The sequence below is a fragment of the Neopelma chrysocephalum genome, unplaced genomic scaffold (genome assembly GCF_003984885.1).
Source record: "Neopelma chrysocephalum unplaced genomic scaffold, ASM398488v2 Primary Assembly neopelma1_25, whole genome shotgun sequence".
Taxonomy (NCBI): Eukaryota; Metazoa; Chordata; class Aves; order Passeriformes; family Pipridae; genus Neopelma; species Neopelma chrysocephalum.
This window is the reverse complement of record NW_020897694.1, coordinates 40,416,724-40,704,145: the sequence shown is the minus strand read 5'-3', so window position 1 is coordinate 40,704,145 and position 287,422 is coordinate 40,416,724. Positions and strand designations below refer to the sequence as shown.

General features: G+C 38.4%; 4 protein-coding genes across 16 annotated transcripts in view; all 4 read left to right on the top strand.

The window, feature by feature from the left end:
- The window catches only part of ATP11A (ATPase phospholipid transporting 11A), a 115,265-nt gene extending 31,497 nt beyond the window's left edge, over positions 1-83,768 (top strand). The window contains exons 2-30 of one of the 4 annotated variants that reach the window (XM_027675066.1): positions 23,627-23,749; positions 35,369-35,458; positions 36,590-36,670; positions 38,202-38,309; positions 41,316-41,444; positions 41,957-42,060; positions 44,655-44,705; positions 46,326-46,390; positions 46,779-46,860; positions 48,115-48,265; positions 49,465-49,662; positions 50,138-50,311; positions 51,638-51,801; positions 52,109-52,180; positions 53,023-53,096; positions 53,345-53,448; positions 55,157-55,338; positions 55,834-56,085; positions 58,574-58,748; positions 59,986-60,088; positions 60,342-60,487; positions 61,449-61,508; positions 63,065-63,192; positions 64,957-65,092; positions 70,468-70,533; positions 70,828-70,931; positions 72,739-72,904; positions 77,091-77,206; positions 79,589-79,704. In XM_027675066.1, coding sequence (XP_027530867.1) covers positions 23,627-23,749; positions 35,369-35,458; positions 36,590-36,670; positions 38,202-38,309; positions 41,316-41,444; positions 41,957-42,060; positions 44,655-44,705; positions 46,326-46,390; positions 46,779-46,860; positions 48,115-48,265; positions 49,465-49,662; positions 50,138-50,311; positions 51,638-51,801; positions 52,109-52,180; positions 53,023-53,096; positions 53,345-53,448; positions 55,157-55,338; positions 55,834-56,085; positions 58,574-58,748; positions 59,986-60,088; positions 60,342-60,487; positions 61,449-61,508; positions 63,065-63,192; positions 64,957-65,092; positions 70,468-70,533; positions 70,828-70,931; positions 72,739-72,904; positions 77,091-77,180 — 3,378 coding nt within the window. In that variant the 3' untranslated portion in view covers positions 77,181-77,206; positions 79,589-79,704. Of the gene's footprint in view, positions 1-23,626; positions 23,750-35,368; positions 35,459-36,589; positions 36,671-38,201; positions 38,310-41,315; positions 41,445-41,956; positions 42,061-44,654; positions 44,706-46,325; positions 46,391-46,778; positions 46,861-48,114; positions 48,266-49,464; positions 49,663-50,137; positions 50,312-51,637; positions 51,802-52,108; positions 52,181-53,022; positions 53,097-53,344; positions 53,449-55,156; positions 55,339-55,833; positions 56,086-58,573; positions 58,749-59,985; positions 60,089-60,341; positions 60,488-61,448; positions 61,509-63,064; positions 63,193-64,956; positions 65,093-70,467; positions 70,534-70,827; positions 70,932-72,738; positions 72,905-74,355; positions 74,445-77,090; positions 77,207-79,588 lie in introns of all 4 variants that reach the window. The other 3 variants (XM_027675067.1, XM_027675069.1, XM_027675065.1) reach the window with 3 other exon arrangements.
- A 10,588-nt stretch (positions 83,769-94,356) lies between these two features.
- Positions 94,357-257,277, top strand: MCF2L (MCF.2 cell line derived transforming sequence like). Of its 9 annotated transcripts, XM_027675055.1 has the most exons (34): positions 94,357-94,414; positions 105,351-105,549; positions 189,395-189,478; positions 198,693-198,807; positions 218,172-218,262; positions 226,946-227,065; positions 227,867-227,983; positions 228,492-228,641; positions 229,311-229,435; positions 231,073-231,187; positions 232,147-232,266; positions 233,135-233,326; positions 233,542-233,733; positions 234,466-234,625; positions 234,771-234,841; positions 235,879-235,955; positions 237,018-237,084; positions 240,659-240,774; positions 241,776-241,845; positions 243,053-243,145; positions 243,294-243,386; positions 244,147-244,272; positions 244,977-245,198; positions 245,749-245,841; positions 246,368-246,446; positions 246,927-246,999; positions 248,264-248,379; positions 249,030-249,116; positions 249,953-250,012; positions 250,362-250,436; positions 253,764-253,888; positions 254,510-254,622; positions 254,753-254,856; positions 254,973-257,277. In XM_027675055.1, exons 2-34 carry the CDS (start codon positions 105,372-105,374, stop codon positions 255,065-255,067), a joined length of 3,714 nt encoding a protein of 1,237 aa, XP_027530856.1. In that variant the 5' UTR covers positions 94,357-94,414; positions 105,351-105,371; the 3' UTR covers positions 255,068-257,277. The 9 variants fall into 9 exon arrangements, with proteins under 9 accessions (XP_027530856.1, XP_027530858.1, XP_027530862.1 ...); XM_027675057.1 differs by lacking the exon at positions 249,030-249,116 and having other exon boundaries at positions 94,359-94,414; XM_027675059.1 differs by lacking the exons at positions 94,357-94,414; positions 105,351-105,549 and adding an exon at positions 117,222-117,370.
- A 7,572-nt stretch (positions 257,278-264,849) lies between these two features.
- LOC113963676 (coagulation factor VII-like) lies at positions 264,850-275,020 on the top strand. 2 transcript variants are annotated; one of them, XM_027675053.1, is made up of 8 exons: positions 264,851-265,000; positions 267,200-267,360; positions 267,920-267,944; positions 268,036-268,149; positions 269,090-269,230; positions 271,633-271,739; positions 272,255-272,375; positions 272,567-275,016. In XM_027675053.1, exons 1-8 carry the CDS (start codon positions 264,931-264,933, stop codon positions 273,103-273,105), a joined length of 1,278 nt encoding a protein of 425 aa, XP_027530854.1. In that variant the 5' UTR covers positions 264,851-264,930; the 3' UTR covers positions 273,106-275,016. The 2 variants fall into 2 exon arrangements, with proteins under 2 accessions (XP_027530855.1, XP_027530854.1); XM_027675054.1 differs by lacking the exons at positions 267,200-267,360; positions 267,920-267,944 and having other exon boundaries at positions 264,850-265,000; positions 272,567-275,020.
- Positions 275,021-275,336: 316 nt separating this feature from the next.
- LOC113963675 (coagulation factor X-like) lies at positions 275,337-286,461 on the top strand. Its single transcript, XM_027675052.1, has 8 exons — positions 275,337-275,486; positions 277,671-277,831; positions 279,224-279,248; positions 281,517-281,630; positions 282,423-282,563; positions 283,162-283,409; positions 284,218-284,335; positions 285,125-286,461. The coding sequence occupies exons 1-8, from the start codon at positions 275,417-275,419 to the stop codon at positions 285,664-285,666; spliced, it is 1,419 nt and encodes a 472-aa protein (XP_027530853.1). The 5' UTR covers positions 275,337-275,416; the 3' UTR covers positions 285,667-286,461.
- The last annotated feature ends 961 nt before the right edge of the window (positions 286,462-287,422 follow it).

Sequence of the window (287,422 nt, the reverse complement as noted above, 5' to 3'; positions counted from 1 at the left end):
TGGTATCTTCAGGGGATTCAAGCCCCTTTGCAGAGCTTCTGTGCTCTACCTCAAAGATGGCTGCTAGCTTCTCTGAAGCTGCAGCAAGGGAGGACCCAAGGTCCTCTCTCACACATTTCGTCCTGGCTGAGCTCTCAGGACCGCTACATTTAGGACTTCCAATTAATAGGAGTCCACCCCCTCCATTTTTTGGAGGGATCTCAAAGAAGTTTGGGGGAGTTTTGCAGTTCTTACCCCAACAAACTCTAGTACTTTAGTTCTCTCTGCTGCTTTTCTCTCTTTCTCGGCTCGCAGAAGTTTTTCTGTCTGCTTGCTGCATGTTTGTTTTGGTGCTTCTCTTATCTCTTGGCTCTGTGCTGCCGCTTTTCTTCTCTGTCCACTGCTGCTCTGCTGCTTCTCCGTCTGCCCACTCACGGTGGAGAAAACTCCTTCAGCTTTCCAGCTACAGGTACTTAGCCCAGTTTAACTCTGTTCTAAGTCCCTGCAGCCCCAGCCAAGGGGCTGGGGGGGGGGCGGAGGCCCCAAGGGGCTCCTGCCCCTGCTTCTCGTGGCTCTACAACATGGCCACTTCTTCTCCAACAATCTACAACTACCTTTTCTTTTCCAGTCTAGAGATATGTTTATATTTTGCAGGAGTGCTGATTGGGTCAAACCCCAAGGGTCACCACCCTCTGGGGGTTACCACTTTCTTGGCTTCAGGGGGAAAACCTGGTTCAAACCACTACACTTATCTATGCCCTATTTATACCCCAGGTTATGTAAAGGAATAGCATGGAATACTTCCTTTGTCACTTTCCTAGTTCCTTCCTGGTTACAAGCTGGTCTCCAGGAAGGCCTAGACTGAAACCATCACAATTTACCATGAACGTCATTTCAGTAACATCCAATATGCCAGATTGATATCAGAAGAAACATCACTTTTTTCAAAGGACTTCTATCTATTTGCTGGGTTTGTTTTCATGACTCCTCTTTTCCATTAGTAATTTGTTTCCTCTTCATTCCAGCCTCTTGCTTCTGGTGTTCAGTAATATGTTGCTGTCTCACAGGTACTACTGTTGCTGGAAGGCTCAGGAGTTGCATGGAAAATGAGAATATAGGGCTCACTGATCTTCATATGTTCAGGGCACACATCACCTCTTGAGATTGTTTCCTTCCTTGACATTAATTCCTTTGTCTTATTCTACGCATGATGTATGTATGTATGCCCATGCTAACGTATTTTCTTTGGTCAGAATGTATTTTGTTGAAGTCAGATTTGAATGTCACATCTATTTCTTCTTCACTTTGCAGAGAGACTGTGCAGTCAGCCTCATGTTAGGTAATCCTTTGGTGTAAAATCACATTCCTTAGTCTTCTGGCCATTTTGTACACTCATTTTTTTATGACCCAAGAATTGTCTGCCTTTCAGAATTAAACACGATTCAGTTTTGGTGGTATGTGGCTCATTATACCCAAAAAGCCATCAAGGATACCTGGCTGGGATACTGTTAGTATCACGCTTGGTAATTGTTAAAGTTTAGGAGTCACTAAAACTTCAGCTAATGTTGCCTGCAGCCATTAGATAACTGGCATTTGGTGACCTGTGAGTGAAATACTGTTAGAAGCCAAGAAATGACTGGACACGGCACTTTGTGCTGTGCTCTAGTTGACAAGGTGATGATCAGTCAAAGATTGGACTTGATGATCTTGGAGGTCCTTTCCAACCTTAATGATTCTGTTATTCAAAGCCAGCTATAAATATTTCAAGCACGCTGGTTATATCTCTCACGGGTAGACCATTATTATAGTGGAGACTTTTGTGGGAGGTTGAGTGTGTTAATAAGACAACCCTCAAAACCTTATTTATGGGTCTTTCAAAGGCTGAAGTAGGTGTCTTTCCATTAGCCCTTCCTTAGCAAGTTTAGACAGGTTTTTTTGCTGTAGTTTCCTTCACTAGAATAACCTGTTATACCTAGAAAATTCTGTGACTGTAGCACACACAGTGTCTCCTCCAAAAGGCACCATCACCTTTTGAGACAGAAGATAACTTCTGTGGAATTGCCCTTGGCCTTATCTGTATCTTGGGGCAGCAGCTATGTAGTCAGGAGCAAGAACACTTTGTCTGTCTGTACTGACACCATGACAGTGTTGATTTGATGATACAGAAGTGAGAACAGAAGTTGCTTCATTTATGTGTTGCAGGCTATGAATCCTCTTAACAGGGAACTGGGAGGGAAGAACAGGTTGCCTTACAGATAGTGATGACTGTTCAGAGGTTGCCTCTAATTTGCCACCCTCTTGGCCCTGAAAATATCTTGCAGAAATCCTATTGCGAAACTAATGTAATTACAATGTAAGTATAATTACAGGAAGATGTTTGGGACTTCTGACATCATCCATCATCCCCATACGATACTATGGGGATACTCCCAGTCTCAGGCACTGTTTTCTTGGGCAGGAGTCCACTGGTACCTCTTGGACAGGTTTTTGTTTAAACGAAGGCCATACCACTTGGACTTGGTTTTTAACTCTAGGCTTTGTTGTTCAGTTGAATACTGCCACTGACCCAGGAACTTAAAAATAATTACTGTAAAAAGGTTAAATTTAGCTATGGTGGCCCTTATCCCAATGGAGTATCCTCAAAGGTTGCAACCGGACGTGTCTATCTCGTATTGGCCTTTTTAGCCACCAACACGCCTGTAACAAACGTGGGTAGTGCCCTTCCCAAATCTTCGTTCGCGAAGCCCAGCCATGACGATGATCCTCAAAGGTAGCTATTGATATTTTAATAACTACAAATATTGTTCCGCAGCTTGAAGACTTGAAAATTTCAGGATTGTAATATTCTCTTAATATATTTTGCTGTTTTTCTTGGTTCCAAAGCTGTTCCATAGCAATCAGAAAAGGCTGCGCTACTTCAGTTGTGTTGAGATGTTTTTGATAATGTAAGTGTACTAATCTTCATCTTTGAGACCATAGGCTGCTAGGCTTAGATAATTGAAATAAGCAAAGTCTGAGCTTGTTCCATTTGTTTGACAAGTGCATTAGTTTTAAATTCTTTTTTATTGCCAGCTCTGACTGCGCAATACATACATCCAATAAATACAGATGTATAGGTGTAGTCATCTGTCTAGTCATGTTTGTCAGCAAAAAGTCTTCTGGTATGGAAGAACATTTTAAATATAGACTAGATAAGCAATTAGAGGTATTATGATAAAGTTTCTACTTTCTCATGAAGTAGATGTCAGGTGACTTTTTTTTTTCCCCTAAGCCTTGTTCTGAAATTTCATAGAATCTCATTTCATAAAATAGTGCCGTATTATTTCTAGTGAATATGTTTCTGTAATGAAAAATATTTTAGGAGCTTAACATTTTTCCAGTGGAAGAAATATGCAGATTGGTGATGACTTAAAATTCTCAGTGAGAGGTCTGTGAGTGAATGATTAGCAGTACCTTTTGGCTTTTATTCTTTCATATAGAGTTCCATATTTCAGGCAGCCACCATTTGTGTCATCAATTTACCAAGTTCAAGAGCTGCTAGAAATTTTTTCCCCTGTTGGAAAGAGTTTTTTATTATGTCTCTTCCAAAAAAACCCTACAAACAACCAAAACTTTGCTTCTTAGTTTGGAAACCTTATTTTAATTTTCAGTCAAACTTTACAGACAATTAATGCATGTCTTGTTCGTAGACCAAGTTGTTATTTAGTATTGAGTCTTTTTTATTCTTTTATATTTTAGAGGACAATCACACTTTTTTCCACACTTTAATTTCATAGATTACTAAGTTTTCCTAGATAGGTTAGTTTCTTTTCATCAAAAAGGCTCTCTGATTATTGATACAGCCCTGCTGTATGCTTGCTTTAGTTTGAGATGGTCTTTTTTTGAGTAAGGAAGACCAGAATCATACAATTTTTTAGATGCCACCCATGCCTTGTATAATACTATCAGTACTGTACTTTCTCTATAGGCAGCATCCCACCATCTGACCCTCTCCCAGCTAATGAACTGCCAGTTTATAGCCACAGCTTTTGTTATTAGTCCTTAGAAGTCCTTCAGCTCATACTCTGAACAATTAAATTTTGCTGCTTTTTTTACTACAGTTTTCAAGGTGTTCTAATACAATATCTCAGTCCTCTTTTGGTGCCTAACTTTGTGTTGTCATCAAAATTTACCACTGTTCTGTAAAACATTTCCGTAGTTATTTGTGTATGATGATCCTCACTTCACTCAGGTCCCAGTCCTGTTTAGTCCACTGCTGTAGATGTACTTTGTTTTGCTGGCCAGCCTGCATGGCTGCCATGCTGAGTGTCAACCCGGCTTTCACTATCTGCCAGTTTTTCCCAAAAGACTGGATTTGTCGTTCTACTCTGAATTTCATTTAGTTCCCTGTAGTAAAACGCAGGAAAATAGAATCAGAAAACCGTTTAAGTTGAAAAAGACCTCTAAGATCAACTGTTAACCCAGCACTGCATAACAGACTGTATTTCTTCTGTTCTGGTTCAGAAGAAAAGATGAGGCTTGAGATTCTCTATTTGTGGAATATGAAACACCCCCCTATGCGCACAAACAAAACAGTTACTGTAACACTATCATTTTTGGGAGACTGATACAGAAATAACATATCATGCTGCAGTGCAGTGTGTAGTCCTGCTGCTGGGTTGATCTTGGTTCGTGGTTCTGTTACTCTTTAGTAAAGAGCAGCCTAAAAGCTCCTTTTTTGTGTTGACTTGCTCTGATCTCTAGTGGGAAGGTTCTCAAGGTAAGGTGTGCTTATGATCAGATTTTTTTTGTCTTTTGTTAGAATTACATGTCGGCAAAGAATAGGATGAGCCAGCTTTGTTGCAAGAACAGCGTGAAACTTTTCAATGAAAGTCTTTTGTCAGTATGAATGCAGAAAAATGCTTTCACAAGAGGAAGACAATAGAAAGAAACTTTTACCAGCTGAAATGGTAATATAATGTAACGTAATATAAACAGTGGAACAGTAGAGAAGGATTTTATTAAAATGTTGATACTTTTTAGGGGAAAAGTGTTCTCATGCATGGCAGCCTTGAGAGAAGAAAAACGTAGGGATAAAACTACAGCTTGTGTTTTGAGATCTTTTCATGTCTTACAGAAGAAGACATGAACCTTTCTGTTATTGTTTTGGTGTTTGCTTTATTTCCCTTTCCCTGTATCTAGGTTGTGGCAACTTAAACTATAATAGATTGAGCAAGGGACACATTGCATAAGAGAATGCTGCTTGTTGTATTATGTCTGAGTGACTTGACAGCTTATGCTTTGGCTTCCTTTTCCTTTGTGGAAGAGGAACCATTTTTATTAATAAGAGCTTTTTCATCTACAATAATCCTGAATCATTCCCACAATAGCTGTTTAGATAATGTTATTTTGAATACAATTAGTAATGAAGCTGTATAGGAAACTTGAAACCCTTGTTTTTAATTTGACACTGTGTACCACTATATTTAATGTGGTCTGATTCAAGACTTTTTCTTTCTGATGCCTAGAATAAAATCTGCAGTGTTTGCAATTTGTTTTTGCAGATAAATAGATTGTTTGTTCTCCTTTTGCAAATGTTTTCTAAGGATTTATGCTTTAATATGAGTAGAAATCTTGTTTGTTCCAACAACTAAGTCTTATTTTCTGTAACAGTTGGTGCATTGTTAACTTTTAATCTCTTATTATGCTAGTATTAGAAGAGCACAGAAACTGAAGCTTGAAATTCTAAGTACTTTGCTTTCCCAAGAAGAAAAAAGCCAGCATAGTCCTGTAACAAAGCATTTTTATTTTGTTTGTGTTAACATACAGGGAAGGGGTAGAAAATTTCTATTAGATTTCTAAATAAAGCATTATTTAAGAAATTAGTCTATATATAACAAAATAACACCAATGTATCTTGAAACAGAGAGGACACGGTTGTGCCTTTTTAACTATAAGGGAAGCAACTACAGTGTCATGTGGACAAGTCTTATGAGTGAAGGATGGTATTGTATGGAATGGTAACAAAGCTTGTCAGAGAAAGAGCATTGCTTTTTCTGTAGCATCATCATATACCTAAAAAAATCAGTTACTACACTGTAAAAAGTTTTTTGTTATGGACTGTGTCTTCTTTACTGTTTCAGAGTTAATAGTAGTTTAACTGTTAAGGGAGGGAGGAATTTAATTCATGTATATAACAAGAGTTAAAATCAGAAATCTGAGATGCAGATTGCTCTCCATTGTTACAGGTAAGGTAAGGCACACTGAGAGAGTCTCTTATTTTGGGGGGTTTTTTTTGCTAGTTCATGCCATGTTTAAGTGATGATTGTTGCAGTTAGGAGTGATCATTTGTTATGTGGAGAGAACCAATGATGGAGGAGTGAAGTCGAAGGTTTTTTTTATTCTGTATAAACAAATTGAGGTGTGTAAGATTTCTGAAGGCCTTGAATACCTGACTTTGAGAATGAAGTGTTTTTGCTGATTGTATGTGTCTTACATGGAAGGAAGTTTTTGGTGATGATAAAGCAGTTGTCAAGTCACTGCTTATCCTAAAATTATTTGATTTCTGTCTCTTTAGCTTATCAACTTAGATATGATATGGAAAACACATCAAGTTACGTGGCTTGTTTTATGCCTTCAGTGATGTGCAGTGGAAAGTTTTCTATGCAGATTTGATTTGTGGAAATGGTGCTGCATAGGTAAATTGTTCTGATGACCTCTGGTCCTGGAATGAGCATCAATATTGTGTCATTGACTGACTTTACAGTAACTTTAGGTGAAGAATGGTATCAGATTTAATTTTGTCTAGTGGTATACAGATCCCTAGTAGAAGTGATGCTGATAAGTGAAAGGACCTTCATAAGACTGAAGTGTTTCATTGGTGTTTGAAGCTATTTGCATTTTAGACTTTGCTGTTGTTTTTTTTCTGGGCTTATGGAAACATAACAAATCCAAGGACTTCATGGAAGCATGAATTAACATGTCCTTCCATCTGTGTATGGTAGGTCTTTATTCTTGATGTATAATGTAGAAGAAGTTACCCACATTTTGTCAACTTCAAATATGTTTGCTATGCCTAACATAGCAAACAAAAAAAAAAGGTCAGAACCCTCAAAACTTTACATCAAAATAGATGCACTGAGCAGACAGGATTTACCTGACAGGATAGTACACATAGTTTGGCAAAGTCCATCAACCTTCTGAATTTATAAGATTAGTAGTGTTTTTCTAAAAATCTGTGGCCAAACAACCTTTCCCCCTTTGACATTTTCTGATGAACTTCTGTTTATGCTTGAAAGTTGGATATTGAGTGTTCTCTGATCTTGGAAATTGATCCACTTGAATTCCCTAGAGCCTGAGCTAGGGAACTTTTGGATCCTGCTCTGAGGTTTACTTGCTTAGTTTGTATAGTTCTTTTCTTATTTTCTTTTGATTTTTCATTTTTCTTAGTTGGCTGTTCGGTTTTATGTTGTATGTAGCTAAGAAAACACATGTAATAGGCTGAGCTGAAAATTTGTTTTGTTTTAAATGCCAGAAACTGGACGTGCAGTGTTGGTTCTTGGCTACGTCTGGTAGTGGGAGAAACACAGTGAAGTATATTTAGCTAGATGTAAGTGATGATGAAATTGTTGAGTTTTTTCCTAGAATAAAAAAAGGTATAATGTGTTTGCCCTTCTCACGGTAATTATTAGAGCTCAGAAATAGTATTGGTGTTTAAATGATCTGTAGAAAACACCTGTAAAGAATTACCATGTGTATTGGTGTAATTCTAAGCAAACTAAAGTACCTTTTAGTGCCTTTTTTTTTTCCTGTTCCATTCTTTTGAAGGGAAGAAGCATCAGCAGGTTGTGTGTGGAAGCACCTTCATGTTATCTTATTTGGGCCTACAAGATACACTGCTGACCTTTAATCCTGGTCTATTGGTATTGATTGTCCATCTAGGTATGTTTGAAAAGAAAGCTTGAACAGTTTTAGAGGGCTTGAACAGGGAAAGGAAAGCGTCTGGAGGGCGTGTGAGTTTTAAAATGCTGTAAAATGGACTTCTGCTAATCAATTTTTCAATTCCAGGTCTTGGAAAAGTAGTAATAATCTCTGTAAACCAACCTTGCATAACTTTGGTCTGATCTTATTTGCATCACTAAAAACGTTTGTTGCAGTTAGAGCTAACTTGCAAAAGATGTTAGCTGTTCTCTTATTTCAGTACAGGGGAATGAGGAAAAAAAAATAAAGTAATAGTTTTGATGTGTATTGATTTGTTACTTGCTGTAACTTGAAGGAAAGTGTTTTATATGGGCCTTCTCATTTATTTATTAATTCCAAGGAGTTGCCAAGGTGATTTCTTTTCTTAGCTTAGCCTTGTTCTATAACCTAGAGAATTTTTGAACTAAGGCGATGGGACAATCCAATAAATTTCATCATTTGACTGAATTTAATGTGAGCTCCCTGGAGTGGAACTTCTCAAATCAATAGGCTTTAGAGCCACTCATTTTTGAAGGAAATGACACCAACCAATAATGACAAGCTAGCAATAAAAGAGGAATAGCCTTTTTGGAAAGATTTCAAAAGAATAACAATGTTCTTAGATCTTGTGGCTTGTGATCATTTCAGAGACACAGGAACTACGTAACTAATGTTGAAGAGACCAAACCAGAAAGCTGGCTAATGTTGGCTCTGTGTGAAATAGCAGAGGTGTTGAGAGTTTTGAAAGATGGTTAAAGATGCTGTCCACAGTTAGATGCATAATGTTTTAAAGTAAAATACAGTTTCAGAGCAGTACCCAGTGGCCATTGCTGTGCAGTGTCAATACACTTTGACTGTCTGAGTTCCAGAAGCATTTGGACAGTGCTTTCAGGCACATGGTGTGATTCTTGAGGTAACCTGTGCGCGGCTGGGAGTTGAACTATGATCCTGTGGTGGGTCCCTTCTAACTCAACATATTCTATAATTCTGTATGGAGACCCTTAAAATAGTCAGCACCATATAATTTAAAATTCCTTGCTTAAGCATTGATCAGATGGCATGGGTTAGACGATACGAGTTTTCCATCATGAGCTGCTTCATGATACCTTATCCCTTCCACCTCCATTGTGTAGACCACTTGCCTTTTCATGCACACATGAAGAGAATACTCTTTCAAAAAAGTTCATCTTATTTCAGGTCCCTGACCAAATACTGATTTCTCTGAGTGATATTGTTGGGGGTTTTCTGTGGTGAAAGAAAATAACAAATATGATTGTAACCTCTATGGACTTTCAGTAGATCTGAAACAAGAAGCTTCATCAAATAACACAAATAACACAAATTTGGGCACAAATAACACTGTTGTAGAGACATGATATTTTTATTGTTTGTTGGTCTTGAGTGAAAGACTAGTTATTTCTCAAGTACTCAAAATTGAGATGTTTTCCAAATCAGTTAATTTTGATACTGAATTTATAGACTTGTAGCAAAATAACTTCTAAAAATAATTACTACTATGGAAAAATCTAAGCATCTTTCAAAGAAAAATACTACAGTTCTTACATGGCAAACAGGTAACTTTTAGATTTGAGACTTAGCAAGTCTTCCTTTTCACAGTATCTCCAAGTTTTTCAACAGTGACACTATGGAATAAGTGAAAACATGCAGTTTATTTTTTGTCTTTCCTCCCTATTAACAGTCCAGTGGAAGCATTGCTCCTTAGAAAGACATACCTTTGCTTTTATTTAGAGCTAAGGCATCATTTTACAGCCTTTTTATGGAGTATATGGGAGGGATGACATAGGTCCTAATATAGATGATTTGACATGTGTAATTTACCGAGGTTTTGTAGTATTTGCTTTGTTTTCACTCAAGGTTTTGCCTAATTATATACAAATGAAATTGTGTGTGCTCTTCAGCAGTTAGTGTGTAGCTCTATTTCAAAGGTACGATGATTCAAGAGAGGATGCTGTGTATGTGTGTGGTGTGTATGTATGTGCAAATGAAATCTGTACTGGACTTGTCTGCAGGAATTATTGTTATAGCATTTTAAGATTATTTGGAGGTATAGTCCTCTGATAGGACTTTTTGTAGGACTTGAACACTTTATTTGAAAAGATTTATGTTAAGTGCAAATACATTTTGGCATAGCTTCTATACTTTCCAATTACTCTTTGTGTAAATGTAAAAAATTACCCTGCAAATGAACCCATTAGTTGTTTAACAGCCTTCTGTCAGTGTCCTTGCAAAAACATCTGGAGGTCTTGTTTCTGGAAGTTTGCAGCTGAATTCAGTTTTTTTTCCTTCTGTGATGTTACATCTTCACTGAAAAAAAATAAAAAACCACCAAAATACAAACCAAATAACAAAACCCCCACTCAAAGCCCAGTTTTCTTGACTATTTGAATATTGCCCATAACTCCTTAAGAGTTATAAACTTTCTTTTATTCAAAACAATAGTAAATTTAACTCACTTGTGATAGAACGTGCCACAAAATCTCCTTACTTCTTATATGTGCCAGAACTTTGTCAAACTGGTGTGAACATTACTTTCCTTCTAATGGTAGGTCCAGTGCCAGTTCCACCTCTCAGTGCCGTATTGACTAGAGGCAGTGGCTCAGCTGAAGTAAAACGTTCCAGCTGCCACCGGATAGCCTCTTGCATAAGCACGTAATCAACTTACGTTAAGAAACAAAGTAAGTAATTATCTCTTACTATCAGAATACTTACTACATTTGAATTCAACTTACAATGTATAATTGATCCCTTAGGAGCCAAGTGTACAGACAAAAATATTAACAGGATAACTGGTAGATTCCCAGTCCTACTCTGCATTAAACCAACAGTAGCTGTCTGCTTCCTGAGACATGGTTGTTGAGAATGGTAGCTGATACGGCTTCAGATGCAGTCATATTCTAAAAGGTAATATAAGTGTGAAAATATTTTCTGCTTTCCTTGGCTTAGACATAGCTGCTTATTTATAAGATCAAATGGTGAGTTTCCTTTTTTGTTTGTACTGTCTCCTTAGACAATTCAGGTGCCTCATATTCCCTCTGTCTTTATAAAATGTAGTTGTATTATATTTCTAAGGAATTGTCCAATAAAATGCCTCCTAAAACCAAGAAAGAGCATTTGTTTCTACAAGGCAAAAGTAAGTTACTTTCCCCTCCTGAAATTCTCTCTTACTTATGGATTAAATCTTCTTATATTTAGAGGAGGGGAAAAAAAAGGAAAGTATTAGGAAGTAGACAGAAATAACTCCTGTAAGACATTGTGCTACCAACCAGAGCACTGCCAAGGATTTCTTATCTCATTTGTAGTAATACTCCTTGGACTGTCACCTGAAGTTTTATTTTTGGTGCTATCATTTTGTTATCTTTCCCACTTTCTTTGCCTACAGGACAGATGATCCTGCCGGTAGGATACATGTCCTCAAGTGTGCAGCATGTCGTCAAAACCATTTGAAAACATGCAGATTTTAGAAACGCAATAATATGCTCTTCTGTGAGAATCAAACATACCTCGTTCATTAGGAGTGTATATTTGTGTGTATGGGTGAAGTATCTTATGTTACTGCATTTTTGGGGGAACAAAGAAGTGAGTCTAGAACAATGATTTCTGACTTAGTTGTTGCCTTTGGCTTTCAATGTTATTAAAGATTTAAGGTAAAGGATTACCTGGTAAAATAAATGTCTTACATGCACAGGCTTTTGTTTACAAACACAGTTGTGCTGAAATTGTCCTGGTAGTCAATAAACTCTTGTTAGCTGGTTTTAGAGAGAGCATAAAATTGCCTCTCCTAAAATCACGTACATGTGGAAGTTGTTTGGTCCAAGCCTCTGCTCAGAATATGGACAGTTTTACAGTTCATTGAACTTTGAAGTCAATCATATTGCTCAATAAATCTGATTCACACTTCCTTATTCACAGATATTATTAAATGATTACAAAGTACAGAATTGTTGTGTATTTTTGAAATAAGCATTATTTGGAATATATGTTAGAGTATAACAAGAGTATTGGATATTGACTTTTAGACTTCATTTATTCCCTGTGCAAAGAAATGTAAACAACCAATATAGCATGACAAGCTAGTTAAAAATTCCTCATTGCTTCTCCTCACCCAATTTTCCAGCAACTGAAGACTTGAAGTTTTGGATTTTTTTGCTTGTACTGATTCCAGGAATTCCTAGTCCAACAGGAAGAGACAGATTGGGGGGCACACTGTTTTCTGGGAATGTTTTTGAATTGATCATAAAAACTAATGCTTTTAAAAGAAAACCTGTCTATTGGACTGCTTTCAAAAATATTTTTTCAGTTGTAATAATTCAATTTCTTGCATATGTGTATTTGTTTTAAACAACAAAATGTTACCAAATGTGCTTTTTATGATTACCTAGCTGTCTGTTTGTAGGTACTTTAGCCTGTCATACACAGTGCATTAAGATAGATAATCCTGATGATTCTGGTTCAAAGGTTTTTTTGATACTTGTTCAGTTCAAGTAATATCTCTCAGGTACCATTATTCTATTTAAAGATGAATTGTTTGTTTTTTTTTTTCTTTTCTGAGATAATCTGTCATAGAGGCTATCCAAAAGCCTGGTATACTCAACTTGGTTCCTAAGGATCTGTTGGGCCTGTGATGTCCTTAGGTACATACATGTTATTTCAAATTTGCTAAACAGAGGTGTTTCCTGCCAGCATGTACTGAGAGTTTACTTGGAGTAGGATTTCTCAAAATGTGGGGTGTGGGAGACTGTCAACCTTCTGTAAGCTACTCTTAGCTTATGTTGGTTTCCTTTCTGGTCTTCTATTGAGGAGAAAATGTGGTTTGGGATCTTTTTCCCCTTGTTTTTTTTTTCTTTGCTTGTCATTGATGAAGGACAGGGCAGATCAGCCATTGAAGTTTGAGAAGCATTTCTTTAGGGAGACTTTTAAAGATTTGAGCTTTTAGAGATGTGCGTTAACGTTGTGGAGTGTATTTGCCTAGGGAAAAAATGGTGGTGTTTTTTTGTTGTTGTTTTGTTTTTGTAGATTCTAGAGTCCTGAGAGAGCTTTATGGCAAAAAGAGACTATCCCAACACAAGTTGTTTTTAGAGGTTGATGTATTGTAACTACTTGCCTCCATCCCTCCCCACATCAAAGAAATCACAACAGTATATCAAAGCCTAGAATTAGATGGCTTCTCTTGTGTTCTTATGTATGCTTTTGCTGCTGAATAGAAACCTGCAGCATCAAAAGGTTGTCAGACCTCTTCTCTGTATCACTGAATGGCAGACATGTGGAGGTTGAGATTACACTTATCGTCTCATCCCAGACAAACCTGCATAACCTCCTTTGCCTTTATTATCAAAATCATTGCAGCTCAGAATATATTAATCTCAATGTACAGTACAGTTCTAGACTTGATAGAAAAGTCTTTCTTTAAAAATATCTTTGCTATTCTATGTGAAGGGCACAGAACAGTTTTGATATATTGAGGTGCAATGTGGACATTTCTTCTTCCATATATAAATAAAAGAAGGTACATGGATCATTGAAAGCTTTAAAAAACATGTCCCCAGTATTGTATAGTTACACTGAGACAAGTCTCATAGCGTTATTTAGGACCTTGCTTGGTCAGCTATAGATAAATGCTGGAGTGTGTGATTTACATTTTAAAGTGGGAAGTAGCTACAGTTTTTGCTAAAATAAACTAATTTGAACCTTCTCTGCTTTGATCAAGAGATGATCTTTCACACTGTACTTAGTGTACTGAAGCTTGACTTCAGATGTGTTGGGTACACTGTTGATCTTACTATGAATTTCATGGCTATCATTAATGCTTTTGTTAGTATTTTATTAGTATTTTAAAAGTAGGAAATGTTTACACAGGGTGGTCAGTCATGGTGGATCAACTTCTAATACCTTACAGGCCACTGACTGTATGTTAAAAAAAGCGTTTTATTTGAGTGTTCCTCACCTTTGCTATATCAGAAATTCCCTCTGTATTATTAATGATATTTTGGTTTAAACTTCACCCAGTCTTCACTGAACTATTTAGGATGGTGAAAACTAAAAGTCTGTCCTTGATTTCCAGTGTCCTGCTTGTTCAGGGATTAGTTAAGTATTGGAGTTTCTCTGACCTTAGTTATTGAAGAGTTTAGTTACCAAATTTCATTTTCACAGTTTTAAATACTCAGCACTGGCTATTTTGATTTCTCAAGTTTGTGATTTAATTCTTGTAAAGTAGATGTTCTGGACATTCTAGTTTGTTTTTCTTTTTTTAATAGCAACTGGTGCACGCTTCTAACTGAGCAGTCATTTTTTATATTTTGTATTGTGACTAATTTTTTTGAAATGCTTCTTATATTTTTCTGTATGTGACTATATATGACAAAGGAATTAGCTCTAATATAAAGTAATCGGTTTGTACAAATATCTAAAAATACAACTAGTAGCAAATGCTGATAGTTTACTTTTTATAAATATTTGATTGGTTACTCTAGAAGTTCTTGAAATAATTCTTTTGATGTTTGTGAAAGTACTAAGTTGTGAAATATTTATTGTACTTCATATTGTTCAGTTGTAAATCCTTAAATGTGTTTTTGAGAGTAAAAGTAAATATTAAAAAGCTCACTGCATCAAAGGAATTGTCAAGTAATATTTAATCTTCATGGAATTCACATTCTTCAAGCGCAGTGAAAACGAAAAGGATTCTAGAATCTTGTGGTTATTGGTGTCATAAAGCTTTTTATGCATCGTGAGTAGGTTTACTCATACTCCTGACATGAACACTCAAAGGTAGCCAGTGTCCTTCATGCCATTTTATAAATTTAAAACTCCTGTCTTTCATCAGTGTAGATTTTATCTGAAGTCAGATTTATGATCCTGATGCCTGCTAGTTTTGGAAAATTCTTCACTATTATGCATAAGGAGTGAATGTGGCATTTCATTAGTAACACCTGTGTGATAGTAGATAAAACTGTAAAATTTTTGTTTGTGGACTCTTACCTGAATCAGCATATGACTTTTTCCCCTTCAAATACTTGGATATACAGTATTGCTTTGCAGTACTGGAAGAAATAATAGCTTAAAATTTTTTATTCCTTTAATGTTCCAGAACTGTACTGGAATACTATTGTATAATTATTTAAGAGTTTGAAGTATGTTGAAAGTTTTTCCAATATTTCCAAATGTTTCATCAACTTTCTGACCATCTGTAATTATGGTCCTTCCTTGTATCAAAGTGTGTCTATCTGTGTGTTCGCCAAGCTGAATTTGCATAATGTGAGATCTGGTCTCGATGTGCAGGAAAAAGCATGGAGATGAAGGAAAATTCTGGGGAACTTCTAGTGCTATAGAACTTATTATTCCAAGCAGCCAAGTTATTTTTGAACTATAAATTCAAGATTTCTTCAAGATAAAGTATAGGGATGCTGGGGTTATGTTTTTTTAAATAGGACTCAAAACCAGTTGCCTACAGAAGAGAGAGATAATTTGCAGGTTACACTGCAGGGAGTATGGCGAAATATAATTACTCATATTAGAAATCTGGCTATTAATATTGTCTTTTTGACTAATGCCAGGGCTTCCAGGCTGTTGATAAATTTACCAGTAATGCAGGGAAAGCTTGTCACTTGTACTATACTTTTTTACATCTTTGGGTGAAGTCTGTAGACCAATAGAGTCTGGCCTTAGTCACGGGGAGTAAGTACAGGACTGGACTACATGAGCAAAACCTTCATTTGAAAAATTGTCAAAACATGACATCTGCTAATTTTGCTGAGGATTTAGGTTTCTCCTTATAGGTGTGGAAAACTAACAGATAGTAATGGAGTGAGTTGTACAGCTTTTGGGAACACTCCTGTGGTAGTTTTTCTCATTTTTTTTCCTTGGGTTAATTGCTTCTGATAAGATTGCAGCCTGACCTCAAGTATGTATGGTGGCATAGGTCCAGACATACACTGGAAGGCTAATTTTTTTAAGTAGTCTTTGTGTAGCAAAAAACCCCAAAAAGGTGTTACATTGTAAGTCACTGCTCATTAAGAAACTGTAGCTCAGTATCAGGTAAGTATAAATAGTTAAATATGTATAGACATAGAGATATAAATGAGTTTACAATAAATATTTTGGTGACTCTCCACTACAAATATGTAACATAAGATCTGGGATAATATGGACGGAACAGTTTATGTAACAATGTTTGGACGCTCTTTGGTCACTGACTCAGTGATCTGCAAGACCAGCATTTTACAAATTGTTAGATTTGTTGTATCTTATGATGATACCACCAAGTTGTACCACCTTCTGTCTGCTGGAATCATAGCTTCACTAGCTCTGTATCCACTTAGGAATGAAAATCCTTTTGAAGTCTAACAAGAACTGACCGTCAGGACAGTGAGTAGTTGTTACTACTTGCAGTGAACTTGTGTTACAGATTTCAGCGTGATGACGAGGGTTAACAATGAAGGAAAGTGTTTTGTTGTCAGCAACACTGCATTGTATTTCTCTAGTGAAAGTAGGAACAGAGGTCTGCTCAGCTGTATGTTGGTAGACTGGAGAGTGCAATAGTTAACTACTCATTTTTTTGAGCCATAACTTACTTGAACAATTTAGAAACTGGCAAACATGTAGATGAGGCATTTTGACAGCCCTTGTACTAAATAAAAAGAAGCATATGGAAGCCCATATCTTTTAATTGCCTTTATGGAATCCAGGCTGGAAATTTGATTCTTCACTTCTTGTTTGCTGAAGTCCTTGTGGGTGTTGTCAGTGTGACCAGTTCTGATCATGTTTACTTGAAGCCTGATGGTAGAGCAATTTACTGTTCTAAATTTAAGACGTATTTTTAGAATATGTTCCCTTTTGAATAACCTGAAGCTCCTATAAGAACACCACTTAGCAATGACTTTAGTTGCATCTGATCTTGTCAGTCTTGCCAGTGCCTCTTGTCTCCATATGCATTAATTTGTTCTTTTGAAAAGATTCACAGTAGGTATTTTTTCTTGTTTTTTTTTTCCTTAATCATTTAGTATCTTCGTTGGAAAGAAAACAAATAGTATGGTGTATCTGTTTTTATTACTTTTTCTGAATGAATGAAAACAACCTGCAGCTTGCCTCCCTTCATCCTCATGTTTCTTTAGAATCTGTAAAAACAATATTTTTTTTTAAATTTCAATTAATTTTAACCTGAAAATTTTAATCTCTTTAGATTGTTTGTTTATTAATGAATTACTGCAAATAGAAGTATTTCCTGGCAACTAAGAGAGTAAAACAATCCCTGCAGATTCTGAAGTATCTGTACAACTTTCTCTTTAAAAGTATCTTTACAGATACTCTGAATTTGACTGGCACTGCATGCAAATCTTAATGGCATTTAGTTGGCTTGCTAGAAATAAAATTGCTCTTGTTGTTTATTGGCTTTTGTTAGCACCTAAGGAAGCTGTAAATTTTCTCCAAAAACCTTAAAAAATTTCAGCTGTTGGTCTGGAGCTGCTTAGATATAAACTTGATTTTTAATTAATTAAAGTGTTAAGGCTGTCAAATATCATGTGTCTTATGTGACACTTTCCCTTACAGTTTCTCTTATCACTTCCATTTGCAGTATAGTTTGTTTCTCATTTGCCTTTCTAATTGCAAGTGAGACACTCTTGAAGGGATTTCCATGTAGTGGAGGTTCTTCACTGAGACTGGGAAGACATACAAGGAGGCAAACTGTGTCCCTGTCTCACTGGCAGCAAGGAGCAAAATGTGTCAGAACCAGTATGGTGAGAGGAAGGAAAAGGAATGAAGCAAAAGCATTTTTCCAGCTATCCAGAAATTCGCATATTTCACAGATGAACCTTTTTGCTGTCATTCCAGTGATTCCTTGAAATTGGCTGAAGATTGCATATGTGAATGGAATAGGAGACTTTAATTTGTATCACTTTTATTGCTACTTTTCATTGAAATAAACAGGGAAACTGAACAAGACTCTTTCACCTGAAGAGAAAGCACAAGCATCACAAATAGCTATTTGGACCGGTATGTCAGCAATATCTGGAATTTAAATTGACCACTTAGAAAAGGTCGTAATCCCACTCAAATAACTGGGGTTAGTTTCTAGGTATGTGAAACAAAGAATTACTGTAACTCTTTAAGAGAAACACAGATGACTGGCCTTGTCATTCAGGAAGTCAAATGATTCAACCATTCAAAGTATAGAGTATGTGAAGTTCAGTTAAAGATGACATTCCAAACTGGAAATCAGGAAGGAGAATTTAACTGTCTACAAAGTACTATACTGCAGTGTCCTGTGCCAGCTCATTTGACATGATTGGAACATAGTTGTATTAGGATGGCTTCAGAAACTTTTTATTCTAAGTACGGTGCTCGAGGAGACATAATGTGGAAGGCAGAGATAAAGTTTATATTAAGTACATATACAGAAGTTTTAGGTATTTTACAGAAACTGGTATATTTGCTGTTGTGACAGAATGCTTGTACAGTACTTTACATCTTTTCATTGTTGTATTTCTGTGTTTCCTCTTCACAAATTCAAGCAATTTCACATAATGTTATTGCAACCTATTGCTAAGAATCCATTGGCCCTTCTGCCTGCGTGCACAGACCCTTACAGGAGGTGGAAAGAAAGATCAGAAAACCAGGATCCACCAAATAGGATAGATATGGCTTGGTTGGAAAATCTATTTGTGGGCCTAGCACCATTTTCTGTAGTTAAAATATGCCCACTTTTGCTTCTAATCACATGCTTTTCCTGAGAGTCATAAATTAAATACCCTATTTGTAGTCAAAGACTGTTTATCTACTCTTTCTTAACCCTCTGCATGTACTTATGTACAACATTGTGTCACATGTAGGCGATTGATTTGGGAGAGTTTTGATTTCAAATGTTATTTGTAATGAAAGTCATCATCCAAGGATTTAATTCATTTACTGAAAAGAAATGCAGTAGTAAATATTCTGTGGCAACAGATCCTACTATGGGTGACATATTTCATAGGCAATGTGTTAATTAGTCATAGGACTTTCTGGGAGAGAGTTGTTCTGGGTTTTTTTTGTGGTTGCCTTTGAAGTGTTGCATTTTGATATTCCATTAAATTATAGATGTAATGACGTATGTCCATATGACTTATAGGTGTTTACAGAGCATCATATTGAGGTAGCCCTTTTTCTAATTATAAAACCTGATAGGGAATTTGTCTGATGATTATATGAATTATTTTTTGTGCCATTCTATATTCATAGGAAATATAAGAACAATCTTAACAGCTTTTAAAGTTTTATTTACTCTTCATTCTGAGCTTGGCCCATTCATATGGAGGGCTGATTTAATGCTTTGAACAAAATGTAACTCTTAAGTGCTCCTTATATGTAAGTCTAAGTGAGTTTTCCTAGCATTTTAAATCTTACTGAGATCCTTTAAGTGGATGAGAATTTTACTCTTTATCTTCCCAAAGAAATACATGTAAATTAATGAGATTTTTTTTTCAAAGTGGATTAAATTCTTAATCTATTTTACTAAAAATTATAGAAAACAGATTTTTTAAAAATTGTCATTTCTTTAGAGGGATTCTACTTTTTGTCATTTATAGATCAAATTTATCTTTGAAAGGACTGCGGATTTGATGGGATTTTTAAAGGTTAGGTAAAAATTTGCACACTCTGCCATTGTTTGCATAGGGAGAGGGCTGCACATTGACCTGCAGAATGGCATCAAGTCTGAAAGAAGCGGTACTCAGTATGTTTGACAACTGAAGACAGAGATGAGACTATATGACCTCATGGTTTGGTAAATAGTGTATGATAAAGATGACGGTTTCCTTACAATATTATAAAGTAAAAATAGTTGATTTTTTTTTTATTACAGCTTTCTGAGATATTGAAGATTTTACTCTTCACTGAATAAAATATTAAAAACTGAGGGCGTTTAGTGGAGAGCTGTTGCAACATATCCCAATAGATACCAGCAAAACATTTTACGTGTGAAGGTTTTTTCACACTGCACCATTAGTTCTTCCTGCAGTTTCTAAGTGATAATGGCTTATCTCTGTCATCCTAAAACTTTGAAGTGATTGTTTTAACAATGGTGCTAATTGCTTAACTGACACCAAAGAGCGTTTCAAGCCTCCCTCTATGGGTGTAAAGGATTTGTGTGAAAGAACTGGAGTTACAGCGTGGGTGAACACGGCAATAGCTGATGATGAGAATTTGTTGCTGTCGACTCTGTGCTTAGAATGTACTGTTTCAATGAGAAAGCATTTAGCAAAAAAGTGGGAGAGAATATTGTTCAATGAAATGTACTTACAGCCTGGCCAGAGCAGATTGTAGCTTGGTTTTCAGCTGTATTTAATGCATACTAACTTAACTGAGTAGTGTTTGTGTTGCTGCTAATTATGCCCAAATTAATAGTTCAAGTGGAGAGTCAGGAAAATAAATTCAGTGTTTCCCTTGATTTCAAACTGTAAGTCAAATCTGATTACTATAAAATACTTGGAAAGGCTTTGAATCTTTCAAAGTTGGTTACTTTTCCAGCAGCTACCATTAGTACTTTCCTATCATCCTTTTGCTGTCGCCCATTGAATACCAACCCCCTTGTCTTTTCAGGTAATATATTTTTGTTTAAATTTAAATTTAGATAAAAATTAGCAGAGTAGCATGAAGGTGAATCTCAAGCTACTTTCAGTTTGTTTTTTTTAAATCAGAAAAAAAATGCATTAATATTTTAACTCTTAAGGTACAATCCTATTAACTGTCTCTTATTTAGTGTTACATAAAGATGCCTTAATCTTTTGCTGATCTTTGCTTTCAGTATTGCTGTCCCTGCTTGAAACAGTAAAAGCTAAGTAACATTTCTTCATTGATGTGCCAATGAAATTAGGTCTCGGTACATTGAACTTTACAGTATAAATAGAAGCAGATAATGTTAAAGTTTATTTATGGTTTCTTGGACATATCCTTAATGGGCTTAAGTAATAGAACTTAAAAAAAGAAGTGAATATAGTTCATTGTTCTGACAGCAGTATCAGATTGCTTTTTTCAGTTGCTCTGTGTCATTCTGTGAGTCATCTCTCATGTACAATACCTGAGCTTTAAAAGAATCATCGGATCTGCATGGTTGTCTTTGTAGCTTGGCATTACCAGACATTCAGTTGGTGTGCTTTGATTTCTCTAAGTAGCCTGTGTCCTGACTTAGTGCTGCTTTTCTAAAAGCATCTTTTTCTTCACACAAGTGAGTTTCCTGGTGATCATAGTGCATAATGCATGCTACTTTATGCACTGAGCTTGTACCTCACTGGAAAACAGAGCCTTACTCTTTCCTGCTAAATTTTTACACTTGAGTTGTGGTCGATTTGGAAGTTTGAAGTTGTTGACTTAGCTTAGTAAAGTGCATTTATTTTGTATCTTCCATTAACATATAAAAAAGTAAAAAATTTTTATGCCAGCAGATAGTTAAAATTAAGTTAGATCTGGTTTTGTACATTTGTGGTGAATTTATCAATTTGTGATAAAACCAGATCTAATTAAGCTAATAGAAGAGATTGTCTTGGTTTTATATCCATGCTTAAAGTAAATTTTGTAAAGCCTTTTTCTAGGGATATAAATTCCAGGGTGCAACATTAAATTGATTTCAGGGCCATCAGACCTTTAAAAACTCATGGTGTTGCTAGGAAAATTATGTTTAGAGCTGTGTCTTTTGTACTTAGCAGCTTCCCGGGTAATTTCAGAGGCCCATTTTAACTGAGTTGTGATAAAGATTCAATTTATACAGTGAAATTTTTAAAAAATGCTTTTCTGAACTAACAGCCTTGTCAAGCTGCCTTGGACTGGTTTGTAATAAATACAAGAGATAAATTGTCAGGCTGGGCCTGTGTAGAGGGAAGGAGAAGCTGAGGGCTTTCTTCTTGATGTTCAAAGTTTCATGTCTGGAATTCCCATTAGCCCTTTACATAATCATCTCTGAACTCAGGCACTTATCAGGAGTAATGTTTGTGTTGCTTTTTTGTCTGTAATGTCCATCCTTATGAAAAATTTAAAAATGTTGTACAGTTTAATGTCTTATACAGGAATATCTCACATTCCCTTGCATTTCTAGGAGTATTACTTGGCAGAAGTGTTAATAGAGAATTTGTGTGCATTTTACATTCAGTGCACTGACAAGATGAAAAAATATTGTGTATAAAATGGTAAAAGATAGCATTTTTTTTCATTTCATAGAAGTAAGGTGGAATATAGAAACATTTTCATTGTTTTACTTCCTTCCAAATTATTTTGGTTTGCTCAAAGAATCCTACCTGGTCTTTAGAAGTGGCACTTTACTTTGGATTGTGAGAAGTCTAATCAGTGATATGGGAAGAGCTGTCTAGCTGGAAAACAGTGTGATTTCTAAACTAACCCACATCCTGATTTCAAGTCATGCTACACCTGGCATGTGAGAAATGTTGTATGTGCACTCCCACTGAGTCAGGGACAGTTAGAATTTAGCACAAGCTCTAACTAAGCCATTGGTGTGTCTTATGAATGGCTGTCACCCTTACTTCCTTTCTGAGCAGCTTGTCTTCATATAATATATTGACTCTTTCAAATTCTTAAAAATTGAATAATACATTAAAATGGCCAAGGAAAACTTTGGATTTACTTTTTGGTTTTAGTTTTATACCTAGTCTTGTAATTTTGCTCTTTGGTATCTTCTGAACATAATGCCTTCATTTTTGTCATGTGCAAGAAATAGTAATAATTTAGGGTCCTTTGTATCTACTTCTGGTATAAATGTCTGGGATGGCAGAAGTTGCTTTTCTTTAAGCCTCCTACTTCACTTTACATTTTAGTTGATGACTACTCAGCTATTCTTTGGTTAATAGTCTGAGTCCAATAGGTTTTCTCTTTATGTTCCTTCGCTCCCCCCCAGGAAAGTAATGTGCATCACATGGATAATTGTTTTTTAGCTTAACTGCTCCAGATTTGCAGAGTATTGCAAGATTTCATGTGTGTATTTTAACAATAAATTATGTTGAAAGTTTGATCTTCGCCTGTGTTGCACTTAAGGCAGTGGAAAAATCAAATAGGAATGAATTAATGAAGGAAATGTTAGGATGAATGCTTTTTAAGTTTGAGAACTAAATTTTATTTTAGACTTATTAGTTAAGTGTGTACTAGTAAAGTAAATGGACCTGTTACTGTTGACAGCAAGACTAGCTAGAAAAGAGAGTACCACGTCTATATGATTAAACTCTTATTGTCAAGAACTGCTCACCTACATCCAGCTGCTTTGGGGAATGATGCTTTAGCTACATTAACTACCAAACTCATGCTCTCTGTCTGGGGTTAGTTTGCTTGGGAGCAGTCTGACAGTTCACCCATAGAGACAGACAACCAAGCACCAGTGCTCAGGAGCTACTAAATAAATGTAGCTGTTGAAGATGCAGAAAAGAATCTTGCCTCTAACGTGCTTAACAAAAGTACAAGGAAATGCATTGTTACAACACAAATCAGAGGGATTGAGTTTAATATTATGACTATTTAAATATTTAAATTGACCATATGATGATGTTGAAATTGCTGATGCCTGGGCTTCTCTAAGTATTAGGAATATGTTCTATACTATACCACAGCACTGGTGGCTGGGTATGTGTTAATGATCAAGCATCTGATTAGTTAATTCAGTGTGTGACTCATCTTACTGCAGAAATACTGAATGAACTGACACAATAACTTTTTCCCCCAATAGTGTGCTGGAGAAGAGAATTGGGTGGACAGTCGGACTATTTATGTTGGGCATCATGAACCACCTCCAGGCACTGAAGCCTACATTCCACAGCGATTTCCAGATAACCGAATAGTCTCATCAAAGGTAGTAATATTTTCTTTCATTCATGTACAGAAATGAGCCGAAGTTATTCTGTATGTGTTCATTTATCTCTTTCAAGATTTTTTTCCTATACTTCCTGCATATTTTTTCTTTCCACTGACCAGGTAGAATGAAGATATCTTATTCCTTCTACAGAAACTAATAGCCAAATTGCCTCTAATACGAATAGAAATAAAATTACTTCTCCAGTGTTTACTGTAGTACATAATATAGTACAGTTTTGAGTAATGTGCTTTTCCACAAAGAAAAAGTAAGAAAGAAAGTCAGAAAGCACTTTTCATTTGGGGCAATCCTGGAGTAAAGACTCCAAGTAAAGACTACATCCTTTGTAATCCTAAGCAGTACCTCGAAGTACTAGAAATGGCTTCATTTGTGGAGCACTTAAATTCCTCATACTATCTCCAGCATAGGCTCCTTCAAAAGCTCATATTGACAAAACCCCATAGAAATAATAATTTTATACACATGCAAGTGTGAATTATTCTTAAAGTCTTGGTATTGTGATACGTTTGTGCCCTTAATAAACCTTCGAGTTGTTCCCCACTTCAACTAGTAAGCTTTAACTTCCATAAGTTTCAGCAGCTTACTGTGAACAGTTGGGATGTTGTTAATCTCCAGCTGGCTTGGTTTAGCCAAAAGTTTGTGTTACAGTGGCATGGAAAAATGGACATTTGCAGCTGACAACTCAGGAAGTCCAAGTTATTAGTGTGTTTGGATTCTAATCTTTGTGAGCACACACCTCCAACCAATTATGAAATAATGAATTCAAAAGAATAGCTGCTTTACTGAGAGAATTTCTTTTTGAACAGTGTCTCAAATCCACAGACACTTTTAGAACCTTAGTAGCATTGTGATCTCAAGGAACTGAGTGCTTACTCTCGTGGATCCAAACACTTGCCATCCATTAACATAATGGCAAAGCTGTAATGAAACCCACACTTTTCACAAATGGTGTCATGTGAAATTTTGCATTTTAGTACCTTCTGTCCGTACTTCATTCAAAAACAGTATAATGACAAGAAGCATAGTATCTAAGCATCTTTATTTAGATAGAATGTTCAAAAGGTAATGCAGTGAATAATCCAGATGAAGTACAGTCAAACTGATATAGTAGTAACTCCTGTGCTCTACGTGTTGATTTGTATTGGCTTTTGAATTATGGAAGAGTAAACACATTTTATGCAAATTTTGGTACTCCTGTGACACTCTTCTTATTTTTCATCTCATACGTTTCATCTAGGATTTATATAAATAAAGTAATTGAAATTATGGCTGATACTTTTTGAAATAAAACCATCCTGCTCAACTCTGCAAGGTGTTTTGACACTTTTTTGTGATTATTAAATTAGTGGAAGTTTCAAGTTACTGTTACAGAGTGAGATTTTTAAGTATGACTTAGACCTGGATTGAGTTGAGGAATCCCTGGCAGCAATTAGTAAATATGTATGACTTCAACTAGTTCAGAAAGGAGACTTCACTGTATTTTTATTTGGATATAAAGTATATTTAGTTGAATGTTTTTAATGTGAAAATCTTTAGTTGTGAGCTGTGTCTGTAAATATTTTTTCATAAACAACAGGTATTAGTGAAAATATATACATTTTATATATATATACAATGTTTCTCAGTTTTTCTGTTTATTGATTAAATTTCTCTCACTTAAAAAATAAAATATAGGTTGTCTTTGTGAAAGTAAATACAGTGGTGATATTTCAGGAGGGGACAGAGTTCACATAAATGTTTTAAAATATTGAACAGTTCTTTAGACTGCTGAAAGCTGTTTTATTGACAGTTGCCTTTATATGAGAAGTTTCTGTGCTGTCCCTTTCAAGAAAACTCTTATTTACATACTCCATCCCAAACGGCCTGAATAAAGAGCACCATTGTGACTTGCATTCATTCTGGTTCTGTAAGCTAACTAATCTTAACTTTTCACCCTGTCCTTGTCCCTTACTTGCTTCAGGGGCATCTACTACAATGTAGGAAACACAGACATAAGCTTCCTGAAAAATTATCAAATATTCCACATAAAGGTGGCAAATCCATAATTTTCAGAATAGAATAAAGATACATGCAAGCAAACTGTGTAATGTTACTTGAGCCGTGAAGGATACTTACTTCATCTTTCATCGGCGAGACAGACTTTCAGCTGTGCTTTTATAGGTCTTAAGTGCTTATGTAAGAAGGTATATGATTGCTCTTCAAGGATGAGGAACTCTGGACTTTCAAGTACAGATTTTACCAATTTAAAACAAATTGAATTTCTAAAAAGGGTAGTTTAAAACCATGAGGAAACCTCATCAATTAGTCTGTCTGTGTGCTGCTGTACTAACAAATGTCGTGTCATAATGCCCTGAAAAAGACAGCAGCTGGCAATAATATGAACCTTAAACTTTCCTAGTCCTGCCAAAGGTATACTTTACTGTGCTTCAGCAGAGGCTTCCTGGTGTCAGCAAGATAGTAATTTTATTCGAGTACAGAGTGATATTTCTTGTATATTGCAAAGTCACAGTGGAACGTGGTTAATACTCTGTCTACTTAATGACACGTTCCTGGTCATGAAAATTTATAGAGACAGACCTGGACGAGACATAAGTGTTCTATTGATTTGATGTGTTAGTTCAATTATGATTTTAAGAGTGTATTGCAGAAGGGCTGTGTTGAAACAATAGAGGCAAAAAACTTATGTCTTTTGGATTGTGCAAGCAGTTCATTTATGTTCTAGAGATAGTGACCTTTGTAATGTGGATCCTTATGTTGATCTGACTTTTTAGCTACTTCAGCTGCCTAGGGTGTTAGCCTTTAAAGTGGTTGTTATGTGCCCTTGATTGAATTTATCACATGACAGTGATGCAGCATGACAAAATATCAGCTGGTAGAAAAACCTAATGTTTCAAATGAGAAGAAAGAAAGCAATTGAATTGACAGGGAGGTGGCTTGCTTTTATTCTTTAACAAATTATACACATTTTGAAATTTACTTTTTAGTAGAACTGCTAGGTCAAAAGGAAACCAAGTTAAACCATGTACCAGTTAGCAAAACTGGGTGGGAAACAACCTTGTTCCTTCTTCTGACACAGGATAACAGAAGGGTCTTATTTTTTTTAAAGACTGATAAATCATGAAATAACTTTTTAATACAAAACTTCCTTAAGGTCCAAGCTTTTTGTGCTGAGAGTACCCCAGTCAGTATGCTAAACAGAGTATCTGTACATGTGTAGTAGTACAGAGATGTGCCTGATCAGCTAAGAATTGCCAAAGATCCTTCTGTCACAGTACATTGTCACCAGCAGTAGATCCCTAGGGGAGTATGCAAGAGGAAGTACGTATAGAGTGATACTTCCTCAGAATACTCTTTGGGTGTTTGGTGCTCAGTGACTTAGCCATTTGTGAGCCAAAAGGTATGATTTTGTTTTTAATAGTCTTTAATTCAATACCTTTTAAGCCCATGTAAATTCTCAGAATACATGGTTCAGGCACAGTTAAACTGTAGAAATGTTTGCCAAAAGAAACTATGAACCTTCATTTTGTAACTTTGTGTTAATTTGAGTTCATATTCGAAGTCCTTGAATCTGAAAATTACTGTTATCCCCTGTTTGATTCTGTTGATTTTCCACTATATTCCTTTCTAGGCAGAATAACCTTAACCTGTTCAATAATCGTTTGTGTGGCAGCTAGTTCATACCTTTGCTCAGACTTGGGTCTTACCTTTTCCCACACCAGCTGTAGAGTTTTTGAGATGTGCAGATCATTCAATACACAACAAACTATGGATTAATATAGTGGCATGATGATGTTTTTAGTTTGTTTTTAATTTGTTAATATTTTTCACCATCTGAATTATCTTTTCCTGAAATTGATCTGATATCTTTAAAGAACTGCTCTGCTTCCAAGATCTCATTTTGTAGACTAAGTAGGGATTTGCATCTCCCATTCTAGCTGAATCAATGAACTGAAGACTAACTGAATATGTACATTTGTCTCTTGAACAGAGAGAAAAGTTGTACTAAAAATAAAATCTTTTTTTGAGGCAACAATATGGAGTTCAGTAGAAACATGTTTAATTACAGCTGCTTATAGCTTTTGACAGACAACCTAAAGAATGAAGCACAAGAAAGAACTAAAAATTTCAGAAATGCCTGGATAGGAATAGCCTGTTGAATAAGAGGTCAGAGACTTCCCTGTGTGTCAGACACAGCTGACAAACTTAGAAAACCCAGGAACTTCAGACAGGAGATCTAATTGTTTTTTCCATACCACCCATAGAGAAAGCTGGGCTAAGAAAGACGTAGAAAGTCTTTTATTTTTCTTTTCTGTCTGGGAGTAATCAGTACATAGTATTTTGTGGTGGTGGTCCTGTGTAGCTCCAAACTTGTCCTGTCGTGGTTTCATAAAGAGAAATTTTTACAGCTACAGAACCCACTTGTGCCTGGGTCACTAACATAACTGGAGGCAGCAGGGCCTAAACTCCCAGAAGATGATATTGAGGAGTAGTGGGATATGACTCTTCAATGAAATGCAAGGTTGAATCTACAGTGGACGCAGACCTGTTACTTGAAGAATTTGCCTAAAGAGATGTCACTGAAGTGAAATTATTATTTGAAATCACAAAATGCTCACTTGTGCTGTAGCTTTATTTCCTGTTCTTCATATAAAGAAGCAATAAGGTGAACTCAGATGGGAAAACAGTAGTATTATTAACTCCTGCTTTGAAACACTGCATACTATATTTGTGGACCTGAAGTGATCCTGGTTTTGTTTCACAAATACTGCAGTGTTCTGTTGTCTGCCTGTTTCCTTGGGACTTCTCATCAAATACTATCTATTGATTTCTATGATAGTGGCCTAAAACAGTAATTCTGCATTTTGAGTACTATACATTGCAAGAGAAACTTTAGCTACCTTCAGTGCTAATCTGATTAATTGTGAGTCATCTTAATCGCAGTGACTAATAGTGAAATAAAGTTAAATAATTCTGACATGTTTCAGCAGATGTTGAAATATTCCTTTCTTTCAGCAGAAATTCATGCCCTTGTGCTGTACCTCTTCTGTACAGCACTCATTTATAGTGCCACTATAAAACCACAAAGATTGGGTGTGCTCTGATTTCTCATTTTGTTGCCACATTTAGAAGAAATGTTAATACTGAAGCTTAAGGAAATATTAAAATGCCTCCACCAGGATGAGCCACTTGGAACCCAGAAGAGACCTAGGCTGTCCTACATATCTCCAAAGTGATGCTTCAAAACTGGGAAGATTTGTTTGGTCTCTCTAGGGCCATGAGATAGCAGTTTCAAGATGAGGAGTTCAAACACACCCCTGAGCAGTAACATCTAAAAGTCAAAAAAGCATCCAAAGCCCACAGTGGGAATAGGCCTTGTCATGTGAAGCTGATAAATAATTGTGTAGAATACTCTCTGTGGGCAGAGAGGGTGATTATACACTAATGTGTATATGACAGGTACCAATGCAGGGAGTGTTGCGTGAGCCTTCTGGTATGAACATACTGCTCTACTTTAAAAGCAGCTGTAACACAGAATTCCCATCTTGTGCTCAGGTAATCCACTGACTCACAACCACACTGGCTGAAGCAGGAGGTCAGATCCCATGCTGCAAGGGTTGAAGAGTCAGATGTGCCCAACTCTGCCAAAGAGTGAGTGGGGCAGGAGCCGTTGTTGGCAGTCAAGCTTAAATGCTTTTTAATCGATTGGACTCCCTAAGGTGCCAGCTCAGGGATAACGATACCTGAGATGGGATGTGAGTCCATGGGTGTGCACTGCTCCTTCCAGGCACAATAATACAATTTCCTTTTGTGGATAATTGCCAGTGCCTAGAGAGAGCAAGGAAGAGCTCCTGTTTGCTTTTGATGATCCTGCTCAGGATGGGATTTCCAGGGCAAAAGCTCTCTGCACCCTCCTTCGTGTTCCCAGGAGAAGCTATCTACCCTTCCCATGACTTGGTCCACGGTTATTAGCAATATTTTATACTCTGCTGGTACTGTCCCCAACAGAGCCTTTAAGTTTTTTGTGTCAGTATGGAGTTTGCATATAGCAAAAGAGAAGTAAAAGAAGAAAGGAAAATAAGCAGATCCAAACCTAACACCAGGGAGGACAGGTGTAATTTTTCCCACTTCACATATAAGAAAGTGAAGTTTGCTTATTCTCACACACTTTTTCTTCTGTTTTCCTAACATTCTCTGTGACTTCTATCTTCAGTCAGTCATCTGTGCTGTAAGATTTATTTTTATTTTTTTTAAATTATAATTAGATAATTACAGATGCTGGGAGTGTCCTTGTCAGAGGAGTTCCTGGAGTTAATAGCCTGTATTTAATAAGATTAAGAGTTGCTGAACAAGGATGACTAAAGATAGGCTTCTTTGTTTTAATAGAATTCCTGTTTTATTAGCAACAATTTTTAAGAAACCCTGTGCCAAAATATGTATGCTTGTTCCTCAAATGTGTAGGCACCATTTGATCTAACTGCCCCGAATCAGTTTTATTTTTGCACTTCCTCTGAATGCACTGGTGGCTCTAATTCGCTTCTAAAAGCCCTACTCGTAGCAGAGCTTCCCCAGGGATCCCTGTGATGTGAACAACCTTGTGATGTGGAGAAACAGGGGTCCCTCCCTCAGTGGGGTGATAAACACTGTACAGATGGCACATATGTTAATACTGTTGTTAACAATATTGTTAATTGTCCTTCTACATTCATTCCAAATTGTCATAAATATTGCAAAGTATTTTTCAAAATATTCCAATTTTATTGAGTAGCATATAAACACAGAAGTCTGAAGTTTTTTGCCTCAAGTTAGACTTAATAGTAAGTTAATACAATAAAGAATATAGATCAGTTCTTCTACAGACTTCCTATATGTTTATAAGCAAGTCACTTGAGTTAGACAAGCCATGCTCTCAACTCAGATCTTATGATTTCAGATGATTATTGACTTCCTGTACTTTCATACCCTTTGCTACAGTTTTATTTGCCAGTTCTGTGAGAGAGTTATACAAATTGTGTTTCAAAAAAGTAATAATTTTATAAATAAAACTAATGTAAAGGAAATTGTCAAACTTTCAATCAGACCTTTTTCAACTATTCTGTTGAAGGGAGATAATTATATCTATGTAATATATTAAATACTTATGTTGTTTTAATAGCGTAATACTGTGTAAGATGGTATTATATAGAGTGTTGTGTCCAGTACCTAAAAGGGGCCTGCAAGAAAGCTGAAGAGGGACTTTATACAAGGGCATTTAATGATAGCGCAAAGGGGAATGGGCCTTAAACTGAAAGATGGTTGGTTTAGGTTGGATATTAGGAAGAAATTCTTTACTGTGAATATGGTGAGGCACTGGAAGAGGTTGCCCAGAGAAGCTGTGGATAATACGTCTGTGGAAGCGTTCAAGGCCAGATTGGACGAGGCTTGGAGCAAGCTGATCTAGTGGAACGTGTGCCTGCCCGTGGCAGGCAGGTTGGATCTAGATGGTCATTTGAAGATCCCTTTCCACCTGAACCATTCTGTGCCTGCAATCTAGTTTTTATACTGCAGCTTTAAGAATGCAGTGTTTCTTGGTAACTGATAGATACTATAAAAATCCATATATTAAAAATACTGAAGTCACTATGGACACAAGTGACTGCAAAATTATTGTTCAGCTTTTCTCTATGTTTCCCCGAATTTACTATCTTCAGGATGGATTCTGTTTTGCAGAAGTGATGAGAATCAGCATAGCAAGATGTATGTAAACCAGGGTGAAGCAACATAGTAGATGTTTTTGTCATAATAGTTTTAAGGGTTTACATGAAATAGTCAAAAAGATTGAGGGGAAGTGAGTGAAATCAGAATGGGTTGGAAAAGAGGTGTTGACTATTTAAAACAAATAATGTGTAAGAAACTGAGGTGTTGACAGAACTCAGTAGTGCACTATGGAGTGCTTTATCTTACCGCTCTAGCTTTTTATGTCAAGTGATTACTTAAGAAACTCTCCATTTACTTAAGGAAATACCTGCTTCTTAGAACGGAAAGAGAAGCTTGAAATATGAGCCAGAATTCTGGCATGTAGATATCAAATGAAAAGGTCAAAATACAGTGTTTAAAAAAACCAAGCCATTGTCAACAACTCTATTTTGTATTTTTTAATTCATGTGACTGACTCTAACAAGGAGGTGTTGGAGCTGAAAGCAACATGGCATCAGTAGTTGGTGCATTGGTGAGATGAAACCAGGGGCATAAGCTGGAATACTGTTAAGGTGTGCATGAGTAGTTCAAGCATATGATTACGGAATTACACCAGCACTGCAGGTGCTACAGCAATTATAGATGGGAAGAAACTCTACTTGAATGATGCTGATTTGACACCAGACAGACTGATTTTACGATTTCTTGCACGGTGCTTCAGATGCATCTGTTCGCACGATGTGTTCATCTCTTGGATGAATGTGTAACTGCTGCTTCTTGCTATTTGATGTGTTAACTCCCACATGCAAAAAAGCATATATGTGCTGTGGCCTCTGTTGTAGCAATTAAAGAAGATCAATGAAGCCTTCCCCAACTTAAAAGCTTATTCAAATAGTGTGTAACTGTTTGGATAACCTTATATCCTTCAAGTGAATTATAGTGAAAAAAGGCAGTTAAATATACATAAACTGCTTTTCAGATTTTACAAAGAGTGTGACTAGTATCTGAAGATGAGAGATGGTATTAACTCTGGGCACAGTAATCTGATGCATTTAATAATGGCCAGTCTTCACGAACGAAGATTTTGGGAAAGGTCTTTTACCTTTCCAGCCTGCGCAATGGATTTTTTAGGTGAGACACAGCATGCGCTGAACTGAGCCCACCCTTTAATCCTAAGGTTCATCTGCCGGGGCCAAGCAAGCTTGGACAATGGCAGTGAGGTCCTCAGGACGTAGGTTTGTTTAGAGTGACCTTCTCATAGATGGATGGCCTCACAGGGCTAACGAGCTCCATCTGCCCGGGAGACTGGGATTCGAACCTGGGTTGCAGCAGTGAGAGTCCTGCATGCTAACCACTAGGCCACCAGGGGTCCCGATGCATTTAATATCATCATTTTTAATGTCTTTCCTTTACAGATTTTTATTTTGTTCCTGCCTAACTAGGATAGAGAAACTGCCTTGAATGCAATCATGACATAACTATTGTTCTGAGTGGCAGCCACTCTGTTGCTTCTCTGGGGAATTATTATGGTCATTAGACATTAATTACCTATTTGTAAATACTGCTCTGAGCTACTGATGGCTGGGGCAGGGGTGAGTCTCCTAGACATCTTAGTGGTCTTTCTTTCTTGACTAAACTTCAAATATTCCTTTGAAGAAAAATGGGTGGAATAAAGACATACTTTATATGTCTGAAACCCAGTGTAATAAAGTGCTAAAAGTCTGGCAGGTTGTTTGAAAATAAAGTTTTAAGAAGTCTTCCATGTTAAAGGAGCATTCATTTTAGGAATCGCTTCTCAGACCACAAAAATAATCTGTTCCCAGGTTATTCATTTATATTCAGCTAAGAGAGTTGCTGACCGAAGGTGGAGCTGTGGGAAAGACCACAGCTTGACAGAGAAAGCAGTGAACTGAGGTTAGAATATGAGGAGGATCAGATACTAAGTTAGGTAAAGGTGAACATTCAGCCTTGTTATAGATTGTCGTTTTAGTTGATTTCCTTGACTTCTTCAATCACATTTTTTAAATATCTAGTCTGACAATAATATGCTGTTACCACACATTTAGTCAAATAACCCTTTAGGAGATTTAAAGAGGAAGCCACAGCATAAGAGATTACATTTTTTTTTAATGAAGATGATTTGGGGAGCTTGTATAAATCATCAAACTTTTAACAGTCAAAAAACCTCTTTACCATGGAAAAAACACTACTTCTATCAAAAGAGCTAAACAGAAGAATGTTAACAAAATTTTTTCACTGAAACCTCTGTTTGTTTTTCTTTCTTGGCAGATGGAGATTCTTGAAAAATAAAGGGATAAAATTAGAAAACAAAGATAATTTACCTGATAAAGTTAATGCTGAAAATATACAATTATTGTTGTAGAATAGAATCTGTATTTTCATCTATCACAACAGCAGTTTTGAATGACCAGGATTGTTATACAAGGAATTATAATCAAGTCTAACTGGTTCTTCTTGAAAATTCCAAGATAAATAGCCAGGTAGTGGGCAGTGTAAGCTGCATTCCTGTTGATGAAAAGTGTTCTGATTGCAAAACTAGAGCATTTGATTTTTCTAGGTGTTGCATGTCTGCCTGCCTGAGTTTTGGCTTGCTCACATGTGACTTTACCACTTATGCAAGTCTAAGTGGTAACTTAAGGCATGTTTAGAATAGGTACTGATTTTTGGCACATGATAGAAAAAGAACATTTCATTCCTATGTCTTAAACTTGTCCAGGCTTTAACTCCCAAGAAGTAAAAAGATTATTCTATATAGTAGGGTTTCATGTACTATTAAGGGATACTTCTCAAGGATCCTTTTCGTCTGCAGATGTAATAGAAGTACTTTCCTTCTGGAGTTCTGTCTGTCTTTGCCTTCAGGGCCAAATTCAGAAGATGTCTAGCTCATGGAATAATTTGGTTATCAGCAAGTATAAGTGCAATCTGCCATAAGGAGAAAAGGCACATTTGTAGCAGAGCAAATAAATTAGGATAAGCTTCTTAACCCATCTCCTTTGAAATGAAAGTTTTATTGGAGTTGTCGTTTTATTACATGTCAGAGGCTAATTTAGATAATAAGACTATACTGTGTTAGTTTTCTCAAGCCATTTTTTAGACCTTTTCACACAGTTTTAGCTGACATTTTTACGTGTGTTCCAATAAGCTAGCCTTGCAACGATTTTCTGGAGCTACAGAGTGAGCTGTGTGAAAAGAGTGTAGTTGAACCTGCTGCGGGGGGGGGAAGAGGACTAGATTACGTAAGGTCCTTTCTCTCTCACTTTTATATGATTTTTTTCCCTTGAAGTTTTAGCATTTTCTGTTTGCAGTTTTTTATACTGTTTCTTATGTCATTTTACAAAACTTTTGATAATTGGTAAGATCAGTAGACAAATATGCAGCCATTTACTCTTAATCACCACTATAGTTTTATCTTAAGGCGTATGTTTGTGCCCTAGCCAAGGAACAGAAGAGAGGCTGACAACTTTTATTTGGTTGTCTTGCTATGACTGTATGGTTAACTCTCAGAGTGCCACCTATCTCCTCAAGTCATGCAGACAACATAGGAGTGAATTAAAAGTGCTCTTTGAAGTGACTAAGATGCTTTTAAAATCCATTGATGGCTTTAAATAATCTGTTCCATAACTAAATCTCCATATGGGCATTGTTGCTAGTTAGAAATTATTACAGTCTCTAGTAGAAAGATTATCACAGTTCAGAAAATTAATATGATTCTGAGAATACATGATTGTCAATTTAAGATTCAATTTCAGTAAATTATTAAACTAACAAATATACTCCTACTTCTTTTTTTTAATTTAATCCTGAAATGTGAATTATGAAGTTTTTGTGTGTTTGGTGTTTTTTTACATAGAATGTAAATAAAATTTTCTTACAAAGACTCCTAATCTGTGCATTTGTTTTCAGTACACGTTTTGGAACTTTGTACCAAAAAATTTGTTTGAGCAATTCAGAAGAATAGCTAACTTCTATTTTCTCATCATTTTCCTTGTTCAGGTAAGCTATCTCCATTTTTCAGTAAGTTCCTGGACTCTTTCTAAAAAAGAGAGGAGTTGAAAAAGGTTTAAAAATTATATGGTTTTGATGACTAAGGAGGTAAATGGTTGAGCCTGGACAGCCTTTTACACTGATGATGTGACAAAAAGAGTCTTATTTAATTTGCAGGTTGTAAATGTTAATCTAATCTAATGAGAATTTGATACCATCACTGGTTTGATGGGAAGACATGTCTTGATAAAATTTAAAAGAATGAATGTCATTTTTATTTTGTACTAAACATCCGGATCAGTAATTAGTATTATAAATTATGTTGATGATAAAGTTTTATTAGTTTTGCAAAACATGATATTTTATAACAAAATAATTCCTTGGCATCAGTTTTCCAATTGTAGTGTCATTAGAATCTGGAGAGAAATCGAAATATAGATACTGGTATGATGTTTACTTAGGTGGGGTACATAAATACTTGTTTTTGTAATTAATACCATGAATAACTAGTGTGTTGCTTTCTATATGTCTTCATTCTGAACCTTTTGCAACCACTTAAATATGCGAAACAGTAAAAATCTTACTAAGTGAAACCTGTATTACTTTGCATACCAGATTCTGTAGAAAGAAAAGTGATGTGGATTCCCATGACAATTTAGATTTTGTCATTTGCACTCCCTCTCTGAATTCTACCTCTTTGTTTATGTTTGCGGAAGCCGCAGCTCAATTTTTCAGGATTTACTTTTTCGCATGCATAAGAACAGCTGTATTGTATAACATGTAAAGCCAGTGCTGTGCTAATTTCTAATGGTGCTCCATAATTTTACCTCCAAAGCTGCAGCTTTCCAGTCTAATACTTCCTTTAACTCTTGCAAGCCAATATTTTTGTGAGACATAAACGTCTAAATGTTAACGTGATCTAACTACAGTGTTGTATCTTTTTATACCATCTAACTTTTAATTTTTGTTGCTATAGTATATATTCTTAAAGTTGTATTGAAGTGCTGTTCTTCTTAATTAAAGTTCCTTGCTGCCTTGTAACATAGTGGTGAAAGGATTACTTGAAAGATCTTACTTGAAAGATTGACTGCTTACATTCACAAAAATATAACTAGAAAATATTTGTTCCTTTTGTTGCAGTTAATTATTGATACACCTACTAGTCCAGTTACAAGTGGACTTCCACTTTTATTTGTCATCACTGTAACAGCTATTAAACAGGTGAGTAATTTAGTTAGCAAAAGTAAAATTAAAGAGAACAGTCAGGTCAGTTTGGATCTGTCCAGGCAATGCCCCCTCCCAGCCTCTTGCCCACCCCCAGCCTGCTGGTCTGGTGCAGGGGAAAGTTTAAGAGAAAGCCTTCATCCTGTGCAGGCACTGTTCAGCAGTAGGCGAAACACTGGGGTGTAACTAACACTGGTTTAGCCCCAAGTACAAAAAACAGCAACATATGGACTGCTGTGAAGATCCACTCTAGGCAGACCCAAAACAGAGGATAATTTTGCCTGTTCCTTAATAGATAACCAATTATCTTTGCAGTCTTAATGCCAAATGCAGACTTTTCCTTCACGAGTTTTCAAAGAAGCTGTGGCAAGTTGTGATTCTGTTTCTTTACAGTGCTAACTATACATAATTGAGTATATTCTATGGTTGAATTCAGCTCTTCTTGTTGAGCTGAAGTTGTGTATCACAAGTTGTGATACATGCAAGAACTATTTTAGTGTGGCTTTCCAACTATTAAGATTCGAAATGTTAAATTTTAAAGTCTTACTGTTACTAATGACCTACCAAAGCCCAGGTTATGACATGCTGTGCCACTACTACAGTCCTGTCTGTCTCCTTGGGTCTTTCTCCCAGTGACTGGTGTAGATTTTGGTACCTGCTTGAGGAGCTGTTCCAACCCCTGGAAGTATAATACACTGAAGTTTAAAGTCTCTTATGAGTTCCCAGATTATCTCTGGGAGTATTTAAGGAAGTGATACTTTTTTTCTACATTGAATTTTCAAATGTGCTCAAGCGAATTAGATGTAAAAATGCTATGGATTACAAGTGGTATTTTCCATCTCTTAACCACTGGTGACTTTGTCAGTCCTAATCTTTATCATATGGCAGCACCTTTTCAATTTGGAAGTTCCAGATTCCCTGTCCTTTATTTAGTTTGTCTGTTTGTATGAAACACAAATTCATAGGATAATTGAACAATAAAAATAAGTTTCGCACAGTCTTTTGAAAAATCCTTCCCGACTATATATACTGTATATAGGGTTAAAAAATTTGGCTTAATTGTATGACAATTGGGAAGTATGACCACCTCTAGTCAGGTCATCTCTTAATCATCTCGCAGGATAAAATCCCAGTCTTTCCAGATCTATTTTGTACACTTCTGTCTTCTTGGCAACTGCTTTTATAAGTACTTTGCACTTACTCAAGGGTCAATAGAGCATGAGCAAGAGATGATCACTTAAATACCAGAAACTGTTCTGCACATTGGAAACATCCCTATTCTTCAAAATGTCTTCATTAAAATACATAATGTTGTTGACCAGTGGTAATTGTGAATGCTCTTTTTCATAGATGTCCAGCATGGCTGTAGTACTCATATGTATCACAATTCCATTTGTTCTAGTGAGAATATTTTTTTCCTTATCTTGATCAAGGATAATTTTAAAAATTTTTCTTGCGAACTAGAGCTATTCTGTCTCTTTGTAGCCAAATGTACATCACTGCATCATTCCATTTCACTCTTTTCTAGGGTTATGAAGATTGGCTGCGACATAAAGCTGACAATGCAATAAATCAATACCCTGTTCATTTCATTCAACATGGTAAACTGGTTAGAAAGCAAAGCCGAAAATTAAGAGTAAGTAACTATGATCTAACAGGTTTTGGGAGTCAGGCTTTACACACTTTACATGTAAAGTAGATTATACAGAAATGTAGTATGATGATATAGCATTTATTGCGTTTTATGGAGTTTAGACCTACAATATACTAATTTTTAATTTAATGCCTCTGAATAAAGTATTTTTATAAACTAGTTAAGTTTCTGCTTTCTTTGCCTGGTTAAACTCTTTTGAGAAATGTTCCTATCATTTTCTGGTTTTTAACTTGAAATTAATCTCATGATTTATCTTTACTCCATTTCTGTCATCTGCGATTATCATTGAATTATAGAATGGCTTGGGTTGGAAGGGACTTTAAAGATCATCCAGTTCCAATCCCTCTACCATGAGCTACACCTTCCACCTCTACCCTCTACCTCTACACCTTCCACTAAACCAGGTTGTTCAGAGCCTCATCCAAACTGATCTTGAACACTCCCAGGGATGAGGCATAATTACTATCATGCACATTAATAATTTATTAATTATGATTGTGACAGTCAATGCTATATATACAGAGATATGCTGATGCCTTTGAGAAAGCACGCAGGATCACTCTCGAGGAGAAAAGACAATGCAGAAAGAATTATGCCTTGCAGAATATACCACCTAAGGAGTCTTTCTGCTGTGCCTTTTGCAACCGGACGTGCCTATCTCATGTTGGCCTTTTTAGCCACCAGCACACTTGTAACAAATGTGGGTAGAGCCCTCCCCAAATCTTCGTTCGCGAAGCCTAGCCATGAAAAAAAGGAAAATGCATACATATATACACAACACATTTCTTCATTACCCAGCAAACCACAGTCCCTTCATTGACCTTCTGAATGTTGCTACAATTCCCTTCTTGAGATTTTGAAGGTTATTTTCAGAAATTAATTTTTGCTGTTTTTTTCTCCCCCCTTTTCATGAGCAGATTAACTTTTTATCATCCTTTTCTTAAGAACTCAGAAAATTTGATAGATATGTGTTTGGAATTTTCTTATTTTTAATATGTTTATTTGGGGTATCTTTTTCTGCTCTGCTGTGTTTGGGCATAAAGGCATCAACAGTGTTCACAGCCTCTCTGCTGTGACCTTCCCTTTGAGTGTAATAGCTTCTGTCTAGGGCTTCCCAGATTAAGATGTCACATGCTGAGAATTCTGTGTGTGTAACTAACCCGTTAAATATTCCAAACAAAAATAATAAAATACTGCATAACTGAAGTTTGAATTCAATTAGTTAATCTGTTGCCTATGTTTTCTTAATTTCTCCCCTATTCCTTGCCTTTCAGAGATTGTGTATTGAGCACATAAATGATAGGAGAGACAGACATAGGAAATATTTGCTTGGAAAGGGATATCTGTATGTATGGGTAAATATGGGTAAAATTCTCTGATCTGTATAACATGAGAAAACAAACTAGGTTGTATAAAGGTGGACCTTTCTGCACCTAAAGCCTTTAGACATTCAATTAAAGAAAGGAAAAAGATTTGCTAAAAGAGGAGGTTTCTTTTTCACAGCAACAGAGAACGGTTGAGGTTGGCAGGTGTCTCTGGAGGTTGTCTGATCGAACACACCAGCTCAAGCAGGGCCACCAAGAGCTGTTTGCTCAGGACCATGTACTAGACAGGTTTTAAATATCTCCAAGGAGGGAGACTCTAACACCTCCTTGGGCAGCCTATTCCAGTGCACAGTGAAAAAGAGATGGATTCCTCCCATGTTTCAGTTTGTGCTCATTGCCTCTGGTCGTGTGATTGGGCACCACTGAAAAGAACCTGTTTGTGGTCTCTTTGCATCTTTAGCTGACATAGTGACAAATGTTGCTGGAACACCTTTTGTATTTTATTAAGAAGATGCTGTGTGCTAGTACTTTTATTTGTTTTGGGTTAAGGAAAAAGAGAATTTCATACCTGATAGTTGCAAGTATGCTTAATAGCTTGCGTTCTCCCCTGCCAGGTGTACAATCTGCAATTTTTCATCGCTATTGGCTAAGAAAAGAAAAGCCTTTTGCATATCTACAAATAGATAAATCTAATTTATGATCATAATTCTAAAATTTTATTTTAAGATGTTAATGTTGCTAATTGTTGTCAGGCTATTTTGCTTAACTAGAATTAACTGACTCCTGCCAGCTGCTGAGGGTATTGGAATTTAGCTTTATAAGCACATGACAAGAACAATGATTAAGCTGAGTCTTAGTATAATGAATTATGACATAAAAGTATATTGAACAGATGTTGACCTACATGAAACATTGCAAGAATTACATATTTTTGATGGTATTTTTATTGAAACTCTGGTGTTCTTAAGATGTGGAGTATGTCTTTGCAACTTGTTAATTTGTTTATAATTATTTGTAAAAGGTAACCTCCAAAAATGTAGCAAATGCCTTCTTTCTCAAATGAATGATTTGCAGGAATATTTTGAATTTGTAGTTGGTTGGCTGTTCTGTGACGCTTTAACATGCTGCAAAATACTGCCTATGTTTGGATGAATAAAAATTCATTTGCTCATCTGTAAACGCGAATAAAAATAGGATGGACACCTAGTCACAAATTCTAAAAATGTATCCTGTTTTCATTGGCAGACTTGGAATTCTTAGCTTTTTCTATTTCTTGCTGTAATATTTGGAACTAGATGCTTATCCTCAAGAGCCAATGAGAGTAGCTCACATCTCCAGCTGGTTTTGAAACAGTGTTTTGTTGTATTCAGTCTTGAAGCAGGGATAATGTCTTCCATCTCTCAAACAATGTTGCAAAACTTAATAAGACAGTACTTGCAAAATGGTTAATCCTGAGAAGAGAGGTAGACCTCAGTCATTCCACAAGGTATAATTCTGTTTTTCAGAGATTTTTCTGTGGTTCTTTACTCTATGGCAAAATCCAAGTGTAAATGCAAGTTGGTGAATTTTCAAAATATTTGTGTGAATCTAGGTTTTAATTTTGAAATCTGAAATTTGGGCTGCTATATAAATGCATTTTATTTTCTTATGTTTTTTTCCTTAGGTTGGAGATATTGTAATGGTAAAAGAAGATGAAACATTCCCATGTGATTTAATATTTCTATCAAGTAGTAGAGGAGATGGAACATGTTTTGTTACAACAACTAGTTTGGATGGTGAATCCAGTCATAAAGTAATTAAATGTTCTACATTTTCTTTTTATGGCAAAGTTTGCTTTTAATTTTTTACACAGATCACAATATGACTTTGTGCTTATATGTGTGAGCAGATACACTAGTTTGCGTAATCTGTGTTTTTACCAGTTGATCTCATTTCTCTAAAAGTAACATTACTTTATGAAAAGTTTTAAAACATATTTATTTGTGATTTTGTCTGTGTCCGATCTGGGAATGCAGGTTGCAGAGATAGTGCACTAACTTTTTTGTACTTAAATGCTTTCACCATGACTTGATTTGTGAGTACACTGCAAGGTACTGGCATGTAATCATAGAATCATTAAGGTTGGAAAAGACCATGTAAGATGATGCCCAAGTAGGAGCATTTAACGCTACATCTTATTTGAACTATGAGCTCTTATGTAAAAGTGAGTAAATGTATTTCATGCCAATCTGAAGTACATGTGCAAATTACTGTCTTGTATATCTGTCCTTTTTTATTTTATTTACACCATTTTATTCACTCCAGACTTACTATGCTGTTCAAGATACAAAGGCATTTCACAATGAACAAGAAATCGATGCACTACATGCTACCATTGAATGTGAACAACCTCAGCCTGACCTTTATAAGTAAGAAAATAATTTTTACCTGTTTCATCTAAGGTACCCTAGCAATAAATCATAAAAGATATCATAATGAAAAGATGCTGTCTGCATCTGTCTGGTTGGAGGGAACCCCAGAGTGAGCTGGAAGTCAGGTTAGTCTTTCATCCATACTCCTTTTCTGCAGGTCATTCACCCTCAGGTGTACTGATGGGTAGTGGTCTCCGGAGATCACACAAAGCGATCCACTGGGGAGTGTGATGAAAATTTTATAACATCAATTCCTTTTTAATCTAAAAATAGAAAAGAAATTAAGCTTTACTAATGCTTAATGTATTTCTTGATGTTGGCACCCTTACTCAATCTGTATGTGAGAGAGCCCTATGCCACAGGCAGTTCTCAAGGAGTCTCCGGGGAAAGAGGGGGTGTTCTACAATGCAGAGAGGCTGCTTATGGCACCATCACTCATTCCTTTGCTTTCAGCATATTGCGAAGTATTGTAGTTTATGTGTGCTCAGTTAAGTGGATTTACAGATTATATTATCTAGTTTTAACTAAAGTAACACTCACAAAATGCTGAAATGGCTTAAAAAGATTCTTGTAAAGAAACTACAGAATGAAAATAATAACATTTGAGCACGAAGGAACTACGAGAAAATGGCAAACACTTCCACTCCTGATATGAGAACTTTACCTTGTAATGTGGCTGATTAAGCTACTGTTAATTTAATCAAATTTGACAAGAAGTTAGGCAGAAAAAATTTAAATTGTCGAGACTATTTGGAATACGGATTTACATCTACTGTTGTTAACCTCAGATCATGTGCTTTGAGATATTAGCTAATTATATTAACTAATTATAGCATGAAGTCATCACGATTAGCAGGACACTTAAAAACTAAATGTGCAGAACATGAAGAAAAAGCTCTGCAGTTGTTTAAAGTCATGCAATACTAAATATTTTACAAAAGTAGTGTACAAAATTTCACTAAACCTACTGATAAGTATTTAGAAGCCTCTTTTCAGGTTTCTTCCTTAATAGTGAAAGACAAAAAGCCCCATGCTGTTGGGAAAACACTTGGTTTTTCTGCCACAGTGAAAATCGCTGAAATAATACACAGAAAGTAATATGGTGACAAACAAAAATGTACTCTTTTGACAAATGTTGTTGGAAGATGCAGAGAAAATAATTTTTTGTTTCTGAGGTGTGAAGGTACCTCTTTTTCCCAATCTCAGTGACCAAGAAACTGGTCTAAAAATCTGCATGGTAACAGATTCTTTAGAAAATCAAGTCCATCAAAGGCTTGGTCCTTTTTTAAACGCCTGGCTCACAAAGCAAATCATAGAAAGTTGAAGCTTATGCTATCTTAGATGGTGGAATTTGTTGGAACAGCTGTTGACAGATGAATAATGAAAATGCTTATTGGTAGAAAACTTGAATCTCTGCTGATTTTTACTCGGCACTTTATTTCTCAACGAACCACAGTGGTGAATCTTTCTTTCCAAAGGCACATAGTATGATGTATCATAACAGACGTACATTGTCTTTAGATGTGGCCCTAATGTGTCGTATGTTCTCTGAGCAGACAGGTTACCAATCCAGTGAACCTCGGGGGTTCCCTTTCAGGGTAACAGGTTCACCAGCTCCCCACAGTTTTCCTCTACCAATCATAGCACTAATGTCAGTCTTAATCCCCTTTGATTTGAGATACAGTGCAAATACAGTGTACTGAATCTGGCTGGAATGAAGTCAGTTTTCTTTGTATCAGTTTTCCTAAAACAGTGTTAGTAGCACACCAGGGTCTTAGCTATTGCTGACAAATTCCTGCAGAGTGTCAAACTTCTTGTTCCTGGCTTTGCCCCTCCAGCAAATAGGCTGGGTGTGGGCAAGAAACTGGGGATGGATGGCTGACCTCAGTTTACCAGAGGGATGTTCTGTGGCAAGAAAACTGGGGGGGGATAGTCTCCAAAGTAGCTGTTGTTGGAGACTGGCTGAAAATGGGCATGCTGATGGGAGGTGGTGAGTGGTTGCCCTTGTATCACTTGGTTTTTTCCCTTCACTTAATAAACTGTTCTGGTCTTCCTTTTGCTCTTCTGATTCTCTTCCCTATCCTGCTGGAGAGGGAATGAGCGAGAGGCTAATGGGTGCTTAGCAGCTATCCAGTGTCAACCCACCACATACAGATAAGATGTACTTAGAGATATTCAGAGGGAGAATTACTTACTGGCTCTATGCTTTGGTTTGCTTTGGTTTTAATTCACTTGTAGGCTTTAGATGTTGTAAAGGATAGTAATTACACTGACTTATCTCAGGCAGTTTAGGCAATTAGTCTTCTTGCTATTTCTTGCTCATGGGTCTACTTAGAAGATTTATCCCTACTTTTATAATCTGGTATATTTTTTTTATATGCAAAATTTAGACTGACTTCCCATTCTGTATATTTTTGTATTTACATGTTTTAAATGTGTGTCAATATGTATGTCTATGTTCTTGTTCATGTTTTGGATAACTTGAGCTTGTTCAATTGGAAAATGCTCGCTGTGATAAATACTTTCTCGAAAATATTTCTCAAATAATCTATTAGCAGTGCTGTTAAACTACTTGTATGTTTCCCTTTCAGATTTGTTGGTCGAATAAATGTTTACCATGATAGGAATGAGCCTACTGCAAGGTAGGGAAATCCAGCGTTTCTACATATTTAAACATTTTCACAATTGAATAAATATCAATAATGAGAATTATCTTTGGTTCACCAGCATGGTGCTGCCTTGTCTTAATGATAGAATATTTTTCCTTAAAAGATTCCAGACTGTTATTTCATAAATCATAAATATTTCATTTTCTAATCATATTTTTCTGCTTTAATATTTTTGGTTTTATTCACTTCAATTTTATTTGAAATATATTTAGTTTGTAAATAGTTGTGAATAAACAATAAATAGTTTTTAAATAAATGTTGATAGGATCTTGACAACACTTGTACAATACTACCTCATTAGCATGAGATCTTGGTAGTGCACTAAACAATATGAATAGTATCACTTGTTTATTTCTCTCATTTTTCTTCTTAGATATTGAAGAGTTTGAACATGTCAAACAATCATGTTTAATTTTACTAAGGGTGTAAATGCCCACAGTGCTGTGTGTACAAGGAAGGCAACATCCAGCTTGCTGTACCTGATTTTGTTCGGGTCCTTGCCACATAGAGGCAAAGCAATAGGATGGAAAGCTGTTTGCTTGGGTGATACCCTAGATCCCAGCATGTGAGGAGTTACTCAGTTCTGTCTCAGTGCCTTCCTAACCTCTGCAGATACCTTGTTTTCTGTCACAATCTGCTATAAAAACTGTCAATTGATCTGTGTCATTAATGGAACATCACTCCACTAGTTTCCTGGAACTAGTTTCAGGTTTTACATCAGAGTTATGGCTCTGGAGTTCTTATTTGTTTAGAATTTGTGATTTTGGGTGAGTTTTATACCACAAGAACACTTTGAATAACATTCAAAAACACTGGACTTAGTTCTTGTGGGTTTTTTTCATTGTTGTTTGCAACTGGACTTGTCTATCTCGTATTGGCCTTTTTAGCCACCAGCGTGCTTGTAACGAACGTGGGTAGAGCCCTCCCCAAATCTTCTTTCGCGAAGCCTAGCCATGATGGTGATGATGATGATGATGATGATGATGATGGATAGAATCTGATAATTCTTCATGCAGTCTCTCTATAAAGTAGTCCTTGGTTTTGAACACCTATGGTGACTTATTTATTACATATCATGCTCCAAAATATTATTTAAACTGCATGGGTATCCTTACATTAATTCCCTTATTCCTCAATAAGTTATTTTACCTATATTCATTGACATGCTTTGAAATGTTTCCAAGAAGTATCTAAAGATACCTTATATGCCATTTATACTTAAAGTGGAAGAGTGTTTTTTCCTTAATAAATAATTCTAACATACAGAACACTATAGTTTATGTAAACCTAAAATAGATTTGAATCAGTATTTTTAAAAATAAGAACTGTGCAATTAGGATGATGAGTCTTTATTTATGTGCCTACACATATGGGTTTCAGGTGCATTGGTTCAAGATTCACCTTGTGAAATTATGGGCTTAATTTTAGGCATCTGATTATTTATTTTTAATTTTCAAATATTACATATTCCTAGGAAGTTTGTTAAACAAAATAAAAGTATTTGAATAAAACTAATTTCCTGGTTTACATGAATTTCACCGAGGTCTGATGTTTTTCTCTAAATGTTTATTTTCTAATACTTATGTTTTGCAGGCCATTAGGATCTGAAAATCTGCTCCTTAGAGGAGCCACTTTAAAGAACACAGAAAGAATCTTTGGTAAATATTTGTATTGACTATTTGAATGGACACCAATTAATAAGCAAACATCAAAAAAGGTTACAACCCTACAGTTACTACTGGGCATATGATTTCTTTTAAGTCACTGGATTTACAACTTCTTAATAAGGGGTACTGATGCTACATAGGAACACTTTAGTGGTTGAAAACTGTGACTGGAATGGGATTTAAATGCTGCTTAAAACTTCCCTCTAAGAACCAAGATATTAAAACCATTTCTAATTTTGGGGTATCATCCAAATGTTTGTTCTTTTTCTTCAGACTAAAGAAAATTAATGAAATGACAGAGTATAATCATCTAGTGAATTGTGCTCTTATAAAGTTATTGTACTGTACAGTCTTTAGTAAACAAGTTGTCTAATTTCAGGTGTTGCTATCTACACTGGCATGGAAACTAAGATGGCATTAAATTACCAGGCAAAATCACAGAAGCGATCTGCTGTAGAAAAGTAAAATTTCTAATATTTATTTTGGGGGTTTAAAACTGCATGCTTGCTGAATTATGAAAATGGGATTTATTTTTTTTTATAAAAGCGTATGTTTCATTGATTTAAATAAAAAAAAAAAGAGGTAGGAGTTTTGATTTTGCTTCTTTCTGAATATTTTTAGTTATAATGCCAGTCATATAAGGCCATATAAATAAAGTTTCTCAAGACTGAATTATTATTAATGTTATATGTTTAACAAATCAAGCCATTTTAATTTAATGCCTAGCTTTTTAAGATATGATGTTTTGCTGTACCAGAAGACTTTTCTTTCACTGGTTAGAGTACACCTACTGACAGTTTTCCAAGGCTGTGTGTTTTATTATTCTAACATTCAATGCTTTTCATTGCAATTAAGTCTTGAATTCAGTAAAAATAACTTTTTTAATGCACTTCACTTTTGGTGAGCTGCAGTAACACAGTGCTTGTCTGTGGTGTGTTTTCCATGGTTTAGCTAAAATTAACAAGTTCCATATAGGCATATGTAATGGGAAAGTAAGACACTGCTATCCTTCAGCAACGAGCTGACACTGGTGGCATACTGTTTTTAAATTAGATTATTTTCTAGTCCTACTCTGCTGTCTGAAATCATCAGCTCTGAGTAAGGGGTCCAACCTTGTAAAAAACAAGATGTCATTTATTGAGGCAAGATATACTGACCAGCCCTTCTCTTACGCAGTGACTAAGCAATGATGATGTGTCTGTCTCTATTGTTATTAATGTGAACATGGCTTTTAGTTCAGGCCCATCGTTAATGAAAATATAATTTTAAATGCAAAATGTTCTTGTTCTTTTTTTAGATCTGTCTATTAAAACATTACAGCTACGAAGCAAAATGTTCTTGATGGTTTTATATTTCTATAAAAGTACTTATGTGAGTGAGTTTATATTGATTCAGAGAAATGGCATAAAAAGGTCTGCAGAGGCAAGCCCAGTTATTCTGTTATGACTCTATCTATGCTATTGTTTTCACTAATATATTAGTTTTGATAATGTGTCACACATTTTGGAAACAATTATAGCAGTTAACATTTTAAATAGAAAATAGTCCTCAATGTTTTTCTTCATTAGAAAAAGACCGTAGAAAAGTTATATACCATCTTAGTATTGTTAAACTTGCAACAAAGGTTAGGCTGAAGCATAAGTACATTTTTTTAATAAACTCTATAGCTTATATGCGAATGGAATTCTTATTTTGCCCTTTTTTTTGTTTTTTAGATCAATGAATGTATTTCTTATTGTATACCTCTGTATTCTCATCAGTAAAGCACTAATAAATACTGTTCTGAAGTATGTCTGGCAGAGTGAACCATTTCGTGATGAGCCATGGTATAATCAGAAAACAGAACCAGAAAGGAAAAGAAATTTGGTATGGAAGTAAATCAAAATACAAAAAAAGTTTTTCTAAACCCCTGATTTATAAGGATTTACTGAAAAGTATATACAGCTTGCTTACTTACCAGTCATAAATTTTTGCTTTTTTTGCTAACAATGGTGATAGTGTATTTGTAGAAAGCTTGTTTATTAAATTTTTGCCCTTTAGTTGTATGTGTGAATTTAACTGATGAGAAAATGTCTGGCTTAGTATAGAAAGCTTCATGAAAGTGTTTTGGAGTTGCCTGTCATTTATGGAAATTACTAAAGAACTAACCTTTTGCAGAGAAATACAAGACTGGAAGGAGTCCCACAGCTATTGGCAATCCTGTAACAGACATGTTTAAAAGAATCTACTGTGGGAATCTCTATAAAATAACCCTCAAAAGCTTGGTTTCATAGAGCTGTCTCATGAGAACTAGAGGCCAGCATCAAGAGTTACCAGTGTCTGATGTTCTTACAGGAACAAGGTCGTTGTCCAGAATGGATACCCAGATAATCCAAAGTAATGAACTGAACCCTGCACTACAGAAAGCACAGTATTATTTCACTAAATCCTCCCAATCAAACTAGGGGAAAATTTGCTTCCCTACCCTAAATGCATGATGAGCACGTGCTAGCCAGGCATTTTCTAGATTTCTCATTACCACCAGTAGCACTACTTCAACATGTTCAGGAGGTTGACTGTAGCTCCACCACTGAAAAAACTGAACTAGAGTGTCTGCACATGTTCTACTTGTTCTAAGAGAGGGAAAGGAATCCCTTTATTTATTAATGAAATGCTGCCTGAAAGTTACTTATTTTGGTAATCCTTGGAAGAGTTGCTATAGTTCTACAGTATTTTTCTGGTAATCTGTGAACATACATGTTATTTTTTCCCTTGTTCTCAAATACATCTTCACCACTCTCATTAGTTGCTGTAGAACTTTGCCACAATGCTACATAACTGTATTCAACACCTGTATGTCTAAAGAAAAATGCAAACTTAAAATCAAAATTTTTATTTCATGCCAAATTAGTTGGGATGTTATAAACCATGAAGATCTACATCCTGTGCTGAACTGTGAACTGTGAAGGGCACTGCTTACTGTTTTAAAGTTATTTGAAAAAAATAATATGTAAATACATGTAGTAATTTTTCAGGTTTTGATGGTACATGAAAAAATCAATATTTTCATCTTGTTTCTTTGGCAGTTTCTTCGAGCTTTTACAGACTTCCTTGCATTCATGGTTCTTTTCAACTACATTATTCCTGTATCCATGTATGTCACTGTGGAAATGCAGAAATTTCTTGGTTCTTATTTCCTTACATGGGATGAGGAAATGTTTGATGAGGACACAGGTCTAGGACCACTGGTGAATACTTCTGACCTCAATGAAGAATTGGGACAGGTAAATTTCATTGAATGGTAATTTTTTTTCCCAACTGTCTCTAGTGCAGTTTTTTTTAAGTTGTTACTTAAAGGTGGGGGTTTTTTAGGGGTTTCAATATTGAGGCAAAATGAGTGTTTCCAGAGTGGTAACATTGCCCATCTGTATAACTGTATGTGTCCAGAATCCTCATTTAAGCTAACGTAATTTTAGCATGGAATTCTGATACTACCCTAAAGACTGTTCTGACAGTAACTGAAACAAATCCAGGCATATGCATTAAATACTAATCCCTGGGAAATTACATTTGTGTGCATTTTGTTTCCATTTCTGTGAAGATAACTGCCAAAAGAAATGGTTGTCTTCCTTTTCTGAAAGAGCCTGCATAGGGATCTTTAAAGGAAGGTGTAACCCAGTAATAAACTCAGTTTTGTTAAGAGATGATGGAAAATCTCTGTTTATATTCCTGCTGTTTTTAATTTGTGCTCTTTTGCAGATTGAGTATGTCTTCACAGATAAAACAGGAACGTTAACTGAGAACAACATGGAATTCATAGAATGTTGTATTGAAGGGCACGTTTATGTACCACATGTTATCTGCAATGGCCAAATTCTCCATGATTGTACAGGCATTGATATGATCGATTCATCTCCGGGAGGAAGTGGAAAGGTATGATAACTCTTTCTATGCTCTTGTTTTTTCACAATGAAACATGAAAATTGAACTGTACTGATGAAGGGAATATTAGAAATACAACATCCTTTAATTTCACTAATCAAAGTAGATAACTTCATAGACATTTTTCCTCTTCTAGTTTAGAATAAGATATAAAGGCTTGATAGGAAGTTTCTCATCTTACTGCAGATGTGAGACTGAATTAAAACCCTAAAATACAGAACTTCCTCTGGTTAATAACTAAAGAAATGTATTAACTGGTTTCTGTTTAACATTAGCTACAGAGGGGAAAGCAAGGCAGGAAACTCTTCCAAGGGGAAGAGTGCTCAATGCAAGCACTTACTTAGTCATCACTGAATGAAGATGTGGCCAAAGAATGGTTTATGATCAAATTAAATTATTTTAAAATATAGCCACATCTGAAGTGTGCTGCACATAGCATGTATATACTATGGCTCTTTTGCTGTATAAATTAAAGTAAGTTGAAAGTTCAGGAGTCTTCACATGTCAACAGGTGAGCAGTGTGTAAATGGGCAGGATAATCATAGCCAAAGGAAATTATATTTTTATATATATCAGTACAGTATCATATATATCAGTACAGTATCATATAATACTTTGGCCATACCTTTCACCCATAGCTCTCAGAATGTGGTCTGAAGTATGCTGTGTTTTTATCTTGGAATTACAGTGACAGTACACAAGGATAGATTTCAGATACGAAAATAAGGGTATAACACAACCAGGTATCCATGAAACAGAAATACCTTTCTGATGCAAGAAGCTGTCATTACCAAATAATCTGAAATTTTTTAGAAAGCATTTGGCTCCAGCTGCCAAAATATGTGCATTCCGGTAATTTATGTAGCTCCGAGAGGTGTTCAAGCTGCTTAAGAGACTGAAATCTGTACTCCCTGTTAAGACTTGTGCTCCAGGTGCTGCATCCTTCTGTGTGGACTCAGGACTCCTAAACTGTACCTTGACTAGTATTTAATTAATATAAGTTGTTAAAGTTTAAGCAAAAGAAAAACACTTTGAGCCACACAGTGGTGCTCAGAGGAGGCAGAAGTTGCACACTGTCTTCTTTTGGGCAGCAGAAGCTTGACTCACAGGGCAACACTAATGGTACAAGCAGCTATGAAGCAGTTGTGTGGTTACCATTGGGAAAGACTCGGCTCCCCTTAAAGGGAAGGTGACCTGTGACATTGCCTTTGTCTGATAAGGAACAGCAGTAATCAGTTCACCTTCCAACAGAAAAGTTTTCAAAGCAATACTTAAAAATGATAACACATAATGACAACCATTCTTTTTATTTTTTAGGAGAGAGAGGAACTATTTTTCCGAGCTCTTTGTCTTTGCCACACTGTTCAAGTAAAAGATGATGACAGTGTGGATGGATTGAAGAAAAACCAGCTCTCAAGAAGACCTTGTATATATATATCATCATCACCTGATGAAGTTGCTTTAGTTGAAGGAATACAGAGGTATGCGTGTAATTAGGTATTATACTTTTTTAATCTATGGATCTAATCACTGAAGTTCAAAATTGTTTTGAGCACAAAAATTGTAATAACAAGCACCAAGTAATCTACAGTTGATAATTTTCTTAACATGCAGTCATAATTATTCATATTCTAAAATCAACTAAAAGCAGTTTGGGATTTTGGTGTTGGTTTGTTATGGGTTTTTTTTTCAGAATATGAGCTTGTTCTTAAAACCTTATGACATGCTTAAACTGGATAATTATATATTTGTTGTATTCATTCTCTAGATGTGTGTTTCATTTTACAGACTTGGGTACACCTATCTAAGGCTGAAGGACAATTATATGGAGATATTAAATCGGGAAAATAACATAGAAAAGTAAGTGGTTAAAAATATAACAAAATAGACTGATGAAGAATTTTTGTTGATGTGTTTAATAAATCATTATTTCTTTATACATTAATTTTTAATCAGGAAAGTCAGAAACCTTACCTTTTGGTAGAAAAATAAAATATTGATAATTTTAATAAATCTTGGAGTTCTATATTTTCCCTTAGTCTAGTAGTTTGACATTATATGCAGTACAAAATATTGATATGACAACAAAGATGTGGTGTGAGGTTTATGAGCTAATCTCATAGTTCCTAACAGTTTTAGAAACTGGGTATTTTTCCTTTTTCATATGGTAAATAATATTTTTTTAAAAGAAAATGGTGTTTACCCAATTTGTTGTTCACAAATAATCTGTAGAATTTACAGGAGAGTGATATCTGTAAAATAAGTTTTTATAGCTGGTTCAAAGAAATTTAAAGCAGGTACTTTTTTGTTGTTGTTGTTGCTTTCCTTTGACATGTAGAATAAATTTTGTAGACCATAATATGAGTGAAATTTTCAATAACATTTAAGTAGTACAGCTGTTCCATGGGATGTACATACTTTTGAAAATGTTACCTTATGCTTCTATAGACGTCTACTGGTTAGGTCTGTTGTATATCTGGGTCTTCCTACATGGATACTCTGCTAACTATGCAGGGAGTCTTGGGGGCCTCCCCTATTTATTATTTGTAACCTGCTGTTTCATTCTGTACTAGTTTCATATTCTGTAGTACTCAACATAATTTTCCACGTTAGAAGTCATGTTTTAATGCTTGAAGTCATAATAATCAGTTTAGGGATCAGAAAAAACAGTTGTTTAAAAAATAATTCTGTTTCTGTTTCAGGTTTGAATTATTGGAGGTTTTGAGTTTTGATTCTGTGAGACGGCGAATGAGTGTAATTGTTAAATCTTCAACAGGTAGGACTGTCACATTCTGTTTATTCTTAAATTTTTTGTTTCACTTGAATTTGTTTCAGGTTTATTAAAGAGTTAGGCCTTAATCACAGTCTGTGTGCCTTTCTTTATAAAATAGGAGACCAGGCACTAGCATGGGTGCAAATGTTATTATGAAGTTGAAAGAAAACATTTTGAAAATGTGTTAATTTGGATGTTTTTTGAAGAAAGTATATTTGGTCATTCTGAATTCCATATGCTGTCTCTTTTAGGCGATATATTTCTGTTCTCTAAGGGAGCAGATTCCTCCATATTTCCTAGGGTTAAAGAAGGCAAAATTGAACAAGTAAGATCCCGAGTAGAACGCAATGCAGTGGTAAGATTGCATTTTCTTGATCTGTTCACGTGATATCAAAAAGAAATTAAGTGTTCTGACCTCCTGCTTTATCTGCTAAGAGATTTGTCTTTCCAGGCACCAAGGTTATTCTATGCCAAGGTTCACTTATGCTGTGTGGGTAGCAGCCTGTGTTACTCCCTTATTTGCATCTGTCCTCCATCTTATCTTCCAAATGGTAGTTGTGGTGCAATATGAATGCATTAGATATGCACAACTCTGTATTAAACCAGAGGTCATCAATTAGCTTTTTAGTGTGGCACTTTCATAATTGTGGTAGTTTGAATTAACTTTTGAATAAAAGAAAAGTGAAAAACTGTAAATCTCATTGCTAGTTTCAGTCCCCAGCCTTAGCAACTGTGATTTGCTGCCTTTGATTGCTTTACAAGCTCTGGGGAAACAGTGCAGTGATTGTTCATATCTTACATTTTTGCATGCTAAAAATCTGCTGTGAACTGGCTGATCACCTTTAAAAGAAATTCAGAACTCGGTTTTATCTAAAAGGTAGTTGTGAAACATTGAATTTTTCTGTGTCCAAAAATATGCAGAACTCATTGCAATGCAATATGACTGCTGGTCTTAAAAATAGCATAACATTTGCTGGCATCCAGTACTCAAACTGAAAAAAAAATATTGTTACAGGTATGTGAAAAAAACCTTTATAGTGTCACCTGCTTTTGTTTTGAAGATAAACTTCAAAACTCTCAAAGTGTTTTGTTTTAGTATATGAAACAGCTGAATGATAATCACAAGTGAAGAAGGCCAATTAAATTGAAAGAAGTGTTTACGTATCGTATCCATCCAATGTCTGTCAAGAAAGTAAGTCAGACCAACAGCTATTGTTTCATCATGGATAATTGGAAATAGGGCTGGCTTCTACATACAGAAGCCTCTGAAGGAAAATATACCTGCCACCTGCCCTTATCAATAACAAGAAACAGGGAGCTATTTTAATAATTCTCCGTCTTGATTTGGTAATAGTCAGTCACAATAAGTAACTATAGAAATACCTTCTCGATTAAAGTTTAAGAAGATAAAGTGCCAGTTAAATGCTATTGTGAGAGGCAATGTATATTTGAAGTTGCAAAATTTTTCTGTGTTATAGCAGCTTTTCCCCACCTCACACAGTCCATATACTCCCTTTCTCATTCATCACACAGTCCAGAAGTCTGATGCAGTCTGAAACACCTGCAGCTAAATTCTAGTTTTCACTTGACTGAAATGATACAGTTGGATTTTCACTTTCAATGCTGTCTGTGACGTTTTGTCCCTGTTCATGCCTCTGCTGCAACAGCATCAAAATCAGACTCTGCAGAGCTATTATTTATATTATTGTTATTTATTCTGACTCATCCTGCCTAATTATACACATAGAGAAGGAAACCTTTTTCTTGACTCTCCCTTCCCTGGTAATCTAATACATCCAGTTGTGTCACTGAGTTCTGTTTCTCTTCTGGAGGATTGAGGTTTGTCCCTCAGGTTGTAACTGCTTCCAGGGCAGCAGAGAATCAAGCTGAACTGTGTTCTGTAGCAGTCTGTACTACATTCACTTCACTATAAATGTGACTAGTGGGACGCTTTGTCTTAGTAGTAAAGTGATTTTTGTTTTTCAAATATTCCAGCATAAACGACAAGAAGTCTAAGAAGAGCTTTATAATATGCATTTTGTTCCTTTTGATTACATTTTTAGGAGGGATTGCGAACATTGTGCGTTGCATATAAAAAGCTCACAGCAGAAGAATATAGCAAAGTACAGAAGCTGCTTCAGAATGCAAAGTTGGCCCTCCAGGATCGGGACAAGAAATTGGCAGAAGTGTATGAGAAGATAGAAAGAGATTTAATTTTACTTGGTGCTACAGCTGTTGAAGATCGGTTAGTACATTTCTTAGTTTCTTATGTTTAGTGATGTTATCAAAGTAATTGAAGAGTCTTTTTCTGCATTAGAGACTTATTTGAAAAACCCTTTATTTGAATCAATTCTACACCCTTAGCTTGCTGAAGTTACACATGGTAACTTTATAATTTAGTAAGCTAGTAACAGTAGTTAGGTGTACAAAATTCAGTGTATTCGAGCCATTTGCAAGCAGTTCATGTAATACTTCACTGATGAAATTATAGGGAAAAGGTTTGGAAGAAAGAACTACAATATGGGCATTGAGGAAATAAAGGAATAATAGAATCATTAGATCTTTAAAAGATTCGAAAACATGTACTAGTCCCCAGACGTTTTTAGAGTCACACGTTGGGGAAAATTGTTTTATCTGATAACTTTTATTGAAATTTTTTATTTGGAATCTTTCAGTAAGAACCTCTGAATTTCTCATTTCCAAGCAGTCCATCAATATGTGTTGTCAATTGACTTTACAGACTACAAGAAAAAGCTGCTGACACTATTGAAGCACTCCAGAAAGCGGGAATTAAAGTTTGGGTTCTAACAGGAGACAAAATGGAGACTGCCGCAGCTACTTGCTATGCTTGCAAACTCTTCCGAAGAAGTACACAAATACTTGAGCTAACCACAAAGAAAATTGAGGAACAGAGTTTACATGATGTGCTTTTTGACCTAAGCAAAACTGTCCTAAGACACAGTGGCAGCTTAACTAGGGATACTTTCTCAGGGTAAGGAAAAAGTTGGATTTTCAAGCCGGGAATGTGGTGCTGTGCATTTCTTAAACAATGAAATGATGACCAATTATGTTAAGAACAGCAACATAGTATGTTTCAGTTTCTGTTGCTAAAGTGTGAATTATTGTATGACAATTAAGTATGTTTGTTCTACATAAATTTAAATTTTCAGTCATGGTTCTTTATCTTACTTATGTTACTGCTTTAACTATTTAAAGAAAAATCACAACTGGTATTGCAATTATTTATTTTTCCAGTGCAAAACTGTTTATTCTTGGGGAAAAAAAAGAAGTTATAAAGCAAAATACTGTTTCTAACTTCTAAAAAGGAAGTAGATATGATATATTTGTGTAATCAGAGTTAGTATATGATATAATTTCTTGATAAGACCAAGGCCACAGAGAGCAGCAATATATGGCTCTTTCTAGGGAAGATTATGCTACATTTACAGAACAGATGAGGACCAAATCTTCTGGTCTGCATAAAAATACTTCAAGTGACCTAAACTGTAAAGAAGTCATTGACTTCTGTGTATTTTGAATTTTCATAGAAATATAGGTATAACGTATATAGAAGTGAAACATAACATGGAATAAGATTAAAAATAGCATTAAAAAGAAAAAAAAAGTATACTGTAATTAAATCTCATACAGGCAGTAAATTAGGCTGCTTATTTGAAGGTTTATAGCTGGTACACATTGCTTGCTTTCCCTGCCCCACTCCCCCCCCAGTAAAAACAAGAATTGAATTCTAAAGCATTTTTATCATCTTAAGATGTTAAGAGGTTACTGGGCTTCCAGACATAATGGTGCATATTTTATTTGCTTTTTTTTTAATATGGAACCAGCTAGCAAGTACATTGTATATGCATTTGTAATCAGTTTGTACTGAAGGAGCAACAAGCTAGCAAGCATTTGCGATATTATTTTAGCAGAGAGTTCTATAACTCTTAGCCTTACAGCTTGAATTTCTGGGCCAGAGCATTTTTCTTAGCTCTCCTTACACTTCAAACCCCATTGGTCTAATGAAGAACATGTGTATATTCAGCTAAATAAATATTTCTCTGTCATCTGCCCCACATTTAGCTGAAATTCCATAGGCCTTACAAGGTATTATTAAACATATTTGTTTAACTTTTTGTGCAATGCCAGTTTTCTAGATGTTAAAACTCTTTAGAATTTTTTTGCCTTTGGTCCCAGAGCTGGAGAATGTGCTAAGATAGTAATAGCAGGATTCTGCCTGTATATTCAAATTCAGGCTGAAAATATTTCACAATAATATGCCAAACATTCAGTACACCGCCTGAACTTGGTAACTTTTTAGTTGGTATCATTGTACACTAATGGCATTGCTCTATTTGTGCCAATGGTAGCAAAGTGCCAAACATATCTGTGAACTGTTATTAAACATAGCTTATGGTACTTTATATTATTTGCCAAAAATAGCTTGTGTTCTAGTACTGAAGATGGAGACACCTAAAATACATTGCTGTTAATAAATATGGTGTTTTCCTCACAAACACTGGTCCTGGTGAAACCATGTTTGTTGAAACCCCATGCACAGTCATATAACCTTAGAGCACTGAAAAGTGAGTAAAAATAAACCTCAGTGTATGTTTGTACAATCTTCACTGTTGAGCTGAAGCCTGAGGCTGCTGTGTAGTGCAGGAAAAGGCAAGGGTGCTCTGAAATAACTTGTTCAGATGCCGCAGAAAACGGCTCTTGAAATGTGGACCATCTTGCTGAATTGTTCAGCATATGTTGTTGGGATAAACTGCTTCATGCAACCATGCTTGCACTTCTAGCAGGTATACTGGTAATGGATTTTTATATATATAATACTATATTGTAATATTATAGGTAACATGTATAATTATTATATTTTAAGATTAAAATTAAGTTATACCTGTATGAGACTTAGCCACCACACTGAATGCAAAGTATCCATACTGTGAATGTAGCCTTATCTATTCAGGCCAACAGGTCTCTCTAGCATTTTCTTCAAAGCATGGTTTACTTCTTTAATGTAGACCCTTAGGAAAAGAAAAATATTGTTTTTCTCATCGGAGTAGATTTCGGAGTATAATGGCCTTTCCCTCTAACTTTTTTTCTCTATGTTATGGAATGTCCACAAAATTAACTTTATTCCTGCAACTTGGTTTACCTCACTGCAGTTCATGGAGCCCTTTCAAACCAAACTGAAAGGTCATTAATTATACATTCATACACACTGGTGAAGTCAATGAGGTATTCAATTTCTGTATTTGAACTGGTAAAGCACTGAATATTTTCAATATAATCTAGAATTTTCAAATGTCGTAAATATCGGTCTTAGAAATTTCCTTTAGAAGTGTATTAATTTTGCTGTATTGAATACTCATTATTTTTTCATTAATTCATTTTCACATAAGAAGTGTTGCCAGATTTGAAACATGTCTGAGAATTCTACAGTGACTCTTAGTTTATATTTTATCCCTGAACAGACTTTCAACTGATATGCAAGATTATGGTTTAATTATTGATGGAGCAGCATTATCATTAATAATGAAACCAAGACAAGATGGGAGCTCTGGTAACTACAGAGAGCTCTTTCTTGAAATTTGCAGGAATTGCAGTGCAGTGTTATGCTGTCGAATGGCACCTCTGCAGAAAGCACAGGTTTGTGTTTAATTTCATAATTAATTGTTAGCTGTGCACATACATAATTATTGAAGGTTAATACTCTGTATTACTTATCATAATAACTTAACATGTTACCATTCACTTTTGTATCTTCTAAAATGGAGAAGGCAAAGAAAAGGAGAGGGGTGAATTTCTACTGGCAAGCAATTTAGATAATGATATGCTAAAATGCCACCCAGCTGTGCACCTGAATTTGATTTATGTACATATTGTGCAAATTTTATGGTTGGTACATGCTGATAAATGAACATATTTAATAAATGAACTAACTGCTATCTTTTTAACCTAACAAGCTTTGAATATTCTACTATCTGTTGATACTACAAGAACCTGCATTATTTATTACTGTAGAGTGATATTTTTTCTCTATTTGTCACGTAAGTGGAAAGCCACTAAAGAAGAATCCAGACAAAAAAATGTGTGCATTATAATTTTTAAGTACTTCCTGACTGTTGCATTTGTTGTTTATATCAAGTAAAAACATACCCTTTCATCACTGAAACATCTCAAGATAGCTGAAGAACATTTAAAGGAAACAAACATTGGAATATGCACTTCTTTTTTTTTTTTTTTTTTTAACGGTTGTGTGTTTACAGTGCTCAGGTACAGCATATGTAGCCCTAAATCACATTAACAAGTGTATTTAGCCAGCACTTGAACTGTCTGGAAGTTTGTAGAAGTTTTTTAGTTGCAGCTGACTCAGTACCAAATTTACAGAGGTGACCAGAAAGATCTGAAGTAAAATTTTTGAACAGTTTTTATGTCAAGAGTGTTTAGATATATAGAAAGTCCTATTGTATTTTCTTAAATAGTAAGAAAAAATTCAGCACAGTTAAGAAAGCAGAATTTTTCAGTCTTAAATTTCAGGATTTCTTTGAAATCGAACACTCTGTCTCTGGAACCCTCTTAATTTATTAATGCACTTACACAGCATTAAGCAGTCTCAACAACATCTTTTATTCTGCTCTTCCTTCCTTCTGTCCTATCTCTCTCAAAGTAGTTTGGAAGTATTTGAAAAATGTTTGGAACAAATACTTTGTAATATGAAGAAACTGTGATCTTTATGCATAGTAGTTTCATTAGGTAATGTTGGTTTTGTCTCCCTTCAGGGGATTTCTTATATAACCATCTTGGTAATTTTTATTTAATTGTACACTCATGCAAAATAAGCAAACCATTACAGATAAGAGTTTTAACACTATTTTTTTTCCAGATTGTGAAATTGATTAAGTTATCAAAGGAGCATCCTATCACATTAGCAATTGGTGATGGAGCAAACGATGTCAGTATGATTCTAGAAGCACATGTTGGTATAGGTAAGCACACTTTTTAGAATATTAATTCAGTGAAATGACAAAAACCATTTATTTCTTAAAAACAGGCAGTTTCAAAGAATCAGGTTATACATTTTATAGACAATTTCCAATGTGTTTATCCCACAAATTGTATGAGATACAGTGGTGATCTCCCATTAGATCAATGTCATAGCATTATTATATAATTTTTCAAATAATTGTATTTTTTAATAGTCCTTTAGTTATTAAATAGCTCCATCTTTTTTTTTTTAAGGAATCATTGGCAAAGAAGGTCGTCAAGCAGCAAGAAACAGTGACTATGCAATACCTAAATTTAAACATTTGAAAAAGATGTTGCTTGTTCATGGGCATTTTTATTATGTTAGGATATCTGAACTTGTGCAATACTTCTTTTATAAGGTAGGAGAATGCTTATTCTAATTACATAAATCTCAAAAACTTACATGGTAATACCTAACTATATACAGTTTTCCCAGCCAATAGTACAAAACAGCAATAATTCCATAAAGAGATTTTGTTGAGTGCCAGATGCAATGCTGAAATGGGATTATTGTTTCTATCTTGAAGGTGAAGTGAAATAGCTTTTACATAGATACGTTCTGTAATCTATGTTATGTTTAAACCCAAAATTTGCCTTGTCTTAGTTTTTCATCTCCTACAAATTTCATCTCAGACTGTTCTACTTATTTCCAATACCTTGTGGGTTGTCTCTACAGGGACCTTTTAACTCATATTGGAAATAGTATTTGAGAACTTAGAAACTAATGTAAATTAAGTTATGTTAAATTCATTAGGATAATGTAGGTTGAGGAAGGTTATAATGAGCATCCCCCTCTTCAGACAGTTTTGTTATTTGTAAATGTTGGGATCCAATCGAAGTTCTTTCAGTAAGCAATGGAAGATTATAGAAAGGAACTGCCAGAGGGTAATCCAAGGTTTTAGTGTTTGACTATATGTCTAATTAGGAGAGGATGACGTTTGTGGTCACAGCTTTAAACATCTTTCAGTTGCTTTGCTTGAAACCATGCCTGCGCTTGGTTATCGTGGTTTGTGTCCTCCTGTGAATTGTCCCTTATTTGCCTTGGCTTAACTGAACTGTGCTCCTGGATCACAAATTTCATTGCCCTTGAATTTTGAAACTGTAGCCTTATAAGTTTGCTTTCAAAATATTTAAGTGTTTTTCTTAGTGGTAGTAACGCAAGATGTGACTGTTGATGTTTAATATATGCAGCTTTTTCTACTGTTCTGCAATGTTCACTATTACTAGTGTTATAAAACTATGGTATATGTAGCTATAGCATTGTACAGCATATAAATTAGTGCTTGCATTTCAGTTGACGACTGTCACTTTGTCTTTCAGAATGTCTGCTTCATTTTTCCTCAGTTTTTATATCAGTTCTTCTGTGGGTTTTCACAACAGGTTAGTTTTTCTTTTTCCATCAACGTCATGTTTTCTCTTGCTTTTTTTTAAAAAACGGATCCTCCTGAGAAAACTTTTGTATTAGTTTACACATTTTAAAAAGACCATCACTTTTGTTTCAAATGGTTTTCAGTGGCAGTTGCAGTTAAGTTACAGAAATCAGTTTTACAAATCATCATAAAAGCAATGTTATTTTCAAAATCAAGGAATACAGGAACACAAAATTTAGAAATGGCAATGCAAAGTCAAATGTCTATGGAAATGTAGAGTCAGTTGGGTTTAAGCTTATTGGACATGGGCAGAGGAAATCCTGAAAGATGAGTAATTGAACTAGTTGTTCATTTCTAGAATGCAGAATGAAAATGGAAGAATAAACTCATTTTCTCTGGTGTATATGAGTATAAATTACAAATTTCAGACAAATAGTAGCATTCAATTAGTTGAAAAGAAAAAATAGAAAAATAGAGGAAAAGTAAACTGCTCCTGACCAGAAAAGTGCCATCATTCAGGATAGGATCCAGTATCCTCCTTCCTAAATTTTTGTTTATTTTCTCTTCTCCTTACTCTTATCTAATTTGTGCAGAAAAGATCTACCTCTTCTTTTTTCTGAGTGAGGGACCAAAAAACAAAGGAATGAATGGCCAAATTTAGGAAAAAAAAAAGTTTATATTTTCAGGATTAAATTGGGCAAGAGTAGGATTTAATTGGGAGAAATAGTACTGTTGCTTTGAATTTGTCAAATATCTCAAAAAAAAAAGCTCCAGGAGGAGTAAAAATGACAGAACTATTTTTGTGTGTTTTGGTTTTAATTTCAAATGGCGGCTGAAAACTTTGTAGGATTTTTTAAAGCATCATTAGGATTTAGATATGAAAGCATATGCTGATGAAAATTTAGATTGATTTTATTCTTTTAAGTGCTAAATATAATATTGAATCAAAAAGGGGGTTTTGACAGCAATTTTTCCAGCATAAATGATCACCAGATAGGTTTTGGGAAATAAACAACTCTTTTTATGAGGTGATGTAATAGGTTTGAGGGCTAGTTACAGTGACGTATGTGAAAAAGTAGTTCAGTGAGAAGAATCAAAGACACATTATGATGTTTCTTTGTATAGCTCATTGCAGTCACCCACAGTTGAAGAACCTTTGGAGTACTTCCTCTGTCTCTCTGCATGTCTCCATGTTATGCAGAGGAGATAAAAGGAGAGGGGGGTATGTGGATGCACCAGAGAGGAATTTCTTCCTCTACAAGAATCAGCTGTTTTTCAGTTTGGGTAGTTCGGAGTTGGTCTTGCAGCTGAAACAAGAGGAGGAGGCCAGTATGTGAATCAGATCTTTTAGCTTAGCTGTTGTCCTCCAGATGAACAGGATACAAGTGCAGAGTTGTCTTATATCAGTTAGCAGCTGTTCAGGGATTCCTCCATTCTGAAGGAATATGATTTTGTTTTCCTGAAAAAGTGACTCATTAATTTTAAATCAAGTGTCATGCAGAGGATTTAATAATGAAGATTTAATTTTAAATTAAAATACCTGATTTACTTATTTTTCATATACAGACTTTATACGATACTGCGTATCTAACACTGTACAATATCAGCTTCACTTCCCTTCCTATCCTCTTTTATGGTCTAATGGAACAACACGTCAGCGCAGACACACTCAAGAGAGAGCCTTCCCTGTACAGGTAAAATTAATACACCGTGCCCCAAAGTTTGACTGCTCAGTTGTGGGATCTATCTCTGTTACAACAGAAGTCCTCAGGATTTCTGTACCACAAGGCTATGGTAAAACATCAGATACACCACGATAGAAGGGCTGAAGACTACATGCATAGTCTACAAAGTACAGTACTGTACATGTATATACTTACATGTATATTTAGAAACCACACCACTCATTTGCTCTATAAGTGAGTGAGAGCAAAATAGAAATTTCTGTTCTACAAATAAAATTATGATTTATTTTAGTACTCTTTATTTCCTCAAACCATGGGGAGAAGAAGTATTTTTAAAAAAGAAAATATACTGGTTTTTTCCTATATCCATGTTTTATTCTGAAAGAAAAGAGGACTGAGTGGTAAAGTGTTGTATCAGAGGATGTATTTTGTGTGGTGTCCAACATTGTCCTCTGCATATTGTTGATTCACTACTGAGGATTGGAATTGTGACTTGTTGAAGTTCTTAGCCACTTGAAATACAGTTCTTGCCAATAAATTGCCTTTGGCCATCTAAATTAGGGACATTGCCCAGTTTTGATCCTTATAGCTGCAAACACAGTACATTTCAGGGAGAGTTAACAGTAAGTAATCAAAAGAAAAACATTTTTTGAAAGAAGTAATAGTAGATGTCTAAAGGTTAATCAGTGCACTAATATGTTTTTACCGATTAAATTGAAGAGGATTACAAGAGATTATGATTGAAACTCAACCCCTATATTTTTATTTTCTATTTTATATTTTAAATGTTTTTAGTTTAGAAATAGTAAATCAGAAGACTTTTTTTGGTTTTTGAAAGCTAGCAGAGGTTATTTGTCAGGAATTTTTGGGTTTTGATACCTAACAGAGCCTATTGCTAAACTGTTTTGTGCAATTGTACAGTTGTTCTAGGCCAGATAGGCTATTGTTTGCCATGTATGGCTTTGCAATCTGTATTGTTAATCTGCAGGGAGAAGATACTTCGTGTGGTCATCAGACAGTCTTTAAAGTTCATATCGTGAAAGTATTGGTTGGTAGCAAATGTTTCTGTAATTCAGGGTCTTCATTTAACTGTGTTCTGATTTACTCTGATGTGTTTTATGCTGTATGCCAAGTTGATACATACCCATTCTGTGGACAAGAGCTAAAGTTGTAACATGTAAATTTTTTTGTTGTAAGAAAATACATGCTAGTGAAGAGTTATGCTGTTGACCAATTCCTGTATTTTTTATGGGAAAATGTTCAAGAAGTAGTATTTGACCTGAAGCTTCAAGTCAACTGGAAACCGCTCTTTTTGCATGTTCCACATAAAATTAATATTTTGTTTTGTTGCAATAGTCTGTATATAAGTCCCCAATAGGAAATAATGCAAAGTCTCCAGAGACCTCTAGTGTTCTAATTTCATATTTACAGTGGATCATCACGTGCACAGCAAATACTGGAAAAGAGATACCTTCTGTAAAAAGATTGAAAAGTAAATAGGTGCAGCACAGGGGAGTGTACCATACAGTTGAAATAAGCCGAATTACAGGCAGCAATTGAAACAGTTTAGTAAAAAAGAAATGAAAATAACTGAAGAGGACATTTTCAGGAAAAATTTACTGGTGAAGTGGTAGACAGTTGTCATGTGGGAAAGAGGTGGTTTTGCATGCGATATCTCAATTGTTTTTTCTTCAGAAAACAATATGAATGACATCATTTGTCTGGGATTTTCAAACCTGCTGATAATGAATACATGTATCTTATTTTACACAGAGATGTTGCTAAGAATGCTTTGCTGCGCTGGCGTGCATTTATTTATTGGACATTCCTAGGAGTGTTTGATGCTGCGGTATTTTTCTTTGGTGCCTATTTATTGTTTGACAACACAGCTGTGACCAGCAATGGACAGGTTAGTGTTGGATTTGATTAATCAGTCAATGGTAATGTTTTTTAATGTCGATTGTGAAATGAACATAATTTTAATTGTTTTCTTCGATATTTCATGCCAGATGATAACTGTTTTATGAGTTACAATGAGATAGATGGGTTATCTGTTTAGCAAAGTCTGAACTATGCAGTGGGACACACTGTGTATCAGTAAGCAAAGATATATGACTAGATACAACGTAGGAGAAATATATATCATAAATTCCAAGTATTCCTTCTGAATTTACATAGTGACTTTTCCGTTTCATGCTTAACATAAATCTGGCAAATATCTGTTTAACATGTCAAAAGACTCCTGGTAGAGTAGTTATGAATGATCATAAAAGATCTGAAATATAACAAGCTTTTTAATAGTTTAATTATTTTTTACATATGGCAGCTTAAAATAATGTATCTCTGCTTGCTTTGCAGTCACATGAATGCAAATCTTAAGAACTTTTGCATTTTATTTATTTTATCCATTGATATTTTGGTCTATTTTATTTGTGTGCTTTTTTCTTTTTGCTACTTGCTTCTCTTCCTATCCTCAGCTAATGACAACCAGCACTCACATGGTAAGACTATTGTGGATTTGTCATGATATCCATTTCATCTTTCACTGTTCTGTAATTAAACTGGTAAAGAGCAATAAAATATCACTTAAACCTATAGTTAGAATTGTTCTTTATAGCTACTTTAGAAGTACTTATAATAAAAGGAACTTTATATAAAACATATTGATGTATATGAGATATGATAAAGAGCCACGAACTTTAAAAAGACTTTTTGCTTCCTTGCATTTTGTTATTTTGTTGTGTGCTTTTCTGTAACCTACGTTTTGTTGCTGACTATCTCTGCTATGGAAATTTTTGTTACAGTTGATGCTATAATGTACTTGAATGGCTTTAGAAAAGACCCTCAAAGTGAGAGAGAAAATAAACTGTACACAGTTTTGTTGCTTACAGGCAACATAAATATTTGCTAGAAATGCAATATTCAGATATTATTAAAAACCATCTTTGGGACATCTGTTAGGGAAATGAACTTATACTGTGTGAGAGAATGCTTGTTTAAAGGAGCTTTTCTAAGGACAGAATGTATTTCCATTGGACAGAACTGTACACTGCAGTATATCTTTTCTTGGTACCACTCTTCTCTCTTTTAGATGTTCAAAATTCTGCATTAGCTTATATCTTTCGTCCTGAAAATTAGAGTCATCATACCTGTACAAATTTTGTAAACAGTTTATATTACAAATATTCTGAACTGTGTTCCTTTTTGAAATTTTAGTTGTCTTCTGTTGCACACATTCAATCAAATTCTAAGGCTCTGAAGCCAGGCTACTGTCTAATTTTCAAATTTTGTATGTTTATATCTACAACTAGATACCCATGTTAATATTTGATGATAAAATATGTTTCTTGAGGAGGCATTCTGAGTCTTGAGTGTCCTGAATGTGTTAGAAAATTCATCATTACTCAGCATGCATACCTGTGTTTATTATAAGACTTAGAGATATTGTGCTGCAATTTTAAATTGAAAGGCTTGAAAATGTTAAGTGTTCAGGAATAGTGGTACTTATGTGAGTTCATACATACATGAATGCTGATAGGTGTTGATGGTTATTTCTCAGTATTTAAATTATGGTTACATCTGGAAAAAGTCAATGAAGGATTTGAAGATTTGAAAGGTTTACTACTGCAACAATATGTTATTATGGAACAGGTAGAAAGCAGGAAAGGAGATAAAAAAGCTGATGGTAATACTTATGCCATAAATGCTATAAAATTATTCAAGTTAGGTTCCATATTGTTAAAATGGGTGCTGGAGATATATTTCCTATTAATTGTTATCAATTTGTGGTGTTTCTTTGTGTGTATGGTGTTCCACTCTGGATATGACATCCTGGTTGGTGTTGTGTAAGAAAATAAGAGGAAAGGAAGGCACCGTAGAAGTCATTGCAGAGTGTCAATGTCATCTTAGTTTAACCATATAATAAAATGTATTTCCTGTTTGATTTTTTTTTTAATTTTAACATTTGATATGGAGTACATTAAGTAGAATTGTTAAGCTAGGTTGAGAGAGACTTAAAGTTAAAAGGAGTAACAGAATGGCAAATACAATACAACAGGAAGGTAGGTGAGTAGAATGCTGAATTAGAATATGGAAGACCAGCAAATACAGTCACAGAAGGAGGAGGGGAAGTCTTGGATAGGCTGGGAGTAGGACATAGAAAAAACTTGTTAATAAACTAGATGGTAACAAACAGACTCAAAGGCATGAGTACTATCTTGAGATATTCAGTGCTGAAAAGGCATTGTGAGCTTTTGAAACTCACACCTTCCCACACTGTTCCATTTACCTTTCTCTGTGCCAAATCAGCAGCTTTATGGAGTCTTGTGTCTCAGTGCTATGACCTCACTTTCTGAGCCAGTAAGATGGGTAGGTAAAGCATTTGGTTGCAGCCCAATGCTGTCTGTCTAGCCTAATGAACACAGAGAAAGGTTGTTTGAACTCTTTTATTTCATCTAGCAGCTTTTATTGAAAATGTGGACAAAACTGTTTAAAATGCAGAAACTTAGACTGACAGTAGGCTCTCTGAGAGATGCCAGATATGACATGAGCATATTGTAAAATTTAACTGAAAGAAGAAAGTCGATAAATGGCATAATTGGAAGCTCCTGATCCAGATTCCTGGCCAGTTTTAACTGCACAGGTTTTTTTAGGGCACAGGAAGTATTATAGCGATGGCATGAGCCATAAAATTATTATATTACATATCTAAGTAAAAGGTCAAAATGCTGAAAGTTTTCTGAATTTCATTTTGTGTCTATACACTTGGTCACACGTCGAATAATTTTAAAATAGTGAAATGGTTACTGAGAAAAATAATTTTTCAGCCAGTCATTTCTTTACTTTTAAATTTATTTTCTGTTCCCAGTTGATCACATTCTCAGCCTAGTTTCCTACAGATTTCTCTCTTATGGCTGGCTGTGGTCTCCATTCAGAATTTGTCACACAGCAGCACATTTGTGTGATCACATGCCTGTATAGATCCCCTGTGATGTAATACTGGGCAAGCTCATACAGAAAAATTTAGATGGGATGTGATCCAGTTCAAATACCTGCTTTGTGCAGGGCTGATTAATATCAGGTTGCTGAATGCTTTGCCTAGTCTTTTTCAAGTTTTGGATATCCCCAAGGATAGAAAAACCTATTCCAGTGTTTTTCTGCCTTCATGGTGGAAGAAGTTTCTCACAGTATCCAAGGAGAATATTGCTTGTTGTTGAAGCAACAGTGTCTGTTCCAGTTCTTCAGCTCTGTAGTTCTTCAGATATTTGTGGACAGCTGCTAGGTTGTTCCTTAACCTTCTTTCCATCAGACTAAATAAGTCCTTCAACCTCTCTTTGCAGAAGAACGATAGACTGCGAACTACCTTGGTTGCCTGCCATTTGAACCTTTCCATTTTTTTTCACACTACTCCTGAACTGAGGGGCCCAAAACTGAGTACGGTGTTCCAGGTTCAACCTCACTGTAGCTGAGTAGATGAGAATAATAACCTTTCTTCAGCTGCCATGTTCCTCCCAGTGCAGCTCCATTTGCAGTTTCACTTATGTATAGAACGAGCACAATATAGGCTTGTATTCAGCCCAGAGTCCATGTAATCCCACTGCAACTTCCTTTTCTGCAGGGCCATTACTCAGCCAGTCAGTTCCAATATATGGCACTACTCCTTAGATGTAAATCTCTGTACTTTTCCTTATTTAATTTCATAAGATATCTGTTGGCATGATTCTCAAATCAGCAGAGGTCCCTCTGAATTGAAACTCTGTCATTCATTATGTCAGCTGCTCTATATTTTTGTATCACCTGGTAGTTTGCTCATGATGTTCTGTGTCACCATCCAGGCCACTGAGAGGGATGTTCCACAATATCTGCCCTAGTAGCTGTTTCTAGTGTGGTTCACTGATTACCAGCAGCCAATCAAACATCAAGGGACTCTTGAGTCAGTGGTTCAGCCAATTTTCAACTCTAGTAGTAGTCCATTTACCCCACCCCTGCTTCCTTATTGTCCAAGCGTCAAATGCCTTGCTAAATTCAAGATACGTTGCATTCACTGCTTTCTCTCCTTAACAACTCCTTAACCTGTTGCTCCCACACTGTTGGCTGCTCCATTCCTTCCCAAGTTTTGCTGTTAAATGCAAGAAGCAGGTTTTGGTTGTGAAGACTGCTATCCAGAGTATTGCATATTTCAGCATTTTCTGTTACACCTTCCACTAAGTCATCTTACCACTCCACTTTCATTTTGCCTTTGAAACAAGGATATCTATAAATATCATTTTTGTCACTCTCAACACCCCTCACTAATCCTAGTTAGAGCTGACCTTTGTGATTTTTTTACCCTCTATACCTCTATGCTATCTGTTTACTTCCTACCCATATTGTTATCTCTTGTATGCTCCCATTTTGCCTTTTTGTTCATTGAGAAACATCCTACTTGGCCAACTGGTCTTCTGCTGAAATTCCATGTCTTCCTGCAGAGGAGAATTCATGAGATCTCAGCAGTTCTCTTTCAAAATAATTCAGGTCCCTTGGGCACTCTTCTCTTTCATGGGTGCAATACTCTGAATCAAACAAAGTCTCTTCTAAAAGAGAGTGCCCTCTCTCTTTTAGAGTTGCATACTTTCCCAACATTTCTCTGGATCCTGAACCTGGTCATCCAATAGCCACTGCAGTCCAAGCAATCCTCTGTGACCAGTTCTTCCCTCCATCAGCATTGATGATCATTTCTGCCCACCTGAAAAGCTGAAGTGTTTTTATTTTGTTATGCAGATGGGGAGAAAATCAAACACAATTTAAAAGTGTTTTATCTTTAAATGTATGTAGATATTTATGTACTTAGATGGTTATTGCATTCTTTTTGTATACTGTTACTCATCTGCTTAATATGCTGTTCAACCTGCGAGAAATTATTGGATGCCAAGGACAGCAGAGAAGGGAGATCAGAGAAAAGATGACGTCCAAGAAGATTGATGAAATTACTGCAGTTCATTTGTCAATCTCAGTGATTTGTTAACTGTGCTACACTTAATTTTTATTAAGAAACATATCTGTGAACTTCAGGTTGAGAGGATTGGTTGTGGTCTTCTTCTGTCTGTATGAAATCTGAGGTGTGTACACACAAGAGCAAGAAAACAAAACACTTTGCACTGGATAGGTCATGTAGGAATTCAGTGTTTTTTGCTTAGGTGTCAGTTCATGATACAAAGCAATACATAGCTTTAAGATATTTATTCTGGACAATTCACAAAGTAGGGGACAATATTGCCTATAACTGCTTTGGACCATTTTTTATAGATGTTTGGAAATTGGACCTTTGGAACAGTGGTGTTTACTGTGCTTGTATTCACGGTTACATTGAAGGTAAGGGGTGCTGTGTTTTATCCATTGAAACTTTTTTAGAGCTTGTTTTCTAATTGCTGCTTACTTATATCTGTTTCTCTCTATGACTATGCCTTGTTGTATTAGTTTAAATATAGATTTTTCTATCTGTGCCTTCTTAACTGTGCTCAAAACTGAAAAATGTTTTTGGCTAATTCTGTGTAGAATTCATCTGTATTTTCAAAGAGTACAGTTCTATTTTATCTCCTGCTGAGTATTCTGTTACTTTTAGATAGTGATAACACCATATGATCTCTTTTTTTTCTTTTTTTTAAGCTTGCACTAGATACACACTATTGGACGTGGATAAATCACTTCGTGATCTGGGGATCACTGGTATTCTACATTATCTTTTCTCTGCTCTGGGGAGGAATTATTTGGTATGAACCCTAATCAAAATTGCATTGCAAAAGTTGTTTCAGAAACATAAAGTTGTTATATTTCACCTTTTTGTCCGAAACAGAGTTAAATTTAGCCTTTGTCCATTGCAGAACTCCATTTTAATCACATCATTAGTGCTAATTGGAGAGTTCTCAGCTCTTCATTCACTGAATATCTGCTAAAATCTTCTTAAAGGAGAATACAAGAAGAATATCAGACCTCAGACTACCACTGGGTCTATCTCAGTAGTGTCAGTCAAAAGCAATCCAAGGGTTGGTTCAAGGAGCCAAGGCTGCCTCTCTGAGACAAAATGTCACAGAACAGGTCATGTCTATGCAGCTGGTGGCTAGCCAGTCTTGGAAGGAACTAGCTGGAGCAGTCAAAACTGGAGTCAGGAGTGAAACTCACATGGAAGTGATGTGGGTGGCCCGGAGTCCTGTGTTTGAGCTCATTATTTGCCTCCTACTTATCAAAGTACATTTACTGTAGGTGTCTGAGCACCTGCTTATTCCTGTTGGTAAGAAGCTCTTTAGGAATTAGTATAACTCTTGTACATAGCTGATTTAAAGTGTTGGGGGTTTTTTCCTGTTAAAAATTCTGTGTACTTGAAACTGAAAATTTTTGGGAAGGAAATCAAGTTGAAACAAGTTCAGTTCCTTACTGTGCCCGATTGCTGTCAGGAACTTGAAATTGCATTTCGCAGCTGTAGAGGACCCATTTTTTATAACGTGTCTGCCTGAGCTGTTCTACTTTTTATACATAAGTATAACATTTTGAGGGACTAGAGAGAAGGCAGAGGCTAACTATTGCATGGTGATTAAGATGCCATTTAATTTGGAGAAAGGATTTGTATTTCAATGTGTCTTTTGCAAAAGAGTGTCTTTTGCAACTGCCTCTCAACTCATTGGATACTCAGCAGCCTCTTTTTTTTTTTTCCTAGTAAGATCAGATCTCAATTTCTTCAGCAGCAAGAGGAAAACAGTTTGCAGAAGCAACATTTTCCCTGCTACGTTTTTCAGCCAGCCTTGCTGTGTATTAGAGTGTACTATTTACATGCAACAATGTATTTTAGCTTGGTTACCTTTTTAGTAGGCAAGGACTATCAAATTTTGGAAACTATCAGGAAATTGCCCCAGTGGTAGGAGGGCTTTACACTGTGTTAACTGCAAACTGTCCCTTGATTTTTGCTCCCAGTAATCATGGCCTCTGGTTCCCAGTACTATGTAGTGGTGGCATATTAATAACCATCCAACTGCCATGGTATACAGGCAGGTATGCAAATGAAAGTATTGAAAGTGTGATTAGATAACAATGTGGTGACTAGGTTAGGGATCATAACATGAAACCATCAGAGATGCTTAGGGGAGCCTGAGAGGTATGAAAATAGGTATGGTTAATGAGCCTTACTCTAAAGATACATACAGACAAGTGTGCCTTAGGAAAGAGGGAAGTGGTGGGTGGGATACTGAGAAGAAAGGTGGAAAATACCTGGCGCAAGATAAGGGGATATGGAAGAGCATAAACAGAATAAGAATGTAACTTAGTTTATCTTTGCAAGGGAGAGACAATATGGCAGAGGAGGAGGGCATGGTATTTCCTGGAGCCTGGAAGACAAGAGGAAGGTAGTTATTTCCAGTCAGTGCATGTTTAGCTCTCCTTTTGAGAAAACTGGGATGGATAAAATCCCACAAACTGGGAAGTTGAACCTGAACAATTTCAGCACTGTCATAATTTTTATATTTAACATTGTCAGTCTTTCTTCTATGTATTGAACTGTAATATTTATTTATTCTTTTTTCCTACCAGGCCTTTTCTCAATTATCAGAGGATGTATTATGTGTTCATGCAAATGCTGTCTAGTGGTCCTGCATGGCTGGGTATAATTCTTCTCATAACTGTCAGCCTTCTTCCAGATGTTTTGAAGAAGGTCTTATGCAGAGAGTTGTGGCCTACAGCAACAGAAAGAATTCAGGTAAGAAATATTTTTCATTGTGAAGTTAGTTTTTTGTATCACAAGTCTCTAGTAATTAGTCCTCTTTCAAGGTCAGAGACAAGATTAGAACAGGGGTTCCCCATCTGTGGTGTCTGAGCAGTATGATGAAAGACACTGCCAGTTATTTAAATGGTGGTATTAACCTAAATCCTGGGGCAACCCTGGTGCGTCCATATGAACAACCACAGGAAAATCAGCTGATGAGGATGGTGGGAGACAGGTATATGACTCAACATGATTTCTGATTAGAGGAGATAAGGGCAAGGGGATTGGGATCTCTGTGAGGGTAGATAGAAGGCACTTATATCTGATAATGTACTGATTGATGCCTTTTACAAAAACGCATGCATTAAAACTTAGCCTATTAACAATTTGTTCCTCTTTTATATTTCAACTTATATTTTGCCTGTTCTGATCCATTATTTCTACATATATGTGCCTTGCTGTGCCAGTGGGAAGAGGATTTTAAAGTCTATTGTCTCCTTTCATCTGATCAGCCAAAAAAGAGGAACCACTCTGTAAATACAGGCCTGCTCTGTTGAGGCTTGGAGGGGAAGCCAGATTCTGTCAGAAGCATGGTGCTATGCTGGGGACATTAAACCAGCCTCAATAGAAAATGTTACCTCTATTTTAACCCCACTAAGCTTTTATATATCTATATGTTATAATGTAAAGGACACTAGAGGTGTTGAACCTTAATGTTACTGCCCTTGCCCTTTTCAGTCCATCAGCTGCCATTGGTAGGTTAAAATAATGAGTTGCTGGCAACTGTAGGGATTAGGTAGCATTTTGATGTTTGAGAAGGTGCTTTGCATTAAGAGGAAAGGAATAAAGGAGCTTTACTGACAAAAAAAATAAAATTTCCCTTTGGTAAAGTTAAAACCCCTTGTCATTGTTTTGTATTCCTAGAATGTACAGGTGTAATAATGCCTCACTTCAGGAGGGCAGGAATGAATAAAGAATAGCAGAAAAGCATTCTCAGACAGATCAGTATGTAGTGGTTTTTCATTTCGAGATCTTTGATACATCATCTTTGCCCTATGTGCTACTTCTGCAAGAAGTTAATCTCAGTATAGGCTCTGCATGCTTAATTTAAAAGACAAAAGAGAGAGAATGAGCATGGGTTAAGGCAAAGAAACAGGCTAGTGAATAAAAGCCTCTAACAAAGGTATTGCAGCATTTCTTAGAGACACTGTGTATTAGTGCTGGAAAATGAAGCAATTGTAAAGCAGACTTGGGGCTCAACACTTGCAATATTCACTTTTTAATATTTAGTAGAAAATCTGTGACTTTTAACCAGTTATATCCCTTGTGTTTCTTCTTCCCTCTTTCTTTCTTCCTGTCTTCCAATCCGCTTTGTCTAAATAACTGCTACCTTGCTTTAAACATAAATGATGTGCACGGTTGCTTCCTACATCTGGGGAAATCAGACTAAACATCAGTGCCTTTCTGTTGAGCAGTCCACCATCTTTATGCTTTCTCAGACTTCAAGCAGTCTAAGTTTCTAATGGAACAAAAGGTGACTTTTTTCTGCCTTTCTGCATGCTTGGCCATTTCATTCAAAGGACAGTAAAATGTTTAGCATCAGAAGTTATTTACCTTACTCATTATCTCCATTTGTGACTCATCTCAGCTGTATTTTGAAGACTACTTTTTGGTACAGTTTTTTCCTTCTTCTGTTTATCTCTAAGATTTTATGAATTGTTGTCACAGTCCATCTCTGTCATTATCATTTTTTATCACTGTTGTTACTGCATTTTACAGAACCTTTCTGCCTCAAGAATCCAGGATTTTTATATTCCCATTTTAATCATTCGTCTGTCTGTAGGTGAATGCATGTAATGTTTCCATTGTACCTGAATAAATGGAATAGTTGCCACACAAAGAAGTGATAATTCTGATTAGGCTGATATTACTACCATCATACAGAAAATGGGGTACTGGAAACCATTTAAGCAATCTTTGGGATATATTAATGTATCTTCTCCACTGTGATAAAGGAAAATGCAACTTTTTTAGTAATAAGTTTTTTCCTAGCATGCATTTTGAAACTGAATTTTTCTTATGTTCCCTTTTATAAAATTCTGTGCTCTTTCTATAAAGAAAACATCTCAAGACCTGTATGTGACATTATTTAATATAACATGAAAGTAGAAGAAATGCAAGTAAATCTTGTTTACCCTACAGTCTCCAAGAAAACTTGGCTAAGATAAACATATTTCCTGTTTTTCCCCCTTCAAAAATATATAGTCAATAAAATGTACTGTAATTATGTAAGTCACAGAGAAAATACCATTTTTTCACTATTGGAAAATTCTGGCTAAAATTGGCTTTTAAGTGCCTTAAGATTGGTTTGAACTGAGCTTGTAAACAATTGTTTTTAAATTTAAATAATTGTTTTTAAATTTATTGCACTCCTATAGGTTATATAGCTTTCTTTGTAAAAAAAAAAAAAGATTGAAAACCTTTAATTAACATAAGACTAGCAACCACCTCCCAGGCTAGTAAATTAGTTCTCCTCAGGCAATAAGAATGCTTAAAGCATTTGGAGCAATTCTTATGCTTCAAAATTTTTCATGTATTTGAGAGTCATTCTGGTGTGTGGTGAGCGATTGTTTGCCATCATTGACATTCAGATGTTTTTAAACAGTACAGATACGGTTCTGGTTTTTTGTTTGTTTTTTTTTTTTGAGGGAGCTTTTCAGTGATACATGGATATATACATATACACCTACAGACATATATGTATGTGTATAAACATACATACATGTACATACAAGTGTATGTATATATATGTGCATGCATATTAATATTGAGATATATATATATATATACACATACACACACATATGAACTGTTGTCTTTCCTGGGCTAAAACATTAATTTTGCAAAAGCTTTGGAGGAATCTGTTACCTTTTGGTAATTTCAGTCAAATTCTGCTTATTTCTCGTATATGTAGTCTCTACGACTCTCTGGCTCAATGAAACAAGCTGAATTTTGTGCTTTAACTGGTATTGTGCATCTGTGAGGCTTCTTTTAGCCTTTACTTTTGAAAAGTAGTAGGGTATTTTTTAATATATCCAGTCTATATTGATTATATTTTTCTTTTCTTTTTTCTTCTTTCATTAATAGCAGAAGCTCAACCTCTCTGTTAGGGAAAATATAAATTCACTTTAAATTATCCTATTTCCATTTTTATAATTGTCACTTCAATTAACAGTGTTTCAGCAATCGCAAGTATTTTGTAGCTGAAATACCAGTTGTTTAGTTCCTGAGCCATAAATGACTTCTGTGCTCCCATCCCTTTTTAAGAAATACTTTTTTTCTCTTTGTTTTTGACTGATGATTTTTTGATGATTTTTTACTTTGCTTTCACTGAATCACAAGCTTGGCCCATCAGCTACATTATGAGATCTCTACCTCTTGCTGCGCTTGGGAAAACCTGAAGCGGTACTTTTGCCTGGGGAAGCCTCTCTGGAGACTTATCATTCTTCTGTTCCTCAATGGGCTTAGCTGCTGTTGAACAGCTGCACAGGGCGCTTAGAAAACTGGTCACCAGAAAACTGCTGCCTTTGTCAGGCTCCTCCTCTATGGAAAACAAAGCAATGGATCTCGCTGTTGCAATATTTGAATCCTGTGCAAGAAGTTTCCTTGGCAACTCCCCAAGGCCCTCTCTTCCCTCAGTGTAATGACTAAGCTGTAAGTCAGCCTTCATTAGCACCAGCCCCATCACCTTGGTGTGTGGCACTCCCTTCAGCAAGCCAGTTGTTCTGGGGAGTAGTGAAGGGGGATGTCCGCTCCTTAATTTGGAATTGATTTGGCCTCACTGTATCACAGGGACCTCTCCTGTTTTAGTACAAGTTATTGTCAGAAGGGCAGGACACACAGCCCATAGTACTTAGTCAGTTTAGTGCTTTAGAGAGTAATTATTTTTAACAGAGTTTGAAATGGAATTAAAAGCATCCTCAGAGTGGCTCAAAGGATTAACCTCAGGATCCAGAAGTACAAACCTTGTTTTACACTGGATAACCTTTCCTTTTTAAATCTATCAGAAAATCCATCATTTTTCCAGTTTGCTATAACAGTTACATACAAATGGTACAATTCATTCACATTTCCCTCTTGTATTCAGCAAGAGTTTCACTGTTTTTCCTCATCCTTGCAGAAGAGTGTGAGACATAAAACAGCCCTAAATGCACTGACGAACAACGATGGGCCACTTCTTGAAGGAAATATTTCAGCTTCCGAGCCATAATTAGATCAAAGCTAGGTAACAGTACTGTACGTGTTGCCAATTTGGATTAATTTCTATTGGTGAACTGTGCTATTTACAAATCAACTGTTTCCTCCAGAGTTTTTGATGTACTTGATCAATATTGATACAAAATCAGTATGTTTTACTTGGAGAGCCTAGTTTTTGCAAGAGATGTTCCATGCCACAGGTAAGATCTTTTTGTCTTGGAAACTTAATCATGTAAGGCAAAATAATAAATCAATTTACCCATACTCCTGTCCTGTAAATACATTGTGTTATGTATAGGTATTGTGGGACATTTTTTCTGTAAGAACTGCAGTCATTATTGCAGCGTGTACTCACATTACACATATGAACTGTTGTCTTTCTTGGGATAAAAGAATAGTGTTGAATACATAAAGTCAGAGGTAATTCTCACCCAGTTTATCCATCATCTCTCATGCTCTTGAATACATATATAGACCAAATGCAGCAGTAATACATGAAGATTATCACAGTGAGTTACTTGTGAAAAGGACCTTGGGTCAGAAGGCTGAGGCTGTACATCTGACAGTGTCTACCATAGTACCGTGTTCCGTATGGACCAGGGCATTGCTGCATCACTGCCTCAAATCAAAAGAGTTTTGCCAAATATATGAGACAGCAGCATGAGTGGTGAGCTTCTAAATTCCCCAAATATTAGGCCAGCAGAATGAAGTTCTCAGCTTTACATCATCTCCTTGCCATGCCACTGATTACACGAACAAGTAAGAAAGTACACTTTTTACTCAAATACATTCCCATCTGGATGCCATGTCTGTTCCTTTCCCTTCATTCTCTCCTGACCCTGAAAGCAGCACATGAAGAATTTAGTGAGGATGCAAAGTATCAGTATGTGAAGAGGGCAAATGTCATGCGCTCTGTGGGCTGTAGAACTTCAAGGTAGCTGATGGGTGCTTTTTTATTTGTTTTAATGACTTTTAGACAAGTAATAGTAGAAAAACCCAGCTTTCTTGAGTAGCTTCAAACATGGTAGAAGTGCTTGCCTTGGGGCCACATGTAGAAAAAAAAAAACCAAAACATTTTCTTTTTAGAACCACGTAGGGTAACTAAAATGCTTCACTTCCTAGCTGAAAAAATAGGAAAGATAGTAACCAAGCAGTATATGACTACTCCCTCTGACATTTTCAAACCAAAATTTGCTAATCTGATTTTTTTGTATTAATGCTGATATTTGGTCTATATATGTGTTTAAAAGAACCCAGGCCTCACAGCTGGTGAGCAGTTCATTTTAGTTTTGTGACTTTTCGAAGAGTGTCTGTTGTAAGAGAGCTTTCTGATTGCTCTTGGTTATGCAATAGTGTTTCAAGCTTGTGGTTGGCATTGAAGTGTAATGTGAAATCTCAACCAAAGTTCTATAAACTACATCATTAATATTTATTTTGTGATTTTGTCCCTTTTGCTACTGTGCTCCAGTTAACAGGGAAGAAGGAAGTGGATAATTGACAATAGAGGATTAACTGGTTATATAGCGTTCATGGAGAGAGTGATTGATAACATTGATTTGAATCATGCTTATAATGCATTAATATCTTAGATACCATCACATAACCTCTATACCTGGAAATTTTATGTGCATTTAGTGAGAAGAATTTTATCAACTCATTGGGCAAAGGGCTGTGCTAATTTTCTTTCTGCTCATACACATGTTCCAGGCTCTTGTCATGCAGCCATGGTGTTACTGTAGTCTTGAGCATTTCCTGAGGGGAAGTGGCAATTCTGCCAGATGTGGTACAGATCTGTGACACAGATAAATTTTAATGGACAATTAGACTGTGTAGTATAAATTGCCTGTATAGATGCTATGTGTAACCTAAGCAAGTCTAAAATTCAATACTGCTTAAAAGTACAAAGCAAGTGCATTAAACTTCTGGAACTTTCATCTGTTAGCACAGACTGTCTGTAAAGAATTCCCTCTCTTTGGAAGTACAGGGCAAAGTACTTGAATCTGTTCTGTCTTAAAATTCCTCATAAAAAGTCCTGACTAAAGAAGTTCAGAGATAAAAAGATGTACCAGGAGAGATTGCAAAATGAAATATAAACTTCATTTAAAACACTTTGATATGAAAGCAGTCCTCTGTGTCTTCATCTCTTCTCCAGAGAGCCCATTATCAGGTTTAGAGGTTAAGTGTAAAATTATGCCTGGTTCTGTAGGTCTGAATATAAAATTGATGACGTTAAAAGTGGTTGATGGCAAAACAACACGAGAGGTTACACTTTCACTTGAAACAAATAGCCAGAGTGGTGTTCTAGTGAAAGCCGTTATTGTACCAAGGGCACAGTGGCCCTATGAAAGAACACAATTATATACTTTTGGTTCCAAGATTGTCTATTTACTGTGCATTTCTTTCTTTTTGTCCCTTTAACAGAATGCATCGAGGCACTGTAGGGAGCACATCTCAGAATTCACACCTCTTGCCTGTCTGAAAAGCCCAAGATACAGGAGCAGTGACTGCAGCAATTCCCCAGCAAGAAGGTCTAATTCTCATTCTAAAAAAATGATGTTTACGCACTGGAAAGGCGTTGATTATTCAGTACTTCCATCTGTCTTTGGCTATTCCAATAAGCATTGCCATTCCAGTGCAGGCTACCACTACAGTGGGTCAGGTTTGGAAACGTCTATATGACAGAACACCAAGTCAAGCCTTTAAAAACTGTATTTTTGTTTATTTCTTTTTTCAGAAACAAACATGTCACAGAAATATATTAAACTATAGGTGGCTTTTGCTGTCTGAGGTAGTGTTCAGACAAACAGGATCAAGAGCTTAGAAGTATGAACCCTTCCAGGCCAATAGGCCTCTTTTTATGTTTTGAACTACTGGAGCAATGAACAATCTGCACAGTCTGGTACTGTGAGACTGGTAGCACTGAAAATTGTCTTCATCCTGTGTCAAGACTTCTGTGCATTTACTGCTTCTGTCACCTTTAGTAATTTTCTTTGTTACTTGAACTGCATAGTTTCAGTCAGTGACCTACATTTTGAGATCAACAGTTTTAATTTTCAGCCAGAAGCAATGACCTCAGTTATCTCAAATGAAAGTCTCTTAAAGTGTATTTAACAAATGCTGTTTCTGATTTTCCTCTGTCCTTTTTCTTTCTTTGCTCTTTCTGTAGAACAAACTGGTGTTTCCTCTGTGCAAATCTGCTTTCAAGAAACACTCTCTAACGTTCACTTTCTTGTAAGTGGCCAAATCAGGGCTATGTTTGGTTTTCAGTTAGTTTTCCCCTGTAGAAATATAGGCAAGACAATCCTTGTGTAGAGTATGCACACACTATATGAAGTCAAGTTGGCTGTTTAACTGGTAAACATCATCAGTGTTGGTATCTACTTAAAAACTGAATGTAAGCATTTTGCCTAAAAGGTCTTTGAATTTGTCAAAGATTACCTGGTGTTCCCACTTCCACTCCCTGTAATTGTAAAATATACATAGCAGAAAGTATTAAGCTTTTTTTTTTTGACACAGTTTGTTGGATTTTTTTCCTTAAAAGAAGAAAAGTTGTTTTTCCTACTGAGCATCTTTTACCATCTGGATTCATCCTCTTAATTTTGATTTTTTTGTATGTTTGTATGGTTAAATACTGGCTAAATGGCTTAGTAGATGTATTACAAAGCATGCAGCTGTTAGCTTTTGCAAACAAACCACAAGATGGCACACAGCTGTTGACTAACAGTTGAATCGTAGTTGGGATATAGAAACCAGTTTGACTGCAAGGATTCTGTTTTAATTACTTTAAGAATGACAGCCAACTTGCACTTCTGTTTTCTCTGCTACGTTTATTTTACCTTGTACTAAATCAACTATTAGCAGTGTCCTTGTCTTGTTTCTTTAGTCCAGTGTTTTATTTTGGGGTGCAGAAATATCTGAAGGAGTAATCAGATTTCAGTCAATTTCAGCCTGATGGTTAGAACTGGTTAATAACCATCCTCATTCAATACCTCTGTGAGGACATTAGCTAAAAATTTATTTCAGTGTGAAAACAAAATATTTGGAATCAGACCTGCAGCCTTTATTGGAAGACCTGACCAAGACATTTTTAGTTGTCTTTAAAATGGACTAGGGTGGCAGAGAAAAATTTTTTCCCTTTGTGTTTAAACAAAAAAAAACCCAGACAAAATAAGTTTACTTCCCAATTTAATTTTTAATAAAAGAAAAACCAACTTACTAGGACATTTTCCTCACAGTATTCAAAGTGATTTTCGCGTTAAACGAACAGGGAATTATTATTAAAATGCCCTGGGTCAAGCAGAGATTGTCAAGTGATTTGTGAAATCTTCAGTATACCAAAGATAACAGAATTTTACAAAGTCTAATGGTGAGCACCACAGACATATGTTTTGTATCATTTAACATATAGCACTTTTAAGTTTCAAAGAATGTCCTTATAGCAGTAGCATTTTGAAATACATACACGTGTGGGTGTGTGTACATCTACTTGCCATTGCAGACTTGAATGTTGGTCAGTTAGAACCGTCCCCTACATAAAACACTGGTGTATATATTTTTAAAAAGTTAATATGGGTATAAATTTTATACCAGTAGCAGTGACAAATTTCTTGTGTGTAGTTAACAAATTATTTGTAATGTATTTTTTAGAAATCTTAAAATTGCCTTTGCACTGAAATATTTTTCATACTGTAGCTATTTATAAATCTGTTTTACGCATACATTTGTTAACACACCATTTCTATTTTTTTTAAGTATATGTTTTGAAGGCTTTTTTTATACCTATGAGTTTTGGCCACTTAAATGTAGCCTAGAGTGGAGTTGTGGCTGAATGTTAAAATTCTAATGAATGTCAAATTAGAAGTACAAGTCTGTTGCTCTGTCAGTTTCATCCAAATTATTGATGTTTTGTTGGGATTTGTGGTAGCTGTGATTAGAGCGCTGTACTTGCAGTGCTATACTATTATGGTGAGCTTTTTTACTCTATAAAGCCTCCTGCTTTTTTACTTTGTGAGTTCTATCTTTTAGCCTTAAGTAAGGATATTTTTGCTTGATGTTTTTGAAATGCTGCATTCCTGTTCTGCCTAGTAACAAAGCAGTTCATTGCAAACTTCAGGTAGCCCTGAGCTTCGAAATTATTGACAACATTGTTCAGGCTTAAACACCAATATACATGCTTAAGAAATTTTAGTTAAACACGACATTTTTTGGAGGAGGAAGAATGCTTTGATTTAGCAATACTTTTCCCTTTAAAGGTTGGTGCTGTTTGTTAAAATAGACCATTTAATGGAAAAAACATAAAACATCAACTCAGCTTCACTTGATGTGTTTTTGCTTCAGTTCCTGTTACTATTGCCATTCAAACTTAGTCCACTACAGCAGGTGTAAACTTGAAGTTTCACTGTAAATGGATCAGATGATACAAAGATGAAAAAGTAGAAGTTAGAACAAAATGCATTATAGTGTTTATTACGGATGGGACACTGAAAGGAGACAAATTTTTATGTATCAAGAAAAAAAAGAATTAAAGAGGAAAAGTCTAAAAATCTATATAACTTTCTAACTTGCCTTGTTTAAATTGTTGCAGCTTTAACAGCATAATGTCTCCATAACTGCTTCTATAAATGTCTTGAAACTGGTAAGCGCTAACCAAATGTATGTGAAGACTTAGAAAGTATTCAAGCTTTTTGGCCACTGAAGTTCATATATACCTGCAGTGGCATGTGGCAAAAGATCTTTTTCATTTTACCATGTACAATAATTGTTTGTTCAGCCACTTAATGTAAAAGCTTACAGTTTACTTTCTTGCTTGCATTAGCCTGTTTATCTTTACCCAACTGGCTTGCAAAAATAAAAGGAAAAAATTGTTTAGTTGAGGAACTGCACTACTTTTCTTTTGGAAGCCAGTGGGGTCATTGTGCTCATGCTACTGTCTCTGCTAAAAAAGCTTTAATGGAAATTTGTGAAAGTATTACAAAAGTGAAAACATACATGATTCTACTTTGCAGAATAATCAAAAATCAGTTTATATAGCTTTAATTTTTTACCTTATGAAGATTCACAGGATTTCAATTTGTGTTGTCTTGGACATATTCTTTGCATTTCAGATGTCCTTTCATGATTTAATGTAAAGTAGAATCTGCGAAAGTTGCTGTATGGGGGCTGGGGGTAGTTATCTGTGCATTAAACATTAAAGATGTCTGTAGTCATCAGCACCAAATACTGACACTTATTTTTAATTGTACAATTATAGATGCGTTTATTTGAAAATAAATCAGCCTTCAAATCTAATGTTTAGAATATTCTATATTACTTGATTTATTTTATTTGAAGAGTCAGTGTGTGAATACATTACTGTAAAGTTTCTTTTCAGTGCTATTTTTAACTTTTATTTCTGTAGACAACCAAATATAACTTGTTTATATTCAGTCACAGTTTGGATCCTTATGTAGAATATATAAGCAGGAGACATGAATCTGCTTGCAATAAATATAAACATCCAAGACTGGTTTAAGTTTGCTCACAAATAATTACAATAATTCTAGTATGAATATGAGATGGTTTCATATTAGTCTGTAATAAAATGTAAGTAGATAACAGAAAATGAAATGAGTGTTTGATTCTGTTATTGAATATGCTTGTAGTCACCCTCATTTCTCCTCATACTGGAGAGGGCCCAGCGGAGGCCACAAAGATAATAAAGGGTCTGGAGCATCTCTTTTATGAGGAGAGACTGTAGGAGCTTGGCCAGTTTAGTCTGGAGAGAAGACGACTGAGAGGGGACCTCATTAATGCATATAAATATCTCAAAGGTGGGTGCAAGACTCTTTTCAGTGGTGCCCAGTGACAGGACAAGGGACAATGTCCACAAACTAAAACCCAAGAAGTTTCACCTCAACATGAGGAAGATCTTCTTACTCTGAGGGTTGCAGAGCTCTGGAACTGGCTGCCCTGGGATATTGTGGAGTCTCCCTCTTTGAAAACATTCCAAACCCACCTTGATGAGTTTCTGTGTCACCTGGTCTAGGTGACCCTGCCTTGGCAGGGGGGTTGGACTAGATGATCTCCAGAGGTCCCTTCCAACCCTAACAATTCTCTGATTCTGTGATTTTCAGAGAGTGTATGTAGTCAGCTAAAAAAGCAAGCTAACAAAATGAAATTCAGAGAAGGCTGGAACATGAGCTGTGTGGGGGATTTGTTAAAAAGCTAGTAGAAATTGGTACCAGTCCAGGAAAGCTTTGTTCCTCCTGCACAGATTGGGTAAGTGCTAAGATTCTTTCCAAAGTAAACTCATAAGCTACACATGAGAATATCTGAATTTCCTTACAGTTCTGCTGTGCAAGGTTTCCAGAGCTATTTCTTTTCTTTTGCAATGTTGTCAATTTACAGAAACTTAATTAAATTAAAAAACAATGTGCTTTGCCATCTGAGTTGGTAGCAATGTTCACAGATTCTTACAGAAGAGGCTGGTGCACAGAAAGACCATAATTTTCTTTCATTTGGTGATAGAGTATTTTGGGACTCACTGTAGTTTCAAAACCATTACACACATTTTGTTTCTACTGAATGATCTTCTGGAGAAGGTACTAGGAGGAAATGTATTTTATGGAAGATGTTTTTCCCTGTATTCATGCAAAGAAGAAAAAATGCATGAATTGTAATTACATAGGAATATCACACTGAAACTGGTTTTGAAAAAAATAATGTGATCATATATTGATTTCAGGAGGAATGCAGTAGCAAAAGGACAAATTACCTCATAAGTACATAAATTTTTATTTTGCATGTAAAAATACATTTACTTATTTAAACAAAAAAAGGATAGAAAGTAATTTAAGTTCTGAACAGTATTCTAAATCCAATACCCTGTGTTTTCCATTAGCTCTTAAGTTATGCTCTTTTTAGTAAATCTTACATTATAGAATTAATTGAAAACTGTTTCTTGTATTTTACAGTGAGGCTACACTTTTTTCTGCTGTAAATGCAACACTGATGTATAAAATCTTTCCTGAAGGTTATCTTGATATGAAGTGAGATAGGCTGGAGACAGACTGAAGTTCCTTGGTTTTGTTTTCTGAGTACTTCGATTTCCTCAGGTGATACTCTACAGGAATTTAAAAACAGTATTTGACCATTCTATTAAAGCTTTGTTGTTGTGTGTTTCCATTGCAAATACTTACAGGTCTATTAATTTTAATTTCATTCAAATGAAAACCCACACCTATTCAAAGGCTTCATTTACACTGTGAAGTGATAAGACAGGGATAATATCAAAGAAAGCCATGAACTCATTTCATTATACAGATCAGTTTATCAGATGCCTAATGTCCCCATCTAGGTTTAGATGTGTTTTTAACAGAAAATTACACTGTGCAATCTATTCTTTTTTTAAATGGCAAGTCTGCAGTAAATGAATAATGGTGACAATCATTTCAGTGTTTATTTTCCATTTAAAGGAGACAAATAGGAGTAGTATTCAATTTTAAACCACTAAAAGGCTTGTTGTTGTTTTCCATTACTCATTTCGGTTAAGAAATCTCATGGTGCATTACGTTTTTAAAAATACATATGATGCAGCATCTTGCTAGGTTCAGAGGCTGTTTGCATTGTATCGGGGAGAAATGTTAACATCCAGTCTTATTTAATTTGGGAAAAGCTGATGTGCTGCTTCTTCCTAATGATGACAGCAATGTTAAAAAGCAACAACTTACCTCGAGATTTCAAACATATTTTGTAAAGATACTTCATGGTGAAATGTTAACCAAATTTGAAAGCTGGATCTTGCAATCTTATAAACACTGAGTTTTAGAAAAGAAGGAAAACAAGTCCTGGTCTAAGGATCAAGATCATCAGGTGGTATACACTGACTGTAATTTCAGAAAATAATTCCAACCAAATAGCCAGCCTAGAAGAGCATTCTTCTAGGAAGTCCTGAATAGCTTGCTTCTAGGATGAATATAACTGCATAGCTAGAGGAAGTTGTCAGTATTAATTAGGTTGAGATTTAATTGCTTATTCCCAGCTATGAAGAGGTACTGTGTATAATTTTATTCTGATAAAATTATAGCCAAGAAAAAATATCTCTCCTCCTGAGGCATTTCAGGCGCAAGACCATTTAACATTGATGCAGTGATAGAGCTCATAACATTTGAGATTTACTTGGCTTTTAAGTGACTCTTCTTAGTCCAAATTATGTATTAGTTTAGCACAAAAGCAATGTTTGTGCATCATTGTGCTGAAAGGTACTGGTCCAGATGGAAAAAAGCTGAAGATCCTTCCACTGTAGATTGTATTGGAACATGAGTCAGGCTTCTCTCTGTCCTCTTGGATATGGCCTGCAGTAAATGATTTGGAAACCAGCTCTCTTGAATTGTTCATCTACAGTTTGACTATGGTTTCAAACTTTAATGCCTGCTCAAGTCTTGTTCTCCCTATAGGTAGGAAATGGGATACCTATGTTTACATTTCCCCTTTCTTGCCTCTTATATAGTACCTGACATGCTGTAGTACCTCCCTTTCCCCCAGAATTCTATTTTAGCACAACAAGCTTAATTCTGAAAGGAAAAAAAAAAACATTTCTTCTACATTTGAGCCAACATAGTCCCATACATGTTAACAAGAGCAATCTCTCTTTTTCATGCTCTCTCAGAGGAGCATTCAGCAGACCAACCAGCAGATTGGAAGCAATGTGGTCACCACCACAACAGTTACTGCCTTGGTTGCCTCTATACAAAAAATACTTGAATACATGCACACAAACACCACAAACCATGCCCCCTACCCCATCTCACGTGGGAGATAACCTCTCTCTTGCCTTCCTCCTGTTGCTTTTCCCAGGCATCTTTCTAAGCAAATTAACACTCAAAGTAACCTCATCTATCCATTGTGCACATTTTGGAAATTAACCTTCTCCCTAGTGAGTTCATTTATGCTAGTTGTTATAAAAGGCTACACAGTCTCAGGGGACTTTTTGATATTTTTTTTGTTTCCTTATAAAAATTTGTGATTTGAAGGTATTGGGGAAAAAAAAAGGAATTTTTAACCCACCTAATTTATTGCAAACTACCTGTATCCTACAATTTTGTCTTGAGTGACGCATATACCTGAACACTCGTGTTTGAGGGTCTCCAGGGAGAATTTACTAAAAAGTGATAATATTTGTTAGACAAGAGAAAAGGTCCATTTTCATCCATACCCAAACATTTGAATCTAGCATAGAAAGGGAAGGGCTATTTAAATTCTAATATCAGTGCCATCAAGGAAATTCTTACCCGTATCTGAAAGATACATTTCCCTCATACTGATCTGGTTCTGCATCAATCATGATTATATCCTTCAATTAACTTTGGGAAATATGATATTATCCTCAGCCCATGAATCTTTCTATCATATCCTTTCTGAATAATATTCGTGCACTCAGCTTTGGCATTGTATATTTTCAGATGTAGTTCATGAGAACCATCTGTCAACACTTTATTTCCAAATGTGTATGAACACTGAAATACAGAAAGCTGAGATAAAATCTTAATTTCACTGGCAACTAATCTTCTCATTTGAGAAGTCTCCACCCTTACGCATTGTTTGAGAGCTGTGGCCATTATAGAACAGCAAATAATTGGTTTTTAGAAGGTACTTGTGTTTTCCACAAGGTTCATATCCAGCCACACTATTAACTTTTTAACTGTTTCAGTTTATGAAGATCTACATTCCCTTTACGTTCCACAGAGATGCACACTTACCAATCCTAGTATAATTAATTTTATATCCAGATATTGAGCCAAGACAGTATGTTTGGAGCTACACTGATTTAGGGAGAAAAGTGGATGTTTTGCAAAAAAGTCAGGCTTCTGCTGCCAGGCACTATAGATCCCACAATACTCCCATCACTGATTTGTCTTCTTATCTATCTATATGTGGACATTACACATGTTATATTAAAATATGTCAACTTGTTAGTTAGGAAAGTTAATTAGATTGGCATAAAAATAAATTTCACTGATCCGCAGTAGAGTTCAGGCATCCTCTCACATGGATTGACCTTTAAGAGGTCATTCATTCTAATGAATGTCAATCATTCATTCTGATGAATGTCCATTTTGTACATTTGCCTGCACCTCACCTTTTACATTACTGTTCACAGACATTTCATCTTACTGCCATGTTACACCACTCTTCTAATAGGCTTGCAAATCCATTTATTCTCTCCACCACACCAGATGTACTCAAAACTAACATTCTCTAGTAATGTTTTTAAAGAAAGTCCATGGTTTTTGTTCAGTCTCAAACAATTTCCTTCCTTTACTATGAATCTTCATTGTTACATTTCAGCTGTTTCATGGTACACAGCCCAAAACACAGATCTAGTTTGTGCTTCCCACAGAACAAGACAGCAGCACCTATGACTGAACTCCCCTCCTCATGTACTGCAGATCAAAGCACACCATGTTTCTAGTCCCACAAACTTTTCCACTCTCCTCTCCCTTTCTGCCTCTTCTCTGCATAAGCAGTATTAAGTGGGAGCTGTGTATTGGAACAACTCAGTCTCAAAATATGATCCAAGATGCCAAGTGTGAGGTTCAGGCACTTACAGCTGTTTGTGTTCAATGCACAGCTGTTGGATGGTCACTGAGAATAAAAACAAATAGTACTTACAACATATGTTTAATCATGACATTCAGCCCAAGTCCTTTAGTATGTATTTTTTTGTGTATGTTTGTATTTACTGCCTAATGGTACTGAACATAAGCATAATGAAGTCCATTAATTAATTAATTTAAAAAAAAAAAAACTCTTGGGTAAGTTCTTGCCTAAACAAAAAGGCAACTAGAAGGGACAGAAAACATACATGGCAAGTGATGTTTTGCATCCATGACAAAGAAAAAACCACAAAATATTCTCAGTGACTTCTGTCACTATGGCAACAAAGACACAAAATTTGAAACATGAATAGCGAAGGTAGAATTTGGGGCTCTTGCACAAGCCATTAGCAGGATGGACTTAAAGCTTCGTCCTCCCACATGATTTTATTCCCTGTGGCCATGTCCCCAATACACAGATTAGGACTAATCTTATTTAGCTGACAAGGTCTGGACCTTGCAGCCTGAAGCTGTGCAATTTTGTAGGACCTAAGCATCTTCAGAATCCCAGGTCTCAAGCAGTGAATCTTCCTCCTTCCATTTAGATATACTCTACACTTGGGGTTACAGGAAGACCTCCCAGTCCTCCCAAAACCTTTAACAGACTGCTAATGAGAGGCCTGCCCTCACTCATTACCCTGAAAGGAAGGAAGGGAGGAGAGGAAAGAGGATCATATGCTCCACATGTCAGATATGCTTTACGGGCACCAGAAGTGGTGGAAGAATCTGATTCTGTGCCAATCACCCAGGTAAACAACAGGACAGATTTTTCCAGCATGAATTTGCTAGAAATCTCACATATTTGCTAAATCAAAATATGGGGAGATGCTTTCCCTATAGATTTTCCCATTCCTGCAGGAAAACACCTTCTATCTTGTGACAGGCACATTTGAGATTGCACTGCTGTTCCAGGCCCTTTCTGCAAGCTCTGCTACGCGGGACAGCTAAGGCACACATCAGCTGCATGAACTCTGCCTGCTTTGTGCTGCTAGTGCTTTCCTCAGTGTTGGTTCAATTAGAATGGAAGAGCATAGAAAAGCACTTTCTGGATTTCAGAAGAGTTTAGAGCTTTTTAACGTGCCTTTTTAAAGCTGTGTAAATAAAGAGGCTTTTTCCACACTAGCTACAGTTTCCCTTAGTCCCTGCTCCCATTGCTACAGGTTTCCTAGTACCTTCCAATAGGAAGGTCCTACTGAAGGATTCCCCTTTATAAGCTGATTCCCTAGAGATAACTTTCATCCTGGTTTATTCATTCCTCTTACAAGACTAAAGTGTATCTTCATGTTTGTTCCAGTCACTAGTTCAGGGAATCACGGCAATAAATGGTAGAAGGTTTACAATGAATGACTTCATCTCCAGAGTCCTGTGTGTCTTCACAGAAGTGGTGACAATGCTTTAAGAAGTCTCCCATTCAACCATCTGTTTTTCAAATCCCAAGTCTGTACACTGTTTTTTGATCAAAATGAGCTCAGAAAGGGCATCAAAGAGCACTTGGTGTGCACATTTCTTTTTCCTTGTAGCTAATGAGCTTTCTTCCTATTCACTGCACGTATTTGAGTGTCTTATCCATTTGATTCCTGCCCAAGCCAGTTCCTTTCCCATTTGTTATGGCAGCTGCCCTGTGTTTTATCAAGAATCCTGGTGGACACAAAAGGATGATCCAACCCTAACAAGCTGAATCTTCTGCAGCACCCTTTGGATAAAATCTAACTTACTACAGGCTAAAAGGACTACTATGGCCTCTGCTGGTATTTCTAGCACATTCAGCTTGATTTTTCAGCCTTAGAATAACCCTGAAATCAAGAGTCTTTCTATTATTTATGGAGAGAATGGTGTTATTTTTAGTGAGTTCTTAGGATTTGTACTAAGGTAAATATTTCATACTAGAGGAGGAGAAATTTCTGGAGATACTTTACACCATCAGAAAGCAGAGTATGATTGCATAGCATCCCCTGAGTCTATGAGTCATGTTAGTTAATGCTCACAGTGTAATAAGACAGGCTAGATTTTATGGTAAAATATTTTGCTCACTTCTTGTAAAAACATGGAATCGTGCAGCCTACCAATGGGATTCACGAAAGTCTGGGCTTTTCCATTTCCCATTTCCATTATATTTGCCTCTGATAAATCTTTGAGTCTTAATTTTCTGTGTATTTTTTTTCTCAGTACATTACTATGATTTTACAGACAAGATTTTGTACAAGGTGTGGCTTAGACCAGTTAAAATAAAAAAAGGTCTCAGATTTTTGATAGACACAATTCATGTAATTTCTCCCTGAAACCCAACCTGTTGTTATTTTGTAGCCCCTCCAGACTTCATAACTGGCAGAAAGAGATAGAGCTCATACTAAGGTCATCTCTTCCCATAGTGCTGTAGTTAGTTCTGCTCTCGCCTGAATTACATGCACACAGAATTACATCAGAGCACACAATAATGGTTCCCTATTTTTCCTACCTTTGTACACCTCTTCGTGAAATTTAATGTAAACATGCATTCTACAGTGTTTTTCTGGACAAATTTTGCAAAGGACACCAGGCATAGGATCAGAAGAAGTTAACTCCTGAACTAAAGGCCCTTCCTTCACTGGAAAGATGGTTGTCTGCCTTCCCAATCTGACTTCTAAAATACTGCTGTGCCAGTGAGCCTCAAACACCTTGCAGAGCTTATCCCTTCATAGTCTTCAACATCTGTGCAATAATTGAGCATGTCCAGCACCTCAGCATTTTCATGGACTTTCTCATCCCAGCTTTTGTTTGAGCTGAAAAGTAAAAAAAAACCCAAAACACAAACTCAATAAAAACTACTGCCATATTTATTTATAGAATTTTCACACTGACAGGGCACCAAAAATACTAAGTACATGCCTGTGAAGGAGGTGGTCCATGGCACAATTTTTTCCAGAGCCGTAATACCTTCATTGGTTTACAATTCCTAGGAATCCCACCCTACTACTCATATTTAGGACAGATATCTTAAAATAATTCAATCTCATTCTAATTTACCTTCAGCTGCTGTAATGTGAAAACACACATTTGCTCTAGTGACTTACTTACTTACTTTCTTCAATAATTTCTTTGGAACTCTGTTCTTGACATTTGCTTGAAACTTAACTGCTTCCCTGCTGAAATCCACTCCAGCTTCTTGGCATTAGTCAGAAAAAAAAAGTATTTTCCGTGGAATATAGAATTTTTAAAAAAGCCAATGCTGTATGAATAAATATAGTTTATTTAATGTAGAAGAAATAACATATCTGAGGAAACAAAGTCTATTCATAATAAGATACATTTCTTCCATAAATTCTGATACTACTAGCCAATGCAACTACCTTCTTTTGAGCAAAGATTTCCGCAGAAATCCTGCTCAATCAATAAAATGCTCAGGTCTTTGGTCTGACTTCTCACTGCTTAACTCCAGCCAGTGCCTAAGGTTCTGGTTTGACACAGAACACAGCAGGGATCACAAAAGTCAAACCCCTCATCTTTCTACTAGCCAATAAAGCAGGTCAGGAACTGTCCTTTGGCACAGGAACCAACTGGCACGACATGGCCTTGCATACACACAGCTAAACTCTCTTATCTCCCAAAATAGGTCAGCTGCATACAGACAGTCTGCTGGGAATGGCCCCTGGCCCATACTGACCCATGAGCTGTGCTGGGAGCTGCCTCAGGGACTGCTGGTTTGCTAGACAGAATCACACTGGGGACACAACCGCCCTGGAGACAGTACAGAAGCTGACCAGTGCTGTGGTTTAATCCTGAACCCCAGCCCCATTAGATTTACTTCTGTAGGTGTAGCTGTAGGAATAGAGATCAAAAAATGCCTGCAACACAAAACAGAACTGAAATCTAAATTGTATGTTTGATTGCTCCCTCCCTTGTGCTTCAGAGACTTCTTTCAAAGCTATTTTTGACAGTATCTCCAAATTAAGGCATCCTCTCTGCTCTTTCATGTCATCATTAATTGGCCCTTTTCCCTGGACAGCCAACCAGATCTTTTCAACCAACACTGAAATATTCTTGTGAGGTACTGAAAAAAAAAAAAGGAAATTAAAAAACAGTGATCTATCTGAATCTGCACTTTCTCTCTGCAGAGTTTTGCAGTGACGTGTTGCAGGCTCACTCTTTCCCATGACACAGTGGCATGTGAGAACAGAGCATGGGTGTTGCTAAGGTGACTTGATTACTTACCTACCTCAGGTTCAGTTTGACCCCATTTTGGGTTAAGCTGCCATAAGAAGCTGCTAGATACTGAAACTTGTTTCTGTAAGACATTTCCTAACACTACCGTGGGTCACTGGGCTTTAAGAAAGAGCATTCCAGGTTATTAAGAAGACAAATGTATACAGCATATCTTTGTCATCTGATGTATTTCTAAAAATGAGAAGCCTCTTGCTAAAGAAAGATAAGTGCAAGAAATATGTGGTAACCCCTCTTTGTCCTCAGTCCTGGAATACACTTCCTAAAAAATTTCATTTCTGAAACCAGTTCAGTTACCATGAATGTAAACCATCACTGTTGCAAGCACAGGTGTAGCGTAGCATGAAAGACTTCTGTCCATCTGAGAGGAGAAGGGATTTGGAAAGCCCATGTGGTCAGTTTGGCACACATCTTGGATGCTTCCCGTGAAGCACGTCTTTTCTGCAGCACCTGTTTTCCACGTGTTTATACATGCAGCACATGAAAGCACATGCTGCGCACTGTTTTGCTTACAAGCAAAGTTTTTACTGTTTGGGGATACCTGAATGAAAAAGCAAACACCTGTTGTTGGCTGGTTTGCTGCCTTTTTTTCTTTTTTATAATGGGAAAACTAACCCGCTTCCAGCTGTGCAATTGTCTGATCAAGATGTAAACGCAAAAACGCTGTTACCTTCATACACACATTCCAATAAAAGCAAGACAAAACGCTGTGAGCCAAACACTGAAACACCAGGAAATGTCAGAACTAAGGCTGCAAAACTCGCATGGCACAGAGTGTACCTTTCTGCTATTACAGGATCATGGAATTGTTTAGGTTGGAAAAGACCTCCAAGATCACCGAGTCCAACCGTTAACCCAGCAGTGCCACTAAACCCTGTCCCTAATTGCCACAATGCCACAAAAGATGATGCCATACTCCTACAGGTAGCAACGGCTTTCCTGGAAATAACCACTTTTCCCTGAAAAAGACATGCGAAGCCCCTAACTCCAACAATCCCTACCTGGTGAGCACCTGCCCTTTGTGAGCGGCTGCGAGGAGGCGGCAGTGCCTCCCGGCCGTTCCAGGTGCTCGAGGGAAGCGCGGCCGGCGCGCCCGGGGCGGGGAGGAGCGCTCTGCTCTGCTCTGCTCCGCTGCCTCGCCCCGCCACACAAAGGGCCTCTGGCCGCCTCCCCTGGGAGCACGCACGGGGCGAGGGATGCCGATGCTGGGGCGAGGATCGGAGCCCTGACAAAAGGCAGCCCCCCGCCACCGCCCCCCTGTCCGCGGGCGGGGCCCCTCGCCACCTCCCCCCCGCTGCATCCCATCCCGTTCCCTCCCATCCCGCCGGCCCCGGGGGGAGGTGCTGCCCCACTCGCCGGGGCGAACTGCAGAGTGCCGGCGGCAGCGGCCACCTGGTCCTCCGGGCAGGGCGCCGAGGTGAGTGGGGGCGCCGCATGGCCCGCGGGCAGCCCCGCACCGCCCGCCCGGCCCCGCTCGGCCCCGGGGAGCGCCCCGACCCCGGGCAGAGGCGGGGGAGCCCCGGGCAGGACGGGCCGCGCCGCCGGGTCACGGGCGGGCGTGTCGGGGCGGCTGCACCGCCGCTCACCGGGGCTCCTCGGCGGGAGCTTGTCCGTGTTTCTCTTCCTTCCTCTTTATTTAGCCCCCCTCAGTTTCGGTGGCGGTAGATCCGGGCTGGGGGAGGAAGGCAAACAAAGGCAAGTACGGTAACCTGCCTGAGAACGAGCGGATAAATATCAAACGGGGCGGTCGCCACAAGATGCCCTCTGCTCCCGGGGGTGTGGGGGCGGCCGGGGCTGCCCCGCCGAGCCTGCCCTGCGCTGCGATGGTGCGAGCAGGGCTTGTGCAGCTGGGGCTGTGGGAGCAAACTGGACAGCATCCCCGAATTAGTGAAACAAAGCGGTCCCCTGGTGTGAGGAGGTGGTGTTGGCTGGTGTTACCTGCAATGGTTAATCACACAGACTGTAAAATAGGACGTTTCTGCCGTTTGTTTACCTTTTGCATTTCGCTGGGGCTCCTGGGACTGGACTACTAAAATAAATTTGCCAGCAGTGTTGTCTGTAGATTTGATCGTTTTGTTTTGGGTTTTTTGTTTGTTTCTTTTGTTTTTTGTTTGGTGGTTTGGGGTTTTTTTGCTTCTGTTCCTTTTTTATCTACAAAAGGAAGGAGATTTAAGTGTTTGTAATGTAAAAAACAGAAAGAAAGGTTTGTTTAAAGATATTTTAAGCCAAAACCCTTGAAAAGGAATTTTAAACTTCGATAGCCTTGGCAATGCCTACTGCCTATTTGTTCTTGAAAACCTTTTATTTAATTTTTAAAGCCAGTTTGATTTAGTGATTGCAGAATGACTGAGAATGTGAGTAGTAAAAGCTGAGAAAGCAAATAAAAAGAAACCAGATTTATTTTCTAAAAGATCTCTTGTAGGTTGCCTTTTTATGACAGTTTTCAAGTGCTTTTTGGAGTTTGTTAGTACTCATATGGCTTTTCTGGCTTGGGGAGTGGAACAGTCAAATTAATGTTCAGTAGCAGGGTCTGTGTTTATTAATGTACTTATCCTGTGCAAGTTGGGTAAGCATGTTGAAAAATAAAGAACAGTATTCTAACATCTTGTCATTTTAGTAGGAGGGGGGAGTGAAAAAATTGATATGGACACTAATTCAAGGAGGTGCTAAAGTACATGCCTAATAAAGGCACAGTGGTAAGCAGAGAATTGAGCATTGGTTTTGTACTTGATGTTGCATGTTATTTCTCGTTTAGGGCCTGGCTGCTACCACACAACCCTCTTATCCATTCTTATCCCTTCTGTAGGGAGGTCTGGATTGCATCCATATGATTTTTTTTCTGTTGAACTTTGTGATTTTTGTGTTTCAGATGGCTTCCAGAGCTGATATGCCTCACTGATTTGGGACTGGACTATACAAAAGTAATTACAGAAATTGCATAGAAAGGCCTTTTTTTTGAATGACAAATACGTCTGTAAAATCAGTCTTGAAGGCAGCATCTGTGTGCACTATTGAGGCTTTGCTGGAGCTTCAAAATAGCTACCAGGTGTAATTGTCTTAAAATTTGAAATTTTGAATGCAGTTCTCCTTTCAAGATGAAAGTTGTTGTCAGTTGCTGTTTCTAACAAAATTACTCTATTGGGTAAATCTATAACAACTTTGTTAGGAAGTAGTCATCGTGGTTACTTAACAAGAAATTAAATCCCAGACAGATGGGAGGAGAACTTGTCTCTTCTTTCCTGAAGTATCTCCTTTACCTTGCACTCCTATGCAACAAATTCTGCAGGCACAGGATACATTGGCAGCAGTGCTCTCCATCTCTGTAGATAGGCAGTTAGAGAAGGTTTCTTTAGCCTTAGGAAACCTCAGCCATGCCTTTTTTCTCCCATGTGCGTGATGGTAAAAGGCTGAATGCTGAAGCTACAGGTCTTGAGGGTTTTTTATGGGATATTACAAAATGCTTTTGATCTGCCACAAGCTGGGGTTAGGAGGGAGGAGGAAGAGAAGGGACATGTGGAGTAGATGGTCTGTGAGCCCTTTGAAACTGGACACCTATTATATGTTTGTCAGCAAGTCGGTGGGATGAAGTGACCCAAGTGATCTCTCAGAGACCTGTGTCCTCTAAGCTGAGCAAAGCACGTACTGCTTTTACGGTCACTGAACAAAGGCGCTGTCCTTGAAGCTTTCTGCAAAGAAAGGTCTTAGGCATTCCAAGTTCTCCCTTCAGGAGAAACTGCTAATATTATGATGCTCGTTCCCATGATAAATAAATTAAAATAGAATATACCATGTACTCACTGGCCTTTAGAAAGTAGCATATATTTTTCTTTTTTCAGCTGAATTAGTCTAGGAGTTGGAATTTGCATGCTTGGCCACGGGTACCTTTGAGTTAAGCAAATGGTATTTGTGTAGTGTCTTCGTGCTGGTGGGCAGCGTCTTGTGTTCATCACAGCTTTGTGCATCCAGTATAACACATCGGTGAGATGGGAGTTTGGGTTTATCATGAGAACAACTTGAACAAGGGGAGATTTAGGAGCACCTTGAAATAAAGGGTCAAGTACAAAACCACCTCATTCTCCACAGAGTGCTGCATAGCACTATCAGCTTCTATTGTGTTTCAGGCTTAATCTAAAAATTAAACCTAGCTTGTCATTCCCTGGGGTCTGGGGGGAAATCCCTGAATTGTGTGAAATCTGAGTGGAAACAGATACAGACTGAACAGTTCTAGAGAGGTGTAAGCTGCTCTCCATGCCACTTTAGAGGACACCATGTTCAGGCCAGTGGGATTGTTTGGTTTCTCATGGATGGATGGAGAAATGAGTGGGAAAGAAAACTTTGTATGGGGGCAGTATGAGGGGGCGGGAGGAGAAGTTTAGATACCTAATTTAAAAAGGAATGTGGGTGGTTTGGTGGGAGTTCTAAAGACTAAGAAAATTACGCTTTTGCTAATAATGATCTCTAGGCAACTAGAATTCTATAATATGGTGCTTTTTCCCCACATTTAGATCAACTCTTCTCAGACTCTGACTTTCTTTGGCTATATTCACTGAAAATAGGGAAGATCTTGCACTCAGCATTAGACATGAAGTTTGAACAGAATGGACAGCAAGCCACTTTTCAAATCCAGTGCCATGTTAAAGTTGAAGGCCTCTGGTTTTTCTTGTGGAGGATCCAAAGGGAAAATAACGTATAAGGTCCAAGTTTCTGAAGGATTTCGGATGCAGCTCCAGTGAAGATGCTCGCAGCTGATGGGGCAGGAAGAGTAACTTCATTTCATTCCTGCAAGAAGCTGTTCCCTTGCCCTCAGGCTCTGCTCCAACAGTCTGTGGGCAACTTGGTGGGCACTGGGCCTGTAGCTCTGAAAAGGGAGGGAGAATCTGGCTGACTACTTTGAAATTATTCCTTCACCCATGTGCAGAGTGGTTGTAGGCAGGCAGGAAGGTTGCTCAAGTCTTGGGAACTCAGCTAAGCTCTGTGATGTATGTTTACCTTCTTTTTTTTTTTTTGTTAAAGGTCCTAAAATATAAGACCCAATTCTGAGTTAAGTGACAAATTTAAACTTTTCCTGTCTGCCTGCCCCAAAAGGAGGAAGAAAGACAGCTGAGGACTTCATTTAAGCTTGAAAGTGTTCCTCAAAAAAGAAGTGGCTACCTCTAAGACGAAAAGTTGAATAGATAAGAAAGCACTTCTCTTATGAAACACATTTGATTTTTTTTTCCTTTGAAAAGGCCTCAGTATATCTCTTGCTAAATAGTCATACAATTTCTTTGATATTAGTATTTTCCACGTAAGTCTGTTGTCGATTTCTAATGCTTTGTGAAAGGCTTTTAAATAAAAAATGAGACCATTTATCTTGAAGGACTGCTTAGTACTCAAGTTTAAATGTTGATCACAGTAAAGCTCCAAATGAGAAAATATTTAGTCTTTGAATTGATTTTGGCTTAAAACATAAAAGGATATTCTACGTTCCCATAGAGAGAGATGAGAATGGGGCTTTGTTGCTGATGATTTTTTGTCTTAATCTTTCTGAACAAAATGTGAAAGGACTGGGGGAGGGACAAGAGTAGAAATAAAATATCTCCATAGGCAGAACTTGAGTAGTTTAATGGGCTCTACTAAAATCCTGAAATGCTTTATTGTTTTTATTACATGATTCACATTTTGTGGCACTCTGTCAGTAACGTAGACAAAAATGGGACTTTTCATGATACAAACTCAGGTTCATCCACGATTGCCTTGGACCCTCTCTGGAGTCAATGAGAGGGACTGATGAGCCCTCAGGATGCACATCTCTTTTACACCAGTGAATGCTGAAGTCACGTGGGTCAAGTAGGTTCTTAACTTAGACATCTCAGTTTCATGTCTGACTTTGGATGGGAGAAATATAGGCTGTATGTATTATGTGTCTTATGTATTTTGCACTTTCTCCTTGTACTGGGCAATGGGAAGAATGACTGGCCAGTATTGCAAAGCATAAAATTTGGAAAGAATGCTGCAGACCAGACACACGCACTTAAAACAGGATTCTAATCAGAGCAATATTGACAGGTTTAGATACCATTCAGTGTATTTTAATGCATTCTAAAATAAAGAAATGTTCATTAGTCCTGTACAGATATTCAGTCCAATTCTCCTGCAGAGACCTGTAGGATACATAGATGAGCTCTTACTTCAGCAGGCGGAATTCCACTATCTCTATTGGTGTGGGTGTACTGAGCTTGGTGAATTACTGAGTTTAAGCCTGCCTGTTCAGGCCAGATATTAAGCAGTTTTTCTTTAAGAACACTGGAATAAAGTGTTATCATGTATATAAAAAATAAGGGTATGAAATCTTAGTAGGTGCTAAATGTGGACCAGTTTTCCCCCACACAAATATATTTTGTTTCCCAGTGACTTAAATGGAGCAATGATGAAAGCATGGTAAAATGCTGCAGTGATTAAATGCTGAGTGAGGTAATTCACAGGGCAATCTGAAAATATCAGACAAATGTTCTTCAAAGTGAGATATATTTAAATGCTTGTGTTACACCTGAGAAATAATGCCCTGCCTAAATAACCAGGGGAATAGTGAATGGATTCAGGGTGATGGGGATCCAAGTAGTTGGGTTTAACTGCCATGGTGAAGTGGCTGCAGAGTATGGATTTAAGCTTCTGAGATAGCTGTGTGCTTTACGTAATCTGGTTATATTTGAAGATAATTATTAACTACTGCCTTTGCAATGTTATTCTTGAATTAAAGGAGGAAGCAAATTCAGTGAAGTGTGTGTGCAAAGTGATTGAAACAGAAGTTTCAAAACCTGCTCTTTTGTCTGAATTTCATAAGCAACGGTTCAGAAAGCATTTGTACCTTAATTAAGGAGTAATGTGGAATTAGGAAGTAAGTCATGGATATTAAGAATATTATTATATAGTCTTTATATTGCATATTAATGCATTATGGGTCCTGTATGTAATTACAGTTTCAAAGCTAAGGTGTCATCCACCTAACATGCTGCCAGACCTTGCAGACAAAACACACAGCATACCTAATTGATATCAGAAGAGCAGGCAACTATTTGCAGTAAATAGGGGGGATGGTGACCCCTACCCAATGTACCCTGTGGAAATAACTGGCACCACAGGAGGAGAACAGAGCTTTTACATGAAGACTTAAATTCACAGTGACGTGTTGTACCTGCTGTGTTCTTGGAGACTTCTCCTTCCTACCTTAGAGCACAGCCAAAGCTGTTATGTAACTGTGCCTGGTCTTGTACAGTGGTTCCTGCCAAGTCCTACACATTCCTGTGTGCTTTGCACCAAACTGGATACTGGTAACAGGCTCTACCACCTATCCCTGACCTGGCAAGCAACAAACCTGGTCCCTCCAGGGAGTCCAGTCAGAAGAGAATGGATCCAGAGCCAGGACTCAAGGCAGGGATGTGATGTAGGCCTGCCCATGTGACAGGGTTGTAGACAGGCATACCAGTGGTGTAGCTGAAGAACAGACTAAAGGCCTTGGGCTAAGCTTAGGTGCAGCTCTTGGGCCCATGGATAGAGATCCTGACTGCGGTGAAGTCTACCTGTGCCTTTATGTCCTGACAAATGGATCCAGATTCTGCCCTTGCTTTTCCTTGGGTAATTCACTGACTTTGATGTCTGCAATCTGGTTTAAAACAAACAGAAACCTCCAAATTCTCAAGCAGTATTGGTTTTAGCATGCAAAACTGAGGTTCAGGAGCATTTGTTTAGACCTGTAAGTTTCAAAGGGAGATTTTATTCTTGAGCTTTTTTCTTGATATATCAGTCTAGTATTTTCATGCTGATTGAGGGCATTAGTTTATCTTTGGATGTTTTGGAATAATAAGAAAAGCTACTTGTGTCTGCAGTATCCTTGCAGTGATCCAAGTGGAGATATATCCATCAGGGATGCTTTGACCATTTGGAACATTTTACATTAGCTCTTAAAAGAGTAAGTTTGGGTTGTTTGGGGTCCCCCCCTTTTTTTATGTTTTCCTTTTTATAGGCAATCTTGGTCAAGTAATTTTGTGAATGTCTGTGCAAGCTGCCTCTCTTCTTGAAAGTGTGAAAAACAATGGTTATGTTTCAGCCCTCTTGTACTTTTTTCCCCAGTTTGTTTGCCCTCTGAGTCCCTACTGTGTTGGCTTAAAAACTAAGTTCACATTACTGCTCTTAAAGTCAAGATGATGAGTGGATCAGAAAATTAGATAAGGATTAAGGTCGTAAATTAAATCTGTGTCTTTAACTGCATGTTTGGATATAATTATTTCTGCTAATCTTCAGGAGTTTCCATTCCTTAAGGAAAAGCAATAAATTAAAAATTTATTCCTAGAGTAATTTGCTGACTCCTGAAGCATAGATCCAGCTGCTTTTCAGTTCACCTTGCACAGGATCAAGGGGAAGAACTGCTGGTAGCGTCTGGGATTCTTGTCTCTTTCAGAGGAGACTTCCCCATCTCTGCCCCAATTCTTGCAGTAAAAAGAAGTTTTGGGCTAGAGAACCTTAAACTTTACTAAGTGGCTTCAAGAAGTAAAATCTATTTAATGTCTCAGGTGTAAGGGTAATTGAAAGAATTCCCCCTGCTTCCACAGAACTAAAAACCAAAAAAGTTGAAGTGCTATGGCATGCTTTCTTGGTTAGAACCTCAGTGCTGCTTAGGTACCTGCGTGTGCACGCCTGTGTGTGTCGTTGCACGTGGCATGCCAGACAGTTGCAGAGGCAGATGCAGCTTAAACCTGTGAACTATTTGCTACATACATTATTTACAAGCAGTATATGCATTAGTAAAACTGTGTTTGCTGCTGTCTGTGTGCCAAGGAGAATGTGTGCACTGAACCTGTCAGGTCCAGCAGCTAGAAAAAGAGTTGAGAGATTTGCTTTTAAGTGCATTACCATCCTCTGACAAATGCTACAAAATCTAAAACTCTGGAATTAGGTAAAGGGAGAACTGAGGAAATTGGCAGTATGTTGGCTAAAGAAGATGCACCTTGCTGTAATACTTGAAGAGTGTTTTATCTGGAAATCTCTTCTGTTGAAGCAGTGTAGTAAGTGCCAAAGAGAGTACTTTACTCTTCATGGGGGACGCTTGGGAGATCTGGGGCTAAATAATGTGAGTCTTTTTTTGCCTGTCTCTTTTGAAACAGATAACCCTTTTATATTAAGAAGGCTTTTTAAACAGACTTTACTTTGTTCAAGTCTATAAAACTGACACCTTTAAATGTAATATAGAGAATCCTGACTTTTATCATTGCTAATATCCATACTCTGGAGTGATGCTTTTACTCAAGTTAATCAGCAGCTAGAAACAGAGATGCACTAAAAACACTTGGATTTAGATGTTTGCAGGACAGAGATTGTGCATCTCTTTCTTATCCAAAAACAATGAATTTTGCCCAGGGAGATGCACATCTCCCCTGCTTGGGCCTGTATTTTCCAGATTGCCTTGGAAAAGCATGTCAGGTCCCTTGTGCTTGGAGGTTTGGGACGTTATTTTTATTGCCCACATACCTTCTGGAGGAGAGTGGGAACAAACCCAACTCTGGATGTGGTATAAATTCCTAAAGAAATGACACCTTGCTAGTACAGTGGACGCAAGGATGGGTATCCTGGGAAGAGAACAGGAATGCAGTCTGGTTGTGTAGTGATGGGCTGAGGAAGACCAAGGCAAAACTGAAGGCAAGGGATGCAATGAATAACAAGAAGGGCTTCTACAGGTATGTCAGCCAAAAAAGGAAAGTCCAAGAAAGTATACCCCTGCTGACAAGTAAGGGTGGCAAACTGGTAACAATGGATGAGGGGAAGGCTGAGGTACTCAGTATTCACTGGCAACCTCTCTTCCCACACCTCTCGAGTAGATGGGCTGACTGCAAGATGGGGACCGGGGAACCAAAGTCCTTCCCACTGTAGGAGAAGATCAGGTTTGTGACCACCTGAGGAATCTGAATGTATGGGACCTGATGAGATGCATCCCAGAGTCCTGATGGAATTGGCTGATGTTGTTCCCAAGCCACTTTCCATGATATTTGAAATCATGGCAGTCAGGTGAAGTCCCAGGTGACAGGAAAAGATGAAACATTGTACCTATCTTCAAAAACAGTAAAAAGGAGGACACTGGGAACTACCAACCTATCAGCCTCACCTCTGTGCCTGGAAAGACCATGGAACAGATGCTCCTAGAAGCAATGCTAAGGCACATGGAGGACAGGGAGGTGATTCGGGACAGCCAGCATGACTTTACCAAGGGCAAGTCCTGCCTGACCAACCTAGGGGCCTTCTACAATGGAGTAAATACCTCAGTGGACAAGGGAATGGTACAGATGTCATTAATCTGGACTTCTGTAAAGTCTTTGACACAGTCCCCCACAACTTCCTTCTCTCTAAACTGGAGAGAGATGGATTTGGTGGGTGGACTGTTTGGTAGATGAGGAATTGGGAGGATAGTGATCACTCAGGTCAGAGTCCTGATCGACATCAGTGACAAGTGGTGTCCCTGAGGGGTCTGTACTGGGACAAGTGTTTTTTAATATCTTCATTAATGACACAAACAAAGGGATCGAGTGCACCCTCAGCAGATTCGCAGATTACACCAAGCTGAGTGGTGCAGTTGTCACACTTGAAAGACAGGATGCCATCTAGATGGATCTGGACAAGCTCAAGAAGTGGCCCCATTGGAATCTCATGCAGTTTTAAGAAGACTAAGTGCAAGGTGCTGCACCTGGGCTAGGACAACCCCCAGTATGTATACAGGTTGGGGGATGAACTGATCAAGAGCAGCCCTTCCGAGAAGGACTCGGGGGTGCTGGTGGATGAAAAGCTGGACATGACCTGGCAATGTGTGCTCACAGCCCAGAAAGCCAAACATATCCTGGATTGCATCAAAAGTAGAGTGGCCAGCAGGTCGAGGGAGGTGGTTCTGCCCCTCTACTCCACTCTGGTGAGACTCCACCTGGAGTGCTGCATCCAGCCCTGTGGCCCCCAACATAAGGAGGATGTAGACATTTTGGAGTGAGTCCATAGGAGGGCCATGAAGATGATCAGAGGGCTGGAGCACTTTTCTTGTGAAAACAGGCTGAGAGAGTTGGGATTTTTCAACCTGTAGGAGAAAAGGCTCCAGGGAGACCTTACAGCACCTTCCAGTACCTGAAGGGAGCCTATAGGAAATTTGGACAGGGACTTTTTACAAGGGCATGGAGTGATAGGAACAGGTAATATTTTTAAGCTGAAGGAGAGTTGATTTTAGATTAGATATAAGAAAGGTTTTTTTAAAATGGTGTGGTGAGACACAAACAGGTTGCCCATAGAGGTGGTGGAAACATTCATGGTCTGGTTGGATGGGCTCTAAGCAACCTGATTGAATTGAAGGTGTCCCTACTCATTGCAGGAGCATTGGACTAGGTGACTTCTAAAAGGTCCCTTCCAACCCAAACTATTCAATGATTCTGCTTTGCAAATTACCCAAATACCTTTTAGCAACTCCTAAGTATTAGGAAAGATCAAGCTGTTTCTTCATGTAGAAGAAATCATTTATAGTTAATGATGATTTAGTTATAATTTCAAGAAGGTGATTTTTGTTTATGTTAAAAAAAAAACAACCCTGTAGTTCTCTGACGTAAACTGAGAAGCCTGCAGGTGTTTAAGAACATGCTTGCTCTCTTTTAGGCACATATAATAATCCTGCTAATCAGCTCTTTCTAGGCTAAGGGAACTGTTGCCTCTTCCTTCTGATCAGGAAGAGGGCAGCCCCAAAGGATCTGGGTGCTGTGTCAGAAACCGAATCTTCTCTTCCTGACACGTTTCAAGTGTCAAGGCTTCATTCACTTGATCGGTTTATGAAAATTTTGAACTGTAATTTCAGCTCCCCATATAAGGGAATAATAGTATCTTGTTCTTTTTTAATTATTATTATTTTGTTCTTATATTATTTCACTTTTTGACAGTCAGTGTTCTGGGGTTTTCTTTCACCTAGTTAAAACTGAGTTTTGGAAGGTGCTTTTAAGACAAATAATGACTTGTTCTGCTGAAAATACAGAGTGATAATGATATTTTTTGCCTTTATGCAGTTGTTATTAAAATCATATGTGATTTCATATTTGTATATTGTTTGTTTGGGTTTTTTTCATTAGCTTCCTGACCTATGATATCAGCATTTTAAGAAACTACAGGGGACTCCTGGAGTTTTTACTTTGCATACTATACCATGGATGGCTGTTGTGTTGACAGCGTATTTTTTCTTCAAATAAAATGAAGATATATGTAACTGTCAGTCTTAACATTATTTGAGCATTTTCTTTCAAGTAGCTAGGTTTTTTTCCTTACATTTTGCAGAAAATGATTTTCTGTTTGTTTTTAAATTTTAGAAATCAGCTTACAGAATTTTCATGTCTGACTACTGGTATCGGACCCTGATCCTCTGCAAAGAAACTGGAAGCTGCAATTGTTTTGGAACAGCCAGCCAGCCTAATGAAGAGAAAGAAGAAGATACAAACCATCAGGTTGTGGTGTCAGATATCATGCAGCTTGTGCAAGATAAGCAGGAGGTGCCAGAAAGCACAGCAGGTGAGAAAAATATAGTATATTTTGAAATTGTCTGGCTGGATGCCAAACTGTATTTAGAAGAGGACTGGTGGCTTCAAGAATTTTAGCAATAGTGTCTCTGGCAAGGATAGTAGGGCAGGATCCCAAGTAAAGGAATAGCTGAGTATTCACTTAGAGGAGGCTGATGTCACCAGAAAAACAAACATTTAATAGTAGCCAGTGAAGAATGAAGACCTGTACTCAGGAGGGCTGATACTTGTTATAAGAAATTAAAATAATTCTATGAATTAATTGTTTAGCAAAAAATAGGTATCCCAGAGAAACCTGACCTACCTTCCTACAGTTTTCAAGTCATAGTGTTGAAACTGCTGAGAAGAAAGTACAAAATACATCTGCACCGTGTCACATTGCTTTTGTTGCTGTGGTCCATAAGCAGAAAACTCTAGTGAGCTCTAGTTTATAGTTACTGGGACTAAGAATACGTGTTTCTTCTTTTTTTACGATACCATCTGATCTTATATTTACCCATGCAGGAGGTTGTATTCATATATAAACTATGTGACCTTTGCCTTGGTACTAGTGCAGATGGACTGTAATTTTAAGATTTGATTAGCAGTTGCATTTGATGGCATTTGGTCTTTATTAACACATCTTCATTCCATTTTTGCAAATTTGTTTTTATAAAGTCTCACAGGTAATTAAAGAATACCTTCACATATTAATGCAAACCTCTCTAAGCTGGAAGGATGATCCAAAACCGGAAAGGTGAAATTCACTAAAATGCGATTTTGCATTTAATATACAATTATAAGGCAGGATATGACTCCTTTGTCCTAAGAGAAAAAAAGCTCGTTCTTTCAGCTGTAATGAGCTAATGATGTTGGTGCTACTACAGAATGACTCATGTTCAGCTCTGACTTAACAGGAAGTAGTGATTAGGGTAATCATTTTACTTGTGTACTAGTGATGTCTCACCAGAATATGAGATTTCTTTTGAGGGCAACAAGGAAAGATGCAAAAAAACCCTGCAGTAATTCCACAGAATGATGTCAGGGTTGGTCAGGTATGATTTCTGTGGAAATAAGGAGGGTGTATCTAGACTGCAAGAGAAAACTGAAAGGAGATCACTCATATTTGGACTTTATAGTGGAGATCTTTGTAAGTTATGGAACAAGGTGGTCATGTGCTTGTTTTATTTTTCTTGTTGTCCATATCTAATAGAGTAACAGTAAGAAAATGTGAACTTGATTTCTGCAGGGAATAGTCATACATAATTAGAATTGTTAAACAGGCTACTTAAAGAGCTTGCACAGTCTCTAGCCTGTTCTTAATGAAATCTCTGAAACAAACCACTGCTGGAGGTGAGCTAGATGTACTTGATTTCATCTCAATGCTTTAAGCTAGGCTGAGAGGACTGTGCTTCTGTGGTGGAAGAAGAAACAAAAAGTCCTGGGAAGGCAGGCCTGGAGTATGAACTCAGAGGAGAGACGTTTCTGTCTTGTGTTATCTAAAGGATTTAAAATGGGAAATTACTACTCTTCCTCTCCAGAAATTCAGGGCAGAGCTGTGTTGGATTCAGATGAAGGTGCATGTGTATTCTCTGTTGAAGTATCAGTGAGTTAATGGTTGATTGGTTGATCTACAAAGGAAGCTTAGTAAGCTGCACAGATTGGAATGAAACCACTGAAGGCGGACCAGGAACTGAGTCTATACATACACTTCATAGGCATGAGACTGCCTATAATAGCCTGCACATACTTGGCTATGCTAATTTCACTTTTAGCTGTGGCTGCTGTCCTTCTATCACTGTAGTGTATGTGCAAGGGATATGAGGTTTTGTGAAAGAAGTTCTGGACGAAGTTTCCTGGCCCGAGATATAGAAATTTTTCATTGTGGATTACATCCGTACCTGGCTCGACAGCTGAATTGCAAGTCATTAACTGAAACTGAAAAGCACCTGATGATACGATACTCTTAATGCCTGGAAAAAGTAGGATGTAATTTAAAAAAAAAAAAAAAGTTTTTTCTTTTGACTTGAAAAAGACAATAGTGTATAGACTGGGAAAGGAGCTTTTCCAGAACTAGGCAGAGACTACATGAGAAACTTAGTGACGGATGATTTTCTGCTAGAGTTAATAAACTTTAAAACTAAATGAAGTATGAAAGCTCTTCTTGTGTCATAATTAATACTGTTTTTTCTAGTATTGAGGACTGAATGAATCATTGTGTTTGTGGCCATTTTACTGGGTTTTGATTTTTAACAAATTATTACTCTTAATTGATGCAGTCTGCATGTTAATATTTTCTGACTTTATCAAGGGACTGCTAAAATGAATCTGCTCTGAAAAGAACTACAGTGGCATAACATAGTAAACATTTAAAATGGGTAATTTGTTTGTTGGGTATATGGTGGAATGAGCAGTTGTTTTGCTCTAGCTTTAATACTTATTCAAATATTTATTTCAGGAAAAGAAGCAAGTATTTCTTGTGGTTGGTAAAGAGAGCCATAGTCCCTTGTTCTGTGAAGCTAAGCTTTATAGTTTTCTGGTGAGAAAAGGCAGAAAGGGAAATGCTGCTGCAGAAGATAAACTCCAACAATGTTGAAGTTTTCTCCCTTCTCTATTTTTGGCTTCTGAAAGCAAATGTGAGAGTTCTTAGTCTCTCATGAAGACTAATAATACTGTATGATGGAGAGCATCTTGCTGCTCTTCATTAAACCATATGTTGCTGTTTCTGAAGTTTTAATTCTCTCCTCCTCCCCAGGAACTCATCTGCTGTGCTATTGATACTATATTAACAGCAATAGTTTCACTACAGTGTCTTTCTAGAAGTTATAATTAAGATCAGGTCTTCATTGTGTCTGCAAGTTTGCACACAGAGAGAACATATTGCATCTTGAAAACTTTAAAAGTCCAGCTTGAAAGCAAAAGATGAAGCAGCATGCAAAATTCGGCTTGTGGCAGAGCACAACCAAGATGGAAGCATGATAATGTCAGATCAACTTGTGTGTTCTCTTGCCTCATTTCAGATTGTGTGTATAATACATCCTTCCCCCTCATCTTCAGCAGAGGCTGAAAAATGGAAAGATCCTGGAGAAAGGATGGAGGCATGAAAGACAGTCACGAGTCTTTAAAAATAATTTAAAAAAAAATCCAGTATTACTGTAAATTCATAGTGCCTGTTATGTTCTACCTGTCTGGCATTGGACTTCAGAAGTGCTGCACTGTTGTTATTTACATAACAACAATTTTTGTTTTGTTTTTTGAATGGGGCTTTTCTGCTCTAGAGATTTCCCTTTCAAATGGAAATTCAAATTGCTATTTTTTGTTTGTTTGTTTATTTTCTCTGTTGAGCTCAGGTCTGTTTGGAATATAATCTTTTCACATGGTTTTTCAGCATTCTGCCATGATGCAGAAAGGAAGCATTTGATACCTTCTGTGGTATCAAGATTTGCTAATGTTACATCTTAGTGATTGCTGATGACTAACCATGAGGGTGCTGTAGTCAAAGCTTTTACAAAAGTAAGGGACTGTCAAGGCTCTGCCCAGGTTTTGAGGAATCCAAGAATACATGTGACAACTGACTGAAGTCTGAAGTTTCCTTGGTCCAAACTTAACCTAAGATGACATACTTCATGAGTAGGAAAACAGTTTTTTAAACTATTTTAAATTATAAAATGTGTGACTTTTTAGCATTTTACCTCATTTTTAGCATTTTTCTATGAGAAATTACAAGGCAGCTGAGAAGGCAGCTAAGGACTGTGATGTGCCAATTCTAACACTTGTAACAGTGCTGCAAAACACACTATCAGCTGTTGTACTCACAGGCACTTGAAATGCTCATCTGTTACAGTCACGTGCTCTTGGAAAAAAATGTGTGGTATCATCTCAAAATGTTAAATTGAATTGTTTTCCGTACATAAACACCTTTAGGTACTGCTCAGTGGCATTACTGAGGCTGGCAGCTTTGACTGAATAATATATGTGCTGCAAGATCACTGGAAAAGTATGGTCAGGTTACGTTATCAAGACCACTGATGGCTCGTCACCTGCACCAGAGCGGGGGAAAAAACAACATGTTGTTTCTTAAACAGTTGTATATCCTGGTAACTCTGATTATGCTCTGAACCCATAGTATAACTTCAGTTATACTTACTAGTCCCTTGCCTCCACTAGTCAGAACTGCATAAATACAAGATTTCAATAGTAATGTACAACAGAAGCATTGTAGGTATTCATTGTTATAATAATTATACTGTTTCAAATTAAGTGAGTTTTCAGAAAAACAGCAGCTAATGCTGTTTGGATCCAGTCCTTTCTATTCCTCAAGTTCTACAAAGACAACCTTTAGAATATAATTTATCTAAAATTTATCTTAGAAACTGCTTTTATTGGTAGCTAAAAGAGTGCTATTGCATAAATGAAGGACTTCTCCACAAAAATCCAATTTATTTGAAAAGTTCCTTGATTTTTGGAGGTGTTTGATATTTAATATGATAAAGCTTCTTGGAGAATATCTCACTAGAATTTTAATTTTAATTGGCAAAGCTGTGTACATTACAGCATACTTTAAGTAACAACTTGTTGAAAAGCTTTTTTTCAGGGGATATCATATAAACTAGATATAGATAACTTATATACTAGATATATAAGTATGTACTAGATATATAAGGTAACTTATATACTAGATGTAAAAATGAGCTATGGAGAGATATTTTGATAGTTAACAGTAAAATTCAGAGTGTGTGTGTATATATGTGTGCATATATATATATGTAATTTGGTGCCACACTTGATGAATTTACAGTTCAGCTAGCAGGTATATGTGAAAAATGAGGCTATGAATATCATACCAAGTATTTTTGATGTTTGCATACTCAACCCCCCCCCAATTAAAATGTCATGTTAAACCCAAAATTTGTGAGGCAGTTGGAGATTTCCTCTTTGTTAGAATATCCATATGCAGCTACAACACAACTGCTTTTTTCATGGGAGCGACACTGTCATCTGATTAACACTGGTACATCTTCTGTGGAATGAAGATGGCATTATGTACTCCTCAGCCTGTCCATGCAGGTGCTAAATAGCCCATGACGTTTCTTACCTTTAAATACAAGCCAACCAGGGCAGGAGTCCCTAAGCTATAATACACAAGCCACTTAGTGATACACAGTCCAGCACGTAGCTGGGAGCTATTGTTGTCCCAGGTGGCATCTGTCACAATGCTCAAGAAGGAGGAATTCAGGATTTATCTTCTGTTTTATGAACATGGTTCTGGGATCACCATGACAGTTGGCAGAGAAGAGTATTTGTTTTGCTGTATGCTTTTCTTCGTCTGCTTGGTGACAGTGGGTTGTCCCTAAAAGACTAGATGTGTTTTACTCTGGAGCTTTTAAGTATATTCATGTGGAGCTTTGTTTGGTACTGGTAGTTTGATTGATGTGAGTGCATGTCCAAGTAAGATATAGCAGATATGTGTGCACAGTTAGCATTTCACGATGTTCAAGGCTATTTGCTTACAGTGGAACTCAATTTTATAAATAAATGTCTTTTTCAAGCGTGTTTCTTTATTGGCTGCTATAGGACTGGTAACCAGCTTCAGCACGTGTTTGCAAGCCAATGTTTTTATGTGTTAGTTAAATGGTCTGCTTTTTATTAAAACTGAGTTTCTACTGAAGGAATTTGGCAAATTCTTATGAGCTTAACTTTTCAAAATGAGACAGGTTTAGAGCTAATTGGAATAATCTATCTAACATGGAAAAGAGAACCTTTGCATGGTAAACTTTCTGTATTGTGTTGCTGCTTTGAGTAATAGAGCAGTAAAATCCAGTCTGATTAAAATCAGTAGGAGTCTTGTCAGGATTTTCTTCTTAAGACTTCTAAGCTATGCAGGTTAACCAGCCTCTTAAATTAAATTAATATTAGACATCCTACTCCAATTCCTTATTTCCTTGGAATTGCAGCAAATATGGAATATATAAAAATAACTTAATGTTCAGCTAGTATCATTCAGTTCAAGAAGTTAGAGCAGAAAAGTTCCGTTAGTGTAAAAACACACTGCCAGCTAAAAATGATCTATGGAGAGGTATTTTGGTACATGTTGGCAGTAAAATTCAGAGTGTGTGTGTACATATGTGTGAACATATATATGTCTGCAATTTGGTGCCACAGCTGATGAACTTTCAGTTCAGCTGCTGCTTGCTGAAAAGATTTTTTTCAGGAAACCGTCCTGCCTGAAATTCCTCTTAGCCTTTATTAAAGGTGTGAAAGCATTTTTAATTTTTTCTTCAAAGTTCTCTGAACTTGGTTGAGGAAGATTTTAGAGAGATGTTCCAAGTAACATGTCCTGCAAGGGCTTATACATCACAACTTTCAGTGCGTACTTGGTGTATTGGAAATACCTTTGCTGCATTGTTACACTTCGTTCTACTTTTTCCCTGGTTTAATGAGCAGTCCAGTCACAGCATTTATTTTTCCCTTTCTATTCTCCCATTACCTAGAGAGTGATTTGCTTCTCAGAAAGAGTTTGACTGGGGTTCCTTTTTAGCTGGAGATCATATGAACTTGAGAGGTATTGCTGGAGTTCTGCCTTCATTTCACTGCCTATTCTGTGCTTGGAGAGTTCCTTGCCAAGGGAGAGGCAAACTGCAATTATCTGTACAAAGAAGCAAGGACTTTTTAAGATTAAGTTACGGGGAAACTATACCTGCTTTGTTCTGCATGGTGTTCAGAATACTTTCATGGTAAGAAGTGATGAATGTAAACTGAAATTTGGAGTTTCCTCAAATAGTGGCATTATTATGTGACATAGGGAGATATGAAGTTATTCTCCAGCAAAATACAGCAGGTGAAAGTTAATACGACTTTCTTGGATTTATATATTTTAATATTATGTAGTTATAGATGTACTTTTGTTTATAATCTATTTCAAATATATAGCCATTTAATCAGAAGAGAAAGCAATAACAATTTATTATGAAAATTCATAGCTTTTGTGATGCATCTGAATGTAACAGATCTTTCTTGTTTGATGTAAATTATGCTTTGTTTTTCAGGAATTCTTAGTGCAGGATGACGCCTCAGATACTTGCTGAAACTAAAACAGGAAAGCTATGTCAATTCTGTTTAGTCTCTGACATTAGTACCTTTGTGCTTTTGGTGCCTCAGGTGGCTCCAAAGAAATTGGAAAAGTGCCTAAGCAGCAGTATAATTGAAATTCAAGAGAGGCTACATGTCTAACCTGTTTGGGCATTCTGTAAATCCCATTTTCCTGCATCTGTAGTCAGTGGATATCTTTGCAAATCTGCTTGATTATAATATCCAAACAGAAAAACCCAAACTCTGTATTAGAAATTGGCTTATTCTTCTGTAAGGGCAGGATGCTTTCTGGATTTGGCACTTGCTCCTTAGGCCATGAAGATGGAGAAGTTGTGAATGTAAACATTAGGTCTTGGATAGGTGCAATAGAAACCATCTGAGTGACAAGGTTTCACATGCTGTCTTAATGTCATTTCAGGGTCATCTACATATCTGTACGGTAAAATGTGGTGGGGTTAGACAGACTCACTGGCTTCCAGCTGGACCGTTTGTGCAGCAGTTTGTGCTGGACCGTTTGTCATGGAAATGAATTGCTTTGCCTCAGTTCTAGCCAGTACCCAGATTAGATATTGGGTTCAGTTGTTGCCTCTGGCACTGAAGAATTACTCAGGGCTGTTTCATGCAAATGTGCAGATTTGCTGGGGTTAATCAGATGCACTCTCAGTGTTTAGAAAGTCAAAGTCATTGCATAGGAGGAGGGTATTTTGGTAATGTAAATAGTAGAAAATAATGAAATAAAATATTGATTTTTATTTTTCAACTACTGTTTTGCTTTTTGCTATAGTTGCAAGTATTTATGTCCACAAATAAGGTGCTTAGAAATCTTTCTGCCACTGAAAAGACAGCTATCTAGGAATTCCTTTGTTTATTATTTTCAGGTACAAGCTGAAGACTGGACGCATACTGATATGGCTGGGTTTCTTGGATGCTGAAAAATGTCCTGGTTTAGAGTTGACCAGAACTGGTTAAATGGCCAGCTGTCAAAGGAAAACCTTTTCCTTCAGCTGTAGATAGTGTGTTTAATTTGGGCAATTTAAGTTGCTTAGTGATAAGTTTTATTTTCTCAGCTCAGCTTACCAGATCTGCTTAAGCCTGTTTGTTGATCATAGGGTACATTAGAAAAATTGTGATTCTTTAAAATTATTTATTGCACATAATTAGATTATTGCTTATAATCTTAAAATGTCATCTAAACTAATTATTGAACAAACTAATATAATTTCCATTGACTGTTGCTGAACAACTCTATTTAGAGAAGAGGGAAGTAAATTTGATATTGCATCTGGAGTCTGTCACTTAAAACTCTCCACTGTTAAATTTGTGCAACTTGTTTTGCAAAGGCTTACCTTAACTTCTGCTGATTACTAAGTGTGTGGAAGAAGGAGAGGAAGGCTTTGAGGTATCCTTGCGACACGTGTCACTTCCATCCAAAAATCATCTTGGGGGAAAAACAGCTACACTGAAAATGATGGATTGAATGGAAAATAACCCACCTGGGATTAACTGCTGCCAAGAAAACATGTCCAAAAGGTGCAGGTTTTAGGGAAACCACATCAGTGTTGCTCTGCTGAGGTTGCTTTGAGCTACAGAGCTGGTCTTTTAAAACCAGACAGTCTTACTAGCAGCTTCTTTTTCCAGTAAGGTGTGCAGATACATGCATGAGGCCACTTATGTGCAGAGAAGGTATTGGGGCCCTCTGTAATGCTGTCTGGAATTGCCAAAAAATCCACTTGAGACAAGGCTGCTGGGCCTAAAAGCAGAGTCAGCTCTCTTAATGCTGCCTGAAGTCCTCTTCACTAGAACTCTGTGTTGAGGAGAAGTTTTTTGCAGGAGGAATACTGGAAGCTTCTTTTTTCCACATAGACAGGGCTTGTAGTCAGAGAATCAGGGGGAAAATACAGAAAAAATGCCACGTTACACATGTTGAGCTGTTGTACTCTTCCCCCCTCCGTATTACTGCTTATTTTGAGAAACACCTCATTTTAGAACATGCAGTGTATGTTATAGAACCATACTATGTATTGAAATTTGCTGTTCTGTGTCCTTTAATGTGCCTCTGTTGTATCGTGTACCCTGGCATACTTCATTCCACAGAAATGGCCCTTCCCTGCCCTTTTCGCTTTTGCAAAACACATTTACATAGGAAGGCTATTGATGAGATTATAGAAGGTATCAAAATAGCATGTGTTTGTAGCCTGGACTGATCCCAAAGGGAGAAGTTGAGTTGTCTTCCTGTTTTATCAACTGGAGGGGCTCCAGCAGTGCTGCTGGACTTGCTGTACTTCACTACACTGCAAAGGAAGAAGAGGCTTACCAGTGGCATGAAGGAGAGAACAGTGCCAGTGTTCGTGGTGCTTTGGTAGCATTTAGATGTTTTAAGTCCAAGAGGGTGTAATTCCTTCAGTAATTTTTCTGATGAGGATTCATCTTTAGTTTGGGACATGTGATGTTCTTGAGCTGCTACATGTGCCCAGCATACACCTTGCTTGGGCCTCTCATAGGGTAGGATAGTCAGCTTTATGCAGGCTGGGTAAAAAGGCATTGGTGTTCCCAACATGTCATAGCAAAGGGATTGGAGCACTTGCCTACAAAAAGAGTGCTCCTCAGTTTCCTTCTCAGCCTGGAAGTCTGGGTGGATGCTCACCTGACTGGCTGCTGGGCTCTTCTTGGATGACGAATCCGTGTTGAAGGAGTGAAGATTCACTAAACTAGAGGGGGTGGTAGCAAGGGGAAACTTGTTTTGCTGATGACTGAGGCCTCAACTTGTAAAATGAAAGTCTTGAGTTTGCTCTCTGTCTCCAGTAGCATTTATGCATCTAATAAAGAATTACTTGGCTTGTGATGCACAGTGAGTGCTTGGAATAGGGCTCCTGTTCTCATCTGGTTGCATTTTAAAAGAAGGAATTGTGTAGATGTCAAAAGCCAGGCAAGGGGTATGATTGTGAACCCTGATCATGGTGTATGCCTTTCAGCAGGCAGATAAAATACCAGTTTCTGCAGCAGGGCACAGGAAGGGATGAGGCTGAGCTGCCCCATCATTTCGTTTGGCTTGCTTAGATGAGCCTGTCAGAAATGTGGCCTTCGATTATTGTGTTCCACTTACAGAATTTAGACCCCGGTAGATTCTATTATGGAAGGCAAATGCTGGGTGTTATAAGGCCAAAGTCCTCTGGAATCCTTGTTTTGAGCATTTAGTAGGTTCACATGTGTTCATCTTGTTCTCTGTGAAGCTTTGAAGAACTTGTGCTTGATCTGATCTGCTTGGTTATTAGTCACTGCTGTTTGGTTGGTACTGGTTTGGTGGAGGTTTTTCTATTTATTTATTTTGAAAACCTGTGTAATTGCTTAACAAAGAGGAAAAATAGATTGTAAGAGCAAAAAGGTTTATAATAAAACTCTTCATTGCATGAACTTTAAGAATATTTGAATACTTCTACTGGCAGAATTCTTGCCAACTGGTTCTGTTAGCCCAATGTATCTAATATTCCTAAATGTAATATGTATATATGTGTTATGTTATCTCCAAAGGGCAACAAGAAGTCACTACTATTCTTTCGTCCATCTCTTTGTTGGGTTTGTTTTCCTTTTGAAGAGGTGAATAGAGAGCAAAAGCATATTTAAAAATTTAGTTCCTTTCTGGTTTCACAGTGACCACTGCCAAAGTATCCAGAGACAGATGCTGTGAGTATTGCATGCCACTGTGCCTGGCCCTTTAATCTCTTCTAAGAAATTAAATCTTGCCCTTCCATGCCCAGTAGATGCTGCTGTTGAATCAATAACACTGAAAGAGGACAAGTGGAAAAAAGCTTTCAGAGCTTAGAAGATATGATAAATATTCTGGTATCTTATTATGAGAAAAGGGGCTAATGTAAAAAAAAAAAAGCAGTGCCCATATTTAAATTTATATATCTGGCCTTGAGAATCTGTAGCATAAATGAGAAGTAAGCATTGTGTGTGTAACTGAGTTATAGGTTTAATGTTCTGTGGAAGAACTGCATTGAAAGTGGATTTCCTACTTGCATCTCCATTAGGGTTTTATAAAATATTTGTATTTATACTTTCATCCTAAGAAGCATGAATCATATCAGTCATGGTGATATCTCTGTAGCATGATACAATTTTGCAAACTATGCCATATAGTCAGAATAGGCATTCCTGCGGCCTCTCCCAAGTCTGCATTGTTTCTTTGTAGCTGGAGCCTTGCCAAGTTGTTGAAGCTCTTTTTAGGATGAAAACCCTTGACATGGGGTGGGCTTTGCACACTTATTGAAGGAGACTATTCAGGGGAGGCAGCTCACTTCTGGAGGGGGGACTGGAGGAGAAAAAAGGTGCTTTTAACTGTTCAATAAGGTCATGTGCAGGGGAAGCTTTTTTTAAATTATTTTTAATGCAGTCTCTTATTCTAACAGAGTTTGAGAAGTAGTTTGTTGTTGATACAAAAAAACCCCATGTGAATAAAATACTGAGTAGACAAGTAATCTCACTGCTCAATTTTCATTCCCTGGTATATGGGAAAACACCTGCAGCTGCTGGTTTCCTTGGTAACAAGTTCACTGCAAAAGCCAAATGCACTACACTGAGCCTCTCAGTTTTACTGCATTTGAGAAGAGTTTAACATGCACACTTGGACCTTTTGACTGCATTTGTTTCTCAAATGCTGTGTCATTTGTGCTGTTCTCCCATAAAATGCCTGATTAAAGAAGATGTGCGACATGCTTTGGATTTTGGACAGAATAACAAAAAAGGTTGGTATTTACAAGCCTAAACGTGGACTCATTATGTGTGTGTAAATATTTATTTACAGCTTCTATTTTTCTGAACACTTCCTTTTAAAGTCTTGCCTTCTAAAGCTCAGTGCTATTGTTTGTATATTGTTGCAGTCTTAGCTGTTTTTTGGAGCTAGAGATCAGAGTGCTGCTGAAAGGAATTGCTAGTACATTTACCATATAAAAGAATTTTGGCAGGACGTTGGTTTTATTTGTAGTTCGTGTAAGTAACTTAATATGGGATACATGTATGCGCTCTCACAGACGAGTATTTTTGCTCTGATTGAGAGAGGTGTATGATTTCATATATTGTGTTAGAAGATTTTAGTGATGCTTATGATTAGCTTCAACTGTTCAAGCCAAAAATAAATCTATGCAAGTGTGGTTGTGTAATTATATCAGAAAGAACTAATTTAAAACTTACTTGTATTACTGAACTTTAAGAAAGAAAAACTCTGTTAAGCAAGTATTGCATAAGAATTAGATTGTTTTTCAGCAGGTGTGTTTAGCACAGTTAAACGTATGTGTGTACCTGGGCCACAAGTACATGAGGTAGAAGTCATATTTGTGACTCTCTGTTCACAAAGGAGTTTCCCATATATATTGGAAAAATAACATATAGTACTGAGAAGACTAGGCTTTACAGAAAAACACAACACATGTTGACAAAACATTGTCAGTAAAGGCAGTAATTCCATAGTGGGATTGCTTCCTAAAATAGTTAAGGCCTTTGTATTTAGTGTTTCAAACAACCTTTGAATCTGAGAACTTACTGTGTTCCCCCCACAGATAATGTCAGCTGTCATTGCTGAGGTATTTCTTTTTAAAGAGTTCTCTCTCTAGAAAAGAAATTTTCATGGACTTTCTTTTATTACTATTTGCTTTGGGTGCTCTAAATTACTAATATTGCATGAGAATGGTCCATGTGCTCAAGTGCGTACAAACTGAATCTGTTTGGGGATTGAGGAGGTGGGAAGAGCAGGCAGATAAGGCAGATACTATCTTTTCCAGGAGAAACTGGTCTTTAGTTTTAAATACTCTCCTGCAAATATCAGGAGGAAAGGAAGGAAAGGGACAGAAGTTGAGTGAAAGAATTATTTGTATGTTGTGGCTATTCGTTTCTGTTTTCCAAATCCTATTCTACCTCTCCTTGTTGCTTTTACACATTTAAAAATCTAGACAATAAAAACATTTTTTCTATTGTAAAGCAAACAATTTAATTTCTTGAACACTGTGCTACCTCACTCCATGAAAGCTATAAAATTAAGTCGGCAAATGTAGATCAGTCTGCATGGGCCAAAGAGACTTTTCCTTTCATGTGGGTTGGTGTGGTATAGCTAAAGCTTCAAGTCAGGCCTTCCAGTGCATTGTATCTGTCATCCTCAGGCCTCTGTATGCTGCCCTTTGGAATCGCGATTTTAAATTACATTTCAAAATGCTAAACCTCCCCATTCTGCCCATTGCTTGTTTGTGCTCTGCTGATGCAGTGACAGTATTAAGCCCTGAAAATGCTCTTCCTCTTGGGTACTCAAATGGGAATGGTGAAGAGGATCAAAGTGTTCTTCTTCAGAGATCCAGACATTGCCATGAAGTATTCAGGAACATGATTGGAGACTGGTCCATTTTTCATCTGCTGTCTTGGAAAAGACCATATGGTACCATAACTTTTTCTTTCCTTGAAGTCCTTCCCAGGCTCTACATCCTAACAATAATCATGCAGAAGCATTGTATGCAATGACAAATATATGAGCATGTACAATGAAGTACTGTGAGACGCTATAGTTTTTGTCTGACATATTAATGTATTTTTCCTTTACTGTCTTGGAAATTTTTGTGTACTTCTGAATTTTTTATTAAATCATATTTTTTTTCAGTGTTATCATAAACAATATCTGATGAGCTGAACCAAAATTTGCACTCTTGGAATCAGCACATCCAAGTTATACCACATCGTGTTTCAGTAGGCATTCAGCTACTGAGCTTTTGACAAAGCTCTGTGCTGCAGTTCAACCTTGATGTCATAGTTGCAGTTGATGAGTAAACTCAGATGGGTATGTGGCAGAAGTGTGGAAGAGGACAGCACTGATGTTTTGAGGCTCTGGGAGGGAGCTGGCAGTTGAAGGAGTGAGTAGTTTTCAGCCTGTTGAAACTGATCTTGTAAAGAGAACTCAGAGCAAAACTTTGCGGAGACAAACTTGAAGTGCTTGAGAAATAGCAAGAGTGCAAAACCTGACATTTTGTGGAAATCTCACTTCAAACTTTAGATCTTATAAAACATGACATGACTTAACGGACAACAGATATAGTACAAGAACAGCATGATTAAAAATTAGCTGTTGAAAATACTAGTGTTGAAGATACTTCAATGCACCACTTGGTGCATCCTGGAGATTAGTTACCAATAACTGTGCAGCTGAGCTGACAGCATTGGATAGGGTTAGAAACAAACATGCCTCATGAGTTGGAATAGGAAATGGTGTACTGGACTCTGGGGATGAGTCTCTCTGTGTGCCTGTTCTTCTGCGTTAATCTTTGTGGATTTATGGAGCCAATTCTTGATCATGGTTGTGATGTTTTTTAAAGTATCTGGACATTATAAAGCTTAAAAAATTATTTGAAATTGAAGCCCATTCAACCTCTTATGTGTAATAGATGGTTTGTCAAAAAGCACTTCATTTTACTGCATTTAAAGTAAGTGAAAAAAACCCAGTATTGCATTAAGTTTGTCAGTGACAAGAGAATCCTTGTTATGGATTAGAAATAACTGTAAGAGTGAAAGAGGGAAAATAAGAAAAAAAATGGCAGTATGTAATCAAAATAACAAGGACCCTCATACATGCTTGCTTACATTTTTCTTTCCAAAGCAGTAATTGTTCAGGACTGTCATCCTTCAAGAAAACTTACAGCATTATTTCCATAAACCTATTAAAGCAAAAATTCAATCTTTCTGTTTCAAGAAGGTGTCAAGTGATTGTTTGGATGTGGCCTACAATGTAAAGAAATCTAAGTGACATTTCCCTTTCTAACAGCTTTACCATAATGAAGCAGAGAACTATAAACTGAAGAGCAGTCATTTTCCCTCACCTACTGATGTTTTATGCAGACTATCTCCCAGGAAAGATCAATTTAATTTGTCTGGTTTGAGAAGTACCATATTCTGTGAAGAATATTAAATGGAACAAAAAACAAATCTGAAAATGTTCACTATTTCATATCCTAATTTAAAAAAAACAACAAACAACCCAAACCCAAAAATAAATTGTGAATGGGACACAGTGATTTTCACTTGTCAAGAAATGAAAAAGTTGTAACTGCCAAACATTTTTCTCAGAGGCATTTTTTTCTCACAACCTGGAATCTCCTGCCACTTTTGATAATATCTGCCGTATTAAGCATCCATCAACACAAATAAGAAAATAATGCTACGTTATTGACTGAAGATTGTGTGCAGTAAAATAGATGGGGCAATAGGCCTGTTAAGAAAATATACAGAGACAAGTTTTCAAGCTCTATTGTGAAAGACACAAAGGTATGATTGAAGGACTTGTGATGAGTGTGAGTGTTGTGCAGCAAGGCTGAGATCTTGCATTCAGCATTGAGTCTGCATTCAGCCTCTTTGGCTGCAGGTGAAATACCCTTGTGGTTGCTGGAAATTATTTTCTGATTTCTAGATGATTTTTGAGACTTCTTAAATTTTCCTGTTTGGCATCAAGAGAAAGCCAAGTCCTTTAGCAATACGTGAGGTGCAGTCTGGGAGGGAGGCCAGCATCCAGGGCAGAACAGTACATAGCATTGGGGCAGCACATCTGCCAGAGGTGGGAAAAGGGAAAAGCTTCCTGTCACCCTAAAACTCCACTGAGTGCTATTTTTTAAAAGATGTAAAAGTGGAAAAGGATAATCAAATTTTAAGATACATTGTGTTCCATCCCTGGAGGTATTTAAAAGCTACATGGCTGTGGCACTTGAGGACACGGTTTAGTGGTGGACTTGGCAGTGCTGGGTTAATGGTCAGACTCTGATCTTAAAGATCTTTTCCAACCTAAATGATTCTGTGATTTTAAAAATATCAGAATTAAAGCTGACATCCTTCTACTGTGTCCTTTATCTGTGATAAAACTTGTCAGCCTGTAGCTCAGGGGGAAGCACTTCAGTTTTACTCTGTGTAATCAAGTTGAATGGTCTTGGAAATACCCTAGTTTTTTATTCTGAATACTTTTTATATTGCTGATTGTATGTAAAATTAACAATTGTAAGTGGCTGTTAAATATCGCTTTTTGTTACAAGGAAATTTCATGAGTGTTTTAAATCCTGACTCTTGAATGGTAGACCTGCTGAACTTTTATGTTTACAGCTTGTTCTTTTGAGACAGGAATTTTTAGAAAGTAGGGCATATAATAAAATTTAGACTTTTAATACTCCAAATCTGAACACACACACATGATTTGATTTAAAGTCTAATAGTTTTTAGGAGGCCTCAAAGGTTTGAACTTTTAAAAAAATAAATTTACTCTTTTGGAGGGAAGAAATTAATTTTATGATCCTTCATCCTGCATTTCCTTTGAAAAGAAAGTCACCCTGAAAACAGAAGACAAAAGATGTGTTTTCTGGATCCATTTAATTTCTGCATTTATAAATGTAATACTAACTCTGTAGAAGAATATGACTTATGACATCTTTGCATCCATACTCTACCATCTATTTAATTATCATGGTACCTTTTAATATCTGACCCCCTAAAACCAGATCTCCCTGATATCCAATTTTTTTAATATATGGTTAAAGCACTGTGGTTTCATTTCTTTAGAGGCTGGAGAAATTTCCCTTTTTTAGCCTTTTCTTTAACTATACATACATGTGGAAGTGCCCCAATGAAGGAAGTAACAGTGATGCTTCATTTCTTTCCATATTACTTCTGTTTGCAGCAAGTTCATTCCCTGTTCACCTTTATGCTTTCTGTCCTTGATCTTCCTGACTTCCGACAGGAAGTGCTTCCTTCATCTATAAAGATATTTCAGTAAACTTAGAAAGGTAGGGTCTTACTTGGCACTGCACTGGCAAAAGGCAATTATCATTCATTTATTGCCATGCCTGCTTTTAGAGGAGTGCAGCTGTGGGCACATCTGGATAGTTTGTCTCCTCAGACTGGAGAAGGATAAAGGACTGGAGCAGCTCTCAGCTGAGCAGGGGCAGTTGGAGGTGTTAAACTAAATAAACTCTTTCAAGGCTGTTGGCTCTGCAGTGATTATTTAATCCCATGTGGCAAAAAAGGACGATGAAGAAGAAAACTGAATGAAGCAGTTACTAAGAAACTTCATGCTCTTTTGAAACACAGAAGACTCGTAGAAGAGATTCCAATGACATTTCATTCAAGCAAGGGAGGCTGGGAAAAAGAAGACGCTGCCTGTTACACTAGGACGTATTGAAACCTGTGATCTGGTCAATCATATAAAGTTAATTCAGGCTGAAGAGCCTAACTACAAAACTTCACAGAAGTATGAGGAATGCTGCTTTAGTGGGAAACTGAGATACAGATATGAAAGAAATGAAATAGGGAAGAGTTAGTAACTAAGCTAAACTTTAAGAACTAATCTTGATTTTTTATTTTTTTTTTTATTTTTTAATTTTTTTTTTTGGTACGTAGAGACTAGATTGCAAGTAATAGGGGAGAAGGCAAGGTGTTTAGGGAAGAAGACTGCAAGTACTGGGACCTGGACTGTAGCAGGACTGGGCTACATTGGAAAGAGGCCATCAAAAAGAGATAACTATATTGCATTTCATCCATCTTCCTTTATTTCTCAGCCATGGACCTGGGCAAAAATGGAAAGGAAGGGGAGGATGAAGCTTTTCCTCTACTGCTGAGTACTTAGTCTGGCTACCACCTTGGCCTGGTCCCTGTGTGGAGCTAACATGCATTCCATGTGAGGGAGCATGGAGAACAGCTGCTAGGACCTTTTTTTTCTGTACGGCACTTACTTTCTCAAAGGAAAGTATTGAGGTTGAGGAGATACTGAGTACTTAATGGAGATTTGGTAAATTTATATGTTAATAAAACAAGGCATAATTTTGATGGGATTCCTCTGTTAAAGGCTCCTGCACATCTGAAAGCATCTTTAGTCTGTGTTCCTATGTGAATGAACCTTGCCTGTAGTCTAGCCTTTTATAAGTGTTTGAGTGTCAAGTTTTTAAGAAGGAAAGACTTATTTTTTCCTTCCTCCATGTATTTGCTAGGTTCTGTGTATTCCTTTAGATTGTGAATCTAGGAACAATTTTCTCCTTGTGAAAGAGTGAGGTGTTGCCAAAAACAGAATACTGCCATCTCTGCTTATGAATCCCAGTTTCAAATCCCAGATGCTTTACATAATAAAGCCTAACTGGGCTGATTACCAAGAGAACTCAGTCATTCAGAGAAATAAAAGGGAAAAATCCCCTTGCTTCATGAAGGAAGAACTGGTGCCAAGAGGAGGTTGAAATGTTAAAAATGCATTTTCTGTTTGGATCTTTCATATCAACTGTCCTGTTTCCCTTTTCTTTCCTCTTTTATTTAAGACTGTGGATCAGTATTGCTTTTGTGCAGTGGGTGTATGTGGAAGTTTTTTGTAGGACCTGTGAGGACCTAGATTTATGAAATACACATTCAATAAGTCTCTTCCCTCTCTGCAAGAGCCCAGCTTAGGTAAGTCTTTCTGGCTATATTTGCAGGGTCTTCAGACAATGACGTGGATGCCTGAAGTTTCATTGCTTGCACAGTGTGTGGTTTTGTGGCATGTGATGTTTGGGCCATCCAGAAAAGAGCGTGCTGATTTGGCTGCCTGATATTGACCATGTGGTATCACTAGAAAGCAGTATGGAATGTTTGGCAGAGGATTCGGATGCACAGGCATAAACATCCATATGCTCTTGCCTGTTCCCTTTGCCACAAGCGATGTGGTAGGGCCCATGCAAAGCAGCAGGGAGACCTGTATGTGTTTTCATTTCTTGTAGTCCTATTTTGTATTCTATAAATAGTTTTTCTTCTACTGCAGATGCTCTTATGCTCTTAGATAAACTAAGCTCCTATGGGTCAAACTGGAAGCCCTCTTGTGGATTAATAATTGATTAAAAAACAAGAAATGGGGAGTTGCTTTAGGTGGGGAGTTTTCTGTGGGTGGAAGGGGAGTTACTGGTGGAGTAAAGCAAGGATTTCTGCAAGGGTTCCAGCTATTGAACATAATCCCAAATGAGCTGGAAATGGAAAGCAAGCATGTAAATCTAAAATTTGTAAATATGTGAAAATATCTCTGCAAAATAGTAAAATTCAGTGCTGAATGCAAACACTTGGATGATAAATTGATCATGTTAAGTAACTGATCAGTAGAGAAAGTGAAATTAATTGTTTGAACAGGGTGATACCTGTGAGAAAAGACAATACTATTCTAGCTGTTCCCCTCACTGAGAGACCTTGACTGACTGTGGGTAGTGCCCTGAAAACAGCAGTAGCACCGTCAGCACTCAGTGTTGGCCCGAAAGGCGAACAGAGCACTACAAACTGCTGAGAGGGAAACCAAGAACAACCAAAATCCCTGTGTCATTTTGTAATCTTTGCTGTGCCCGCTTCTCGAGTACCATGTCCAGTTTTGTTCTCTTTGTTACAGTAGAATTAGGGTACGTGGAGGAATGGTGAAAGCAGTCAGAGGTATGGGGTTGCTTTTGTACAAATAGGAACTAATTAGTGTAGGAAATTTTCTGTCTGGAAAACAGGCAATTGGAGGAGACATAATATCACCTACAGTGGAGGTCTGTATAGTCATGAATGGGTTGGGGAAGTGAATAGAGTGTGTTTATTTCCTGGGGTTTTTTTCCACTGCTTCACAAAAGGCAAACTGGGGCACACAGAAAACTTTCAGGAAGGTAGTTTAAACAAAAACAGTTTTTCACACAGCACATAAATAAATTTTGAAACTCACTGATGACTGATTTAGTGAATGGAGATCAAAGTAAAGTGAGCAGAGAAATCTTTAGGTATATTATAGAAAGTATATTTTGCTCAAGCAAAACTCATTAAATGATTATTTGCTAATGGTTACTGGTTTGGCTCCCCACGTGAGAGGACAGCTGTGTGTTACTTCTGAAACATTTTCAAAATAGCTACAATTTCTTGAAAAACTAGGTAATGCTATTTGGGTGAAGCTGTTTGAAAACAGGAGATGTGTGATGTTGCTGTGGTTGAACAGGATTTGCTGAAGACCACAGCCAAAACCAGAGCATAATAGAGTACTGAAGGAAAAAATAATGCTGTTGTGGCTTTCAAATCCAATAGAAGTTTAGAAAAAAGTCAATACAAATCAGGTCATATATTACATCCATGTAGCCATGGAAGTCGATTGATTAAATTCTGCAATACATTTGCTCCTTGGTTATTATCTTTGCAGTTTCACTGAAAGAAATAGGAGTATAGACCATTTGACAAAAATGTTTCCACTGCATTTTAAATATGTAAGGCAGAACTGAAAAACTGTGTTTTCCTCAAATTTCTTTATGAATTCCTCTGTTGCAGTAGGGGCTTGCCTGGGACTCGTGAAGATATTTTGCTAAAGGTGATACATCAGCAGAAGTTAAAAATCAGAATTCTAGAAGCTGCTTGAATTTTTCATTAAAAAAAAATCACATTGTACCTGAAAAATGACAACATCTCCTATTGTGTTTACAGACTCTCAGTGCTAGAACTGGACACCAGTCCTTTTGCTATTAAATTTTAATTTGGCATGAGGTGTGTGGGACTGAAACGGCATGTTTAACTCCCGATTATGATTGTCATGATGACCTGCGGATGTGTGGGGATCAAGTACAAACTTCAAGAGAGTGAAAATTGCAATAGCTCATCCCTAATACTGTAGTATACTAATGTTGTATTTTCAGGACTGTTTCGATTCCTTAGGTAGCTCATGGTTAGATATTAGTTTGATTCGTGTTGCAAGAAAGCTCAGTTGGTTCTTCACGTTAAGAGTTGATTTTAATTAGTTTAAGGTCTGTTTCTTTACTCTGACTCAAGATTGTTTATGAAAACATGGGTGATCCTATTTCAGACCTTCAGAGATCAAAATCTCACATTTAGTTCAGTATCTTGAAAATACTTTGTCTCTTCCATTCGATAGAAAAGCTATGCCAAAGCTTCTTAGGAAGACAAGGGTGCCTGATTTTAGTGAAGGAACATGATTAAACAAGTACATGATTGCAAATAACTCACTCTTAAGTAAACTAACTTTCAGTCTGGCTAACTAAACCTTTCACTTTGATGCTTTGCTCATGCCTTGCTTGTTTTGAATTTGTTCAAAGGTGTAGAAAGTATATATAAAGTGGCAGTGTTGGTGTAACAGGTTTAACTAGCATATTAGGATTCTCCACTCATTTTGCACGTGATCCTGAGACTTCATTGGCTGATGTGATAAAATTCATCACTACATTTATATCTTCCTTGTTATTTATTACTTTACTGAGAAACTCCATGGAAAGATGGATCTTATGATATATGGGAGGCTTAAGCAGCCTGCTGATTTTCCAAGGAAAATATGAAATTACTGTTGAATTGAGGCAGGACATTCAAAGAAAGCTGGGACTGAACTAGCATCTTACCTTGCAGTAGGTGCTTATGAATGAATAAGTCTCCTGCACTTCCTGCTGCACCAGGAAATGGTGTAATTTTACAAGTGAACTTTGCTGTTCTGCATATGCTAAAATGTCTTAGGTCTTTAACTTGCTGCAGTCAACAAATCTCATTGACTGACTGACAACTGGAGTTCTCCCTGGGCTGTCTTTGCATGTGATGTTCTATTGCACAGCCTTTGTTTCAAAACAAGCCTCAGTAATCCATATACACCTGCAGACTTGCACACCCTTTTTCCTTCCTTTGCTCTTCCTGGTTCACCATCTGAATGACCAGAGCCTGACCTGGTACTTATGTGGTCTTGCTGCACATCACTTGTTCCTTTGCAAAAATGCAGTCTTAAATGGCAGTCAGATAAACAAAATACTTTTTGCATATAAAGTTCCTGCAGATCCTGTTTTTCAGTGGTAATACTTTGTTATGGAAAAGCTTAAGTGAAGACTTCATTTTGTCATTTCTATTAATATAGAAATGGAAACATATATGGCTCTGGTCATATATAATACATGGAGCTGCTGTAGGCCTGCCATAATTTCAGTAGAAATAATGTAAATTAATGTAGTAAATGAATTACCTCAATCAATTTTATTGGCGGAGGAAGCCCAGATACATTGATGGGTCCTCTTAAATTTTACTTCATGCCCTCTCTAATGTTATTGTTGAGAGTTATGAACAAGTCATCATAGTTGTCCACTTACTTTCCTGGGAAAGGCCGTTGTTTTTTGCCTGCTGTATGTAATCTGTAGAAAAGAATCTTTATCTTAAATAACACAGTACAGTCCTTTTAAGCATACAGAAAAACATCCCTTTTTCTTTTAGCCATGGATAACTATTTGTTTATTTTAATGGCTAAAATATAAGAGGACGTGGATAAAACCAATAGGATGATTAGAAGAGTGGGAGAATGCAGCTGACCATCAGCAAAAACATGCCAATAATGAGATTTAGTAGGCGTCAAGATACCCCTTTAAAAACATAAGTGTTAAAAGCCTCGTAGTTTGAAACTTGTAAAACAGTCTGTATAAAAGCACTGAAAATCAATTACGAGGAGCAGTCACATAGCATTGTACTACTTTCAGTCTTGTAGGATTTTCTGTATCCCTAAAAGTTTTCCAGTGGTACTGTAGCCTCTATAGCAAATGGAAATTTACTGATTATGAGGCTTGCTGCAGCGGTTCTGTTGTGTATACTCCATACACCTTGAGGGGTCCATAGATCCTGACCCTCATAGTCCTTTGCCTAAGGAGGTGGTACAGTTTCTGTGGAAATGCGGATTTCGCAAAATTTCAAGACTGCTGCGGCACAACATTTAAGCAGTTCAACCCCTCGAAATAGTCCAGAAGACAGCTGTGTTAAAAGGAAATTTGAAGTCCTCAGCCTTCAAAAATGACCATTTCAAACTGAACGTGGAGGCATCATGCGGGCTGGTGAGAGCGGAATCGCCCTTGGCGTGTTCAGTGGGAAGGCATTTTCATTCCTGGCACCAAACTGGCAAGAAGGTAGAGAGGAGCCTTAGCATTCACGTAAGCGTGAGTGAGGATGGGGCTTTCTGCGAGCTCCGGCTGCTCCCCGTTCGATGCAGCGCAGCCCTTCCCAGCGCTCGCTGCAGCTTGGAAGAGGCGGGAGATAGGTCGACTCATCAACGCTTCACATTAATTCTGGCGTTTGAGGACTCCACTGCGGGCAAACTCTCACGCAGCGCAGGGGAGAGAAGTTTTAAGCGGTCTTGCTGTCATTAACATTCACATCTCTGGCTTCAAGCAGCGCCCGCCTCACCCAGGCGCTGCCAGCAGGGAACGTGGGCTCCTGCCTCCCTTTGTGCCGAGGGGATCCGTGCGGAGCAATTGAAATGCAAGGCTGAGAAGCACTGCTGTAGTGGTCGGGTTTGGGGTTTTTTCCCCCCTCTGCCTCCCTTCATCCTTGGAGCAGGAGGGCATGTTTGCTGTGGATTCTTTTGTTTTATCTGAGAATGAGATGCTGGCTGAAAATTGAAGAAATGGCCCTGGAAGAATTGATGCAAAGATTAAATGCGGTTTCCCAGTGCGCTGGTAGGAGGAGCTGCTGGTCTTAAATAATGTGTTGTGTGGATGCTGTTAGTGATTTTGTAGGATTTACAGAAAATCCTGGTAATCTGACTAGCATTCTTTATGCATGGTCGCAATTAATAGGAAAGAAAACGTTGGGAGCTTTTGTCACCAGGTTAAACTTCTGTTGCTATTAATACTAATTAACATTTTTAGTGCTTGGATACTCCTGAGGCATGCTTTAGAAGACTGTCCTGAGTAGTTTTGGGTAACTGTTAGCCCATTCAAATACTCTAAATGGGTCTTGATTCCTTTTTCTATCTGACTCGGCTGTACCTAAGTTGGAGAAATTACAGATTTCTCTAGCAGAACGGGTCTAATAGGAAGCAGTGAAAAGCTCAGCTAACTGTAAGGCATTGCAAACCAGTATTTAGGGTGGATCTAAATTGTACTTTCATTAAAATGGAGAGTTGTGTGAATTAATCATGGTAAAGGTAGTTTTACATCTGTATAGATTAAAAATTGCAGCACATTTGCTAAAATGGTTTTAGCACTGTAGAAACATTATTACAATTTCTGAGAGATTTTCATAATTTTTTGAAAATATAAATGCTTGTGTGTTCAAAACTAGAACTAAGAAGCAGTGTACAGTAAGATGATCTGTAATTAGATCTGGGAGTGTTTTTCTGACTATTGCTCATACAGAGATGTAAATGTATTTCAGAATAAGAAGTTACCTGGAAAGACAAGAGATGTGGGTTTTGCATCCTTAGAAACTATTTGGTTTGCCCTTTATTCTTAGTTGGTTGACATATTACAGAAGTCTTGTATCTTCTTGTCATCTGAGGCAAACCAGTGGTTTGAGAATATTATTCATTGCAGTATCAGAAGTTGGAATTTATCTTTCTATTTTCCTAGTCCTCTGTTTCCTATGGGTGACTTTTTCATCTTTTTCAATTTCTGTGTGTTGGAAGGAGATAATTAGCAAGATGGCCGATGCTGTAGTCTGATGAACAGATAGATTAAATGACAAATGTGGAATGAACAGATCAGCTGTATCTGTTTTCCTGGACAGGGAAAGTAGGTATTTTACCTTCTTAGTAACATTTTTTTGGAGAGGCGGGAAGGAAGTAAGATTTAATCTGATGAGAACAAGCATTAAATTACAAGTAAAGGTCACCATACATACTATTTTCTTCTTCTTTGCTTTTCCTATTAATTATCTTTCTGTTTTCAAAACATATCTTTATTAAATGTCTGGATATTTGTTTCATTGCCTGTTTTGATTTTCTGAATGTTTAAGAAGAAAGCCACTCTGATATTTGCTAGGGCATACTATCTTTTGCTGTTTACTTTAATAATCTGTATATTACTTTTTTCACTCCCTTAAAATTGTTGCTTTTGTTTTTCTTAGGCAAGATAAATTTTAAGAATATATGGTAGAATTTGTTGGGAATGTGGGAGCCTTTTCTTCCTGAATTGAAGGAGAAGGATCCTCCAGAGTGGGAGCAGGCTGGCTGGTTTGCCTGTGACACCGCCTGTCTCTCAGCTGTGCAGCTGCAGGTACACTGTGACCTTCATGTAAGCCAGCAGCAGCTCCAAACTGCTGTTTTCACACTTGCTAGCAGCCTCTGCCCGTGTGCTGGTATTTAGCTTGTTAAACTTGCATATTTTTCAAAAAAAAAAAAGCAGCTGTTACTTCACAACCAATTTCATGTTCATGTGGTTTAGCTGGTCCCTCTCCTCCCCCTTCTCTTTCTCTTTCTTCCCCTCTATAATCCCTGTGCGGGTATTCCCAGGCCAAAGGCAATGCTTTCCTACAGCCAGTGGTTGTATTTATAGGTGACTGTTTTAAGTTTCCTTTTTCCCTTTTTTCCACCCCCCTTGTTGCTTTCAGGTTGCTTAGACCCTTTCTCTGTTGCTGTCTCCCATTCTTGGGCTGTACCCTGTCCTTGGGTCAAATTAGCTCCTGTCTGGCTTCACAGCTGTCTTTCTGTTCACTCAAAAACCTTTTGTAAGCAGAGGTTTCCTTAACAGCCCAAGATCATATGCAGACTTTTTCCAAGCCCATTTTTCAATAGCTCCCTGCTCACGAGTGATTGAAATGCAAAGGTTCCCCTGGCTGTCCCATGGTGCAGCTGTCCACCTTCAGGCATCAAGGGATTTTTTCCTTTGTAGGATCCTAGGTTAAAAAAAAAGACTATTCCTCTTCCTTAGCTTGGTTTGGAGTTTTTGTGTTTGTTTGTTTGTTCGTTTGGTTTTTTTCTGAATGATACCACAGGCAGGCTGAGATTCATCCCAGGTAGTTTTAAGCTTCTAAGTCAGAAGAGGAATTCTCCAAAATCCATATGCGTTGAACAGAGGGAAGGGGGCACTTTAAGAAGGGAAGTCCTTCCACCTTCTGAGGTGCACTGGTCTTTCCCTTGACAGGGACAGGGGGCCAGGAAGCCTGGAGTAGCTAGCTCAATTCCTAACCTAGCAGTGCTTGAGGTGAGGTATGGTGAGTCTGGGTGTGTCTGTAATCTTTTGCTGTTCTACCACAACAGCCTTTCCGCCTCTGGCTGCTCTCCCACTAGCAAGTCCCCTGTGTTAGTCTGGCACTCACACGACCTTTCTGGGCTACTCATCCCTCACTGCCGCACCAGCACTTTCCTTAGTGGTCTTTCTGCTCCCTCTGCTCTGACTAAATTCTGATTTACTCACGTTCTCAGCCCCTGTGGTAAATTACTGATCTCCTACTCCTTACTGTCTCATGAATGTGTGATCCTCTCACAGTATCCCGGCCTTCCTCTGCCACATTTCACAAACCTTGGCAGCTTTCTCGGGCAAAGCTTTGATTGCTTATTTCTCATCTTCCTCACCTTATCCTTACCTTCACCTTATCCTCCTCCAACACCTTGCAGATAAGTTCTTTTCTGCTTCTGGACATATTTCATTATCAAGATCGTAAAGATGCTCTCTAGTTTAACCTTATCATCCTCTTCATATTCCTGCTCTGACTCCTGCTCCACAGTTCAAAATAATGTTGCACCCTGCCCTTTTCAACAACTATAAAAGGTGTTCCTATGGCATCTTCTTTTATTTTTTCCCATATGTGCTTCTCAGTTCTCCCATTCACTTCACTACTATCAAATTGCCTCCTAGACTCGGATGACCAGATTAATTGCTGTTGCTGTTTTCATATAAATCGATAAAACAAGGGAGAAGTGATTTAGAAACATTCTTTAAGTTGTGGGTTTTTTTATTTTCCATTAGAATTGTGGGTTTATTTCAGAAAAACTGTGAAATTATTATTGATACTTAAAAAATATTCTGGTTTTGTCCATGTTTATTGTTTTGATTGATAATGACATTTTCTGTTCATTTGGCCATAGTTTTTACTTGTCTTCTTTTTGAGTTTTGTCGCTATGTTAAATTCAGCCCTTTTCCGTAAATTTATGATTGTGTTCTCCCTGCAGAACAGAGGTTGAAGCACCAGATAATAAATAGTTCTGGCCTGGGACCTCATGCATTGTCCATATTGCTGTCTGCTGTGCGATTTCTGCTTAGGACTCCATTTGGTCTGACTGACACAGAAACAGTGTTAAGGCACCAGCTCTTAATGTCAGTCACTACTCTACATTTGCATCAGCACTAGGAAGCCTTGTGCTGATGGTGTTGTCTAATTCGTGCAAACAGGCAATACAGATTTCACATTCCCATCCTTAATCCCATGGAATCCCCACTAATGGTTTCTTTCCATCTTGGAAAGATGCCACTATTACAACTAGCATCTGTTTCCTCTCCTCAAACAAAATTTTAACACTCTGCAAAAAGAAGAAACATCTGCAAATCAAAGAAGGAAACCATGTGTGTAGTTCCTCAGTAAATATGTACGCAGTGCTAGTATTTTAAGTACATGTAACATCCCGTAGCCATTTCAGCTTCAGTCAGTTTTCAGTAGGTCCAGATTTTCTGCCTTATTCACAATTTGGGCCAAAACTTTACATTTCATTTCCCTGGCTTTGTGTTCTTGACAGGCAGGCTTTTGAAGTTTTGAAGGCTGGCTCACCTGTCTTGACAAATTAGGTACAAATGTAGGAGGAATGGACTCGCATACCCATCTCCAAGTACCCAGCGTCGCTGGGATGAGTTGGCTTATTGCAAGGAGAAACAGGAACACCCCCAGGCCCATTGAAGGGGTATTATAAAGTTGTATGCAGCTGGAAGGACCTGTTCTGTGTGTCTTCCCCATTCCTATACTCTTGCAAGCTTGCCTGCTCTTTCATTCCCTTGTAGCATCTGTCCCTGGTTCACATGATTTTCCAGTTTGGGAACCCAAAAAAATCTTTTCTGCACATGGCAGAATACTCTCTGTGCGCGTGTTAATTTGGCAGGCAGGCCTGAGCGTGAACAGCATTAATTTACTACGTGGCAACTTTTTACATAGCTGGTAGAGTTGAAGAGATCCATGTGAGAGCTCTGAAAATCTGCAGGTTGTTAGCACATCCGCTGTACCCAGGTGAAATTTATTGGTAGTGGGGGATGCCTCTGCTTGATATTAACTTGCTGTCCCTTCCTTTCAGTTTTCCTGCACCCATGTTGAGCTGAACTGTGAAAGATGCTTCTGATATTCCAGCCCAGAGAGTATAAAGTAGGCATGGTCTTCCTGACATTAGAGTATAAAGTAGGCATAGTCTTCCTGACATAAGGTTTAAAATTTGAAAAATAAGGGTCGGAGCTGCAGTTGAACAATTAAGCAGGTAGGACTGTATTGCTCATGTTTTCTATGAACGTGCAGTGTCGTGGCTTCTGTGACCACCTGCATGGCATCCATTTCTTAGTCTATTCTGGTCTAAATCAACATCTTTATTTTAATATTGAAACAGAGGGAACTAGTGAAATTAGTGGGAGTAAGGTTCAGAGTTGGCAATCATCCTTCTTAAAGTGAGCTAGCTGCATTTTTGGGAATCTGAGGAAAAATGTTTTGATCAACCTTAAGGTTGATTAAATTTTATTATTAACCAAGCTATTGTCACTTAAAGATGGCTTTCTTAAAAGGTTTCTTTTTTACATACCAAAGAAAATAAAATTATATTCATGTGCACTTCTTCTTGGGACTATCAGTGATCTCTCTTATATCAGCTACCCCAGTCTTTCACTGATTTTAATGGCAGTTGCTGAACTGCAGTAGGAAAATTCACCCTATGCGGATATCTTTCAACAGACTGGGGGCAAAATAGGCATTAAACAGTAAATTATCACCCATTTAGAGTGGCTTTTCAGAGGATTGCAGGGTGCATATTTGTCAGTCTCCCGTTCAGTTTATGAGCTTTGGGTATGTATACCTAGAGCTTGCAGAGCCAGAAACGTCCTACCTGGACTTATGTACTTAGTAATATGAAAGAAGAAAAAAGCCTGTTACTCTGAGGCATTTTTATTATCATGGTGTCTCAGAATACTTTCTTGGCAAGAGTGCCTGGCGCAGCTGCCTGCCACACTTCCAACTGCAGAGAGCCAAGCTGCAAGATGACCTCGTGCATATCAAATAACAGGGAACTTCTGCAGAAAAGGAACAGCACAGAGCTGTCTATATGTAACACAGGCTGTCTTGTCTTCAAGGTGTTTGCTCTAAGCTGACCTGCTGAGCAAAGCCAGGGAGCATGAGGTGTTTAGATCACTCACTTTTTCATTTAATGAAGGACATCAAGTGAGCTACTTGAGATTTTGTTGTGTGACAGCCCAATAACTTCTTAAGGTTTTCAGTATCTGAAACAATGTATTTCAGCTGGAAGTTTGGGCCTTCTGTTTTACAATATATGGCAAAGCCACTTTAATTTAGTTCCATTGTTTCTTTTGTCTTGTCCTATTAAATAGCAGCTTTTGTTTCAGACAGAGAGCATGATCTTGGATGCTTTTGTGTGGATTAATCACTAGTAGGTCTCTTGAGTTAAGCCTGCAATACTGTGTTAGCTATTCTGACCTCTCTCTAGTCATCCCCATAGCTGTATAGCTCAAGCATGAGCCTCTTGGCTCACCACACATAGGAATGCAGCTTTGTGGTTGAGGCAAACTGCCTGGTAGTCCAGCCTTTAACATTGCCTTTAACAGCACTGGGTGCAGCTGCCTCAAGCCTTGTGGAACAGTCAGCCTAAGCACACAGTCCTGGGCTGTGGTAGAGACAGGATCATCATCATGGAGGTTGACTTCCTGCAGTCTGGGCAGTTTCAGACAATAGGTCCCGTCACCTACAGCAATCTTGGATATTAGTTATATCCCCGGTCTGTCTCTGCTGTTCTTTTTGTGGCTTTTGAATTTTTGTACTAATGCTTTAAATTCCTTGACAACTGATGGGAAGTCCTCTTTGAGTTGTGATGTACCAGGGGCATGGAGCTGGCTGTTGGGCTTCCCACATGGCTCCCTGAAGCAGCAGGAAGTTGGGCACAATGAAACCTGTGCTGCAATGAAGATATGTTAAAGGTGTTACACAAAAGGTGTAACTGGCTGTGAATTCCAACATGGGAGTAAGCTGAAATGGAGAAGCCTTGTGATAGCTATCCCCAAACGTTTTTATCTTCATGTGAAGGCTGATGGTGTTTGAGCTTAGTAGGAGCAGGTGTCATGGTGCCTTAGTTAGTTAAATCCCTTTGAGGACATAGGGGAAGGCAGCTTTCTAGGAGGATGTGGTGTTCAAATTGTGGCAAGCTGATAAAGCACAGTGCAGCATGGTACTGCCAGGTTTTGGAGACTTAGGTGTGTAATGCTGCTTGGCAGCAGTCTGCCTTCTTAAAATTGATAATCTGGGCAAACAGGTCTTTGGCAAGTTGAGAACTGCACTGCTGTGTGATAGATAAGCTCTTGTTTTTCCACCTGTGCTATTACTTTAGGGGTGTAAGCGCTGTCCCCCTTCATGTGCTTGAGGCATTTGCTAAGTGACAGTTTTACTAAAAGTCTTTCTGTCTTTAGCATTTCATGTGGCAGGCAGAAAGTTTGCACTGAGAAGTTGACTGTCCTAGTTCTTTTATAGTCTGAATTCTTGTAGATCCAGAAAGATATCTTCCTTTTCTTTCAATTCCTTCCTATCGCCTGTTGAATGTAAAGGGAGGGTGGCTTTGCATATGAAACACCAAGATAATTGATATAAATAGAAAATAATGAGAATACACATATCTGATTTTAAAAATTACTCTTCAGGCTGCAACCTTTGTTGTTAAAAAGATAAAACTATAAATTGTAGCCTTTCTGTAAACAGTCCTGTGTCTAGCTTCTGGGCTGGACAAAGTGCATTCAGTCAGTCTTTTGTCCTAGGCTGTTGGTTGTCTCTCCAAGTTACCCTATGTCACTTAGCTGTCAGTTTAGGTTACCTCATGTCACCCGCCTGTGTTTTAACAAAAGTCTTATTTGTGTTTGAGGGAGGAATTTTTCCAGCTTACCTTGAGGATTGTTGACAATGGAATAAAAAAAGGAGAAAATGGGGTATGGAACCAAAACAGGTGTGTTTGGTTATACAGCTTGGATGAGAATAGAAAGCTGGCAGAAATGAGGTGGTATAAAAAGATTCTCTACGTGTTTTGGTCATAGATGGCATTTAGTAGGACATGAAGCTGGGTCCCCCATAATAATAATGGCCAGTCTTCGTGAACGAAGATTTGGGGAAAGGTATTTTTACCTTTCCAGCCTGCGCAATGGATTTTTTAGGTGAGACGCAGCCTGCGCTGAACTGAGCCCACCCTTTAATCCTAAGGTTCATCTGCCGGGGCCAAGCAAGCTTGGACAATGGCAGTGAAGTCCTCAGGACGTAGGTTTGTTTAGAGTGACCTTCTCATAAATGGATGGCCTTACAGGGCTAACGGGCTCCATCTGCCCGGGGGACTGGCTGGGATTCGAACCTGGGTCGCAGAGGTGAGAGTCCTGCATGCTAACCACTAGGCCACCAGGGGTCCCCAAGGGGTCCCCCATAATACAGTGTCTGAAACACAATAGCCTTATGTTCAATAGTTATGATGGAATATGACGTACACACAATCACAAGAATGATGAAAATTTATCATGAGTACTTAATTGATACTTGAGTAGATGCCAGGCTTTAATTATGAGGTAGCTCCTGTCTGCTCAGGACCCAGACATTTGCTGTGATCCTGGCACAACTGGTTTTGTTGAGAACAGCCACAGTTAAAAATTCCATTTCTGGGTTCTGTGGAAAGGCTGCTGAGGCTGCAAGTGATCTGTGGGATGTACACTGGAGTTCTAATACTAGAGATTTGAAAGTAAAGGGAGGCAAAGAGCATCTGAGTGCATTGGAGAGAGCAAAAGGAAGCCACTGAAGTTGTTGTTGGTTTCCAATATGCTACGAAAAGCTGACAGAAAGAAAATGGGCATTTCCATATCAGACAAATCCCTTGTGAAGTAATTTATGAAGTAATGGTAAGAAAAATATATAAAACAACACATAGCATTTTTAGCTTTCTAGTTGTATGCTTTCTTAATTTCCTTCTGCTGAATCTCTTCAGTGTTTCTTACCCCCAGCTCATGTTTTACTTGTCTTTCAAGGACATTGCAGTCCGCTTCTGACTTAAGTGCCATCGTTGTTTCACAGTCGCTTCCTTTGAAAATGGTATACCTGAATTGCTTTGAGAGCACACAGCCTGGAGCAGGAGAGGGATAATAATAGAAACAGCTTCTCTCTGTTGCTGTATGAAGACAGAAGATGAATTATTTCAGTGTGGCAGGTGGAGGTGTCTTTCAAAGTAATTGTTTACATTTTCGAAGATCTGACAGAGAATTAAAAAGGTCTAGGTGACACAGAGGGCTGACGTAATTTTGTATTAGGAGAGTAAAAATATGCAATAAATACTACATTGTTAATTTTGCATGGTGTGCTTAGCAATTATCCAAGTTAAAGTAGTACTAACAGTTCCCACCCAGCCTTCAGAAAATCAGGAACAAACGTTTCTGCATCCTATCACCTGCCTTTTAAAATATGGAAACAGCACAGTTACTCTGGGCTTTATTTGACGTTCCTTTTAAACACCCTCTAAGTCCTACAATGGACTAGGGCTGCATTCAGTAATGACTCTGTCTGACATTTATATGATGCTGCAGGGAACCCTTATTGGAGCTGGTGAGAACAGGCAGGATTTCAATTTTATCCCCAAAGGAGGGTGAGAGATTAGAGAGATCAAATAGTAGTTTGAAGGGAAATACAGGTATTTGAGACCGTCCCGATGTGCGACTGCCAAGGCAGGAAGGGATATGGGTGTTACCGTTTGGCACTTAGATCCGGAGAAGCCCCTCCTGTTCCCCCATGTTCCCTTAGGAGTTCCTCTCCCATCCTTTCCCGTCAAGTAGCTCCTGACTTTTTGCACGTGGACATTGCCTGAGCTGCGGCATTGCTCGTGGCTCTTTGGTGTGGATCCTACCTGAGAAGGAAGGCAGAAGCAGGCAGTGATATGAGAAAGAGGAGCCTTCCCACTCACTCAGTATCACCATCACCCTGGACCAGCAGTCTTGCTGGTTTGACAACCAGTTTGCAAGTTTCCATGACATGTGAGACATGTGATGGCCCATATAGTGAGTTAGACCTATGACATTAAAGAACAACAAATACTATCAGGTTTAAAGATACACACGGAAGAAGAGGAAGCAAGGCAAATGTACATCCACTCTCCACTCTTTCCTAACCCTTCTCACTGCTTTGTGCTCCTGGCAGCGGATCAGCTGTGGGTTAGTCATATGGGGACTAATTTTGTTCATTAGGCTCTGTGGGGCCTCAATAGCCTTGCCATGTGTGTGCCATTGTCCTGTGCAGAGAGCAGGAACACACTGGGTGCTGTGTCAGGGCTTTGCAGAGCCTGCCTCTCAGCAAATCCTACCCTGCAGCCTGTCCAGGACTTCATGAGTTGTCATGGCCATCAGGGACCTTCATCCCATTAAGCTCAGAGCAATTTACTAGAATTGGGAAGCACTTAGGAAGAAGTTATGAAAAGCATCAGGTTTAATTTTATAGCATCATTAATGCTGGAGATCTTAGACTTTGAAAATTACCAATGCATTCACAGAACACTTAAGGGGGAAAAACTTAGTTTGAACTATTTATGCCTTTAGAATGAATTTTTGAAGGGTCAAAGCCTGATTTTTAAAGTGTGTTCCTAATAAGACATTAGGCAGTGAATTAGTAAGTTATTAAGATATGAACAAATGAAACTGTGTTTGTTTTAAAGGCTGGTCATCTGCTCTGCTCTATTTTTTGCACAACCTGCCAAACCCTTTCCAGATGAGCTATACTGCTCTCGACAGCTCCCTGCCTCTAGTAACTTGTTATCTGTATTTGACACAGCAAAAAAGGAAACATTAGACAAGCGTGGTGGAACTGATGAGGGAGGGAGGAACATTCCCAGCAGAAATAAGGTCAGGCTCATCACTGCACAGTACTGTCAGTGAGCTTCAAGCAGTTTTCCTAACTACACTTGCTCTTGTTTTGGAGAATAAGGGAGCTGTGCCCCACAGTATCTCTTGGCAGGTCCAGTCCTCTGCTTGCAGAGGTGAGAGTCCTGTTGTGGCTCCTGCCTGGCTGAGTCACCTGGGTTTACTCTCCTAGAGATGAGGTGGAATGGGAGGGAGCAGGGCAAGCGAGAGTTCGGCACCTGTGCGTCTCCTCCCCTGATAAAGTCAGGGCATGGCTAGGGTGGGAGCCTGGGGAAACAGCAATCACTCCTCTCATCCGGAGGCAGCCTGTGTGGCATCTGTTCAGTGATGACTGTATGTAAACCTGAATATCCACGGCTATTACCTGGTCTTGTTCTTCACCTTGGATGCTTCTGTCAGCAAGCAACTAAAGTGTTGTTATGGACAGTAAGATATTAAATAGCATTTTTGCTCCAATGTTGTAGTTTCCATCTTTGTAATTTTTTTTAGGTTTTTTTTTTAGGTTTTGAGAAATTGATTGAAAAATGGTGTAAAATGTCACATTTCATAACGCTTAATGCAGAATTGTGGTTTGTATGGTGTAGAGACAACTCTTGGTTAGCTTGTTATGTTCTAACAGCTGTTAGAGGGTCAATCAACAAAACTGCAGTTTTCCCAAACAAAAGCTTCTAATGTGAAGCAACAGTTTGACTCCTAGTAATAAACCATGTTATTGCTATCTAATAAATGAGGCCAGTTAAAACAGACAAACAAAACCAAACCCCAACTGCAATAATTTTTAATAAAGTTTTTAGTTTTTTAAGCCTTTTGAAAACAGTTGGTCCCAAACCATTTTGCAAGAACATTACTTTTTTTCTCTTTCTTGCCTCTGGCTTCACATGAGAGATAGGTACCTTGCGATTATTGGAATGATTGAACTGGTACGATTTGTTGATTCAACAAAAATCTGCCGTTTTTTGCTTTGGTTTGGGTTTTTTGGGGTTTTTCTTTGTTTGTTTGTTTGGGTGGGGGTGTTTGTTTTTTTATTTTTCTGTTTTGTGGAGGGGAGAGAAGTGGGCTTACTGTCATATCTGTAGCCTGCCCTGCCTCATCTTGTGGTCATTTGAGCTAATATCAGGGCAGCAGTGGGAACACATGGCCATGGTATTGGAGGAACAGGATTGGGTATGACTCCCTTCAATAGTGCTCTGCAGTGAATTCAGAGGAGAAATGGTGAAACTCCTGTGACCATCTCCCATAACTTGTGTTTCCTGGATAACTGAGTCACGTACGATCATCTCTTTTAGAAGTTTACTGTCTTGGTTAACCTCAAATCTGAAATGAGTATTTTGCGGTAGAATGTTACAGCTGTTGGTTTGTTGGCTGGCAAAGCAGAGATCTGTATGGATCCACTACGCATTAAGCTACCCATTAAGCCCATTAAGTTTCTGGGCTGAGTCTTTTAACTTCTTGATGCATCCTTCTGTCAGTATTTAATTTAATTAATTTTGAGCTCACCAGTTATCTTGGAGTTCATTTTAGTAGGTGTAGTATCAGGCTCTTAGTCTTTCATGTTGTGTGAATTAGAAACGTGATATTTCTGTTCATTCTCTCCTCTGCCTGTAACTGAAAACTGCTGCACTTCAAGATGTGATATCCTCACACAGTTTGTTTTCGTGCAAAATTTTATTTGATTGCTGTGAAAGGTAGAAATATTTACATTTTATATGGCACCACTTATCCAAGCTCTTTTGCAAAAATTTTCACACCTCTTGAATAAATACATGATGTCTTCAGTAATATGTTTCAGTGGACTTCAAAGATGAAAACTATATAGTTAGAAATTACAGGGAAATTCAGATTCCAGTATGTATAAACTAATACTAGAATTTCTTCAAGTACCACATTGTTAACTCACAAGGTGAGTAAATAAGATGCAGGCACAGACAGTGATTGACTTAGAACGTTGTGTTTCCCTTTGCATCTTGACCTTGCACTATGCCTAAAGAAACAAACCTGTGATGGGATGGTGATTGGGAAGACACAAGGTTGAAAGCTGAATGTACAGACTGAGTCTAGAAAGTGTTACTTTTAGTTTGATATTTTTTGTGACTTTAGTGAGTTAGTGTATATTCCTTTCTGGTTCAGTGAATATTATCAATTACAGTTTTGCCTTAGCTGAATCTAAAATTGAATCTGAGAAAAAAAATTGAAAAACATCATTGCTCAAACTGAAGTAGAGACAAAGCGTATGTTGGATTAGTAACAACTTCTAAGTATCTGTAAGAAATGAACTGCAATGATAAGAAGAACTAGAAGTAATTTCTTTTAATGAAATACCTTTTTTGATTTTTTTTTCCAAACCTATCTGTTGAGAGCTACAAATATTTTTGCCACTTATCCTGTTCTGTCCAAGAAAAAAACAACTTTGTGACAGCTATGTGCTGTTTTGCTAGCTTTGATATGAAACATCTTATTAGGTGTTTCTTTTTTCCACTTAGAAGTCTATACTCATAATAAGCTTATCGTTCAGTGCTAAATTATTTATCTTAAATATTATCTGAGAACGTTTTGTCATTTACTGGGTATTAACCTTTATTATTTACTTATAATACTTGCAAAGTTAATGTGAGAGATACATATTTTTATACTTTGTGTATGCTGTCAATTCATGTTACAGTTTGATGAGAATATATTCAAGCTCTCAAATTTCTTATTTCAGTTGGACAAGTGCCTTAAATGGACTTGAGGCATGAGATTTACTTTGAAAAGGAAACAAGGTACATCTAGGTTTGTATGACTGCCAGATGTTTGCCCCTTCGAGCCCTCATGTTTTTTGCTCTGTCTGCTTATCATCTGTGAGATCATGAAAGCATTGGTGTCTCACCACACTTCATTAAAATTTGTGCCCCTAAAAACCATTAATACTTGTCAAAATAAACTGTAATTATGTTATTTCTTATCATGATATCTTGTTTGCACATGTGCACTGCTCTCTCTCCCCCTCTATCCTTGCTTACGTGGTAGAGCACATACCTGCATCGATACAATATGAACAGGATGATCCCAAGTCTTGCTTGTCTGTTTTCTTTAAGACGCTAGAGCAAAACTGCTACTCAAAGTGAAGGATCAATCAGGCAGCACTGAACAGGAAGCACATGGGCATCCAGGCAAAGCCAGAAGCAGTTTCCCTTGCATGGTAGAGCTGCTCTCAACCTCTCAGGACTCGTATGAGGAGAGGAAAGCTCTCATCTTGGCCTTCTGCTCGCATTACTGCTGTCCTAAGCAGGTCCTCTTCAGGTCTCCTGTCTGAGATCCATCTGCTGCACCCAGACTCACATCACACTTCCCCTCCCAGTGCCTGTATCTCCTCTGTCCTCACTGTTTTTCAGTCCCTTTTGGCCCTCCCTGGCCTGTACCAAGTCCCTGTCCTTCCATGGGCCTCCTCGTAGTGTCTCCTTTCACTTTAAAGATGACTCCTTTTGCCCAGCATCTTCTGTCACCCAGGTCCAGCCTCCTTTCCCCTTTTTGCAAGCCTTCCCCAAGCTGTGGGCTTGAGTCCACCTAGTCCCAGCAGCCACATTTTCCCTGCTGGGGATCCTTTTGCCCCCCGCATCTGGTGGTCTTTCTACCAGTGAGAGGAGGCAGAGGTGTGCATCAGGGGAAGGAGCGAGCTCCAGGCCAGACTGAGTGTTTCTGGGGAGCCGTGGCAAACCATGAGGCTAGAGGTGCCTTAACCCCTTCCAGTTGCTGTCATTATACCAGATCTTATGTGCTGAACACATTATGGATAGAAAACTGTCTTCTGGGTATGGTGGAGCTTGTTTTAAAGGCTCAAAGGGGTTCCTGCTGAACTTAAAGTCAATGACAAGACATAAGAGTTTGTTAAAACCAGAAGGTAGAAAGATGCTAATACAGTGTGGATAAGAGATGTGTCTACTTGACAGGACATGGAGGAAGTAGATCCTAAATCCTCACTGCTGTAAAAGATTGCATCTCCCAGCACCTAACAATACAGACTACTTTCGGAGGTCCTTTGTTAGTAGGGCCCCTTTCAGAAAAGAATGGAGATCTTGTTCTGCCAATCCTTTAATGACTATGTCTGTCTGTGCACATTTGGGGGAAGGGGGGTCAGAGAGCCAGATGAATTTTAACAGAAGGTCTTTGTCTAAAATATATGCACATTAAGAAAGAAATGTATTTTAAATCAATTTTTGAGAAAAAAATACTGGAAAAAAATAAAGTGTAGTGGTATTTTGTTCTGTTTCATGGTCCCTATGTAGTACATATTCAGAGAATGGTACTTCAAACCTATTTCCATTTTTTCAACCTATTTCTGATTAAATTTTATTTAAAAGAAGTTCTTCAGATGCATGTATAAGGCAGTCAATACATTTAGAAAGGCTGAATTATGAGGAATTCTCTTTGCTGTCCTTGTCTTCATCATGCATAGAGGTTATTTGGAGTTGTATAAAAACTCAGCTGCTAATGTTATTTCTTAGATTTTTATTTTTTGAACGCCAAAATAAGAAGATGTAATTCTTCAAGCAAACAGAATAGACTTGGTAATTGAAGGCTTGAAAATTTAGGATCTGTCCATTGTTTTATAGCACTGTCCACCCATTACAAATGAATTTATAATTTATTCTCCTAGTCTATGATAACCTAATCACCTTTCAGCACTTGAAAGGTCTTCACACTTATGATTTATCAATTCCATCCCCCTAAAACATGGAGCAGGGCTTTAATTGCCTTTTGGGAAGAATTTTGCCAATAGGGAAATGGAGCCTCATTCCTTCATTTGCAGACAGAAACTGCTTACTCTAGTAGCTCCGAAGTTTGTGCAGACTTCAGATCTACCTTCAATATGTTTTTTTAGCTCTTTTTAATGTCTGAAAAGTTAACACAGACTTGAAGGCTACTTTTCTCTCCTTTGACAAAGGACTTTGGCTGTCATGCTTATAGTTTCTGTACTTTCTAACAACTGTTAAATATATAATGCTACATCATTTATCTGCCTCCATGTGTGTACAACTTGTAAATAATTTAATGTTTTGCTTTACCACTTGGCCTCTTCACATAACTCTAAAATGAAGAAGATAAAATTCTTCTAAATTATTAATTCACTGGGAAATTGAAACAACTGACATAAATTAAGCACCAAAAAAGGTTCCCTTTTTTTCTGTGGGAATCAAAGCAGTGAACACAATTGGATGACAGCAAGGGAGCTAAATGGACAAGATGATCATAGTATAATTTAGATTGGAAAGGGCTTCTCTGGGTGTCATCTAGCCCAACAACCTGCTCAAAGCCAATCTACTTACCATACACATGCTCAGTCGAGACTTGAATGCCTCCAAGGGTGGAGATGTTCCACTGTGGAGATGTTCCAGGAGTCTCCTGTGTCCTTGGGAACACAAACAGGGCACATCGGACCTGTTGCCCAGCTATTTGATGGATTTGCATGGTAGTCTGCAGTGTTAAAAGTTTTCCCAGTGGTTAAAACCTTTGCAGTAAAGCATACAGGTGCTCTAGTGTGGTTGTGGCAAAGCAAAAAATTTTGCAGCTCACTCTAAATGGACCTTTAATATATTAAAACACAGTGACTTTATGAAGGTTTGTAGGTCTTGCTACTTAAAATAATTTGGTTTTGTCAATTTTCCTGGTAGCCAATTAGTTAGTTACTATGTCTTGTTTCATGTTGGCATATTCATATACTATACATTGTAGTAGTTGCCACAGATTGTTTTAAATGTTTGAAGAGAATTAAATGATTGAACATAAGGAAATATGATAAGATGTTATTAGTATCCAGAACAGAAGCAAAGACCAGGCATGTAGCTGCAAAGCAGAGCATTGTGTAATTTGTGGTTTAATGCTCTGCAAAGTTTCTACACTCAGTAACAGCCTTTCCCCTGATATGACTTTGGTGTGATCTGGATTTACTTGGATTTACAAGCAGCTGGGAAGTTCTGAAATATTTGAATATTGTATACCTTTAACATGAACTGCAGCATCTTTTCTGTTTCGTTTTCTCTACCTGCTTCTGACTCCTGGGGTATATCTGGGAATCCTGTTTGTTCTTCTGATGGGGAATGTCAGTACTCATTATGCTTTCCAGATGCCCTGCCTGTATTTGAGGATACTAAAGGAAAAATATCCCTTGCAGACCAGTATGTAACTAATAGAGGTGCCTGGTACTGGTGGCTTACATATCACAAGTCTGAGCAAAGATTGCTCCTGTGACCAAGTCTGTTTTGTGTTTGATTGCACAATGAGAGGACCAGCTCCCAAGATGATCCTGTCCTTGGATTTGGTCTACCACTGCTGTTTGTTGAACATTCTGCTCTACTAACTGTTGTCAGTCACCCACGTGAAACTTCAGAGGTTGTTTGAAGAGCAAATTACTTTTTCTGCAGTGAGAAGGGGATGTGTACAGAGACAAAAATACACGCAGTTTAAATGCACAAGGACAGTTTACGTATGGCATGGTGGATGGAGTAATTGTCACCTGGAAGAGATGCCAGCTTTCTGGAGGTAATCTGCCGATTACCTTCTCAGGTAAATCTGCAGATTATCCTTCTCACAGATGCCAACTGCTATATCCCTGAGATCAAGTCCCCGGTATCAGTCTTTTAGCATGAGCATTTGGGCCCCTCTTCCTGAGTAGTTGCATTTTCATGGTCATCATCATTTTCCTCAAACAAAGTGGGATTTATCAAGTTGATTTGAGGATGAAGAGTGAAGCAATAGTACAATGTTTTTAATTATCAAATTTTTCAGAAACACATCCTTAATGGAGAGCAGAGCATGCCTGTGTGACATTTCTTCTGTATAAAGAAAGAACAAATCAAAACTGCTGTCTTTAACTGTGCTAACTTTAACTGACAAGTGAGAAGCCTTCCTTAGATTGTCTGGAAAAAAATAATCTGTGAATCCAAATGTAACAAATGAGACCAAAATTAGTGAGGGAGGAAGGGGCTGTTGGCTGGAATTGACCTTTGGTTGTACGATTCTGCAGCTGTGGGGACCCACATTTTGTACCCTTTGCAGGCTTTATTTGCATGAGAGAATATGCAGGAAAATGTTTTTGCTCAGGTATAACCTATGATTTTTTGGTAATGTCTTGAATGTTTCTTTCTCAGTAGCTTCCATACTAACAATGTTTTCATGCTGTATGACTATGTCAAGAGGAGCCATGATTTCATCACTGCCTATTTCTACTTCATATATTTAATTCACAAAATCTTCAGTGTCTTTCAATACATTTTGATTTAGTAATTTATTTGGAGACTGTAATTCCAATGATACGTTTACCCATTGTGCCTTTATTGGGGTTCTAAGTGCATAGCCATAAATAGTCACGACTAGTGCTATTTTATTAAATAATGTGAAGATCTCAGCTGAAGAATCCAAAAAAGACAAGCACCGCTTGGATTGCTATTTTAGGAAATAACTGTTAAGCAGTATACTCAACCTGGAAATCAATAGGTACCTATAATTTCAGCAGCTTTTTACATGCCACATTACACACCGTCATTATTGACTTCTTCAACCAGGAGCCACATCATATGTCTCTGTCCTGCTTGCCCTACCTGGAATTTATCCATGAATAATTCACTGTTTGGCTGCACAAATGTAAAGGCCCACACAAAGGAAGCTAGAAGAAGTCACTGGGAGCAGGAATCCTCCCTTTGACAGCAGTATAGAGTCAGGTCAAACAAAGTTTCTGTGTCATGGTGGCTGTATTCAGTGCTGGTGCTTGCTGATATGATGCCATAGATGGAAGGAGTTTCTCAGTCCTTTTAAGGATCACAGTGATAATAAATGCATATCATCCAGCATTTTTTTTTAAATTTTTCAAAGGAAATGGTTGATTCTTAGTTCTCAAAGAGCTTTTCATTATTCAACTGAAACATGGACTTGTCCTAGTCCTTTGCAGTTCCAGGTGGCATAAAGACCTGTGCTGGTTTAAAAGTAAACCGGCAGGAGAAATGAACCCAAATCTAGCGAGATTATAAATCAGAGTTACAGTTTACTAAAAATAAATTACAGTAGATGCAACGATACAGAGAGAAACTGGTTTTAACTCACAAAAAACAGATGTGTAACCCAGCCCCCTGGGACAAGAACAGAACAGTGTTCATTGTCCTCTGTGCTGAGCATCCTGTGGCCCCTCTGGGTGCAAAGTAAAAGGAAAGGAAAACCTGTTGGTCCAGATGATAGTAGCAGTTTGGTTGAGGTAATGATTGCACTCTTGCTGAGAGTGGCAGTGGTAGCCCCGTTGGAGTTCTGGTCCTCCTCTGGATCCGATGAGTGGTACCAGAAGTCCCAAACCCCCAAGATTATATACGCTCAGGTTCAGGTGGATTTCAGTACCTCCCCCAGGGCAGAGAGTTTCACAATGGGTGATTTAACTCTGTGAGTCTTGGGTTATCTTTGGCGTCTTTGGTGGTCTAGGTGTTGCAGCTGCCTATTGTGCCAGTCCAGTATGGGCCATTAGCAGAGATGACCCCTCAGGCTGAGTGTGAAGGTGCTGATTCCTGCCTGGAGGGGAGTTACCACAGCTGAGTCATTAGGTGTGTCCTGGGCAGCTGCTGCAAATGATCCATTACATAGAGGGTGTAGAATACACAGTTTTGGTTATACTCACATATTAATAAACTGGTCCTGGCCTCTGTAACTAGGACAAGACCCTTGCTCTCTCTTCCGCTGTATGTTTAGATATACTTGCATGCATGTCCTAAATTATGACTGTGTAATTAAAAGATGTCTATTAGAACTGACTAGCAGATAAGCAGAATGAGGCAAACTAACTCTGAACCAACTAAAAGTTTGACTGACTAGGAGACTGGCGAACATCCCACCAATAAATCCCTTCATCCCAGTTCAATTAAGTAGGCTTATCTGTGCACAGGGAAAATCCCATTTTGCTGGAGGCCTACGTGAGCATCGTCAAAATCAGCAGTTCATGAATGTTCATTAATATTATGAAAATCTCATTCCTTCTCCAAACACCTATGTGATTTATCACACTATAACCATTTCAGAAGGTTGCTATACAACACCTGCTCTGCTGTATCCTAACAGTAGCCTGAGAAAAATTGCATGAGGTTCTTACAGCCTAGGGATTTTTGCAGCATTTTTGAAAGGTCCCTAAAAGGTATTACTCATAGCTGCATACAAGCTTTGTGAAGTATTAACAGCACTACTTCTTTTGTGCAGAGTGGATTACTGCCATATAAATTTGTAATTGATGTAACAGTGCATGCAGAAGAATTTCAAAGTAGCTACTCAACTGAAAACTCTCTTGTTTTATTAATAGCCCATTCATGAAGAGACTAAAGAGGGAGGATTTTGAAATGTGGAAAAGAATTGAAGTCTGATAGAGAAGACGTGAGAGCTGAACACTGGATTCCTTGGGTCCAAAGCACATGGCAACAGAGAACGTTTTTCAGAGGAAGGAAGTTAGGGTAGCAGAGACTGAAGGCTCAAAGGGTGCTCCTGGCCTGTGGTGGCACAGCAAGACAACATCTTCTGTGTGTGCAGGTGTGCGGCAGTCATTTCTCACTGTACACATTAGGTTACTGAGAACAGCAGAAGCTGTAGCCAGGGCTCACCCCTTCTGGGAGCTGTCAAAGTGCTTTGATCCAGCAGCAGTCTGTACCATATTGTGCATTTCGTAATTGTCAAAGGTATCGTCTTTAGGAAAAGACCTGAAAGTCACCCATCTAATCATGGGGTTTGCAGTGCCCTGGACCTCAACAAAATCTGCCTCCCTGAACAATTGAGAAATGTGTTCCTAGGTGGTGCAGCAGGTTGCTCTGTCTTCGGTAGAGAAACTAAGGAAGTGCAGGTTTCATTAGTGAGTAGTGTTCACTACTCTCAAATGGGGCAGACCAAGATGGGGAGAGCAGCAGTATCTGGCCAGAGTGTAAAGTGTATATAACCCCCTTTTCCTTCTCTGTCTGCATCTACCAGAAATCAGCCTGGTGAGGAAATACTATGTACCTGCTGCAGTTGTTAAAAGATACAACTTTTGAACTAGATCTCTCTTTTGAGCGTGATCAAAGTATTTCTAAATACCAGCAGAAGTTCTTCCAACATAAAATTTTGGCTTTCTCTTCCCCAGCTGATTATGCAAAGAGCTGTTTGCTGGAAGGTCAGTCAATATTGTTGACTGGATGTACTATTCATTTCTATACATTCACATGTGTTTATATAGATATGTATGTACACATTCTAGATACGGGTGATTTTTGAACGGAGCTTTCACTAGCATAACAATATATAAAGCAACTACTTATTCTGAGTCCCTTCATTTGATTATTATCTGGTACGTGATGGGAATGACCACTGTGTCCCATGGTGTATGTGCAAGGAATGGCCAATATGCCTGAAACTATAGTAATCTTTACAGGATATTGTCAATGAAACTGTATTTGATAAATCATTTTAAGCCACTTCTTTTTGTTGCCAATTGTTTTATCTGGTTTTTGGCAGCAGCTTCCCCTTGCAGTGACTCTGTGGTGTGCTGGCACAGCTGTGTAGTGACACCAAAGGTCTCATATCACTTTCTTTCTCCTTCTCTTGCTGTAAAAATCCCCTCCCTGCAGACCCACCACCTGCCATGGTCCCCCTGCCCCTCGCATTGTGCTCACAGAACAGCAGCAGTCAGGTGCTGAACACAGAGCTGAGATGCTGTGTTTGGGTGAAAGTGTGCGCCCAGATCAAGCATAGGACTGAAATAATTCCCAGGAGCTTCCTAATGTGAACAGATTCCTCTTCTTCACATGCTTTCACTTCTGACCAAAAAGGGAGACCTCTGTGGTGGTTTGAAACTCCCAAGGAAGTTCAAGCCCCCCTCCCACAGTCTGCCCCTGTGAGAGGGTTTAGTGATGGTATGGACTTGATATCTTTTTCTCTTCATGTGGGGAGTTTTCAGACAAAACACAACCATTCACTATTGGGGGAAGGGAAAAATATTTACAAAGGTTTATTTACTTACACCTATATATATATATATATATATATTTACATTGAATTAAATTCCTCTTTTCCTTCAATAAAAGTCCAAGAAGGAAAGAGAAAAGTCTTTCTGTCACTGCACAGGCCACAGTTCCTTCGTTCCAGTTTTTTGTGGCACTGGTTAGTGTCCTTCATTTTCCTAAGGCAGCAGATTTAAGTATGGCAGTCAGGATTTTGGTTCTTACTTTGTGGAAATTTCAAGCCCGAGCCTTTGGGGGATCTCCCTGTAGATCTTCACTCCTCTTGGGGTAGTACATTGAAGGCAGCTTTCAGTTCAGTCTTACCAAAGGTCTTTTGCTCTGTCTCAGACTCCCAGCACGATAGAAGCAGCAGCAGCAGAGGGCACGGGCACCTCCTCCGCACTCTGTCCTGGTTCAGTTCTCAGGATGACTTCGGGTTTCTCGGCTCTTTTCTCCCTCTCTCTAGCTGCTGCTGCATTTTGGGACTCCCTAAAGGTTTGGAAGTCCACCCCTGCTCTTCAGCAGGTCTCTGGGTTTTGGGAAAGTAACACAGTCTTACCCCAAACCAGCTCCGTTGAGCCTTCCTCTGCCTCGTTGCAGCTCTCCCTCCTGCAGGAACATCTCTGCGTCTTTCAGCTGGCTTCATGTTATCTTGTTGCTACTGGCTATCTCCTTGGCTTTCAGCCATCGCTGTTTCTGTTCAGGACCGCTCCGCTGCCGCTTTCAATGTTTTCTGCCACTGCCGACAGCAAGGAAATCTTCCCACCTCTTGATCACGGGACCCGGTCCAGCCCTGACACTACACCGGGTCTCTCGTAGCCTCAGTTGGGGCTGGGGGCTCTTGGCCCCCAGAGGGGGCCCACCGGCCCCCTGCCTCCTCATGGTTCAGATCATGGCTACCAATCTACTAAAAACTACCTCACCACCTTCTCTTCCATTGCTGTGGGTATGTAATTTCCGCAGGGCGCATATGAACCTTTGATTGGTCTAGTATTATCAGTGGGGCAAACCATTACTGCCCCAGAGAAAAGGTTTTTCAAACCACCACAACCTCATACCTCTGACAAATCTGCTCAATCGCAATCTGTAATTGTCATCTCCCAGGTCATTTTACCTAGTAGAATTTAAGTAAATGAGTGAACTGGTGGTGACTGTTGCTTAATTAGCTCCAATATCACAGTAGCCTTTACCTGATGCTTTTGATTGGCACCAGATACTAATCAGGCTTTGGCTATGTTCTGACCTCCTGGTCTTCTCCAGCATACATCCAGTTTCCTTACACTTTCTTAGAACATCTCTGAAGTTTTGAAATCAATTGCTAATTGCCTTTGAAAGTGAAAGGATCTACATTAAAGGACAAAGTAGAAGTGCTGTCTTGTTAGGTGTTAAAGCTCACTTCGCTCAACAGATAATAAAGAGACATTCTCCTCTAGTTATTTCTCTGATCCACTGTGATTTTCTGAGTATTTTGTGTTGCTAATGGTGGAAGAACTTGTTCTTTTGGAGATGGGTCACATTTATTGCTAACCTTCAGGAAATTCAGACATGCAATATAAGATTACTTATATTAGAGGGACAGATGTTAGGCTTTAAAAGCTTGTTCTTATCTTGACAATTAAATGCTAACACTTCCAGAATATTGAAACCCTAATTTTATATATTGCAATTTTTTTGTCTGTTTGTTACTATACGTTTAAATTATGAAATGCTGTGTATTGATTTTAGGATTTATTTTAGTTTAATTTTTTTTTGAGAGATTGCTTTAAGGAAAGACTGGCAGCAGTGATTCAGCGGCATAATGTGCAAGTATAAATAGAATGCAAGCTGTCCATTTATCTCAGTCCTGATGTACTTATATTCATCTGATGCTTATTACAATCGTGGTTTGTCTCTGAGCAGATATATCCAGTTAGGATTAAGCATGGACAACTAACCTAATTCGCTCTTGTAACTCACTCTTGTAACTTAATTCAGGGTTTCTGTGTAGATTTCTTGTGAAATCAAATAATTCCTTTAACTCCTAACTCTTAAAAAATTAATATCAAAATATTAAGAATATTTGTCATTGTCTTTGTTTTTATGAGATATTGGATTTGTTTGTAATTGGTTTTAGGTTCGCCAAGATAACCTCCATTCATATCTGTTTCTCAGATTTCTTCCCACTCCAGATTCTCCTTATATGTCGTGGTATTTTATTAGATATAATTCCAGGTCACAGACTCTCTAGATTACACTATGGGACCCCTTTTTAAACTTTTTGCTAGAGAGAATGTTCTGCTAGAGAATCTGAAAGTGAACTATAAGCACAGATATCCAATTGTTACAAGCATAAAAATAATGAAGGCAAAGATTGTACTAAAACTTTATATCAATCTCATCCACATTGAAAAATGAAGATTCAGTCTTTTCTTGTATTTCAAGAATACTAGAATATTCATGGAATAATGATTTTTTCTTTTTTTGATTTTCAGGCAGGTTTACTCTCAGCATTTTCCATCTCCAAGAGCTCTCTGGGATATGTGCATGTAAAAATATGAAGTCCTGTGTCTTTAAGATCTCAACTACACCAAAATCAGCCTCTAGTTGACTCTTTACTGTTTTAGCCTAGTGACTAGCCTCTGGCATGGATTAATCTTTGACAACTTGTTTTTAATTTTAAAAATCAACACAAGCAACTCGCCATAATTCAGCATTTATGTAGGGTTATAAGAAAGCTCAGGACTAAGCATAATAACAATCAGTGCTGCCTTGTTATGATATATGAGTGTTTATAAAACAGCGTACATTTTAGATTGGAGTAACTTGTATGTTATATTTTAATGTGTGCAAAACAATAATTTTGTTCAAAAAGGTAGCATGAGCCCAGTTTAGCTTTCTGTTTGTATGACTGTTCTCAACAAAATAAATATATGTGCAGAGATAATTGATGAAGCATGCTTTAAAGAGAAAAATCTAAACAATGTTTCACTTTCCTTCCCCCTCATTTAATTTCCACTGTAACTGTGAGTATGCTGATGCTGAAAGGTACACATGGCAAGATTTAGCTTGTATGTGTCCTTATATTTTTTTTTAGTAACTGTTCCAAGAAATAGTAATTTCTGAGCTCTGCATATGTGTGTGTTAGATGCAATTCCCCATATAATTTTCATAGTCTTTTATATTCCTCATGCCTGATATCTCTTGCAGCCCTCTGGGTTTTTACTGGGGATGTGATGGCACTTCCAATACTGAAATTTCTCTGCTGAAGCTCCTCCCTGCCAGGACTCCAGGGAAAAAGATCGGATGAGAGAAAGATAGGTGGATTCCTGTGCCCTGTGAGCATGATGAGATCTTGAAGTGCACGAGAGTGCCATGTTTTCATGTCTGTGAGATGTACTCTTTTGCCTGAAAAACGAGGTTTACAGTAGGAGGAAGAGCAACACCAGTGGCAGTGACATATCAGCAGATGTGAAGAACAACTTGTGTTGAGGAATGGAATAAATACAGAAGAAACACTAGAGCAATGATGATTCTGCTAACAGAGCCTCCTGCTCTGTACAATTAAGAGGGATGCATGGTCCTATAATGTGAACCTTTCAGCATCACATTGAATGTGAGGATGTAAGGAAGGGCCTGTAAATAATTGTTAGGATTTGGAGGAAAAATCATAATAGGGTGTTTGAGATATCCTGTAAAGATAAGGCCCCTGTACCAACAAAAAGATCAAAAGGAACAGTGCGAACACTCAGTGGTGAAGAAAGTGATGACCTCTTAATTTAACGATTCCCAAGAAAACTTGAAGTTATTTTACTAAAATACTGTGAGAGCCCCTGGGAATGAAAGGAAGAATCAGAGCATACAGATGTAAGTCAGTATGGGTGCTTCTGTTGTCAATATGCAACACTCTGCCTGTGGTCAGAAACAGACCTGGAAATGAAGCATGAGAAAAATAAGCCCTATTTCATTGCAACAATTTTGTTGACTCCATCAGGCTGTCTGCAGTCATTTAAAGATAATGGGGAGGAGGTGTTACCCACTGAATGTTACTGTTTTATGATGTGAAAGAAGAGATAGGTGCAGTCTAGTTGGATCTGCCAACTAATACTCAGAGAATATTACTGTCTTTAAACTGTGATGTAATTTGCTTATGCTGTACAGAGCAGAGAAGATACCCTTCTAATAGGAGCTTTTGTTATAGTAATGCCAACAGCAAGGGAAAATATTCAGATTATTTTCCTGGAGATTGAAGCTGCTGCTGTTTGGAAAACAGTGCATTACACCATCTGTTTCCTTCTGATTGCGCACTACCATAGCCATTGTTGTGATTAATTTCTTTGCTTCTAGGCACAAATTTGAGTGCTTGAAAGAAGATTAAAAGCTTGTTTGCAGACAGGGATGTAGCTAATGGCTAGATTTCAGTAGGATTGTGTGTACTTACCAACTTCACAGCTCAAGTCATCAATTTTCTGCATGCATTTGATATGTGAAGAAAGCAAGGAGAACATCCTTTTGCTTCATGGTAATAATCCTCTGCACGAATTGTTGGTGAGGTTTTCACCTTGTGTCAGTAGTGTCATTGCATGCTCAAAACACCTCTGGGGCAACGAGTCACTTTTCACAGAATCACAGAATCATTTAGGTTGGAAAATACCTTTAAGTTCATTGAGTCCAACTCTTAACACTGCCAGGTCCACCACTAGGCCATGTCCCTAAATGCCACATCTGTATGTCTTTCAAATACCTCCAGGGATGGTGACTCACCACTTCCTTGGACAGCCCATCAACTGTTTTTGTGAAGAAATTTTTCCTAATACCCAACCTAAACCTCCTTGGCACAACTTGAAGCCATTTTCTCCTGTTCCATCTACCTGTGCTAGTTTAAAAGTAAACCAGTGGGAGAAACGAACCCAACTCGAGAGATTACAAGTCAGAGTTACAATTTACTAAAAAGATTACAATAAAGGCAATGATACAGAGAAAACTGGTTTTAACCCCCAAAGACAGATGTGTAACCCAGCCCGCAGGTGTCCCCTGGTCCCATTTGGTTCCTGGTAAACTCAACAAGAAACAGATTGTCTCTGCAAATGCTGTTGTTATCCTGTGTCTGACCAGAACCACTGCTTTGTGCCCACCAGTGACAAGCAGCACAAGAAAATGTGGAATTTTTTCTAATATGGATGCTGTGCCTAATCTCAGTTCTTCTTTTGTTTGAAACTTGAGTATATAGTACATTGGCTATGAGCATCATGGTGCTTTTTCACCACTAGGCTGTTCTCATCTTTCCTTCCTTTTAATATCTGAATACTTAAATAGCTTAGTAGGCCTTTGACCCAGGACAGGTAGCACAGCTGCAATATGCAGTGGTCCGTTTGCTTAGTATAAAGAATCTGGAAAACAAGTGATATTTGCATGGCTCATCAGTTCTTAATTATTACTTTGATACTTTTCTTCGTTGTCCCATTTCAAGATTGCCACGTTTGCCCATGATTTCATGCTGAAAGTTGAACAAATTCCAGCTAGAACTAATGATTCTCCTCTGTTAACACAGCATATGCAAACTAGTATTTTGTAATAAGCTATTTAATATTTACTTCAATGTGATTAACTAAAGGTTATCTCTTTGAATTGCTTTCAGAGTAATAGTTGGTAAATCATATTTTAAAAACCTTTTTCAGGGCGATGTGTGTAATGGTATATATTTGGGTTGTGGTAGATCTGTGGCCACACAGAGCATAGTTAAACATAATTGAGAGGAAAATCTTGACTGCCAAGTAAAGCAGCATTATCAATTTCCTCTCTCCTGCATTGAAAGAGACAGGGGGAACAGACAGTGTAGGGTTTCCTGATATGTTTTAAGAAAGCCTGGGATTCATTTCCCCACCCTTCCTTCCTATTAGCTGTTTGTTAACTCCCAGGAAGATTCAGGCTTTTCTTGTGAGACCTCTCTGCTCACATATTCTGGAAACGGGCTCTGCCTTTGAGGGGCTCAGTCCTCACTTTTGTGCAGATACAGGGAGAGGAAGAGGAGTTTTGATGATGAAAGTCTGACTTCGGGCAAGCGAACTGCAGAGGACTTTCTAATTGACAACATTGTATTCACAAAGGTATTTTCTTTTAATTTGCTGTCACAAACACAGCACTTGCCCCTGAGTAATACCGGGTGTTTGAGATACAGAATCAGGAAACACAGAAAGTGTCAGTGGGAGATTTCTGCCCTTGGAGTGCCAAATTTTGAACTGACAAGCAAGACCATAAAGTTAAAAGAAAGAGGTTCAACTTGCCCTTCTTCAGGAGAAACCTCGCATGTTTCTTTGCCACAGCTGAAGATCCCTCACATTAAAGAGAAGGATGTGAAGACAGAGCCTAAAGTATCAGCTACTTGGAGCGAGCAGTGGCGTTGGATCTCCGTTTGCTGCTGGAGTGCACTAACAAATTGGATGTTTTGTGAGGGCTTTTCTTCATCCAAAACAGGGCAGGGCTGTTAGTTTGACTATAGTTATTTTGGATAAAACACCAAAAAGAGACGGTTTCACTGTTTTTTTAAATTTCACTTGCTCATCTGACCTGCTTACATGAGAAGCTGTCCTTCCTTATTCATAGTAATCACACGGAGAGTAGATTGAAAGCGTGGCAAGATGTCCTGTCTGCTGGGTGCAGCACACTAGGAACTGAGAGGGCCTCGCAATTTTGTACAGAAACAATCTTGGCATTTTCAGTCCATTAAGTGCAACTGATTTTTCTTTTTCCTTTCTAGTAAAACCAGGTATTGGTTCCTGAGGAAAAGCAAATAATTGCACTGCGGCTATTTCCAGGCCCTTAAATCCCACCTTTTTTTATCATTTTTTGGTAGCATTTGAATTTGGCAAATAAGTTCCATTGACATTTAAAAACAAAATTAGAGTGTCTTTCTAAAAGTGTTAATTCTGAAGAGCAGATTTTTTATTTTCTTTACTGATTAACTTGGTGAAGATACACCCATGTCTCAACGCCGTTTTTTAAGGGAAAGACATGAAAGTCATTTTAGGATCCTACCAAGATTCTTCCAAATCCTTCATGGCAGACGGCACTCAAGAAATAACCTACATCAAATATGCTCTGGTGAGGCGAATGTATACGTGATTCTACAGTGTGATGTATGTGTGTGTAGAATGTTGCACTTAAATTTGAGTAGCATGTGAGTTGAAAGGAGCAGTAATTAGCCTAGGATATGTGTTACTGATTTTCTCAACTGATGATTCTTGCAGAAACAAGTATTGTTTCTGAAAGCGAACTCATGTAGGGATCCAGCAACTGTTACAGTTAAAAAATATGTATCTTTGTCAATATGAGGTATTACTCATGATAGTGTTTACTCTCTGTCACCAGTACTTACTGAAAAAAAATTTATATCTTATTTTTCCTTGCAGTTCCAGGTGTATGACAGTATCTAACACAGAATTGAATGCTTTACATCAGCCCTCCTTTTATATTCTGGAAGAATGTCACTGAGTGTTCCTATCCTAAAATATATAATTAATTAAGCCAAAAAAATATTTTTAACTGTACTCAAAAAGTCAAGAAGCCTTTTATCTTTAAATTTTTAAATTTAAGTTAAAATTTTTAAATTAGGACTTGCCACCACTTAATCTCAAAGTATGTTTCATACAGTGTGTGGTGTAATAACACATTAGTGTGACTGATAATTATATAATCTTTGTGTTTAGTAAAGCTACCTTTTGGGTTTTTTTTCTCTGAACTAAGTCAACTCTGCCTGGCTAAAATAAGCTGAATTACAATTTTTCAATAATTAATTAAAACTTTCTTGGTTTTTTTATGTATAGTGACCTATTGTGGTCTTAAAAAAAAAAAGAGGACTTTTTTTGTTTCTTTTTAAATTAATTTGAAAGTTGAAATCAACATAAGCTAGGCTACCTTAGTTAATTTTCAAGGCTTTTCAATATTCCTTTCTTTAATGTTGACATTTACTGTTAGGAAAAAAAATAAGAAGAGAAAAATGCCTCTCTGGTGATTCATTTTTCTCACACCTTCATTTGTACTGTGCTCACGAGTCTTTTGTCATCTACTGGGTTTGGAATTAAAATTGTAAGGGTTTTTTTGTAAACTTTGTTTATAACCTCTGAAACGTAAAGATTTCACCTTTCCTGACTTATCAGTTCTAGACATTCATGAGGCCAAAGCTTGGTATTTTTAGGGGTACTAAATAGTAAATTATAAAAATTTAACATTTAATTCTATTCAGCTCAGAATAGAAAAAGTTTTTATGTTAATTGCTGTTAATCACAGTAAAGAAAAATGAAGAAAAATTTAGTAATATTTTAACCACATGGGATGCAGTCTTGCAAAGCAAAGCAAAACAAGATCTCCTCTAATTTGAGTCTTACTTTCATGTAGCATTCAACCATCACTTGGTAGCACTCACACTGCTATCAAGTCCTAAGTGTAGCCATAAAAGCCATCACTTTCACCAAAAATTTTATAATATTTATGTTTTTATGAGTTTCAGGCACCTGCTGGCCATTCATCAAATGATTGGAGCTAATTCCAAGTACAGGCAAAGCTTGACTACATAGGAGAAAAGCACAGATTTATTCTGTTGAACACATTCTAACATAGTTTTCCTAATTTTTGCCTAATTTCCTTTAGACTAAGCTCCTTAATATAAATCTTGTAATGCCATACAATCATCTTTTACTTACAGGTTCCTTTCACTACATATAAGTGTGTGTGTAGTCAGAAAATAGTATGTTTCTCTAGGAAGCTGTCTGTTCTGTCTCCCACCCATTTTTATTATTATTGCAAAACTCCTTTTGATCATGTTGCAGCCTTTTCTGTTTGAAGTCTTCAAGTATACAAAAATTCCATTTCCTTTCCTTCCTGTTACCCATTTTATGTTGACAGTAGGAAAGCAATTATATGCTTTTAATGTATATTCAGTAAGAATTATTCAATTGTTTTGGTCAAAGCTGTTTTATGGCCTTTTTGGACTGATAGGAGCTTTCACACCTTGCTGGTGGCAAACCTCAGCTTTCAGTGGCACTTTCAGATCAAATGTTACACAGAAGGTGGATCAAAGTTTTAGATTGTAGAAGGGAAGAGGTACTCCAGCCTGGGAACATTTTTGTCCTGTAGATATGCTAGGTGAAATTACAATTTTTTGGCAAGAATGTATTTCTCAAGTAAATGTGCTTGTGGTTCTGTGAATCCCGTGATTTATGCACCTCTCTTCTCCTTGTGACAAAGTTGAGCCACTCTGTCCTGCTGTCCCAGGTCTCACAAAGCTTTGTTCTCTCTTCATTAGCATCTCTGGAAATTGCTGAGAGCATGTTTGCTTCACTGTGACTTCATCCTTTCCCTGCATGGTAAAATCTTTAATATAGAATATAGTAATCTTTAACTGAACTATAAATATTCTAGTTCATATATTTATTTTGCATTATCTTATTTACCTTAATAAGGGAAGCTGAGCTTGGTTCCAGAGTCGTCATACTTCATGAAATCCACCTCTGTTTTATTTTCATTTTAACAAAGCAGACTTTATTTTACTGCAGCTCGTGGACAGTTGGATCTGTCCTCCTTGGCCTAATCCTCACTGTGCTGTTCCCTGCAGGTGTCTTCTACTCAGGGCAGGCTGTGTTGCCCTTATCCGCTCACGCCGGTTGAGTCCTAGCTCTGGTGACACTTGTTCTTTGGAATGCAGAGATTTGGGACCAGCTGCCATGTGGCCTCTACTGGCTGGGTAGCCAGAGCCCAGGCTGGTACAGCCAGGCTTGTGTGAGGCAGTATCGTGTTTTCTGAATCTGTCGCTGAACTGTGTCTCTTCTGTGTGCTTCTGCATCTCTGACTGCAAGCAGGTGGGGCAGCAGTTGTAGATTTGTGGAGGATTTCAGCTCTGGAAAGCTGTGGCTCTGAGCAGTCTTCTGTGAGGACACTTGTCTCCCATCAGCAGGGGAGATTTCCCAGGGTGCTGTGGCCCTTTGTGGTGGGCTTCCTGACACAATGCTCATAGACCATCCTTTGAGATTCTCCCTCTTCTCGCTTTCTCTGAGCAAATGGGAACAGTAGGTCAGCTTGAACTGAAAGCTGCAAAACGAGTCTGGCAAGTAGAGACGCCAGAGACATCTGTCTTCAGTCTGTGCTGCGCGTAGTATGGATGGGGAGTATCTTTGGAGGCATCCTGCAGTCTGCATCTTTTCACACTGGATTCAGGTTGGTTTTCTGACTAAGATGACTGAAGCAGTTTGCTTTCATGTGTAGCTCTAGGCGTGTAATGAATGGATAGATGAGGAGACTGTCCATGTCACAGGGTCCTTCCAAGCCAAAGAAGTTCTGCAAAAAGGTACGGTGAGGCAGCGCTGTAATGTGTGTGTCTAATACTAATAGACTTTTGTAGTAAAGGAGTCAGATAACCTCAATAATCCACAACAAAGAGTGAAGAAGAGTCTAGGGGAAGAGCACCTTTGCATCTTCTGTGTCAGCCGAGGGGACGGAGATGTGGTACATCTTTTGGAGTTGTATGAATATTTCTATTAGATATTGGTCATTCTTGTATGGGGAGAGGGAGTTAGCTTACAGACAGGCTAGCAAAATGTGTGGATGCAGAAAATGTCAGACTGAGCATACTAATATAGCAGAAATATTTAAGTACCTGAAGACTTCAATGTACCTGAAGTCAGGTACATTGTACCTGATGTAGCCAAAGCCTGCCTGGAACCTGTGCAAATACTGACATTTCTGGTTGGTGTTCAAGTCTGCCACGACAACTTTATTACTGTTAGTCCTGGCGCTAGATAGGTCAAGGCATGTAAGGCTGTGTTTTCTGTTTGCTGCATTCACATTTTTGTTTGCTAGCTGTGTTGAAAAGGGATTAATTTGAGATTTTGAGCTTCCATGCTTGAGACTTTCATTACCTGTCCTGCTTGAAATGTCGTTGCAATTTTTCTATCAGAAAGATAGAGAAGAGAGTTGGGTGTGAATCCATAGCAGAGGTGACAAACTGTACTTCTGAGTGAGCAATTCAATACAACTAGTTCCAGATAGTATGGTGAATATCTGCATGAAAAACAGTTTGCTTTGCCTTGCTAAAACCTAACACTAGTGAAAATATGCTTAGGGCTTATGCCTATGCTTAGATATACTGTATGAGACACTGGGTATATCAGCAGTCTGTAAATATTCAGGGTGGGGACATGAGGGGAGAACACTATAATTAAAGAGATAATTACAAGAACAATGGCATTAGTGGAGGAAAATATATTTGTAAAGTCATCTTGTGCCACCTGTTGCATTTATGGAACAAAGTTCAGTTAATAGGAAAGCTCTAACCTTCTCATGTTAGTTTGTTCTGAGCAGAGGAAGAGAAAAGTGGACCTTTTTCTTCTCTGATGATGAATCAGAGAGGAATTTCAGTAGCAGAAATGAAGAGTTATTATTTTTTCTCAGAATGGTGTTCATGGCTGGACTTTGTAGCGCAGGGTAAGTTGGCTTAACTTTATAATAGTTCCTAGGTCTTGTAAATGTAAACAGACCTGTGTAGTCTGTTAAGTCAGGGGTGTGTAGGTGTGTGGCTTGGGACTGCGTTCTTGGAAGAGTTTTGAACATGTTTTGTGTATGCCAAAAAAGCATGCATTTCAAGAGTCTTAATATAAATTTTGAAAGCTCACTGATTCTTTAAAATACACTCTGTTCATCGAAATACACATCATTGGGAGAGTGTGTGTTGTGGATGGTAGTGTTTGGATTTTATTTTAAGAACCTTCTCCAAAGGAAGTAAAATATTAAATATTTTGGGTTCTAAATTTTCATATAAGGTTTTTATAGACCTTTCTTTCCTCTCAAATATCACACCCCAAAGTTGTTACCATTTAATATCTGTGATGTACCTAAATTCAGTGATTTATTGGGCTCAGACAAGTTACTTGGTGAAAAGTGAGCACATCAGCAAAACAGCTGACATCTTTCCAAAGACAGAAAACTTTCCAAGCAGTATGTCCATCAAAAGTGAACTGTTTCTCTCTTCAAATAATTTTCAGAGCATCATCATACAATTTAATAGGGACATATTCGGTATATGTTTTCTGATTAAGAGGTTGCTACTATTCAGAGATACCAATTCAGTGACACTGGCAAACGTCTTTCTTCCTTCACTTAATATGTCTGTATTGACTTATATAAATCTGAGAGAACTCAGCCTTTCTTTTTTTAAATCCTTTTTGCTGCCTTTTTATTAATTTAAAAAGCTTTATTCTTTGTGTTAAAAAGTAAAAGTGAAGAAAATGCACGATTTGAGGAGAGTATTTTACAATCACATTAAGATACATGCTTTGATGGAAAGTAGAAATATCTAAAAAGAATGATATTATCAGGAGATTTTTGAGATGGTCCCACTCAAGATTCCTGAAATTGCTTATTATTTCATATTTCTTGTGTTAAAAAGTGATTTGAATAAAATTATAATATTTTAAATTACACTGTTGTAAAAGTTACTATTTTAAAATTTTTGGTGCCTTAACCTGGAGGGAAGAATTTTACTTCTCTAGCTGTGTGCATGATGAAGGAATATGTAGGTTCTGGGGTACTGATATACAGGCCACCACTTTTATTTTCCTGGATGATGATTCTTCCAAGAAAACAAGGGCTTTAAAGAGTCTTTGTAATGAGCAAGAGACACACACACACAGAATTAGGGGCAATAAAAGACCTTGCTTCTAGGTTCCTTTTCCAGTAGATCCACACTGACTGAATTCCATGAGCCTGTTCCCTTGCCCCTTGGATCTCCCCAGCCTCAGCCTGTGATTTTCTCTTTTTCCCTTTTTGCTAATATTTAGGCTGTCTATGAGTTTTCTTACAGGGAACAGACCTTTTCTAAGGGGTGTTGTGTGACATTAAGGGTTGCACATGTGAACGGAAGGAAAAAATGTGAAAAATACTTACTTCAATACATGTAATATAAATCCTCAGACAACAAAATCTGTGTCTGTGATGCTTGAAATGGGGAAAAAAATGTCTTCCTGTGCATTAGTACTATCTGAAAAGCCCAGTTAATTAGAGACACTAGCATATACAACATTACTGTCATAATAGGCAGTGAGCTAGTACAAATTTATATTTTTCCTGCTTTCATGGCTGCTGAAGAATATTTGAAAAAAATAATGCAATAATGAAAAAAAGAACTTAGAGTTTCCCTGATCAATAATCTGAGAGACTTTGCTTCAATAATTTAGAGAAAAATTACTTCCTGTTCTTACAACGTATTTTTGCACTTCCACATAGAGAATTGTCAACAAGTAGATATTTGTTCTTTGGGCAGAACCAGTCCTGGAGCCAGGATGTAACTTTATTTACACCCTTTATCTTCTTAATTGTTCTTTCAAGAAGTTACAATTCTCATGTGCTGTTGCAATCTGTTTAGCTCTACTGAAGTCATGCTTAATAAGACGGTTTGCACTACTTCCTCTTACTGTGTATGCTTACAGTGTTTAATGAAATCCCACATGATCTCCAAATTAACCTCAAAGGTTAAGCTAACCTGAAAAGGTTGAACACACATGGCCTCTTGGTGAAGCACACTAAGTCAAAAGGATCAAAGTTTATTGTAAGATTTCCAGCGCTTCCTGATTGAAGCTAACTCTTGTATTTACTTATATATTTTATCTTGTTTCAGAGCCACTGTGTCTTCTTCCAAAGCAGGAAGCGAAGACCAGTGCAAATTTAATGTGCATTTCTTGCTCATTGATTTACAAAACACCCCAAAAGACATTTTATCCAATCTCCCACACAGTTTCTGTTTGTTGTACTTTGACTCGAGTATGGCATGAAACCTTTCTCAGTCTTGTTGGTTGGTGTTTTTTCTGTAAATAATGGCTAAGAGCTGCTTACAGTCTTAGTTTTCATATTTACTTACTCTTCAGCAATCTTTGGTGTCATTGACTGTGAGTTTGTCAACTTGCACACAATTCAGGGTGAGGGACCAAGCTGTTGAATAAGTTCATTCTTCCCTTTTGGAGTGAGGCCAAAGAACTAACTGAAGGACATGGGAATCTTCTGTAGGGGCCGCTTCTTCTCCCTTCTCATCCCCAGGTGGAAAAAAAATGAGATTTTTCCAGCTGCATTGCTATCAGCATGCAGTGAGTTTTGATCTTGTTTTAATCAGTCTTACATATTTTAATCAGTCTTACACTTATTTGTAATTTCAAAATTTCTAGTCAGTTCTGGAACTTTTGTAAATAGAGGTCACAAAAAAAGTGGGTCCAGGGACTGAGCTAGAAGAAGACCTTGAAGGGCTCAGAGGGGATGGATTGCATCCATTTTAGTAAAGAGTTTTGTTCATTTAACAAACACATAGCAGTGGGGCAGCTGGGAGAAAGTGATTCTGTAATTTCAGATGTGAGTGGTTAGTCAAGAGTATGCTTCTAAAAAAATGTGTCTTATTGTATCTTATTGTCCTGGATTATAATAACTCTTGTGATTTGTGAATTCCCTACAGTAATCTTAATCTTGACAGGGCTGTATTCTGAAAATCATTAGGAGTTTCAGATGGACAGTCCTAACATAGTTACTTAGTTGTATTACTGATGAGTAATTCTCTGAATGATTCCCTCTTTTAATGTAGAAGCCTCCAAAGTATGTGACATATAGTTTATATGATTCTATGTCAAAGGATTAGTTGAAGAACTCATTTATCTGTGTCCTTTGGCTTTTGGGGAAGGAACTACTTGCTTTTCAGGCTTTTATTTGAAGGAAAGATGTAATATATATTTCCTTCCTTTTTTTCTTTTAGGTGAAAGATAAGATTTCATGAAACACAAGCAACTTGTTTTATTCAGTGAGTCTGTGGAGCAGAATTACTCTTTAATTCCTAAGCCTTCATGATTAAAAAATAAGTATTTTCTCTGTTTTAGCCAAACACTTATCTAATACCTACCCTCTTTGGTGGATTCCAAATGTGTATATGAGAAAGTGGATAAGGATCAGTAGGTCAGTTGTTTTTAAAAAAAGCTGGTATGTGAAACGAAGAATTCAAGATGCTGCCTCTATCCTTTTACATTAGAGAAATTCTACCTTTCCAATACTGCTTGTTATAGCTGGATTTCTGAAACAGAAACTCAAAACATGTCCTTCTAGAGAGCCCCAAACCACACAGCTCTCCTTCAACTCTCCTTTCAAACTCTCTAGCTTCTACTATCTATATCTCTAGGACTCTAGTAGTGTCTTCAGACATTTTAACTTGACTGTGCATGTGGGGCACAGGTAATGTTTTGCGGTCTGTCTCTGTGTCATCTACCACGATGGCCATCAAAGACTGTTCAAGGACTTCAGGTCCAAGTAAAGGTGGTGTCTACTATCTTCTTCAGTATAAACTTTTAGCCTTTTGTTTGATAACATTTGACCTTGGTTTTTTCTCTGATTTTTTTTCTGACTTCCAGCTATTGAAAATTATGTTCTTTGTCTGCAAGGTAAGTTGTAATAATTATTTTTGCAGATGTTGTCATGTGCCTTTATAGCTATTTTAGGGATCAATTCCTTGGGGAAGAAAAAAAAATCAAGATTCCTGGGGGGTTTGAGTGTTTTCCTGTTTAATTGGAAGTTATTTCATAATTGAGAAGCAAAATTTTTTTATGTTGGTAATATGAAAACGTTTTATGCTGTGCTTTGCTTACAGAAATACATGATCTTTTTTACTTGAATTAGCTAAGATATAACAGTCTCCAGATGCATGTGCTGAATAATGACAAAGAGTGCTTAATATTTCATGAAAATATCCCCTTTGACTGAATGAAGTATGTACATGGCTCATACGTTGATGAACAGAATGTCCTATGGCAGAAAAGATATCCAAGAAATAAAACAGAGGTTTAGTCATCTTTTAACTCAAGCAGCAAGACAAAATGTGTGTTTAAGATAGCCTGGTGGGAGATTGCTTTTTTCCTGAGCATGACTGGAACTTTTAAAATTTGTCTTGTCAAGTAAAAACACTAACATTGTTTGCTGTTTGAGAGAGGAACTTCATTGGCTCAGGTTACTGTCTGTACAGTGGTACTTAGGCGTTGTATGAACCACCAAGGCTCAAAGACACAGGATGATGTAAATGGAAGTTGGGTACATCAGCCAAAAAGTGGGACCCTCAGAGTCCTGGCTTGGTCTTTTGGGTCCCTAGGTATCACTGCTTGGTGAGTACAATTTTCACAGTGCCCAGAAATAACCCTCTGGGAATGCCAGATATGCCACCCTAAAATGCAGTGGCATCCTTAACTAAGGAGATCCTCTGCCTACGTCCTGTAAAGTGTTCTAATCTGTTCAGCATGCTCCAAGCACGAGTAACATGCACCCACAGTTCAGCACAAAACCAGTCTCTGCTACCATTATCACTGAAAGCATTAAAGGAGGTTTGATGGTACCGACCTTTACTATTAAAACTTAAAAACATAAGAACTGTCTTAGTGGCTCCCAACGAAGCATATTTCTTTGCCAAAGGAAAGACTTGGGGTTTTGGCCCAGCTCTTGGAATTGCTTTCTGTATTCAGTTTTCTAAATACAGATCACACTGTGTGCAGAGAACTTGAGTTGTGTTGAAAGAATTTGTAAAGAACCTTCAGGTTTTGAGATGTGAGGAGGTTGTTTTGAGGATCACGCCCTTGGACTCAGGTAACAGCTTTCTCCCTGAAAGTGCCTAAGCCACTCTTTGGCAGTGAATTCAGTTTAGTGCCTAAACACCTGGAATTTGTATGGGAGTTTGAGGTTAAAGATCTTAGTCACAAGAGTTATGGATCTTCCACCCGGTATTTTCCATTCTAGCATGCTCTCAGTATAAAAAGAGAAACGGTATTCCCAAGCCTGTCTTATCAGATACATTTTTGGCCATTTGCCCAGTTTGAGGTCACCTCAGTTTACCTGCTTCAGTGTTACAAAGTAACTGAGCATATTTTTTGGGAACAGGGAGTCATAAACAGAATAATAACAACTGTTTTCCACATTACACTGCTTCCTTCTCTTGGTTACGAAAACCTACTATCATTGTTTACATTGAAATAATGAGCATGCTCTGTCCTCTCTCCCTGTCCCAGCACACACCAACCTCGAATCCTTGTGGTCCACAGGATTTTTATGGATGCTCTGCAGCACACTGCTGCCCCGAAGTCTCCTGTCCAAACAATGGGCTTGTTCACTCTTGAATAGTTTAAATTTTTAAAACAATTTCCTCTATGTGACCATGTTTACTTTAGAAAGGAAAAAACAGAGGTTGCTGTTGTTACCTGCACACAGAAGCAGTGCTTCAGAGAGAGTAAACATGTTTTACAGCACAATGCCAACAGTTAAGCAAGTGAGGGGAGGCAATATGGTATGAAATAATAACATCAGAACAGAGAAAACGTAACAAAGTAGGTTTTGTGTTACAGTTTGCCAAACTGGGGAGCACACCAGAAATATACTGATTAGCTCCTAATCTCTGCTGTTGCATGGGAGGCAGTAACTTCAGTGGAATTGCTGCCACAGACAGGAACAGGATTGCATTAGGACTGAGTCTGTTTCTCAGTGTTTAAGCTTCAGGAGAAACTTCGGTTACCGGTTTATAGCGCAGCACTTAATCTGAAGACCTTCTTGCAAGAGTAATGTTTGCACAAGCTCTTTATCAGCCAACTGCTGGTGGCTGCACCTGTGAATCTTTAAATGCCTGTGAATTCAGCCCAGCTGGGCTGGCTGAAGCTAAATACCAGTCAGCTACCAGGAGGTGCCAGATGGATGCATGCTGCTTTTTTGGGCAAGCTGATGATAGAGCTGAGTCTTTTCCTTCCACTCAGGTGCAATGAGAGGTTCTTCCTTCTTGCCTGAAGAAGAAAACATGAAATAAGCTCAATGAAGTCATGGTTTTTTGTTGTTGGTTTGTGGAGACTAACACACTTACATGATGTTATCTCTTTGTAGCTGAGCTGCTTTTTTTCTTCACAAGTTAATGAACTAGGGTGGTTATAAAGATGTGCAGTGGGGGTTTTTTCTGCTTAAAGGAATTATATGCAGCTAATGGTAGAGAGTTGAATATGTGTTATATATGTGAGCTGCACTATTCGTTCATAGTGCAGGAAAAGAAATTCTAATGAAGAAAACCCCCTGAGAGCTGATGGAAAACACTTCCAGAATCTTAGGATCGGGGAAAAACAGAATATTTTGGGGCTGGTGGAAACTAAATGCATTTTTTGCAGAGGTAACAAGAAGAGCAGAAAGAATGGCCGGGGGTTGTGTCTGTGTTGTCACTTACTCCTGTGAGATTGATGGGCATTAGTTCAGCTGCTGCATGTGTCAGAACAAGTGGAATTTGCTCTTTGGCATTTGTTTCATCCTTCTTTGTGTCTCCTTTCTCCTTATGGAAAGGAGAAGAAACATAAAACTGCTTCAAAAGCTTTTTGGGATTAAGGTGTTTTCCCAGAACTGCCAAAGGGAGGAACTTCGCAAGTTTTGCTTTCTGTTAATTGCAAAATCCTAAGCAGTGGAGACTAGGAGGTTGATGTGATGGGTTGCCAACTTTTTATAGTTCTTTCCTAAAGGTTTGAAATATTACATCTCTTACATGACTGGTGCATCTATTTTTGTTATTGCTCATCTCAAAATAGTATGAAGGTTTTTGAGGCGTACTGAAAAAGCCAGCCTCCTGAAATTAGAGGTTAAATGCTGATAAACCGCCCTTGGCAGAGGCAGGGCTTTGTTGTTTCAATTCACAACCCTGCCTGAGCTGTCACACCTAGGCCAAAAGTAAATACAGTACCAGGGCAAGTAGCAGTCTTTAATGTGGAAAATTAAGGTAATGCTGCTATTAATGAGCTTGGTCTCCATACTGCTTTCCTGAATGGGCCAGGAAACTAGAAAAGAAGGAAGAGGTCTTCTTTAGGCTGATTAACATCTCAGGGACTGGCTGCTTTTTCAATCAGGTAAGGGTATAGGCTTCCTGTTTGCTTCCCAGAGACTGGAAACAGAACACAGATATGGCTGCTATGCTGCAATAGTTTATGGATGTTACAACAGCTCTTTGCAGGGTTAGGGGGTTTTTTAATTTATTTTGAAGAAGTGGTCAGTGCCTTTTTAAATGATACAATAATATTTTCTTAAAAATTCTGCATCTACAAAGTAAAAAGGTGATTGTATGTCATTTCTTTCCACAGAGAGCAACCCATGCAGGCTTTGTCTCTTCTCCACTGACTTAATCTAACCAATATCATGCTGCTAAGCACAAGGGATAAGGTATTTTATTCTCTCGTTGCAGTGAGACTTTCTTTCTTAAAGGGTAATTTCTGTCAAGACCCTGAAGCAGTTCTCCTGGTTGGCTCTCCAGAAGAAACTAGCCTGTTTTCTGCTTTTTTTCTTTTTGATTGGTGGAAAATGAGCTTTCGTTGCTCTTTATTGGTGTTAAAACTCTTCTTTTCTTAAGGAAACTGTGGAGCTTGTTGAGGCCCAAAAGGGTGAAAGGATTGGCTAAGGGAGAAATTGAGATACTGTTTTGGAAACCTTTAAGGGGTTTGAGGATTGCTCAGTGTGTTTGCTTGCATTTTTTCACACTTTTCTCATGTGTGGGGCCTGGGTGGGTTGCACAGCTTCCTGCAGTGTGCATACCTTGGCTACAAAAATTCCAAATCATAAGTCAAAATCAAAACTGCCTTGATAAATAAGAAGACAGTGGCATTTTTTTCCTATCAGTTATGTGGGTTTTGCTATTTTCAAATGTAACCTCGCAATAATCTGGGCCAGATTTATGCAGTGCAAGGACTTAAGGTTGATGGCCAATTCTGAAGAATTTTGCCTATAATTGCCAATCTAAAATGACAAATAACTGATATGATCCCATAACCAGATTTTTTTAAAACTCATTTGGAGCTACGAATAATCTTCCACTACTGAAATATTTTAATTAACTTGTCCAAATCTACCCCAAATTATTATTTTAGAGATATGATAGAATGAATAATTTTTATCTCTTAATTTTACCACAGATCAAAACCTCTGTCATCTCTCCTCTCTGTCCTGTGTGCTCTTTAGGGATTTTTGGGAATGATGATTTCTGCAAAGTTTTATTTTCCTTTCCTTCCTTTGTAATAAAGTTTTGCAGGCTTTATCTGTGTTTGTCAGTGTTACAGGAGTATCTGATATTTTTGTTGGAACCGGTTCTCCCACAGCTTTTGACCTGAAAGATTTTCTGCTTCCCGATTATCTTGTTCATCTGGAAAAAAATGATTCTGTGTACTTCAAGAGTCATAAAAAGGGTTTCCTATTGGTGACAAAGTTTTATATTTTGACTATAAATATAGTTGTGAGTGTGTCACAACACTTACTTTGTTGTAATGGTCTCTTTTGGTTTTACTTACTTTTTGAAATAATGTTCTTATTAATGTAATGTTTCAGAATACATAATAAAACTGTTTTTCCTTTCCTGAGTCAAATTCCTGTGCTGCTTTTATCTTGTGTTTCTGTTCTTATTACTTACTGTTGGATTCTCCTTTCTACTGCCTCTAAACTCCACAGCCTTTTTTTTTCCCTCCTTCATTTGCTCCTTTAATCCCATTGCTGATATAAAAATAGATCTCATCTTCATTTTTCTGATTTTTAGTCCTAACTTCTATCTGACTTCAACAGTGATTTGGTTTCCATCCTTAATTACAGTTTTCAGTTCTTATCAGACTGCAATTCCCATCTCTGAATTTTGAACACCACTACAGACACCTTCAGCCCCAAGCCAGGAGTCCTCTTTTCCTCACCCCAGTGCTACCTGAGTAGCAACATCCCTCTGCAGACACCGCTGTACTGAGTATCGCTGCAGTTTGTGACGTTAAAAAGGCCACTTCCATTTCTCTGTTGGCGTTGTAGCTGTGGACAGTCAGAGCTGTCACTAAATACTGCAGGATAAAGTGTGTTACTACTAACTCCTGTGTGATTAAATTCAAGCTGAAGACAAGTCCAGTTTTTGTGTCTCTGTGAAACAAGAAACCTTGATAAATCCTGCTGCACAGCCAAGGAGAGGCCTATGATTAAATACTTATGGGAGAGCTTATTTAGAGAGGACATGTAAACAAAAAAATATAAACTGATTAAAATTCAGTTCTCAAAACACCAGAAAGATATAATTTTTTAATTAGAAATTGAAACAGATGTATGACAACCGTGTTCAGTGGCCAGGCTTCTATCATCGTTTTGGGGAAAGCTCCTAGGTGTAGTCATGAGGTCACAGAAGTACCATCCTTGATAGGGTGTTACACTACCTTAAAAAGTACTGATGTGTTCTTTTGCTTTTTGTTTTACTTTTCAGATACTTGGTGTGAGGGTTGTGTAATCTTCAAAACTTTGAGATTTAGTTTTGTCTTAAGTGCAAAGTGTACTTTCAGTATGGAATTTTTCAGCAGCCTTCCTTATGTTTTTTCCTGACATTATCTTTTTCAAAGGTACCACAGGGTTCAGCCTTTTAATTGAATAGCATCCTTTCCTTTTTAGTGCTCCAGAAACTATTGGTATTACCAGCATGCTTGTTTTCAATGAAAAGTGTGTCTTTCTTCATGATTGGCAGTTTTTATTGCCTTTTTTAAAGCAGTTTCAAAGTGGGTTACTTTTGTTGCTGTGTGAATATTTAACTAACTGCTTAGTGTAATGGATTTATACAAACACATGTTTGTGTGTGCATATATGTATTATGTGTGTATAAACTAATTTTAATCCTTGAAATCTTTTGATGTAAACCAGACAGAATTGGAAATTTTGAATGTGTGATGACTTCAAAAAGAATGAAACCTTTTTCGCATTCATTCTTTGAAAAAAAACATCAAGAAGGATTAGAAGGAGAAAATTAATAGGGCTTTTAAATAGTTTAGTGTGATAAACTAGATGCCAATAGATTATGCATCAAATTGCGCAACATCTTCAAAACTCCACACAATTATAAATTCTGCAGTTACAGGTGTGAGTTAGGTGTATTTTGCTAGGGTTTTTTTTGCTAGGGGTTTTTTTGAGAGAGTATACATTTAGATTATGCTAAAGATGATCCTATAAGGATAGCTTCTGTCATGCTAAATTGCACGAAGTGCCACATAATTTTATTGGTTTGCTTTTTTGCTAAGTACCACACCCCTGAAGGAAAAATATGTTTAATAATTATATTTCAATATTGAACTTACCAAACTTCAATATCCTTTACCACAAACATTGCCACCCTCATGCTGCACACTTGCACATGCTTTATAAAGCAGGTACAGTGTCTTGTATATTTAAACCACAGTCATAGCTTCCTTCTCTGGGTTTCATAAAACTATGATGACACAGTCTTTTACCCTCAATTGACTTTGCATGCATCTTCAACAGCTTCTCCCACGACATTTTCCTCTGCGCTGCCGGCTGGAGCCTGTCATTCACAGCCCATGCTGAGGTGGGAGGGAGAGCTTAACCTGAGTGCAGAGCGTGAGTGGAGTTGAAATTAACTTCTTTGCATTTATAAATGTATACACTTATGCCCACACATTTTTTTTCAGAGAGCTGTTGCTCCTTCGTGTTTTAATAGAGCTTAATTTTGCACTAAAATCTTCTTACTGACATGTGTGCCCACATAGCACAATTTTCCCCTCTGGTTGTATTTCAAGGTGGATCATGAAGGCCGGGGAAGGGTTTTGTGCTTCAACGCCTTTGTTCTTTCTTAATGCTGTTCTCTGAAGTGCACAGCTAGGAAATCAGGTGTTATCACCATGGGGCAAACGTTTCACCATGCCCACACCCCAAAATAGAGTGCTAAAATAAAAACGCATTCAGTTACTGGCTGGAACCCTCTTTTCACAGGAGAGTGTTTCACAGGAGCCCAGTCCAGATTTCTATGGAGAATGGAACTGCTACAAAGAAAATCACCTTTGCCTTAAACACCCATTAGCCAAGCATCTGAGGCCAGTTTCCACAGAGACACTTCGTGTGGGCTTCTGTCCCTCCAGCACAGTCAGAGCAGGTTCCGAGTCTGCTCTCTGGCACAGGCTGAGCTCTCTGTACATACCATTTCTTCACGTGTGTTGTTAAGTCTAAGATCACTCTGGTCCCTAAAAGTGAGAGGTGAAGGTGCATCTAGCTGGTTAATATTAAAGGATAGCGGGATAGAAACATACATTCCTTTATTTTGGTGCTGTTAGCCACAGTCATTATTACATCTTGATTGGTCCAGGAAAAACACATCCCTGGAAGTGTTCAGGGCCAGGTTGGATGGAGCTCTGAGCAACCTAGTTGAAAGGTGTCCCTGTCCACGGCAGGGGGATTGGAACTAGATGGTCTTTAAGGTCCCTTCCAACCCAGGTGATTCTATGATTCTAGAACATATGTAACTATGGGGTTTGGAGATCTGAATGTGAGGAAGGAGGAAGCTAAGTGGAAGCCTGGAGGATAACTGTTCCATGTATCTGTTGCACTAGTCCAAGAAATTAAATTATTTTTAAACTAGTACTTGGTTTTCACCTGAATTACTTGTTTTACTGTTTCCTCTTCTCTGAAATCTGAAGGCAGAAGTTTGTTGAAGAGTGGTTGTCCACATTACATACAACATGAGTGGGCTCTGAAACAGGCAGTGTTGATTAATACAAGGGTATGTACTTCCTCTCTGCCTTGACAATGAGAACAAGCACAGCCAACATGCTGTAGGTCATTCTTTCTCCTCTTCTACATTCATGGGGGTTTTTGGTTGTTTTTTCTGGTTTGGTTTGGTTTTTTAAGGAAGTAGCCATCTTGCTAAAATATCAGGTTCCTGTGGCTTATTGAATGGGTCTACATTGGGTGATGCCTATCTTGTGAAGGGTGTAGTTCCTCTCTTGCTCAGTTTTAATCTCTGGAGGAAGACTATAAAACTTCCTTCTACATGTTTGGAAAGCGCTCCCATGCCTGCTTTATCATCATTTATTATCAATCAGATAACAAGAGTTACATTTTCCTCATGCTGTGCTGCAGGTGACAGCAAAATCCTGACACTACTAGCAGACATGTCCAAGCATATTACAGAGGGCTCTCAAATGTTTGATACCAGCTTGGTGCTGTTAAGTAAGCAGTTAATATCATACAAGCATGTGTACTTGCATATGATGTATGGATTTGTAGCTGCTCTGAGACTGTTCTTTCTGGAGCCATGTTGTAGCACAGGAGCTAGAAATAAAATTGTGATCTTTGTCTGAGGACTACAAGTCATGATACTGATCTAGGAGCCTCCACCTCCACCCAGCTGGTTAGGTGACAGTCCTGGGAAGGCAGGAGTAGGGCTTAGAGCTGAGACATAGATCCTGTTTCTGACATTGCAACAGATGCTGTTACCTGATCTAAGAGAGGTCACTTGCTCCATCTCAGCTTTCACATGTGTGAGCATTTACATGACTTCTGGGAGCAGTGTGAGGACTCATTCACTAATTTTGAACTCTTTGCAAAATCTAGTATGCTAATGACATGTAAAATACAGAACAGTTAAGTATAAAATTTCTAAGGAGTGTTACTTCTTTTAAATCTATCTTATGTAAAAACATCTGATATTGCTTAGGAAACTCTTGTGCTTTGATATAGTATAAAATGTCATGGCCCCCAAACTGAAATTGAATTGAATAGCAAAATTGATTATATTCTTCTGGTTACATTTTAATGTCATGCACTGAATAGAGCTGCTTATATAGATGGTAGATTTATTATAATACTGACTGGTGTGGCATTATTAACAGTTCCTGCCCCATGGCAGATGAGTGATAAGAACACAGATGTGGGGCACTTCAGAAAATAACCTCTGGTGTGGTCTGTGGGTGACCTGGGTTTGTTTGGGTTTGTTTTTATGGGATTGGTTGACGGCTGGGAGTGCTGAAGCAGAAACGGAGCTTTTTCCCCATCTGCAAATGGGATTTTGTGAACAGATGTAACCATCAATTCAAGCTTTTTATCCTCGCTGTCCTCTTTCCTTGACCTCTCCTGTTGGGTAAGGGCTCTTCTAACACTGTAAAGTGAAAAAAACAAATCCATTTGTTTTCATATGGTTGTTGCTATCACTCATGCTCATTGGTTCATTCTTTGTATTAGTGAGTCTGGATAACTAATCTCAAGTGTATTAATTAACAGGTAGTCTGTCACTGGACAATGACTTTAAAGGATCAAGTAAAGCAAGACAGCTCAGCATTCATGTCTGAAAGGTCATATGGAATACTTTTGTTCTAGTTGGTTTTGTAATTTGTTGCCTTATTTCCCATTGTCTTATGAATAAGATTTCAAAATATTTCAACTTGCAAAGTCACGTTAGTAGAATACATGTCTTTTTGGCAGCTCCTGCTGCTTTAGGTAGGCTTTTTTATAGGGAACAGGTGCTTGATGAGTTTCCCATCAAGGAAAACAACCCAGTTTGGTTCCACCAGAGACATGTCAGTGAGAATTCCCTCACAAACAGGAAAAACTGAATGTATTTCTGGGGAGCTTTCTAGCCAAAGGTTTGTTGGAAAAAGGACATCTCCCCCTTGGGCAGTTAATTTCCCTGTGCGTAGGGATGGGTGGTAGAAAAATATGATGATAGATTTACTGAACAATTTTTATTAAAACTAGGGCTTTTAAAGGGAGGGGTTTTGACAAGGCACACTTAGGATTAATTTTTTAATACGTTTTTACTCTGATAACGTTTGAACAGGGCATGTGTTCATGTTTAAAGCAAACAGCTTGCATATAATGCATGCCAGCACTTTATGCAGGAAGACAAGAAGTGGTAACCAGCAGCCAGCAAGCCCTTTGGAGACCTCTGAGCCTGCTGACAGGCACACTTGCTCTGCATGTAATTTGAAGAAAGGCATTGTGCCCCCGGTGGCTTGGCTTTGAGTGAAAGATGGAGTTTTGTGCTCTCATTTTGCACTGAAGACGAGCTCACAGATAAATAGGTCACTGTCCGCAGAACTGTTTTGCACTAAATCGATTAGAAGCAACATGACCTTAAGCCTGATCTCCTTGCTCTACAGAGATATTGCTGAATTGTGGCTTCTTCTGAAGAAAAGCACAGGTGTGTCTAGTATTTCAAATTTTCTTAGTTACTTGATTGCAGGTCAGGCAGGAACTTTGCCAGATAACGTTATCCTACTGAGGAGAATGGGATGTGTTTTAGTATGAAGGCAAAAGTTCTATTCTGCTTGTGTACATTCATGTATAAATATAATTTATTGTTACATGTGTGTGTTTTCTGTCCTTGTGTAAATTTGCAGTGTATCCTTTTATTTGCAGATGTATTTCTCGGTACAGCAGATGTATCCACTAAATCCGTTCCTGTATTTTACACGGAAGGTACTTTGTTCACTCACACCATGATTATAGTGATCAGAACTGCTACTAAAGCTTACAAGAAGAATTTGCTGTTGCAGAGAGCTGTCCTGCTGTTCCTGGTGTACAGTGTGTTTTAATTTTCAATTCATTGCATTTTGTGTGAATATCAGATACATAATTTCTCCTGATCCCTGTTGGAGGTAGGGAAAAAGCATAGTTTCTTTCACAGGATACAATTTGGCATCCCCTAGTTGTTAGTATAGGAGGGTTAATCTAAAATGCATTATTTCTTGGATTCCTTCAGTCAGAGCTTTCTATAGAAGTGTTGTTTCTGTTAAGATGTAATGGAATAGTGAAGATATTATTTGCCGTTAATAGTGCAGCTACAGTCCATTGCAAACTGAAAGCGTGTTTTGTGGAACAGGCACAAGCAAAAATTGCTTCCTTATTCTGATGCCTGAATCCACGTTCCCAGTTCTGTTTTCTGCTTTTGGTATACATGACTATTGCAGAGGAGGACAGAGAAAGAGCACTGAGCCCATGGACTGGTGTCTAACCTTCCAGTGTTGTTGCTATTGAAATGTCAGATTTAAATGAAACAGGTATGTAAAGGTGGGTCTTCTAAATGAAGGGTGGATCTTCTTACTAATCTTTAGTTAGTATTACTAATTAACAACATGCTAGTCTGAGTGTTCTGCTTCTCAGGTAGTGCTCGATGCTACTAGGGGTAATACTAAAAGGCATGCTGCTTAGGAGGAATGAGTGAAAGGTTTAAGAAAGGTGAAGATAACCATATGGAAAGGGTGGAGGGATTAATCCGTCTGAGTAACTTTTGTTCTTTATGTGCATTATCATCTGTCCTAAGAGGGGAGGGGTTGATTTAGGAAACCACTGATTATTCTATAACAGAGTGAATGTCTGTTTTAAACTGCAGAACCAGGGAGTGTTTTGTGTCAAATCATAGTGATGCATATGTAACCATGCCAGGACTACTTGTGTAAATTGCTATTTTTAAAATAGGGTGTTTTAATTTGTATTTGATTACTGAGAAATAAGTGAGCAGGGCAGCTTCTGCCAGCAACTGGCAAGGCTTGATTTTCATCTGTTGACTGCCACCAATTCTTGTGGGCATGTTCAGTGTGCCAGAGATCACTCCTTTCTGGAGAATTGTTGAAAGATTTTGTGCTCAAAATGGGCAAAAGGGTTGTCCTGTTCTCTGGCACTGTTCTTTCCTCTTCCTCCTGAGCACTGCATGAGATTTTTTTTGTGCCTACAGTCAGTAGAGGGGAGAGGTCTCAGATACTCGTCTTTCCATTGTCAACTCTCTGAAAAATTCCAAGCAAAACAATATCTCATTGGAGAATTTTCTCAGTTTGTGTCCAGGAGTGAGGATAGAGGGATGGCAAAAAGGATGTACAAACTGAAATATAGGCACAGTACTTGAGTCTCTGTTTTGCTTAAAGACTGTGCAGGTAGTTGTGAACAGTGTTGGTTCTGGTTTTCAGCATCGAAATGCAGTTGTAAGCACCTCTTGTCTTGTAGGTACATTACAAGACTAAAAAGTCTCTAACACATTCTGGCTGTTGCAGTAGTGGGGTGTGGGAGCCAGCACTGCCTGTCTGCGGCTGTGGGTCCCCAGGAGTTAGCAGGCAGTCTCCAAGGGACAGGATCTTATGGAGGATCTGTCGTGGAGGTTCTGCTGGATTTTGTTGTCAGTAGGAAAGAGGATGACTTGGAGTCCTAGCAGAGATCTTCTATGTGTGCTTGTAATTAAAGGAAGTTCTTAAAATCTGGCTATCACAACCTTATTTGGAATGAAGATGGATGCCTTTCATCTGCTGGAGTCAAGTGCGGCACATGCAAGTTGCATGTTAGGGAACAAAGGTTGCAGTGGATGAATCGTCATGTCATTTGCTACATCTTGGTGTTAAGAACAAGCTTTATCTGAAAGGAGGAAAGCAAGGCAGGTCAGTACTATGCTTTGTTTGCGCACGAGACAGGTATGGTGTGATATTTTCAGAGCTATAGAACTGTAGCAGGAAAGGGATCTGCTACTAGGCGATAGTTTTGTGTCCTGAGAACCTGTTAGTTGTTAACATGGGACCCCTCTGGTGGGTTGTGAACAGTTCTTAGAAAATAAATTATTGGCTGGAGTTGTTTTTTAGAAAGCAGAACTAGGGATATTTCCCCTTTCACTTGGAAAAGCTATTGCCTTAGCCATCTTTTTTATTTTAAATTTGTTTTTCAGAAAATTGATATACCATGTAATATATGGTTGTAGACAGACTTTATTAGCCTGGGATTCAGCAAATGTGTCAACATAACTAAATTTTACACTATATTCTATATTCATTTTTAAAGTCAACATATTAAATTATTACGCAATTTAGTTTGTATGTGATCATTTGTTGTAAGGCCATGATATCTATGTTGGAAATTCTGTTTTCTTTCCAGGATTGTGAGGTAGGCCTAGGGACTTCTCACTAGGGAATTCCTTCAGCATTACAGGAAAATTTAGGTTGGAAGAGACCTCAGGATGCCACCTAGTTCCCACTCTGGCTCCAAGCAAGTTTAAAGCTAAGCAGGTCTCTCAGAAACTTGTCTGAGTGTTGTATATCTCCAAGGGGAGATCACTCAGCCTGACGGGGCAGCCTCTTGTAGCGCTTGGCTCTTCTCATGGTCTATTTTTTTGACTTGTATTCAGCTGGAATTTACCATGTTGTACTGTCTGGCTGTTGCCTCTCACCCCTTTGCTGTGTAAAATTTCAGTAAAGACATTCACTCCTTTCTAATAAGTGTTAGTGTCCTTTAAAAACTAAAATGAACACTCCAAACTTGTATAGAGCACCTCAGTGATGTCATGGAAACCTGGTGCTCACTGGCACCTAGGCACAGGTATTTTAAAAGTAAACCACCATCTTAAAACTGATGATGTGACTTTTTTTGTTCATTTGTTTTTTTAAACCTGCCTTCAGTGTCTAAGGAGCAGGCTATCCAGTGAGGTCAAATGGGACTCCAGATGAGAACCCACAACCGGGGAAGTTCAAGGTCAAAGTTTGCACTTCAGCCTCTTTACTGCACATGATGTATGAGAGGTTCAAAATGAAGGAGCCATATTTTTTTTTCCTCAGCTGCTTTTATAGATGCTGTGTCTCAGGCCCTTCTCTAAGCATCAGATATTCAGAACTTTTTTCATTTACATTGCTTTTCTCTGGAAAATGCAGCCCTACTGCATTTCTGTTTTGTGCAGAAGACCCAAAGCCTTTGAAAATGGAAAAGCAGTCACTCATAGTGCCTTTTGAAGACCTTGTCTTTTATAAACCTTCATTCCACAAAGCCTGTGGAATTGCAGCAAACTAAGTTCAACTTCACTGTACTTAGCCTTGTTTCCTGCTTTATGCTTAGTTAGGTGAGAGAAATTATGTAGGTCATCTAACTCAGAGTAAGTGATGTATTTATTAACTTCTCAGTTTGAACATGACAGGGTTTTGTTGGTTTTAAGTTCTGAGCAAGGATTTCTCATATCACTCGAGGCAATTGACGGACCACAGTTTCTCTTAACAAAGAGCAAATTGTTACCTTTTTAATATATATCTACTTTGTACTTTGCACACACAGAATAAGGAATTTTTTGTTGTTGTTTCAGGAATCTGAAGTAGTTTCCCTGTATGCACAAAAGGGCAGATTTTTTAAAAGAAAACTATCAATCTTTGGACTTGAAATTCTAGCAAAACAACCTCTCAAATTAGAGGTAACATCCAGTTGGACTGTAGCACTTACAGAATCTAATGGGGTTTTTTTGCAGATGAGACACTGAAGTAAGTTCAAGAAATTATATCTTCATTGATTTGGTTTGCACAGTTTCCATCAAAAATAGCTTTTCACTAACAAGTCCAGAGCTTTATTTAGGAGACCTTGATTAATCATTACCAACATGTCAAATTCTGAGATTGGATAATGAATAGAAAGGCTTCATTTGAGCCCTAAAAGAGGTGAAAATTGGGGTCTATAAAGCAAAGAAGTGGGGGCTCCTTTCAAACTTCTTGCACACTGCCTGCAAAACACTGCATGTGAGCAGCAAAGCCCACTGTATTGCACTAAAGGATTCTTTAGCTGCCCACGCAAAATACTGAACCATGTCCATGTTCTGCCTCTGTGCTACGTTAAACAGTTAATACTAGCAGTGGTTTAGAAAGGCATGATGGGGTTCATATTTTTAATGGCATTAGGCAGTAAGCCACAGTGCTTCAAGGGCTGCTTCATTAACAATTCTGTCATCTGTGTGGTAAGTGGGGTAGCCAGTTTGTTTATGAACTCAGCAACCTCTTCTTTCTAAGTCACCTGTAGTCAGAGTCGAAAATACTGGGAAATTTAATAGCACCTGCAAGTGAATGTCTTAGCTGAAAACTAGTACACAGCTCTAAATAAGCCACTTGGTGAACACTTAGCCCTTCCTTCTCTCTCACACCCATGAAGTGCTTTGCATCCCCTCTCGAAACATAAGTTTATAAATGTACAGTTACATAAAAAACTGTGCTTGTGTCAGAGTACCATAAAATATATTGTTAGAAGTGATTATAGCCCTCCTCTATGTCGTTGAAGTGATAAAATTCAGAAAAGATCTTTTTACGAGAGTGACAGGACAAGAAGTACCAGTTCTAAACTGAAAGAGGGCAGGTATAGTTTGGGCATTAAGAGAAAATATTTCTCTGCATTGAGGATAGTGAGGCACTGGAACAGGTTGCCCAGGGAAGTTGTGAAAGGCCCATCCCTGGGAATGTTCAAGGCTAGGTTGGATGGGGCTTTGAGCAACATGATCTAGTGGAAGGTGTCCCTGCCTACAGCAGGGAGGTTGGAACTAGATGGTCTTTGTAGGTCTCTTCCAGCCCAACCCTTTCTGTGACAACCTGACAATTGTTAGCACTGCTATAATATATCTCCAGAATAGATGTGTATAATGAGAAATCAGATTTTACCACTTTGCTGTTTTATTAAAGTGGTTTTTTTTTCAAATAAAGAGTAAAATCACTCATTGTTTAAAATCTTATCTTGCTTCCAAAAGAGCACACAAAAATAGCATTCTGTTTAGTGGAATTGCCAGGTATTCATGCAGCTGCTCCTGTGCATGTTGACTTTTCAGTTAAAGCTTTGGGACCTGCTTTGAGATACAATACTTTTCTGCAGAGGAGGAGTTGAAAGCAAGTAATTTTGATGGAGACAAATCTTTGGGTTGGTTGCCTGAAAATATATCCACTTTAACTTATGTGTTTAAGCTGAGTGATTGCATGACTAGTTTTTAAGGCTCGCTGAAGATGAATTCTTTAATTTACATGTGGCTCTTCTATTCAGAGTGGATCTTACCATTTTCTGTATTAGTAAGGTTTCCTCTTCTTTGCAAGGCTTTAGTACTTAGAAACCAAAATTCCTGTAATAATTTTCTCAGAGCATTAAATCTTATTAAATGCAGCTGGCAAAATCTAACCTTTTTGTTATTTCATGGAGGCTTGCTTGCTAAAGTACCAAGTGAGACACATCTGGGTCACTTGCCTTCTTATCGCTTGAGTGCTGGCTAGGGGTACATTCTCTGCTGTTCAGTCTTTATCTAATATTTCTCCATTAAAAAAAAAAATCTTTGCTTTTTGCAAAATCTGCTGCTTGTAGGTGACTAAGTACATCTAATACTTTAGAAATATTTTTATACTGTACACTCAGCATGATTTGCAGTATTAAGGAGTTAATAATGCTGCAGTTTTGGCAATATTTAAGCACTATTCTTAGCAGTCTGAAACTATCCTGAAATAACAGAGAAGGGTTTACCAGAAGGCTTGGCTTTCTTCAGGACATCCTGGAAAAAAGATGAGAGCAATATTGTTGTTTGCCATTCACACCAGGTTAATTGCTTTGTTTGGGTAGCAAGTACGTCTGACAGTGTCACAGCCCTTTATCTCTAAGGCCTTTTGGTGACTAATAAAAATTTATTATATAATATGGCTGCGTGGCATGATTGTAAGTTCCTCTTCCTTCTCATTTTGTGAAGGGAGTAATTATTATCACTTACTATAGCACAAAGAATGTCTTTCTCAGCAAAACAGACTAGGTGCACTTAAGCACATATGGACCAAAAGCATGGCAAAAAAGATTAAATGCTATACCTGGTAACACTTTCAGATTTCTTGCAAAATTGCAACACCATCGCCATTCCCACTCCTTCCTTTTATCTTACTTTAAGTTTTCTTCAAGAACAAAGAAGTATTATGTCTTGTTGATCCCTAGATTGACTTCCTAATTATTACATCATTTTCTTCTAGTTACAGATTAGCTAGTGTTTAATCACTCTTGTAAGGCATATTCAAACTTAAAACTGATCCCTAACAAGCTGTGGGACTACAGAGTCCATGTGTCAAGTAGGTGTGACTGATGAAGCAGAGGAGGAAGAAGCTGTAGTATTTAGTACTCATAGTATCCTGTGAATTCATCTATTACACATGAAAGAGAGGTCATTGTATTTCCTCTGGTGTTTGTGCTTTGAGGTGATATTATTTAGGCAAAATAAGACAAAGAACTTGATTGCCTTTTACAATGGGGGAGGTGTAAGAAGAAAAACAGGTACTTACTTTGACATGCATGATAAGTGGTCTCCAAAAATTCTAGAGAAGAGTTTGAAAGAAACCAACATCTTGGTTAGCTCTCAGTGTGCTTTTGAGCAGGTATTTCATAATTTGAGTCAAGAAAATGGGAACTGTTACACCTCCTGTCATCTTGTGCCAGGCCAGCAACTGTGCATTTGCTGTACACCTCAAAATGTTTTTTTAAAGAAAAATCCGTTATTAATCTCCCTATCTGAAACCAAACCATCATCCTCATAGTTTTGTTGATTGTCCTGTGCCAAATCTCTAACTCTGTGATCTCAAGGAAGAAACAGGTGGATATTTTTTTCTTTAATTGTGATTACAGTAAGCAGAAATTGCCTGTTTAAAGCATGGGGTTTGACAGGCATCTGTATAATACAAACATGTTGGGGTTTGGTTTTTGTTATTTAACCCATGACAAGTTCCTGCCCCATATTTAAATTCTGTAATTGCAGCCTTTTTGGACTAATTTATGTGTCTTCTAAGTAGTAGTTGTGTTCTTCAGGTATGATTAACAAAGCAGAGTTATCAAGTTTCATTTCAATGAAATAATTTAAATATTACCAAAAGTTAGGAATTATGAGAAGTGCTGGAGAAATATCATGGAGTTTGTCAAAGATCTGTCAGGGCTTCTGATGCACAAGACATTTAAAAACCACTCAAACAATACGTACCTGTGTCCACTGTGCATGGGCTTATAATACAGGGAACATCACTCCTAAGGTTTTAGACTTTCTTTGGCAGTACCACTTCCAAGTCTTGACTCGACTAGATCCTTACTTAACGTTGAAGATGTCTGGGATTCCACCCTAGCCTGTTGGAGCCTCTTGGGTACATAGTGGTGCTGTTCTGTGCATATTGGGGGAGTAGGCCATACAGTCCTAGAAAATTTACTGATGTTAGTAATGCTGCAGAAGTGGAACTTGTATGAAGCATGATTCTCTTAAAAGAAAAAGTATCTCAACTTGAGGATCTGTTTTATGTACCAGGGCTCATAAGAGGAAATTGTCTTCTCTGACTAGAAGAGGAAATGGGAGATGTAACTTTACTGTCAGCTGTAAAGCTTTTACAAGTAAAATTCTTACATAACTATATAATGTAAAAGGTTTATTGGACACTCAATGCGAAATGAAGCTGTTTGGAGCACTAGATTGTTCTATATCTATTTGTGCTAACAACTGGGATGCTGGTGGAGAAAAAGAATTTGTATTTTCTGCTTGCTTGGGATATTTTAGCTCACCAGAAACAAACAAGTTGCAAGAGTACTGTTTTGCCTGGATGATAACTTCCTTCACAACTACACTTCAGTAGAGAACTGTGTTTTGCATGAAAACTCCAGAAGTTTAATCACTCACTTTTCCTGGACCCTCCTTTTGATGACAATGTAGTCAAATGAAATCGAAATGAACTCTTCCTGAAGGCATTTTGAACTGATGAGGTTTCAAATCTTAGTTTATGAACACTTGTATAAATTCCTGTCATCAACCCTGTGTGGCTAAAAATAGCACAAGGACTTGAGGAGCTCAGTCTGCAGCTGTTGTGCCTGAGCATACCTAGCAGAGAGCTTGCAGGCGTCATCACTAATCTGCAACAATTTTTAAAATTCAGTTTTAAAGCTGGAAATCTCGTTTGGCATCCTGACTAGCTCATTAGTTTTACATGGCTTAGTGTGGAAGAGGGTTATCTGCACCAGCTCTGCTGCTCTGGCCCTTCCTCCTTTGGGGGCTACACAAAGGAGCTGACTGTTAGTTATGGTGGTCGAGGGACAAAGATGAAGAGGGAAGAATGAGGAAATGAAAGGTTTGCCTTGGGGCTGAGAGAGATGAAGGGACTGCTCTGAAAGTCATTATCTTGCATTTATAATTACCAGATGGGAGGGTGGTTAAAGAAGAGATTTTTCAAATTAAGATCCCCGTTATAAAACTCTTTGAGTGAGTAGGCTGTTCCAGAGGAGAAGCAAAACAAAACTGTTTGAGAAAAATACATTTCTTCAATTTAAGGCATGAATTTCATAGAGAAGCCATAGACATGTTTTCATGAAAATCTTGCCGACTCAGCTAGAAAGAGGAGGAGGAGAAAAAATGATTTGCAGTTTGCTTTCTGGTGTGCTACTGGAATCTGTGCTGAGAGGTGTAACTGTGTCCGGATGTGTACAAATAGGTTGCCTGTCAAGATGGTATAAAGTAATGGCCATAGAATTTCCTGCAGAACTACTTAAAGGGTGGTGTAATTCCAGCTGGCACACTGGGAGTTGGATTAAACCATTACAGGAGGCTCACAAGTCATGTCCGGAGTCTTCCTTCTGTACCATGTAGGTACAGTCAGTTTAGACTCTCCTCCAGCATTGTCTTCTGTGAAAATGGGTTTGCTTTGGCATGTCAGACAAACTCCAAATGATGATGAGTTTCAGTTTGATCAGAAAAGAAAGAGGAGCCTTTTACCAATAAGGGCAATTCTTGACTTGAGTGACATTGATCGTTTTCTCAGATCCAGGTTTCTTCAGAGCTTACAGGCACTAGGTAATTCAAGCACAAGTTATCTTTGTGCCCTCATGCTTAAATCTGTCATCCTGCTTCATTTGAAATGCAGTCAGGTGCCTCTGATGGTATGGGGTCGGGCCCCTCTAAGCCATCATCCTCTATCATCGAGACAGAACTATTAAAGCAATATTTAAAATTGAATTAAAAGATTATATATCTGTAAGATTGAGGTTCACATTTTTAGAGAGACTTTTTTGTAATAAGAACCATATATTTAACTGTGATTCCTTTATGTTAGTAAGATGACACTCCTGTCCTGTCTTACACTCATAATTCAAATACTAAATAATGTGGTTTTTTTAAAGAACCTCTAGTTGTCAGCTTAGAAAAAAATCTTTGGGCATTACCAGCTATTGTATGAGTTTATTTAGAAAAAAAACAGTGATAATAAAAAAGCAGTAGTAACTTTAGAAAACCTTATTTTCCTCTTCATTACCACGCACAATACCAGATGCACTATAAATCCTGGGGGCTTTCTTTTAAGCAAGCTAGTCTGGCAAACTCTTTAAATGAGCTCCTCAAGAAAGACTGGATATTCTGGCATGATTTGATATGAGCAACTTTTTTCAGCTATGGATTTTGGATACAGTAAAACAGGCAGACTCTTAAGTCTCTGCTTTGAAAACACTACGTAAAGCAGTAAAGATAGAACAGGGAAAATAATGGGCTGTGCGAATCTTAATCCATCCAAGTGGAAGTGGAGTTTGATCCTATAAAAATTTCTTAGAAAACAGGGAACAGATTTTCAGTAATTCTGTATTTTAATGTGCACTTAATTAGCTCTACAAAAATGGAAAATTGTCCCAAAAGAATGTAGCAGGTGGCAAGTTCTCTGTTTAAAGAATACTTCCAAGAAATTATTTTCCCCAAAGGCCACTACTGTAAGGAGCGTGTGCCCTCACAGTCTATTTAGTATGTGTGCCTTTTGTTGGCTTATCCAGTTAAAGAAATAGCATATTCAAGTAATGATGGACAGCCTTAAAGTAAAATCAGATTAAACCCCAAACAAACTGTGATGAGCTCTCTTTTCTAGAGGAATGCTAAATGTGAAGGAAATGATGCAGAACAATGAGTTTTTACAATAGCATCTTCTCTGAAGGAAAACAAGGTATTTAAAAGGGATTTTTGGCTAAATCTGTGGGCAGTGATACTGGGTTCAAGTGTATCCAGTTGAGCTGCTGGATGTGACCTGCTTGGCAATTCCAAGAGCTGCATTTTCTTCCTCTTTTTTTGCCTTTTTTTTTGTCCCCCCCCCTTTTTTTTCCCCCCCTTTTTTTTTGGTGCTGCTATTTTCAATCACAGTTGTTTCAAATTATTGAAAATCAGCTCTGATCTTAATGCATACTTAGCTTTTAGATGAGATGTGCTTTGGTGGAGGAGAGCACAGCAGGAAGGGATTCTGGAGGTTTGCTGTCTGTAAACAGTCACATTGTGCTGCTCCTCCAGTTGCAAACAGACAGACTCCTAAATTTGAGTCAAAAGTGAGTTTAAAACCAGGAGAAGGGAAATACTATCTTTTCAGTGAAGCACTATTTGACCACAAGGTTATGGGGCTTACCTGTGTGGGTTGCAAAAGCTGCTTTTCCTATCAGAGGGAACACTGGAGCAATCAAATCTAGACTCCATCTTCCACACGGCACAAGTCAGGATTGCAGTGGGATTGATCACATGGATACATGAGGAACTAGTGATCAATATATATCTGGGAAACATAGAGTTTCTCTTCCTTAAGAATGTTTTGCCTGCTTGAATGTTGCGTCATATATGTACTTATGCAAAACACAACTATTTTATTACATGCTTAGAGTGCAATACTATGCAATAATAAAAATGATTTCTGCCTATGACTTTAGGCAGGATGACACATTGCAGAGTGATTACATTATTTTCCTTTTTCCCAACTCCCACCAAAATATAGGCATTGATCCTGTAGGAGTTTATATTCAGGTAAACGGGTCCACCTGCAGGCATTGGTTTGCAGAATCAATTTCTTAAACACTGCTGCAGGAGGGTTCCTTATATTATAAAGCATGGACAACAAAAATAAAATCGGAATTCTTTTTTCTTTGTGGGAGTGGGTTGTTCCTCTTCTGGGAATTACTTGACCATCTGAGATTGGACTTTTGAAAGCTCTGTGTTCAGTGTTCACTTCAAAACGTTAAGATGATGACATAACTGAAGGTCTGGGTGAAATATGTCTTGCCAGTTAAACATATCCACTTATGGATTTGACAGCATGGTATGCAGAGGTCTTCTGATCAGGCAGCAGTTCACCGGATGCAGAAAAATAGCTCTGATCAGTGTGTGACCTTGAAAGTGGTCATGGGTCTTCCTCTGCCTGACTGGACGACAGAAAACAGAGAAGTTCTGTTTCACAGTATAAGTTGTTGCTTATCTGGAAGAAGTAACTGAAAGTGGCTTTTTTGCTGTTCTCAAATAATTGCAGTTCTCAGAATTTTATATATATGAGAGTCACTTATAGAAGTGAGTGTCTGTCTGCTCACAATCTACCATTTGAAAGATCTCAATGAAAACAAGTCCCTTCCTTGAGGGTCAGAGCTCTACTTCAGCTTGTACTTCAGTGCAGATGACACTTATCCTTACATCAGTTTTAGCTTTTACTTACTTTTCCTGTGCATATTAACAGCTTTGAGTGTCAGATTGGAGACTATTGTAATGGCATTTTAATGTACATTAAAACGCAAAACTTCAATGCCAATACAACGTCAGATTAAAAGAAATGTTGAAAACGAAATAATGAAAAGGCTATGTTATCTCTTTACTACTTTTCAATGAGGCTAAAAATGTAGAATAATTAATTTTTAGGAATTGCAAAAGAGTAAAACTTTTTGTTTCCTTGTAAAAAAAATGACATTATAGTTTAATAAATGAGGCAACTCTTGTCATGCAGTCTTTATTGCAATCAGCAAAACTCAGGTTTCTACTTGACCTCTGGAAATATGCTATGGGAAATGCTGCTGCTTAAACACTGTGGCAGAAAACCAAGGATCAGGAAAGCAGTGTGGTTGTCATTAAGCTGAAGTGGAAGGGCTGAGATAAAAGCTTAAGCATTGCTTTTCAGTGTTGAGGCAGAATGTGTGTGTTTTCAATGTGAGGATGTGCTTTCAAGACTGTTCTACCTATCTTATTTAAAGCTGTTTTCTTGGGGCATTTGAACACTAGACAACAGGCTAGAGGGATCGTAAGTTTCTTGGTTTTGCATGAGATGAGAAGATTCTAATAAAAATTGGATTTTATGTGTAAACCCCCCACTGTTTAATGTCACTCCTGAGGAATAATAGCTCTACAGTGTTTGATTCACTGACAGTCCTGTATTGCTTCTGAATGTCAGTAAATCTACATTACTCTTTTATCAGTATGCTGTTCAAAGTGCTTGCCCTTGGCAAATGCTTGAAAGAATCCAAAGGTTTTCACATATTTTTCAAAACTTGGACAGTTTTCTGGGTGTTTGTGTTCTAGGGATGATTATTTTTTAATGTCTGCTGTGAAATTTTGAAATTTTACATAAAATGACTTTGCAATGCAAATTTTTTTTTCTCTCCACAGATGAAATCATGCATCAGGACATTATTCCCCTCTATGCTGCAGATATTCAAGACCAATTAAAGAAACAGTTTGCTTATCTGTCAGGTAAGATTACGGTGTTCCCTCCTATTGACATTGCTTAGATGTACGGTTCAGTCTGTTGTGCTTTCAGTCTCTGAGGTCTCTTATATGAGAATGAGTAAATCAAAATGTAGACTATCAAGACTTGTCTTTTAAAGATTTATTAAAAGATTTTTTTTAGAAGTATAATATAAATTTTCAAATTACAGTTAATTTTCCAGTTAACTGGAGATTGCAACATGGATATGCTGGTGGTTGCTATGGTCTTGCAGTCCTCAGCTCACAGCCCCAGCTGCTACTGACTCAGCTATCATGTTTGATACTGAAGCCCAAGCTGACACCTTAGTCTTGGCCAAAGTGGTGGAGTGAGCACCTCAACACCATGTTCCCCTGCAGCCTCAGTGTTGGGGTCAGACATGTGCAGCATCAGGTTCTGGACAAGATTTTTGGCTTGGTATTGCTAACTGCCTTCTGCAAAGGAACCTGCTTTTAGGTGTAAAGCCATCTCTAAAAGCAGCACAGCCATGTTCCCCCAGCACAAGGAGTCTTTGCCCCCGAATAAACTGTGCCAGGTAGGTGATGGGGGTCTGTGTTTCTCCCATGCAAGTGTTGATTGCTGAGCTTGGCCCATTTCCATGCTGAGACTGTGGCTGGCTCTTACTGGTCAAAGGGAGATAGTGCCTTTGCTCACTGATCAGGCCTTTGATCAGGCTGTGTGGAAGGTGTCTGATGTGCTTCTGAGTTTGTTCTCTTGTCTTCCTGCGTGTAAAGCTCTGGCAGGTGTGCAGCAGCAAACTTGCGGAGTTCCAGCCTTGCCCTCCCTCCAAGACATAGAAAGTGGCTTTGCAGAGCCTCTCTGTATCCTTCAGCATAAAGGAGATTTACCTCTCAGGGCTGAAGCTGGACTCTGTAACTGTTCTCTCTCTCTTTGAATTCCTCCCTGCATCAAATCAAGAGACACACAGCGATGAAGTAATGTACTGCTTTGCTTGGCAAAAGCTCGTTGAATCTTCTTGTAATTAGCTATTAATTATGATTTATTCCTGCCAAACAAACTAAACTAGGTGTGGGTCTGTGGTAGTGACTGTTTTCTATGGGGAGGTAAGAATATTTTGTTTATGGAGTTGGCTGTTCATGCTCCATTTGAGATGACAGTGTTTAATCTACCATTCCTCTCTGATGGTTTATCTTTTTGACTTCCAAGCTCTTCCTTCTTATCCAAGGGCAGAAACTGTCTTGTAATAGTGTTATGCAAGAATCAACCTATCTAGGAAACGGTAAATAGGGTTTATATTTTGCCTCTCTGAAGTGAGGGGGAAAACTGGTGCCTACAGTAGATGAGTTGTTGAGTTCGCAAATCCACAAGTGTCTTCAGCACTCATTAAATCTTCCATGTAGTGGCGCTTAGTAAGTTCCTCACTCTATTTTCTTTTATTTAATTCATACTCAGTCTATTACAAGTCTGTTTTCTTTGCCTGAAATAGTAGGACAGCTGCATAACTGTGCAATACATTCTCTGTTGTATTTTATTATTCTTGGGCAAGTTGACCATTAGGCATTTTCATTTCACTTTGGACTCCACTTCTTTTACCCTAATGTTCTCCTTCAGGATGCTGACAGTTAGTTCTCTGTGCTGTACCATATAGTGGTGTTACAGGTTCTGTGAATGAAGGAACAGAGACAATATTTTGATACTTGATTTATGTACATTTTGGTTGTTGTTGCAGTTGTGCTTACGAGTGTCTTTGCTCTAAGGCCACTTAAGACATTTGAAGTGTCTTAAGACATTTTAAGACATTCCCACAGAATGGGGCATTTTTGCTTATTACTAAACAGGCTTAGGACATGTCTTAGGACATGGCATAAAACTCATTAAAATGAAAATCCGTGGATTATGAATGCCTTTGGTGGATAGCATCTTTGCAGTTATTGGTGAATGTCTTAGATGCATTTCTGATTTTACTTGTTGGCTTTTCAACAGCAAGGCAACGTGCTTGAGAATTGCTTTAGTTTCTCTAATAGGATGTATCTAGGTCTCATGGGACACTTGCTTGAATGGTGAATGAAACCTAGTCTGCTTCTGTGGCTAAAGGCTATAGCCCTTCCCAAGCTACTTTCTGTGTATTGTTCAAAGTCAGGGTCACTTCTTACTTTTGTCCCTCATTCTCCTAGATTGTAATGGAAATGCTGCAGGGACATCCAAATTAGACTTGAAATGAAACAAATTAAAGCAAAAACTTATGTTAATGCTTCAGTTTGTCAGTAAATACAGCAAAGTGCAATGAAATCAAGGTGCTAGCTAACTCCAGCAGACTAGCTCTTTGTCAGCTGTGAGTATGCAGTCATGTGTTCAGCTTAATGCTAATGGAGGGGTGGGCTGTGGATGAGGTTTTTAATCAGTCATTCACACAGCAAATTTATAAACCACGAAGTTAATATTTTACCTCAGACACAGCTGTTTACTTTTCGCCTTGGAGTTTTTTCTTTCTGTGGAACAAGGTCCTTATCTTTGCTAGAATTGTTACTCTCTTTTGTTGTTTTGCTTATTAAGTACCCTTGCTATATGGTTCACTGTTTCACCTGTCTCACCATTTTATTCCTTTAGTTACTACTTGTGCAACCAATTTTCCTTCTGCATTGAAAAGGGTCTTCTGCCTATTTTGGTTTTTTTTGTTCGTTTTTGGATTTTATCCCATGAAGGACATTATAAGGTCCACTTAAAAGTCTCTGGAAAATGTATTCCTCATGTATTCAGTACAGTCTTTCATTCACATTTTATACTTTCCTTCATAAGTTTTTTTTTTTTTCTCTTTCCATGACTGGAAAGTTGCTGGGTGACTTTCATACCCACCCAACCTTTTGTCTATCTGCCATTGCAGGGTGCAGGTGTATTAAAATAAATGTGGATGAAGAGCATGCAGACAGGTGTGTATGTTGATATGCATCTTAAATCATTCAAGCTATGTGATGTGCAAATGAGGGACTCTTGGCCGCCATAAGTGCCGAACCAGTTATTTCAATTCACTTTCCTTTGAATGCCTCTTTATGCATTGAACAACTTCAAAGTATTTCAATTAAAGGAAATACAAATATGATTTCATACTATTTGCATTTTTGTTTATTGATTCCTAATTGTTTTTTCTGCCTTTGAAAAAGTTAGCGTTGGTACTAACTTTCAAAATGCTTATATATTTGGCTTATATACATATGTATATTTGTCATTCTAAACACTAAGGTTCTCACTCTCTGTAACTTTATTTACTTCACTGTGTTCTTGCTCTTCTCCGTGGAAATGACCTGTCAATACCTCACCGGTCAAACTGTTTTCATTGAAGTAGCTGCAGGTGCTGAGTCTGTAAAATTATATCTGAGAATTTCTGAGTGGATCCTGTACCACATACATTGCAACAGTTACTTTAAAATATCAGCTTGATTTTTGTTGATGATGTAATATAGACAGTATCTGTGTTGTTTATGGACAGTGGAAGAGGTACAGCTTAGCAGTTTTTCCCTTGCACGGGTGTAAGTTTAACTGTTGTTTTATATTCACTGTGCTAAATCCACTGTGGAGATTATATATAAAAAAAAAAGTAACAAAGAAAAACAGAAAAAAAAAAGTGAATCCTTGGCTAAGAGAGCTGCAGTTCAAATATATTCAGGTACAAATTTAGTTACTGCAATCTGATTTCTAAGCCAGTATACTTGCTGCTGATCAGCCTGGGCAAAATGCAAAAACTTGTATACTTGTGAAATTATACAACTAAAACTTCTCTCTCATTTCAAGCAAAGAATATTTTAATAATTTCTTCTTGATTTTGTTTTTCTTTGCAAAGGATATTCCATGAAACTTTTATCCTCTACGTCATTGAAGTCCACATGTAATTTCAAATATTCTGAGTACTCCAGTTAAGTGTATTATGCGATTAGAAAGGAGAAATTCTTTATCAGAAACGCACAAACATAATAGCTGAACCACCTCAACAGAAAAAAAAAATCTGAAGTAAGCCTTTCTCCTATTCATGTGAGGACCTCACTTTTGACATGACTGCAAACAAGATTACTTTTAAGCTAGATCTTTTGAACTAAAGTTGTAGATCTAAGCCATTTCACAAGGAAATGTTCTTTAATCTTGTGTGTGCACATTGATAAAAATAGACATCATATTTTTTTTCTTACAGTCCAAATACTTTTTCATTTGCATTATAGATTCAGGCCAGAAGACCTACCTCTTTTCTCTGTCCTCTAACCTTACTTCATTTTTGTGGGTTGGTCAGAGTGCTTTTGAGAATACCTTTTCTTATGCAAACAGCAGCAAAATACTTAGGGAAACATTACAAAATAATGTAATTATTTCATCTTTCCTGGAAGTCTGAGCAGTCTCTTTGCTGCTGCCAAATTTTGCTGGCCATACAGCAAAATCCAGACAACCTAGTATATCTTTCACAGGGTTGTGGGAAATTACTTTTTTCTCTATGTGCACTTGTGTGTGAGGTTTTTAGCAGCTGTACAGTTCACAGGTTTTATAATTTTCCCTCTCAATACCTTTTTAAATTGAGAAGAATGCTAATTATTTCTCACTTGAGATTGTGTTTAGATACCAGGTCACTAACATGCCTCTTGATTAGAATTTCTGTAAAATATTGTTGCAATTTCCTTGGCACTTCTCTATCACCCAACCTGCTTAATAAAGAAAAGAAAAATGCAAAAGAGATTGCAACTGTGATGGGAAAAGTTATATGTAGCAGAATATAAAGAATAAATGCTAAATTACCTAGACTTAAGGTAAACTTTACCAGTCCCATCTTACAGTAGCACAGCCACTATTCCAAGGATAATTTTTCCATTCCTTTCATACACAAGACCACAATGCTCTGGGTCCACATAGTTTTAACAGTTGGTGCTATTGTTGGTGCTAATTGTATTCAAAGGTTAGGAACATGAAGTGCTGTATACTAAGCGCAGTTAAGTCATTTTGATGCCTGAACTGTGGACCTTGTACAATTCAACATGTTTTTAAAACGTGTTCCTCCGAAACACAGGACTGTCTCTGTTGCAAAAACTGACTTAGATTGAGGAGTGTAGATCTGTTTAGAAGAGCTCCACCTAACTGGAGGTTTACTAGAATTGTACAGGTTTATCCACTGAAAAATTTCCATTTTAGAGAGATAATTTGCTTTGATACTAAATCTACTGAAGAAGTTTCAGTTTACTAGGCTGCCAAAGTATAGGTGAGTTAAGAACAAAGTTTTCCTTTAATGAAGGCTCACAAAAGTAAGGTGGAAGCAGATCTGCTTAATTTAAAGTAGTGTGGTGTTTTTATTTTATTTAATTGCAGGCATAAGTTTCAGTACTCTTTAATTCTATGGTGTTTCCATTTTAGACTGAAGAATAATAATCCTCTCCCTTGCAGAATGTTTCTTATAGCTGCAAGTCTCAAGTAATTTTTGGGAATCATTTCAGGTAAGATGTGTGTGGACTGATTGCACTTGCTTAAGGACTGATGCGTTCTCTTCTGCTCTTTTCTGTAAACAAAAGCTGATGCTCAAGTGACAATTGTTTAATATTTTGAAATAATGCTGAATGTTTTCCAGCTTTTTCATAGCATCACAGAATGGACTGGGTTGGAAGGAACCTTTAAATATCATCTAGTCTCCCCCCCCCGCCATGGGTAAGGACTTTACCTAGACCAGATTACTCAAAGCTCCATCCAACCTGATATTTGCATAGTCACAACAGTGTTTATAATTATTTAAACAAAAATAAGAGAGTTTTCAGAAATTTACATTTAAAAAACCAAAAAACCAAGAAAACCCTAAAATGCTCCCAATGCTCTCAGATACTTGATTGTCTTAATAACACATAAAACTATTAAATTCCAATTGTATAGGTCAGTGTATCCCCGTTTAGGCCTGGAAGTAGGAGAATGGGCTTGTGTGTGCCACTGTGGACAGAACTTGCCCAGCAAACAAGTTTAGGCTGTTCCACAGCTGTGGCTGGAATTTCAGGACTGTGAGCTACTGGGGAATGAGAAAGATGTGATTTTTTTCAATGGTTATGAATGAGGTAATTAGACATAGCCACTCTACCAACTGACCTGAATTTATTACAATATTACAGTTAAATTACTGCTTTTTTGGATAATGATTAAAATTCCAGTCACTTATTTTAAAAATTACTCTGTACAAATTGAATTATTTTCACGAGTTTTAGTGCCCACAGAGTTCATCTCAGTTTACGTGTCCCTTTCTGTAATTGGGTGTATATAGTTCTGAGATGCTGGATGGTTATATTGAAATTTTTGTCTTAAACCTCCATTTCAAGGAGGATGAGAGAAGTGAAATTGTTCATTTTTGTCATTTGAATGCTTTCTCTCTCACTAAAGCCTAAACCCAGCTTAGCTTCCTAAATTTTCCCTTTTATCCCCTCCCTCTGAATTCTGTGGCATGATTTACTTCTGGGAGAAGGCAAGAAAATCACGTTTTGCACAGCTAATTTAGGAATAAACTGTGTAATGTTGCTTTTGCAGAGGTGAAGCAAGAAAAAGTGATTCTAAATAAAGGAAAAATATTTTCCATGTTGCATTAGGTTCATTATAAAAATGAAGAACACTAAAAAGTGAACTCGCCTACTGCTTTTACTATTATTCAATATGTAGGATTTTTACTTTATTTCCCATGCCTTTTCTGTAGGTTGCTGTGACAAATGCTCGTTTGTAAGTAGGGACTGCTTTGCTAGAGTGACCTGTATTCCATTGATGGCCCTGTATTTAATGTTGCAATATAGAATGTGACTTCAATAGGTCAGAATTATTAAAGCTGAAATTTTACAGTATTTGTTATGTGTAGCACTTCAGGTCACTCTGCCCTAAATTCTTTTGAGCAGTGAGGTTCTGATAAGGAAAAGTGGTTGAGCAGCGTTTGAAGGTATCTGTGTGCTCAAGTGTCCCAGCAGGAAAACACTGGAGAAAAAGATAATCAGTGAACAACGATCTTCTAAAGAGCACAAGGCCGGACAGAGTTGTCTCCACTCAAGATAACCACAGATGACTGTACTAGAAACTGAAAATTAATAGGCAGCGTCAAGGCAGGATGCCTCTGTTTGCCCTGGACAATCAGTGGTGGTCTGGGAACTTCCTGAAGGTCATGGTCCAGGCTTCTGCTTTCAGGACATGTCCTGCAAGTCTATTGTTGTTCTTCTTTTGTTTCATATATCCTATTTATAGAAATTATGTAGAACAAAGCAAGTAACCAATGGGGATACAGCAAGTAATGTATAATTGTACCTAAAAATAGATATTCTAGAGAGAGCAGAACATCTCATGAGCAACAGAAATAATCATTATCATGCTTGAAAAATGTTTTTAATGAGAGAGAAAAATACTTAAGTCCTGAGAGCCTGGGCAGAACAAAAAATAATAGAATCAAAATGGTTCTTAACTTATATTTTTGTTGCAAACATTTGTATAGCTAAAATTAGCTCCCTTGACGTAATGTTGCCATATTTGGGTGTGTTGTAAAGGTCATGTTTGCAAGTTTGTGATATTTGCATAATAGTTTCATTTTGTTGTTGTTTAAACACATCCAGAGTGCATTTACTCATGTATTTTGATTTTAAGTGCTTCACAGTGGCAGCACCATATTGCCTGTAAACTGGTAGAAGTCAGATTCACCACAAATTAACATAAGGATACTATTTGAGCTCTTCTAATTACATATGGTTTGGAGGGAAGTTGTGGTTTCTTTTATCAAGCAAATCTAAGCTCAACTATTTCTCTTCCTGGTGAGGTTAGATGCAAAGGCACTGGGAGTGGGTTTGGGCCTTGTTACTGTTTTTTTTTTAATCAAAACAGAATAGTATATAATCAAAACTGGCTGCATTTGTAGAAAAGGAGCCATGTGAAGCTGAGCACTAGGAAATAACAGTGTGAGTGCTTTTCCGAGTGAGAAATACTGTCTGTGCTTACATTCATCTCAGTACTAGCAGCCAGTCACACAGTACTTACAACAATCATTGTCATGGAGTTATCAAATTTTTCAGCTGCAAACTTCGATCCCTGTGGATGTTAAATCCAAACAGAAGCAATCCAAACAAAACCAGCAGAGTGCTACTAATGAAGTGAGTGCGTAGATCCACACAAAGTCGCAGCCCCAACAAATATTTATCAGATAGGAATAGGCTGGTAACCAGATGCCAAAAAAGTACACTGTAATCTTCACAAATCACTGTTGTTCTCATGATTGGTGTTGCTAATACAGTTTACAGTTGATTTCTACACAAATATTGGATTTCAAGGCTAAAATAACCTTGTTATTTTACAACACTAATTTTTGTTTTTCCTCTTTTTGAAGTGTGAAGCAAAGATAACTTCCAAGCAATGTGTTCTTACCACCCCCAAACTGTTAATTTCATGCAGTTGCTAGGGCTCAGTAAGCCCCTTGTCCTGCCTGTGTTTATGAAAATATACTTGCTTAAGACATGAAACATTAATATTGCTTTTAAAAAGAAATAATTACATTTTGCGTGTAAAAATGTGTTCCAAGCACATTAAGAAGCATTGTGTTTGTGAATTCTTCCCAGAGCTGCAAATGCCAGAAAAGATGGAACGATATATAGCTCATCAGCAGCTCTACTGTAGCATAGGTACTGTGAAAAAAGCTCTGCTTTATCTTTTGTACATAATCTGAGAATGGTAAATCTCATTTGAAACACCTACATCCATTTCTTTTAATGTTTTGTTCCTTTCTTTTAGGCCATCCTGGAAGCAAAGCAGCTTACTGGGCAGGGTAAAGGGGGTGTTGCATGAATGAGTTCAAACTAGTAAGAAGGTTGAATTCAGTTTAAGATGGAGATTCGCCTACTCAATTCTGAATTAACATTTTTTTCCCTAAATTAGTTCATTTCTTTCTCCAGATGGGTTATATTTACGTGCAGTTGGCGTTTATCAAAAGAAAGAAGCACTGCCATCTGGTGTCAAAACTGTGTTCACAGGAGCCAAGACATTAGTACAGAAAAAAATCTAATGTGGTGAATGTGGTGTAACAAGTTCCTTTCAAACTTCATAAGCTCTGAAGAATGCACTGTTCAGAATAAACAGTGTCCGTGCTGATGAGTTCTGCACAAAAGATGGGGAGAAAAAAGAGAGAGAAAAAAATAAATACAGTAGTTTCTTTCCTGGGAAATTGCAGTCTAGGTAAAGGAATGTGTATGTAAACATGTTTGCTGCTTGTTTCTTTTGTAGGTGGAAGAGGGGGAGATGGCTGCCCTGTTATCACCTTTCCAGACTATCCAGCTTTCAGTGAGATCCCCGAAAAAGAGTTCCAGAATGTCCTGACCTACCTGACAAGCATTCCAAGGTGAGCACCTGTCTAGAAGAAAATAACCTTTTATCTGCTAAGTGACTTTTTACATTCAATCCCTTACATGATGATGTAAAGGTCAGACTTGGTATTTAATTAAAGAAAAGGAAAATGCAGCTTATTGGTGCAGGTTCAGTAAGTGTTGATTAGTGACTATTGCAACTACGCTAGCTGCCTAATGTAGTTGCTAAATTATTTATATAGTGGTATTTATATTTCATCAGAAGATTACTTCCTGGTATGTATGGATATAGATTCTGTGATGGATGTTGTCCTCTTGTGTCTTCATTGTATCTTGGCGTACAACATTCAATGTTTTAATTGAAAACATATAATTTTGGCAGAACATGCTAATTCCTGGATGCTACTCAAGATATTACTCAGTGAGGGAATACTCCGTAACTACAAACAGAGGTTTGTCCTCGCCACTTGTTATGTTTCCCTGACTTAGTTGAATGTAAGGTCTTTGTAGACTTCCAAAGCTTTGCCTGAGGGTGCTAAGCAGGCCCAGTGATTAAACCTGATTTTCTTAGGGGACATGATAGTGTTATCAATGGGCTTCTCAATAAGCATTGTGATTTTTGTTGACAGTCGGTTGGGGAGTGAAATGATGGGTTCAAAATCCTGATGGAGGTGAGGAAGGCAAGTAGCAAAGCACAGACTGTAGACTTCAAGAGAACAGATTTTGGGCTTATTCAGGGAACTGGTAGGTGGGATACAATGGAAGGCAGCTCTGAAGAGATAATCTGTTGAGGAATGCTGCCAAGTTTTGAAGGACAGCATTCTCCAAGCACAAGAATGGTATGTCCTGGAATATGAATAGACGTAACAGGAGACTGACCCGACTGTCTGAAAGTGAACTTGTGACTGAGCTGCAATACAAAGGCATCATACAGGAGATGAAAGCAAAGACAGGATACACAGGAGGAATATAGATACATTGTCCAAACACATAGGGATGGTGTCAGAAAAGTCAAAGCACACCTGGAGCTGAGGGACAAGAAGAAGGGGACATCATGGACCACCCCAAAAAAAACTTCTGTTGCTTAAGCAGTACAGGAATAAGCAAGGAAAATGTGGATCTGTGCTGAATGGACTGGGTAAATTAGTAGCATCCAACACAAAGAAGGCTGAGACAGTTGAATTCTTCACTTCAGTCTTCTCTGACAATGTCACCCCAGCCTATGTGCTCAGAGTGAGGGTTCAAGGAGGAGAATGACAAGAAATCAGTGAGGATCAAATCAAGGATCTCTTGAGAAATCTTGACCCAAATCTAGTCTTTGGGATGACTTACACTGAGAGGGGTGAGGAGGCTGACCAGTGTCATAGAAATGCTGCTCTCTATCATCTTTGAAAGGTTTCTGAGATCAGAGATAAACCATAATGACCAAAGAAAGGTAAATATTGCATTCATGTTCAGGAAGGGCAACAATAATGATATGGAGCATTATAGGCTGGTCAACCTCACTTTGATCTGTGAGAAAATTATGGAGTGAGTCCTCTTAAAACACACTTTTGGGCACATAAAAGAAGAAGGTTATGGGTAGTAGCCAGCATGAATTAAACAACAGTAATTGTTCTTGACCAGCCTATTTCTGTGATGAAGTTGCTGGATGCATCAATGAGGTGAAGCTGTGCATGTCTTGTGCCTCTCCTTAAGCTAGACCTTCAACTTAGTCTCCCCCAGCACCCTTCTGTCCACTTTGAGTTACTGTGTTTTTGCAGGTGAGCTGCTGGGCGGGGTAAGAAAGTGCTTGGATCATTCAGCTCAAAGAGAGGTAGTTAATGGCTCATGTTTTATCTGGAGACAGAGTTCCTCAGGGAACCATACATATTCATGCTGCCTGATGTTCTTGGCAAGGATCTGAAGGAGGAGATGGAGTGCATCCTTATCAAGTGTTGATATAGTTTGAAGCTGGCTCCCTGCCAAGTCTCCAAACCTTACCACCAGAAGCCCCCCCCCCCAACAAAAAAAAAACCTCAGGGAGAAGAGGGAGAAAAAACTAAGAAAAACCCGAAAACGAGAGAGAGGACAACCAAACTGATATATATAAATATATTTACACTTATATACAATTTCACAAGGGAAAGGGAAAGGGGAAGGGGAAAAGGAACAAAACTATAATAAAATATATATATATATATATATATATCCCAATCAGTAGCCCGAGATCTAGTAACTAAAGAACAAAAGAGTTAGCAAAGAAGATATCTCACTACTCTCCTGGGACAACCGAGAGTCGCTCCGGAACGATCGCCGGCAACCTCTGTCTCCCAAGGTCGGCAAGGCCTAACCAGGCCTCGCTCCCCAACACGGCAGACTCAACAGCAGGGAACCTGCACCTCCAAGCTGCCGGAAGGAAAGAGCGAAGGCCTCTCCTCCTCTCTTCTTATAGTCTGGCTTACGTAAAAATCGTAGGGAATACTGGGTAAATCTGGACCCTTCCTTGGTTACAAACTGGTCACCAAGGAAGGCCTAGCCCAAACCACCACAAGTGTGTATGCGAGAAACTGGTGGACCAGCCAGTACACTTGAGGAAGGATTGCCATTCACAGGAGCCTAGACAGGTGGGAGGTGTGGAATGACAGGAACCTCATGAAATTCTGCAACAACAAAATGCTGAGTTGGCAGTTGGGATGGCAAGAGTGCAAGCTGGGAACTTACTGACTGTGAGGCTGCTCTTCTGAAAGGTACTTGGAGGTCCTGGTGAGCAGTAGGCTAACCATGAGCCAGCAGGGTGCCCTGGCAGCAGGGAAGGCTGGCAGCCCCAGCAGGAGCATGACAAGGAGTGAGTGACAGCAAGGGATTTACTAGCTGCCTCCCTCCAAGCCCCACCTGCAACACTGGGCTCACCTCTGAGTTACCATGGAGTGGGGGTTCACAAAAAGGAGTGAGTCCAGTGGGGTCCCCACAGTGGTTGGGAGCTGGAGCTGCTGTGCAGGGAGAGACTACAGGAGCAGGGCTTGCTCAGCTTGGGGAGGGAAAGCTGTTTGGGCCCAACAACCACCATTCCCACCAACCAGAGGGCTGTGAGGAGATGGCATTGTGGGCTGTATTTTGCATTCGTTTTGCTGATAGCATTCAGAGCAGCTCAGCATGGACCATGCTGAATTCATATTTGGAACTAGTCATGGCAGATGTGTTAATGCACATGTATGCTTTTGTTTTCTGTACGTGCATGAAGAGAAATAGTAGTGTTCTTTTAAAGGGCTTTCCTGTTAATTATTTTGTAGGACCTGCTCGCTGTGAGGGAATCCTGGTTATACACAGCGCAGCACTGTGCAGTGCCCTCCTGGATGTACTTGTTAAGTTTTAGCAAGGAAAGGAGCTGTGAAGCCAACAGCCAACTTCTGCATTTTCTTTGTTTGTCCTTGTGTTGGTTAAACTGCATGATGCCAAGCATCCCTTCATGGTATTATGGATACTGTTATTGCAAATAATTATATACCAAATTCACATCTGCTTCTCCTTTTGAAAGTCCTTGGTGGTGCACTTTATGGTCGTCCATTGAGCTTCTGCACAGAATGGGGTTCGTGTGAGAAATTCTGATCAGAACAAACAGCATCTGGTGCAGGGGAGAAGCACTGAGAGCATCCCAGCACACCAGTTTGACAGGAGCACATTTTTACTAATTAAACGTCTGGGAGCAGATTTTCTGGAGGTTTTTCTTGTTAGTTGCCTCTACCTGACAAAAATTATTCTATGGGTATTGAGCCAGAAAAGGTCATTCCTTAAGTCTGGCTGTTCTTGTAGGATTTTCTTGTTTCTTTAAATTATAATTATTTAGAAAGAGATGACTGTTCTGTGTAAACAAGGGAGATAGTCCAGCTGGCTAGATGTGAAGGTATTAACTATTGTGAATATAACAATTCTTTAGGTTTAAGGTGATCACATTTCAATTTCAAACCTTGTAAAAATAATGCTACTGTTAAGATAGTGATAAAGCTGTGACCTTTTCGTGTCTAAGAATTGCTATAATCTCAAAGGCCTTACGATATCTGTCATGTGTGAGAAGCTCACTGTTTAAAATTGTGTTTGTGAGCCCTTGTGCAGGCTTATAGGAGTAAAAAAACTACAGAAATGACACTAGCTGGATGCCAGCATACATCCCCTCATGAAGTATGTTTTGCGAATGATAAGTTATTGGCTGTGTATAAGCCTAAGAAGGGCATTAATGCAATTTTTCTTTAATTGAGATATTTCTAGTGCTATTAAAGGTGTTGTAAGATAGGATTTTTCCCGTTATCTGAGTGTTTAAGTGCTGTTTTGGATTATTTGGAAACTGCTTTTGAGGGAAGTGGAGGCAGTTAGTTAATAATTTTTCTTAGTTTGTAAGCTGATTAAAGAGGTGTAAGGAGTACAGAATTACAGAAAGAATAGAAATGGAGCCCACAGCTTTTATGCATGGACTGCTCTCCCAGGCTATTGTTATTTAGTTTATCAGATACTGAACTCTGTCTTTGGACTGTTCTGACTGACTGAGGAGAAATGGACTTTTCTGTGAAAAGCCCTGTAGAGCACAGACATGTCTGGAGCCACAACAGTTCCTCAGAAAACTACTTGTGCTATTTGGCCCGGTACAAGATCACAGTAAGGGATTGGCAGCAGTAACTCAAACCTCATTGTGTGACTGCCTGCAGCCACATGTTAAGGGAAATAATATTTTGTGGGGATGACAGTGAGGCGCTACTAAGAGCCTCATAAGAAAGGACCTTTCTGTGCTCTTCGGTAGAGTTCACCCAATAAAATATTTACTGGTATAATAAATCTTAGCAGTGGGTTTTAGCATCAGGTTTTCAAGATTTTTCCAAGTGAAAGAAGACTAGCTTACAGCTTTGAAAAAGGAAAAACTGAAACCTCTTAAACCTACCTTTATTATTGCTTCTAATTTTATAGATAAACATGACCTTGTCACCTCTTACTGCATACTTGTTCTATATTATCTAAATACTGGGTTCCACAAGCTTTTCCTGTGTGAACTTTCTCTTATCTTTTTCATAGTGAAATTTAATCCTGAAGAGTTAAATATCTCATGGGGCACCTCGCATTTAGGCATAGAACTACTGAAAGTTGCATGTTACTAACTTAGATGACCGTGGAGCAGAAAAGTCCAAACAGGAGAGCTATTAGTATGTGCTCAGATGTGTAAATGCCTGATACATGAGGATTGTAAGAAAGGATACAGTGGAAAGGGAATACCTCATCTCAATTTAAAGATACTCAGTTAACCCTGGTGCAGCTGCATATCATTAAGCAGAGAGCTGAACCATATTCTTCAGGTGGGTGTTGTTGATGTTGCAAGGTAAGTTCCTGTTCTATAGATGGCTGGATAAAATGTGATGTCTAACATATGGTTTTTAATAATCTCAAAATATTCAGTACCATTTATTGACATAGGGTGTACTGAAAAACCACTGCTTTGTCAGGAAAAAATGATGGATTAAGGATGAGTACAATGGACAGTGGAAGATTACAGCTAATTCTTTTATAACTGCTGTTTTGGTAGTGAAATAGATGTTGTAAAGATATATGTGTAATACTTCTGAAGCAGGTTTTTCCTTTTAATAGATAATATTTTTTCATTATACTTGAAGTACAAGACAAAGTTTTATTAAAAAGGTGAGAATTCTCTTAGAAAGATATATATGTTACCCAGGACAAAACAAGAAGAACCATGGCAGTAAGGCAATACTTTCTAGGAAGAGTACTTTAACTAAAATGCTGAATTGGTACAAATCATTTACGTGTAAGTATTGATCCACAGGAATTAATAGTTCTTATCAATGGAGTTACTGAATAAAGTAATATCTGTAAAGAAATGTCTATAAGATGTGAGATCTTTGAATTCAACTCTATTTCAGTAGAGGACAGTGAGCCAAATCTTGCAACTATTTGGGTTGTTTTGAGGACATTATAAAATGTCCGTGTAACTGGTCTGATTCTCCTTCTGCAGAGAAGAATGACTCCTGGTACTTCACTCTGTGAATCTTTTGGAGATGACCACTGAGCTCAGTAGGAAAAAGAGAAGAAGGTTGTCTCATCTCTTACCTAAGTAAAAACCTGACAGCCCCCATACACAGTGCCCATCATTCTTACTGCATAGTGGAAGAGGCACATGGGGAATGTACCTTTTACATTCCAAATTTACCAAGGCTAAAGGAAGAATATTACATTCAGATTTGCAAAAGGCTCCTGAAATAGCTGCCAACTGTACCCTTAAGATTGCATTTCAGGGCATTCAGTGTTCTCTTCTTTGTTCCTTTGTTTTGAAAGTATTTTTTCCTCTTTCTATTGATCCTATTAAATATATTAAATAAACTTTTAAGATTTGCAGTATACCCCGAAAGCAAGTGTTAATCATACTTCTCTCCATCACAACTATTACTTGAAATGTATTTTATTAACTTAAGTGTTTACACATTGTTGGTATATGAATTTACCAAATGTGTGTTGTAGAATGAGAACTAGGTCCAAAAGAAATCAATAGATAATTGCAGTAGGGGAAAAAAAAAACAAAACAAAACAAAAAACCAAACCAAAACCAGACAGGATTTTTCAACATATGGTTTTGCTTCTGGTTAATTAGCAGTTTCTACTGCAAATTGAAAACAATATGCTGTTTATGAGAACAAAAGAGTATAGTTTTGTTGCTTTGCTGCTCATATAGGTTCATCTTTGAACAAAGAAAGCAAGCTAAAATTCTTATGGTCACAAGTGATTGGAAAGCTAATATTTTAAAAGTGTAAAACTGAATCTTAAACATGAAGTTCCTTTCAAGAGAAGTAAGAAATAGTGTAGATTAGAAAATTCAGAGCAGTTTTTGATGGCCTGTTTGAGTCCCACACTGCTGATTAAATACAATACACAGACTTCTTTTACTTGCATTCAGCCAGAGCCTTGTACAGCCTCTCTTTGTAATGCCCTTCTGTCCGAATGCATGATCTTGAGCATAACTCAGGTTATCTTGGTGTGCTCGGCAGTTTCCTGTTTTGAAAGCTGTCCCTGACAGTTTCCTGCCTGGGAGAGCGTCCCCTTCTTTGAGATTCCCAATGGTTTACAAATGCTTGAACACTGTGTGGCGTTCTAAGAAATCCTGTTGTTTGTGGTGCTGTCTGGTGTGGGGGAACTAGGGAGCCATCCTGTCCAAGTCATGGAACAGAACGAGATGACCCCTGAAAGTGTTGATGTCTGACAGTTTGAAAGCTCAGTTGTTAGGGTTTGCTATGCTTCTGGTAGACCCTTCCATGTTTACTGTAACAGCTCCCCATAGTTTGGGATGACACTGGAAAACCAAAAAGGAAATGTCTATGCTAAGCCTTCCAGTGGGTTCAGATATGAGAAGACTTCACTAGTGTGGGCACAGCAAAGCATGATAGGGTAGATTTAGGTATGCACCAGGAGAATGTGCCACACGATGGCATGGATGTTGCTGGAGCTAACAAACCTCAGTGCAAAGGGCACTGGAGAGCACAGGGCTCACACAGCTTGGGTGTGGCCAGTCTCCTCAGCACAGATCCACCACTGGGCTCTGAAAGCAGAGGCAGCAGTGTTGGGGTAGTGCTGTGTTTTGAGCTAGTAAGTCTGTCAGGGTCCAGCAGACCTTATGAAGAGCCAGTGTGAGGGGTAACTTCATGTGTTTGTTCATTTATCTGCAAACTAAATGGGCAGTCCACCACTAGCTAAGAGTTAACCACTTCTGTTTTATAGAGTGCCAGGGATGAACATCACCATGTAATGGGTAAGAAGTGCCAAAAACCAAATGCCCTGACAGTTCATACTGATATGCTGAGCAACAACTTTGCAGCTTCAGAGTTTATTTCTGTCAGCTGTGCTTAATTTCCATGCTCTCCTCTTTGTTGGATTACAGTCCAGGCTGAAGATATGGAACCTGTACCCTGCTGTTACCTTGGCAGCTCCTCAAATTTGTCAGTGAGAATATCCCAGGATTTCCAGCAAAATCTGTCATGGTGTGTGTACCCTTCCTTTCTCAGCACAGCTGCCAAACAGTTGTAAATGCCATATGTTGCTGTAAGCAGACAGGAAATGTAAAGTCTTAGGTTTGAAGTAAGAGCGTTGTATCTTAAATTTAGGTGGTAGTCCAAAGCTTTTGTGTCAGATACGTACTTTGGCAAGATTAGGTTAAAGCCCAAAATGTTACTTAGAGTTTGAATTGTTACTGGGTTTGGAACAAATTACACTGCTTTTGGTGTCCACGTTATGAATGCCTTAAATTTGTTTTAAAGCTCAGCCCTGTACAGGCAAAGCCTCTATAGTCTTTAAATCCCATTTATACCTTCCGGGTTTAGACGATTTGAATAGTATGTATGACACACACCGTCCAGTGGTAAATTTAGCCTGTAATAAGGCAAAGTAAATTAAGCACTGTAAAATTATGAAATTACTAAAATGCTGGACCCTCACACAGTTTTCGTTAGGCCAGGATTAAATTCAGAGAATTTAACTCCCTATTTAAGTGTAAAGGCACCGTTCAAAAACAAAACATGCAGCATTCCCGGTAAGGTTGTGCCAATACTTTGTGCAGTGGCATTAATGGTTGTTGCAGTGTCCTGGAAATATATTCCAATATCATAGTTCTGAATAGGTGTAAAAAGGCTTTTGTGGAGTTGGACTTAATAGTTCTAAAATGAGGATTGCATAGGCTTTCTGTTGCTCAGTTTACTAAAGCTTAAACCAACATGGAGCCTTTTTGTCTTTATTGACCTATTTATCCTTAATTGCCCCTCCAGGATAACATGACCTACTTCAGCCATCTGTAGTTAAGTCTAAATGAGTCCTCAAAGTTGTCTTTCTTCAATCAGTCCTTCCAAAAGCTCTGTGTGACCTGAAGAAATTACACTGTGTTTTCCATTTAGAAAATTAGAACTCTTCCTTAAAATCCCTTATTTTACTTAATTTCACACACTTAGAAACAACTTTTTAAATTATATTTCTTTTGCCTGCAAAAATGCATTAAGGTCACTCTGATTTTAGTTCCTTGGTAGAATAAAGCTTGTGAAGTTCTGGACAGCTAGAACTAGATGATCTATAAGGTCTCTTCCAACCCAAGCCATTCTATGAAGTTACCATAAAAAAGATAATGAGTACCGTGGAAAGGAAATTAGTGCATGTGGTATAAGCAGATGTCCAGGCCCAGGCAGATGATGATGCCTGGACACTTTAGTTCTTATTTTTAACACTGGCTACATTCCCTCAGCTTCCCCCCCCCCCCCTCAACAGCATAAGCTTTTTGGAGCAGAAAGAAAGTCAGCATATATGATGGAATGTAGCCAGTGTTACTGTATTCCAGTCATTTGTGTTTATTTTAAGGAGGAATTGGCTTGAAAGTGAAAGAGAGACTGATTTGAGGACCTAAAGTAGCACAGGAGATAAAGAGGAACTATAGGGACCAATCAAGGAGGATACCAATGCCCATATCTCTGCCACTGAGCGGGGAGATAAAAGAGCAAAGTGACTGTGTGTGCTATAAATTGGCATAAATACCTGTGCTGTCTGTTTGGCTGAGGAACACAAGCAGTGCTTGAGACAGAAGTACCTCAAGTAAACGCGTTTGGATTCGTATCTCACAGTTTCAGGGGACCTACTGCTATGCAGGATAAAGACCTCTGGTTGCCTTTGGGACCAAGGCTGGAGAGCAGCTCTCTTGTTTGTCTGTGAGTTGGCACTTGCCTCATCAACAGTACCTCTCCAATAGTAGCCCATCTTCCATGCGGGTTCTTGATTGGGAGGCAGATGCAGTGAGCTCTTGTCACAATCCTCTGGTGACTGAGGAATTTTCAGATCAGGCATAGGGATGCACGGAACCACTTGCAGCTTTCTGGGCTACAGTTATCGTGAAGTTTGGATGAAAATTCCAAAGTTTTGAATTATTAATAGCCTGTTAGACAAAGCTCTTTGAAGTTACTTTCTCATTACTTTTTCTCCCATTTATCTGGTTTTTAAGATCTCCTGTCACTGGCATATCATCATGTGTAATTATCTTGCCTATGCTTATAAAGTTGCAAAGGGCATTTCCATGGTGTTGGTCTGCCAGGCTGTATGATTCTGCTCATTTCTTCTGCCTCATGACCAAATTAAAAACACTTGCCTATCACATTTTTATTTATGCCACCTCACAACCCAACATTGATCTAAATTCTCTTTTGCCTGCTTGCCGAGGGATTCTAAAATACAGTTTTGTATATCTGATGGTTCCCCAAGCCTGAGAAAATTGCAGTATAGTATTGAGTGTTTTCAGATATACCTGGGGCATGAAGTAATAACAACTGAGACCAAAAATAAGCATTATAGGATAGGAAAGAGGAAGTTTTTATCAGTGGTACACTGGGTAAGATTTAGGGAGAATTAGATGGAATGTGGAGAAATAAGAAAAAAAGATGCATAGTGGAGGCAGGGAAATGCATCAGACTTCTTATCTGAACCTTGTCTAATGATGAGACTTTTACTGGTTCAGCTCCAACACAAAGACTCATTTTTTCTTAATTTTCTGTGCCACTTCATCTGTTTCTCTGAAGTGAAGGCAGTAACTGTCAAATCCAAAGCAAAGAGGGTCTAAATGCTGTGAGTTTTTGAATGTGCATTTAAAAATACATATATTCATAGAAGTTCAGTGTGGAATGAATTAGATTGTAGAATAGTATGCATGTTGTTTTATTCATAGTGATTTAGTTCTTTGGGGTTGTTGGGTTTTTTTTTTGCAGGGGGAGCGGTTTTTATTTTCAAAATCAGTTTTGAAGCATAAGCATCAATGAGAAATGCTGCCTCCTTGCTTACAGGTTGTGCTCCTGCTGTGGAGTGTCTCAGTATCAGCTGTGTTGGGTGAAATGCAGCTGTTACTGCCAGGAGCTTGATAAGTAATAATTTTACTTGGCATTCAGTGATTTTATACAGACCACTAGAGGCTGCACTTGTGTAACAGCATTTCTGACTGTTATATTAAATTGTTCCTATATTTCTTCATGAACAATAGTCAGTCTTAGTTTGAGCTGGGTAGGTTTTTCCTTCCACAGTTAAAGTTCATTGAGCTGATTGTGAGAGGGCCCAATAATCAAATAAAATGAATTCTTATACAACAATAGCCTTCTTTCGTGTTGAAACACAGTACAGGTGCTCACTAGTTAAACACAGTAAGGAGTAAATGGCAAGTTTTGTTCCTGACTCCAGAGATTTTGATACGGAGAGATAGGTGCAATGCAGCGACTTCCACACCGCCAAGCACCAGCCTTAAATTCAGCACCTCAGGAAGCTTTAGGTGAGCCTGTTCCTTAGGTCTGCTCTGGATAGTTTTTCAATGAGATCAGAAGTGATGGACATGTCCTTCCACCTGTGCTTCCTGCATTAGCTGGCTTATTCAGTGTTTTCAGCTGAAGAGATATAGGTTACAAAAACTAAAGCCAAAATTATATGAATTCTATCTGAAATCATGCAGACGTTTTTAATTGTTGCATTTGCATTTTTGCCCCATATGCAGTGCCATGTGGCAGAAATAGAGTGCACTCATAATTTCTGTTTTTTCTCATAAACGTTGCTGGAATAAGAACTGATACCTGATAGACCAGTTACGCACCTCAACTGAAAGTAATTCTTGTAGAAATCTGAACTGTATCACAAATTAATGTCATCACAATATGACAGGTCTGCTGTTTGAGTGGGAGCCAAAATGTCATGTCAGTTTGCTTTGGGGGCTCAGGAGGTCTGCTAGGTAGCCAAAGAGCTTCATCTGGATGTAAATAAATGCTACCCTTGTTAGGAACAGCTCTGTACTCAGATTTGTTCAGTGTTCTTTGACCTCAGTTAGTCACGCATCTGTGGCAGAACTTGGCACCAAACTGCTATTTTCTGTCTAACCAGTTAAATGCCATGACAGCAATATGCAATTATATAACAGCCATCTTTGGAAATACGCTTTCATTCTATTTAATTTTTTTGCAGATGGTTTTTTTGCCACTGATATCTCAATAACAATGAAAACTTCAGATTTTCTGTCATAAAAATAGTAAATATAATTTTAAAGTTTGCTAATTTAGAGCAAGCGTATTTAGTGGAAAGGTATTACTGTCCAGCTTTTGGAACACTTGTAGTTTGTCTTAGATGTGTAATCACTTTGATTGTATATATTTTCATACATATCATATATGATACCTTGCAAATTCGGAATATCATTTGTAGCATTGGTGTTATAAAGCATTATAACATTTCTTTATTTGCCAGGCTGTTCTTCAGTTAAATCCTTTCAAGTACTAATTTAAGTGCAGGTTTCTAGAAAACACATAAGTAAGATCTGTAATAGCAGCGGCGTTACAAAGCAGTATTCAGCTTAGATACTGTGTTAAAACCTAAAGCTCAAATGTCTGGTTTATAGTTCTTTTTCAGTTCCTGCTATCTCTAAATTGATTTAATCAGGCACCTTCTACATTGAGGCTGGTATTATGGGCTATAAAAGCCTGCGATATCAGTGGAGTGTGATATATCATGTTATTTTGATCATTTACTCCAGAAAGCATGAGTCTGCTTTCTTCTCCTTAGAGACTGTGGTTTAAAATGTTAAGTTCTTAATTTTAGTTTTACTTTGGATCATGAGAAAGAAGCTACCATAAGATCAAAATACTTCAAGACCAATTAAGTACAAAAACATTTTAATATTATTAAGTAGAATACCTTTTAAAATTAGGGCAACATGCCAAATATGATATTTTTTTCTCTTTTAAAATACCCAGCTGGTGGATTTGTTTTGGAATGAAGTGGATAAATTGGCCAGTTCTAAAACAAAGAATTGTAAGAAAAAGAAACTGCTCTAGGTCTAATTACTGTTTAGTGTCTAGGTTTTATTTAATGGTACAGTTGAATTTTACTTTTTTTTTTCTTTGTCAAGTTCATAGTCCATTAAATTCTTCTTCCCTAGAAAAAACTGCATCCTCTAAGACTTAGCTAATTATCAATTAGAATAGTCTTGGTTATCCTGTGTAAGGGACAGAAGGAGGGCAGATGTGCGGCAAGGCTATGCCAGGTGAATTGTTCCTGCCCTTTTCCTTGATGGGAAACCAGAATAAAACTGGTAACGTGAAATGTCACCACAGGGCTTAGCTGAATTTTTTTCTTTCATAGTTGCTATACTGGAGATTTTTATCTTGATTTGTTAAAACCATTAATATCACATTCCTCACCACATTATCTAACTGTCTTCTATAGCTTATAAAGACCACTAAAGAGGTGACTCTTTTCTGCTTTCATACGTTGCCAGAGCATTAGTGGTATAATTTTTTTCATGTGGGAAACCCTGATGATTAAGAAGCTTCTTGTCTCCCCTTCACCCCCAGGAAATCATTCCTAGCAGCAACAGGAGAGATGGAAAAGTGATCTTTGAAGCAGCTCAGGTTCAGTCAGTTGAAGTGTCTGAAAATATAGGATACAAAGTTTCTCATGGGAAACAACAACCTCACTTGTGAAGTGTCTGGTTTCCAATGACCTGTTCCTAAGCAAAGTAACAGAGAATTCTGTTTGTGATTACTCTAGTTTGTTTGCTGATGACTAAATATAGATGACTTCTGACTTCAAAGAATGATATCTGCTGGAAGCATTTTTATCACTGGGGGCATGATGGGAGTGCTTGATGTTCAGAGTGTTTGGTACCCCTGTTCTCAGGCTACTGGACTGTCTCCTTGTATATGCTGAACCTGTTTGAGCTCCAGCTTGTCTTTTTCTGCACTACATACAACTCTACTTTTGAGATTAATTTTTTTTTTTTTTTAAGAGCTGGTCCACACAAACCTTGTGGCATGCCCAAGCATAAACCTAACTGCTGTGTGGACAGAGAGGGTAATACCATTCCTAAGGTGATCTGCCACCACGTCTTGTATGCTTGCCCTTTTGTGGTGCAGTAGTATGACCAGTGATGAATGGATGAACCAATTCTGAGTCCTTCCTACATAGGCTTACAGTTGCATGCCAAAAAAGATCAGGATTTGTGAGCTATCTCTTAAAACAGTGTATGCATGTCACTGATGCACACTGATGGTCAGTGACAAGCTGCAGTGGGTGAGAAAGCTTTAAAAATGGGTGGTACCAGGGTTCTGCCGCAGACATTGCCTTGGTGCTCTGCTCAATGCAGTAATTCTTCATGGAATGTTACTGAAGTCCTACTATGAAAATAGCTGTTCAGCAGTCAAGAGCAAGAATTTCTAGTCCATTTGTATGTACAGGCAGAGGTAGTTGAGGTAGGGAACAATCCTGCGTGTAATGTGAGCCAACTGCTTAATAATAAAGCTTTAAGACTGAAATTCAGTTTTAGAAAACAGGAATTATGTAACCAAAAGTGCTGTACAGAATGTCAAACGTGCAAAGGTTTGATATTTTCAAGCGTCTGGCATGAACCTGAACATTTGCTTTGTTCCATTTTATAGAGATCGATGTATGCAAACAGTTTTCATACAGCAGTGTACAAGCACACTTATTTGTGTAGTAGTTGTCACCACCCATACCTTGGAGAAATGCAAGGAACTTTAACATGGTATTTATGTAATTGCTTCCACATACCCCAGAGGGAAGTTTCGTTCCACAGTCCTATGTACTATAAGCTTTCCCACCCTTTCCCCCAGGTGTATGAGCTCATATGTCTTGCAAACAAGACAAAGAGGGGGGTGTCCCCATAATCTAAAGCTGAGGAGTCACTAAGTAGAAAATTCAGTTTCTGCTCTACAGTGGAAAACTTGGTGCTTGTTGGGCAGGTACTTCAGCCTCGCTATCATCTCCTCCAAATGGTTTTACATTGGCTTCCCAGGGCAGAGGGGACTGAGCAGAAAGTCTACCCTCTGATGCATTTTCTCCTGTCCTCTGGGGCCCTGCTCCCCTTCCCCCACTTTATACCTTTCTGACCTGGCCTTTGTGAGTTTGCTGGACACATTTCCTGCAGAGCAAGAATGGTTTCTCTGCCTGTCTAAAAACGTTCTGTTCTTTGTTCTGCTGAATAAACAGAAGAACAGTGCTTACCCCATGATGTTTCAGTTTTGGTGGGGAGTTTTATGTTGTTTTTTTTTGGTGTTTCAGTTTTGTTCTTTTTTTTTTGCATGTGTTAGGAAGGAAACAAAGGAAGGAAATACTAAATTTTAATTACAAGCTTATATAAATTATGTTTCAGAAAGTACACCGGATACAAGTTAATACATTAAAGACAACAGAGGCTGTAAGGGAAATGTTAAGAAACCTTAATACACAGGTGCTTCTGTTAAAGTTTTCTGCTGTTTCTCACTGTTAGGGTTGGTTTGCAGTTATTTACAACTCTGGCAAATTTTCTTTCCATTTGTGAGGTCCCACCTGAGTTTTTGGTGTAATGTTCAGCCAAAATAGCTGAGTGGTTCCTAAGATGCTAGGTAACAAATCTGCCCTGCTTTTCAAACATTAAAACAACTTTGTTTGAGAAGCTCAAGTGTCTCCTTCCTTTGGTCAAGGACTCAGACTTGACACTTAGAAGAATGATGGCCTTTGTGTCAAGGAAGTACCTTGAGAAAAATCTGCTTAAATCCCAGGCCACAGATGCTCCGTAGCTACCCAAGCCTGTTGTCAAAAATGTCCTGTTTCATCCTGCGGCTGAACAGGGGCTTCTCTGTGGTTGCAGGATGAGCTGCTCCAAAGCCAGGTCTGACTACCAGGGCCAAGAACAGGAAAACTGTTGGGTGGAATGTAAGTATTGACTGTTGACAAGCAGGCAGTGCAGGCAAACTGCCTGACTCCATAGGCAGGACCACAGCTGACCAAATTGTTCACCCAAGGGAAGATACTGAAAGACTGTGTGGGACACAGGGTACAGGAAACTCAGGTTGGAGGATGAAGGGACTGCAATATTCAGGAAGGAGTGGGGTGAGAACTGATTTGATCATTTGACCTGACAGTTTTTAAAAAACAAATAAAATTACTTTTTTAACTGTTCTTGGGTCAAGGCAGCAAGGAATTAGAATGGTTGAAGGGATGAATGGGAGAGACAAATGTGGTTGGTGATGACAAGTTTATTGGAGAGTGATACAGGGGTATCAGAAGATGTGGGCTAAGCTGATGCGTACAATGCAACTGGAGCAAGGCTTGATGAGCAGGACAGGCTGTGCCCATCAGAGCATGCTTCTGCTACTGGACTGTCTCCTTGTATATGCTGAACCTGTTTGAGCTCCAGCTTGTCTTTTTCTGCACTACATACAACTCTACTTTTGAGATTAATTTTTTTTTTTTTAGGAGCTGGTCCACACAAACCTTGTGGCATGCCCAAGCATAAACCTAACTGCTGTGTGGACAGGGAGGGTAATACCATTCCTAAGGTGATCTGCCACCATGTCTTGTATGCTTGCTCTTTTGTGGTGCAGTAGTATGACCGGTGATGAGTGGATGAACCAATTCTGAGTCCTTCCTACATAGGCTTACAGTTGCATGCCAAAAAAGATCAAGATCTCTCTGCTCTTGCTGAAACACAGAGCAGAGACCAGAATGCATTCCTCTCAGCCACATGGGGGGAGGAAGAGAGGAATCAGTATTGGGATAAAATGTAATAAATTTGGCTTAGGGGAAGAGGGACAGCTGGCACTCACAGTTAAATCAGGAGCCAAAGCAAAAATTGAATATATGCTTGTTACCAAAGCACCATTCATCCTATGCCCTAAAAGAACAAGAGGGTTTTCCAAACTGTCACATAACTCCATATGCAGGTATGTGTGTGGCAGCAAAGAGAGGTCAGTAGAGCAAGAGTGCATTGGCAAACAGACCTGTTTTGAATATTTACTTTTCTTGAATACGTGACTTTGTTGTCTTGATAATGTTCTCAGCTTTGTTGTACACAATGTCTTAGTTTGGTTTGTTGCTTCCTGCCTACAACTTGCTGGAACTGGATCCCAGTTTCCATAGCCAGGCCTTTGCAACAAGACACTGTTGTCAAGATGACAAATATTTTTCCTACCCTGATCAGTTTGGAACAGAGCATTTAAATTTTTTTTAGTGGTCTATATTAGCGGAGTGTTAACAGTTTGAAGTCAGGTGCTCAAGACTTTGCTGCTGGGTCTCGTCTAGGCAGCAGTGGGGAATCCTGTCTTTTATGTCTGAGCCTGGAAGGGAGTCCCATTCTGATTCATGCAACCACACAACATATTTGATCCAGTGGAAAAAGAAGGTTGGCTAAAGACATCTTTTGGGCTATCTTAGAGATGCGCTTTCCTTTGTCAATTCTTCCACTTAAGTAAGCCTTATCTTTTTATTTTTCTAGGATAATGATATTAAGTTCTACTTATTGCCAGATGTTGAGGCAGGTGATTAACTGTGTGGAGCTGCCATCTAGATTGTCCTTGGGATCCCAGCTGAGCTGATCCTGTGCTCCTGGACAGAAATCTGATTGATGCTCTGTCAGAGGCTTTAATTTTATTCATGTTTCACAGAAATGTCAGTAGTTTCTTAAAATATGATACAGATGTTGCACTTTAGTACTCTGAGATTATGCTTCCTCTGAGGAAGTATGGAGAAGTTTCAGGGCTCCTGAGAACTTCTACTTAGCAGAGAAAATAGCTCTTTAAGAGTCTTAATACACTCCAAAATCCACATGAAATCCTATGGGAACAGCTGTAGCATCTTTTTAACTCCATTCATCCACATTAAGGCTATATACCCAGGGAGTTTGTTTTGCTACGTGATTATTGTGGAAAATGATTGCTATTTTAATTTTATTTTGCTCAGTCACTAAAGGTTAAAATGGTGGGAACTTTAAATGGGAACAGGAGGGTGCTAAAATCAATTTGGATCTCTCTCCTCCTTTTGCTCTTTAAATGTAGATAAATAAGAGGGGAAGCTTTAGTAAATCATGGAAATTTACTGTAGTGGGAAGCATATTGCTAATATAAAGCCCTGTTTGTCTGCAAGTGTTGTTCAGGCTTAAAAGACAAGTGCTCAGATGTTGTTTATCAGTGTTGTACTAACCCAGAGGCAAGAGTTAAGTAATGTGTGCTGAATGTGGGCAGTGAGGGTTGTTTCTAATATTCTGCAATGTTAAAAGGACTGATTAGCCTCTTCTGAAAGAAAGCAAGTGTTCTTTTGTATTTTTAATGACTATTCATGTTTCCCCTAAATATTTTGTTTGTAAATTCGAGAGATACTGCATTTTGTAAAAGAGGGGAAATAGACTGTGAGTCATGTTTAAATTTGTAATTTTGAGGAATAGCTTAGGATGACACATCTGGGTACCCGTGTTCTTCATCCTCTTAAACATCCTCTTATCATTATGCTCCTGACATAATCTTATAAAGCAAAGCTGGTGTTTCCATGATTCAGCAATCTTGAATAAGGAATCCTAACATTCTGTTGTGCTGATTTTTATATTGCCTTTTAACATATTACCATAACAAATAGATGCACAATGTTTCTAAAAGTCACTCCATGCAGACAGCAGGCCTTGTAATAAATTATTATCAGGACTAAAATTATAGCACATACATTAAAAAATTACCAAATACATGAGAAAACAATAAATCTGAGCCTGTCTGCCTTGTACTTGCCTGCTGTTTCCATTTTGATTGCGATTGGCTGGCAAGGGCTGCTGCTGCCATTGCACAATTGGCTTAGATGGAGAATTACAAAACAGGAGCATATCCCTTGATCAGGACTCGGTAGCACATGCAGCTGAGCACAGGCAAAAAAGAAAGGTCACCCGTACACAAGGATTTGAGCAGAATCTCTCCCACAGATGTTTCCATTCCAGAGAAGCGCATCTGATCTCACTGTTCTCGTCTGTGACTTGGGGTTTTTAAATGCCGTAAGGTTTTCTTGTTTCAGTGAATGTAAAAATGCACCTAGGAAGAAGTTTGCAACCTGGAAGCATATGAGAATTTCAGATGCATGGAGCAATATCATGGAATGATAGAAGGATCTGTGTTTATAAGGAGTTTTAAATATCAGTGAGGAGGAAGACAATTCAAACAGAAGGTTAAAAGCAGATGCGAAAGAAAAACAACTTTATTTTGATCCTGAAATTATACTGAAAACAGCACGAGGAAGGGATTATATCAGCACCAAAACAGTGGAGAATCGAAGGGGTTTATTTTCCTCTGAAATAATCCCTGTACAAGAAATGTAAAAACTGTCTTCCACAAGAAAGAATTCATTATTTGAATACATTTTGAAACTCTGTGAAGCTCATATGGAACTGCAGCATCTTTGCAATGGTGTATAGCATATCTTTATTTAATGAAGATTCTGCACAAAAAGGTCAAGCTACTTTTTTTTAAAGCAATTTTTAACTGCTTTTCTGAGTGAGAGAACCGGGAGTTACATTTGTATTTTCAACTAAACTTTCCCTTTTTCTCCTTTCTTCCTTCAAACTTAGTTTACGAGATGCTGGAATTGGATTTATTCTTGTCATAGATCGCAGACAGGACAAATGGACCTCCGTGAAAGCTTCCATACTGCGGATAGCAGTGAGTACTGTTTAAAATTAACTCCTTAGAAAGATTTTTCTGTGTTGAACCTTCGTCTTACAAGTGGAAAACCAGCAAGTATTTTTTTTTATTCAACAAAATGTCAGCTAATAAATGATATAAAAAGTAACCAGTAGTTCTTTTGTATCCTGGCTGACTGGACCGAGCATCATGCGTCTATAATGTGCTTTTAATGCACTCTGCAACTCAGTACATCTTCCTAAGTATGCACTTGGAGAGCATGTGTGTGTGCATTTGAATGTGTGCAGTGTGCAGCTTTCCCAGATGGGAACTTATATTTGCATGGACATCCCATCTGTCCCATAGAGCTTTGGGTCCACTTCTCACTGTTCAAGTGAGCTTCCCTTTTAGGAAGAGATGAGGGTCCTGGTTAAGTTTACCACTTGTGAAAGGAATTCATATGTAAAACCCGATCTTGTAATGTTTGTTTTAAAACAAGGGTTAATTGTAAGCACGAAAATCTCATGTGCCCTCTGTGATCAGTCAACAGCACATGCTGTTAACTTGCAGTCTCCCTTTTAATTAATGCTTTAAAAATCTGAAATATAAGCTTATTAGAGGCACTTTTTTTTTAACAGAACTAGGAAAGGACAGATTCATATTTATCATGTGCTTATCCTACTTTTGGTTTACTTTTTTAGTTTTTATTTATTTGGTTGGCTGGTTGGGTTTTTTTCTTGTTATTCTTGCTTGAATTGCTAGTATCAATAATCTTTCCAGTAAAGGCTGAAAAACAGAGCTGTAAGCATCTTTTCTTTGATATTTAATTGCTGAAAAATGTTGGCTCTGTAAGATAAAAGTCAAATCAAAACAGTAAGTCTTTGTGTAGCCTCATTATGGCCAAAGAACTTTTTTCTGTATTATAAGTTAAAAGGTATTTCTTTAAGGTAGTACATTACTGCCACTATATGACATATTGTGAATGACTAAATAACGATATAATACCCCCAAATATTATATCATAATACACAAATTATATCAAATGTACAGATTTTTACACAATAAGTATGTTAGGAATGTTACAATATTGCAAATGCACTAAGTATTAGCAAAATTTGCTTTTGCAGCTTATGTTGAAATTTTGAGATGCAGCAATGAGTAGATTCCAGTAGTGGAAACTGAGAGCAGCATAAAGGACTATATCTCAGGAGGTTTTGAATCTTTTTCAAAATTCAGTGCTGTAGTTTCTCTTCAAGGACAGATAAGCGTTGCACAGATGATGGTCTTTTTATTTGCATAATTGGGGTTGTAAGGGTCAAGGAGAACTACAGACACATTGCTTATAGCCGTAATGACAACATTTATGAAAACATTCCTCCAGTGTGTTATTTTGCTTAGAGGCACTATTTGCAGAACCTGAGTAACTATTCTCCATTGTAAGGGGTGATGGTGTTGGTGCCTAAGGGATTTGCCCAGAGAAGGGTGTTAAGTGCAGGGAGCACCGCAGGTTTCAGTACTGCTGCTGATGAATTATTTTGCTTTTTCCATCTTTCCTCATTCTTCTGTGAGGTTTATTTAAAAAAGAAATCATGCTTCCTAGCTGAGGTCTAGTCTCTTAGAGGCATGATATTTTTTTATATCTGCTTCTCTTTTTGAGCAGCAACAGTTTTGGCTTTGAATTGCATCCATTGGTATATGTAGCAGTCCTCCTGTTGGGCTTCAGCAATAGTCACATCAACCCTGAACACTGGAAAATTTTATCTTCCCATTTCAAAAGAAGATATAGTGAAAATTGGTTTTGTCCATCATTTCTTTACTATACGATTTGCAATAAATAAAATTTAATACACTTCAGCTGTGTGTTCCTTAAAAAAAACCCAAAACCACAGCCAAATATATACAAGACGTATTTTGCGCCAAAGTTATGAGTCCTATTGATGGAAAAATATTTTTTTTTCCCTAATATCCAATCTAAACCTACCTCCTTTCAGTTTGAAGCCATTCCCCCTTGTCGTATCCCTCCCTGCTCTTGTAAAAAGTGCCTCTTCTTTTTTTTTTTTTGATTGCTAAAGCTTATTGTTGTGTGTTAGGATAAATGTCTCATATTATTTGAGAAGAGAGTTTTGGCTGTTGTGTTATTTGATGTAGTTTCTGCAGCATCCTTTCTGCCATCTTTCCTGATTTTTCTCTTATCATCCCAAGGGAGTTGACCCTCTTGATTTGTGAAATCAGAAATGCCAGCATAGAGTGCTGTGGATGGAGCATCTGCCAATCACTAGTACTCTGACAACTGTAGGAAGTACATTTGTAAGCACTGAGCAGTGATGAACTGAATCTGTATTTCATCAAGATACTTAAAGGTTGCTGTAGTCAAGACTGTGAAGCCGAGCTAAACCTATTTTTGCAAACATAGTGGAAGGTCAGTGACTGCACTGCTTGGCCCAGGATGACTGCTGCTCAAGCACATACAGTGACAGTGGGACTGAAAGCACAGCCAGAGGCACTGGGCTGAAAGATGGCCCCTCTTTTCCTGGGATGTGACAGAGATTGTGGCAAGAACATGCCCAGGCATGGAGGCTTTGCTTTTGATATACTCTATTTGATCAAGTTGCAATGGGTAGGTGGCCCAGGAGGTTGTCCATAACCAGTGCAAGACAGCAAACTGTGGCTTAAGAGACACTGCAAACAACATTTTATTTTTTTATTTTCCCCTTGATTTAGCTGAAGTGAACTTATTAGCCTAGGAAGAATCTGGCCTACTAGGGTGGTCAGGCTGAGAGGTGGAGTTCTGGTAGAGATTCCAAAAGCCAAGTTTCATGTTGTTTCACGTGAAGTCCTGATATTATTTATTCAATCTGCAGTTGTAGGAGCAAGGTTCTGTACTAATCATTGTGTTCTAGGGTTTCACACTGCTCTCTTCATAGTTGCAGTGTATTTTCTTAAAAAAATTAAGCCTAATCCTTACATTGTCTCTTGTCCTGTCTCTCATCTTCCTCTATTTTGAGGGAAAGGTTGAAGTGTGAACTCACACTTTTAGACAAACAAAATACTGCACTGAGCATCATTAAAAGTTTTACCATAGCCATCCATCAGCCTCATATTGAAGGTCCAGAGAAAATAAACTTCCTTAAACTTGATGCTTAAGGAATAACATATGTCTGGGCAACTGCTCTTAAGGAAGCAGTTGGTATGGAGGTCACTTGGGTGGTAGTGAGGAATTTTTATCCAGTTACAAAACTTTGCAGCCATTTCTAAATGTGACAAGAGATGGGTTTTATCCAACCTCCTGAGAAGAACATTTGCTTTGTGATTTGCCACCTTTAACTAAGGGTGCATTGCATGCAGATTTCATAACTTATGTTTTGGACTGCATTGTCCAGAGCACTGCTTTTCTCAACTTTTTGTGAATCAAAATGCAATCACTGTAGCAGAGGCTTAACCCAATAGTTGCTTTGAAGATTGGGGCCAAGACTGTAGCTGGTAGGAAGAGACCAAAAGCCAGTGGAGAGACTAGAGTGTTTAGGTTGGACTTGATTTTAGAGGTCCTTTCCAACCTAATGGATTCTGTGATTTTGTAATGCCAGCTTAAACTTTGCAGGAGTGAGGCAGTCCCATTTTTGTGCCATCTGGAGTCTTATCATTGGTTTGACATCCAGGGTGGGAAACTCCTTCAGCCTCTGGTCATGTTTCTCATTTTGCTTGGATTCAAAACAAGAACTTGGCAGTGTGATGAAGCTAGAACAGTATTTGTATTAATTTTGTGGCTATTGTTATGAATGAGTCCAGTAAATAATAAATGAAAAATTTATCTTTAGATTAGTATGGTTTTGTCTTACTGCTTTGGATGTTTTGAGCCTATTACAGGTGCAGGTACTTTTGCAGTTATCCTTGTATGGTTAGCCATTTTTCCTTTTTATTACATTTTTTTCCTAACATGTAAAAAGAGAAAAGTGAGTCACTTAAGCTCTGAAAACAGTATCATAACGTCACAAGCATTAAACACGGATCTAATGCAAAACAGTTCAATGCTTTTAAAACTAGATTTCAAACTGCTGCTTTTATGAGTTGATTTAATTCAAGGTTCTTTCCTGACAAGAAGTCTGTGTAAGAGACTTCATTCTAGCTAGGAATAAAGAGTATTTATTAGCTCCTTTATATACAAAAGTGTTTTGGAAAGAAGTGCGCTGTGGCTTATGGCATGCTAGCGAGTGCAGAAGGAAAAACACCATCACAGAGTTTTGTAATGTGGGTATACTGAAGCTGGTCATAAAATGAAAATTAGTGTTGTTCCAAGTATTTTGAGAACTGCTAAAACTGAATCAAGCGTTAGCTCTTTGGTGGCTCACATGGTTCTGATATTTCTGAAAATTGGGTTAACTTCAGGATCAGTGGTGGGAGTACAAACACCACGGGTGGGGGTACAAACAGCCTCTGTCATTAATATTCTGTGAAGAAATGTGATAGTTAGGATTATATGCAACTACCTTGTGGTCCAGAGGGGGCCACGAAAATGATCAGAGGTCTGGAGCACCTCTTGTATTAGAACAGGCTGAGAGAACTGGGGTTGTTCAAGCTGGAGAAGAGAAGGCTCCGGGAAGACCTCATTGCAGCCTTTTGGTACTTAAAGGGGGCTTATGAAAAAGAGGGGGAGTGATTTTTTTTACACAGGCATATAGTGATAGAACAAGAGGGAGTGGTTTTAAACTGAATGAGTAGAGACTTAAGTTACAAGTTAAGGAAGACATTCTTTACTGTGACATTAGTGAGGTATTGGAACAGGTTGCCCAGAGAAGCTGTGGATGTTAATCTAGTAAAGAAAGACACTTTGAGGGGAAAAGAAACCAACCAGTTTTCAAGCACACAAGCCTTTCTTCAAGTCACAGTGAAGTTCATTGACCTCAGTGAAACAGTCCTTGAAGGCACTTTATTTGATGTCACTACTAAACATACATGACCATTTTTTGGTGCTTAACATTTGGCACAGCATTATTGAGGAGTCATTGTTTGGTCTGTCTGCTTAGCATACAATGGCTTCAAACAAATATGCTGCTGGACTGGAACAGCAGTTTTTTTGTTTTGTTCTCGTGTTCAGGGTGACATTGACTGGTCAATGAAGTTCACAGGCATTTACGGAGTATCTCTTACATCATAGTATTGTCTCTTCAAGTCACCAGGGCTTTAAAAAAAAAAAGTTAGTAAAAATAGTAGTATTTGGACAGTGCAGATACACCCAGAGGGTGGTTGGGCACTGGAACAGACTCCCCAGGGAATTGGTCACAGCACCAAGCCTGACAGAGTTCAAGAAGTGTTTGAATTATGCTCTCAGGCACATGGTGTGACTCCTGGGGATGGTCCTGTGCAGGCCTAAGAGTTGGACTTGATGATCCTTGTGGGTCCCTTCCAACTCTGCATATTCTGTGATTCTGTGAATCTTTGATAAACTGTAATTGCTGGCACAGGTTCAACATTATTTGCCGTAATAATCCTCCCTTTTTTTTGTTTGTTTCACAAAGATCAAGTTGCAGATTTAACTCCTAGCAACAAAAAGCAGAGGAGGTATAATTTTTTAAGACCTGAGGGTTTGAAGGAAGAAAAAACCAAACCAAACTAAATAGGAGGCAGACTAGTGGAGACAAGATGCTATTGTAGACAGCGTTGGAGTAATCTAGAATTTGAGCTTCTTCAGAGAGAGAGGGAAATTTTGACAAGCCTCGAATGGGAATTCAAGTGATACAAGACTGTATTGACTTCATCATCATCATTTTGGGTAGACACACAGAGATGGACAATAATTGTAATGTGTATTCTCTGTCTACTTTCTTTGAATTGAACACCCTACTTAACTTTGTCATGCAATTAAACTCTATTTCATAAGAGCTAATACAAAGTTCAGAAAAAATTACCATTACATTGCTTTTGGGTACTACTGTTTGCTTCAGTAATAGCCTAAATATTATAGAATCGCAGAATAACAGCTTGGGTTGGGAGGGACCTTGAAAAACCATATGGCCCAACCTTTCATGGGGAAAGGGAGCCTTGATGAGATTATCTAGATGCAACCCTGTGCATTTGCATCTTGAAAACCTCAAATGATAGGGATTCTACTACGTCCCTGGGGAGTTTGTTCCAGTGAATGATTGTTTTCACTGTAAAAGAGAATATGTATTTCTTATATGGAGATGAAGCCTTTCCCAGTACAACTTGTATCCATTGGCTCTTGTCCTTTCCACATGGCTTCTGGTGAAGAGGGAGCCTCTGTCCTCTTTGTAGCTACCCTTTAAGTGGCAGCTGGAATACTGTGATGAGGTGACCCCTGACTCTTCTCCAGAGAGCAGAGACCTGACTCCTTCAGTCAGTTCTTGCTGGGCAGGTTCTCCAGCCCTTGGATCATCTTCACAGTCCTCCTTTGGACCCTCTTCAGTCTCTGTGTTTTTCTTGAATTGTGGGTACCACAACTGGACACTCCAGATGTGGCTGGACAAGTGCTGAGTAGAGTGTGATGATCACGTCTCTGTCTCTGCCAGTCACAGCCCTGCGGATGCAGCCTGGGATCCAATTTGCCGTGCCTGCCACAGTGGCACACTGCTGACTCCTCCTCAGCTTGTTGTCCACCAGCAGCCCCAGGTCCCATTCAGCATATTTCCTCTGAAATTCTCAAGTAAAAATCTAGGCTACAGTCACAATGTGTAAAAGTGAGAATTTAAAATTAGAATGAAGAAATTTATTACTCATACATGTACCTTAAATTTCCTTTTACTGCTTGGAGTCTTTATGTTTCATAATTGTATGCTGTTACGTGTTTCTAATGTATCTTCCCAACTTGAGGCTAGCAGGCTGGGCATTTCCCAGCACTCTGAGTGAGGCTAAAGGAAGGGGTTGCAAATATTTGCTGCCATAGACAGTATGTCAGGAAGTCGTGTAGTGGGGTGGATATCTCACAAGACGGAACCTTATTTTTTTTCAAAATGTGTTATCTAAAAGATATTTCTTATTGGAGCTTTTTCTTCTGAGATTTTGGCATTGCCATTGAATAAACTTTACATTTTGGAAGTTAGAGGTGACAAGTAACAGCTCACTCAGACCCTGAACACTGCTGTTACAGGCCCAAAATAAATTAACATGTCTCTTAAATGTGTGAAATAAATAAACTATACATCTATCATTCTAAAAAGATTACTGAGGAGATTTAATTAAAAAATCTTTTTTCTCTTCTTGTAATATCTCTTAGTATGAGTGAAATAATTTTCTTAAATAAATTTGCAGTTGTCCCTTGTGTGATAATTCAGAAAAAATGGTAAAAAGGGATCATCTTTTCTTTTTCTTCTGAATACAGTGAGTAATTTTCTATAAAAAGTTTTTCTTCTGATAACTGTGGGTTAGTTAGCCTACTAATTTCACTAGTTAGTAACTAGTTTTTGTGAACAGGGTACTTTTTTAATGAGCTTTACAGTTCAAGCATGAGGAGCTACTGAGGACACTCAGAATTACCTGGATTCTGTTCCCAACCTTCAGACTTCTTTGGGAGTGAGCTGCTATGCTTTCTAGAAAATTTGGACTTCACTGAAATGGAGACAGATTGAGAAGCGCAAGCCTTTAAGGTTCCCTAATCGAATTGAAACCTTTGTTGTATACTGAATATCTGGGGAACCACAATGAATCTGTGAAGTTTTCCAGAAAAGTTTTGAACTACTTTTCCCTTTAAAAGTTTATCATTTGCAATAATAAGTACCTGGAACCCTTGGAAATTTCAAAATTAGTTTTAAGCCACTGATCAACCTTCCAGATACTAACAGTTCCACTAGGCATGGAAACAGCATAGCATAACAGCTCCTTCAGTCATTGGGGCTTTTTTGTTAGCTTTTTTATTTTTTTTTTCCTTCAGTGACTCAGTTTGCTAGAAATGTGAAATAATTTCTAACAGTATAATGAAGAAAATTGCATACGTAATCATTATAATGATAATTTCTTTAGTGAGTCTCAGTGCCTCCCTACAGTAGAAATACTGAATAGAGGAGAACACTTGCATGTTTTCAAGAATGGCTAAACGCCAAATATGCAAGCCTCTGCCATAGCAGAGGTTGATTTTTAGTAAATTAATGCTATTTTTTTGCTTCTCTTGTGTTTTCCTTCTATCACTTGTAGAACTAGGGAAGATCCATCTGACTACTAGTGGGAAGATGATGAAAAAACACAGCTGTTATGCTTGATTTTTATTTTTGTCTGCAAAATTAAAGCTTACTTCTAAGCTACTGCCTGAGAAATTCCCTCTCTGTGGCAATAAGTTGTGTAGGCAACTGGCAAGGTAGCATATGCACAAATTAGAAATATGTTGTTAGGTGTTCAGACAATAACGGAGGTTTCTCTTGGCACCTTCTATTAAAGAGAAGATAAAGTACCCATGAAAGTACTGCTGTTAAAAAAATACTAAGCCACTGCTGTTCGTTCATTAGCCTCCTTGGGTAGGTTGTGATCTTAGCTGAAGAGCAGTACAAGCCAGCCCTGAAAAAAAAATGATTCCTAGAGAATAGGTCCCTGTTCCCGAAGACAAGTAATGTCTTTTGAATGAAGCTCTTTGTACTAGTAATGTAACTATATGATTGGTCACCCCAGTATGGGAGGCCTTTGATACAGTTGGTTCGTGGTTTATCGGGGGCTTCTCCTTGCTCAAAAATATTTTCTGGAGCTGAGACACAGAAAATAACAGACTAAACTTACTTTGCAGGCTTCTTTCCCAGGAAACCTGCAACTGGTCCTTGTTCTGCGCCCAACAGGATTTTTTCATCGAGCTCTCTCGGATATTGCTTTCAAATTTGGCAAAGATGAGTTTAAAATGAAAGTACCTGTAAGTAATCCTCTGTTTTCACTTTACTACCAGGAATTTGTAAAAGTACTAAATGTAGCCAGTAAGGACCAAAAATACCCACCAAAAAGCCACGTTTAAAGGCAGTTCTAGCAATTTTAGCTAATTCATGATGGTTTACTCTTGAAAGAATATGTGAATTTTGAGGCAGACGCATTTCCCATGGACAAATGCTATGGTTTCTGTCATTTGAGCAAACATACAATGGATGCTTGTTGTTTTATTGCCAGTAAACCCACTGATTGTACTTTTGTTTGCAAAGGTACAGCATTTATATTTTAAAATAAACTTTGAAACTATGAGCTAATGATACAAAAGTTATCTGCTCATCAGATGTAAATTTCAAGGCTGAAAGATAGTCTTTAAGTACTTTTCCTCTGTCTTTCACTTAGTGTAGGAATCAGTCCTTACATGATAAATCCATGTAGACACTACTGTTCTCTCATGGAGACCCAGGATAACAAGGAAAAATAGGGAGAAATGAATGTTGCTCTTAGAAAATAGCCAAGTATGGTTTATCAAGATTAGAAAACCTGGCAGTGTAATTTATGTTGTATAAAGCATAAGCCTTTTTTCTAATATGCATGGTGCTCTTGTTTCTATTCAGTTACTTACATTTACATCAACTTCAACTGAAACAACTGTTAAGTTTGTTTTTCTATACCCAAAGGAAATAGTTTTATCACTTACTTCTATATTCAGTGGCTAAAGGATGGAACTTAGAATCCTTAACAAGGGACTTGTCACCACTGATCACGTTCACTTTTTTCTCTCCTGCTGCAGATCATAATGCTGGGCTCAGTATCAGAACTGCAGGGTTACATTGATAAGACACAATTAACAGAAGATCTTGGTGGCACCCTGGATTACTGCCATAACAGATGGCTGTCCCGTCGCACTGTAAGTCTTAGGTTTTGTTTTAACTTTTCAGTTTAATGAACCCTTCTGTTTTATACCCTGTCATTTATAAAACAGATTCCAAGTGATGCAAGTTGACTTGCTCAGAGTGAGAAGATGTTCCCAATGGTACTTAGTCATCTTAGAGAAATAATATGAGTAATAACTTGGGAGTGGTTTTCTGAACACTTGGAGCAAAGGAACTACAGTGTATTATTGTGTTGAGGTTTATTGGTTTTGCTACAAGAAGGAAAAAGCTCAAGTTGTCAAATAACTCCAGATTATAAAAATATGAAGAAGATACACCTGTTACAAGCCTAAGAAAAATATACAATTAAGGAATTAATGGTGACGGTATCTGTTGCTTGCAAAATTATACTTTGACCATTTTTCAGTCTTGTAATTCATCTGTTTGGGTTTGTTTTGAGAGTTATATTTTGTGTGTATGTGTTTGTTTGTGCATATGTGTATGATGAGCTCAAAACATCTTTAATGCTTTTTATTCCAAAAGGCTATAGAAGGTTTCGCCCAAAAGGTTAAGCAAACAGCTCAGATTCTTCAGTCCTTTGGGACTGAGCTGGCTGAAACAGAACTACCAAATGATGTGCAATCCACCAGCTCCCTTCTTGCAACACACACAGAAAAAAAGGACAAAATGAAGGTATGTAATTTTTGTAAAGATGCTGTCTTATAGTTAAACTGCATTTTAAGTTATAGCTAGCAATATAAATAGAAAATATGGGGCATGTTAATAGAAAGTAACAATGTCAACCACTGAAATCTTGTTGAACTTACTTGATTTGATGTTAAAAATCCTTTTTGCATTCAAAAATGACATTTCTTGAGGCTAAGTTTATGTATGTACAAATGCATAATGATTTGTATGTGAAACAGTAATTTCTTTGTAAGTATGGTGTGTTTAATTTGTACTTTTGTTTGCAACGGGAAATTTGATTGTATTTGCATGCACATGAAAATATATGGCCTTTTGAAGCATGAACAAATGTTCTTTCAAATAGGCTTAAATGAAAACTATTTCGTGGTTTCAAAACTGTACATCTAAAATTTTTTAGATATTTGTAGCCTAAGGCGACACTAGAAGGCTGTCTACCATGAAAATTCAACTCAGTTACACTGGGATCTTAAGACGGTAACCATAGAAAAAGCTGACATTTATCATTTACTGTCTATTGTCAAACACTGTTTTTAATCAAACTGTGTTTGCTCTATTGCTGTTAAAATCCTTCTTCCAGTTTGGTGCGTTATGAAGTCTGCTTAAAAAAACACCACCACACAACTACAGCTTGGGGGGGTTTGTTTTGTTTTGTAGGAGGACATCAGGGTAGCAGTAGAACAGGGAGATGATATCCTCAGAAGTATTACAAAACCAGTTACTGAGAATCCTGAATACAAACTGAATCAAGATCAGCTAGACAATCAAACAACGGTAGAAAGGTGAGAGGTGTGAAATACTGAACATGCTGCTTTTCTGGGATTTTTTGACCCCTCCCCAGCTCTTTTGCTTAGTTCCATACGCATGCTTTGCAAATAAGCAAATATTGCAATGTGAACATTATAAAATGTTTCAGAAACAACTCCTCTTTTGTCTGTCCTGAGCAAAGTAACCCCCTAATGTCCACTACTGGGTCACCTGGCTATAAGGAAGTGGGGTTGGAGTTCTGGTACCAACAAAACAACACTGTTTTTTTTCTCTTTTGTCATATTTGGACTACATAGTTGAACAGCTTTGCCTTATTTTAAAGAAATCAATGCTTTGTTTAGAGCCTTATGGAAATTTTGCTGCTGTAGGGAAGGCCCTTTTGAAGTGGGAGGGTTTGGGGTTTTTTTCCTTTGAACCTGATATTTATCAACGTTGTTAGTAGCCTTTAAAGGGCTACTAGGGAGTACACCACTTTTGAGGAATCTATGCACCAGTTTCCTATATGCTTCCTTTGGTTAGTAATAGATGTTGTTTTCCTTTGCTTCCTGCCTGTCACCCCCCCCCCCCCGACACACACCTTAAATTACTGCCAGGTTTTTAGACATTATATTGCCATAGGACAGATGTGAATTTTCAGAAAGCTATGAAGGCATAGCTCATTTCCCCCAGGCAGTATTCTGCATTTTTTTTTTAATCTGTCATTCTGTGTTTCTGTTACACTCAGGCTGACTTTTCTTTCCAAATAACTGTCCATTACAATCCACAAAGTTTGGCAGAATTCAGTTTTTTTGGTCACTGTTGCTATCAGCTATCCAAGGACAATGGGGGCGGGGATTGCTAATTTATCCGTAACATTCCTATTCAATACAATATCTGACGGAAGCTGGGACAAACTCTGCGTGTGTCCCTGCCTTTTTTCTAATCAGTTTTAACTTTTAAATTCAGAGTTTGTTTCTGTGCTACTGAAGACAAAAGCTCATTAAAATTCTGATGTGTAGCCTTCCCTGGATGTAGGCTAAGTACAGCAAAGTTCATTGTAAAAACTCCATAGGTTATCAGACTGTCAAATGCAATATTAGAAGATAAGTTAAAAGTAAAAGTATATAGAAATATAACTGAAGAAGGCTTTTTTCATTGTGGTACTGCTGTACACTTGCCTGTGATATTTAAGTAGTAACTCTGCTTGGAAGAGAAGGAGCAATGGCCTTCAGGTTTATTGTGAGCTTTGCTTCAAGGAATGAAATGTAAGGGCAGCTGGCTGGTCACAGCAGTACAAATTTTTACTTTATTTTTCCTTACAGCCTAAGGCTTGGGTTCCTCTGGGTCCTAGCCCACACACTTTTGCATGTTTTATTTATGTGTGTTAGACCCAACTCCCCTTGTCCCCAGGCCAGAGCTGAGGTGCTTCAAATCACACTTGCCCATTTTTCACAACTTAATGTTTGTGTTGGGTTTCAGTTTTACATCAGTTGTTATTCTGTGCAATACTAAAATGTTTCCTGTATCCAGTTTATTTGATCTGGAAAATATTGCTTTGGGGAGACTGTTTACTGTGGAAGATTGCATTGCCCCTTGAAGGTTGTACCCATCATTCTTACAGTAGGATTTTTCTGTATTTTGTTTTGGGTTTTGTCTTTTTTTTTTTTTTAAGACTATTGGCTCAATTACATGAAACAGAAACTGCCTTTGATGAGTTTTGGATTAAGCATCAGCAAAAACTTGAGCAGTGTCTGCGCCTTCGGAATTTTGAACAGAATTTCAGAGAGGTGAGAACTTCTTGGTGACGGTCAATATTTGGTAATATAGAAACGATTCAGAAGAAAATACTTTCTCTTCTTGTTTTTGCAGTTCTTGTGTGTGCTTGAAAGCTTTCTACAACCTTTTTCTTGTACTTGTCCTTACCTGACATACTGCTATCTTTACTACTTTGAATTCTTGCCTACAGAGACATAACAGCTTTCCTTCTGCAGTCTTTTTTCCATGCACCCAGCAGTGTATAAGTGTTCAAAAACTCCTTTGAAACCTGTTCTGTACCACAGAAGTATGAAATGCTTCTGCAATTCTTTCATCTTGCCAATAGGCCCTTTTATGGAACCAAGACTCAACTAAACCTTCTGGCTGAAATTTTATAAAAACTGTCTCCAACACTGTGGGTGGGAATTTGCAACCACACTGTTAGAAGCTGGGTGGAGGCTGGAGCCTGAACTACGATTTTTACAGCCAGTTTCTGATCTCACGTTGTTTAACTCACATGCTTGATGGCATCTACAGTCCCTTTATGCTGGTGTAGCTGATCTCAGAGCACAGCCACTGTATCTTCATGAGAGCAACACTCAGAAACCCTGTTGCAAGTGTGTGTCTGTCTGTCTCTCAACCAGTTGCTAGGGTGGGGACCTCTGCCCCATGTTTTGCTGGGGACATTAATTTTTGCTTTGTATCATTGTCATCTGGTAAAAGCAAGATCATAAATGTTTCCTGAGCTCCATTAGTTTTCCTGCATTTTTTTTCAGTACCAGGAAACAGGATTACTTCAATGCCTTTTCTTTGTTTTCATTTAGAATTGGGGGTAAAGGTAGGCTGACAAAAAAAGTGATTTGTCTCTGTGCCCCAGTAACTGCATAATTTGAGTCACCTGACTGCAAATAGTTACTATCAGCTATTTAATGGATGGGTCTCCAGAGAGGTGCAGCCCTTTTCATTCATTCGTAGCTGTGTCTCATTTCAGGTCAAAGCAGCTTTGGATATTGTGTCTGAGAGACTATCTGCTTTCACAGATGTGGGAAACAGCAGATCACATGTGGAGCATATTTTGAAAGATCTTACCAACTTTGAAGAAAAATCATGTGTAAGAAATCTGCAAGTCTCCTTAATTTCTACTATGACAAAGCATGTGCAGAAGGGAATGGTATTTGGTTGTTGAGTATGTCTTATGAGCAGAGCTTAAGTTGACAACAGGGCAGAATCAGTATCTCAAGTAACATGCAGAAGGAATTTGGAGTAATGTCTTTAGCCATTGGAGCTGAGACTACATCTGAGACTAATTCTAGGGCATCCCTCAATGAAGAGCAGAGTAACCAGTCGCAAAGCGTGATTGCTTCACTGAAGAATTGCTTAAATTGTCTACATAGCCAAGTTTTGCACTTAGTGATCAAGGGGCCACTTCAATTCCTATTAAAGCCACGTGTTTCATTAAATCTTAGAAATTAGAAAGCTGTGTAGTGAATGTACAATATGTTAAAAGATGGCCAACAGAAACATGCACTCTGAACAATGTAGAAAGGGAACCTTTTTCTGATCTGTGCTTCACAGTGAAATATACTGCTCTCTAGGTGAGCTTGTTGTTCTTAAGGCTGAGATAGATATGTTTTAATTTGTGTTCAGATTGCTGCTGTACCCCAGATTGCATACATATACACACAGGATGCTGCTGAATAAGGCATAGGAAGACAATAGTGTTTACTTCACAGGGAGGAATATGATTAAACTTATTAATGTTTCTGAAGTACTCTGGTACAGAAAGGAAGAAGGCATAAAAGTTCTTGGGCATCTGGAAAGACGGGAAGTCACTTTAATTTCTTAATCAAGTCACCTGTTAACTAAAGATGTATTCTTTATCAGCATGAGTATTTTACTGCATAAAAATAATACTGAAATTTTTTTCACTGATCTTGATACAAGGAAAGATTTACCTAAATCAGTACTTGCTTTCTTAGGAAACTGTAGTAAAAGCCAGAATGCTCGCCTCAGAGGGTGATGCTTTTATTCAAAGCAATCATTATGCTGTGGACTCCATTATTCCAAAATGCACTGAACTTCATCATCTCTGTGATGCCTTCACTACTGAGACAGAACAGAGGAGAAATCATCTTAACAAATCTCTGGAACTGCATGACTTACTAGAGAAGGTAAATTTTGAATGGAACAGTTGAATCCCATTTTGTTTGCTAAAACCTCAGTCAACCAGTTGTCATAATGGTAGGTAGTATTATCTTCGTGTGTTGGAAATTTCATCATTAAGTAGCTGAATACATCATAAGTAGAGGTATGAGGTGTTTTAGGCCTCTTAGTGTTTGATGCTGACATTGGTGCATTCTGAGCCTGTTCTCTTCTCTGTTTCTAGTCTATGAAGTGGTGTGATGAAGGAATTTATCTGCTGGCTTCACAGCCAGTAGACAAGTGTCAGTCTCAGGATGGTGCAGAATCAGCATTACAGGAGATCGAGAAATTCCTGGATACTGGTGCTGGCAATAAAATCAAGGAGTTGAATAAAATTTACAGAGAGTATGCACACATCCTCAATGAGGACCTAAAGGTACCAGAAGACGTTTGTGTATCTGTGTGTCCATTTGTTTATTTTAGAATTGCTCTCTTGTACTGCCATTGATAAAGCTAAATAATCAGTACTAGGAGTTATACCTGGGAATTGTAAAGCCTACACATTTCCTTACCTATGTCTTGTCATATCTTTGGATGAGCATTAAGGATTTCAGAGTCTTTTAATAACTACTTCAGTTTTTTCAGACAGTAGGATTGCTTTTAAAGAAAAAATTCTCCTGAGTATTTGAAGTATCTTATTTTTTTTATGTAGCAGAACCATGATACTTTCTGTCCTTGATATTTGCACACTTCTGCTTTGTAACTGCTTTTGGTTTTTTGGTGTTTTTGTTAAGAACTTGAGAACATATCCCTTTTCCTCTTGGTTGATCTCTTCATGTAACAGAACCTTTAGACACTGTCAAAGAAACTTTTCCTTTTTTTAAATTGAAAACCTGAATCCCAGATTTCTCTATAACAAGCACACAAAATACTTTATGAAGTAATGTTCCAATTTTTAAATGTACTAAATGACAGTAAATTATGCCTTGTTAGGAGAGAAGAGTTAGGGTAATATTTCCATACATGGTATAAAAGTAATTGCAATTTCAAATCAGTATGAGTTAAATGTCAATATAACTTGTTGATAGGTCTCTGACAGGAATTTAAAAATTTTAATAAATTATTTAAATCATTATTTTAAGTTATTTTTTTTCTATGGCAATGGTAGGATCATGTGCAAAAGGTTTTCCAGAAGCAAGAAAGTATGGAAGAAATGTTTCAAAAGAGACAAATAAGTCTTAAGAAACTGGCAGCTAAGCAGACACGTCCTGTTCAGCCTGTTGCACCAAGACCAGAAGCATTTGTAAAATCTCCTTGTACCTCTCCAGGTAAGTAACTGTATGTGCCTTTAATTTTTTTGTGCTATGCTGAGAAACTCAAAGAAACTTTCAGCCATAATTTGTGGTTGCACAAACATCTGTGTCAGATCTGATCAAGTTTTAATTGCTGTTTGATTCTGGTTTACCTACTTAGGTCTTCAAAGAGAATATGTACCCAACTCAGAAAGCAGTGCACTTCGGAGGGTAAACTACAGAAGAGGAAAGGTAATTTTTTTTCCTTTGTTTTTTTCATGTATGTACTGCTTGAGAAAGTCATAATACAATGGAATATTCAGGAACTCTCAAGAAGGATGAGGCAATTCCACTGGAAAAGGGATGATATTGTCCCTATAGAAGTAACTCTGGTGAAACAGTCACATGGTTTAAATAGAGGCTGCTTTGTTGCTGGGCTGAGTATGAGGGAAGGTAAAGTAAATAGTTGCCAATATTAGGAAAAATGTTAAGGGCAGCAAAATATAAAATCTATGAACAGGAAACATTTATTATTTGCCAGTAGTAATTGGCTACTCTTAAAACTGGTGAGAGTGAAGAGGTAGTTGTCGTTGGCTCCAAGACAGCTTCACCTGAACTAATGGGTTGCCATTCCCAAGTGGGGATGGTCTTCCTGCCCCACCTCCAGCAAGGAAAGTAACCTAATGGCAGAAACAGAAACAAATAGTTTCTCACTGGGTTGGAGAGTTGAATCAACTCAGCGAAGGTTCAGCAAAAGGCAATGCAAGGAGAAAAGCAGGACCACATGACCAGGATGGACAACATTTGGAGAACAGGGTTAGTTCAAGGTGGGGTTGAAAGCAGAGCCTCTTTCTTTTTTTCAGCAAGCCATAGTTAGGTTTAGCCATTACAGTAGGAGTTTTAAGAGTGAATCTCTGTGTCAAGAACTAGAAAGTTAGCACAGTACCTTATTTTTAGCTTGAAAAACAGACTAGGGCCAGTGTTGCCTACAAGATTATGCTGATGCTTTGATGTTGCCTTTCTGGAAAAGGGACTTTGAACCACCATCTTTTTGAAACTGGCCTCTTGTGGAGAACTTCTTGTGTCCAAATGTTCAAGATCTTCAGGATGACTTGGATTTTTTTTGCAGCATTCTTGCAAATTGCCTTAATTTTTAATGGAGTACAGTCTTTCCAGTGAAAAGGCATACTAGTAGAGCTGAGCACAAAGCTTTGTATTTTAAAGCATTTTCGCCTCATATGTGATGCCATGATTAATTTTTTTCATTGTTTATTTGTTTCTTTCTTTAGAGTGAAATGACTGACTTGCATCAAAGCAGAGGAGGATCTACAATGGATGATGAAGAAAACCTAGCTGTGTTACGACAGTAAGTATATTTTGATAAGCAAAAAAATGTGCTTTTTTTCTGATTTGGTTCCAGCAAAGCCTGAGTTTGGCTAAGAATTTGATAAGACATTTCTCTGGAAGTGTCTTTGATAAGATGCTTCTCTGAAATAAGCCTCAGTGCTTTTTGAAATGCATTGGCTCTGCTCTGTACACAAAGGAAGATATTTCAGTCTGTCTGCAGCATTATTTATAGTTTGTGTAGTACTAGACTCTACCTTTGCTGCAGAGAGGTAATGCTATGGCAGGATAACGACATATGTTCATTTCAGAGATGACATAGTTTTGAGTAATAAGCCTCCTGTAAATCAATTGGAGGTTTTGGTCTCCATGCCTCAAGACTCTTTTTGTTGGACTCTTTTTAGTCCCTGTTTTGATAAATGTTACCAAAAATCATTTATACAAAAACTGAACAGCATCACTTTTATTAAAGAAATAACTTGGTTCCACCTGCAATGCATAAAGCAGATCTTGCATTTTCACCTGTAAACTGGCTACTTATATGATCTTTTCACTGTTTCAACCTTGTGTTACAACATACAGAATCACAAAGGAAGGGCTGGGGGAACGTATGTTGCTTGACTGTTGGGGAAATTAAAGCAGCGTTGAGATATTTGAAGTGTGCCCTAAATGCCTCTAATTTAAAATCACCAGTGTAGTTTTAAGTCTGTATTTGATAATCCTATGCAGCTCTAACTCCAACTCACATGATACTTATGAACACAGCATAACCAGAGTTTGTATGTACAGTGATAAAAGGCTTCACAGCTTCAATTCAGTTACTACAACACTTCAACTGGTAAACTTGACTTTTTGTCTGTTTAAACGCATTTTCAAAAAATTTAAAATGTTTTAAAAATACGTATCTCTCAATAGGGATATATCAACTGCTGACAGAAATATACATGAAGCATCACATTTTCCATTACCTGGAAATTGTTCTTTTATTGTCTAAAGTAAAGTAGAAACACAGACAAAGTTAATGTTGCCTCATTACTTTGCATGAGTGAACAGGCCCACCTTAATTGTCATTCTTTGTCCACAGGCATGTAATTAATGAACTTATTGAGACTGAACGAGCATATGTGGAAGAACTTCTCTGTGTTCTTGAGGTAAAGATTGAATTTCACTGTGGCTGCTAGTGAATCTACTTGTCTATTCCATTTCATGGATGCTCTTAGGTTTTCCTTACCACTGTAAAGCCTCTGTTTGTCCTGTCAAGCAGTATGATCATTGTATCTCTCCTTTCTCATCATATTTTCACGGAGGCAGCAATGCGCAATTTTTTTCTAGAAATATTCATACAACTAGATTTTTTCTATCAGAAAAAACAAATTGAGCGGAAAATAAGATATGACTTAGTATTTAGGTGGGACATAGTGAGATTTGTAATGGTCGTTAATTCCTGCAAAAATGCTTTCCAGACTCTTGGGCCAGCTCCAGGAAGGTCATGTGTCACACAAGAATGTGAATCTGCATCGAGAGAATCTTGTGTCAGAGGAGAAAATTTGTTTCTTGCATCCCTCTTTGCATGTCTTTGTCGTCTTCCACATCTTGGTTTCAACTGTGGGAACAGAATGCCTTTTAGTAATATCCTCATTTTAAATCATCAAGGAAGCAAAGGTGCTCCTTTTGCTCTACACTTGAGGAGGCACAATTGCAGTACTGCAGAGTTGTTTGCACAATTGCACTGCGCTATTCTGTTATTCCTTAAGTTTAAGTCTTCAGATACGGATGTGTCGTATTTTCTTGTAATCCAATTTTACTGTAGGGGATGATGAAGTTGTAGATAACTAGGGTTGAACTATTTTAATCAGGATGAATTGGAATTGAGCCAAGTGAGTACTCTCAGTGTCCGTACCAATGTTAAGCTCCTAGATAGGAGCTGTCTTAAGTTATTGGCCAGGATTGATAATTTCTGAGAACATACCTTCAAGTAAGGGTACTGTATGAGAGTTTTGGACTCTTGTCCTGGTTTTGCTAGTATGTGCTCGGCTTCCATTTATGTCCTGTGCCCAGTCCAAGTGCTAGAAGTGTTGATTACACTAGGATGGTTTGACACATGGTAATAAAGCAAGATGGGTCTGGAGTGGACCTGAATAATAGTTTTATTCTCTGCTTTTTTAGGCAATGCCATCTGTACAGTTCTAGTCCATAAAATCAAGAACTTGAATAATTGGAGGATTTTTGGTCCTTACTGCTGCTACCAGAGGGTTTTTGCAGAATCTTTCTATTCCCATAGTATTACTCTTGTTTTCCATAGAGTATAGTGAAACCCTTGTCTTGCTAGGCCAAGCTGTCTTGGTTTTCTGCCAGAGTGATAGACTCTTCAGTTCTCTGACCATGCCAGGCATGACTCCTTGCCGTTTGGGATTCCTCTCTCTTGAACTTGGGTTATTGGGGCTGCCAGCAGTAATTCTGGATCAATACATGCTGAGGTATGGTTCAATGGCAGTCTTCCAGCTTTCGAGTAATTCTTGTTATTAATCCATAGTTCTGGCTGTTCTCCCAGTTTCTTTGTTTCTCCTATTCTAATAGTCTTTCCATTTTTCATGTAAAATAACCTGATACTCCTTTGTAGGGACAGTGTCTCTTCTTATTATGTCACGTTTATTTGCCATGCATCTTCTGTCTGCCAAAGATTCTGATAGAAAAAAAAGCAAGGTAGTTCCCAAGATTGATTATTGAGAAACTGCAATCACTACTTTTATGCAAGTTTGATAGTTTTTCTTTTATTAATAACCACAATCATCCCACTTTAGTCTGTGAAATTCAGTAATTTTTACTGGGAAAAAATATTGGACTAGTCTGGTTTTAGGTATTGAATTCTGCACCTCTTTCCATTTACTTTGATGTTTTTACAACAGCTTTCAAATACATTTCCTTACCTGTGTCTTGTCATATCTTTGGATGAGCATTAAGGATTTCAGAGTCTTTTAATAAGAAAGACTAAGCAAAGCCTTTTATATTCTTTAAGTAAGATTAAATAATCTCTGTGGCTGCATAAAGTAGCTTGCTCTCTCTTTCCTTAAAACACAACTACTGCATAGGTAGTAAAACATGAATGTTTTATATTAAATTTTAAAAATAAGGACTACATAAGCCTAAGGTGGAAAAAAAATTGACAGAAGTTTTTTGTCAATGTATGGATTTCATGCTTTTGTTCTTTCAAAATTCCAAAGTAATCAGCTCTGTCAGGCTTCTTTTCAACTCAGTTAAATTAGGTATCCTGTCTTTATGCCAACATTGACTATGCTGCTATGTTCAGCATCATCTTTACTTCAAGTGGAAATGAATCATTCTCTTCATGCATCTCTTCATATGAACTGCATGGTCGCTGCAGTTGTTCTTTCCCTGTTAAAAATGTTTAGCTTCATTTTATATGGATTATTTTTATAATTTTTAAGGCTGTACCATTTTTATTAATTTATTTATTCTACCCTCTCTCTTTCAGACTCTGCATTTTCTTGTTTGGGGTAGAGATATGGGGGGGGGACCGATAGTTAACTGTCTATGAGCTCCAGCATCTTCGCCTAGACCACTGGATTTTTTCCTTTTTTTTTATGTGGTGATTGAGGAAAAAAAAAAATCAAGATTTTTAAAGGGATGATTCTGTTTTTTTAAAAAAAATTAGTCACTGTCCTATCCAAATGCTTGAATTCTTCAGGTTAGCTGACTTTACTAGCAAGTTCTCCTACTTTTTGTACTTTGGACCACACTTTGAAATTGAAGTTCCTAACTGTAGGTGCTTATATTTTCTTTTAATTTGTCAGTTTGTTATAATTTGGTGTAGTTTATTATAATCAGTGTGACTAATGTAATGATCACCTTGTGTTTAAAAAAATTTAAAAAAACAAACAAACAAACAAAAAAAAAAAAACCAAAAAAAACACACACCAAAAACCCAAACCACAAGTACATTTCTAAATGTACTTACATTAAGAAATCTGCCTTGAATGCAAGTACTGGAGCATTCTTGCGCTTTTCTAGTTTATTGGTTGGGGATGTTTTGGTTGGGGTTGGGGGTGGGTGGGAGTGTTTAGTTTTTTTTTAGTGTTTTGAGAGAACACCAATTAGTGACCTCGAGACCAGAGGAAAACACAGTCTTGGGCTAAAGCCACCTTTGTACTCTTGTCCTTATCTGTGCCAGATAAACAGATGTGTGCTTATATGACAAATGGAAGATGTTAGAATCTAAAGTTACGACTTTTGGTACCAAAGCTAATGGAAGTGCATTAAAGATAGAATTTGTAGCTCAGTGATTTCTGTTACCTGCAGAGATAACTACAGTCAGCTTGTTCCTTCATACGAATGTCTGAGACAGGCATGAAGGTTTGTGTGTGTACTGGAATTGTGGCTTTAAACTCAGATGTGTAAAGCCTTAACAGGAAGAGTATGAACTATAGTTTGTAAGCAGTATGGGAATGCAGAGCCTTTCCTTGGTGAAAATGATTGCAAAATTTTTCATCCTTGCTTAACTAGAATCGCAGGAATTATTAAAGTGTCCTTCTAAAAACTGTGTGTGTATCTGACTGGGCTGATGGAAAAACAGATTTTGTATGCTTCTTTCATGATTAATACTGAGCTCTTTCTTCACTATCAGGCTGAAGGCAGACTGCCATGTCAGAGAGGGAAGGTACTGCAAGTAAAGGGAGAAAATCATTGTGCCTCTCTCCTGTGTTGCAGGGTTATGCTGCAGAGATGGACAACCCCTTAATGGCTCATCTTATTTCACCAGAACTCCAAAATAAGAAAGATATCTTGTTTGGGAATATGGAAGAAATTTATCACTTTCACAACAGGTGGGGATTTGCATTCAGATCTAAAAAATAGCTTTTGCATGGGATTCTTTACTTTTTAATTTTTTTACATTGCTAAAAGAGCCTTACTGAGTTCTACTTGTCTGTCTGCTCATCAACATTTGTATTACATAGAAGAGGTAAAGCAAAATATCTGTAAAAGATGAGTGAAGCTGTGTGAAACTGCATGTTTGCAGTACAGAGGTAAAATTTTGCATTGTGGTCCTCTTCCTGAAGCAAGTTATTTGGATCTGCAAGCTAATTAAAGTAAGGTTTCTTTAGTTTTTTTTTAGTTTTTTGTGATATTTGCTGTGGAAAGTAAATTATTATTCTAAACCTCAGATTCTCAACTCTTAAGGTGTTGTCCCAACTCTTACATCTGGTTGAGGCTGATTAATTTTATATATCCATAGATGTATAAAATTAATATATATTTTTATATATTAAAAATATATATGGAGTGACCTCTGCAGTTTGAGTCCTTGCTGCTAGAGGGGTATTTCTTCACAGGATAATATTTAAATTGATAGTAAAGATAAATTGATTTTCAAGAGAAGTTAAGCATATTAAATAGTTGTTTCTTATTCAGGCAAAACTAGAATGGAAGGTTTAGCCACTGATTTTTTTTGGGGGGGTGAGTTTTTTTTCTAGATTTGGGAACATGGAGTTTGGTTGGTTTGTAGTATTTGGAAGGAAAACCCAAACACTTTGAACTGTATAAATCCTACTGCTGAATATATAAGGCAGGGAAACAAAATCCTCCTTTCCTCTCCAGTCTGATATTTTATTTCAGTTGTAGCAATAGTAAACTAAAAGAAATTGCTCAGAATTTTTGGTTTAATTTGCTATGCCTTTTAATGTACATGATCTAGAAGAATTTTGTTTAGTTTCGTAGTACAGAATTACAACTGTTTCCAAAAGTTTAGAAAACGGATTGCAAGAGTGTGAACATTTATGATAACTTTTTTTTAACGTGTGTTCTAAGAAAATCTTCTTCCTCATAGAATATTCTTGAGAGAATTAGAAAACTATGTAGAATACCCAGAACTAGTAGGACGGTGCTTTCTGGATCAGGTACGTGTGTCATCTTTTGCTGGCACTTCATTCATAAAGCCTCTCTAGGACTGTAACGTATGAGTGTCATTTTCATGTAGTAATTACCACCACATCCCTTTTGTTTGTCCTGAGCATGTAATAGGTTGAGAATGTAGATGTTAATTGAGAGCTGGGGATACTTTCCCCTGTGCAGGGTAATTAATTTTATTAGAAAAAGCTACTATCTTGTGAAAAGAAAACTGCTTTTTTTAAGGTGGCAGTTAGGAAAGCATGAAGAGGAGTCATGACTGCTTTGTTTCACATCACTATAAATGGTTTGTTTACTTGGTTAGATTTCTTTATTGGATTGTTGTTATTGTTCTTTCCTGTTTTCTTTAAAGAGTACATCTCAACAGAGTAAGTCCAAAATATAGAAAAATATAAAAATAGAGAAAGCTGTGACAAAATTAAACTTTTTTAATCTGAGATTTATTAAACCATGAGTCTCACCTAAAGTATACTACAGGCTAAATATGAATGTGTTTATGGAAATCAATCTCCTGTTTTTTGCTATCTATTGATGCTCTAAAGCTCCTGAGAGGAGCCATCCTTCCTCCTTCTATTTACTGGCATCCATGGAGATGCAGTTTCCTAAAACAGAGGGACAGAGGTACTTCTGTATCTGCTGATTTCCTACCTGGTCTTTCATGTATAGCTAAGGTTACTGTGACATTTTCAACAGTATTTATTTCCTTTTCCATTCAACAAGTGCTGAAGTCATGCTCTTTAGGTGCCAAAGTGATAAGGGGAAACAAACTGCTTGATCTACCTTAGCGTGACTCCCAATGAAAAACACATTCCTGAAATGAAGAAAAAGACAAAGTCTTTTTAAAAAGTTGCATAGAGGGACTCATGGTTGGGCATTCATAAAAATATTTTTCATATTGTAATAGAAATATATTTGTAAAAACAATATTTACTTCTTTGTAAGATGCTTAACATTCAACTGAAGCAAAAAAATAACGGGAACATTTTATTCTGTTGTTCCAAGTACCAAAATAGGAACCATTACAAAATTGGTGATTTTGCAATTCCTTGAGGCATCTCAAGCAAAAAACAATGATTCAATTTTTGTTGGTGGTGGTTTTTTTCATAACATTAGTGATTATGAAAAAAAAATCTTATGAACTTTGTCTGTTAAAGTCACAAGAATTTATTAACTTTTTTCTTGTCTCCCCAATTCCAGATGGAAGATTTCCAGATTTATGAAAAATACTGTCAAAATAAACCTCGATCTGAAAGTTTGTGGAGGCAGTTTTCAGATTCTGTATTCTTTCAGGTATGCTTGCTTGAATCCCTAAAATAACAGGGGTTTTGTTTTTGCTGGGGCCTGGGGTTTTTGTTTGGTTTATTTTTACTTAATCATCTCAAGAACAAATAACACAAATATTGATTAGTGTCCTGATGAAATTCAACACTGATTACAGGAATGTCAAAGGAAACTTGATCACAAACTCAGTTTGGACTCATACTTACTGAAACCGGTTCAAAGAATAACCAAATATCAACTCTTGCTAAAGGTATGTGTTACTGAACTATAATGCTAAGTATGTTTTGTGCATTTGTATTTTTAAATGCTGCTTCTCTCAGCCTGCTGGAGAGAAACCTAAAAGTTAGTGAGTGGATATATAAATGGAAACAGATAAATCCCAGTCCATCAGCTTTCAACACGGTTATTTTTTCTTTTAGTCAAAAAACTGCTAGTAAGCAAATGTTACACAGAGACACCTTGTGTAACTACTTTTGCCCATAGATTTCTGCTGAAGAGAAGAATGAAAAGTTGATGAGGGGAAACAGAAGGACCAAGAAACCTTTGCAACAAAGAAAAGAATATCTCAAGTACTTATTACTATTTAGTCATAGTCACCCCACTATTTGGGAAGAACTTGCCTTGCTGGGTTCTAGGAAACGCACTTGACAGACAGCACTTATGAAGGATGCTGTTGTCACTCACATTAACATGCTATACTGAGCAAAATGAGAGCAATATAATAACATAAATTTATTCAAATTAATGTATAATGTTTTGCCATGTTTGAAGTAAGAACTATTTCTCACACAGACACATATTTCAGTGGTTGTATTTAACAGTAGCTTAAAAAATTTGCCTCAGGCCACATTTACTCTCAAGTTAAAACTGAGCTGTTAACAGCTTCTAAAGAATTAATTACATTTAAGCTTGTGTAAAGAGAGGAGTTCCCAAATTGAGTGTTAAAATTTGAACATTCCTAGTTGTTGCTATTTCCAAAGCTAAGTGTGTTGGCTTTCCCTTCCGCTCAGGAAATGCTGAAGTATAGTAAGAACTGTGAAGGTGCTGAAGATCTTCAGGAAGCACTAACTTCTATACTGGGCATTCTTAAAGCAGTTAATGATTCTATGCACCAGATAGCCATTACAGGTTACGATGTGAGTAGCAGTATTTTTACTTACTTTTAAATTTCTTTTCATTTCTTTCTTAGATGTATGTAAAGCATACTCTATACTGTGTACTAATAAATAATGAGAAGAATATTTTACAAAAGGTGCCTGTAAACTGAATTGTGTAATGAGAATAATGGAAAATGGATCTCTCTATACTCTTCTGAAGTTTTCTTGCTATGAATAATGTTTTGCTGTGTCTATCCAAGTTTTTTTCTTTGATTTACTTGACACTGAGTTAGAAACTGAAAACTGTCATGAAGAGTCTGGTTTAGGCTACTGCCAAATGGGAGTCGCTACTAAGTTTTTATATCTATGTGTAAAAATACACCCAAAACTTCCAATTACAAAAGATAACAAAAGCCAAAAGACCATATAAGCATCTTTGGAGCAGAGTTTGGGCAAAGAAACCGAACAACCAAATATGTGTGTTGTGCTTCCTCCTCTCTCTGTGTAGTTCTCTGTATCTCTGCTACCGGTACTCTTGACTGTAAAATTCTGCCTGAACAGCATTGGCCAGTGAAAATTACTTGTAAAAATCCAACACTGACTTTATTACATTTCCAAATCCAACATAAACACTGATGTGAGAGATTACTTGGAATGACAGACTTGTAAAGACCTGTTCAGAATGTGTGTTTTGGTTCAATGTTATGTCTTTGTAGTTATAAATATCAGTTCTTTTGTTCCAGGGAAACCTGAATGAGCTGGGCAAGCTTTTAATGCAGGGATCTTTCAATGTCTGGACTGATCATAAAAAGGGTCATGCAAAGGTGAAAGATTTGGCACGTTTCAAGCCAATGCAGCGACACCTCTTCCTCCACGAGAAAGCAGTGCTGTTCTGTAAAAAGCGAGAAGAAAATGGAGAGGGATATGAGAAAGCACCTTCTTACAGCTACAAACACTCCTTAAATGTAAGACGCCAAACAGTCCAGCAAGGTCGAGGTACTGGGGGCTTAGCCTGCAGTAGTACAACATTCTAGCTTTTTCTCTGCAAAGCTGTGTTGCAGCATTGCACTGAGAACTTCACTCTTTCAGGCAAACCTGACTGGTACTGCAGGTCTGTGTTATTTTGTGTTGCTGTTTCTTAAATGGCATTTTTTGAGAAAATCCAAATGGTAATAGGACAGCTGAACAGCAGTTGCATTAATCACACAGAAAATGTAGAGCAGGGTAGTATAAAATAGATGTAAGAGTCCATGGTCTGGGTTTTAAGAGATATCTGACGAGTCAGTCTCAAAGTAATGTACCTAAACCTTTCTTTCCTCCAAGGTAGCCAGCACTAAAGCACTGAATCTCTTGTGTACAACATGCAGATGATATATTATTCATTTCTTTGAGCAAGAAGCCAAATGTGGTTTTCCTTTTCAGAAATAGGGTACCACAGAATGCTAGTATCCACTTGCTTCTGTTCTTACTGCAATTACAATGTGCTAAGTGAGCTTCTGTTCTATTTGCTTCCAGATGGCTGCAGTTGGAATAACAGAAAATGTCAAAGGTGATGCAAAAAAATTTGAAATTTGGTATAATGCAAGGGAAGAAGTTTACATTATACAGGTAAATAATATGCCACTCTGGGGGGGGGGGGGAAGAGAGAGAGAGAAAAAAGGGAAGCAGAAGTCTAACCCTAATCCTCTGTTATATCACTGATAGAGTGCGATGAGGAAATGTAGGAAAAAAAAACCCAAACCACCACCAGATTAATTCATAAGGTAGTTTCTTAATATATTTTAATTGAAGAGTCTCCTGGGGGAAAAACAAATCACATTCTACAATAACCACAGAGGATATTGTATACACCATTACTGTAGCTGCCACTGACTCGGGCCAGTTGTTGCCCAACTCTGCCAACTGCCAAGCCAAGTGGATGGCTTGGGGGAGATGGGATTTGACTGTCACACATGCATAACCTCTGCCTCAGCATGTTCCAGTTGCTACAACTAGTTTCTGTTCACAGAAGTATTGGAGATGGAGTTTTGTCTGCCCCTCTGGAAAAATTCCTCTGAGGCTGTGCTTTGGCATCCAGCTATTTGTGTAATAAGTATTCTATGCTTGATGGCTGATTGTATTTATTTTTGGGTAGGCACCAACCGCTGAAGTTAAAGCTACTTGGGTAAATGAAATAAGAAAAGTGCTGACGAGTCAACTGCAGGCATGCAGAGGTAAAATATTTTGGAGATACATAAAATATTTTGGAGATACATATATATTTGGGACCCCTGGTGGCCTAGTGGTTAGGATGCGGCACACTCACCGCAGCGACCCAGGTTCGATTCCCGGTCCCCCGGGCAGATGGAGCTCGTTAGCCCTGTGAGGCCATCCATCTATGAGAAGGTCACTCTAAACAAACCTACGTCCTGAGGACCTCACTGTCATTGTCCAAGCCTGCTTGGCCCCGGCAGATGAACCTTGGGATTAAAGGGTGGACTCAGTTCAGCGCATGCTGTGTCTCACCTAAAAAATCCATTGCGCAGGCTGGAAAGGTAAAAGACCTTTCCCAAAATCTTCGTTCGCGAAGACTGGCCATACATACATATATATTTAATCTATTTTCTCTTTGAACTTCAAATCCTGCCCGGTATATCTTCCCTATGTAGGACACAAATCTATTTTAATAGTTCTTTTTCTTTCCTCCATTACAGAAGCTAGTCAGCACAGGACACTAGAGCAAACACAGAGCTTACCTCTACCTCTACCAGCATCATCTTGTGCAAGGTAAGTATATATGTTGTCAAATCAGCCTGGCTGTCTTATAAATATACTAATACATCTGGTTTGCATTACTTCATTAATCCTATCCCTTAATACTGGTCCTTGTGTTTTAAGGCTTTTTAGTTCTCTTCCTACTATAAAGCTATAGAGCTTTGATTTTATACATATCCAGAACTGCTAAACTGAGCAGCAATGGCTTGGGCTTTGCCAGTTGATAGAGAATAACACAGAAAAGTCATTTTCTGTGCCAGCCAAAATCCTGGTGATATTATGGGTCTGCTTGTTGAACAGCTAATTATATATGTTACAGTCCAAATAAGAGTTTTATGGAGCAACCTTTTTCCTCCTTCATTGTTCTTTTCTTTCATGTGGATTAAACTTTTCTTCCTTTTCCAATGTCCAATGTAACCTTCCTTTTTGTCTTTTCAGGGCATTATCTTTTCTCTGTCCCTTGTTCTTTTTTTCCAATTTTCCTTTTTTTTTTTACATAAGTGATATGTAAATTCTTCCAGTGTCCCAGCTCCTTAGTCAAGTTTTTCTTGTTTTGCATCCTTCACCATCCCAACCTGTATATTCTTCTGTCCCTTACCTGCTGCTTTGTCCTTGTCTGACACCTCTTCACTGCTACTCTGTTTTTTCATATGTGTATATCTATCTACCCATAAGCCCTCGTGCTCCTGTCTTCAGTTTCCACATGGTGCATGCTCAAATATGTATTGGTAGCTCTTTACACTGTGTCTTTTATGCATCTACTTATTGCTTAGGAAGAATTTCCCAGATACATAGTATTTGTGGAGTGTCCTTCTCTATTTCATTCCCAAATGGAGGTGTGATGGGAATCCAGCTGCAAGATCCACCCCAAGGACTTTGTTCATCCCTCATCTGTTCCTGTGTTAAGTGCTTCCAGGAGTCAACTCCTTTATCTTTCTTCTTTTTTTCCTAATATGTTCAGGAGGAACCTGTAGGCTGCAAATGAGTGGAAGCTGACCTGAGCCATCTTTTCAGTAGCTCCCACTGCCATAGTTCATGCAATTGCAGCCAGTTAGGAGAGGTGTTTCTCATTTGTATGTGCTCATGGTCTTTAAATGCGCAATCACCAATTACTTTCTCAGTCCTGGAAGCTATGATTTGGGAAGTAGTAAATAAATGTTTTTCAGCCTATATATCTATATGTAAAAGACAAACTGTGACTGAAGGTCCTCACCGCTGTTCAGACCCAAATTTGCTAGAAATGTATTGATTGTCTTAATTTTCTTCCAATAAACAGTCCTTCACGAAACCACATCAGAAATACCAAAAAAATGGAGGAGAAAAAAGCTGATCTCACAAGTCTAGAAGGTTATGTCACTACAGTAGCACCAAAGTACCCTGAGAAAGGCAAAGGTGAGTTTACACGTATGTGTAGTTGTCTTTAATTGCGAAAAGCATGCCTTGCACTGCAGTTGCACAGGCAGATCCACCAGCAGAGTAGCCACGGTAGTGCAGGGAAGGCAGCATGACTCCTGAATAAGCAGGGCTTTGCTGCTTTCAACCCTAAGGCAGCCCACCAACAAAGTGCTGCCCACGCTGCATGAGCATGTTGGTCCTGTCTGCCCTTAGCTTGGACTTGATTTCTGCACTCCAGTGCGTGGTGTGGGCAGGCCCAAAGCCATCTTGAATGAATGGTCGCCAAAAAGCAGATGGGAACTACTTGTTATGAGGCCGAAGTCTGCAGTAGGTCTTCCCTTAGACCTGCCCATCTTCTCAGGGTTCTCTTCCTCTGTATAAGTTTATTGGCATTACCTGTTCTAAAGAGGTTTGTTTTGTTTTTTCTCTTTAATTTTGTTCCAATCTGGAAATTATTTACTGAACCAGTGGCAGTACAAGGTCCTGCACAGCAAGAACAACTGGCCGCACATGTTGTACCTGGACTTTCACTTGTCCTTTTCTCATCCTAACATGCAAGTTCCCTGGCAGGGCTGCAAAAGACTTTTTGCCTTGATCTTTTCATGGCCTTCTATCTTTTCTTTCTGTGTCTCTTTCTTCCTTTGTAGACGACAGTAGCTCTACCTCAGAATGCTCTGTACTGTCAAAAAAGCGCTTTACACTGCAGGGCTTTACTAACCTGAAAAGTCAGAAAGGTAATTTTAAAAAAAAGCTAGACTGTCTTCTGTGTAAGGCTGTAATTGAAGTATCACCTTGTATGTGTGTGTAGCGTGATAGGTTTTCAGTGTACACACTAGCTTGTTCTTCTAAGGTCAAGCTAGGTTCCTGAGTCAGTGGCCGCTGATGGGGAGATTTCAAGAGAAAGCAGCTGCAGAGTAGGAGGGGGAGATGCAGCTGGGAAAAGTGAAACTGTTGGAGATGCAAGGGAAGGAGTGCAGTTTCCAATGTCTCCAATCTCACTGTCAAGGCCAAAGAAGGAGTGCCTCATTCCTGTAGAAAAACTAGAGGAAGGAAGTTGTCATCTGATCAGACACCTGGCCTGCCTCTAGCTTCAGTGGATCTGCCCCAAATGCACTTGTACTTGGCAAAAAGGAATCAAGGCTTTATAGGGTATTTCTGTATTGGCATCCCTTCTAACAAAACTCCCAAAGCATAACTACAGCAGAATGTGACTGACAATGTTGTTTTCCTGGATAGAAAAATAAATACAAATTTCTCTATTCTTCCAGAAATGGTCTTTACTTCTTTTTTTCTAAAACAAGCAATAGGAGTCTGAGACCTTTCTTGCTTCCTCCTGCCAAGTAATCGCACTGGTACAGTCACTTCTTGCTTCTAACAGCTGTCTTTGAACAGTATGAATTGCATTAAGATGATGGCACTTGTTCAAGAGCATGATATTTTTTCCCCGAAAACATCTTTCCAGAATGCCTTTTGAAACCTGATTACCTTTGAGTTCTTTCTGGAGAGACTCTAGGGTTGTCTATCTAATGCTAATGAGGTGAGCACTAATATCCCATGCTTGCCTTGACAGAAACTCCATCTCCTTCCGCTAAAAGCCAGACATTGCCAATGATCCTTCTTACAGGACCAGGTATTGCTGCAGCACTAGATTTCTATAAAAATGATTGCTTAATTTGGTAATGTTTCTCTAAAATTGAAGTTAATTGTATTCAGTTGATGTCTCATTCATTTAGAAAAGTTAACATATATTTTCATCTATTACTGTAGAATAAATTTGCCAATTTATTTTCAAATAACTACTTGTAAATAATTAATTTGTTCTTCTGCAATGGAACAATGACAACTAAAATTAGATTACAGAAATCCACTTGTTTTCCAGTGTAAACTCAAAGGTATTTAGCATGCAATCCACCTATTCTCTTTTTTCCAGTTCTTCAATATCTCTCTTCTGTTTTTTTTGCCTATTCATCCTCCTGCAGCTTCTCCTACCAGTCCTGACAAAAAAGCTAAACGGCATGAAGTAGTGAGTGACCCAACTCCTTTTGGTTTAAGAGGTACAGTGATACCACATCTTGTACTCCACAAATATCCACACATCCTTCATGTAATATGTTACATCAGAGTGCTGGGGATACCTGTAGGGTGCTGTTGTGTGCAGCAGTATTGATATCAATTGTTCTTCCAAGTGGATCTTTCAGGTTCTGTATACATTGTTTTTGATAGCAAAACCAGTTGAAGTTTTAACTTGATATCAAATAAAGTAGCATATGGCTAACTAGTTTTTAGGGGAAGACAGTGGGAAAGACGTCTGCTGCTGAAGAAATAACCAGAAGCTAGGTGTTCAATGACTTACAGGGGTGTCCAGTTGCTATGAGACACATGGTTTTCCATGTATTAGCATCCTTCTGTCACTGTGCCCCTTGTGGAAAGGATTTAACTTTTAAAAAAAGAAAAAAAAATCTGAAACTCATGTACCCAGATCACTGTCATGTGGAATTTCCATTTTAGATCTGCATTTCTTACTGTAGTCACTTCCCTGTTGCATCTTTCTTTGGGTGATAGTGGGCAATTCTCACCACCTTGTGAACCCCAGATGACTTAACTTGAACCCCTTGCAGCAGTTTGCCTCCTGTTCTCCTAGCTCACAGCTAAGCAGAGAACAGAAATGCATTTCAATTAAATGACCCATTTCTAACCAGTAAGGCTTTTGGTGAAGGTTTCAGTACAAATCCCTAGGGTTAATTCACTAGACAGGACAAGAAGAGCAGTCCTCCTCTTCCTGTCTCTTTCCACCACCATCTCCTTTAGAAAATATTCATCTAAAGGTGAAGTTGTTTCAACCTCTACCATCAACCTCCTCTCCAGATTTCCAAAGTCTTTGTCTTACCTGTGGAAATGCAGGTTCAGCTGCTGTGCTACAGAAACTATGCAACACCAGTCACCTTGTCTGAGCAGCAAGCAATGTAATCCTAGGCTGGACACATGCAGAAACACCACAGGGGTGGATATGAAAGTTGCAACGCTGATTTTCTGCAGGTAGCAGTCAAAACTCTGAGATCTCCAGGTACCATGGAAATCCTGAGGGCCCAGAAATGCTCTCTGCAGGAAAAGGGTGTTTTATGGCCCTTTCCATAGATGCTGGAATTTTCCAAGGAAGAGTCCTTGATCATTGGTAACTTACAGTAAAATTATTGAGTCCTTGGAACAGGGTTGTCTGATTTGCTGTTCTGTCCCAGCGCCTAGCACTTTATGAAACTGCTAAACCAACTAAATTAGTTTAAAACATCTACTAACTCCCCTTTGTCTTGCACCTTCCGATCTTTTTTCTGACACTTCATCTCTTCTCCTTCCCCAGTTCAAAGAGGGATAAGCAGGGAGCTGACCCAGGCATTTTGGGGTGAAACTGCACCAGATGATGGTCACAACTTCCCAGTGCACAATACATTGCCCCGACTCATTTCCTTTCACTGCTGTATTGCTCTGATTTGCATGCAGTGAGCTCAAGGAAAATGATTTAGTGTCAGAATCACATTGTAGGCAAGTCATAGCTCTGTGAAGAAACTTGAGACAGTTTCTGAAGAGAAGCATTAAATGGTTTTCCTGGCACCAGTCTTATCTAAACTCATTTCTGCATAACCTTGTCTTTTCTCAAGACTGCCTATCATTTTCTTACCTTTCCTGCCTTTATAGAGAGCTCTGACTTAGTCACACCATGCAGAATGCACACATACATATTGAATGTGCATGCGTAATTTCAGTGCCCATAGCGACCACTTCCCTTCCCAGTGCCATCTTGTATGGCAAGGAGGAGTAGTATTGTTGCTATGGCAGGATCAGGCCTGTCTGCTCTTAGCACATCAACACAATATAAGGAAAGAAAAGGCTGAGGAACAAGAGCTGTTACACAAAATTTACCAGATCAGCAGGCCAGTGAGTATGAGTCTACAGGCAGAGAACTTTGGTGATTTCCCTTTCTTTTTTGCGACTCATTGGTTCTGTTTCTAATGAGAGCTTGGAACAATTTTGAGAAATCGAGGGGGTTTTTTGTTGCTTTGTTCTTAACTTGGAAATAAAGGAAAGGGTTTCATCTGTGTCCAACAAGCCAACTAGATGATGTAAGTTTCCAAGGAAATTTTCATGGAATACAGTAGGAATTTATTACTCAGTTTCTTCACAGATGGAAATTCATTCTTAACCCTGGACAGGACCAAATAGGTCAGTACTTCTAATCTTGTGCAGGTCATCCAGCAGCACAGGCGAGGTAAAAATCCCACTCTGTTTGGTGTGCTCTGGGTGTGATTTGATTCTATGATTCTTAGATTTCTTTGGCTTTACTCTGGTGTTCAGTTTTTTCCTCATGCACTGGCATGACCAGCCTTGGAAGCAGTGAAGCACAAAAATGCTGGTGCTTTCTCAACTTAACTAATAGCTACGTAAAAGTGGGAGGTTTGTTCTTCCTTTCATTCTTTTCATTGAGTTTCATTGTTGTTACTATTTGACTTGAAACAAAATCTTACTTACAAATATTTGTCTCTTTTATTATGACTTTTTTTTTCATTATGAGCTCAACACATTTATTGGCAGCTACTGACATCAATATAAAGCATCCCACTAAAAACAAACTTACCGTACTTTTATTTGGAAAAGGATTTTGTGCACTCTGGATATGATTCAGCTTTATAAATAAATGAAATGCTTGACCCTGAGAGAATAAGGGATAAATGACAGGCGGGAGATTGTTCTTGTGATGTTTGGTGCAGTGACTTAACACCAAGATAACTCAGTGTGCTTAAATATCCTTGTGTCAGCCTGAACACCCTTAAATAATGAGCTGCCTCATCAGGTGAAGTACGCAGTGCTTGCAGCTTGTGTTGAATTTCTTGACAGCTCTAAGTGCTTAACGGTTGGAAGGAGGCATTCCCCATTCATCCCTTATTCCAGCAGGCTGTTTAGGTTGCTTTGGGTGACATCCCTTTGTGTCAACCTCTTCCCAAAAAGTGTACCTTTCTGTCTTCTATCTCCTCCCGAGAAAAAGAGTATCTACCCACCATTCATCTTTGTATAATATATATTTATTATACAAATATTTATATGTATTTGCTTTTTAGTCAGGAATTTGCATTCTCTCCATTTGTTTCCCTTTATATAAATCCAAAGGGCCAAATTCACGGCTGTGCATTGCTACAGCTCCATTTACTCTGATGGAAGCAGGCCAGCTTTTGCCAGCAATGAATTTCACCCAGTGACTGTAATAACTTTCGTCTGTACAGTTTTTCTCCTGTTCACGTTGACTGCTTTAAGAGCTTATCAGTGGGAAGAATATTCCTCCCAGTCGGTGGCTCACTGCTCCTAAGCTAACAGTCAGCTGTTTATTCCACAAGGTTGGGCCAAACCATCCCATTCTCTTGATGCATCTGAAGAAAATGACGGCTGGTCTAGTGCTGAAGAACCACTGAATTCATCAGATGCGGAGGAAGAAGGAGGAGGAGGAGGCGAGATGAAGCTGGTAACCAGAAATGCTTTGCTATTGAGCTAAGCAAGTGATACCAATGCATTGTGTGTGGCAATGTACAGGAATGCTTTTGAAGCTTGCTGGAAGGAAAGTGTCTGCCTTGAAATGCTCAGCTGGGCAAAATTCCTAGGGCAGTGGAGAAGATCCCCTTCTCCTGAATTGGCCCTGCATTTGTAAATTCGGAAGGTCCATCCGTGCCTTTGCGTACCTACAGACTAGTGAGTTGTGTCTGCTTATGCCATGCTACAGCAGTCAAATGATGACATGATCAGCTACTGTGTCAACAGGCTTCCACATGTACATCATGTCATGAGTTTACCAGCTTGGTATTGTTGGGGTTTTTTTCTTTTGATTTTATTTTATGTAGACATATGAATTAATTGTTGTAATGGAAGCATTTCACTGAATGTTTTTCAGGGTGTGAGAATTCATGTACTGAATTTGCATGTAATTAATCAGAGTTTTACTGCCTCAGTATGTATATTTACACCCTCTTCAGCATGTAGGTGCATGAGAAAGAAGGGAAAAGTACTATAATTTCATAACAAAAGCTGCAACGTACCTTAAAGTACTCAATAGAAATAATTTGTCTGTTTTTCCTCTGTGTGCATTTAGACTCCTGGTAAATATACAGTTGTGACTGATTATGAGAAAGGAGTTTCTGAAGAATTTACAGTGAAAAGTGGAGATCTAGTTCAACTGATTCGTGAAGGGGAGGATGGACTTTGGTACGCAGATCTGTGTTTGGAAATTTTTATACGCAGAACTGTGTTTGGAAGGCAGATGTTTAGGGCAAAACTTTCAAGGGCATCAAATGAAGCAATCAGACTCCTAATTTTATTTATATATATTTTTTAGGTATGTAAAGAACCTGAGCACTGGTAGTGAAGGTTGGATCCCAGCAAACAATGTGCTGATGCTCATAGGCAATTCAAAATCAGCTCAGTCTTTGAGCAGCTCTGGTAGGTATTTTAAATGAGATTATTGTGTCTCTGGAGATTCCTATTATCAAAGAATGTAATGAAAAACAACCACTATATAATATTTTCTTGTGGGGTTTTTTTTTCTTTCATTCTAGAATCAGGCACTGCCTCCAGCACTTTGAGCACATCATCAAGTTGCAGTGATAGCTGCAATGTCAGCAGTACCAGCTTCTCCGACATTAAGGGCTAATATGAAGTTTTCATTCCACTTCTATGGAAGGTGAATTCAGAGACTGTCATTTGCTGCAGCATTTTGGACATTGGACTCCATCAGAGAACCACCAATTCTGTGTTGCCAGCTCTGAGTATTTTTAGTGGTGACTTTTACAGGTTCTCACAGAAGATCCCAATGAAAAGTGCATGGAATGTGAAGTTGTAAATAAAAGTTAAATGATTTGAAATAGGGTTTTGTAGAGGTTTATGCTCTGAAGTCTGAAGCTGCCGAGCTGTTAGCCTGAAACGCATTTTCTTCTTGATACACAATCAGGTTTCTGCAGAACTGAAATTTAATTTCGTAACAGCCAGAATCTGAATGTGAGCAAACAAAATGTGTTCAGTGCTCAATGCTCATTATAAACTAATAACACAGCCATCACTCTACAGGATAAGTATGAGGAAAATAAATCCAAGTTTACAATTTCTTGTCCCCAAAAACCCTTTTCTCCAGGGACATACCTCAGTCAATGCAGTGAATGGGACTCCTACAGCAACAACGGAGGAGGTTTGGTTCACCCTTTTATCTTGGGTCTTCAGGGTATTCGTCTGCTCCCTAGAGACTGGGATGCGGATATGACCAATTCGCTGACCACAACAGCATCAAAAGAAACTATTATTTTATCCTTTCCAACCTTTTAATGATGTGTGCAATGGAACAGCTCTTTTCTGAGGTATTTTGGTCTCACAACCAAATTCTTTACCAAGATCACTGTGTTTACATAGCCTTGGCAATTTCATAGTATCTTTTTCCTTACATAGGTGCACAATGATACACAAATGATCTTATTCACTAAATGATTTTTTAATAAATGGTAATTGCATGGTTACTTTCAGCTCTCGCAATTAACATGCAGTTACAGACAGGGGAAACTATTGTGGCTGCACTGTGGGTCAAGAGCCTTCCTTCAGTCAAACCTATGAAGGCTGGAAATCCAGTGTATTTTCAGTCTGCATAGTGTTTGTTCCAGATTCATTGAAAGAGCAAAAAAACCCAGTGACATAATTTTTCTATAAAAGGGGAGCACAGGAGAAAATCTTAGAGAATAGTCAGATTTATGCTACAGATAAATATTTCTTTTTTTTTTTTAAGGAAAGGTGATGCTAAACTTAACGCTTTTCAAGATATGATGTAAGCCAATATTGTAAGTTTTCATGTTGTCAGACATTTTTTGCACATCATCCTTAAAAACAAAACTGTGTGCATGTATAGAATACTGTGTTCATTTCTGTCTAGCTCTCAAATATTTTTGCTTATATGAAAACAGGTTTTTAACTGGTTCATGTATCATATTATTTAAAAATAAAGTGGGCACTAAGAGCATAATTTTTCAGAAGTGCTAAGCACAGTAGATTATGTTAATGAGAACTACTGGTAATCATCAGACCCTCTGATGGCTGAGCCCCGAAGTATATCTTTATGCCAAAATTTTATGTTTTAGAGGCTGCAGCTTAGGAAAGGTAAATGACAAACGCTCCTAAGAATGATTTTACACCTGGGTTGTGAAAGCAACCCTACCCCAGACACAATCAAAATGCAGCTGACCATGGTCAGTACAAATTGAAACGTATATATATATATACACACGCATATATTTATGCACATATATATGTGCATGTATGTGCTTGTGTGTATATATGTGTGTGTGTGTGTAGATATGTATATGTGTGTAGATATCAATGTAAAAGATGTATTTATAGTCTTCATGCTGCTGAATGCGTCACTTTACAATTCATAAATACTTAGGTTTCTTGCAATACTGCAATATAAAGGCTGATCAGAGTTTTACTTCAGCCAACTTTTTCAATGCAGAAATCCTCTGATCTTTTTTTTAATTATCCCATATAATACTGTGCTGACCAAGAATATTTAGTCTGATATTTAACAATTAAATGGCAACATGAGATTCAGCTTATCTTCATCTATGTAAATTATTTTGTAAATTATCTGTAACATAATTTGCTTATATATTGCTGTCATTGCTAGGATGAGACTGATGTTTCATTTCTCCCTGCAGCCTCATTTGTGTTATTTCAATGGTTTTCTCCACATCATTGCACTTTAATACAACCCATTTCACCATTTCCTTTTTTACTGCTGTTGTGAATTAGAAGTTCAAAGTCAGAGGTCTCTACTGTAATTAATTTGAATAAATTTCAGCACTTCTTGCTGAATGCCTTTATATAGACATTCTCTGGGGTTTATTTTGTCTCACAGTCTTGAAAGCTTCTTTATCATATAAAAACAGAGAGAGGCTGGAGGAATTGGAACAAAAAAACAGGGCTGTCTAGCTGTTGCTTGTCAGGGTCTGTGTGTTCCAGTCCTCTGCTTGTTCATTCTGGGACCATCTCAGAGAAACACCATTTCACCCTTGTGCTCTGGTCTCCCTTACCTGGCACTGGGGAATTAAAGCAGGTTGGGGATAAAAACTGAAAGCCGTTACCAGGTAATTGGATTGACTCCCTTTTTCCCATACACCCTTTAATGAAAGAAGGCACATGGCCCTTGGGTTTTCCTGAAGAAAGCTGTGTATCCCATTTGTTCGCCTTCTCCTGTAGGCATGCTCCTCTTGATCCTATGGTCTTAAAAGAACAAGTTGGAGGTCCATATCTGGCCACAGCTGGGTGAGAAACAAGACACCATGTTCACTTTTGCAGCATCTGAAGAGGAACATGTTCACACATCCACTGATTAATGACTTTAAGGACCATCATACCATGGTAGAAGGTGAATTTCACACTGACTGGAGTGATTTGGGCTGAGTGGGTGGCCATGCGCATTACACAATCCAGTTAAGGTGTTATTAGGGTTTGATTGCTTTTTGTTTACTCTTGTTAACATAACAGCTCCCTCTGTAGTATATAGTCCTACTTTTCTGAGTAGAGCCATATCATACTTGCTAGACAAAAAGAATGAAAGAATTCCAGCCCAGATTTACCTTAGTGGAAAATAAAGAGTTTTCTGTATAAAAACCTAATAATAATTGATTTCTTAGATCACTGGCTGAAAGTTTGAGCACAGTCTTTCATAGGCACAGAAGAAGCTTGCTAGTTGGAACACAAACCCTTTTCTCTGTACTGCGCAGATGTTGTCATTGAGCGAAACTGACAATGTTGGACCATAGCTCACATCACTTACCTCAAAATGACAGGGACTCCAATTACCCTCCTCAGTCATACGTCAGATGATGTTATGAACTGCACTGTGAAGTCTGGAGTGTCTGCACAAGTGCCCAGAATTAACAGCGTCCCTAGATGTGTATGGGCGAATGCCAGATCTGCCTGGAACAAGGAAGCTACCCAAACTCAATTCCCTCAATTAAGGATGTAGGAATAAAAGAGCCGCGTTGTGTTGTCCCTTAAGACCTCGTGTAAACTGAGTCTAGAGACCATATTATCAAAATAAGGTGTTTAGATGTTGAAGCAGCTTCTCCAGGCTTTCATTTGAAAGGAGATGAATGTTTATTCGTTCCACATCCATTGACAAGACAGCAAGGTCCCCAGCTGCATTTAAAAGACTACTAGACTAGATTTGCCAGTGGTGCTGTTGCAGCTGTGATGGTCTCAGGACACAGTCATGAAAACCTCTGTAGCAGAGTTAATATCTCTCATTGCCAACTGAGATTGGTGGCATGAAACAAACAAACTTTGTGGCACGCTGCCTTTATCTTTTTTTTTCTTCCTTTATTCTCTAGGTATCTTCAAATATTCCCCTCAAGCAACAAAAGAAAAGAAAGAACATCAAAACTAAAAACTACAGTGTTAAGCATTTGTAATCAGAGCTGGTCGCAAAAAAAAATCAAAAATATTCTATCCCAATTTCTATTTCCTCTTTTTGAGAATAATTGCTGTATGGACATACAGAACTCCATCAAGCAGGCAAGTAATTTTCTCCTGGAAAGAACTAGTTCTTTTTGAGGTCTAAATCCCAAATAATTTGCTTTAAAGTTTAGCAGCTTGATACTTATATAATTATAGATTACTACAACAGAAACGAAATTATTGACTTCATCACAGGCTTGGCTTGCTTTTAATTATTCTGATGAATGAATAATGGCAAACTATTATTATTATTGGAGATTTAAATTTAATTTTCTGTGAATTTCTGAGGCAGCTCATTCCAAAGGCATTCTTACCTAGACACAGCCTTGTCAACTTACTCAAATGTTCTCTTACAGCCTCTTCGAAATGGAATTTATTAATGTATTTTTTAATTGTTTCTGAGTGCTGACTAGAAAACTCATGCTTAAATGACCAGTGACTTGTTGGATCAGATCAAGTTGCCCAGTTCCAAATAGCTTCCATACGTCTTCTCTCCGACCCAAAATATGAAACTAAAAATAGAAAAATTGTGTTTTTCTTTTAAAAATGTAAGTAGGAAACAAAGCAAAAATTAAGAAGGACATGTTCTAAGACATCAGTTCATCATGTCTTCCAGGCTAATGTTTTTTGCTTTAGATTTTTTTATTTCACATTGTAACATTTTTCATGTTTAATTTTTTTAACTATTTATTTTTTTAAATAGAGCAACTTTGGCACATCAAACACATACACTAAAAATATCATAATATTTTTTGAGCAGCTGTTGCCAGACTGATTCTAGTAGCACCCATGAGCAGCAGGGGTGCATGTTTGCATTAATATATATTCACTTTTAATTGAATAGCAGATTATTTTTCTTGAAATTGCTCAGAAAACATAAGCCAAGGCTAAAGCCTGCACTGGCAAGATTTATGGAGCAGGACACCAGGGCAATTTTCATGAACTACAGCAGGACTACACAGGAAGGAAAAGTAACACTTACGGGAAGGAAACACTTCTGGGAAACAAAAGCAAACTGATGTTTGCTGCTCTGGGTGGTTGTCATGGTTTAGCCCTAGCCAGCAGCTAACCACCATGCAGCTGCTCACTCACTCCCTCCCACCCTGTGGGCTGGGGAGGAGAATCAGGAACAGAAAGTAGGACTTGTGGGTTGAGATAAGAACACTTCAATAATTGGAACAAAGTAAAATATAGTAATACTAAAGATAATGATATAATAACAACAACAATAATAGTAACAGAGAGAGAAAAGCCAAGAAAGGATAAGTGCTGCACAATGCAATTAGTCAGCACCTGCAGAAGGATGCCCCCCCCATCACTGATCAGCAATTGGCCCCTTCCAGGAAACTCCTCAGTTTGTATCATGGGCATCATGTTCTATGGTGTGGAATGTCCCTTTGGCCAGTTTGGGTCACCTATCCTGGCCGTGCTCCCTCACAGCTTCTTGTGCAGGTCCTCACTGGCAGAGTGTGAAACACTGAAAAGTCCCTGACTTAGGATAAGCACTACTTAGCAACAGCCAAAACATCAGCGTGTTATCAACATTATCCTCATAATGAATTCAAAAAACTCAGCATTGTAGCAGCTACTAAGAAGAAAATGAACTCTGCCCCAGCCAAAACCAGAACAGCACTTTATTCTATACCACATACATCATTCCAAGTCCCACACTATCAAATACCCCATCACCTTTCCCATCTTTTGATAGTTATACACACAGATACCATTCTCTTAGTCTATAGACCATACTTATAAAAGTCCACTGAGTTCATTTAGTTCATGACCTTGGTCTCCATCTGTCATAACAGTCTTTCAGGGCAGGAAAGATGGCATGTGGTATTTGGATTGTTGCATGATGAAGCGAGTTCTGATTCCATCACCGCTGCACAAACATCAGTTGCATGATGTGAAGAGGGGACCCTCCCTTTGAAATTCAACCCAGCATGTGTAACCGGGGTGCCAGGAGGAGCTGTGTGCTTCAGAAGCAATCACTGCCAAAGTGGCCCTGACACCTTCATAAGCTGCCAGTGTCTCTTTATCAGCGGCAGTATAGCGGGCTTTGGATCCTCTGGTGTCAACCTTGAGTTTCCCCTGTGCTTTCTGCCAGAGGCTCCAGATAGGACTGTTCTTCCTGGCTGTGGTGTAAAGCACATTCTTTACGTTTTGCCCTGTTTGCACTGAACCGAGGGCTACTGCATGAACTATCTCCTCCTGGATTTGTTCAAAGGCTTGTTCTTGCTCAGGATGAAACCATTTGAAATCATTCTTCTTCCTGGTCATTTGGTAGAGAGAGATGACAATCAGACAATTGGGATGCGCATTCTCCAGAAACCTGCAACACCTAGGAAAGCTGTGTTTGTTTCTAGCTAGCTGGTGGAGACATTGCTGTTATTTGGTTGATCACATCCATTGGATGTGGCAACACCCATCTTGCCATTGTATTCCCTAAAACTGAATTTCCTGTGCACATCCCTTGACCTTTACTTTGTTTTATGGCAAAACTGCCTTTCAGAAGGCTTTAACTATTTTCTTCCCTTTCTCAAAAACTTCTTTTGCTGTATCATCCCACATGACAATATTATCGATACATTGCAGATGTTCCAGAGCTTCAACCTATTCCAGTGCAGTCTGGATGTGTCCATGGCAGATGGTAACCCTGTGCTTACGCCCCCCGGTCAGTCAGTTTCAGCTGCACTGGACACCCCTCCAAGTGAAATCGAACTGGAGTGTGAGTAGCCCCAGTGCTTGTTAACAGAATTTTAGCAGTTTCAGAGCCTGTTGCTGGGATTTGAATCCCTCTCTTCCTCCTTTGAGTAGCAGTGCTTGTCATGGGGTTTGGGGCCAGGCTGGTTTTAAGGGTATTCAAAGGATACTAAAATCATTTAAAATTTTCAAATGCTGCTTTAATCAGTCTGGAGGGCTTCTGAAGATAGAAGACTGGTAGGCAGGTAGGCACAGAGGGAGGGAGAGAGGAGTCTCCTCAATAGACTGGTTCTGCAAGGAGAAAAGGCTAAAGGTGTAATTTGTAATAATTCCCAATAGATGGCTCCCGAAATACAGAGGTCATGGCAATGCTGAGAACACACCAGACTAGTTTCACAACCAGCAATTCTATCAGACCATAAGCCAATACTGTGAAGTACAACAAAATTACAGCCATAGCCCAGGCCCCACAGGCGATGAACACCAAAACAGCGAACAAATGCTGCAAGTAAGGTACTGCATAACACAACCCTGAGAACAAGCACAGCCACTCTGATGGCAAATAGATCAACATTGGGACCAGTGACTATTAAACCAATGCAATGAAAGCTTATAATGAATTTAATTTAATATGCTCTGGTTGGATCAGTTGTTAACTTTCCAGGCCCCACATTGGGCACCAACGGGGTTATTGTGGTTTAACCCCAGCCTGCAACTAAGTACCAGGCAACCGCTCACTCACTGCCCACCTCCCTACGGGATGAGGAGGAGAATCAGGACAAAAAGACAAAGTAAAATTTGTGGGTTGAAATAAGAACAATTAAATAATTAAAACAAAATAAAATATAATAATATTAATAATAATAATAATATAATAATAATAATAATAATAGTATAAAAAGGAGACACAGAGAGAGAGAGAGAGAGAGAGAGAAACCCATGAGAAACAAGTGATGCACAATACAATTGCTCATCATCCACTGACCGATGCCCAACCCATTCCCAGGCAGCGATTGTCCCCTTTCAGCCAACTTCCCAGTTTGTCTACTGAACGTGACATCCTATGGTATGGAATATCCCTTTGGCCAGCTTGGATCACCTGTCCTGACCATGCTCCCTCACAGCTTCTTGTGCACCTGCTCACTGGCAGAGCATGGCAAACTGAAAAGTCCCTGACAGGGTAAGCACTGCTCAGCAACAGCCAAAACATCAGTGTGTTATCAATATTATCCTCATACTGAATCCAAAACCCAGCACTGTACCAGCTACTCAGAAGAAAATTAATTCTGTCAGCTGAAACCAGGAACCTTGGGGTCTAAGACAGTAAGGAAAACAGCTCTTTAAGCAAAGAACTGGTCCAGCTGAAGTTAGTAGGAAACACCTTTGTGATGAGATCTCTGAGTGTGAACTTCTTGAGCTGTAACATAGTCCTGGGAGTGCTGAATCCGTGGTGACCCTCCTGAGGTTCATCCCTGATGGAACCTAATTGCATGAATTGTTTTTGGAAGAAGGATGGTCCCCATGTGAATTGACTCTTGTTCCCAGCACTTGGTCTCCTTCCTGGGCTCTAAAAATAATAACTGAGTGTTCCCAAGAAATAAAAGCAAAATCTTTCATGTTTAAGAGATGCCAAGAGAGGAAGGAAGACAAAATGAAAATACTGCATCAGTCCTAAAGGATGTACAGGATCTGCACATTATGAAGAAAGCGAGGGGGTACCATGGTGTAGAGGTGCTGCAATGCCACTCTGGAGTGGCAGCCACCTCACCATCCCCAGCAGGGAGATACCCACCCAGCCTAAGGAAATGCAGGGAGTGGAGGGCATAGCTGCAGACCCAGGCTGGCCTCAGGTATGGAAGGCAGAGCTTCACGCTCTGATCTGTGTGACTCATTCAACTAGATGGGGCTAGGTCTTTCCCCAAGAAGATGAAACAACAAGAAACTTTCAAACACCTCCAATAAGCTTAGGTTTGGTCTTGCTAAGCTGAATACACACTTCCTATTTTCAACTCACTTGCCACAGCCAAGTTAAACAAGGAGGATTGTGTTGGCAGGCTCTGAGGTATGGAGAGGGTTCCCAAAAAGCAGCATAGGGCTGCTGTAGCTTCTTTTGCATTCCAGTAACTGGCCTCTTTCCTCTGCCTGGGACAGCACTGCCCATCTGTTTCCAGCTGTCCCAGGAACAGGACTGCTGGGAATTAGCCAGGCTGTGATCCAGAGAAGTGCCTGGATGCTGCCTCTTGGGAAAGTGGTTCTGAAGCAGGACATCCAGCTATGTGCACCACCACTAAACAGGACTACGTGCAAACAGCCAGGAGCCTGACCTTCCTAAGCAATCATGACTTCTGCAGGAAGTTATGCTGAATGTGGGCAGCAAAGTGAAAATCCAGCTGTTGCTTTCCTTTGCTGTAGCATTCAGAGGCAGGGGTGAACCTCTTTCCGTTCCACACAGGAAGGGGAGAACAGCCTGGAAAACACATTGCCTTTAGGCAATGCTTCACTTCTCATAGACAAACATGCTCTTTACCTTGCTGCTATCTTAAGTAAATATTTCCCCAAGAATGCTGTCAGCTCTCCAGTCTGATGCCATTAATTGATTTCCATTAAATCAGGGGACTGCTTATGTTCCAGATAAAACATTGTCTGCAGATTAGCTCCTCAAAGCCCTGTTGTTAGTAATAAAGTACAACGTGGATCAGCTCGGCACCTCTTCCAGCTACTCCAGCTTGTGCAGGCTACATAGGTCTGGCAGTAAAGATGGAGAGAAACAGTGTAGGGTGTCTCTTGCTGGTTAATTAGTGTCTCCAAGCAAATTCTGGCACAAGTGCAGAGTTTCAACTGGTGATAGAGAAATGGGAGAAGACAGATGGCAGTGGTTCCATCATACTCCAAAGCACTGAAAGGCTGTATCTTGACTGCCGATGTAAGATAAATATCACATCGCTGCTCTCTGCATGTGAGGCTATAGGGCCAAGTTAATGCCTGTCCTATGTATGCAGGGTCCCAGCATTTATGTTTGTCATGAAAAAGGTGTGTTAGATGGAAAATGAAGGCCCAGGGGTAGAAGTCTATGTAATCAGCATAGCCTTTGCACAGGTCAGGAGAGCACACTTCAAAACCAAGCTCCCTGCTTGTGTGAAAAGGGCACATGCAAATCCTTCGGCTCAGCTCTCCAGGCTGTCATGGATCTTTTGCTGTTTCCATGACTCGCCGGCCCCTCCTCTGGCTCCAAGCATTTGAAGTTGAGCTCTTTGTCCAAACAGTCCTTGCTGAAATGTCAATACACTACCAGGACACTGGCTCACAGGGTTCATCATGATTTCCAGGCAGTGTGTGGCTTTGTTTCTCTGCTTTCTGCTACTGATCCCTCTTTCTCTGGATGCAGGTATGTTGCAGGATATGGCTGTAATTCTGTTTACTGGCAACGGACCGCTTTCCTGTCTCTGAGACATAATTTCCATTGCAAGTTTTGAGTTGCATGTTTTTCCTGTCTCCGGCTGTGCCCGTGGTATTCTAAAGTTCTTGTTTGCTCTCGGTGTGATGGTTCCACGCACATTTTCTGCCAACTGAGGAAAAGCACCTCTAGACTGCTAAATGAATGTATTATCTCGGTGCACAGATAGCAGGCAAACCACCAGCTGTCTGCCCACTACATGAAGAAAGGAACTGTGATTTATTGTTATATCGTATTGAACTGGGACATTTCTCAAAGCAAAGCATCAATAGCCTGTCATTCAGCTGATGACTAATTAAGGAGGTGAGGATCCACCCTATTTCAGCAGCAGTAGAAGGCAGAGAGGAGGTGGCTTCAGTGGCTCCAGTATGTGTCTTAAAATCAGCTCCAACAGTAATAAAGTAGATCCAGTGCTTTCAGATTCCCAGTTAGCCATTGACTGGGTCTCCTGTGTTGCAGTGAGGAAAGGTGGAAAAATATGTAGCAAAGTCAAAAATGTTCCAATGCAAATAAGTGGAGAATGCCAAAATAAGAGTGGGTGGATATTCCCAGCCAGACACCCAGGCTCGCTCCTCTGTTAGAGTCTGTGTCCATGCAGTGATACATGTGCCATGTATCTGCAGCATAAGGTTAATTAAAAGCCCTCAAGGAAAGCCATATTAAATGCATACAGCCTGACTTTGAAATCATGGCAGAAAGACCCAGATGACATTCCTATAATGACCAAATATTTATGAAGCACCCTGGGATAAATTCAATGCACACCACACAATACTTTATCCCTTCAAGTAACTTTGAAATATAGGGAAAAATTACCACTATTTTGGATGTAATTCAGCAAATATTCTGATTAGACACATTTATGAAGATGCCTCACCAGACTGGAATAAACCCTCTCAGCATTTATGTTTGTGTATATGTTGATGGGGACACACGTGAGTCTTGTTCTTCAGCATCCCTCAAGGTCCTTCCAGAAGGTAGAATGTAACTCCTATTCTTTCAGGGGTCATGTAGTGGAGAATGTCCTGGGGAAAGGCAGGTGACACACGTCAGGCTTGATCCCCAAATCTACCCGCAATCACAGGTGAAATAGTTTAAGTGCTGAAATTTAAGTTGTCATGAAGCTCCAGAAGCTCCCCTACTGACATAAAGGAAAAAGAAAAATTGATAATTTCAAGACTTGTTCTGTGTAGTACATGGAGAAAAAGTACATTGTAGCACTTGGACTTCTCATTCCTTATCCTGAATTATACTGGGCATAGCTGTGTGGTGTGCTTATATCCTAAGGCTGAGGAACAGGTCAACATGGTGACTGTGCTTTCAGTGCACACTTCTGTCAGTTGCAAGTTGATGTAGCTCTAGGAAATGAGCTCTGCTGATGCCTGCTATCAAACCTGTGTACTCAATGTCTTCCCAAAGCATGGCACAGACACACAAAGAGAAGACCCCCTCTGCAGCTGTGGTCTATAGTGCTGACAGAAGCTAGGAGCCATCTACAGGCTCCACTAGGAAAAGTAATCAGCACTGTCCAGCTTTCCTATATACCTTAACGTAGGCTTTTCCACAAAAAAACTAAAGATAATATATTAAAGTGGTGATTTTTAAATTGTGGTTTACTAGTGGTGGGATAAGTTCCTTCTTCAGGTCCAACAAGTGAAGGAGTGTGAAATAACATGTGACTGTGGCTGAAGGGATGACTGTGGTCCACCTGTCACCAAATGACTGTAGCATGTACAGAAAAATCAGGTTTTACCATGTACATTGGTACTAGATAAAGTGACACAGGCTTCGTAGCTGCTACAATTCAAAGAAACTGCTGCAAATGTCAAGATGCGTATGTACAACAGTACCTTAGGAGTCACTGGTGTACATACATCACGCATACATACAACACTGTTGTAACATGCCACCTTCTCCTAAGCTCTGGGCTCTGTAAAATTCATGTGTTGTCACTATCTGTGAGGTAAAACAGAGAGAAAGGAGGCTCCTTCACATTTGCCCATCTCTTTTCTAATGTGTCTCAGAAAAAAAACCTTGGAAAGCAGAAAAGCTTCCAGAGGAAATTGTCCCCAGATCCTCTCTGTCTGGCAAACGCAGCTGTATGACAAAGAACATGCCACTGTTTTTCAGTCTTTCTAAAGCGGGAAGAGGCAAGCAGCATTTTGCAAAGGCAAAGACGAGCCAACAGCTTCTTTGAAGAGATAAAACTGGGGTCACTAGAGAGAGAATGCATGGAAGAAAAGTGTTCCTATGAGGAAGCAAGAGAGATTTACCGTGATGATGCAAGGACAGTAAGTAAAATAGGCCTGGCTGAGCGAGCACTCATTGTCATAAGGACTTCCCCTACTTAAGGGTTTGCTTTGACATTCTAAACCATGAGAGCAAAAAAAGCAGTTAGTGTCCTGCTATTTGCATCTTTGTCTTGTATCTATAGACACACAGCAGCAGTGAGTTACAAGAGGGCACACTGCATAGGCCGTCCTCGGCAGTATCCATCTAGGGAATGCTCTCTGAGTTGTCTCCCGAAACCCCAAATTTCTGCCCTGACAGTACTTTAAATTGTTGTATTGTGCAATATATTCTTCAGTCAATCCCACCTCAGCTATACAGAGGTTACTTACAGGTAACCCATTTGTGTCTGTAAGTGAGTCCCCTTCACTACTGGTATATGAAAATAATGTACAATCTAGAAAATAATGTAGGGTATTTCATGGATATTAACTGTCACAAATTATAAAGGCAGAAGGGGCATCACTCTGGCTTTCTGTAACCCCTCCTGTGTGACAAGAGCAGTAAGACATAACTGGAGTTAATTTTTCTTTAATTGAATCTTGCATCTTTTTCTTCCAGAATGAGTTCTGGCACATCTATTCCGGTACGATTATTCAGGATGTTCTAACAGCTGTGAAACTCTTCCACTGCTGCAGCTCTTTGCATGAGGTGGACTGACACTGAATGTTTTACAGACCCTAACCAGTGTGACTCCAACCCCTGTCAGAATGGCGGGATTTGTGATGACCAGTTTCAGGATTACGTTTGCCGCTGTCCTGTTGAATATGAGGGCAAGAGCTGTGAAAAAGGTCAGCTTGTGGCATAACTTAACAAAATAAAAATGCCATTATTAATTCAAATGCAAGGCATTGAGATAAGTAGTAGCAATCATTACCATTCAGGAGTTGGACTTGATGATCCTCTGGGGTCCCTTCCAGCTCAGGATATTCTATGATTCTGTGATTCTGCATCATTCTAGCTATGACAGCTACTGTTCATAGTGCTTGTGGTGTTGCATGTTGGAATTAACCACCTAGCAGTCAGGCACTGAAAGGCAGCAATATAGTTATTGCCCTATAATGACTTTGTAAAAAAAAAAATTGCCTTTTGTGCACCATCTGAGAGAAAAGGAGGAATTTTTTTCCTACCCGACTTCTGAAGTTACTTTGACTTAGAAGCTCGATGCATTATGTGAATGAGAACTACACTGCATATGCATGGTATAAAGCCCGAAGGGATGGGTCCAGTGGTTAATGAAGTTAATATACATATCTCCACTGATTTCAGTGGACACCTCACACTGAGTGTTATACCTTCAGAACACCCAGAGTCCAAACAAGGGTTAGACACTCATTAAGTCTAACCAGGCAGCCTCAACAGTCATCCCAGAGCATCCTTCTGCTAAATGGCAAAATACAAAATAGTTATAATTTTTCAGTCATCTATTACAATGGCTAACACACAATCACAACACCTCCGTACTTTAGACAGCTCAGCTACTGTATAAATGCAGACTGATTTAATTTTAGGTGTATGTTTCTTAAGCATAGCCTTTTATTCCCTAATTCCTGGAGATCCAGGCCTACCTAGCTTTTTACAAATGGAAGGTGCTTCTAACGCAGTCACTCTACATAAATCACAGAAATCTGCTTTGCTGCCTTGCTTCTCTGTCAACATTTCAAATGCAATTGATTCATGTTAAGCACAAAAATCTGTCTTGAAACCTAAATGCTCTTTGTCTGACTTTAGCCGTGGCTGACAAACTGAAGTGCATTTTTGACAATGGTGGCTGTGAACAGTACTGTGCTGATGAGCAGTCCGGAAAACGAGTGTGCTTCTGTGCAGATGATTACACTTTAGCAAGTGATGGCATGTCCTGCATCCCCCAAGGTAAGACTAGCCTGATGCTAAGTCTAAGCCAGCTCTGGGAGAAAGATTTTCAACATGTGCACATCAGGAGGCACAAGGTATAACCCTTAGATACCAGCTCCCCACCTCTTCTTCACAGGCAGAGTCCCAAATAGTACATTTGGGCTTCTGCTGCAAGTTAGACATCCCAGTAAAGCAGCTGTCAGTGTGCACACCAAGCAGGGAGCCTTCTGAACCTCTCTTTTCACTCCTCTGGGAGATGGGAGATTCAAGTTTGAACATCCTATCTGCTCAGAGTTAGGAGAGAGATGAACCCGTCTCCTCCTTTGGGAGCATGCTCACCACTAGTCAAGCAGAGAAGAACTGAGCAGTGGAGACAAGCTCATGGCAGCAAGTGGTCGGGGATTTGGAGTCAGGCTGAGGGGTTTCTGGTAAATGGAGGGGCTCTGGGCTTCGCAAGTCCTTCTTTGTTTCAGCTTACACCCACAGTGTAAGCTATATTTCATGGGCAGCATTGTTTTACTGTTGTCTCTCAATCTGAAATTGTGACTGGATTTTATTACTATATTTATTTCAGTGCAAGGGTCAAGAGAGGAAGAGGTCTATTAAAAACAAAGAAAAACAGTTATTTTCTTTTCCTTCCTGCCTTTCTTTCTTCCTTCCTTCCTTCCTTCTCTTTTCTTCTTTTTCTTCTTTTCCTTCTTTTCCTATTTAGTAGGAATAATACACTTTTGGTATTACTATAGACACTATGGCTAGATATTTCTCTCACCTGACGAGGTCAGTTTCAACTGGGACTAGGGTAGTGCAAGTTAATTATTTTTCCAATACATAAGCTGGCACCTGACTCTATTGCAGATGCCTACTTGAATTACTTTATTAGAGGGGAAAAAAGAGACCCCTGGGGATATGAACATAACAACATAATGGATAGAGCTGTAGGGAGCATGCTAAGTAATTCTGAGGGGTGATGCCCCCCTACAAACACACCTCAATGGAGCACTCATGCAGAGAGCTGATAATGACAACATAGCTGTCAACAACAGCAATTTCATTAGAAAAAAATGTCTACTAATCTGCTTATCCCTTATTAACAGATCCTGCAGTACCACGTGGTGGGGAAGGTGCTTTTGTTAAAAGCTGAGAACAAAGAATTCAATATTCCCCATGGGCTTTTCAGTGTGTCTTCCCCTCTGAGGAGGATGTATTTGTTGCTGCTTGCTTCTTGGGGACCAAAACAGCCGTAAAGCTGACCACATGTTGCAAGTGGAGAAAACTGTGCAACTGCCAGGCTGCCAGTCCCCTCACAGTCCTTTTGTCATCTCTCACAGTGGCCCTTCTTCTTTTGGGACATTGGCCCTTTTGCACTGTTGCCCTGCATACAGTTAGAGTCCATGGGTCTGTGTTACGTCTGTTCTGATCCTTCCCCAGCTGCCATCAAAAAGCTACCCCTGTTTCTCCATACCTTGCCTGTACCTGTAAAAGGCTGATGCTGTCTTCATATAGCTGAAGTTATTACAGATCCATGGAAATATCAGATGCAGCTCAACATAGACTATAGGGCCCTGGCTTCCAAAGTGGTAGAAAGAGAGCACTCCTCCTCACAGTGTTATCACAGTGTGACTGCCAGACAGAAGGGATGGTGTTTTGTTGCATCACAGACACATGGCACACAAAAAACCCCAATGGCAGGCCTTCTTTAAAGGAAAATTCAGTTGGGTGGAAGATGTACTGAAAACACCAAGGCTTCCTCTGCACTGCAGCTCAGTCTCACGTTCAGTCAGGATTTGATTCTCTTACTGCTAGTCTTCACATTCTTGCTCAGAGTGAAAACAGACCTTAGACTGACTGAGATGTGAAGTCCAGAAGAATCAAGGATTCTCTGAACACAAGCAAACTAGGTACAGTCTGTGAGAGGCATACCAGAAGACATAGTGTCTGCTCTCAGGACATCTTTGGGTCTGCCCAAACAAGGGATGGCAAGCTGCCCATCCCATGCTTAAGCCTCTCTCTGACCATACCATGGATGCTGGGCACTTGGTACAACTGAATTAAAGTCAGCAGGGTCACTGAAAATACGCAGACTACAGAGTCACTTCTTCACTCCAGCCTGCAGCCTACCTCATGTTGTTGACATATATCTTAAGCAGGTATAGTGTTTGCAAAGTCCTGTAGTAAGTGAATATGTGTCAATGATAATGCATAGGCCTGCACTCTATTTCTTAGAGCATTTCTGGCTGCTTCGAAACAAAAAGACTACTTACTTGTTGAGCTGCTTCAAATCAGTTGAAACACTGATTTCTAGTCTGGGAGTACGGGTTCTCAAAACTAACAGCTTCACTGAAATTTTGCTGTAAATTCAGTACAGTAAAATCACACTTGCTGCCCTCTGTTGTTATTTTCTTTTTAAATTTTTTTTTCAGTGAAATACCCATGTGGAAAAATACCAGTGCTGGCAAAAAAAAATTCAACTGCACAAGGGAGAATAGTAGGTGGTTTAATCTGTCCTCCAGGTGAATGTCCATGGCAAGTGAGTCTTCAAAAATCTTTCATTGCTTTTGTTTTTTTAACTTCCTTACAAAAGTGCTATCTTAAATTCATTGTTTTAAATCTGTTATGTTAAAAATTCATTAACAGTACCGTGTCTGGATAAGCGAACTCCCCCTTCGTCCCTAGCCAGCAGATACACCTGTTTCAGTCAAGCATTTTAGCTTTGTTTTGGAGTGCCTGCTTTCATTGGAGTAGAGTAGTAACACAGCCACCTCTGTCCTCTGATACCTTAGTCCTTAACCTTACTGCTGGCAAGAATTCTAGTTGCAGCTTGGAGGGATACACTCTCGGCCATAATAGGCAAGGTCCATAATACGAGATGGAGAAAATGTCAATTTAGGAAGACTCCCTCTCATAAATTCTCAATAAAGTCAGCACAGTATTCTCACACACAGTTGCATACAGTGTCAGAAAAAAGCAATATGAAACCCATCACTACTGAGATTCAGATCAAGCATGTTTGATGTAAGACATAAATTTGCTTTGTGTTGGCAGGCCCTTATAATGCATGATAATAAAGAAAAGTGTGGCGGTACCCTGCTTTCCCCGGAATGGGTGGTCACTGCAGCTCATTGTTTGGACTATATTCACCTTGAACAGCTTCGTGTGAGATTGGGTATGTATTCTCCTCTCCTCATCTTGTCAAGGTGGTGGCAGCTTCTCATCCTGATAAAACCAGCATTAAAGGCTTTGGTAGTATAAGGGAATTGTCCTTCATAGGTGTCAGACTAGAAGCACCCTATCTCCTTAAACTTACAAGGAATCAAGGAGCTCCCTGATATGACCTGTGATTAATAACTTTTCCAGGTGAACACAAAATAAATGAAGATGAGAAAACTGAGCAAGAAAGTGGAGTTTCCAGGATGATCATTCATGAAGGATACACGATTGGACAAGTCAATAATGACATTGCCCTTTTGAGCCTGGAAACACCGGTGAATCTCACAGACTATGTGGTGCCGATATGTTTGCCTGAGAAACGGTTTGCTGTGTATGAACTGTCCTCTATCAAGTTCTCCACAGTAAGTGGATGGGGACGCCTATTAGATGGAGGTGCCACCTCTTCTGTTCTGATGAGAGTTGATTTGCCACGCGTAAAGACACAAGAATGTGAAAAGGAGACCAATTTAAATATCACAGAGAACATGTTCTGTGCAGGAGACCTGTCTGGAGCTAAGGACTCCTGCAAGGGAGACAGTGGTGGTCCTCATGCTACAAAGTACAAGAACACTTGGTTTCTGACTGGGATTGTCAGCTGGGGAAAGGGCTGTGCTGTTGAAGGCAGCTATGGGGTTTACACAAGGGTGTCCAAATACATCAACTGGTTGAAAAAGCACATGGACTAAAGATGTTGAGCCAGAGCATTTCCAGAGTGTGCTATTGTCCCCCAATCACTCTGCCATTTTCCTATGGAAGCATTCCTTCATTATGTTAGATATGTGATACCCGTGATACCCATACCACTATTAATGATTCAAAGCAAGCCCAATGCCTACTTGAATATATAAAATACATTCCTTATTGATATTGTTTGAAAACTTGTATCTTATCAAGCAGGCACAGGAGAACGATAACAAATCAGACTCAAAGTCCCTCTTGTTCTGCATCCATTTCTGCTGAAGGACAGACCTAGATGCTGAGAGAAAGACTGTCAGCAATACATCATAATCCTTCCTCCAGCTATCCTCTCAGCTTCTGGTAATCAGTGAAGTACAGACTTCCTGAGCCAGAAGTTGCATTAGACTGAACAGTCATGAATGAATCTGCTGTCTGTAATTGTATGCAATCTCCTTTGAACACATTCATGTGTCTGGCTTTCACAACTTCCTACGCTATGGATCCTGTAATATAATTATGAAATAGCAGAAAAAGTAGAAAAAATGTTTCCTTTAGATTGTGTTAAAGTAGCTTTCTCCAACAGTTGCAGTGGCAACGAGATTTGAGGGATAGGAATCTTAGACATTCTCCAGAACAAGAAAGCTGGAAAAAGGTTGATTCCACATTTACGGGTTTGCTATGAAAAGTTTATTTTGGTCTTCTTGCATCAAGCATTATTGCTGTAAGGCTATAAAATGCAATATTTAACCCTATATTTATAGGTGGTGAAGAATACCATTGATTTAATCTAATCTTTGCCTTGCTTGTTGATACATAGAGCACAAATGAAAGGGAACATTTGTTTCATTTGTTGTCCAGTATAATCTAAACTGTATTCTCTATACTGAGATCTAAAGTCAGAATAAAATAATTGTCTGACCATATGAAAAACACTGACCAAATACCATTCACTAAAATCTTAAGGCATAAATGGTAGAACTTGAAACACTCTGAAAACACTATCAACTATAAAATTTAAAAATATACCTTCTAATCTAAGCATGAAAACTGTGAAAAGGTAAGGGAGATAAAAATTATTAGGAGATTAGAAAACGGTTTAGCATTCTTATGTAAAACTTATACCCAAGATCATTTAAATAATGTGGAATATCAACTCAATCACAAAAGCTTATCAGAGAGTAGGACAATTACAGTTGATTAGGGAAAAACATTGATATCATCTGGCACATAAACCATGCAATACTAAACATCCTATAACCTGTTTTACTGACACAGAAGAATGGTATACTGTTCATTTAAATAGTGAACTGAACTGGGAAAAGCAGCAGATTTCAGAGACCTGAGAAACAAGAGGTCTTACAGTATGCGAACATATCCTTACTCAGAAAAGAAGTCCCATCCCAGGGAGGAAAGTGACTAGGAGTAGTGGCCAGCAAATAAAGCCTCATGTTCATTTAGACGAGTCACTCAGCATTGCAAAATCATCCCTGAAGACCCTTGAAGAAAAAACAGCTTGGGTTTTCCGTGGTCCATAAAGCGATTTCTCCTCTGTAACATTCCAATGTAAATACTGACATTTATGAACAAATCATTATCTTGCAAGAAAACAGGTAAACACTGAAAGAAATCAGTAGTAGTAATAATGGCTGCACAGAGCGACTTTTTCAAAACAAAGCTGGGTTTTAGATATATTTTTAATATAACAGCCTGTTTAAGCAAGCCAAGAAGATGAAGGAGACCTGGCAGCTAGCTCTGGAAGCACCAAAGACAGGGGCTCCACAGCGCACTATGAACTCCCCCACAAAGATAGGGGAGATTGAGGCCAGCTCCCAGCGAGCAGCATGCCGAGGTCACTGATCCAAAGTGCGGACCCATCGGCTTACGGGGTTGGGAAGTGGGACACGCGGGTGGGAGCTGCCAAGGGTGCCGCTGTTTTGGCGTAAGATCCCGGCATAGCTCAGAGCCGGGCCAGGGCGGCACCAGCTTATTGAAGTGGCGAGTCACTTACCCTCCTCCAAAATAAAAGGTATAAAAAAAAAAAAAAAGAAAAAAGAGGAAAAAAAAAAAAGGTTGCGGCCTTGGGCTTTGAAAAAATAAAGAAAAAACGGAAAAGAAAGAAAAGTCTCATCTCCTCTGAGTGAGAAATCCCGCCGCGGCTTTCCCCCTGCCCCGGCGCTTCCGCTATTTCTGGGCAGGGAGAAGCAACGCCGCTTCAGTCTCACCCCGCCCGAGGGGGTGAAGACTTCGGCTCCCGTCCCGTCCCGTCAGTCCCTCCCGTGCCCCGTCTCCGGGGCCATCAGCGGGGCGCTCCGCGCTGCCATGGCCGGCCGCCTGCTGCTCCTCCTGCTCTGCGCCGCGCTGCCGGGCCAGCTCTGCGCTCAGGAAGGCGGTAAGGCGGCACCTTTCTCATTTTTTTGGGATGGAGGAATCCCTCTTCGGAACAGTCTTCGGGGATGGGGAGGAGCTACCGGGCCGGGAGACGGTGAAAGGTCGATGTTGCGGGCCGGGGGCGCGCACCGGGAGAGCGCCGGGAGCCGCGCTTCGGGGACAGGGAGCTGCTGTGGGCATCTCGGGGTGCCAAACCCCAGGGATGCTAAGTCCCGCTGCCGTCCCCGAGGCCTTTCCTAGGCTGCTTCGTCTTCCCTTTTTTCCTCCGGAAAGTGGGATTGCTGTCCCTCCTCGCCGTTTGCAACTGGAGTACAGCTGCCCTCACACCCTGAGGTGCTCATGTGTGTGAAGGGAAGCCTGGCCAAGCCTTGGTTGGGTGTGCTTGGCCGTGGAGGTGACAGGTGGGAAGCATGTCCCTCTGTCCTCTGTTTGTGCCACCACCATGCTCAATGCCAAAGTCCAGGACACCATCAAGAAGTGGCCTTTCAGAAGTTGTTAACTCTGCCTTCGGTGACTCAGGCCACTTACAGTTTAAAACAAGTCTTTAGCATATTTCTGGAACATCCTACTTCAGTTGTCCAGTGCCTATTGCTCCTTGGTGTCTCTGAAGAAGGAAGCATGATAGAAAGCTTGGGAAAGAGAACGATCAAGCTCAGAAGACTGATAAGCTAGTTCAAGTTTACAAAAATAACCTCTTATGCGGGTAGTGTGAAAGCAAAGGAATACAGAGGCAATAACCCCACCAGCTGTGTCCTGTCACTTTCCTGTTACTGCAGAGAGGGATTTAAGGGCAAATAAGATAGCGGGTGAATGAACTAACAGTCACTGAGCTGCAAGTTACAAGCACTTTCTGCAAGCCTTCCTTGGGAGGAGCTGTTTTAAAGTAAGCGGGGCTTGAAATTAAGGATGGGATTGCTTAATATAAATAGCACAAACAGAATTTGTCTCCATTTGGCTGATCCACCAATTTCAATGAAAGCAGAATAAATAACCTCTCTGTTCACTTGGAGGATATTAGGGTATATGATTACTATCAGCAATTTATTTATTATTGAATTAAGCTGCATGAAGAATGCTCCTGAAGGTATGTGCAAGCTGTGTACTGAGCATAAGGCATTGTCCCATCTGTAGCACAGTCTTCTACACTGTGGTTGGAAAGTATTTTTTTCAGTGTAAATTCCAGATGGTAGAACTTGATTAAAAGCCAACTTCCAAACTCTTCCCACTTGCCTAGAACATATGCTTTTTACAGAGTAATTGACAACTTATTTCATCCAGTGTTGGTTTTGTTTTTCCTGCCTGGTAATATGTGCACAAGTCACTGGAAAATAATGCTATTGCTCACATAGCCACATGCCTGAGATGAGTCCAATGCCTATGACCCTCCAGTTTAAATCAACAGCTACCTGCATCTTTAACTTGAAAGCAGCAGGTCTTAGGCTTCTGTCACACCAAGCTTTTAAGAAATAAAAACAACTCAGCAAACTGACTACAGGCTATACTTTCCTGCTAAAGCTGATGTTCATTTACTTCTGCCTTTGTTAAATCTTAGAAGGCAGCTGCCTTATCAGTACGCATATCAGTAAGGCAGGAACATTTCCACAGGCACTTGAGAGGTGCTGTTAAGAGGGGCAGAGGATCCCAGTGCAGCACAGTGGGATTTAGGGTGGTGAAGGGCAATAGAACTCATACATGGGCTCTTCCCATCTGTTATTAGATACATTGCTGCATCTTGAGTTTGTGTGGCATTTAGTTTCTGCATCACAAGCCCCTAGATCAGGCAGTTATGTTGCCTGATGGTCAGCTTTAAAATGAAATTGAGGAATGCAATCTCCCTGGCCTTCAGGGAAAGTCATTCTGTTCAAGACTGAGTCTTGATCAGGAGCAACAGAAATGTAAGCCCTCGGTGGCAACCTGCATGTTCTTATTTTTGAGAATAAAAAGAGTAGGAGAGAATTTTGGGGACCTACATTTTGTCCTGGGGCTACTGATTCTCAGAGGGAGATTGCTCTGAGAGATCCTGGGATGTATTGGCCTGTGTGAGGACTAACTTTACAGGTAATGTTGTGTACAGGTAGAGAGGTGAAAGGGTCTGTTTTGGTTTTGTTTCTACCTCACTTATTTCTAATGACTCTTTAACACCACCAAATGTTACCCATCTGTATCATTTTTCTCTTTTATCTAGTATTCATCAAAAAAGAAAATGCTGACAAGTTCTTGGAAAGAACAAAACGTGCTAACTCTTTCTTAGAGGAACTGAAGAAAGGGAATATTGAAAGAGAATGCGTTGAGGAACGCTGCTCAAAAGAAGAAGCAAGAGAAGCTTTTGAAGACAATGAGAAAACTGTAAGGATGAAATAATATGAAACATAGATCTGTACATTTCATGTTTAAAAATTACCATTCAAGTCTTTTGAGCTGGGCATCAAAAGTCACAAGTTATTTGCAATCACTTAACACAAAGAACAAATAGTAGTTGATTGTGGTTGGAATTGCTAAGGCATAAACGTCTGCCAGCCCATCTTAAAGCCTCCATTCTTTTACTTGTTCTGATCTGTTTAATCGCCATTGAGAGGTATTTGACCTTTAAAGGCCTTGATGCTATCTACCACTATTGGAAATATGTTCACCCTATCTGGGTGGCATAGCCAAGTGCCAGGACTATGGTCAAGACAATCCATCGGAAGTCTGAGAAGGCAAATGCTGACATGGAACTTCATGGGGGAAATTAACTGAACTTAAGTAGTTTTGCAGTGCTTATCATCTGTGGCTCTCTTTATCTGAATTGAGAGAATATATACTGTGGACGGTTCGTAAATGCCTTACTGTTAATTGGAATGAAGTTTGTATGTGTGACTTTTGTGTCACCTACCTTACTCCAATGGCTTGCTTAAGACAGAAATGTGATCTGTTCCCAAGCTCAAGGGAAAGTTAAAGCAATGGGGCAGCTGTGGAGACTGGAGTCAGTAGAATAAGTGGTATTTTAAAACTTGAAGTGACTTAGTAGCGGAGGAGAATAGGGAACGTTGACTGTAGCTATGTGGCTGTTAAGAACAGCCCTGAAACTGGAGTTAAGGCCAGATTCATTTCCCTTTAGCATTACTTGATGGTCAGAATGTTCTTGGAGTGGCACTGAGATGTCATGGGTGCATTGCCAGTGTACTTCAGGGCATATATGTTGACTTACCTATGGCAGAACCAGCACAGCCTGTTCTACCTGGTGACCAGATGTCACTGGAAAGGACTGTCTTGGGCAGACAGCATACCTGGATTCCTCAGTGCAGAGGGAAAGGAGAACACAAATCAGACAAAATGTTTTTAAATGTCAGGATTTATGAGGTTGTGATTGATGGGAGTATGGGGTGGGGATGGAGACTGAAAATTTGGCATTATGGGAAAATAAGTAAATTCAGTCAAAACTGATAGAAAGACACAGTTATGCAAGAAATCAAGTGGCTTATCCTGAGTGAGTCACACTGTGGTATCTCTAAGGAGTTCCAGACATTTCTAAAAAATGCATGAGACTTGTTTCTGTAGAGCTGGGCAATATGGTTTTAAGTTATTAAATGGTAATAGCAGGCTGCAAGGCAGGTAACTGTCACTTAAATATTTCTTTTAACAATTGTTAGCTGCAAATATCCTGTGTATGAAAGGTCTAATATTTTTCTGAGGAATTAGTAATTCTCATTCAACTCTTTCTGTTTCCTTTTATTCCCAATTTCCCACACCTACCTTTAGGAGGAATTCTGGAACATCTATGTAGGTAAGAAACACTTTGTATTTGTTTAATGGATTAAGCTTCCTCACTGCAAGGTTTGAAAGGATGCACCTCTTAAGTAACCCCTTCCTGCTCCCTTGCTTCATCTCTTTTCACTCCAGCACACCCTCACATTGTGTTTCCTCTGAAAAAGGAATCTGATATACTGACTGCTGTTGCTTGAACCCAGTCATTTGATTTGCAGACAGGGTTCAGCTACCTCCAGTTGCTGAGCTGATCTTTGTCTTCTCAAAAAAAAATAGTAGCTCTTTGCACACTAAGGACAATCACAAGTAGAAACTGTCCGTGTGGCTCTGCCAAACAGTTTTCCTCCAGAGGGGCAGCCCTAGGTGGGAGAATTCAGGATACAAAGAGTTATAGATGAGAGTGTCGCTTAAATGCCATAACCAACACTAAGTTGTGAAACTGTATCTCACAGTCACTTACCTGTTTCCTGTCACCTTTCATACCAGAGTGGTATTGATTCCTATATTATAGAGCATTTTGTGGTGGGATGTGTTTTCTACAGACCGGTTTGGAATTCAAGGAAGTTATGCCAGTAGATAGCAAATACTACCTAACAATCTTTTCAGTTTTTTTTCTAAAGGTGTGAGTTGTATTTATTGTCTAGTGTTTGTAAGCACTATGCAAGGACAGATTTTTAATGTATTAGTGCTTTGTAACATGTTCTCCAGAAAGTATGTGTCCGGCTTGCATTTAGGAGGAGTACTTCAAAAATGTTGACCAAAGATAGCTCAGTTTTGTCTTTTGGAATCTGCAGAGAATTGAAAACAGTTACAATAAAGAAGATGCAGACTTTCACAATCCTCTAAGCAGGGGAAGAACTCTACAACCTACAGGCTGAAATTTCAAGGAAAGCCTGCGTCAGTGTTGCAGTAAACTGGATTGGAATATTTCAAACCATTTTCTCATGAGAATACAAGCAGCAGAACATCAGTGCCAGAGCTCTTAGCAGAAATGCCAATTTCATACATTTTAAACCACAGTTCACAAATGCTTTATGGGTGTTCAGAAGTATTGAAAACTACAGATACCCTCAGCCAAGACACTATAACAATTTGTTCTAGCTTCCTTTTTTAGTAGGGGAATTTGTGCAATATTGACATAAAACTCACTACTCTGGCACTTAGGAGGAGGCAGTAACTAGAACCTGTGATGCAGGCCTTGAGTCTGTTCTTTCTTTTGGTTAATATTGGTCTTGCCTTCCCTCTGTTGAGGATGGACATCAGTTTTCCATGCCTCTGTGGCTGGAGCATTTGGAGATCTGTTGATTTTGGGCACATGCAGGTACAGAAGGGATGATTATTAAGCAAGTGTCACTCTTCTGGATATCCTGCTTTTCTTATCAAACAATGCAGCCCAGGGAACACATGTCATGAGGGAACACATTTGCTACAGCAGATCACCATGTCAGCGAGCACCAGTGCAGGAGTGAGATACCTTTGTGGGGATGGGAGAAAGGGCTGCTCCATGGAATGTGTCTCCAAACACAGTGCAGCCTCCCTGTCCTCCAGGTAACTGAATTTGTGACATAATTGTGGCTGGGGCCCTGGATTCAGGTCAGCCAGTATTGTCTAGGTCATGGAAAGGAAGAAAGGCTGCAGAACTACCTTTCAAATGTGGGAGATGCCAGCACAGATGTGGGCAGTGTGAGGTAAGAGCTGATATTTTGAGGCTCAAGCTCACGCCTCACCAGATACAATAGGAAAATTTTGGTGCTTCTAAGCAGCACAAAATATGGATTTTGCAGGGCTTTGTAAAGTGCTGAGGTTTTATTATCTTCTGATTAATATGCTGGTGGCTGTGTCTTTAAATGGAGAGCTCTACAGGCAAAAGACATTCACAAGGGATGAGTTGACCTTAAGGAAATAAAAGTTTAGGCTTTTTAGGCAATAGTTGCAATGTAGAAATGTCCCATCTGCTTTTACGGGCTTCATTGTAAGTTATATATGCTCTTGACTACGATGTATTACTTTATCTTTCTACAAAAAAAAGTTTGTGTATGCACTGTCATACGATATCCACCAAAAACAGATTGCAAAAGTGAGGGTATGTGTATGAATCATTGCAGGTTTGGAATGATTGCAGTTAGACTGCAGTTAGATGGTTTGTTCCATCTGGAATGTGGCAACTCACAGGACCTGTATTTAAAAGGAAGGATAAAAAGTGGCTTCTTAAAACTGACACCCCTTCAGAGTTCACTGGAAATACTTGCACTCTTACAATAATTTGGTGTTTGGTTTGTTTTTGTAGATGGGAACCAGTGCAGCCCAAATCCTTGTCACTATGGTGGCCATTGTAAAGATGGAATTGGTTCCTACACTTGCACATGCTTGGATGGTTATCAAGGCAAGAACTGTGAATTTGGTAAGTTTCTGCTTTAGAGAACTGTGGCAGTGAATTTCCCAGGTAGCTGAAAAGTAGGGAGTTAGTTCTTTCTTAACTCTTAATTATGATGGAGCCTGTCTACATGAACTGGAATCCCCAGAACATGTGGATAAAACTAAGAAGCATATGATTCTTATAACTCATGTCAAAAAGCCTTTATTCCAAGCTCAGAAGTACAACCTCCCTGCTTAGCTCACACCAGAAAAAAACTAAGAAAGCAGATTTCAGTAGACAATGCAGAGACTTTTTCAGGTTTGCAAGGAAGCATATTTTGCATATAAATCCTTCCTGAGGCTCACTTCTGTGGCATACAGCTGCTACCCTGACAATGTCACTGGAGGGTGTATCAGCAGCCCAGAAGTAAGAGTGGAGGGTACAGAACTGATATTCAGGCCCAAGACTGAGGGGAGTGATGAGGAGTTGAGATTTTTAGGGCAGGAGGGAGGAATCGTGTGAGGGTTTACAGTATCTTCTCTATTAGTGTTTTATTCATTTTTCCCCTGACAATTTGTCTCTGCTTTTCTAAGCTCACCATGACATGGCCACTGGGCCCACTTGGACTTGGCAAGTACGTTTTGTATGGTGGATGTGGCTGCCTTGTAAGGCACAACCTGGTGTTCACCACTCATGTTATTCCTAAGATGTACTTCAGATATTTTGCAGATGTAGACACAGATCCTGTTTAAGTGTGCATTTTGTTTTGGTGAAGTTTGAGATCTTCTGTGAAGTCAATGTTTATTTACAGTTTTTCTCCAACCATCTCTTTTCTAGTCATACCAAAGTTCTGCAAAATAAACAATGGTGACTGTGAGCATTTCTGCAGCATCAAAAAAGATGGACAGAAGGATGTATTGTGTTCCTGTGCAGATGGGTATGTTCTAGCAGAGGATGGCAAACACTGTGTTTCAACAGGTATGAAGCGACATGATAAACCAATAACAATTATGGTGAGACTTTTTTCACAGTCAAGGGATGTCCTGGTTCACATTTGAAGAATGTCTTTTGAAACATCGATATTCTACATGAGATAGATTTAACAGTGAGTCCAACTGATTTGTATTTCCAAAACCTTCCATTTGTGAGGTTATGTGATGGACTTGATCAATATCTGGCTGTTTTGGAACCCTTTGTAAGGTGTGTTTCACAGAATTACCACAGTAAATTCTGCTGTTGACAGGAGAAAAGTGATCACAGTAATAACTCACTTACTTAAACGCTTATATGCCATATAAAATATCTGCTTGCAAAAACTTACTACTTTGCTAGAAACTGATGATGTTAGATAATTATCATTGGTACTATTACCATTTGTTCATTTTTGTTTTATTTCAGTAGTCCTGGACAGAGGGGTCAAACATGGGCTCATGATGTTGGTTTTAATATCCTTTAGAACTAATAACACATTGCTGCTGTGAGCCATATTATTTCACTCATTTTCCTTGGTGTTTCCAAGGAGTTTTTCTTGTGGGGTTTATGTCCATCTCCAATTTTGACATTCTTCTCTTCACAGTAAAATACCCCTGTGGAAAAGTTTTTGTGAGAAGAAAGAAAAGGTCAGTTCTTTTACCTGGTGATTATAGCAGTGTAAGGAGTGATCAAGAAGGCCCTCCCACAAATGAAACAAGCTCAGAGGACGATGTTATTACTACAGAAAGCCCAACCCCCCCAACTGTCAACAGAACAAGTAGCAAGAATCCATATGTTGATACCAGGATAGTAGGTGGGGATGAATGCCGTCTCGGTGAATGTCCATGGCAGGTAAGTCTGGTGTGTGTGCCCTGCATGTGAGCAGAGTGTTTTTCTGAGGGAAGATGTGCAGTGGTTCCTTTCACCTGGCTGCCTTCTGAATGTTACCCATGTACTGCCAGTGGTAGTGAGATGTAGTTGAATTGTGTGAACTGGGCACTTAGATGTGCTGTTCTGCAACTTGAGGCCTTAAAGTGTCAAAATGAAAGGCTTTGTGCCATTTTAGATGGAGCTGCCTAACCTATTCCACACAGGGCTTTTGAGTCATGCTGGTCTGCCAGGCCATTTTTGCAGGTTACGGTCTGGTTCTGTTTGAGAGGGAACTCAGGGAACACACCCAAGAGCATGTCAGATAAAGCAAGCGTTTTACTCTGGAAATACACTTCTGTGTTTTACTTTTGAGTTTGGGCCAGCCAAAAATGAATTCCTGTATTTGGGAATAGTAAGGGGGAGACAAACAGGAATAGCACTTGGACAGGAATTCTTGGGGGTGGTAAGTCCAAGGGATGGGGTGATTTGGGGGCTGCACTCTGCCTGCTCAGTCAGTCAGTGTCTAAAAGACAGTACTAAGTACTGTGTGTGCGGTAACATGGAATCCAAACATCTACTTCACATAAAGGCAGTCGAGACTCTATAGCAGTACAAGCTGATCTGTAGCCTCTTCACCCATGAATATAGTATTAAGAGAGACCTGGAGGGCCCCATAGGTGTTGCAGTAAGAAGTGAATATGTGGTGTGCAGAGAAATCAGTTACCTGTTTATAGCTCATTCACATTAAACTGCACTTCCTAATTTTGCACTTACCTTTTTTCTTTCACAGGCTGTGCTGCTAAATGAGGAAGGAGAAGAGTTTTGTGGTGGAACTATTCTGAATGAAAATTCTATACTTACTGCAGCTCATTGCATGAACCAATCTAAAGAAATCAAAGTTGTTGTTGGTAAGTGGTTATTTATTTTACTCCTGCAATGTTTGAGCATATGTTGCAGCTTCACCTTCTGTGATCTAAATGTCGTGCGAGATGTACTCATTACTTTATGTGTTACGGTTTGTTACTTTTTTGTTGTTATTTTGCTTTTTCTAATTTCTTGTTACTGTGGGAATCCTCCTTTTCAACAACAGGGACAGCAGATGTGGAAAATGATAATGGTGCATTCCTTTCTTCTTTGCCAACTAGTTGGAAGTGATTAAAAACAAATGTTTTATAAACTATGGCTATCAATGTTTTCAGCAGAGCAGTGCTTTTTCAGAAAGCTTGTCATTTCTGACACATCTGAATCATCCACATTTGTTCCTGCAGGAACACTCAGGAAATCTATGACACATTCAATAGAGGGCAAAGGAACAAACTCTGGTTATGGTTGCTTCACTTCTGAGCTGGGACAGTAGATCAACGCAACTTTATCTTTTCACTGTTTTAGTCTTGACCCAGACCATGTTCTCGTCTCTAAGTCACGCTCAAGCTCCTTTAAGAGATTCCACATGAAGTTCCATTAGTTTAGCTGGCTCGGTTTGTGCCTTTATGTAAATTGGTACAAAAATCTCTGTAGACCAAAACTCAGGACCAAAACTGATCCAGTTGCTGCTAATAAATATTGCCTACATTTATTTGTATAAATGCTTACGCTAAGTGTTAGGAATGGGTATACTAGTCTCTTCCTCTATCAAGGTTGCTCTTAATTTCTTATACTATCTCCACATTAATGACTCTTTTAATAATCTTGTACAGGTGAAGTGGACAGAGAGAAGAAAGAACAGTCTGAAACGATGCATACTGTGGACAAAATAGTTGTTCACCCTAAATATGTTGCTGCGACGTATGATAATGACATAGCCTTAATAAAGCTGAAGGAACCTATCACATTTTCGGAGTACGTTATCGCAGCTTGCCTTCCCAAAGCAGACTTCGCTAATGAAGTTCTGATGAACCAAAGATCTGGGATGGTTAGTGGCTTTGGGCGTGAATTTGAAGGGGGACGACTATCCAAAAAACTGAAAGTGCTTGAAGTCCCCTATGTTAATAGGAACACTTGCAAGCAATCGACTAACTTTGCAATAACAGAGAACATGTTCTGTGCTGGTTATGACACAGAGCAAAAAGATGCTTGTCAAGGAGACAGTGGAGGCCCCCATGTAACCAGATATAAGGATACTTATTTTGTTACTGGAATTGTTAGCTGGGGAGAAGGATGTGCAAAGAAAGGCAAATATGGTGTCTATACCAAATTGTCCAGGTTCTTGCGTTGGGTAAAAATGGCCTTGAATTTGTAGCGGTGGTGTGTCTCCTGATCCTTCTGATAGCTTCCTAGGTGCAGTTTTTGTAACAGAAACTTTTTTTTTCCACATCTGCTAAATTTATTTTGAGAGCTGATTCCTTAAAGTTATGGTGCTGCTTCTATTTGTATTATCCCTGGCTTTAAATCACATATATGGAGATTGTGAGTAGTGTTTTGAATTTGTTGAATGGTGGAATTTCCCCAAACAAAATGGTTGCTCAGTGGGGTATTTTGTTTGCTTTAGTTATTTTTATATTGCCATTTTGGTTCTTGTCTGTTGACTCAAGTGCTTCCACCAGAGGCTCATAAACATATTCTAAACAATCACTAGCCATGATGAAAGTGGGCAGGACAGGACTTCAGTTAATCCTCGTATTACAACCATCTGGCTCAGCAGGGAGTTTGTTATTTCTGGAGCTATTTAGATTGTCCCTTTGGATGTATTCAGAAGAGTAAGGGAGCAAGGGAGTTTGCGTGGCAAAAGCTGAGACACAAGTAAATATTCAATGTGTGATTGAATAATAACCACATATTCCACTGACTGGCCTACTCAGGTCACAGCAGCTAATTAAAATAGTGATTTGCTTTATATGGATTGTAGTTCACCTTAGTTTAATGTAAACATTGCTGCTCATCAGAAAAAAATGTATGTGCGTGTTCATTGTTTACTGGATTGTGTTGTGGATTGTGTTTGGCTGAGGATCGGAAATCTCCTATTTTTCTGGGTGTTTCTGTCAGGTACAATATTGATGTACACCAGCATTTGAAATAAAACATTCTTTCTTCTTCACTCCTTTTTGTTTTAACAAACCCAGACCTCTCAGCCTGTTACAGTTCATCATGTGCTCTACACCCTAACCATCCTAATGGCCTTTCCAAGGCTCCTCCAATCTGTGATGTTCCCCTGTTCTCTGAGGAACACTGAACTTCACCAGACACCTGCCACTTATCTCTTAGGGTTTGAGCTGGTACTGGCTAGTTTTGTATAGCTGGTGCTGTAAGCAAACCAGGCTGACAAACTAGAAATACGACTCTGTAAAGCAGCGAGGTATTTCTGCAGTCAGCAGTGATTGTGGGCAGGAAGGTTAGTGAGCAGGTCAGTTACCCCATCTTGATGGTCTTGACCTGCATAACCCCTCAGTGGGCTAACTTCAATGTTTACTCAGCAATGTTTGTTCCCTGGGTTCTTCTGTCCACTGGATTCCTGTTCCTCTCCCTTGTCCCACTGGTAGCCTACCCCTGTGCTCCAGGGTGAAACTTGCCTCTTCAAAAGAAAACCTCAGGCCTAGATGCTACCAAAATTCTATTTACATACCCTTGCTAAGGGCTTTCTTCTACTTCATTGGAGCTTGAGGGCTGAAGCAAAATGCAGACTGGGCTGTATGAGGCGTTGAGGCAGCTGAAGGCAGGACCTCCCTCTGGCAATGGTGGCAGTGGCTGGTGTGTGTATGTATGTTCTTGTTGAGCCAAATGAGAGCAGACACAGAACACGCAAGAGGGTGACAAAAGTCCATGTTTGTATAATTATTTGTCATTATTTGTGCTTTGTGGACTAGGGGACATGAGTGAAAACTGGGCAGCTTTGCTGTCTTGCCCTCCTTGCTCCCATTTGTCAGCTGTAGTGTAATGATATCCAGGTCTAAGGCTCATGGGAAATACCATTTTGGACTGAAAGAACAGTGTCAGTGTGAAATATGGGGTCAGTATGTCAATAAGCAGGGCTTTCAAATGCACAACACAAACAATGGGCC

Bases quoted from the DNA above. Each gene is read 5' to 3' on its own strand.
- MCF2L (XM_027675055.1), top strand. From the start codon at position 105,372: ATGTCTGACTACTGGTATCGGACCCTGATCCTCTGCAAAGAAACTGGA. The intron at 228,642-229,310 runs GTATGTAATTTT...TTTGTTTTGTAG, and splicing joins AAAAAAAGGACAAAATGAAG to GAGGACATCAGGGTAGCAGT. The intron at 249,117-249,952 runs GTAATTTTAAAA...TTGCCTTGACAG, and splicing joins TAACCTGAAAAGTCAGAAAG to AAACTCCATCTCCTTCCGCT.
- LOC113963676 (XM_027675053.1), top strand. From the start codon at position 264,931: ATGATTTCCAGGCAGTGTGTGGCTTTGTTTCTCTGCTTTCTGCTACTG. The intron at 265,001-267,199 runs GTATGTTGCAGG...ACTGTTTTTCAG, and splicing joins CCCTCTTTCTCTGGATGCAG to TCTTTCTAAAGCGGGAAGAG. The intron at 271,740-272,254 runs GTGAGTCTTCAA...TTGTGTTGGCAG, and splicing joins CAGGTGAATGTCCATGGCAA to GCCCTTATAATGCATGATAA.
- LOC113963675 (XM_027675052.1), top strand. From the start codon at position 275,417: ATGGCCGGCCGCCTGCTGCTCCTCCTGCTCTGCGCCGCGCTGCCGGGC. The intron at 277,832-279,223 runs GTAAGGATGAAA...ACCTACCTTTAG, and splicing joins TTGAAGACAATGAGAAAACT to GAGGAATTCTGGAACATCTA. The intron at 282,564-283,161 runs GTATGAAGCGAC...TTCTCTTCACAG, and splicing joins CAAACACTGTGTTTCAACAG to TAAAATACCCCTGTGGAAAA.